The sequence below is a fragment of the Podarcis vaucheri genome, assembly GCF_965113315.1.
Source record: "Podarcis vaucheri genome assembly, chromosome: 9".
Taxonomy (NCBI): Eukaryota; Metazoa; Chordata; class Lepidosauria; order Squamata; family Lacertidae; genus Podarcis; species Podarcis vaucheri.
Window position 1 is genome coordinate 44,634,047 of NC_138767.1, and position 288,358 is coordinate 44,922,404.

A 288,358-nucleotide genomic window follows, 5' to 3' on the forward strand; every position below is an offset into this window, starting at 1 on the left:
CAATGATAAATAAGAGCCCTGGCATGCTATAGCTGTCCTGTGATAGCCTATTGTAGCCTAAACAAATACCTAACGAAACTAATGAAATCTACAAAACTTCAGTGTGGTTTGAGGCTGAAATCAAATGCACACCAGACTGGGAGTAAGCCCCTGTGAAATTAGTGGTTCTTGCATCAGAATAAACCCGGATGGGACTGGGCTTCACATTTGACTAGATTGTAGCCTAAATGTTCTTTGAAATTTGAAATACAGACATGTATGGATTGAACCAGCGGTTTCCCCCTGACTGTGGCTATCAGAATTAATGACTTTGTTTGCAGAATGAAGAGCCAATATTTGTGAGTTGATCAAAATGTCACAAAGAAGAAATCAGCAATGTACATTGGTCTACATTTTATGTACAGTATTGAGAACACAATGAAATGATAACTGGACTGATGTTAGTACAAGGGCATACTGTATGATTTTTGCACTGTGTGAATGCATTGTTCAAAATATTGCACAAGGCACAATTTAGTTTGAGATTTTTCAAGACACTGGAGAAAAGTTAAGTATTTTAATCTCATAGGCATTTATTCTTGGCAAATTTATAATAATATATAAAGTTCATCATCATTATTGGTACAAGTCTGTCCATTACTTATACTAAATTCCTTGGTCACTGCATGGATAATAACAAGAACAAGAACGAATGCCTGACCTGGACCCTTGGTGATTATTGAATTGACAGGCACAATCAATATATAGAAATTTTAACAGCTGTAAGAAAACAGTGTCTTTCCATTTGCTTCAATAAATTTATGTCAACACAGATCCCACAACCCAACTCTGTAACTATATATACTGAACACCAGAAAGCCTTCTAATATAATATAGTTATCTACAAGACTGTACAATACATTGTTACCCTGCAATCCAAAGCTCTGCAAGAGCCCAACCGATCTCTGAGTTTTGTGTGAGGTGGTGATGGCCCAATCACTTCAGTGTTGCCGGGGGTGTGTGTGTGTGATGCTACAGGTGCACACGCCAGCCAAGCTGCTGCGTAAGACATTTTGCGCTGAGGAGGCCTAAAAAGATGTCAGTTATGGGGAAATCAATGCAGAACAGTTGGAATCTAACTAAAGTAGCCTAATATGTTTATAGTTATGTAGCAGCATTACCTTTTATTATGAGGGCGTGACTTCAAAAAAGGGTTATATAAGGATATAACTTGGAGGGGGCAACCCTCCTTGTCAGTTAGCCCAGTAAAGGGCTCTCATTGACAAACGAGGAAAATATCAGTTTATTTCTTAAGGAAAGGTCTATTTAGCTTGCCTTGCAGTCTTATTGGTGGTGGTAAGGTTTTATGGCGACTGCTCTGCCATATCCACAGCCCCACCAGCTTATTTCATGGTGGTTGCTCTGCCATGTCAAAAACCCTGCCAGGGTCAGCTTTCCACCACCATTTGGTTTGGTTTGGTTTGGTTGTTCATTCCCTTCAACTGATATCAGTGAGGGAGGGAGGAATCACTATGCCATCTTCAGGGCTGGTATAGTTCTTTGCCCTTTTCAGGGGCATGTCAGCAAAATGAGGGGACCTTGGATCTTGTGTCTCTAAGCCAGGCATCCCCAAACTTGGCCCTCCAGCTGTTTTGGGCCTAGCTAACAGGACCAGTGGTCAGGGATGGTGGGAATTGTTTTGTAGTTCCAAACAGCTGTAGGGCTGCCGAGTCTGAGGGTGCCTGCTCTAAGCCCTCCCCCCAAAAAAATTATCCACATTCTACCTGCCCTCTTTCACGCTTAACACCAGTGGGTATCTGTGCCCACAGATTTTAGCATCTTCTCGGGTAAAGTACATCACCACAGAAAAGCACTTGCACCACTTCAAATGGTCCCTTAGCAGGCCTTTGGCCAGCTTTAGGATTGCTTTGTTCATCTTTTAAAAGCAGAGGATCAACAGCAGTTGTATAGGGAGGGTGGGAAAGCCATCGAAAGCCAAAAGAAAGAGTAGATATGATTTCCAATGTGTGACAAGGAAACCCCTTCATCAAGGTGTTGTTGGTTAAAAAAAAAGAAATGCTTCTGAAGGACAGGTTGATGGGGGAGGGTTTTCCAGAGCAGCACACCTAAGCATTCCATTTCCTCTTTTTATTTTTATGGGGTGCTGTCTACCCTGTGGCTACAGCCCTGAACATTTCCCCAGTTTTATGTGAATGAGACAGCCCTGGCTTGTATAGATTGCTATGGTGCACCATAGCTGCCAGACAACAAAGAGCCTCAAATAATCAAGTTAGTTTTCAGTCAGAAATCACAATGGATGCAGTCGCTGCCACTACCTTTCAAGACGGTTAAACCATGAAAATCTGGTCACAGACCATGAGCATAATTATGCTACCGAATTAGGCTAATGACTCTGAATGGTATCAAGTCACTGGGACATATTTTATGTAATAACCTGAGATGCTTAGAAACAATAACAGTGGCTAATACTGCCTATTAGGTCGTGAGTCAGCCTGCATACTGAGTTAATCAAATGTGGCGCCTCAGAATTAGGACTTAAGTCCTAATTTACCATCTCAGTGTGCTTTGGTCCTGTGTACATTTGTGTAAATTGAGCTGCCCTTGGGATACAACTAGATGTGGCATTAGGAGATCTGGGACCAGAACTCCTGCTCTGTTTTTTTTGTTTTAAAGAAAAGGACTTTAATGGCAGCTGTGGGGTCAGGAGACTCTAATCAGGGCTGTGGGACTGGGCTCTGGAGTGATAAACCTTTCTCCCTGCCTCATTTTCCCAGTTAAACACCCACACAGACATTTAAGCTGCTAGTTACCCAGTGGGACAAAATATACGGGTACAGGTAGTTTCTATACAAAACTCAGTCAAATATATTTGTGGATACTGCTGTCAAAGTTACTGTGTGTATGAGCTGCACAATTTTAAGACCCAGTGACTTACAAGAGAAGGTGTTAAGCATGTGACCAAATATCACCAGTATAGATATTAAAATAATAGTTAGGATTACACATCACACGCCATGGATGCTAATGGGTGTGATGTGTAATCCTAACAATCCTTACCTAGACGTGCCGCTTAGCCAGGGTGATTTACTCCCATGCATGTGTGCTTAACACTGGGGCCTTAAAGTGCTAATCCTAGGTTGGACAGGGTCCACAACCGACTATTTAGTTCCGTCAATCCTGTTCATTTTTCATTTTGAATTACACACACCTTTAAATAACTCAAATGCAGTTAGTGATTCGTGTAACTGTATAATCTGCAGGTTTTGGAGTAATACTTCAATGGCAGTCTGTTGCTTCTGACACAGGAAGGTATTTTCTAAGACTAAGGCTGAAATCCTTGCTCCTGAGTTAACACATGGTTAGGATTCTGCTCCAAAACAGCTGCTCAAAGCAGAATGGCCTGATTCTGTTTAGAAGTGGGTTTATGCTAAAGGCTTGAGTCTTATGTGGGGGAGGGGGTCCATGGTAATCTGCCCCATTTACTACCATTCCTCTGAAAACATTTATTTTCCCCATTCCTACAGTAATGATATTCGGGGGGGGGTGTCCCATTTTTTCTAATTGCTTAGTGTGGGGAACAGATACATAGGAATATAGATAGCTATCAAGTTGAGACAGCTGGCCCATCTGTCTAAGTATTTTCAATACTAACTGGCAGAGGATTTCCAAGATTTCAGGAAGTAGTCCTACTTGGAAATGGCACAGATCGATACCTGGGACCTTCTACAATGCAAAATATATTTGCTACAGTCTTTCCAGGTATACCTGCAAGTATTCTTTGGGCAGGGAGGATAAAACCTAGGAAAAGAAGGGGTAACACCTCCCCCCCCGCCCCCGGGGAAATAATATGCATTCCCAATTAAAATATACTCTTTTAAATAAATACAGTTAACAAATCTAAAGACAGAAATGTATCAATGCACAAAGAAAAAGACTCAAAAACATTCTTTTGATGAGAGCTTCAAGCAGAAATAGACCCAACTTTCATTATATATTAGGGATTAGATAGATTTGCTCTGGTTTTTACAAGCAGCAAAAAGGGGGTAGGAACCAGCAGCAGTTGAACCACAGATATGAAAGTGACAGTTTAAAGTTCCTCAGTGAGGGAGAGGGGAAGATATTGACTTCTTTAAAGCATTGTGCTTGATCCCTGAAACTATATCATCTGTAGCGGGAGCTTTGGGAGCTATAGTCTTTCATCGTCACTGTCACTAATTTTCTTAAATGCTATGGGGCTCGCTTGCTTCAAAGAGGTCTTTGAAATGTCTGTATGCATGGTGGACATGGCTATTGTCTCATAGTCATCATCCCTAGGGTGGAAATCACAGAAGCGAAAGAAAACCTGCAAATCCCTCTGGAAGTTCTTGTTGAGGAACCCATAAAAGATGGGGTTCACGCAGGTAGAGATCATAGCCGTGAGGTGACAGATCAGGAACAGCAAATTGTGGCTGCAAGAAGCAACAGGTAGAATTTCATGGTTCCAGTCAAAGACTGTGTTAAAAACGGTCAGAGGGAGCCAGCACACCGCGAAGGCCACCACAATCGAGATGAGCATGATGTTGATCCTTTTCGTTTCAGTGGATCGGTATTTATTGTCTCTCATCTTATCCATCATGTTGCTCCTCCTTTTTAAGCGCATGTATATCTGCGGGAAAACAAAAATTCAAGAACAACTCTGTAACCTAAAACTGTGGATCCTACAGGCATTTCTTTGGAGGAAACAAGGAACGGGTAAGACACATCACGAAAGCAAAATTCTCTCTTACCTTTAAGTAGCAAATAAATATAAAGCAAAGGGGTCCCAAGTACTGTATCACCAAGAGAGCTGTGGTATACGAGAGCCTGATTGTCTCCAGTGGAAAGGAATCCAAGCACACATACTTCCCTTTGTATTCCTCTATCGTTAGATTGGTAAAAGGTTCGTCGGTCAGTATGTGATACACCAGAAAAGGCAAAGATGAAGCCACCGCTAGAGTCCAGATCGCAGCAATCCCTATGTAGGCATGTCTGTTGTTTGGCCTCCAGCCACGAGGGTTGATAATCAGCTGGTGGCGCTCAATAGCAATGAGGACCAAAGAGAAAACCGAGACTGTGATGGAGACACACTGCACAAAAGGGTTCAGCTTGCACATGGCCTCGCCAAAGACCCAGTGGTCCATTAAGGTGTAGACAAAGGTGAAGGGAAGACACATGATGGTGATGAGGAGGTCCGAAAAGGAAAGGTTGACAATGAGGATGTTTGTCACGTTGCGCATCTCCTTTTGTTTTAAGATGATGATGATCAAGGCCAGGTTCCCAGAGATGCCCAGAAGGATGACGGCCCCATAAGCCAGAGCCAAGGTGAACACCATCACCAAAGGCAAGTGACAGTCTTCATCCTCAAAGTGCACAAGTCCAGAAGCCTCCTTTGAGACATTCTGAATGGAATAGTTTCCTGCCGAGGAAAGAAGTGATGAATTCATGTTGGGTTTCCCCACACGCACACAACAATCTGGGCCCACGCTGAGCAGTGGTCTGAAACGGCAATCGGTTTCTCAGAAGCACATTCAAGGCGTTAATGTTGTTCTCCTTACACAAAGAACAGGCTCCCAGCAGAAGCTGCCACAGAAATGTTCATGCCATCAATAATGTACAACCTGCAAAGGCAAAAATAATGTACACGGATTTATTTTTCTTGGGTTTTCAGAAATGGAGGGAGTTTTTTTGTACTTTATTGGAAAACCAGGGACCTTCTTAATCACAGTTGGAATATTTATTCCCCCTCACTGCCAGGAATAGGCTATTGTTTTCTATTATGGAGTGGCTATTTAAACCTGAATTTTCACTGCTGAGCTAATATTCAGAAGGGACTGTAGGGCTATCAGTTGTGTGTCAAGGCCCCAAGCCAGCCCCCCATAAGAAATAAATTCACACTAACACAGAATTTTGGTTTAAGTTTAATGGGCAAAATTTAGGCCACAACTTTATTGAGTGGTATTGGCTTAGGCATTGGCAGTAGACTATATCTGACTCCTGCCTACCTTGCAGGGAGTCATGAAAGGGTAAACCACCAAAAGAGGTGCCATATCAGGGGAACCCACCTGCAGCTCTCCTACATGTTCGCAGAGTCCTGGCATGGCCCCAGCCCCTCAAGTGGACTTTAGACAAGATCCAGGCCCCAGATTCCTTTGACGGAATAGCCTTGGACATGGAGGGGCAGGTGATGGCTGACCTGCCGTCCCCCACACATCAATAAGCCAATGCCTAACCGCCTAACCTTACAAAGTTGTGACGATTGCTAAGAGGGAGGCGAAAACCAAGTGGCCAATGCCAGTCTGCCAAATGGAAAAATTGCTACCTGGCCCCCGTCCCAAGACAGGCAACCAACCAAAGTCCAAAGCAAGGCCAGAGCGCACCTAAAATAAAAGGGCAGGTGGATGGGTGTTTGGGAGCTCAAAGCAGGTGCGCAGCACACGATGCACTGCCGCTCATATACCACCACCCCCACACAATCACCTCTCTCAAAGTGATTGGCCAAGGAGGCCTGGGATGATTGTGGTGCCACCCTGGCGTGGAAGGCCTCACTCCACCTACACTGGGGGGTGGGGTGGAGCTGTATTGAGGGCCTGCCCACAACCAGGATCGTTTTTAAGATGATCCAACTTCTCATTCCCTACAGCAGGCCTGGCTAACCTATGGTGCCTCCAGATTGCATTGGAGTACAACTCTTATCATCCCTAACCATTGGCCATGCTGATGGGCACTAGAATCCTACAACAACTGAACACCCACATGCAAAGCTCCCCTGCCCTGCACAGAGACAATATTAATTAGACCTACATCTTTGTACCCAGAGAAAGGATTCCTCTTTGCACAAAGCTTAATTGCAATGCACTGCACCCAAAGACAACAAGCAATATCAGGTTAACTCACAGGCATCTGGCTGAAAGTCATTCCTGGGGTGCGTTTCCCAAGGACTTTGAGACAATAACCACGGGAGATCTACACATGCTGCTAGTTTTAGTGCCCAATGTTAAGCATGTTTACCCAGAAGCAGTGCTGGATTAACACACAAGCTACGTAAGCTGCAGTTTAACACCCCCTAGAAACTAAATTTCAACTCTTACATAAATTATTTCAAAATCAAAGGGAGCAGGATGAAGAAAATCTGAAACCAGACATTACTGTTCTGTTGTGTGTATACTTAATAACTATGCAATTATTGGTCATATCACATACAGAAATAACCACAATTAATATCAAAATTTCATTCGGCCAGGTGTCCATAAACCGTCAAAGAGCACTGGTGGCAGACCATACCAGGCTTGACTGGAGGAATTATTTGACCTAATCATAAATTAGTCTCATGTCAATTTCAAAGGTTCTTTTAAAAAAATCATACAAGTGATTTAATTTTGATGCCATGTGTAAAACACACCTAGTGCATATTGTGTTGTTTCTTCCAGTGAATAAGTGTTATAAGTGCTCTTGCGTTGCTGGAACACTAAGTCTTCAAATATGCTAACTAAGAAATCATAAGGCAGCTTCACTTAAAGTTATTCCACATGCAAATAGGCTTATTGCAAAAATATTTGTTTTAGTTAGATTGTTTCATTTTTGGCTGCCTCCTTGCCTATGTGGTGGAATGTCTGCAAATATAAAAGCCTGTTGTTTCTATTTTCATTGTCCTTTCTGTTGAAATAATAAACATTTTTGAGTAATGCCCTGGGGCCTCTTAAACTTGACACAACCCTGCTCAGAAGTAAGTACTACTGAGTTGAAATGCAATTTTCTGCCAAGTAAGTGTGTCTAAGGTTACAACAGCGCAGCCTAATATAAGAGAGCCTCAACAGGAAATCTATCATTGTGCCAGCATAAACCCGCAGATGAGTTACGATTAAGAATGATGCATTATTTTCTGACACTCACTTCAAGGGTTTAGCTGCCATAATTTGGAATTCAGGCTACACGGTCACATATAGGAATTTTTCTATAGACCCAGAGCATGCGAGATTCCAGCAGCAAGAACAGTTTAATGATCAAACCGAGTACTTCTTGAGTACTAACAAAACAACACATAACACATTCTTGGCCAGTTCAAAGCACTTATTCATTCGGAAAGGTCACGGAGCAGAGAAACACCAAGCAATCATCAATCTCATTCACATTAGGAATAATATTGCAGGTCACTGTGAGAAGCCCAATCCTCAAAGAAATCAAATGGAGGGGGTCAGCCCACTGAAAAATTTCCAGCCACCAGTCAGGCTGAGAGCTCATGGAAGTTCTCTCAAAGGTGAAGACTCCTTGCCCTTCAATATCATCCTAATGCAGGATTAGCCAATGTGGTGCACTGCAGAGGTTGTCACAGACTACAACTCCCATCACCTCTGACCATTTACCACCCCGGCTGGGGCTGATGGAAGTTGTAGTCCAATATCGGGTCACCACATTGCCTACCCTTGTCTTAATGTCACCAGAATTCAAAGACCATGATCAAGATGTATTCCTTGGTTCTTCAGTCACATTGCAAAAACATGAAGTTTGACATGCACTGCAGAGTTAAAACGACAAGCGCCTAGAATTCTGCATACAGATATAGGTTCAGATGATTGAAGTTAATTGCTAAGTATTTCATTCCAATAGATGTTGCTACAGGTTTGTTTTGTTTTTAAATTTGTTCCTGTTCTTTATATTGTAATGTACAGCAAATGTCAGTGGAGCAGCACGGTTCAGAATAAATTCAATACACATACAAAACTGAAAACATTTTACATTGACTCTAAGGAGAGGGGTTAAAATGACTTGTGACTGACCCAGCTGAACACAGGGCAGCAGATATATATGATGGTCCACTGGAGGTGTGGTAAACCTTTTGGGTTTGCCTCCTTTCTGCCTGCCTGCCTGCCTGCCTGAGATCTCAAAGACAGAAGGGCACAATGCAATAGATTGAGGACTGCATTTAGATTGGTGGGTCACTAGTTGTAAATGCCTGAGATTATAGATAGATAGATAGATAGATAGATAGATAGATAGATAGATGATAGATAGATAGATAGATGATAGATGATAGATAGATAGATAGATGATAGATAGATGATAGATAGACAGACAGACAGACAGATAGGTAGATATAATGGAACTATACTTTCAGTTCAAGGATCTAATTAGCTATGATAAGCACCTGAGTGGCTGTCACACACACACACACACACACACACACACACCCGGCCCCCAGATCTCCTTGGAGCTTGCTGCCACCTTGTCAGTCCCCTATTTCTTCTCCATCCACCTCACAAACCACCACAGCACGAATCCTGTGCTTTGTGCTTTGGATTCTCTCCCCCCCCCCCCACACACAAACCAGCCTCCCTAAGCCACCCACAATCTGAACTGGGATCATAGCCTGAGGGGGAGGGGAGAGTTAACCCTTTCTTTCTGAGCCATTTCCATACCAAGCCCCCACCCCACCCCCATTACCTTTAAAAAAAACAACCCCATACTGTATTGTGTTTCTGACCTGGATCATGCCCCACACACTTTTAAAGTGGAGAATTCCAAGCAGGGCTTCAGAGAGAGAGAGATTTAACTTGCCATTGGGTTTGGCACTGATCTAGTCAGTGGTGACTGGTACCCACTGGGAGAGAAGGCAAGGAGACCAATAGGCAGAGCCTGATGATGATGATGAAAGCGCTACAAGGGGCAGGATTCTGACAGTCAGTGCTACCCCCTGGAGTGCTTCTAAGTAAGTAATAAGTAAGTAAGTAATCACCCTAATGGGTCAACCTCCACTATATATATCTTTTGTCTTGTGACCTACTCTGAACCTCTTCTTTTTCTTTACTCCCCTTTACTCCCACTTAAAAAAAAAAAATGCTTTTGGCCATGCTCTTTTCAGCTACCAAGAGACAGGCGCCCAGTGCATTGGAGCAGAGTTACTCCAACGGTTCTTGCAAGCAGTCTCCTTCCCTAGTTAATATTCCAGCTGGCCCCCGGAAGAACAGTAGGGGGCCGAGCACAAATGAGCTATCCTGGTTGCTTTCATCTCTGGCAGAACTGCTGTCTAGCAGGGATAGGGCAGCCACTGAGGAGACAGGAACAAAACGAAAAGGATTCAAAATTAAAGAGGATTTGAGGAGGGAAAGAGCAAATCAATATTTATCCATAGAACTCAAATATACACACAACAGAGCAATCTCTTGCCATTTATGAAGAGACAGGATAGAAAGACGGAATCAATGGAAACTTAAACCAGCAATTAATTGACCCACATTTGATGCAATCAATAGACCGCAAAGCCTTGTGGGGTATTTTCCCCCCTCTTCTGAAACCTCTTCATGCAACTTAAGTTTCCCCTTAAATGGAAAGGCTTGAGCTGAAGGCTGAGTTTACCAAGGCAGCCCACAGCCTTGATCCATAAGAGCACCTAATTTTCATTGGCTTATATCACAGATGGGGAACCTTTAGCTCGTGGGCCAGAGGTGGCCCGTGGGTCCCTCCAACCTGGCCCACAGCCTCTCCTCCACAGCCCCTTGCCTGTGCTTAAAAGGGGAGCTGGTGCTAAAGAAACATGACTGCTGCCCAGTGGGGTGAGAAGAGAATACAGTGGTACCTCGGGTTAAGTACTTAATTCATTCCGGAGGTCCATTCTTAACCTGAAACTGTTCTTAACCTGAGGTACCACTTTAGCTAATGGGGCCTCCCGCTGCCACCACGCCGCCGCCAGAGCACGATTTCTGTTCTCATCCTGAAGCAAAGTTCTTAACCCGAGGTACTATTTCTGGGTTAGCTGGGTCTGTAACCTGAAGCGTATGTAACCTGAGGCACCACTGTACAGCTGGAGAGGAAGAAGGGAATAAAATAGTACATTCCAGCCATACTAGAAGAGTCACAGTTTCACACACACACACACACACACACACACACACACACACACTTCCATTCAGGCACTATCAACTTTCAAGGAAGGCACATTTCAGCCAGGCAAAAGTACTTGTGAGAGAAAGAGCAAAACTGGTGAGGGTCTGAGGCTTAGGAAGGGGAGGGAAGAGTCCTGAGGATTAGATAGGGAGGCCTACATTCAGCCCCTAAGCCTGAGCTTCCCCACCAGCTTAAGCCCAAACCAGCTTCAACGGTCTTTGGAGCTTGCTGGCTGCCCTGTTACTTGCCTCCGAGCTCTGATAAACAAACTAGCTTCATTTCTTGTGGTCAGCAAATGCAACATTGATGACGAACATGAAAGCTACAATAGTGGAAGTGTGGTAGAAGAAGACATGGCATTTCAACCAGGGAGGTTATCATTCACCAGCATCCACTACATGCCCTCCAACATTTCTCTGTTGAAAACAGAGACGTCTCATTCCATAATGATAATTTTACTATTTATACCCCACACATCTAACTGGGTTGCCCCAGCCACTCTGAGCAGCTTCCAACATATATAAAAATCTAATAAAACATTAAACATTAAAAAAACCACCCTTCCCTATACAGGATTGCCTTCAGACAGCTTGGGGGTCAAATAACTCCATACCGTCCAATAAAAATAGGGACATCCTAAGGAAAAGTGGTACATTCTGGGATCAAATCAGGAACCAGGATGGCTTCTGTAAATCTGGGACTGTCTCCTGAAAACAGGGACACTTGGGGGGTCTGCCACTGTGGTGTGTCTGGGTTTTTAACAGGAAGCCTAACACAGGAGGTAAGATGAACCAAGCGCCCAAGCAAGATTTCAGTAACAGGACTTAGATTTGGACTAGAAAGCAGAGCCTCTCTGCATGGAGAAAAGGTGAGCTTCTCCATTTAAAAGAAGACCTAAGCTGGGGGGGAAACTGTAAAGACCTAATGAAGAGAGCACAGCAGAGGTTACATTTTCTGAGAATCCTCCAGAAAAATAATCTCTCAAAGGACCTGTTGATGGCATTCTACCATTGTACTGTTGAGAGTGTATTAACTTATGGTCTGTGTGTGTGGTTTGGGAGCTGCACAGTCAGGGGGGGGAAACAATGCTGTCCAGGGTTGTAAGGACTGCAGAGAGAATAATTGGGTGCACTCTTCCCACCTTGGATCAAATCTATGCTCCAGGTGTCATAAGAAGATAGCTGTCAACGTTTCCCTTTTTTTAAAGGGAAATTCCCCTATTCCGAATAGGATTCCTTGCAAGAAAAGGGAAAAGCTGACAGCTATGCATAAGAAAGCGGCAGAGATAGTGCAGGACAGTACGCACCCCGGAAATGATCTCTTTCAGGTTCTGCCTTCTGGAAGAAGGTACAGGGTTATAAAGACTAGGGCTAGCTGCCTGAGAAACAGTTTTTATCCAAATGCGATTTTGGTTTTAAACACAGTGTAAGGTAGTCTCTGTGGGAGTATATTGTATTTAATTATGGGGTATCAGAGTTTTTAGGGGGCTAACCAAGCTGGGATAGCTGGGATAGCAGGCTTTGGTTTTTGAATGTCTGATGTAGATTTTTTCAATTTCGTTGTTCTGTATGGGACAATGACAATAAAGATTATCGTATCTGTCAGAGCTGCTACCAGGTCCCAGCTCACATAGGACCACGCCACACAGCGTCCACTTTAAAAGAGTCTTTATTGAGTTACAGGTTTCATTTCCGAACTGCAGCGTGCAGCTCTACACCTTCTGCTCTAGGTCGGCGAAGACCCGTCTGAGTCCCCGCCTCTTGCACACCAGCTTAATACCCTAGCCTTGCTCCACCTCCTTCGCCTCTCCCTACGTCTCTGGGTCCTTCTGCCCCCCTGGGCCTCCTCCCTTCTACTCTCCTCTGACGCTGACCCCCCTGATCCTTCTGCCTCCTTGCGGCGGGCTTTAGGACCTGGCTCACTCTCCGGGCTGCTTACTGCTCCAGCTTCCGCTGCATTTGAACTTGGCGCGCGCGCCCAACTCTCTACTTTCCTCTTAACCGTTGCCTCGCTCTCTGAGGAGGGCGTGACCACCCCTGACTCGTGCCCTCCCTCCTGCTGACAGCCTCCGGAACCCGATGCCTGGCTACCTTCCTCCCTGCTGCTCTCAGTCTGGAGCGTGGGTCCCGACTTCCAGCTGCTGCCGCCCTCAGTTATGAGCGTGGGTCCCGACTTCCAGCTGCTGCTCTCTGAATCTCCTCTGTTCCCTTCCTCCTGGGGTGTCCCCCCGGATCCCCCCCTTGCTCTGCTCACTGGGGCTCCCTTTTGGGAGTCCTCTGACTCACTGCTTAGGCTTGGAGATCTCGGGTCGTCATCATCACTCATTCTCCCTTCGGCTTCCTCCCCCTCGCTCTCTGTTTCCACCCTTCTCTGCGTCTCTGCTTCTGAACCCCTGACATCCATCCCCCCCTCGAAGCCCCCCCTTCCCCCCTCCCCGCTGTCAGGTGTGGGTGCTGGGCGCTCCATCATCATGGGAGGGAATGCTGGATACAGGTCGCTCCCCGTGGGTGGCCGCCAACTGAAGACCTCCGAGTCTTCCCCCTCGCGGTCGTCGACGTTGACTTGTTGCTCTCCCATCTCTGTACCGCCGTGCTCGAACCCGAGGTCCTCCCCGAACACGTCCATGTCAGTCTCTGCGTCGGTCGCTCGACCTGGCATCTCCAGCCACTTCCTGCGCCATTGCTCCTCTGGTCGATCGTCCCACCAATACGAGTTGCCTGATGCCGAACCTGCCGGTGAACCTTCTGGGGAACGGGTGCTCCGTGCGGGTTCCCCTTCTGAGTCGAATCCATGGAACGTGCTGGAAGAAAGTGTGGGTGTGAACAACCAGTCGTCGAAGAAGCTCGCTGGCATGGGTTTGTGTGGGAAGAGGGCATGAAACTCGTCCTTGAGCAGGGGTTCCTCCAAAGCGTAGTCTGGTACCCAGCTATTGGCGCTGGCCCGGGTGCCCTCTCTGGCTAATAGGTATTCGACTCCCTCTTCCCCCCATCTGGAGTCCAAAATCTCCGTGACCTCGTTGATGTGGTCCTGGTGCTTCACCTCCCGCGTCTCCGTCCGTTCCCGGAGCGGACTTGGCGCCGTCCCTGGCTCCTGGAACCTGTGAGGTGCCTTGTAGGGAGTGAGCACCGACCTGTGGAACACCGGATGCATTCTGGAACCCTCCGGCAGCGCCAGTCGGAAGGCTACCGGGTTGATCTGCGCTTCGACTTGGTACGGACCGATCTGCTTGTGCCCCAACTTCTTCTTGGCAAGCGACCTGGTCGGCACTGCGTGGGCTGCCAACCAGACCCAGTCTCCCACTTGGATCACTTCGCCAACCCGCCTGTGCTTGTCAGCTTGCACCTTGTAGGCGTGCTTAGCTAGCTCCAGCTGCCGTCTGAGTTGATCGTGGACCGCCTGCAGCTCTGACGCGAACGCGTCCGCCGTCTGTGGTTCTCCTTCCCCCGCTCTCTCCAGTCCCGGGAAGGTTCTGGGATTCCTCCCATTGTTGGCAAAGAACGGCGTCACTCCTGTGGACACGTGCTTCGTGTTGTTGTAAGCGAACTCGGCTAGCGGCAGGTAATCCACCCACGTCGCAGGCTGTTGATTGGCATAGCATCTCAGGTACTGCTGCATGATGGCATTGACCCTCTCTGCTTGCCCGTTGGTCTGCGGGTGTCTTGCTGATGCCAGATTGACCTTGACATTTAGAAAACCCATCAGCTTCTGCCAGAAAGACGAGATGAACTGGCGTCCGCGGTCGGACAGGATAGACCGTGGCAGGCCATGCACTTTGAACACGTGATCTATGAACAGTTTGGCGGTTTGTTCCGCCGTGGCCACCTTCGCACACGGAATGAAATGTGCCATCTTGGTGAACAAGTCCACCACCACTAGCACAGCTGTCTTGCCTCTCGAGCTGGGTAAATCCGTCACAAAGTCCAGGGCCACCCTCTCCCACGGTTCAAACGGTGTTTGCAGCGGTTCTAACAGTCCCGCCGGTGGTCTGTGTACCGGCTTGGCCCTCTGGCAGGTGTCGCACCTCGCGACGTAGTCCGCGACCTCTCCTCTCAGCCTGGGCCACCAGAAGTCTCTCGCGACTAATTCCATCGTTTTCTCTGTGCCAAAGTGACCGGCCGTGGGTGCGTCGTGCAACTGTTGCAGTACCTTGGCGCGAAGGTCGTCTCCTGGTACATAGACAGCCCCTTTGCGTAGGAGCAAGCCGTCCCGCACCTGGAACTCGTCCGTGGTGGCCGTGCCTCTGATCAGTTCCGCCATCTTGTCTTGCGCGAATGAGTCGTCCCGCAATGCACGTCGCACCGCATCCAGGTCTACTGTAGCTGAGGCACACGCCCACGCCGTCGGTGCGAAGATGTGCATGGCCGCCGCTGGCGTCACCTCTTCTAGGTATTGCGGTTTTCGGGACAGTGCATCCGCCATGATGTTGGTGTCGCCTGGGACGTACTCTATTCGGAAATTGAAGTCAGCAAAGAACTCCGCCCAACGTATCTGCCTCTGGTTCAGGAACTGAGCCGTGCGCCAGTGCTCCAGATTCTTGTGGTCCGTGCAGACCTGCACCGTGTGCTTGGCGCCGATTAGGAAGTGCCTCCACGCCTTGAAAGCTGCATGAATGGCCAGCAACTCCCTGTCCCAGATGGTGTAGTTCTGCTCCGACTTGCTGAGCTTTCTGGAGTAGAACGCTCCCGGCCGCCACACCCCCTGCGGGTCTCGCTGCAGCAGGACAGCTCCCACAGCTCTGTCTGACGCGTCTGTCTCTACCCTCAACGGTTTACTGGGGTCGATATGCAGCAGTTGCTTCTCCGATGCGAAGAGATGCTTGAGCGCTTGAAAGGACTGTTCCGCCTGCTCCGTCCAGATGAATTTCTTTTTTTTGGAGCTGAGCGTGTCCGTAATTGCTGCCGTCTGCATCGCGAACCCCTTGATAAACTTGCGATAGAAGTTGGCGAAGCCGACAAACCGCTGGACCTCCTTCCGGTTGCGCGGGCTTTTCCAATCCAATACCGCACGAACCTTGGTGCTGTCCATGGCAAGCCCCTTGTCCGACAACTTGTATCCCAGGAAATCCACCTCCGTCGTGTCGAACTGGCACTTCTCCAGCTTGGCGTACAGTCTATGTTGTTGCAACCTGCTGAGCACCTCCCTCACGTCTCGGTCGTGAGCTTGCTGCGAGTCAGAGAAAATCAGGATGTCATCCAGGAAGCAGACGCATGTCTTGTAGAGGAGTCCCTCCAACACGTGATGCATAAAAGCTTGAAAACAGTGAGAGCCATTTTGTAATCCAAAGGGCATAACTCTGTATTCGTAGGTGCCCAGCGGTGTGAACATGGCCGTCTTCCACTCATCGCCCTCCCGCATGCGGATGAGATTGTACGCCCCTCGCAGGTCCAACTTGGTGAACACGCGTCCCTTGCGCACCGTCGCGAGGAGGTCGTCAATCCTGGGCATGGGGTAATCAGACGGTTTGGTCATCTGGTTCAAAAGGCGGTAGTCCACAACTAGTCTTTTTTGGGGCGTGTCTTTCTTTTTCACGAAGAAAACGGGACTGCCCCCCACTGCCTTGGACTCTCTGATGAAGCCACGCTCCAGATTATGCTCGATGAACTGTTTGAGTTCCTGCATTTCATCTTCAGACATGGAGTATAGCCGCCCCTTCGGCAGCGTCGCCCCCGGTAGGAGGTCAATCTTGCAGTCATATGGCCGGTGAGGGGGTAGCTTGTCCGCCTCCTTCTCGCAGAAGACCTCCAAAAAGCTCGCGTATTTGTGGGGGACCGCTTGCAACGTTCCCAACTGCAGTTGTGATTCCTCCTCCTCTCCCTCCCGTCGGGGCAGGATGCAGTGTTCTGCGCAATAAGAGGAGCCGAAGATCAGTTGTCTCTGGTACCAAGCCAGTGTCGGACTGTGCCTGTCCAGCCAACTCATGCCCAACACAATGGGCGTGTCCGACAGTTGGGTGACATTAAAACTGATGACTTCCCTGTGGTTGCCAAGGCGCATCACCATCGGTGGCGTCTGCTTCACCACCTGCCCCCCTAGCAACTCTCTGCCATCCACTGTGACGACTTGCAGGGGCAGAGTGGCAGGCAATAGCTGTATAGCGTGCTGCTCCACAAAGCTCTGCGCTATAAAGTCTGCGTTGCTTCCAGAATCCACAGAAAGCGGCACTTCGATAGTGACGCCGTCGGGTAGCTGGAGAGATGCTGTGAGCTGCACTACTGGTTTGGGTGGGAGGGGATCCGTGGGTTGCAAGATTGCTGGGGACTGCTTCACAGATGCGTCTGGCTGGGCCCCAGTGCCTCCGTCTCCAGCCAGACATCGTCGTTTCCCTGCTGTGGTTCTCCTTGCTGCGTTGCTGCAGTCACCATTGCTGAGGCTGCAGTGTGCTTGTGGAGCCTCCGGGGACACTCCTTCGCCAAATGGCCTGGATCCTCGCAGATGTAACACTTCCTGTTCCCTCTAGGAGGCTTCGCTTTCACTGCTGCCGGTGCTAGGGCTCTGGCTGCTGACTGAGCCCTTGCACCTCCAACCTCCATCGGTTCCCCTCCCCCTCCTGGCGGAGGTGTGGATTGCGCACGCGCTGCTTCCCTCGGAACGAAAGAGAAACTTCTCGCTGCTTCGCGCCCTCCACGTCCTTCATCTCTGCACCATGGACGTTCTTCCAGCCTCACCCCCACAGTCAGCGCCCTTTGGACCACCTCCTGCGTGCTTCGGGGCCTCTCCCCCCTTGCAATTTCATCCTTAACCGCAGAACTTAGACCCTCCCAGAAGAGGTCTCTGACAGGAGGCGAATCCCGATCCCATTCTAAAGCACTGACCAGCGCAAAAAATCGGGCGTGATACTGCCGGACGCTCGCCCTCCCTTGTTTTAGTCCATGAATCTCCCGTCTGGCAAGATCCACATCAATAGTAGACAAAAAACACGCATCCATCGCTTTGATAAAGGCATCTGCATTCTGAAGCGCCGGATCTTTATCCCTCCACAAATTGCGCAGCCAGGCTTTGGCATCCCCATGCAAATGGGACAATATGAACCCCACCTTCTCTTCCTCATCTCTAAAGTCTTTTGCCAGCAGTTGCAGTGCGCACATTACGTCTGCTCTAAAATTAGGGTACTGTTGCAAAGTCCCATCGAAGTGAGCCACAAGCCCTCCTGCTCTCCGTGCCAATCCCACGCCCTCCGGTCTGGGTCCCGGTTGCCCTTGCTTAACAAGCATTTCAAACCTGGCGTGTAGGTCTCTGTAGGCGGCTGTAGTCTCCTCCTCCCGTTTCTTGGAAGCCAATACCTCTGAGGACAACTGGGTCACTGCCTCTTGCAGCGCGGAGATCCTCTGTTCTTCCGTCATCTTGCTAACCTTTGTGAGCTCGCTTACAGACACCCCTCTTCCTCCCCTAGCGGCTTCTGCTCCCGCTGCGAGGTTTCAGGTTTCTGAAGCTTTTAGAGAGACGGGTCTTACTGTCAGAGCTGCTACCAGGTCCCAGCTCACATAGGACCACGCCACACAGCGTCCACTTTAAAAGAGTCTTTATTGAGTTACAGGTTTCATTTCCGAACTGCAGCGTGCAGCTCTACACCTTCTGCTCTAGGTCGGCGAAGACCCGTCTGAGTCCCCGCCTCTTGCACACCAGCTTAATACCCTAGCCTTGCTCCACCTCCTTCGCCTCTCCCTACGTCTCTGGGTCCTTCTGCCCCCCTGGGCCTCCTCCCTTCTACTCTCCTCTGACGCTGACCCCCCTGATCCTTCTGCCTCCTTGCGGCGGGCTTTAGGACCTGGCTCACTCTCCGGGCTGCTTACTGCTCCAGCTTCCGCTGCATTTGAACTTGGCGCGCGCGCCCAACTCTCTACTTTCCTCTTAACCGTTGCCTCGCTCTCTGAGGAGGGCGTGACCACCCCTGACTCGTGCCCTCCCTCCTGCTGACAGCCTCCGGAACCCGATGCCTGGCTACCTTCCTCCCTGCTGCTCTCAGTCTGGAGCGTGGGTCCCGACTTCCAGCTGCTGCCGCCCTCAGTTATGAGCGTGGGTCCCGACTTCCAGCTGCTGCTCTCTGAATCTCCTCTGTTCCCTTCCTCCTGGGGTGTCCCCCCGGATCCCCCCCTTGCTCTGCTCACTGGGGCTCCCTTTTGGGAGTCCTCTGACTCACTGCTTAGGCTTGGAGATCTCGGGTCGTCATCATCACTCATTCTCCCTTCGGCTTCCTCCCCCTCGCTCTCTGTTTCCACCCTTCTCTGCGTCTCTGCTTCTGAACCCCTGACAGTATCGTATAAAAGGCACCTCATCTATGCATCTAGAGCTAAGAGGAAGAGCTTCCAGGCTAGATGATGGAGTTGCATTCATGCGCCAACATCCCTCATTTTAGAAACATGTGGTGTGATCCTAAACATGTTTACTCAGAAACAGGGCTACGAGTTTAGCGAATTTTATCAGCATGATGAATCCGTTCAAATATATTGGTCAGCTAAAAAGGTTCCCCTAACTTACTGACCAGCAGGTTTAAATAATAATAATAATAATTTTGATGTTGTTGTTGTTAATTTATTTAATTTGTTATTCACCTAATAGCCTCTCTGCAATTTACAGCCAGGTTTTAAAACATGCATTTGTAAAAACAAAAGCCACCAAAAGTTAAACAGTTGATCAGAACATAAAATGAACACCAGATTCCAAATGGGATGGGGGCTTTATCAGCAACCTAGACTGGTAGCAATAGAAATCTTGGCTTAGCTGGGTCATATTCTTGAAGCTACCAGCATGAGTTTGACCAAACTGCGGGAGGCAGTGGAAGACAGGAGTGCCTGGCGTGCTCTGGTCCATGGGGTCACGAAGAGTCGGACATGACTAAACGACTAAACAACAACAACTGCCTAGGTGGGGAGAAAAGTCTTAATCTGGTGCCAAAAATATGTCAATGTCAGTTCTAGGACAGCGTGTCACAGTCTGGAGATCTGGGGATATCAGGGAGGAACAAAGGACCAGTCCCTCTCTACTGCTGCCACCCTCCAAAGCTTTCTCAGACAGGGCAAACAGAGAAGGGGCTCAGAGGACACTCATATAGTTCAGGTAGAGTTTTCTTAACAACAACAATTTGCACAACAAAATTGATAAAATGGATGACAGAATTTACTAATAAAACAGCAGATGACAAGCACCATCTTAGACAGGGAAGGGGAATCTGTGTTCCTGCAGATTTTCCTGGATTCTGGCTCCAACACCCATCCCTGGGCTGAGACAGATTAGAGTTGTCGTCTAGCAATATCTGAAGAGCCAGTGGCCCAATGCTCAGGGATGGGTGTTGGAGCCGGAATCCACGAAAATCTGCAGGAACACAGATTCCCCTTCGCTGTCTAAGATGGTGCTTGTCATCTGCTGTTTTTATTAGCAAATTAGTATATTAGTAAATTAGTAAATATGAAGCATCTATATATTAGAAGAGGTATTCCCTTCTGTGTGACAGAGAAGAGGAAATGCGTCTTCTCAATAATGCTTGCTGCAACAATACATGTATCATCATCTAAAAATGAATAGTGCATATTAGTCCCTTATTTTTTTCTCCTATGCAAATTTATGCATATTGAATAATCAATCAATTAAAACTCATTTTGGGCTTTTTCCACATTTGCACATTATTTAGCTGCTAATACACTTCCCATCTATTTAAATAAGATGGGGCTGCCCACACCTGCACATATCGGAATTTGTATATGAGGTGCAGCTTCAGTTCTTCCTGTTCATGCCTGTAGCTGTTTTGTGCTTGTCCCTGCCTTCCAATTTGTTGATACTGTTATGCCAGTTAAGTACTGACAGGGCCTGTGTGCAGGTAGCTGCATGAGCCTTGTTTTCAATAAACATTTCCCCACCCCACCCAAGAAGTGTGCAAAAGAAAATTGGTTCGTTCCGTTTTCTGATTTTGTGCAAAAGAAAGAAAGGAAAACAGCCTTTGCGGAGCACACTGGAAATAGTTACAAGAACAGCCAGAAAAGAAATGAAAGCAATGAAGAAGTACTGGGCATGGAAAGGGGAGTAGCACAAAGTGGCAATCGCTCTAATCAACCGAAATCACAAAAACAAATAATAATACGTGATCCTGAGTGGAGTGGTTTGGAAAGGAATTTGCATTATTCCAGTATCAGGTGAGCCTGAATTTACAGGCGGAAGCATTAAGATGGGCATTGTTCAAGGGTAAACCATCATGTGGACAACACAAATTACAGTGGTGCCTCGCAAGACGAAAAGAATCCGTTCCGCGAGTCTCTTCGTCTTGCGGTTTTTTCGTCTTGCGAAGCAAGCCCATTAGCGGCTTAGCGGCTTAGCGCTATTAGCGGCTTAGCGGTTTTAGCGGATCAGCTGTTAAGCGGCTTAGCGGATCAGCTGTTAAGTGGCTTAGCGGCTTAGGATCAGCTGTTAAGCGGCTTAGCGGCTTAGGATCAGCTGATAAGCGGCTTAGCGGCTTGGGATCAGCTGATTAGCGGCTTAGCGGCTTGGGAAAAAGGGGGGGAGGAAAAAACCCCCGCAGGAACTTGCAAGACATTTTCGTCTTGCGAAGCAAGCCCATAGGAAATTCGTTTTGCGAAGCATCTCCAAAATGGAAAACCCTTTCGTCTAGCGGGTTTTCCGTCTTGCGAGGCATTTGTCTTGCGGGGCACCACTGTAAATGTGAATGCAAACAGCTGCAAACACACAGAAAACTGGTGTGGAAAAGCCCATGGTTAATCAGTTAAGATTTCTTTAATTGGAAAACTATCCTCCTTCTAGGCCCCATGGAGTAAGTTACTTCCTAGCTAAGTGTGATTAGTTTTGCAGCCTTACACACGACCCCAATCTCCACAGAAGTCCAAGATTCCAGGGGACCAAGCGCTTACACAGGACCTGTGTTTCCTTTGGAAATGAGGCAGAGTGGAGAGGGTAGTTCATTTACACATATATACAACCTGAGTCCAAGCTGGAGGGAGGCAGCATTGGATTTAAACAGACACCTGCCATTTCTTTGCCTCTCTCTCCAGCCCACTGCTTACTAATTCTGTTGAATAACTCTACAACACTCCACCGCACGAAGCTTCTGCCCACATTACTCCTAACTCTCTATTCTATCCCTGGCTTTTTGCAACACAGGCAGAGGAGACGTCCCACTCGCTTTGATCCTGTGTTGTGCTATATTACCCCCAGGCTGCCATCTCAAAGGGGATGCGTCTGACTTAATTAACACTTAATTTATGTTGATTCCCTTGGATTAGCATTGTCTAGCACACAGCCTAATCACAGGGGTTAGGCCTAATGCACACACAGAATCTGGCTATTTCTTGCTAACACCCCCAAGCCTTTGTTACATTTTAATGCTGCTGGTACCAGGAATTCAGGAAAAACTTAAACTTTGGTATCAGGCTGCATAGGTGCCACCCTAAACACACTAATAGTGCAGCAACAACAACGGTGCAATCCTATGCATGCCAGTCTCTTTTACTTCAGTGGGGCTTGCTGTCAGATAAGAGGGAATGGAACTGCCTCTTTGGAATGCATTCCTGTACCAGTTAACTGAGAGTTAGCCCCATTGAACCCCATTGTTCCCAGTAGAACAGGATTGCACTGTTAAGTAAGGAAAGGTATGGTTAAGATCATGCTGGTGTTTCATATTCACACCCTGCCTTCTTTCCCATCTATCAAAACTTTCCAAAGTTGATTGCCCTGAACAGAGGCTGGACTGCCGGGCAAGAGCCTATTCCTGAAAGGGAATCTTGATAACCCTTTCTGACCCAGACACAGGCAAATCCTCACATCATAACGCAGGGGTGCCAACTTGGGGGCAATATTGGGGGGCATAATCGATCACGAGATGCACACATGCACACCATTTGAATGGCAATGTCCATTGATGGGGGTGGAGGGGCTCAAATATTTTATGAGGGGGAGAAGGGACCTTGGCCCCTAGGAGCTGGCTCCTATGTCAAAACATAGCTCAAGGGGATCACAGTCACTGACCAAACTTCAACCCTTTCTGCTTCATTAAACAGGCAAAAAAAGCAGGAGGTGTAGACAGAAAACTTACATGGACCCCAATATAGCCTGATCCAGAAACCAGTTAAGCCAAAGGACGTAGGATGGGGAGCTGAAGAACTGGCTTCTATGCATGGCAAACTTTTGGACTCAGTGAGACTTGGTTCCAAATAAACACACACACCCCACTCCCTACTCTTAAACACTTAGAAAAAATATCTGTTGAAATCTTCTGAATACATTTATACTATTGTTGATGGGAGAGGCCTATTATTATTAAGTTTTCTGCCTTCACATATTGAGGATGAGATGTCAGGTTGCAAACAATGTATCCTTCCATTGGAATATGCTCATTAAACTCAATGGGAGAAAATATACATAGGATGAGACTAAACATAGTCAAGTGCATCGGCCAGAACGCTCTGTATGTGTGTGTCTATGTGTGAGTTTTGAGGGAAGGCAGAGAATGCAAGACTTCCAATTTTCCTCTTCAGCCCTGAAGCTCCCACATTAAGTCAACATCTCCCCCAACCCCCTCTCTCACGCCTTGCATGGCTCCTGAATCCTGGGAAGCTAAAACAGCACCCTTAAGAGGGAGGAGGGGGATGGGATCCGCCTGCTGTGTGTGGACGCAACCAAGGGAGGTTAGGGAAGTAGGATCTAAACCGGCTTCAATCCGATTCATCCTCACGACCAGTCTGTGGAGTGCAGCAGACGTCAGGCCGTCTTCCTCCAGTTGTCTTCCATTGTTTGAGCCTCTCTGCTTTCATGCAACAAAAGCCCCCACTTAACATGGGGAGAACCCTCCACCAACGACGGACCCCCTCGTGGGAATTGAGGAGACGTGGCTAGTTCATTCCATCTGCTCTAATTCCATCTGCGCTTGCGCTTTTCCTGCGGAGGAGACCTGAGCCTCCTCTATGTCTTGGTTCTGAGAAAACGGGGGTCATTTATTTGCCACGATCGCCTTCCCTTCTGATACAACATTACCCACAATGCTGTCCTCCCCGCCCCCCGGGTCTCCTGGAGACCTCGTGCGCTCCTGAGCCGACCGGCTGTAACTTGACACCCAGCCCGTCCCATCCCACCGCGTCTCTCCAATCGGACCCTCCAGTCCGGATCTGCCCTAAACAGTAACTACAGGCGACTCCCTGCAGCCAAAGCTGCTGCGCCTGCCGAAGGTTCCTAAGGGTCAAGGTTCAGCGGGGTATTTACTGCCCCTTCCGTATGCTCTCTGGCTTGGAGAAGGCTGGGGAACCTCCAAATGTCTCCAACGCCCATCACCCCTGACCACTGGGGATGCTGGCCGGCGAGGAGGGCAGGCGGAGCCCCATCGCATCTGAAGGGCTACACAGGCTTCCCACTGCTGTCCTTTTCGACGGAAAGAGCGGCCACACACCAGAGTCCCACTTCCCTTCCGCGGGTTACCCGAACCCGAAAAGACTCCCACTTCCAGCGGAGGCTGGATGGCCATCTGTCATGGATGCTTTAGTTGAGATTCCTGCTTTGCAATGGGCTGGGGGACCCCAATCCCCTACAATTCCCCTCCTTTCCTCCCTGTATACCAGCTTCTTCCCCGTGTTTACATTCCTCCTGGCTAGGAGAGCCAGGCGTGCGGATGAAAGGGGCCAGGGATCGCGCGCCTAGGTCCTTCTGCGAAGCGCTCCGCGCCTCTGCCTGCCCTTTCGCCCTTCGCCGTTGCTGGCAGATTCTCCCCAGTTTTTCGGCATCGGCTGGCTTGAAGACCTACAGAACAGCTCTCGGTTCTACTCACAGCTTCTTTCCTCTCTCTTCCAGCAAAAAGAAAAAGCCCCCTTCTCCCCCTCTCCCTCCCCCTCTCCCCGATCTTTTCGGAAGTTTTGGTGGCTTGAGATGCGCCCCTTACAAGATGCCCAACAGGCGCGTCCGACGGCGCTGCCTCGGATCGGCTCGACAAACTACGCTCGAAGCGGTTCTCTTCCCATTACTGCCAAGCCCGGGTCTAGCACGTGTCAGATTGGGGAGATCGCTCGTTTCGCGGGCACGGTCATTCCGTCCAATGTGCAAATGGAAACAGGTAAACGCCTTTAGGGGGTGGGGAGAGATCCGCTCGCTTTTTTAAAAAAAGGATAATAACAGCCACAAAAGAGTCTCTCACCTGCATTCTTCCTTTCTTCCAAGCACCATCCTAAGTGTTGAAGCGAGAGGATAAGAGACGGCTGACTTGGGAAGCGAAGGCAAAAGAAGGACAGACCCGCTGGCATTTGCCCACCGCGGATCCCGAAGATTGGGTGAGCGGAGCAGGAGGCGTCCCCCTTAAAGCTGAACTCCACCTTATTCTCCCACTATCACATGACGGTGTGCGGTGCGGGATGTGAAGATCCCAGCACACGCGCCTCACCTTTCAGCTGCACATCTGGAGGTGGGTTGCCTAGTAATTCCGAAATAAATGTAATTAAGTATGGAAACTGCAGGGAAGGAGGGGGAGGAAAGGGGCTGGGAAGAGCTCTCGGGTGTGGGAGACAGTTTCTGAAATGCTTCTGCAATCCGGATTTTTGTCGGCGTGGTGGTTTGCGAGGCTGCGCCACCTCGTGGCCAAAGCCCGTCGGTGCCGAACCCTTCTCTGTGGATGGGGTTATGTAAAACGATCATTAGCGGGAGTGGACGCTGGGATGTGATTTCATGTGCAACCCCCCCCCCCCAAAAAAAAAACAACAACCCTCGGCTTTTTCGAATGAGAAAATTCGACTAATGGAGAGGCCCAAAGGTGTGTGTGTGTATAAAAAATCTATTAGTTAAATGGAAAACACAAAGAAGATGAGCTATCACTTCTGAAATCAACTAACAGAGCAATACATTAGTCCAGAACTGGAGATAGGTCATTGTTATGCTGGCAGAACAGGGTACCACATCCAATGTGTGCCCTGCCCAGGATGGCAGGGAGAAATTAGCATAAAATACAAAAGTGATGTGTCTGGGGAAATGACAGACACAGCCTCCTGGCATCTCTGGAAACTCTGGAAACTGCAGCCCACCAATCCAAAGCTGTGCTGGGTCCAGTGATGCCACTCCCCCACAGAGGCAGCCAATGAACTCAGCACAATTGGGACACACCCATTGCACCCCATCACCACCACAAAATGACGACATGGAACCCCCTACTCTGTTAAGCCATGGTGATGTAGCTAGCAACCACTCCATTGCCATCAGTCCCCAGGCATGCTCTCAGGCAGGGCTTTGAGTCCACATGTGTTCCTTACTGTGGCATTCGCCCGTTCTTTTTAAAATGTCTGTACGGGGGAGAGAAAGAATTAATAGGTAGACCAATAGAAAAGCCAGAGGCAGAGCCTACTTGTTTATAAAAGGGCTTAGCCCAAGGTTTGGGTTGGTTGGTTGGTTGGTTGGGAAAGGCAGTTGGGAAAGCAGTTGGCAGACAGTTGGAATTAGAGAGACAGTTAGTGCAGTTGGTTCTTGTGTGAGGGGAGGTAGAAGAGTTAGAGACAGGATAAACTAAGACTAAGAAGGTAAAGAGAAACGATGTTTTGAATGCAGTTAAAGTTTATTTGTGTTTGCAATAAACTACACTCTTCTTCGTTAACTTAAGAACCTGACTGAGACTAAGTGATTTACCGGGGAGGAACTGGTTGGTGGCAGTGGATTAGTGGTCAATAGTCCGTGAGACGACTGGGGGCTCCGTACGAACGCCACACTTACAACTACTGTTTTTCAGCAAACACACACAAAGGAAGAAAGAGAGTCCACATGACATAGTATCTGTATAGCTCCCTGGGCAGACCCACATGCCAGCAGACACATTGGACAAGAGTGCAAGACCCACCCAGGGTGGGGCTAGGAGACACAGCAAGTGCAGCCACAGAACATATGAAAAGCCTGCTCGATCAGGCCAGTGGCCCATCGAGGCCAGCATCCTGTTCTCACAGCAGCCAACCAGATTCCTGTGAGAAAACAAAAGCAGAAGTGCACTCTCCCTGTGCTTTCCTGGAATTCAAAAGCGTACTACCTCCAGCCATGGAACAGAAGCAACATCCAGCGGCTCATTGCATAGGGCAGAAGAGGGGAGCCTAATGAGGTCCTTGTGTTTTGATGGCCTTCCTAGTTAGCCTCTGAGGCTAAATGGTGGCTCAGTATCACTTTCCAAGGAATACAGAGAAATATATCACAGAGTAAATAACTGTATGTGGTTTACAAAAATTCATTGACAGTAATGTACCAAAAAGGAACCATCCATGGGAAACTATATGGAGCCCACCCGGGAACTCAAACAGGAGTGTGCCATGACAGAACAGTTGAGAGAAGAGGATGTTGCTGAATCTTGGGCGCCAGAAGGGGAGGAGCTTTTGGCCCTGCAGGAAAATGAGCCTTTGGATTTGACAAATGAACTTGGAAAAAACCAGATTTGGAAAGATAAAGTTTGGATTGATTTGGAAATGGGGGGTTGGACTGACCCCCCTATGCAGAGATGTTTGGACTTTCTGAGTCTGGCAGTGGGCCGTCAGATGTTTGGAGCTATGGGGGCTCCCAATTTTGGAGGGAATTTGAAACATGTCTTAAAATACCACATGGAGTCTAGTCTGGACTGTGGGAAAGGGGCTGATTTGTTGAAAGGGGTCAAAAACACTACCAAGCTGGAGTTCCCACGAGTGAAAGGAAAATATGAAGAAGAGCTGCAGAAGGGGCATGGAAGAGACTTGAAGGCCTTGGATATAAGATCACCAGGTTAATGTGCCAGACTAATGGGATAAAAAGGACTGTCAAACCCGGGACCAGGAGGAAGGGACGCTGGAAGAAGATTGGATTGTTCTTATTTCTTTTTTTATCATTAGGAATGTTTTATAAAATTGATGAATGTTAGAAAAATGTTGAAATGAAATTACTTGGCTCTTGTAAAAATGCTTAAAGAATTAGGTAAAAAGGTAATGTTATGAGAAGTTGGTAAAAATAAGATTTAAGTTTTAAGGTTTTTTATAAGATAAGATGAAAATAGAGTAAGGTAATGTAATGACATAATACTATGAATTATGGAAAGGATTTGCTGTGACAACTATTAATCAAGATACAAGAAAAGGGAGGAGGAGGAGGTCATAGAAAGAAGGTAATGAAAGTGGAGAATTTGAATGAAAGATTGAATTGTTTTTAACTATTTTTATTTTGTATTTTTATTTTGTTTGTAATACTTTGAAAATTTTAATAAATATCTTTTAAAAAACAAACAAAAAGGAACCATCCAGTGGTTGAGCAGTGAATTGCCAGTGTGGTGCAGTGGTTAAGAGCTGTAGACTCATAATCTGGTGAACTGGGTTCGTGTCTCCGCTCCTCCACATGCAGCTGCTGGGTGACCTTGGGCTAGTCACACTTCTTTGAAGTCTCTCAGCCCCACTCACCTCACAGAGTGTTTGTTGTGGGGGAGGAAGGGAAAGGAGAATGTTAGCCGCTTTGAGACTCCTTCGGGTAGTGATAAAGCAGGATATCAAATCCAAACACCACTTCTTCTTTTTGGCCCAACCAGAAGAAGATTCATGAAACAGAGATTGAAATCTCATTGTCAGAGTTCTGTTACAATTGCACCAGCAACAAGTATACACATCGAGAATTATTCTCTTGGACTCATTGCAGGAATATTTGGAATGCTTTTTTTTTCCTTTTTTTTTAGCCTTGATTGCAGGCTTTGCCGGCTTCTTGCCACACCCAGACATCCTGGATACTTCTTATTACAGCAGACAACTACAAAGACAAGAGTTTTCTATTTGGAATGTTTGACTTTGATATATTGAATTGTGTGTGTCACTATGATTTTGGCATTGTAGATATCATTTAAAACTCTTAAGTATTAGGTGGTGTTGATTACTGTCAATGAATTTTTGTAAACCACATACAGAACTATTTAGTTTGTGATACGCTCTGGTGGCAGCAGCAGCCATCCTGCTTGTGCTCCCTGAGAGGTCTGCTCCCTCGTGGTACAGGGCATCTCAGTGAGCAGGGAAAGGAGGGACTGCATCCCCTGCCCACCTCCTTCTGAGACCCATCCTGAGGCAGGCAGCTGATGCTGGATCATATTCGGGTCTGCCCATTGTGGTTGCAGCCCATGTGATAGGGCAGAGCCATGCAGCCACCCTCTGGACACCAGTAGCTCTGCACCTTGGTCACAGCATACAGCTGTATGTATATTGAGCCCATTTCATTGAACTTGTGTGCAGAACTCCCCAGGCCAGGCTTAGCAAAGCGAAAAGAGCAGAAGTTTGATGCCCGTGGATGTGACTGTTGTGATTGGTGCAGAAAGGTGGTTTTTGGCTGCCAAAGTTAAAATGTAAGAGAAATATTGATTTTTGACACCCACGAAAAACAGAATAGATCCTGCATATTGGTGGCTCACGCTTCAGAAGCTGCGAGTCCAAGGCCCCCCATTCATTTTTTTTAAAGAAAGAAAACAAAAAGAAATCCGCCTGAGAGCACCTTGTATTTTAGCTGTTGTGGCAGGCTCCAAGCCAAGGGCCAGCTTGTCATTTCAAATTGCCGGATGAATGCCGTGAATAATTATCAGTCATACTCCCAACAGACTCAGGATACTAAACAGATACACATCTCAGTGCTCCTGGAAGAAGACTATTGATTAAACAATAACTGGCAAAGGAAAGAAAATGTCAGATTGACTGCTGCGTTTAACCCAGATGCAGTACGTGGAGAGCATATCCATAAGGCCTAGGGTGGTCAGGTGAGGGTGTTTCACTAGCCCAGCTTTTTCATACTGGCATATTAAGCCAAACTCATTTTATTTTCTAAAGTCCCCCCTTTGCTTCTGGTTGCCCTGTTTAGACTGCATGCAGTTGCTTCTGAGGCGGGTTTGGGATAACTGAAGCAGGAGTAGTCAATGTGGTGCCTTCCCAATGTTTCTGGACTACACCTCCCATCATCGCTGCCCTTTGGCCATACCAGCTGGGGCTGATGGGAGTTCTAGCCCAATAACCCCTTGAGGGTAACCACACAGACTACCACTGAACTAAAGCCTAATATCTTGATTTAACTTTAGTATCTCACTGATATCGAGCAAGGGGTGATCATTGTGCACCTAAAAACTCATTGGTGCTCCTAGACATGGTTTGGCTCCTGGATGTTCAGTTCCAACTGCAACTCTGAGCATTTCTCCATAGCCTTGTTTGTGCACCAGCTGCATCCTTCTCTGGAGAAGGAAGATCTTGCTATTGCCAGCCATGCTTTAGTCCTGTCCAGGTTCAGCTTCTGTCACAAATTCTAAACCTTAAAAACAGGTGGTGCAGAGTGTCTTGGCCAAATTTCTTTTGGGTTCCCTTTATAGCTGAGGTGGGAAACTCAGGCTCATGGGCCAAAAGCCCCAACTCCAGGCCAGCCCCCTCACTGGCCTTGGTTCACACCCTCACCCTCCTTGAGTGAGAAGGTGTCCTTGATCTCTGATAATGACTGTTGTTTGTTCGGATGGAGGACAGAGAGTGTGTATATGCAGAAGCTATGAATGCAGAAGTACAAAGGTGTCCTGGCTCCCAGTTTCAGACTCAGCATTTGGACTCTTGGCTCGAGTATGATGCTTGTTCCAAAATTCACTACAGTGCCCCAACATAGTTCATGTTACAAAGTCAGAAGGCACAGCAGAGCATTAAGGTACATGGCCAGGTGTAAGCTAAGATGCTGTCCAAACAACTGCCATGTCCCATAAGCTCTCCTTTTGCAGAGTGGGGAGGACATGGTCATTTGTGTGGTTGTCCCCAACCTCAAGACTGGGCAAGCAAGTGGGTGCTCCTTCAAGCAGGCTGAGTGTGCAAACTGTGTTCATGCCACTGAGGCTGCCTTCATTGCCTTGGAGATAGAGGTGGGGCTAGCTTGCCGCCCGATTTATCCATAGGCACCTCTCCTGAGAAGAATGGTTCTTTGCTAACAAGGGGTGGCTGTGGAGTCAAGTTAGCTGGTTGGGATGCAGTATGCAAAGTATCCATTGACACCTGGACCAGTTGCTGTCCTAACCATCCACTGGACTCCTTACCTGGGTCCTGATCATTGCCTCCCAACCTGCTGGGTCTCCTCCCAAGTCTCCCATTTCCTCCCACTCCTCCTCCCCATCTGACCACTCACAGCAAGCAGTGCCAACTCACCCATGAGGTGGACTGAAGCAGCCGCCTGGGGCAGCAGAATCTCATGGGACGGCACCCCCATGAGCGCTCTGCTCCTCCCCCCCCCAACTCACCAAATGATAATTAAGTTGCTGTGCAGACAAATCCCCTGCATGTTTTCTCCAAAGTAGGTTTCAGTTAGTTCCATGGGACTTACTCCCAAGTTAGTGTGCACAACATTGCAGCTTTAATTAAACTGGGCTTTGAAATCCTGCCCAAAAGTGCCAAGTTCGTAATAAAATCAGCATCCAACAATCTATAATTAGGAAGGCAAAACGGATCAAGAATGTATTGCTCTTTTCTAGGCATTAAGGAACATTGAATTAGCCTTGTAATTAATGTCTACCATGCATTTTAAAACTTCATACTTTTATAACTCCCAGCCCTTCTCAAACAGATTCCTGCCTATTGATGTGTCCGCTTCAGTGGAAAATTGTAATCTGAAGGTTTATTGAGTGAAGCACACTAATGGTTTTGCGCTTTCCCTGTGGGGCGGGGGGAATATATTGAAAAATTAAACAGTTGAAAACTTAATCCAGTTGCATCCATATTTTTATTTAAAACCAAAAACCTCTCAGTAGCTGCTGTTGTGAAATATAAACTCCCAATATTTGCATATAGGATAGGGGGTAGATTTGCATTGCATAATGACAAACACTGCAATCCTCTACTCACCCGAGAATAGGATTCACTTCAGATTAGACCTGGTTAAGTCTAAGAGTGCAATCCTATACACATCTACTCAGCAGCAAATCCCACAGAGTTCAATAGGGCTTACTCCCAAGTTAAGTGGGCATAGTATTGCATGTCTCATGGACTTCAGAGAGATGCACAGAACTTCCAGGAGTGACATTTGAAGACTGCAAAATAGTGTGATGGAACCCTTTGCGATGGCTATCACAAAGAATTTATAAAATGTTTCACCTGAAGAGCCCAGCTCTGTGTGTGCCTCTGTGCTAACTATACACCAAGCCGAGGGGACGCAAAATTGAGAAGATCCACAATTGAGAAAGTCCATGTGGAGGCACCAAATTTTGGGCTCACTCTGGGCGCCATATTACCAAAGTCCACCCCGGGGAGTGAGCTGTGGAGAAAGAGGAGGTCAGAGCAGAGTGAATCTGAGCAGCACTGGAAGCTGGTTGGTGAGCACAGCAGAGGAGCAGAACCCCCCTAATATAGCAGATGACAGAGATTTGTTCAGCGCAAGCACACAACACCACTATTCCATCATCCAAGCTGCTTCCCTATTAATTTCTGGGCACAAAATGTTTGTTTTCATCCATAGAAGTCCCTTCAAGTCTACACACAGTTCTTCTATCATGACTTTAAAGCTTTAATGGCTGTACCCTTTGAACACTGTATTCAAGCAGCAAGAAGGTGAGAGCTGTTCTTGGTGGAAGCTGCGAAGCTTCTTCCCCACAGAAATGAGACTCAGATTACTTTTGGGAATGCTGCAACACTTTCTTATTTGGGCTGCCGGGGTAGGATTCAACACCCAGTTGTGATTTAATGGACTAGGAAAACGGGTCTTGAAATCCCTGTTCAGCCATCTCGCTCACTGCATGACTTAAGCTGACACAGGCGTTCTCTGTCAGCCTAACAGACTGCCCTTTGGCTGCTGTGGTGATAAACAAACTTGTGTATATCACCCTGACCTCCTTTGGTAATAATAATTTTAAAAAGTAAGTGTGACCTGAAACAAACATTGCAGTGTGGAGTGCTTCTGTTCAGGGTTCCAGCCAGCCAGCTATACCTTCATCCAAGACACTCTAATCCATCCCGGATAGCTCAATTGGTTAGAGTGCGATGCTGATAATGCCAAGATTGTGGGTTCGATCCCAAATGGGACAGCTGCATTATTCCTGCATTGCAGGCGATTGAACTAGATCCTCAGGGTCCCTTCTAACTCTACAATTCTATGATTTCTTTCATTTCTGTGATCTCTTGCCTGGTTTTTTGTTTCCCACCCACCCCAACAGTCAGCCAGCATTCACAGCGACTCAACACACTCAGCCTTCATTGGGTTATCCTCTCTACCTGTTACTTTTAACTATTTCCCCCTAAGTGCCTTTTTTGTACTTTGCCATTCACCCAAGTCTCCTGACAATTCACTTTTCCACTTTGCCACCATTTTGGCTACATAACGCCTGCATCTGCACTCTCGTTTGAACAATAGAAATAAAGAGACAGATAAATTAAATGTCTTGGGTTTAGCAAACATGAACTAATATTCATTGGCTTTATGATAATGCATTCTGCAGTTTAATTCAGAGTTTTATCTTACTGATTTGAGTAGAAGTTTCAGCAGTATTAAGTGTCCTCTTGTCCTTCAGGTAGACCAGGAAAAAATCTAGCAATAAAAAGAAATAGATTGACTTTTTTTTATTAAAAAAAAAAAGTTACGACGTTAGGGTGCAACACTGTACACTTACATGCAGGTAAGCTCTATTGAGCAGTTCCCAAGCTGTCGTCCACAAGCATCATCTGGGTGGGCTGTGGATTTCAGGTTGAAGACACAAGTTGACACATTCATCATATTAAATATTCCTATTGATTTTAATTCATAGAATCATAGTTGAAATGGACCCAAGGGTTATCTAGTCCAGCCCCCTGCAATACAGGAATTAATAATTGCATTTTATTGCTTCTTTTTATTTCTGACATTGTATTCCATTGTATTGCAATAAAAGCAATATAGAATCATAGAATCATAGAGTTGGAAGAGACCACAAGGGCCATCGAGTCCAACCCCCTGCCAAGCAGGAAACACCATCAGAGCACTCCTGACATATGGATGTCAAGCCTCTGCTTAAAGACCTCCAAAGTAGGAGACTCCACCACACTCCTTGGCAGCAAATTCCACTGTCGAACAGCTCTTACTGTCAGGAAGTTCTTCCTAATGTTTAGGTGGAATCTTCTTTCTTGTAGTTTGGATCCATTACTCCATGTCCGCTTCTCTGGAGCAGCAGAAAACAACCTTTCTCCCTCCTCTATGTGACATCCTTTTATATATTTGAACATGGCTATCATATCACCCCTTAACCTCCTCTTCTCCAGGCTAAACATGCCCAGCTCCCTTATAATAAAATACAATGTATAATAAATAATTGAAGCAATAAAATGCAATTAAAAAACCATACAGTATTTAGCACAGCACATTATAATTGCTACAATACGCAGAGAGATCCTAAGGTAGTCCACTTTATACCCTTAGCAATTTGCAAGTGGTCTGGGGAAAGAATGGGAACCATGTTCTCTTGAGCACAGATGGACTTACTCCAGAGTAAACTTACATAGATTGTGTTGTAAAAGTTGGGAGACCCATACAGTATGTTCAGAAGGTATCTTATGTACCCAGCACTTTCCTAAACAGACAAAGAGACGGTGCTTTTAAACAGAAGTCACACCACACATCTAAAGCACACTTATACCGCATTACATGGCAGGCTAGAGTCTGAAACAAAGATGTGCTCTCCCAAGCTCACATTCCCAACATGTTTGGACTCCTGTCTCAGTGACTTCTCTGCTGGCTTGGTCATGTCCACAGAATGGGAGATGGCAGGATCCCCAAGGATGTGCTCTACAGGGAGATGGCTTCAGTCCCCAGGCCTGTTGGCAGACAAACTCTGTGTTAATAAGATGCCTGCAAACATGGCATGAAGGCTGGCAACATCAACCCCACCATGTGGGAATCCCTTGCTGGCGACTGCAGTGCAATCCATAGCAGTGACCGGAGGAGGAATGACTGCTGCTAGGAGCACAGAGAGAAGAAACACCATGCTGCATTTGCAGCAGCACAACTAGATCACTTCATCTGCCCCAGCTGCAACAAAACATGTCCCTCCTGTATCAGTGTCTACAGCAGGTGCTGCAACCTTCTAACAAATTACATTCTTCCATTGTCTTCCAAAACAGATGGATGCCAACCAACCAACCAACCAATGAACACCACTTTAAAAGTCATGGCTTCCCCCAATTAATCCAGAGAACTATAGTTTGTTACAAGTACTGGGAATCTTAAGGAGCCCTCTATTCCCCTCACAGATCTACAACCCCCAAAGGTTCTTGGGAAGAATAAGTCATAAACCACCATGAGAACAATAGATATGTTCTCAGGATTCTTTGGAGAGAAGCCACGGCTGTTGATGTGCTATCATAGTGCTTTAAATGTAAGGTATGGATGTGGCCACATCCCACACTTCAGAACAAGCACTGCTTCTGTTCCTTTGGCTGTGGTATAAAAGTCGCAAATGTTCCACTGAGCAACTTCTAACTTCACAGAAAGAAACGGCAGAGCTGTCACAGAACGTATAATCTAAAGTTCAGGCTAAGTTCAGCATGAAATATTCAGAAGTCCCTAAAACAGCCCCTTGACAGGGGTGTAACCGAGCATTTTTGCACTTCTCTAAAAGAACCCCTTTCAATAAAGCTTTTTCCACACTCCTGCCTTGACGTCTCCTGTAATAATGATGTGACCTTTTGTTTCAGCAGAACTTCAGGAAAGTGTGATTCTTTAATGGCTTGCATTGATGGGATGGGGGAATAAAGACTATAGTCATCGCCATGGCTTTACTTCAGCCAGAAGAAATGCAAGAACATAACATGAGCCCTGCTGGATCAAGCTGTTATAAAATTAGTTAACCCATTTAGCATTTGATAGAATGTATAGAATTTAGCATTGAATAAAAATGGATGTCAGGGACGCGGGTGGCGCTGTGGGTTAAACCACAGAGCCTAGGACTTGCCGATCAGAAGGTCGGCAGTTCGAATCCCTGTGGCGGGGTGAGCTCCCGTTGTTCAGTCCCAGCTCCTGCCAACCTAGCAGTTCAAAAGCATATCAAAGTGCAAGTAGATAAATAGGTATCAATCCGGCGGGAAGGTAAACGGCGTTTCCGTGTGCTGCACTGGTTCGCCAGAAGTGGCTTAGTCATGCTGGCCACATGACCTGGAAGCTGTACGTTGGCTCCCTTGGCCAATAAAGTGAGATGAGCGCCGCAACCCCTGAGTCGGTCAAGACTGGACCTAATGGTCAGGGGTCCCTTTACCTTTACCTTTAAAAATGTATGTACTTTTGTAATCCCTGCATCTACACTCTATACTGGAACCTATGCATCAATGTTCTAATTTCTATGCCGTGTAGACTTCTCAGCCCCGAACCTCCTATCTTTCTAAGTGCTGTTTGCATAGTTTAGGAATGGAATGTTAATGTGAAATTACCTTGAATCCTTCCAGGCATAGGAAACTATAGAAATTGTAGGTTGTGGACTTTTTGAGGGTCTGGATGTCAAGAAAAAGGACAATAAGTGAGTAAAATGTTAAATCCTAAGATGCCAAGGGGCACCCAAGATGGAATGAGCTAACGAAGCCAAGCAAGACAGTTTTAGCTCCCTGACCTGTGACCTGCCCTTTCATGCATACATTCTATGAGCGAAAAACCCTATAAAAGCTGTGTTAAAATGTGTCTCAAACACAGTTCTCCTAACTGGTGGTTCTCTGAACTACTGGTTTGAGTAACTGTTCCTATTGCAATAGCTTATCTCTCAATAAACTGGGTCCCTAGTGGATGCTGAGCTCATCTCTCTCTCTTGGCTGTGTTTTTCTTTAAATGTCATTCCCTCACCTGGGCATGAACTATTGAGAGCTGGTTTAGAAGTAAATTCTTACCGCAAGGCCAAAGACCATATAGTCCAGAATCCTATTCCCAAAGTGTTCAACCAGATATGCCCATGAGAAGCCCAGAAGCAGAGCCTGAGGGTAACAGCACTCTCACCACCTGTGATTCCCAACTCATATGCAGAGGCATACTGCCTCTGACAGTGGTAGTAAAACACAAACAAGTGGGACTTGGATTTTAGTTTCTTCCCTTTTGAGCAAGCCCCCTGATCTTCTGACCCTTTGAAACCTTATTTTATTTTTTCAGCTTTCTTTACAGAGCATCTGTCACATTGCAAAGTGCAGTGTTGCTGAGATTCTGGCCATCTGAATCTATGAAAAATGTTTCAGTACAGAATGCTCCTGTTGCAGATACTTCATTTCATTCCCTTTCTCGCATTCCTTCACCCTGCATTCTGCAGCCACTGAGCATGCTCATTCCTCATTGGACTGTTTTTGGGGTTGATGCCCAGAATTCTCTTCTAACCCTCCCACCCTCCTTTTGTATTTCAACAAACTTTGGGAGTTTCGCCAAGCCTCTGGATCCCTCCTTCTTGTGTGGGGATGATTACCACTTTGGCTACCAAAGGACCACCACTCTGAGATAAGAATGAGAATACCTTGGTTCTCAAATTTAATTCATTCCAGGAGTCCGTTTGACTCCCAGAACCATTTGAAAACCAAGGTGTGGCTTCCTATTGGCTGCAGGAGCTTCCTGCACTCAAAGCTGCAGAAACCACATTGGACATTAGGCTTCCAAAAAATGTTTGCAAACCAGAACACTTCCTTCCGGGTTTGCGGCGTTCAGGAGCCGATTTGTTTGGGAGCCAAGCCATTCGACAACCAAAGTACAATTGTACATACATTCTAAATGTTTTAAATGTTTAAAATAAACACCATAATAAATAAAAAGAGCATTTCTTTTGAATGCTTTCTTATGCAAGAGCTCTTGAAGCCCACTCCTTATGTGAACCCTGACAAAGTATGCATTTCCCTTTGTTATTGCACCACTGCTTTCATCCATCCATAAATCAGAAGTTGAAAGGCCAGAGTCAATTAGTGGGTTTGGTCTCTCTTCTACCCTATATGAACATTTCAAAATAATTGGACAATTAACTTGAAGGAAAGAATTGCCCACAATTATAGAAGCCCCCACCTTCTTGATCAAGGATAGAGGTGAAAAGAAATTATATTGCAAGGGGTGCTTTAAAGAAGACACAAATACCAACATGGAATACTCTACTGCAGGCATAGGCAAAGTTGGCCCTCCAGATGTTTTGGGACTACAACTCCCATCATCTCTAGCTAACAGGACCAGTGGTCAGGGATGATGGGAATTGTAGTCTCAAAACATCTGGAGGGCCAACTGTGCCTATGCCTGCTCTACTGCAAAGGAACTAGCATGAAATAATTGCATTTCTCAGCCTTCCCCAGTCTGATGCTCTCCGTATGTCTTTGAGTACAATTCCCATCAGTTCCAGTATGGCTGTGTTGGCTGGGGCAGGTGTATCCAAAACATCTGGAGGGTACCACATTGGCAAAGATTGATATAGATGAAGAATGGGAACCTGTGGCTCTTCAGATGTTGCTAGACTGCAACTCCCATCATCCTTGACCATTGGCCATGTTGGCTGGAGCTGATGGAAGGTGAAGTCCAGCAACATCTGGAGAGCAAGGCATTCCCCACCCTAGGTATAGATTATTAGTGTCATGATTCATATTCATGCATGCTGATATATATATATATATATATATATATATATATATATATATATATGCTTTCGTAGATTTTCACGGGTACAGGAATGCAGGTTTTGGTGTCTTCGGGTGTCTTCCCGTGTAAGAGTCGGGGTGTCTGTGCGACGTTTCGACGAGGTCTCACTCGTCATCTTCAGGCTGGTGCTTTCGGCTTCTTGTTACTGGAACAGAGCAGAATCTGGTGTTTGAGTTCCTATAAATACTGTTGAGGGGTGTGGTGTATAGCCTCCAACGTTCTGGGCAGAGAGGAAGTTCCTAGATTAGTGTGCCTCTTCTTCTTTTGTTCCTTAATTACTTGAGGGATATCTTGAGTGATTTCATGAGTGATATTCTGAATACCACTGGGTGGGTCATTAAGTGTAGATTAGTTGCTAAAGCTTTTGTGTCTTGACCTCTTGAGCTTGTGAAGAGTTTTTCTGAGAAGATGGCTGTGCTGCATTTAGTTGTGCTCTGGCTTGGCTTCGTGTATATATAAACATTTTGGCTGAAAAGCCAAAGTCCTTTTTCATGAAATAAAATCGGGAAATGCAGAGATTAAATTGACACAGAGCTCAGCTGTGGAACGTCATTTTAACACCAGGACTCCGCTCTGGACAGTAGAAATAATGACAGAGAGAAGGGGGATTGTTCAGGATATGCAGAGTGTATCTCCCTCTTTACTAAAGCAACCACAGCTCACCTCACACAGGTTAACTGCATGGCAGTCCAAACGGGAAGGGAATATCCTTCCTTCCACCGCTGAACGGTATTTTCCTAGTAACACAAAGTGTGAAACAAATCTTAAAGAAGAGGAGGAAGAGGAAGAGGAAGACTTATTTCAAACGTGATAAATCTCCTGTGTGAATAACTTGCCAGGCAGGTCATTCCGCGCACGACCAACTTATCCAATATGCCACCATAGCAGAAGTTACAGCCCGAGGATTCTGCCGGTCTCCACCTCCGGCAGCTTTTGCAGCAGCGGACCCTAAAAAACGCAGCCAGGCAAGGGGCGGCTGGTGTCTCCCACCCCCCTTCGGCATCTTAATTGGGAAATCGACGCGGAGAGAGGAAGGGAGATCGATCCGGCGGAAAGTTAGCCGAGGGAGACGCTGCGGTCGGGGGGCCAGGCAAGGCAGCGCGCTGTGCGCAGCAGCAGCAGCGCACATCTCCTTGGAACCGAGCGGGCGCGGAACGGGCAGCCTGGCTCTTCCCCATCCGGCGCGGAGCACCTCGAGACCCCGGGTAAGCGCTGCTCTCCCCGCTAAGCGTTTCGAAAGGCAGATGCCCAAGTGCAAGGCAGCTTTAGCGGGCCGGCGAGAGCTTCTTCCTGGCTGCCTGGGGGCGCTTTTGATAGACCCAAACCAGGCACAACGCGGAGCCCCAAAGGCGAGCCGGTGCTCGGGGGGCGCTGCTGCCGGAAGGTTTCTGGCAGCCGAGCTTAGCCTCCGGAGCGAGCGCGAGGTCAGGAAAGGGCCGCGCTGGGAGCGGGGTCCGGGGGAGACGCCGAGACAGGGCCCCGCTGCCGTGCCCCAGGAAGGCGCGCAGGGCGAGTAAAGAAAGACGCGCAGCCCCGATCCTCCGTAGCTTTGGCTCAAGGCCCCCCGCGTCGCTGCCTACGGCGGTTTCATCGCCGCGCCTTTTAGATTCATAACCGCTTTGTCAACAACCCGCCTTTTCCCATTTTTCCTCTTAAACCCAAAACACTTATCAGCGCGCCCATCGGTTGGAGAGCTTGAGTGCGCCCAGAAGCTCCAGAAAGAGCGTTTTCTTCGCACCAGGAACCCAGGAAACTCGACTCCGTGCCAGATCGAATCTCTGCCTTCTCTTCTCCCTCCGCGGTCTGCAGTGCCGCGCGGTTAGGTGGTGGATGAAGGGGAGAAGGCGGCCCTGGGGAGGAAGCAGGGGCGAGGATCTCCGGGCCCTGCTTCTTCCACCTGCCCCTGGCAACGCCCTCCAACGCGCGACCCAGACGGGGGAACCCTTCTCTGAAAACGCCCTTACTTTGGATATTAGGGGGTTAAGGAACTTCTTCTCTTCCGGCGTCCTTCAGATAATGAGCGTTTCCAACTTTATTCAGCCTTGCTTGAAATAGAAGTGGGAAATCTTCTTTTTTTATATAAAGAAGAAGAAGGTGGAAACTTTCCGCCGCGGGCGAAGGCGTAATGCGCCAAACCGTCACTAATTGCCTTGTGCTTGACTTGGCTGCCAATCGGTTTCTAATTATCCCACGTTTCGTGTTTTATCTAAAGCTAAATCAAACTATTGCTCTTTTGGGGAATATCAGCCAGGCTTCCTCTTAAACGGAGCGTTCAGGAACTCTGCCTTCTGGAGTCGCGGTGGTGCAACAGGTTAGTTGTAATCCATTTGGCAGATTCACAATTAAAGATTATTTGTAAAGCCCACTGAACCCACTAGGAGCTACTCCTGAGCAGATATGCTTAGCACCGCGTTGTTAGAATAAATTGTTAAGTATTTATGTGCTGGCTTTTTGGATGTATAGCTAATGTATAGAAACCGAGAACAATACAGTGGTACCTCGGGTCAGTGGCGTAGCGTGGGTTGTCAGCACCCGGGGCGAGGCAAGTAATTTGCGCCCCCTAACCCGTGGATTTGCGCCCCCTAACCCCCAGATGTTGCGCCCGGTGCGGCCGGCCCCCCCTGCACCCCCCATGCTACGCCACTGCCTCGGGTTAAGTACTTAATTCATTCCGGAGGTCTGTTCTTAACCTGAAACTGTTCTTAACCTGAACTTTAGCTAATGGGGCCTCCTGCTGTCGCCGCTCCGCCACTGCATGATTTCTGTTCTCATCCTAAAGCAAAGTTCTTAACCTGAAGCACTATTTATGGGTTAGTGGAGTCTGTAACCTGAAGCGTATGTAACCTGAAGTGTATGTAACCTGAAGTACCACTGTACCTTATACCAAATCAGACCACTGGGCAATCTAACTCAGTGTCATCCACTGCTTAGCAACAGATATCCAGGGTTCAGAAAAAACAGTCTTCCAGTCCTAGCTCCAGAAGGGAAGAAGGTAAAAGGCGGATCTAGACAGATCCTCGTGAATTCATATGATTTTTTCATTTTCATTCAAATTATGATTCTATGATTCTATGATTCTATGAAACCACCATGATACTGTAGACCATGTCTTGCTCTGTAGACAGCATCAAAAAAAATCATGCATCCACTATTTCGTGGGGCCGCAGGGGCGCAAAAACATGGTTAAAAAACACGGATCCTCATGGATCCTCATGATTTTTGCACTAGATCAGCCCAAAGTCACCATCAGATAAAACATCATGGCCAGGGGTACAGCCTGCACCACAAAAATCACGGATCCATGGCTTCCTGGCCATACCGTGGCCCAAAAACATGGTTTTGAAGCACAGATCCTCATGGATCCTCACGGATCCTCACGCTTTTTGCATCGGGCCAACCCAAACTCACCGTCAAATCACATATCATAGCCAGGAGCACAACCTACACCACCAAAAACTCAGATCCATGCCTGCCTGGTCAAAAACGTGGTTCCGAAGCATGGATCCTCATGGATCCTCATGATTTTTGCACAAGATCAGCCCAAAGTCATCATCAGATCAAACATCATGGCCAGGGGAACAGCATGCAACACAAAAATCATGGATCCACAGCTTCCTGGTCATACCATGGCCCAAAAATGTGGTTTTGAAACACAGATCCTCATGGATCCTCACACTTTTTGCATTGGGCCACCCCTAAATCACCGTCAAATCACACAGCATAGCCAGGGGCACAGCCTGCACCACATAAAACTCGGATCCAGGTCTTCCTGGTCATACCATGGCCCATGGATCCTCACGCTTTTTGCATTGGGGAACCCCAAATTCACCCTTTATTCAAATATCTTGTACATAACCACAGATCTGACCACAAACATTATGGATCTACTGCTTCATGGCCCTGGCCAGATGCTACCCTGGATATACAGGCCACTTTTTAGGTGGGTGTGCTGGGATGGAGGAAACGGAGTCGGCTGAATCTCTATCCATGAAATCATCCAATGGCTGGGCCAGAATGATTTTGGTTCAGTTTGCCTGCTCCCAGCTCTTCATGGGGCGATATAGTCACCTGTAGCCGCCATCAGGAGTCCCGGTGTGATCCTGGCTGCTTCTGTCTCTATGGAGGCATTGGTCACAAATGTAGCCAAACTGGCATTTTTTAATCTATATCAGGTTAGGCGATTGGTACCGTACCTGTCCCTTTCCAACCTATCCATGGTGATCCATGCAGTAGTCACCTGCAGACTAGACTACTTTAACTTGCTGTACACCTGAGCCGGGGAGGGCAGGGTATAAATGTGATAGAGTGAGAGAGAGAGAGAGAGAGAGAGAGAGAGAGAGAAATGCAGGGCTACCCTTGAGACTGCTCCAGAAACTCCAAATGGTCTAAAATGCATGAGTTCTTACTTGGACTTTGTGGAGAGCCCACATTCAGTTGGTTGTTCATCAGCTGGATTGGCTCCAGGTGGAGTATTGAATCAGGTTCAAGGTTTTGGTGCTAATCTTTAAAGCCCTAAATAGTCAGTGACCTTTCTTATCTGTGGGAATTATCTTCCAATGCACCCCCATGAGTGTGACGCTCATCTAAGAGCAACCTACTGGTGGTCCCTGGCCCAAAACATATCCAGCTGTTCTCAACCAGAGCCAGAGCCTTTTTGGTGGAACGCTTTGTCTAATGAGACCAGGGCTCAGTGCAATCTATCTCATTTCTCTCACTTGTCATGGTGAGTGGGCTTGCACATTCCTATGACCCTTGTGAGTGAAGCCGTTGGGAATCTCATACTCCCAGCAGGGTCACCCAAGGCGGTAAGGTCAAAGAAAATTAAATATGCTCAGAGTCCTGTAGTGATTTCATGCTCTTTATTGCAGCTTGTAAAACAGTGACTGAATTTTCCCCCCAAACCTCAGGCCTTTATATACATTATTTATATACGATGAATCCCGTCTGATTGGCTGATTCTGCTTCCCTCCTGGAGCCTGTTTAGTCTTTTCCTGCAAGCCAATCAGTTCTTGCATTCTAGGATCCTACTTGCCTATTGTTCTAGGATCCAAGCTTAGTACATAACAGGGAAGGAGCTAGACAAAGAATGATCCAAGAAGTCCTCAATGGCAGAACAGGCGGATGATAACAAGCAGTGTGTTACAACGGCTGTGAAGGCGGATGAAGGCTGCGGCAGATAGGATCCACCAGTTCGTCGTGACTACTCATGCCATCAGAACAGAGCCCTACTGCAAAGACTGTGCATTGGTCAGCGTGCCCTGATCTCTACACCAGTGTTTTTCAACCTTTTTTGGGCAAAGGCACACTTGTTTCATGAAAAAAATCATGAGGCACACCACCACTGTGTGCGGAGAGGGAGATGTCAGAGCCCTGCTGCTCTCTATGGGGAATTGGATGAGAGTGGACCGCCTGTCCCCTCTCATCCGATCCCATCTGATCTGATCCCCACCCAGGACGGATGGAAAATAGGGTGGACACAGTCCGGTGCCTGCCTAGTGGGCGAAAATTTGACTTCTTTTTTTTTTTTTAAAATCTTTCGGATTTTCCAATTTTTCCCATGGCACACCAGGCAACATCTCGCGGCACACTAGTGTGCCGCGGAACAGTGGTTGAAAAACACTGCTCTACACATAAAACAAATTCACACACAGGCATCTTCCAAAAACCCAACCCAACCCCCGCAAGCCCTCCCCCCCCCCATGACGATCACTAAATGGCTACAGAGGCAGAAATGTGAAATCTGGAAGCCCCTAGTCATGAACCGACACATGGGTGGTCAGTCATTCTGACTCAAGGAATGAGGCAGTTGAGCGGCTCAGCAGCTGTATCCATGACTGAGCAGCCCTTTTTAGGATCCACTCTGCTCACCCTGAAAAGGGGAAGGGGCTGGAAACTGTGCCCTAAACATAGTCTGCCTCCCTTTCCCCCTGACTGGATTACCGCGCCCAGTGGGGTCACCACCCAGGGGTCGTAAAAGACAATTGAACTTTGGAACATGGAATATATGGACTTTGTCAGATAACACAGACAGCGAACGTCCTAAACGCATCGCTTCAAGACTCTCAAAGAGCAGGCGAGGGACAACTGAAGGAAGAAAAAGGAGGCTACACATTCTTCTGGAAAGGTCTATCTGAACAAGAACATTAAATACATAGGTAGGCTTCACTATGAAAAACGACCTTGTGAAGCTCCTGTCAGAAGTCCCTACTGGCATTAATGAGCGACTTTCAACCCTTCGAATAAAGCTCACAAAAAACCAACAGACTACTATTATAAGCACTTATCCACCAACACTGGATGCTGATGAAGACAGTAAAGAAAATTTTTACTCTCAGCTGGATACCATCCTGTCAGAGACGCCTAAGGAAGATAAAATTATCCTTCTGGGTGATTTTAATGCAAGAGTTGGGTAAGATTTTGATCTTTGGCCTGGGACTATTGGGAAAGAAGGAGTTGGCAACAGCAACCAGAATGGAATCTTACTTTTGACGATATGTGCAGCGCACAACCTTGTTATTACCAAAACACTCTTTTGACAGAAAAATAAATTTAAAACTTCATGGAGGCATCCTCGGTCAAACCACCGGCACCTCTTCGGCTATGTTATTGTCCGTGCTAAAGATCAACGTGATGTGCTCCTTACCAGAGCTATGACGATCACCGACGACTGCTGGACAGATCACCAACTAATGCGCGCCACGATGGCTATCAAGATTATACCTCAATGCAGGCTTCAGGGAAGAAAACCAAGGCACAAAATGAACACTCAAGCCCTTCACGTTCCCATTAAGCGGGATTGCTTCTAAATGACTCTTAAGGACCATCTGCTTTGAGAATTCCCTAATAACATCAAGGAACACTGTACCAAGCTAAAAACATCCATTATTGCAGTCTGTGAACAAACTATTGGATACCAAACCAAGAAACACCAGGACTGGTTTGATGAGGACTGGTTTGATGAGAATGACAGTGAGATTGAATGCCATGATTGACAAGAAAAGGAAGGCATTTCAGATCTGGCAAAGAGAAAGAAACTGTGCCACTAAGGAAAAAAACCATATGCCAATGCTAAGAACCAGAGAACTAAAAAACACCTGGTGGATAAAAAAAAAAGCTCAAGAGATCTAGCACTTAGCCGACACTCATGATGCACAGAGTTTCTTTAAAGCCACAAAGACCATCTATGGACCAATAAATCATGGCACATGCCCCCCCTACGCTCAGCAGATGGTAAAGGTAAAGGTAAAGGTACCCCTGCCCGAACGGGCCAGTCTTGACAGACTCTGGGGTTTGTGCGCCCATCTCACTCAAGAGGCCGGGGGCCAGCGCTGTCCGGAGACACTTCCGGGTCATGTGGCCAGCGTGACAAAGCTGCATCTGGCGAGCCAGCGCAGCACACGGAACGCCGTTTACCTTCCCGCTGGTAAGCGGTACCTATTTATCTACTTGCACCCGGAGGTGCTTTCGAACTGCTAGGTTGGCAGGCGCTGGGACCGAGCAGCGGGAGCGCACCCCGCCGCGGGGATTCGAACCGCCGACCTTTAGATCGGCAAGCCCTAGGTGCTGAGGCTTTTACCCACAGCGCCACCCGCGTCCCTAAGGAGATGGTACCACACTTCTAAAAGATAAAGAAGCTATTGCACTGTGCTGGAAAGGACACTACCAACATCTCCTTAACCACAACTCCCCCATAGCTGCTGAGGTCCTCTCACAAATCCCGCAAAAACAAATTAGAGATGAGCTTGCAGTATCTCCAAATCTGGGAGAGTTGTGTACAGCTATTAACCAAGTGAAAAACAACAAAGCCAGTGGACCTGATGGGATACCTGCTGAAATCTTCAAAGTGGGTGAAATTGAACTTACACAACAACTTCACAGGCTCATCAAAAAAATCTGGGAGAGAGAAGCGATCCCAGCAGACTTCAGGGATGCCAAAATCTCTTTTTAAAAAGGTGACAGAACTGGGTACAGCAATTGTCTGCTGCAGTGGGGATTGCCTAGTGATAAATATGCTGTTTGCTTGAACCTGGAGGAAAAGAAAGACCCCCCAAAAAAAGCTGTAAGAGAAGAAATAGGTCCTCTCCTGCCAGTCGGCATTTTACATCATGAGTAAAAACAATGGTTTCGTCTCCCGTAGTAGCTAACTGTACCATATAAACTACCCAGAAGCAACATGGAGGAAAGTAAGACACAGAATGGGCCAAACTTGAATGAATCCATGTATTTGTTACATTAAATTTATCTTTCCGCTTTCTCATCTGTGCCAGTAAGTGCATATGACCCCAGTGATAACTCCAGTTGAAAGGTGTTTTTTTAAGAGATCTGGAAGATCAGGAAAGTGAAACCTCAGGTGCCAGGGTAGAATGTCTCCACATTGAGCATATTGCAAAAGAAGTTATCAGAGCATGGAGTTCAAGACATTTCTGTCCAAAAGAGGTTGTAGCTGGTGAACCTGCTGGAGCTGAAAAAGGCACTCCTAGCCACTGAAGTCATCTGAGACTCCAATGACAGTGTTAAATCCAAGAATATCTCCAAGCTCCTTCCAGGGGAGTGCAACCGCATCCAGGGCAGGCCGTCTCCCCACCTCTTAGACATGAGAAATGAGGACGCACAACACCTCTGTCTTTTCAAGATTCTGCTTCTGTTTATTGGCCCACATCCAGCCCATCACTGCCTTTAAGCACTGGTCTAACATCTCAACCACATCTCCAGTTTCAGATAGAACAGAGAGCCAGAGCTAGGTATGATCTGTATAGTGGTACCTTGGGTTAAGTACTTAAGTCGTTCCGGAGGTCCATTCTTAACCTGAAACTGTTCTTAACCTGAAGCACCACTTTAGCTAATGGGGCCTCCTGCTGCTGCCGCGCCACTGGAGCACGATTTCTGTTCTCATCCTGAAGCAAAGTTCTTAACCCGAGGTACTATTTCTGGGTTAGCGGTGTATGTAACCTGAAGCGTCTGTAACCTGAAGCGTATGTAACCCAAGGTACCACTGTATATTGATGGCACTTCGCTCCAAATTTGTGACACCCAGAATCAGATGCCTGAGGTGACCACTATGTCCAATGGTAGGACTGGCTGCTGAGGTGAGGCAACAGTAAGTAAAAGGGCTGCCTATTTAGTTGGTATCATTCATGAATAATACTACAATATGTTGCAATTCTGAAGAGAAGCCCATGTGGTTTGCTAATCCCTCATCTCCATAACAAACAACCCCTGATTCATTCATGTTAAGCTGTTGGCAGAAATCAAAAGTATAACAGGAATACATTTTCACCCTCATGAAAGACCTAGCAGTGGAAAAGCATGTCTTGGCCCTTCTTATATGTGGTTTGTAATCTATGTTCAATACATCTGATTCTTGGGAGCCAGGGTTGCTGTTACTCAAAACGATGGCACGTGCCTCTGCTAGTATTAAGGCATATTATAAACTAGGGGAGGCAGAGCGATCTAAAAGTTACAGTGGACAAACAGTAGAAAGCAGCTGTTGCCTTCATGCTTCTGACTTCCCAGAGATCTTTGGCTGGAAATAGAATGGATGAGATCACTTCCTCCTTGTGATACACAAATTCCTAACCCAGGGATGGGGAAACCTGTGGCTTTCCTGATGTTGTCGGACTTTAAATTACATCCATCCCAGCCAAGATGACCAGTGGTCAAGGATGGTTGGAATTGCAGTATAATGGCAAATACCTTATGGAAAATAGGTTACCTACCCATATCTTAATCTATTCTCATTAAGATCATCATGGTAGATGTGAGAAGAGCCTGTGAGTTTTGATTCTTTGACCATGGCAAGTTGATCGTATGCAAACACTGCCATGCATAGAATATAATTTTGCTGGGAAGCGTGAGAAAAAGGACTTCTTAATGCATACAGAAAATTAAATAAAGTATAGAGGCATGGTTGGTGCACCATAGACTGGAAACCAAAGAGCAAGCAACCTCTATAGGCTAAAGTGCCATGGTCAGGAGAATAGGCTCGTAGTCTTTATTCAGAGTTATTTTAGAACATAGTGTCTCTCAATCAGTTGGAAAGAACAAAATAGTTGTGTTCTCTTTTTTTATTAAATGCAAAATACTTGGTACAGCAATGGCCCCACTGTCTGGCCTTTGGCAGATTTCAGGTTTTGAATGAGTAGAACATGAGAAAGTGTGTGCCTCTTTGTATAAGTGTAACCCATTAGAAAATATAATACATGAATCAGAAAGGTGGAGTCTGGGTTTGCTCAGATCTCTTACATCCTTCAGGCTAGCCCTGTTCGCCTAAGCAGGTTTAAGAATTCAATATATGCTTACTACCCATTTTTCATAATGGTGTTAGAAAAATTATCCCAGGCTGTTTGAAGTATATAAGAGGTCTGGTTATTTCACAGTGGGCAGGGAACTAGTGAAGCCTGTGACCGAGATACAGGCAATCAATAGCAATTTTCATGCTGACAAAATATAGGCACCTGCTAGAGAACTTAGGCTGCTTGAATTATATCATCTATCTCTATTTGTTTTTCAAGAGTGCTGTAGAAGTTAATGATCAAATATAAGGCAGTAACCTTCAGGGAATGTGTGGTGTTCTTTTGCAAAAGAAAATGGTATTTTATTACCAATCCATTTCAGGCAAAAGGGGATAGGAGAAAAAGTAACTCACAACCCCAGCATGTTAATTGCACACAAAATCCCTTATCTAATCAGAAGAGGTCCTCACTTCACCCTAGTAACCAAAATCAAGAGCCATCTCTTGACACCACTGAAGAGCTTTTTCACATTAATGCTTACTGCCTAGTGGGAAGAATCAGCTATTGGAATAATTCCAGGGAATTCTGTATTATTGTGAGGTTTTTATTTTATTTTGATTTTTTAAAAAAGAGACTGGTATTTCATCCCAGAAAAATTACATATAAGCAGACAAAATACTGATCCTCAAAATACAAATAATACAGCTACTGGTAACACATATGCGGTACCCAAAATCTTGCTTGCACACAATCTGTAATTTTCCTTCCATAACAAATAATACTGATGTTTGTGGAAGTGAAAGGCAGAAAGCACATTTTGCATAATACAAATTATCTGTATTGTAGAAAGTATGACTGCTATTAACTGCTATGTGTGGGTGGAGAAAAGGAGTCTCAGTTCAATAAAAGGGGGATTGGTAAAATAATTTTGTAGTCTCATTGGTTCATGCTTTAGTTGAGGGGCTCCCAAACTGTGATCTGTGAATCACCAGTGTTTTGCGAGCTTCATTCTGGTTGTCCATGGCATTTCTGTGGATTTGTGGTTGAAGGCAGAACATGGCGCTTTACCGTATTGCATTTTATCGTATTTGAAATCAAAATCATCAAGTCATCTGCCAAGAGCCTCAGCAGTCTTCAAGTGGTCAACAGGAGGGAAAGGTTTGGGAACCACTGTTCTAGTTACCACCAGATGCACCAGGTGCAGGGCTGGGGCGGGGGAAGCCCGAGCTTCCCCCGCCCCCCGCCCCCAGAACAGGCTGCTATTCGCAAGGCGTGGGAGAACTGCGGGACTTCGCGCAGCTCTCCCACGGCTATTGGAGAGCTTGCCTGCACCCAGAAGCTTGGGGCGCGCTGAGCTCAGCACGCCCCAGGCTTCCGGCTTCGCGCAGCTCTCCGCTAGCCGTGGGAGAGCTGCGCGAAGTCCCACAGCTCTCCCACGGCTTGTGAATAGCAGCTTGTTCTGTGGGCTGGGGGCAGGGGAAGCCCGAGCTTCCCCAGCCCCGCACCTGGGGGGGGGAATATTTTTTTTTCTTTATTTCCCCCAAAAAAACCTAGGTGCGCCTTATGGGCCGTTGCGCCCTATGGGGCGAAAAATATGGTAGATTACTATGATGTGCTGTACAAAAGACTGTCGTTGAAGTTCTGATGTTTCTTAGAACCTGCCTGCGTTCTCTCTCTCCTCTCATACAAATGAACCGTTTTCAGTACTATGGTTGGGCACTGCACAGTGTTTGGTTGTTGCATCCAAGATCTGAAGTAGCCTCCTGCTTTTAGACAGTCAGCAAACAGTTTTCACTTTGGTGAGCTTTTGCAAATTATTTCCATTAAGTTGATTTTACACTAATGCTTCCTTTTTAGCTGATTGTGATATGTATTGTTATTTGTATTATTTATGTATTATCTTAGTTCTCTTGTTCTACAATTTGCCTTGAGAAAGGTGGGAAATACATTTTGAGCATCATTTTTAAAAAGCTGCTTCTGAAAGATGATTGAGAGAAAAATCTGTTTTTTGAAATTTTTAAGAGGGAAATTTGGCTTTGGATAGAATACATTCTTTGGAATACATTTGCCACTTAACATAAGTAAAATTACAGCGCCACACTTATTTATTAGGTATTGAAATGTGGTTTGCATGGGTGCCCTTGTTTCTGCAGCTGATAATCATTCTATTTCTGGTTCCAAACAGGACTTCATTATGGACAGAGACCTCAAAGATTACAGTAACAGGACACTTGCCGCAGAGAACAACTCAGCCCCTTCCAAGGGCTCCCATTTTCCTACCTGGGAAGACTATAAAAACAGCGTAGATGACATTCAGTACTTCCTGATTGGGCTTTACACTTTCATCAGCCTCGCTGGCTTCATAGGAAACCTGCTGATCCTCATGGCTCTAATGAAGTGCAAGCAAAAAACCATAATAAACTTCCTCATTGGCAACTTGGCCTTTTCCGACATACTAGTGGTGGTCTTTTGCTCTCCCTTCACCTTGACCTCAGTTCTACTTGATCAGTGGATGTTTGGCGAAGTCATGTGCCATGTAATGCCTTTCCTCCAATGTGTGTCTGTCCTGCTGTCCACCTGGATGCTGATTTCCATTGCTGTGGTCAGGTACCGTTTGATCCGCCACCCTCTTTCTAGTAACCTGACACTGAGACATGGCTGCTACCTCATTTTCACCATCTGGACTCTTGGCTTAGCCATTTGCTCCCCTCTGCTTGTTTTCCACAAGCTCGAAGATCTCCACCTGGAAGCACTGAAAAGCAAGCGCTTGTGTGTGGAGTCTTGGCCATCTACATGCTACAGGGTTGCATTCACTATTTCCTTGTTGCTCATGCAGTACATTTTGCCTTTGGTTTGCCTCACCGTCAGTCACACCAGAGTCTACAGGTCCGTAAGTTCCAGATTGTCAGGCAAAGAAAACAAACTGGAAGAGAACGAGATGATAAACTTAACCCTCCATGCGCCCAGGAGCCAGGGGCCTCAGGGACAGCTCTCCAGCTCCGAGAGGTGGAGTTATACTTTGGTTAGGAAACATCGGAGGAGGTACAGCAAAAAGACAGCTAGCGTGGTGCCAGCAATATTAAGGCACCATCGGGGCAATACTTCTGGGGATCTCCCTGAAACATCAGGGACAGAAAGAAGTCAGCTTTCGTCCAGCAAATTCATCCCAGGGATTCCCATCTGCTTTGAGGTGAAACCAGAGAGTTCTGGAACACAGGATGGGATTACAATAGCCCGATCCACCACTCGGATTCGGAAAAGGTCTCGGAAGGTTTTCTGCCGACTGACGGTGCTGATTATAGTTTTTGCAGTCAGTTGGATGCCTCTTCACGTTTTCCACGTTGTAACAGATTTTAATGGCAATCTCATCTCAAACAAGCATTTTAAACTGGTGTACTGTATTTGTCATTTGCTGGGCATGATGTCCTGCTGTTTAAATCCCATTCTATATGGATTTCTTAATAACGGCATAAAAGCTGATTTGATGGCCCTTATTCCATGCTTACAATTATCATAAAACTGCTGTAAATGGAACAATAAAACACAAATTATTATCCTCGCAGGTTCAAACTGTGAAACATATCATCTGACTGCTTGCGGGAATGCGTTACGGAAAGTTCCTCTTGTCCATTTAATGTGGCAAAGGTTAACTCGGTGGTTGGATGATTTGATAACACTTCTCAGTTTGTAAACATGCCAGGTGTCAAGGTTTGACTGGTCAATCTACAATCCTCTCATCATTCCCTCTATGACAACCACTCATGTCAGATTTTCTGTCAGGAGGCATCTAATTGATGTACAAAAGAAACAGATCGTTTTCAATATGTACACTATGGGTGGCATCCAGCAAAGTATTTCTGGTAGTGCAAGGATTCCGACTTGTGCAAGGGAACTTCCCCTCCCTCTACCCATAAACCCCATGCTCCCCAAATCTGCTCCAGAGGGTTGGGGGAATCCCCTGGACAGATTTAGAGGATGCTCAAAGAGAAGAAACAGAGGGGCTCCTTTGTAGTCAAAAATCCTTGTGTTAGGAGCAGCACTGTGTTGGATGCTACCAGGGCTTTTTTTCACCAGAACTCGGTTCCTGCACTTCTCAGGTGGGCACCATTGCCATGATAAGAGAACGAGAGAGGCGTTCATGGTGAGTCTCAGAACCTCTTTTTCTAGAAAAATATCACTGGATGCTACCCTATAAGCAGAAATGCAATATCAAAATGCAGTTCCACAAAGTTCCTTCTAAAGCTGCTTTAACATCATGTCAAAGATACCTAGATTGCATTGTTTTAAGTATCTGCTAGCAAGGTAACAATCAAATATTAAGAACAATGTATCGTCGTCATGAGTGAACCCATTGCTCTTTAGGCAATATTTCTTTTTAAATAAATTGTTGGCTTCTGTGTGAATGGAATAAATAAGGCAATCTCTTTATTGCTTGTTATAAATAATTTCTATTTTAAGAAACTGGTTGAATCTGGTTGAAAAGAAGCTTGTGCATACATGATGACTTTCTCTCGTTTAGTACTACTGAATCAGAGTTTTTGGCTCTAGAAGCTTGCAATATAAATAAGACAATAGAGGGAAGGAAGAGACAATGATAAGAAATAACCCACATTACATTTTAGCACATACCCATGTTGTGTATATTGAGGGCTGTCTCAACCACATCATACTCAGAGTAGATCCACTGAAGTCCATGGACCTAAGTTACTCATGTCCTTTAATTTCAATGGGTCTTCTCTGAGTAGGATTAATGTGGGGTGCAAGCTACGCTTTAGACAAGTACAATAGAAGCACATGCATCAGGGAACTCTTGCTTGAGATTATTTATTTATTTAGAAAAAAATTGTATAACACTTCATTTTTTAAAAAAAAAATCAAAGCAGTTTACAACAAACACACATAGATATACAGTAAAAAAGGCAAAAATTTTAAATCAGCATTCAGCTAATTAGTTTTGCTGGAGTGCAGCTTTGAGAGAGGAGACAGAAAAAAGTAAATACTCTGTATCTTTCCTGTTCTGGAGCAGCCTACTGTATTATATCACATCAGAGACTTCAGTGGGATTGCACGCACGTAAATCCTTGCACTTTGGTATGTCTGTACTGTGGATCAAGCAGCTATACTTTAATACCAAAGTTTAGCTCAGCAAAGGGATGTCTTGCTTCTGAAAGAATTGAGCTGTGTTGCTGATCTTTTCTTTAAAGTGTGGTATGACAACTTGGTCATATCTCCCATTATATCTCTCTCAGCATAAGCATATCTTTGTGCCCCAGGAGGTGCTATAATCACATTGACTGTTTTCCAATTTGGCTACAGCTTTCCAGTTCTGCTCTAGCTGCCTCTCTAAGACCCCGTGCAGAGCCTTTCTATGCTAGCTTGGCAAGTGTGAGGTTGTGTAAATAAAAGACAGATGGGACTATAGGTTTAAGGATGTCAAACTGGTACCATGAAAACATCCCATAGCCCCATCATGTCTGCTCTTCGATTGTAGGTGGACCTTTCAATGCTAAGTTTTCTGATTACTGGTACTCCAGCATAAGGAATGGAACTCATTCCCAGAGACTGTGAAACTGCAGTATCCCCTTGTATTGGGGGTAGAAGATGCTAGGGACTGTTCCTGTCATCTACCACCATTTCACAGTGAAGAAAAGAATCCGTGGCCCCCAACCATGTTCTTACAGCTACAGTCTAGACTCTCTAACTACCCAAGCCAGTTGATACATAAGAACTGATCAATATTGCAGCATGCCTTAAGTGCACAGTGGTGAGTTTATGTGCAGAATCCAATACAAAGTTAAAGCCTGGCAAACAAGAAATATCATCACAGATAACTGGTAGTTGATCCAGGGTCTTAAATGAAAAATTAAATTGACATTTGGGAGCAGAACAGCAAGATCTGATAGCAACAAGTCGAGTATAAATTCATTAAATTAGACATTTTTATAAATCCATAGGCTTACAAAGAAAAACATGGATAAATGAATGCTCAGATGATTGTCTTTTTCTAACTTGTTATTTATATGAACACATCAAGATGGAATGAATATTATTTCATGCTGTTTTGCATTCATTTGTGTGTGTGTGTGTGTGTGTGTGTGTACGAACACAGAATGATGAGAAAATTGAATGAGCATTAAAATGTTGCAGCAGCATTTCTACCAGGCCATCCCTTCTTTTCATCCAGGCAGCATGGGATTAGTACATAGTGAAATCCTGATCCTATGGTCCTACTAGACTGGCAGCTTTTATGCTCTTGATATGTTGGTGATTATGTTAGTGCAAGGGAGCACCCATTTCATGCACTCTCAGTAGCAAAGGAGAGAGCAAAACGGTACCAGTAGAAATGAGATTACGTGACAACATCCAGAGAGAATGTCCATGGTAACACCATCTACCAACCACAGCAATTATGCATTAATGATGACCCCACCCCAAGCAAGGAAAGCACCAATCGATACTCAGTAATCGCACAGTATGCAGCATATATCTCCCATCACCCTTGAATACTGGCCATGCTAGCTGGGGGTGATGGGAGTCAGGCTCCAACAGTCTCTGGAGAGCCACAGGTTCTCTATCTCTACACACACAATGCACAACCAGACAGCCAATGATACCCTATAGAGCAGGCATGTCCAAAGTCTGTTTCGGGGGGCCAATCTGCCCCCCACCCTCAGTTTTATCCAGTCCCTGTCAAAATCCTTAAAAAGCTCAACTTTGGGGTAAAATCTTAAAAAAAGCTCAACTTCAATCCTAAAAATTTTGGCTGGCCCTCACACATGTTCACTTCATCAAATCTGGCCCTCTGAAAAAAGTTTGGGCACCCCTGCTATAGAGCATGCATATGCACCAGAACAAGCCCTTATAGTGCAATGGACAGGTCAGAAACAACCACCTGCGAACTCAAGCTCCAGCCCTTTCCATAGTTTGAATCCCATGTCAGCCTGCTAACAACTGCCCTTTTGCCAGGAAAACTGTCGGAGCAAAGGAAGGCCTCACGGCCTTATCATAACTGGTAACCACCCTCCAGTGCCAGCACAATACATTTTGGCACCTGAGGTAAACTACAAAATAGCTACCCGCCCACCACCAGACAATAAGGGATGAGCGAATATCTACATCAGGAACAAGAGGGCAATAAAGATATAAGGATCTGCTGCCCCTGTGGATCCTGCTGCCTAAGGCAGTCACCTCACCTTGCCTCATGGATGGGCCAGCCATGCCACCCTCATTACCCAGCAGGTAGGAAGCCTGCACGGAGAACCCATGGGCCCCCAAAAGGGAAGGGCCTGAATCTCACCATGGGAATAATGTTCCCACAGAGATTGTTTTCAAAACACTCCACCAAACACGCACACATTGGTGTCTGTGTGAGGGGAACAAGCATTTTGCAAGGGCTACATGTGCAAGGAAAAATAGCAACAAGCTTAAAGCAGGCCGTAACAGGAGCTGCCTGGTAAATCTGTGGGCAGCTTCTGGTAAGAGCAGTAGAATGGAAACCAGGAGATACACAAGGCTTGCCATAGGGAGAGGCTGAAATAACTTGAGCTGTGGTCCCCATTGCCTTACTAGTGCCTCATCATTTATTTTCATAATGCATGAGCTTACCTGCTTATTTCTTTGAATGGTCCCTGTGTTGGATGTGAGTCACTAATGTGCATCTCTGCTTTACAAAGGTACTGTTTTACAATGTTTTACATGGGATCCATAGAAAACCTCAAAACAAGACTTATCCTTTGCTTCTCTATCTAAGGTGTGGATTCTGTCCACAATCATTGTCTCGTTGGCAACACTAGCCATAAATGATTTCACACCTCCTGGTGATTGAATGCTTATTAAAGGATACTGTTATGCTTACGAAAAGACAAACATATTGGACTATTGACTTTCATCAGCTGGTTATAAAGATCAAATCAATTTATGAAGGAAACAGGATGAAGATCAGCACAGCACCTTTGACAAAGCAGTCCCCATGAAGCCTGGAATAACTCATCTATGAAACTCTCACTCTGTGATATGACTCTCTTGCTGAAATGTGTCAGATAGGTGACAAACAAGTGAGCCCAGCAGGAAAATCCTCTTGCATCTTAAAGTTTAGAACAGGGAGGGCAAACCTGTGGCCTGCCAGATTCAAGAGAAACACAATAACAGCTAGCTTTTAGCTGTTGCTCAGTCAGTGGATAAGACTAATGATTAGTAAAACACTCTTGTCTTGGTTCTCTTCTCTGCTGGTCTTTCCTAGGTAGGCTATCTGATTATATCCATGTAACCAAAGGGAATTTTAAGAGCATGGTATAATGGTTGGACAGTGTTCTCAAAACTACAAACATGAGTTTGACCAAGCTGTGGGAGGCAGTGGAAGACAGGAGTGCCTGGCGTGCTCTGGTCCATGGGGTCATGAAGAGTCGGACATGACTAAAAGACTAAACTACAACAACAACATAATATTGATTTTGTTTAGCAACACCCACTATGAATCTATCAGTAATGACAGATATGGGCTATAGGCAACCTGCTTTCTCTCCGTCCCATCCCAGTGGCAGTTTATTGCACCAATATACAGCAGGACACAGTCTCTTCTAAGATATTTCACACTGCGTGCACTGCTGCTCTATCTCACCATGGCTTTATTAAAAGCAGGGCACTTAATGGGAATACTGCATGTAAAATTAACAAGCAGATACATTCAACATGTCTTTACAAATGCAGCAATGAACACAAACAGAAGGCAGCAGCAGAAGCAATGGAACAATTTTTAATTGGATTCTGGAGTAGCCTATTGCCCTTGTCAATACCTAAACCTCTGCCGCAACTCTCATCTTCTCTGCCCGAATATTATTAATTGCATAGGCCACATTAATGAAAGTATTTTAATGAGATTCTAATTGCAGAAATAACTGCTAGCCTGCTTATTTGGCTAGCAGTGCGATTTGCTGCAAATGCCATTGTCGCTTTCATAGATCCTTGGCCAAATTTCTCAACTTGATGGTGTGATGGGAGGGTGGTTTGATCTTTACGTAAGGTCTAGAGAAATCAGGGCAGGTAAAATGCTTTACAATCAGTTTGGTTTTGTAGCATAGAAGGCTGAATGATTTCCTGGAATCAATATTATTAAAATATGGTTGGGAGGGGGCAGGAACATATGTCACCAAGACAGAGCATGTTTACTTAAACTTCCCTAAGAGTAAATATCAAGAGAATTATGATTGAAACAGGATCTGGGGTCTTAGTAGACCACAAGCTTAACATGAGTTAACAATGTGATGCAATGGGGGGGGAGGAGATAATGCTATTCTACCCTGCATCAACAGAGATAAAGTGTCCAGATCAAGAGAAATCATAGCACTGCCCTATTCTGCCTTGGTCAGACCACACCTAGAATACTGTGTCCAGTTTGGGGCACCACAATTTCAGAAGGAGATTGACAAGCTGGATTGTGTGCAGAAGATGGCGACCAATATGATAAAGTGTCTGGAATTCAAGCCCTATGAGGAACGGTTGAGGGACTTGGATATATTTAACCTGTAAAAAAGATTTGATAGCCATCTTCAAGTATCTTAGGTGCTTTCGAAAGATGGAGCAAGCTTCTTTTCTCCTGCTCCAGAGGATGTCCCAAACTAATGGGTTCTAGTTACAAGAAAGGAGATCCCAACTACACGTCAGGAAGAAATTTCTGACAGTAAGAGTTATTCAACAGTGCAATGAACCCCACCCAGAGGTCGTGGACTCTTCTTCCTTGGAGATTTTTAAGTAGAGGTTGGATGGCCAGCTGTCATGGATGCTTTAGTTGAGATTCCTGCACTGAAGGGGCTTTGACTAGATGACCCTTCCAACTCTATTCTAATGAATAAAGAACACTCAACATCACAAATGAATCATATAGCTTAAAAGATAACTTTGTTTTCACTGTGGCATACTGATTGATTTATTATTTTTTTATTATTAAATTTATTAAGAAGAAGAAGAAGAGTTTGGATTTGATATCCCGCCTTTCACTCCCTTTAAGGAGTCTCAAAGCGGCTAACATTCTCCTTTCCCTTCCTACCCCACAACAAACACTCTGTGAGGTGAGTGGGGCTGAGATACTTCACAGAAGTGTGACTAGCCCAAGGTCACCCAGCAGCTGCATGTGGAGGAGCAGGGAATCAAACCCGGTTCCCCAGATTACGAGACTACCACTCTTAACCACTACACCACACTGGCTCTCATTACCCACTGTAAACAGAATACCTACAGTTAGGTTGCTAAAAGTCATGCCTATAGCGAGGATGTTAAAAGAAAAAAAGTATTTCTCATTATTATTCATTGGTTGCTATGTTTACTGACATATTCAGTCCAAAGGAAAAGATGGAAAATCTATTCTGAGAGTCTTTTTTTAGTTACCCAAAGATCCAGTTAGCTAACTTACCATATCAGGCAGCAGAATATAAAACCAACCTGAGACAAGACAGCTATTAATATATATTCATATCGAAATATTGTCCACTTCATACCGAGAAGGTGATTATTTTACCAAAGACATAATGTAGCACAGGAGGCTGGTCTGTTAGGGTGAATGGTGTATTGCCCCACCAGCCTCTGTAGGCCCTCAGTCAGCCCCCATCACCACCTGCCTGCCTTCTTAATTACAGCTGGTTCAGGTGCTAGACTGGTGCTTGGAAGTGGTGATGGGCTGGATGTGGATCAATAAATTGAGGGTTAATTATGGTAAGACAGAGATGTTTGAATTCTGGAGTCTGAGAGATGAGGAGATGGTCTGTTCTGGCTGGTGTTGCAGTCCCCTGGAAAGAGGAGGCCTATAGCTCGAAGGTGCTCCTGGAGTCCACGTTGTCACTAGAGTTTCAAGTGACTCTGGTGGTTAGGAGTACCCATTTCCAGCTCTGGCTGGTTTGCCAGCTATGACCACTTTTGAGCAGAGATGATTTGCTACTGTAATCAACACAGCACAAGACTCTGAATCTCAGTGTCATGGGTTCAAGCCTCACGTTGGGCAAAAGATTCCTGCATTGGACTAGATGACCCTGTGGATCCCTTCCAACTCCACAATTCTATGATTCCAGATTTGATCATTGCAACACTTTCTATGTATGCCTACTTTTGAAGATGGTTCAAAACTTCGACTTGTCCAAAACACAGCAGCCGGATTACTACTTGGGGTTCCATTTAGAACTCAGCCCTTTTTGAAAACAGCTGCACAAGCTGCTAGCTCATTTCTGGGCCCAATTCAAGGTGCTTGTGTTGGTATTTAAAGCTCTAAACAACTCAGGCTCCAAATATTGGATGGGCTACATCCTTCCCTACAGAGCCTCTTGCATGTTAAGGTTAGCAGAGGGGGACATCTTGGTAGTTTCATCACACCCAGAAGTTCAGGGAGTAGCATCCAAGAAGAGGATATTCTTCTAGATGTCCCTTGGAAGAGACATTGCTTGCTAAACCACTCTGGCAATAGAGGACTTCTAGCACCCTTAACAAACTCAATTTCCCAGGATTCTTTGGGGGAAGGTATGACTCTTTAAAGTGGTGTGCTACTGCTTTAAATGCATAGCACAGTAAAATGATAAAGTGTCTGTTTAGCTCCTTGACTGGTGTGTCCTCAAAGACTTCCATGACAACTGCCTGTGGTTAATAAATGACACTTGCTCATAGCATGTAATGGAAAATGTGCTAATCTTATTGTTCCAGCCAAATGAATGAGCGCTATTATTTACTCCTCAGTTATCGTGGTAATTCTAAAATCAATTAAAGATTTGCTGGTGTGTTGTTTAGCACTGACTAATCCTACCTTCCCTGATAAGGACAGCTTCTTAAGTTGTCTAGTGGCACAGCCACGGGGATTAGCTGTTGATCAGCAAGTTTATTTTATTAAATAAACCAAACATATGATAAAGAGCAGGATAATTTAAAATAAGAGATATAATTACTTGTAATTTTCCATTCTGTATCCGGGCTGTAGATGCACATCACATTTATTGTTACTCTTACGACAATCAGTTAATATAGCACTTTCATTCTGAAAAGTGGTTTTTGGTCTTTTGGTTCTTTTAAACCAAGCAAGACCATTAGTAGATTGTGAATTGGACCTACTTCCCCTTATTTTAATCCTATAGTTGGAGTGGAGGGGAAATATAAATATTATGCACTATAGGAGGCAAGCTGTGTAGTTTTTGTAATAAAAACAAGAACACAGTCGAAATCTGTCTATAGGTATTTGAAAATGTGTTGCAGTGTTTTAAATTTGGAAACTACTATTCCAAAATGTTAATAGAAAATGCCCTATCAGACCCTAACCCCCATCTATATCTTATTGAAAAATAATATTTATCCAACCAGACTTTGTCCAGATAGCAGCTTCTTTGAGTGCTAGTCTTTAACACTAAACTAGAAGTACCTTTAAAAAAACATAGGAAAAGAGGTACCAACTTTCATGAGGATTTGTGCAATAATCCTCAGGGAATCTGAAATGTACATTATGTTATCCACTGCTGCACTGATACTTCCCTGATCTGCCATTTCTTTCCACCCTTTTTGCAACGAGCAGAGAGAAGCATTTTAGCCTCACAACAATCAAGCAAGGTTGCGAGAGAGTAACTAAGTAATCTAAAACCACTGAATAAACTGCAGAGCTAAGATCCAATTACGAATTGCGTGTGCTGGTGATCTATGCCTCCCTTGTCATGTGTAGTTGAAGAAACAGGCAGTGCAGCATAATCATATACTGTATGTTTTAACATACCCCATTCTACACGTCCCTTTAATAGGTTTCAAACTGGGTTTCCCACTGTCAAACCCAACACTCTGGCACTGTATAAAACTAGATCTTGTTTCAGAAGATTTTATATATATATATAAATCCCCTCCCAACAACCTCTTGAACTGAATCTGTATCAACTGAAGCATTCCATAAAGTACAGTAAATTTCTGCAGAAGCCTTGTAAATGTATTCATCTGTACCTAAATCAGACTTGGCAGAATATCATGACTGGCATCTGTAGTTACCATAATCAAGGCTCAATAAAGGGCAATCTTCTCTTGAAGCCGTGAAATCGTATTCATCATTTCTCATCTCACTCATGCCATTTAGAAAATTGTTTTCAAATACCTTGACACTGGACGCAGCGTTACAAAAAGCACCTCACATTTTCCTACACAAATCAGCATGGCTATCTAGCTAGAGAACATGAAGCCTAGTAGTCAGATGCCCCGAGAATTAACAGTGTTAGGCAACATATAGATAGCAGGCAACAACATGGATAACCAGAGTTGGCTCAGCTATTAGGCAGGATGAGGCCACTGCCTTAAATGGCAAATGCCCCCCAGGTGGCACACCCATGGGTGCCATGGGCATAGCCAATGAGCGGGGCCTGGGGTAGCTGCCCCCCAGTCAAGTAAATCAATAAAAATAACTAACTGAGGTTCTCCTCCCCCCATGAAGCTTGCCCCTGCTAACATAAATCCTGGCTATGCCCGTGACGGGTGCCCTGCCTGCCCTGCTGCTTCCACCAGAAGTGGAGAAGCGCTACTGTCATTGGTGCTGATTTTGGGCAACAAAGCATCCACTTGGGGTGAAATATTCCAAATTGGCACCATCTCACCTAAAATCAGCGCCGATGCAGCAGGGAGCATGGCAGTGGCTGAGCAGACAGCTGCAGGAGCAGGTAGGTAGTGGCAGAAGAGGCAGCGGCAGCAGGGCAAGCAGCACTTTCAATTTTGCCTCGAGTGGCGGAAAAGGATGCGCCGCCCCTGTGTATAACCATCCAGGCAGTGTGAGCAGTATAAATTGTTGTAAGTTGCTGCCGTCTTTACAGAAGGAGATGGGGACAGCACTTGGTGCCAAGGCTGCAAATCTTATGTGTCTTTAAATAGGAATCAATCCCACTGAATACTGTGGATTGTATCCAGTGGTGACTTTGCATTAATGCAAATAACTTCCGCTTTTGCAACTTGGGGTGCTCTGTTTTTCCTTACCTGACTCCTTCTAACCAGAGCTGGCCTAGCCATTAAGCAGGGTAAGGCCACTGTCTCAGGTGGCAGAAACTCCCCAAGGTGGCATCCCTGCAGATATCCTGCCTGCCCCTGCCAGCAGCAGGAAGTGGAACCACCATAGGCACATCTATTTTGAGAGAATCCTCACCCCAAATGGGCACAATCTTGCCTGAAATGTGTGCCCATGCTGGTGGCACTTCACCAGTCATAGCTGCGGCAGGGTGGCAGCAGAGCAGGTGATGTAGGCAGCTGTGGCGGCAGGTATGGTGGTGGCAGCAGTGGTGGGAGTGGAGGCAGTGGCAACACGTCCCATTTCGCCTATGGTGGTGAAATGGGGGGGGGGTGCCACCCCTGCTTCTAACCACCTATGTGCTCCTCAGAGTTGTAGGACCCTCCAGAAAAACAATTTTGGACTTGTGAAAAATCTTTTTATGTTGACAATAATTTGCTATGGAAAGATGGCATAAACGACAGTTCATTTGGATGCTTGTTTTGCTAGCTGATTCAAGTGCCCTGTCCCAATTTACTTTATCAATGGGTGGGTGTCTAGTAGATTATGGGGACCTACTGCTACTTCTTTTTAATAAGACCAGTAGTACCCTGGAGGAAATGTGGGGCTAAACTGAATAATAAATTACGTTAAAAGAACAGCAACAACCATCCAGCCTCCTGCAACCTCGTGGTAGGTGGCCGCTTCTAAGTAGGATTATTATTATTACAATTTCTTTATGCCCTGCCTTTCCCCCTGACCGGTATTTCTTGAATTCAAAATAGAAGTTCATGTTCTTGGGGGGTGGGGGACCAAATTAGTGGTTGATGGAATACGCACCATACTTTTAAAGTACATTCAAAGTACCACTTGCCAAAAGCACGGGAGCTACAGTTTGCTAAGGGTGCTGGGAATTGCAGTTTTGGGAGCAGGGATAAACTTGTTTCCAGGATTCGTCTGTGCGCTCTCAATGTGCTTTAAAGTTCCGTGCATGCAGGCGCTCACCAGAGAGCTAATTTAAAAACAGACCTAGAACTGAATAGCTCCCTTTCTAAAGGATCCTTTTGATCGCTAAAGGAGCTACTGTAAACGCTCATAAGGGGCAAATCGCACGCACGGAACCCGTGGATTTCCGCTTTTTCGACTCACACGCGCACGCAGCTAAAATAAGACTAAACAAGCGGTCGGGTGCTTTCGCTCTTCTGGCGGTTGAACAACCCCCGGTCCTCCCAATCACAGCTCGGAAGCAGGAGTGACGCAGCCAACGGCGAATCACCGGGAGGCTGCTGTTAATTGGCGGGAGGAAGCGGAACCGAGGGCTCGTGGGTCGCAGGGTCTAGCCGGGTGGTTTACAGCGACGGACTCCTTCCCCCACTCTGAGGCGCACGCCGAGCGTGCCGGGAAGCTCTGCTTGGTTTCTTCCTCCGCGAACATGGTGAGCTCGGGAGGGCGGTTGGGCTTCGGAAAGAGCGGAGGCGAGGGGGAATGTACACGACTCTTTACCGAGCGCGGTTGTCGCAGCAAAGGCCCGTGCGAGAGAGACAGGCCTGCTCCGGCTCGTTTCCAGTGGCTGCAACCCACGAAAGCTCTGGGCAAAAATAGGTTTTCTGTCCTTTAAGGGGCCCCTGAACTGCTGCGGCCACTGCAGCAGGCCGCAAATGCTGTTGGATTGCAACTGCTACTATCTGGGGGGGGGGGGGAATTATTGGTATATATATATGTGTGTGTGTGTGTGTGTGTATATATATGTGTGTGTGTGTGTGTGTGTGTATGTATATATGTATGTGTGTGTAGATATTATTATTTTATATATATATATATATATATATATATATACACACACACACACACACACACACACACACATTTTGTTCTGTGAACCGCTCTAAGACATCTGGGTATAGGGCGGTATACAAATTCAATAAATCATCATCATCAGGACTTGAGTCCTACTGTGAATTCAGTGTGACTCATTTCTAAGCAGACGTGCCTGGAAACTACATTGCAAACGGTTAACAACGTTCCGTTCCCCCCACCCATTCACACCTGCTTGTGCTTAGTAAGTTAGTAACTGGCTGTTTTTTTCCTGTCGATGATGGTTATTTAATGTTTATGGAGAACATTTGTGCCCTGCTCTTCAGTCAAAGAGGCTCCCAGAATGGTTTACGTTGGCCATCAATTGAAACAAGGCAGTTCCTGACCACAGGTTTTACAATCTTAAAACACAGAACACGCAGTGGAAAAGGGGGTAGGGAGGGAAGAGGGGAAAGGATGGAGGCATGGATAAATAAGTACGTAAAAAAGAAAGATGCTACAGCCAACCTGGCTGCCATATATTGTAGGAAAGTACTGCATATAGTAAATGGTTGTCTGTATTATTGCTTGTGTATGAGCACATGTTTAATCACTAGTGGTTATTCACTGCTAGCTAACAGCCAGCCTATATCAGGTGTTTGCAGCATTTGTTCCTAGATAATCTATGGTATTTGGCAAGTTATTGGTAGCATCTGTGCTCAGATGCTACAAGAAAAGGTTATTCTCTGCACTGTATAATTAATATTTTTACTCTCTTGCACAATTATTTTCTGCTAGTTTTAGGGAAGATGAAGAACCTATAGGGGCAGTGAAGTCTCTCTTTGAGTCCTTGAGATATTTTTAGGAAGTCCTGTCTTAGATTTCAACAGGTCTCCCCCTCAAACTTCCAAGTACATCTTTGTGACCATTCTTCTTTTACATGTTATGTGGAAATGTTTTGTTAACTGAATCATTATATTATTTTGGTAATAATAATAATAATAATAATAATAATAATAAATGAACAATAATAAGCAATACTAATTTTGTAGCACTTTAAAGTACCCAAAGCACTTCACTTGTATTGTGTAATTGTAGTTCCTACAATAATGTTGCATGGTAAGTCAATATAATTATCCCCCATTTTGCAGATGGGGTGGGATCGAGTTTGAGAGTGTCTTGCCTCAGGCCACCTAGTGAGTTTATGACAGAGGTGAGATCCAAATTTCCTGACTTCTGATTTGTAGGTCAGTCTCTTAGTTGCTGCAGTATGGAATAGTGTGGTGATGCTACTCATTCTGTAACCACCCATAGCCTTTACTTGGAAATAAGTCTCATTGATGTTATGTTCATGGATCTTTTCTGAGTAAATATGCTCAGTGCTTCAGTCTAAGACTAAAATTCTATCCATTAAACTTAGTGAGATTTCTGCAAAACATATTATTAGGCAGCATAAGTGCATGAACAACTGCTTTTGAATACTTTTCATCATCACAAGAAATTAAGAAGAGGTGAAATGTTTTGGCTTCATATGGAAAAATATAAAATCTGATTTGAAATGATTCAGAGAAAATGAAGGCTGTAGTCCTGTGCCTGTTTACCTGGAAGTAAGCCCCATTGAACTCAGTAGGGCATACTATTGAGAAGAGATGCATAGCATTACATTGTGCAATACTTCTATTTTTTATTGTCACCCTCTTCAAAAATGTCCCCAGTAATACTGTACTGAATACAAAATGAAAAACACACCATCTGCGCAACCTATTATCATAATTTGCTGCAGAGGAAACACATTTTTATTTTAGTTCTGGATGTCCCCCAACTGTGTGAGTTGGCTGGCAGTAAAATAAAAAATGTGATGGAACACTATGTTTGGAAAATGATTACCACCTTCTTAAACTAAGCCTGCCAAGGTGGAAATGTGCTTTTCATTACACAAGACTCTGGGAAAGTTTGTTGTACATAGAATAATAGTGTGATTTAGAACTCTTGGTGATTGACACAGAATATAAAGGAGAAAGCCCGAAGGGCTGTTTACTCAAACCTTTAATTTTGAATTGAGTTTGGAAGATAATAGGGAGATTGTGTCAAAGAATACACTTGAGGTTAAATTATATTGGAGCCGCCCTACATAATCAACAGAACAATCCTTGTGGAAAGACAGCATATAGGTAGAAGGGTCCAAGTGTAGCCTTCTCCAAGATATTCGGGTTTTATATGTGTTAACATTCAGTTATATAACCCCCACCCTACACATCCAGTTTGATAGCTGAATATGAGTGTATTGTAATGTTTCTGACTTTAAAAATCGCTTCAGGATAATGCAGCCTTTATGGTACCCTCCTGCAGTATGAATACATAAAATGTTGCTATTCCAATTCTCATAATGGACCTTAGGAAAATACACCCTTTAACCAAAATTGTGCCTGATTTTACAGAAATACATTTAAATGGAACAATTAAGCAACTGTTACATTTGTTAATGAAGTTGCTAATATAGGGTGGGCAGTTTTGTCTTTGGCTTTCTTCTCTTTTCATACCAAGAATGTTGTTGAACTCCCATCATCTCTGACTCAGCCATGTTAGCTAGGAATGATGGGAGCTGAAGTTCAACAACATCTGGAAGGCTTCTGGTTGCCTCTCCCTGCAGGAGACAAATACAAGATATACTTTACTATAAATCCAGAAATAAACTTTATTTTGATGTTTGTAATTGCTTTGTAGCCCATTCAGTGTATTTTCTCTCTCTTCATAGTGGTAGGTTTTCATTCTATTCTAGCTACTCATCTTTATCTCTCTTTTTAGGGGAAAAAACTTTTTAGCAATTCAATATTTTTCATCTTATTTTAGTTATAGCCCCTTCTATTCTAGAGTAGCTGGCAGGATAACAGTATGCTGAATTTGCTTTGCCCACTGTATTTGTGGATAGACACCAAGACTTCACGTGCTGTTTTTATTGTCACTAGTGTACTGAGGAAAACTGAGGGAGAGGGAAATGGGTCCTGGAAGTTATACAGAATTTTCATGTGTACTAGACATGCAGTTGTCATTGGTTCTCTGCAACAAAAAGTATATTTTATCTATTCTTAATCTTCTGACAATCAATTTCACAGAGTGACCCCCCAAGTTCTAGTCTTAAGGAAGAGGGAGGGGGGGAAATCTCAATTTTCTCTACAACAGGTGACTCTGGCTCACAGGCTAAATTTGGCAGTGTGATAGTTTTCCACAAACCATGCCCACCTGCCCTACTCCTGATTTCATAAGTAATCTTAGCTGTGGGGCAGGTAAAGACATGGCTGGATCACCTGTGCAACAGAGCAGATAGCCCCAGCTAGCTGTCACATATGGTATATGAGTGATAGGGGAAGTTCCCCACCTTGTTCTATTCTACCCATAATTGTGTACACCTTGTCGATATCTCTATTTGGTCATCTTTTTCTTCCCTCTAAAAAGCTCAAACACCATAGCCTTTCTTTTGTGTTGAATGCATCTACTCTTGGATTCTTTTGATTATCCTAGTATGTACCTTTTTCATCTCTCTCTCTCTCCCACCCCCCTCGGTGATTAGAATACCATTCACCTGCTAGAGACTATGCAGATAGTAAGGCCACCAGTGCATCTCATTGCTGTTTCCTGGTTCACAGCTAAGAGTCCTGGGATTCAGAAAGCTGATGTACTATAAGTGTTTGTGGAGTTGGAGGACAACAACACATTTAATGCAGATGTAAAAACTGAACATCCATAGTGGTGGTTTGAGATTAATTACCAAGTGCCTTATATAGATCCTGTTCATAATTCTCCCCTTGGTTGTTTTTAGTGCTCCTTCTAATATTTGTTAGTATGCTCTCATTATTGTAAACCTAGTTTTGGCATCAATCCTACAAACTGAATAACACTGTCACCAACACACATCAAGGGCACTGGATGTATTGATTATTATCACTAACATTTCAAAAGGTAGACTGCAACAGGAGCTGTGTAGCCAGTAGCACCCCCACAATCCCATTGCACATACCAGCCAGGGTGAAATTTGCTGGGGGTGGGAAGGGAAGAAAAATTGGCCCTTCATTGTGCCAGTTCCCAGGCTGGTACAGCAAAGGCTCAGATCAAGTCCACTGCTGCCACGTGATGACAGCAGTGCTCAGGATCCAGTCTGTTAGCAGTGGGGTGTCGGGAATAAGTCTTATCAGATGTGCATTTAGAAATTATTATTGGTATGTAAATTTGCTTTATCTCAGATAATAGCTTTATTGTTTTAGCTGGGTGTGTTTGTATTTCATCAATATGTAGTTAAATACGTTGAGTCTATTAAAATCTCTCATTTTAAACCCTTACTTTGGTAAATAGAATGCTTTAAGTGACATAATCTGTCTTGAATTTAAGGTTTGACTGTTTATTTTTCATCAGGTCCTGCTGCTTCTGAGCTGCCTTTCACCCGCATGCAATAACTCCCAAGAAGCCTTTGAAGGAAAATACTTCTCAAAATTCTTACTGTGTCTTTCTTCTGATTCTTTTTTTCAGCCTAAAGCAGCAAAGGGCAAAAGGGGAGCACAGGAGAAGAAAGTCATCCATCCCTACAGCAGAAAAGCTGCTCAGCTTACAAAAGAAGCACACAAACAAGAAAGAAAGGAAAAGTGAGTCCCTTTGTACTCTTCAGAGGCAGGGAAGAGAAATACTGACCTGCTGGGTTCTTCAGAGATTTTTCTTGCCCTAGAAATGTCAAGAAATAACTGAGTTTGCAAAGCTTCTCTTAAAGTGGGTTAACAATAAGATGAATTTACAGGTAGATATCTCCCTGACAGCCAATTACCACTACGGCCATAAACACTTTCGTCTGTGATCTCACAGGATTGCTGACACATTAGAGGCTGTGATGGAAAACATCAAGCTACCGAAAGGCCTTCCTCTCAACCTGTTGCATCTTGACCATGCAACCACTGCACAAATATTCTTCAGCATAACTGTTTTCTGATGTCTGCATCAACGAAAGCTACTGTCAGAAGATCTTGCCATTTCTCATGATTCAGTTTTATAACGCTTGACATTTCTCATGTGGTTTTCGAAGGAACAGAATTGTAGAGTTGGAAGGGACCTTGATGGTCATCTAGTTCAAGCCCTTGCAATGCAGGGATCTTTTTGCCTCCTTTTGCTGTAGGTCAGGGGATTTTCAGGAGTGGCTTCGGATACAGGGTAGGCAAATGCAGTTGGAGTGGAGAATTGGGAGACATTGGACAGGTGGTGTAGACGTTCACTTGATCCTGCTCCAGAAAAGCAGTGCTTTCTTGGCTTGCACATTATTGACTTAACTGTGTGCATGTATGTGGAAGGGGTGGGGGAAGTGAGAGATTGCATTTTTCATGGAGCGAGTGCTGTGAAGGTGCATCTTCTAAAGGTCTGCAAATGCAGGTTGACTGAGCTTCTACACAGTACCTGCTCTGGGTGAAATGGGCTCACTAGATCCCAGGAAAGGAGGTAGAAGAGGAGAAGCTAGTACATCAGTCAAAGTCAGCAATACCAGAGACAATCACAGTGGCTTCTGGCCTGTTTTATAGCTGTATGGATCAGGGTTACAGCCGATAAAAGCCTTATACAGGTCTGGTGTGTGTGTGTGAGAGAGGGGGGTGGGAAAGGTGATGGTACACAGAGAGAGGAAGGTATAAGGAACCCATTTGCACTACTTTTTCATAATCTTTAACATTTTGTGACCTTAAAAAAGCACGCTTTTCTTTTACATAGTTTTAATATACAGGCGGACTCTTAGAATAGCATCTATATTGCCAGTGAATCATGGATCATGCACATATTTTAAAGTGCCAGGACATTCCTGTATTTCACAAGAAGTAATATGTCAACTGAGATTCTAACTATTTATATCCTAGAAATATACGCCTTCATGTTGACATGCAGAGCTTTTTACATATAGGATGCTCTTTCAAAGGTGTTCACCTTGTCTTCCTGAGTAATGATGTTTTGCTTCCGTTGACTATTATATGGGAAAGTATTTATGGCATTTGTAGGCGTGTAATGCTATTTCTATTGTAAATATATATTGCTCACCTATTGAAATAAAAGATTATAAAAGAGCAAAAATACTTCAAGGGAAAATATTGAACTGACAGAAGAGGACTTTCTGGAGACTCTAGCAAATGATGCATAATTTTTCTTCCTTTCTCACCCCCAATATTTACTTCATTCCTCATCTACTTACAGCTATGCCTCCCCTCAAGAACTCCCACTAGCAGCTTCTCTGAAGATCTGCCACAATCTGAATTTGTGGAATAGCAATGCTAGTAAACTTAGTCATAGTATGGATGACTAACTTTATTTTTATAACTGCATTCAGGCATGGCCTCGCCTGTATCAGCTATTACAAGAGAAAATAGAGCTGGGTATCATCAGTATACTGATCCTAATCTCTTGTTAACTGCCCCCAGTGGTTTCATATAGATTTTGAATAGCATTGGGGACAGATTTGTGCCTTATGGCATCCTGCAGGGGGCTGAGCCACAGTGACCCAATAATGCTCTTTGGTACTGACCCCATAAGCAGGAGTGAAACCACTGTAAAACTCTGCCTCCTTCTCATGAACGTGAGAAATTTAATCTTACCATTCTGTCTTCCACCCCGCTATGTGTGTGTTTACGTATGTGAGAGAGATAAGTTCTTTATATAGGGAATTATTAAATTGGAGCTATCCTTTTGCAGGTTGAAAAATGAAAAGGCCTATCGTCTCAGCGTTGTGGGTGAGTGTGAAAAACTATTTTATGTTTAGGCTCCAAGTTCAGCAGAATTAAGTTTTGTAGCATGCCTTAAGCCTTTAAGCCTTTCTGGAAAAAAGGCAGCCTACATAAGGCAACATGCTTTATACCTTTAGAATGACAATGCTCTCAGCTTGGCTTCATGAAAGCTGGTGAAGTCACTGCTACTGGGGTACTTGGTTCCTTTGATGTCTGTTCTTTGAAGCACTTGCAGACATTTCTATTACTGCTTCCTTGTGGAGCTGCAGTGGGCATTTTGGCATCCTTCAGAATAGAATTGCAAATAGAATTTGGCCACATGTGGCTAGCTAAAGGTATCAGCTTTTTGCTTTGGATTTAAAGTGTGCATCTTGGAAACTGTGTTGTGTGATGTTTTTTTAAAACAAACAAACATCAGTGTTTCTAAAGTTCTGATTTGCCATTATTCACACTTAGTGCATCTAAACTTTTTTGCCTTTTACAAGCAAGTGGACTAACTTAGTTTTCCGCATCACATTGCCAAGATGCTTAACTAGCAAATACCTTGCCTGGCTCCTCTTTCTTCTCCTTCAGTGAGGGAATGGGAAAAGGTTGCAGCTCAGTCGTTGAACATGCGTTTTACATGCAGAAGGTTCCAAGTTCCTTCCTTCCCCACAAAGGATGTTGGGTAGAAGGGTAGGGAAGAACCTCCTTCGACATAGGAAGAGTTATGGCATATCCTGGCAAGCAGTGTTAGGCTGGCTGGATTAAATTGTCTGATAGTGAGGCAGTTTTATCTGTTCACTGTTAGTATTAACAACAGACACGGCTCCTGCATATTGAAGTTTTAGTTAGGAACATCACTGTCACATTTGTGCAGGAAGTCAGTCTTGGCCGTGCTGCTTCTCTGCTCCTATCTAAAAACAGGTAACTACAAAATCTTAAGAAGAGTGGTTCTTGCCACTTTCCCATTTTGTAAAGTATAGCTTGGATAAACATTTGATAAAGGTAATCTATGTCCTGTTCACAGCATATCCAGTTGATTCTCATAAGTGGCCACCTAGTCCTCTGCTGAAAACGTTAAAAGCTCTCCATCTTCCTAGGCATCTTAGTGCACTGTGGAACTGTAGGATGTTCAGATGTCTCATTGTATTTGGGGAGACCTAGCCTTTGGGTGGGTAAAACCCTCATGGCATCCGTAAGACAGGAAAGCTACAGTTCACTTGCCACATGTATCCTGCTGGTTGCTTTCTCCACGCCATCAATCTTGAAGATGCTCGTACTTTTTTCAATCAAGACAAGGAACTCAACTGGAGTCACACAGTCAGGTGGCACAAATATGTTCAATGAGCTGATTTTGTAAAAAAAAAAGTTACAGCTACTACTAAAAATCCCTCTGGGTGTATCCATTTATATTGTCACATGTTATGTTACTTTATGCAGCTGATCTGTTTGAGAATGTTTAAGAGCAGTTGCTTAGAGAAAAGTAAGCAGCAGGACAGATGTGTGAACTGACTCCATGTGTAAAGTGTCTGAACTCATATGCGTCTTTTCCTGTAATATATGTTGCACGTACAGTGGTACCTCAGGTTAAGTACTTAATTCGTTCCAGAGGTCTGTACTTAACATGAAACTGTTCTTAACCTGAAGCACCACTTTAGCTAATGGGTCCTCCTGCTGCTGCCACACCGCCGGAGCACGATTTCTGTTCTCATCCTGAAGCAAAGTGCTTAACCTGAAGCACTATTTCTGGGTTAGCAGAGTCTGTAACCTGAAGTGTATGTAACCCGAGGTACCACTGTACCTTCTTTGCATTTGGGGGTTTCTAGCAGATACCCTTGAGCTGAATTAAAGACTGTCCTTGGCAGATAAAATAAGTGACAAAAGATTGCCCTAACCTATCATGCCTCTTGGGCATTCTTCTGACTTCTAGGAAATGCATGGCTCTTGACCACCTTTTGTCTTCTAACAGCCACTTCATGGGAGTTGGCAGCAGGGGCCTGTCCGGGAGCCGAGACTTCATTCTTGGATCCCATACAACTCTGTGGAACAAGTTCTCATCATTTAGCTAACTGCCCCTTAAAATATTTATGTCTTATTTGTTCCAGAAACAGTGGAAGGCTTTTACTTCACCTGTGTTATATAACAGGTGTAGTAAGCTCTTGAGCACTTTTTTTTTCTTATAGGGGAAAAATTGCTTTGGTTTCAAAGTCACCTTGATCCCGACAAAGTGGAGTACACAAAAAAAGAAGCCTGTGAACTAACAGAAAAGTAAGTTTGCAGCACACAAGGAAACAGAAGGCCTGTTTTGGTGGATGCAAGAGTGATGAGGTGCATTCTCCCAGCTGGTGTTTACATGCATGGGATGCCTTTCCTTTGCCATTATTTTCTCCTTGATATTCACCAACACTTGTCTTATTTCAACATTTTATGTGTGCTCAGTTTTCATGACTTTGTATTACATGGCTAAAAAAGTAACTGTAATAATTAGTAATCCTTAGCTCATTAATGTTCCAGAATCATTTTATTTCAGTTGTGCAGAATTATTTTGCACCTGTATACAAGTAGCTGTGAAATACTTGACCTTGGTTTTTATTTAAGTTGTTTGAAGCCAGGGGGTAGGGAAAGTAAGTGAAAGGAACATAAGCAATCTAGTACTTAATGAATTGATGTTATAATCAATATGGTTGGTGAAAATGTGTTCAAAAGAGGTGACACAGGTCTATTTTCCCCTTCCAAAAACTGATTACTGGGTGTGGTAGAGGAGCTGGGACAATTTCTCAGCTAGCGGGTCTCAGTTGCTTATGAAGAGGAAGAGGTGAGAAGACAGCAACCTTGCTCTTCCTCCACAGGCTTTAGTGTGAGTGTGTATGGTACTATCCTGGAAGCATGAATAGCCCTATACTCTCCAATTTTATTTCTACCTTCTGGGAAGCTAGCATAGTGGCTTCACCCTGCCACTTTGTTCCCTTCATAGCTTTCTCCTGCTCTGTCATGTGAAATCATGGGTGGGGAATGCTTTTCAAATGGAGGTTGTCACTCCCCTGTGGCTGACCTTCCAGGAGCTATATGGCAGCTGTGAGTGGGGCCAAAAGTGGATGGGGCAACCCCAAGTCTCTCACACAGCACACATTCATTCATTCATTCATTCATATTCTCACACACAAACACCCACACCAAGTTGCTCTTGTTTCTCCTCTCCTTTCCTCTGCAGCAATGACGCCTAAAGAAGCCTCCCTTTGGAGCCAGTGCAAGCCATTTAAAAAATCTTAATGGCTTCATCAGGGATTTCCAGAGGGAGGGTGATCACAGAGAATTGGAGAAGACTTCTTCCGTGCCTGGCTGCAACCCAATCTGCCACCCCCCACTCCCAAGCAGTTAAGACTTCAGTGCCAGTGGAAGGCATTTTTCAAGCCTAATTGCTGCATGGAGTTGAAGCTAGGAGCAGAAGGTTCTGTGGGCTGTATCTGTCCTACAGACCAGAGGTTCTTCACTCTTGTGATGCATATAGATCATAGGTATAGACCAGTGTTTCCCAAACTTGGGTCTCCAGCTGTTTTTGGACTACTGGTCCTGCTCGCTAGGAATGATGGGAGTTGTAATTCTAAAAGAGGTGGAGACCCAAGTTTGGGAAACCCTGGTATAGACAGTGCATTGTTGTTAAAAAGGTGCCAGTACTTAAGACCTCTGTCAGAGCTGCTTCTTGGCTTTGTAGAGCAACTGCAAGGGTGTAATGTTTGAAGGGTGAAAACCTTTCCCCACATTGACATTTTTACTGTGTTACAGTTATTTGCAGCGTTTCAGCAGTGAGTTGGAGCAGATTGAACTGCGTAACAGTATTAAAGGACGGCAGGGCAGACAGCACAGTTCCAGAGAAACAGCCATCAAACAGACTATGGAACGTGAAAGACAGATGTATGAAGGATATGGGCTAGGTATGACTGCGTTACTGCCTTTCCATTGCTAAGAACTGAATCTGTTATGAATAATTTCTTGCAGGCAAATCAGAACTTTATACAGGGCAATAGTTCACTGGATTTCTGCTTTTGGACATAACCCCCTTCCATAACCTGCAACAGTTTCCTTAGCATTATTTTCCTTTAATTTACTGTGTGATACCCTCCCCTCTCCAATGCAGTTGTATCTCACATGGCCTTCACAATAGTGGGTTAGAATCTCCATGGGGGGAAGCTGCTGAGTAGATACAGTGGTGCCCCGCAAGACGAATGCCTCGCAAGACGGAAAACTCGCTAGACGAAAGTGTTTTCCATTTTGGAGGTGCTTCGCAAAACGAATCTCCTATGGGCTTGCTTCGCAAGACGAAAATGTCTTGCGAGTTCCTGTGGGGTTTTTTCCTCCCCCTCCTTTTTCTAAGCCGCTAAGCCGCTTATCAGCTGATCCGATAAGCTGATAAGCCGCTAATAGCGCTAATCCTCTAATCCGTCAATGGGCTTGCTTCGCAAGACGAAAAAACTGCTAGATGAAGAGAATCACGGAACGGATTCTTTTCGTCTTGCGAGGCACCACTGTACTTGAGTTGCTTGGGAATCCTAGGAATCAAAAAAAGGCAGTGCAGTTTTGAGAGGATTAGTCTGCCATCTTGATTAAAAATGACATCCATTTGTATCTAAACGTAGATGAAAGCTGCCTTTGATCTCAGGACCCACTGTGCAAAATTTGGTTACAATATCTTAAGGTTTCCAAATGCAGAGTAAACAGACAGACACAAGACAGGCAACTCTGTATTATTCAAGAAGCAGAGTGAAAACTCATTTTAAAGGTTGCATGTTGTATACAAACTAAAAATACACTTCAACAATATTCAGAAAGTAAAATTTCTTGGTGGCCCTTTCCTTGTTAAAGGTAACCTCCAATCATTCATTCCTTGTTAATGCTCCTGCTGTGGATGTTGGCACAATGTCTGTACCAAGCTTCAATTTAAGGAAAATTGTTGCAGCAGATAGTGTAATTAGAGCCTGCAGTCTAAAATCTAGAAGTCATTTAGACCATGTAGCTTTACTTAGTTTTAAAACCTTTGGCATCTCCAGGAAGTCTCCCCCCACCCTGCAGTTTCCTTTCTCTTAATGAGAGAGAATTTATGTAGGCTTGATTTAATTAGTTCTTTTCTTGCCGAAGATAAAGTTTCTCATCCCTTTTGGGAAGAGAAAAATAAGACTATCTGGACTTGTAAAAGTAGCAAAATAGGAAAGCTTGTGTGTCCTTCCAAGATTTGTTGTAGGTGTTAAGCAATGAGCAAACTATCACTTTATGTTGTCATGGTGCATGGTTGTGCACTGACCTCCCAACCACTCCCTGGAGCCAGTTTGGGGCATGGCAGTGAGGGCAGGGAAATCACAAGATTGGTGGCAAGACTTGCAAGTGCCCACACATCTGTTCCTGTCACTACTGCCATCAACCTGGTACTCCTCTGCTATGCACTCTGGCTTCTGTCACGGTGTTCCATTGCGCCAAAAGGGGTTTAGTCATGCTGGCCACATGACCCGGAAAGCTGCCTGCAGACAAATGCCGGCTCCCTCGGCCTGAAGCAAGATGAGCGCTGCACCCCATAGTCACCTTTGACTGGACTTAACCGGCTGGGGGTCCTTTACCTTTACTCCTCTTGCTGTCACACCCCATCCTGGTCCAGGTGAGCAGTAGCACTACTGCAGTTGAGAGAGTGGTGTGCTGGCAGCTCGGCAATTCACACAAGTGTTTGTTCAGCAAGCTACACATGTTTTTTTTAAAAAATAGTACAGTAACAAACTGGGCTGTCCAGGCAAATGAGCAGGTGTTGCCTAAAGATCAGAGGCTTTCTGGCAATTGGAGACAGGGGTTTCCAAAGAGATGCTGTGACCTTCCCTGAGTTTCTATACCTGCCCTAGTATATAAAACCCCCAAACATGTGGTTGATGTTACTTTCCATGCATCATTCTTTTCACTTTCCTTTGCTGCACTGTGTTAATGGCTGAAGACAAAACTGAATTAGTAGGTTTTACTGAAAAGATTATCTTTCCCCTTCCTGTTCCCGTCAGTATGGTGCATGAGCAGTTTGGGCTTTCAAGCACTCTGTTCTTGGCTGTTAATAGCTCCATTTTGTGGAACTGCATGGTGATGTCAGTAATCTGCAAAATAAATCCAAAATCTTACACCCCTGACACACACAATGGCTGTATGAATCAACTACTAGACAATGGACAGTTTAGTGTTAATTCAGTCAGAACATTGCAATATATATTTAGTGTCAAAGCGTCCATCAGAATAATATCATGCAGCAGTCAAATTGGGAACTGCATGCTTTAATGCTCTCAATGTCAAGAGTGTTCGTTCTGCACTGATAATTTTTTTCTGCTCTAACTTTCTCACGATCACCTATGTTGAATGAGCAATTTGCTAGTATGACTACCCTACTCTGCCCCAATCTGCTCCCTGAAATTGCAAGAAGGCTGTGACACCTGCTTCTTATGGGTCTTACTTCAGTGGATTCTCAAATGAGCTAGTTCTATTTGACAAAGAAATATACTTCTCTGATTAGGAGTGGTTTTATTAAAAGCTTTCAATCAACTAAAATGGTGTCCCTGATTGGGCATTGGATTTTTCAAAACATATTTTTAAACACAAGTGTTTCTAGAAACTCCATACAGCAAGCACCACCTTGAAGCATTCTCCCTTGTGTCAAACACAGGAGATATGCTTCTTCTAAGACCGCTTGCTGTAATACTTGTTTCATCCAAAATGAAGGAGGGGGAAGTATTCTTGCTTCAGAAATAATGTTTATTAATTATATACAAATTTAATCAGCCAACTAACACTCCTATGCAAATTTAATCAATCAACTGACACTCATATGATCAATTTAAAGTGTCTTCAATTGAATTGCAGCCCTGCTTTTAATGGTAGCTTTCTTTTAAACAATTTGTTTTTTGCTCTATTTTTTCTCTTTGTTAGGGGCATGACCTTGAGACATCTAAAGCAGCTAGCACTTCATTTCAGTGCAGCCTTCCCCAATCAGGTGTTCTCCAAACTGTGGGGAGGGGGCCAAGAGGAGTTGTAGCTGAAAACATCTGGAGTTGCTATGATTTTGACCTTTCTAAGTAGTATAATCAGTAGAAAAATGGTGAGAATTCAGTAGATGAAGTGTACTATCTTTGTTTCAGAATCTCTGAGCACAGATGTTATATAATCTATGGTGCTGTGCATTTGGAGATACTGTAAGATTTAGTATGTGACCAGTAAAATGACCACAGCTGTAAACTGTTGGACAAAGGAGTCAGAAGTGAGGTATTCTCATTATCACCATTGATACATGCACGAAGATCATTGAGGTTTAGTCAAATTCAAAAAGCTCTCAAAAGAAGCACCCTCACCTGTTGTACAGTAGTTCTTAACAGGTTGGTACTAAAGATGCTTTCCCTAATAATTCTTTCTTTCATAGTGGACAGAACTCCTGGCAAGAGTCCAGTATTTGTTTTCTGTTTTTTGAAGGTCAGGTGTGTGGAAATTCTTACTTTCTTCTAGGTACTAAGTGTCAGAGCAAATTGATTAGTCTCTTTCATACTATCAGAACCAGAAGTAGAAGGTCCTTCAGCTAGCCTTTTAAAGTGTCTCAAATCAATATTTCTGTTTAGAAACGATTGGATGATCTTGGTTTTTATTCTGTTTCCAACAGAGATCCCTGACATTGTGAACTCTAAGCACCTTAAAACATTCAGGTGAGTTATTTTCTTATTTAAACTCACTCATGCTGTAGCAGTTCTGGGTCGGGGGGATTTCAGTCTGGGGCAGTCTGCACGTCAGAACAAGTTTAAGGAACACCTTAAATTCACTCGTAGAAATGTTTGATTAGCAGTGGTTTCCATGGTCTAAACTACGGTCATTTCCCCTCCTTTCCCTACTTCACAGTACCTGGGATGGTGATTTGCAGAAGCTACCAAACATTAAAATGAGGAAGATATCCAGTAAAGATGCTCTGAGCAGTTTAACTAAGAAGGCAACAGTTGAAGCTGAGATGGACTTGGATGCAGCAAAGGATGCAGAGAAACAAGTGCTTGCTGGTATGGGAAATGACAGTTGAAGCAAATTGCCAAGCTGCTATTTTAATGTTCAGTTAGAGCTAGACTAAATCACATTTTGAGTGTAAATGTGACCCAGGACCCAGCTATCTTGACGATGACCAGCACTGTAATTTAGCCTTCAATTCATGATGTAGTAAGATAATGTTGCATCATTGTCTTTTGAAAAACATTAAAATATTTCAAGTTCATAGACGCAGCAACTAGATGTGGGGTACTCTGACCTTGCTGAATTTATTTAAAGCAGCAGGAGAAGGGAAGGGTGAAAAAGCTACTCCTTTTGACAGGTTCTCCCCAGCTGGTTTTTTCCTGGAGAGTTGCTATAATGTCTATTTTGGCCCAAATGGATCCATTTTTATCATGCGCTTTCAGGATGATGTTCAGTAGGTTTAGGGCAGGGATGGCTAATCTGTGACTGTCCAAATGTTGTCCGAGTCCCAACTCCTGGCATCCCAGTCAGCCATGCTGTCTGGGGCTGTTGGGAGTTGGGGTTCTGTGACATCCGGAGGGTCAGTGGTTAAGCACTCATGCTTGGTTTAGGAGGATGATGTTAACATGGTGCATTCTTGAGAACTGGTGTCTCCTTGCCACCCTACCTCCCTTCTTCCTGGATAAGACTGTTATATAAAATTGGCACCGTGCAGTGGCAGCTTTCAGGTTTTACCAGTGCAGAATTTGTGGGTGCCAGTACCTCCTGCAGTGCCCTCAAAAATCCAGAGTGTATGACCACTTGGCCCTCTTGCTCAGTGCCTGTTTGCGCTGGCTTGGCCTGTTGTGCACTGAACATGCCCCCTTAAACAGGTCAAGATTGGATACCCTCCCTCTTTTCCATTTTGAGCAGAGGAGATAGGCAGTGTCTTTTCTCCATAGGTGGTGCGTGGTGGGATGTCTCTTACCATTTTGTGGCCTTGTTATCTTTTTCTGCTCTTTAGATTTAGCAGCTTTGTTGTGTAATGCCACGTACGCCCCTGCCCCAACTTGCCACATCATTTTCTCAAAATTTGAAATGCATCCATTGGCTCGGAATGGGTTGGCAGTCCATATTATCAACATATATGATTGCACTTTAAAAGCAAATGACTTACAAGTAACCCCTAGAGGCATCTGTTTAATACAAATACAAATTTGTTCCACAACAATTAGTAGTTTATATTAAGTTTCTTTCCCATCCCAAATACCTTTTTAATACACAAGTCACCCACAAAAGCATCTAAGCTCTTTTGCAAAAGAGAACTGGGTAAAAACAAGTAACATAGCTTTTGGGTCTCGACAATATACACAGTAAAATATTTGCATCGTAGATTGCATTGCAGTGCAAGTTTCAAAATTTGACTGCTAATTTTGGTGGTGGAGTGGTGTACTGATGTACACATTTTAGAACCAAACTATTGACTGTTTTCCAGCTGTGGCAATAGCACCAGTAGGCTGCTTAGTTATGCTTGTAAAGCTAATAGAACAATCCATTGGGGAACGCCCCTGATAGCCCCATATAGAGTTGATGAAGACAATTAATTTGGCATTTAACACTACCTCATTGTTAACTTTTCATCATCTTTGTTTTCTAAGGGTAACCTTATTCCACCATGTAAACATTTTCTTTGATACAACTTCTGATATCTCTAATGGTCATCTATTAACTGGCACTAGAAAAGACAGATAACACTATAGTCTGTGTGCGACAACTGGCATCTTCATTTCGTGAAAAAAAAGTGGTAACTATTCCTTCATAGCTGCTTCAGCCAGCTGCACTGAATTTCAGAAGCATCATCTTAAAAAGGAAAAGATCTTGCTTCTAAGCAATGCAACCAAGTCACTAGTATGCCTTGAAAACATGGGCTCAATACATGGTCTCCTTCTGGTGATAAAAAAAATTATTTTTGCCCTATGTATTGTGATTTATAGTCATGCCCATCTCCATGAATCCAGTGCTTGATTGCTATGCTGTTGGGAGAAATGATCAGTTGGCCTTCTTTTAATTTGCTAAATGCATGGGGACCTAAAGATGAAACATTGTTGACTTGGTTGCATTTTAGCGGAATTCAGTAAGCAATTTATATTGTGCCCTGTCCAGTATGGTGTGATGTGCTGCAGCTGCCTTATCTTTTAAAGTACAGTGGTGCCTCGCAAGACGGAAAACTCGCTAGACGAAAGAGTTTTCCGTTTTGGAGGTGCTTCGCAAAACGAATCTCCTATGGGCTTGCTTCGCAAGACGACAATGTCTTGCGAGTTCCTGTTGGTTTTTTTTCCTCCCCCCCTTTTTCTAAGCCGCTAAACCGCTTATCAGCTGATCCGATCAGCAGATAAGCCTCTAATAGCGCTATTCCGCTGCTTCGCAAGACAAAAAAAACGCTAGACGAAGAGAATCACAGAACGGATTCTTTTCGTCTTGCGAGGCACCACTGTATTTATATCACAGAAGTCAGCTGTTTATGCAAAGCAATGGTAGATTATTATAAATGGCTAGCTGGGCAGAAAATCACCAGGTTAGCTATCACTTAGTGAAATGGATATGAACCACCCAGTTTGGAATTAATTTTATTGTGATCTTATTTTTGTTTGGTCCCTCCCATGACCTCTGTTCAAATACACAGTGTTCTAAACCCCACAAATAATTTGTGTGGCTCCTTCATCTGACAGTTTAAATGTTAACATGCATTTCTTCATTTTAGCATTAAAGTCTTCATCGATGGGTTATTTATGCAACTTCTACTCAAGATCCCCATTATCAACTCTTTTTGCTAAACTATTGTCTTACATAATCTCATTTTAAAGTTTCCAAACTAGTGCCATGATTCCAATAAGAGAGGCCTTATTTCAACTACTGAAATCACTGGGGAAAGGCCCATTAATTTTAAGGAGGCTATGTGCTTTTTGCAATGTCTCAGCTGATCCATCACATACATCTGCTGAATCTTTTCAGAATCTATGTCTTACTGTGTTTTATAAGTATGAAATATGAAATGTAGTCCTTTTTAAAAATTACTTAATCCACTGCAGTTTGCCACCATAAGTTCCTCTCATTACTAGTAACACTGTTCTTGTATAACTCACATTACTTGGGCACAACTCACAATACATTCAACAAGCATAAGAGTGGTATAAGGACAGGTGCAGTGCCCTTTCTTTTTAGGACACCCAATCATTTAGTCTACTGAGGTACATCATTCTGAAATGGGATGCCAAAGTTATTGGCTTTCCCCCCATGCAAGTCATCGCTGCTGGGTACAACATGATACTGATATATATCTTCTGCATTTTCTATTTAGTCACACTTCAGTCTTACATTACTATGCTAAAACCACAATAGTAACAACTGAAATACTGAACCATTAATGATTCAGCTTTACTCCTGTATAGAAGGTACCACATACTTTGTCAATTTAGTGGACGTCAGAGAGATACTGGCATATGGGTAATGCTGCCTACTTTGACTCTTTCAATATTGTCCTAACAAGTTTCTGAATCTGTTCTATCCTGATCTCTTAAACAAAAGAATAGAATTTAATCTCCCACCCTTTGCATATTTTACACACTAATATGTAAGTACTAAAAACATATTTTCAAGGTTTCCTGCTGCTCTGTCTGCAATATATCTCTGATTATAGAACATATTACCCTTTAGCAGAATTTTGGAATATTCTGTCAATTTTAGCTCTTATGAATAAGCAGCAATCAAATTGCTGCACCAAATGAATACAAAAAATGTGAAAGAAAATGATCATTTGTGCATACAAGGGATATTTTCAGCTACCTAGTTTACAAATACTCACATTTTAAACATACGTTTTCAATGGTAACTTTTGGAAAGGATTTCCTTCATATCGCCTTCAAACCATATATGCTGCAGGTCAGCCACCTCTTTGCAAAATTATCACATTACGAGGTTTGGATACTTTGTGCTATGGTGCAAATCTCTTTGCATGACTTTAAGGGTAAATATGAATCGTTTTAAAAATTGCCTTGAAGAGTGTGTGTCCAAGATTACGATAATTAGCAAAAAAGACCATAGTAACAAATAGATGTAAGGGTTTTCTCCTTGTAAACAGAACACTGGTAGTAAATCTGCATATGCAGCTCTTTTCAGCCATCAACAGTGGTACTTGCCATGTTCGTTTGCCTGTTCGAAAGTCATCTCTGACGCGCTTTCTTCTTTGCATTTTCACTATGCTTAGCCACTTCACAATTACATTCCAGAGGTAACGTGTAACTTCTCTTGATCGATTTTCCCATTTGTTCTTCCTTCAAATTTACTTAGTGGTTTTGCTGTTTTTATGTGGCTGAACAGTAGGAAAGCACATTACTTTGTTCTTCAGTAAAGAAAGAGAAATGCAGCTTCCATCAAACCGGCATCACATCAGAAACAGTTTCTTCTCCTGATGGTTGAGAGTTTGTACCTGTCTGTGATACTGGCACCACTACGGAGTCTTTGATTTCAGTGTTCTGATTGGAGGAATAATTTTTCTCCTCTAGTTTTTTGGCAGTGTCTGGACAGTTTTGAACAAATATCACTCGATTGTAAGCCTTAAGCCTCCGCCACAATTGAATGTAGACTTTACATTGCACGTACATGAAGACAAGGCCTCCCGTGAACCCAATGGCCACCACAACCAATTTTGTCCAAAATGGCCACTCCAGCACACCTTTCAGAGTTAAAAAGGGGGTGAAAGAGGTAGAGTTAATATTACCGTTTCATTTTCCCGCAGAGTTGCTATTTGCTTCTAAATTGCGCTTAGTGAAACCTCCTGACACATGGAGGCTGCAAAGGCTCCCCCTACCAACTCAGTTCCTAAGGCCTCTCGTGTTGAGCAGTGAAGCTCTGAAGTTTTCTTAATATTATGGTTTTATATATATGAGGGTTCCCAGTAATGAATTTGCCTGTACTGAACAGAAAGAATAATTATTTGCTCATGCATGCAAGCTAAACTTTCCTGACATTTATGTGAAAGGGTTCAATTCCATGAGATTAGATGGGGGAGAAGCTCTAGGCTGTCATGTCCTGCCTATGGAGTTCCCATAGGAATCTAGTTGGGTACTGTGAATAGGACACTGGATTAAATGGGTACCTTAGGGCTCTTTAAGTTTTAAACCGGATGTGGAAATCACTTGTTTGGGGGTCACCCCCTGTCGGATACCCACATTTGCAATTGACTTTTAGGTCCTTCAAGTCACTACTTTGGGCAGAGCATTTCTTTTTAACATTTATTTACAGAAAATCCTTTTACCCAGGAGATATTTCTTTTGAGTGAGTTAAGATTTGCTAGAAGAGAAATTGTTTCCTGCAGGATATAACTTTTAAAATGCTCTTATGCCGCTGAGATTAAGAATCTTGCCTATTTGAATGCCAAATGCATAATTTGCTACTGCATAATTTAAGCTTGCCGAGGGCAGTTTTACTGGGTGTATGAAAATGTTAAACACATCAGTAAAATATCATTTTTGTTTCATTTATTTTTTGCCTAGCAGGATCTCTTAAGCTTGAAAAAGAAAAATAAGGCATGCATATATACATTTTTAAATGGAAAAATGCAACGTTGGAAATTGTATTTCAGAGCAATCTTGGGCACAGTGATACTCAATGTGTTTGTTTCATGTAGATATACTCAGTTGCTTGTCTTTGGAATATCATGACACCCAGTGGCTAGCCTAAAGATAAGTCACTTTACGAAGTAGCCAGGGCTGCTTTGTAAAGTCAGAACGTCTTCTGAGAATAGATAAATCATGTTAACCATGCCAGCATATGCTTTATTTTAGAAACCTAGGAAGGGGCCTCAGATCATTTGTCCATCTAGCTCAGCGTTGTCTACACTGACACTTTGGGGGTTCAGACTGGAGACATTCTCAGCCCTATGTAGAGATGCTGGTCATTGAGCCTGGGCCCACCTGCATGCAGTGCAACCCCATTTTGAATAATTGCTCTCTTGCAGGGGTGGGGAGCAATGCAGAGCAATCAAACCCCTCTAGATGCTGGAATTCCCAGGAATTCAACAGGTTTTAAAACCTGTTGCCTAGAGCCTAAAGAGCTAGAAACCCGCTTCTTTTATGTAAAAGCCAAAGTTCTCAGAACACTGGAACTAGGGAAGTTGGGTGAATGCTCCCATTTGAACCTGTTGCTTTTGGTTCTGTGCGCTCACTCGCCTTTACAGTTTTGCTCTGTCTCCATTTCTAAAATCACACTACCTAAGAACATAAAGAAAGAAAATGATAAATACACTCACCATTGTCATTGCCTTGCTTAATTTCCTCAGCGGTCCGATCTATTAGTACATACAGTGACCAAACTACGCAGGTAATAGCAATAATGTGGAATGTGACCGAGCAGACAATCTTCCTCCTCTCACTTGTAGTCATCTGTAGTTTTTCCCACTGCAAATGGCAAACAGAAATGGTTGGGTTTGCAGGAGTTCTTATGTTACTAAACTCTCCCCGCCCCACTAAAATTAGCAATGAGGATGGCTGAATTTTGAAATCTCCTACTTGTTCTCTAAAATACAGGCATTCAGGGCTTCCTTAATTAAAGGGAAATAGCAAAATTAATAAAATAAGCTCAATTTTGGAGAAAACCCATGATGTATTTTATTCAGGCTTATCAAGGAAGGCACCCTTTCATTAGTTTTGTGAAGTGCTGAGCAACTGTTTAAAAGTTTCCCTGTTCCATTAAAGACTATGGTAACAGCTACCAGCAAAATAACATTCTGTATGTGCAGTTTGATTTTGAAGAGAGAATTCTGCCACTACAGGCACTCTTGAAATGGGAAAGTTTGTCTCCTTTTAAATTAGTACAGTTTTTATTGGGACAGAACCAGGCCCATGCTAGGCGAATCTGAAGTCTGTTGCATGTATTTAAAATGTCTTCTGGCAGGTATAGAGGCCTAATATACACAAGGAAACTAAATGGCCTCTAAGGAATTCTTGGGTAAGACACTCAACCCTGAATTCCATTGGAGTTTAGGGTGAATTCAGACATCATGCTAATCACATGGTTGGTTCCTGTCTGCTTTTAACAAGAAGTAAAAAATGGAAATTAAACGATACACTGAAAGAAAGCCTGAAAACTTAAGCAAAAAGCATTTTTCTTCTCTAGATCAAATGTGGATTTTTATCCTCATGCAAATCATGTTTTCCTCTTTCATAAGTAGATTAAAATGCTGAGCTGTTGAGGCTTTTCGACTTTTGAATATTACTTTTGTATCTTGTTAAAATATCTCAAGTGGTGGAGAAATGCAGTGCAATGCTGCCACCTTCCTGCTATACTTGTAGTACTACACGGCTGAAGTGCATGTTCCAAGCAACATTTTAATGTGTGCGCGCTACATTTCTTCCAAATTGACTCCAAATAGTTGAAAGGGCCAGAAGGGAAATAAAAAAGCAAACTTTGAGAAAGATGAAGAAACAAGGTGAGTTTTGCCTGCCAACCAAATTGCTTCCAGCTTCAAACAGAAGTTGCACACATTGTCATAAGCTGCTCATCTTAAAATTGCTTTTTGCAATATACAGTATTGTGATGTTTCCAGTGCAGTATTGCCACACTAAGTCAGAAATATTTCTATTTCTCTTATTTGTAACAAGTTACAAGTCTTTTAATACTACTTAAAATATTGCCAACACTGAACAATGATGTGTGCCCCTGCGCCCATGGCAAAAGAAAGGAAACTATGGCTGCTTAAGACAGAAGTGATTACGAGCTTTGACACCCAAGCAGAAAACAAGAGGCAGTAAGCAGAACCATCTACCCAAGATGGGCCAGTAAGGTGTTAGAGGTACTGTTAGATTAGAACTCTAGTATCAGATTAGCCACTATGTGAACATTTTTCGGCTGAAGAAGAGCAAAGGATGGGGATATACTTTATCGACTCCAACAGGATACCAAGTCAATTATGCACAGAAGCACAATACATTTATTTGGAGAATTTTTGGGGGAGTGGGCACAGCAGACGGCTTTCTTTAAAATATATGCAAGTGAACGATCAAAAATCATAAGAATGACTTACACTTTCATAATGCTCACTGCAACTAGCAAGTTCAAACTTGGAAAGAAAAATCAACTTAATGATGCTTTTGTTTGGCTTGCCTCCCACTTTTTCATATTTCTTGAGTTTTACATTTTAAAAAATAAAATAAAGGGATGAGCAGAAGTGGACATAGTGCTTTTTTTCTAAAAAATATATGTTTAGGGGTAGTCTCATTTTGATTCAAGAAAATCACCATTTTATAGTTCAGAATGGGGGAAAATACAGTAAATGTACGAAGATTCACAAAATGCTCAGGGGTATGCATACCCCTGTGCCCCCCCCCCCGAAAAAAAGCACTGGACATAGTAATGCATGCCCGTCCATCCCCCCATTTAGGGTATTTCTTTTACAATTTCATAGATATTATGCCACCTAATCGTTGGGCAACTTACCATATATCCTGCCTTTCCAAGGTGTCTATTAATAGTGTGTAAAGGAATGCAACCATTGAACAACTCAAAAATTTAACAGACAGATGTGAGACAGCATAGCTCTTGGGGAAGGGAAAATAGCTAAAGAGCCATGGGTGCAATGGAAGGAGCAATAGCATTGATAAAAGTACTAGAAAGAGGCAAATGGGGTAGAAGCTGGAAGCAGAAAATGCATATGCCTTCCCATAGTTATTTGACTGGCCACTTCAAAGACAGCTTGCTGAACTAGGTAGACAATTGGCCTGGTTCAGTTTGCTCTTCTTATGTTCCTAAAGAAAGTGCTAAAAAGCCACACCAACAGGGAACAAGCCAGGAAGAGAAGGAAGAATAGAGTAGGAACGTATTATACCAGGTCAAGACTTTGTCTATCTAGCCCAGGATTGTCTACTACTTGATTATTTTGACAATTTGTAATTTCAGGTGTATCTAAAGGGGTATACTAAAAAAACTCTGTACACTGAAGCTAGAAATTAGTTACAACTATAAAATCACAATTCAATTAAAATGCCTGCTACAATTTTTAAAAAAGGCATTCAGTAGGCACCAGAAGTTCCACAGGGAGAGGGCTGTCTGACCTCACCTTGAAGAGATTTCAGACAGAGCTATACCTGGACATGTCAAGGATTGAACCTGGTACCTTTTGCATGCAAAACAGATGCTCAGCCACTGAACTATGACCTGGTCACTGATGTCAGATTATTGTATTTTCTGTTGCAGAGAGTCAAAATGAAAATAAAAACATGGATTTTGCTGAATTAATTGCACCTAGTAGCACAATGTACAATGTACAATTGCACAATGTAGTAATCCAGACATTCCAAATTTCAATAGTGTTACATGGAAATGTTTAGACTAGAAGTGCAGCCTGTTAGACACTAGAGGGTAGCAAAGCTCTGTACAAAAGATGCTCCATATTCTCAATGATTTAAGCACAACCATGCATGTCTAGATTAATGTTAAAATATATTTCTTAGAATACTATATCTAGGCCTCCCCCCCTTTTTTGCAAACTACATAGGATTACAAAAACAGTGACTGAAAAACAATCTAATCAAAAATAGCATCTAAGAACTTCAATAGTATTTAAAGATAGCCACTAAATAAAACTGCCTAAAAATGGAAATTAAACGATACCACTGAAAGAAAACCTTCAATTTCAAAAACAACGTATATTTATAGACTGGTTGTTCCATCTGCCAATTTTATATTGTTTTCATTTTCAATTATCAGCTCTGTCATTAGACTAAAAGCAAAAAGGGAATTATATTGAACACCATATAGTTTTGACACTGCATTTCATTTTGGCTTGAGCCTTCTATAAAACATGAATCCAAACAGCTGCACCATCATTAAACAGAGTACATTTCCTATTATTTAGGCTTGATTTCCATAGTTGAAATTTAAAATTCCCATACTTTCAAACAGCTGGCGTTCTTGTTCAGTCATACATGTGCCCGTGATCAGATGGGGAAATGTTTGTGCAAAGCGGGTCATGCTCTGATTCTTGTGATCACACCAGCTGGGGAAAGTGAGGTACAGCCGAGAAAATGGCTGATGGATTTCTCAGTCTGCAATTTAATTTATGCCGTTTCCTGCCACAATTGTGGAACAGCACTTTTGAAATGAAGTGGAACCAGATCATGTGAAACAGCCCTAAAGATTCGGCCTCATTAGTTCTCTTCTGTACTATTTGTTGACACATTTCCACAGAATTGGGGCTTTGCTTTTCTCCCACACTGCTTTAAATACAGGATGCCATCCCAGAGACACTGCTTTTGCTTCAAGAGGATCAGCATCTCTAAACTTAACTACCGTATTTTTCGCTCTATAACACGCAGATTTTTTCTCCTAAAAAGGAAGGGGAAATGTCTGTGCGTGTTATGGAGCGAATGTGTGGTCCCTGGAGCCGAAAAATGAGGCAAAAATCAAACCGCGCTTCAGGGAGAAGGGAGCTCCATGAGACAGGAAGTGGCAGCTTTCCTGCATTCTGCCTCAGGGTCTTACTGCCCGCCCTCTCTGTTTCGTTACTGTGTTTGCTCAAACGGAACAAAGAGCAGGGAAAGCCCCTCCCCTCCAGGCAAGTAGAGAGGAAAGCAGAGCGTCCGTCCTTCTATCCTCTCCCTGCTCCGGAGGAACAATGTTTGTGAAGGGAAGAGAGATTACAGGTTCGGCTTAAAATTCTGATTTGACTTCCTGCTTTTTGTTTTTGGAGACACACAGCATTCAAATATGCTTTCTTCCATTTAAAAGGATGAAATCCTTAAACAGTGGCTGGCTTGTGTGGGTGGGTGGGGGGAAACTTTTGCCTTCCTTTCCTCACGTTATAGCCCTCCTGCATTCTTAGCCTTCTGTGTTTTTCCTTCCCTCCCCACTTAAAATGTGGTTACAAAGCATGGATCCACATGGATCCTCAGGATCTTTGCATTGGGTCAGCCAAAATTCCCCATCAGAGCACATAGCATGTCCATGACTACAGCCTGTCCCCCCCAAAAAAAATCACGCACCCACTGTTGCCTGGGGCTGCAATGGTGCAAAAACATGGTTACAAAGCATGGATCCACATGGATCCTCAGGATCTTTGCATTGGGTCAGCCAAAATTCACCATCAGAGCACATAGCATGTCCATGGCTACAGCCTGCCCCCCCCCAAAAAAAATCACGCACCCACTGTTGCCTGGGGCTGCAATGGTGCAAAAACGTGGTTACAAAGCATGGATCCACATGGATCCTCAGGATCTTTGCATTGGGTCAGCCAAAATTCACCATCAGAGCACATAGCATGTCCATGGCTACAGCCTGCCCCCCCCAAAAAAAATCACGCACCCACTGTTGCCTGGGGCTGCAATGGTGCAAAAACGTGGTTACAAAGCATGGATCCACAGGGATTCTCAGGATTTTTGCATTGGGTCACCCCAAATTCACCATCAGATCACATGTCTGTGGCCACAGCATGAAGCACAAAAATGATACGTCCACTGTTTCATTCAGAATATTTTTTCCCTTGTTTTCCTCCTCTAAAAACGATGTGCGTGTTATGGTCAGGTGCGTGTTATAGAGCGAAAAATACGGTAAGAACATCAGGAGAGCAACAGTGCAGTAGATTCCTCTAGCAAGTGATGAAAAACATTTTTAGTTTGCCTTGGGCAGTCAAGCTCACAGTGGTGGTCTGCATAAAATACATTCTTATATTTAGCTGCTGCAAAAGCTACTACAGTGTAGCAGCTAGGAGAGTTTTATTTATTTTCATTTATTGAGTTTATATACCACCCTTCTTCTGAGAATCACAGGGCAGTTTACATCTTTAAAACAGAAAATAAAAATACATGAAGTCTCCAAATCACTTGACTATACACCTGTTGCTGTTCTTTATTTATATAGTGCTCTCTTACCCAAAGGCTCCCAAAGCAGTCAACAAAATATTAAATAAATATAATAACCAAACAAATACAACATAAAACAGCAAAATCACTAAATAACCACCAATGCACCTAGGAGCAAGCCCATGCATAAACAATCACCCAAGGGAAACTGCCCTTAGCCTCATCACATCCCCCCTCCCAGCCAGGAATAATCTGGGTGGCCTTAGACAAGTCACTGTCTCACAGCCTTAGTTGGCAGCATGGTTATAACAGCCTCCTTTACAGGGTTGCTAAGGTTTGTAGAGAACGCTCTTAAAGCCCTTTGGGCACTTGGAAAAGTATAAATGCCAGGCATTGTTATCTTATTTGTGCATATTAAGCTTGCCAGACACTTGGTGGTGAGGCCTCTCGAGTGTTAGTTCTGCAGAAGATGCACTCCTTTAGAACAGGTTCTTTCACCCCAAGTCACTGCAAAGTGACTGTCCAAAGCAGCATTTTGCAGTAAACTAGCCCCACTCAAATATCCAGGGCATGCAGTGATAATCCAGTGAATCAGGAGCACTCACTCAGCCTGCCTTTATTGTCCTGCCTATGCTGGCTCCTCCCCAACACTATCCACATGTTTAAGAGCATGGCTGCATGGGCCAGGCTGCCAAGACATGTAAGCTCTCCCCATGAGTTAGAAACTTGAGCACTCAGGGTTCCAGCTCACAGGGACAGCCTACTCATATCATACAGAGCCAGTAGTATTTATACTGTGTCAGACCACTCACATTGTCTATTTTGACTGGCAAGCTCTCCAAGAGTTTTGCAGTCTTGCCACCTGAGATCCTTTTAAGTGGACATATCAGGGCTTAAACCTGTGGCTTACAGCCTGCGAAGTATTCACTCTATTAGACAGCTGTTTAAAACAATCATGTTTAGATTCATCAAGCAAGCTTCCCCAGAACCACAGAGGCATCCTCTTCCCTTTCAAAATACATTCTGAATTTGTGCAACAGCTCCCAGAAAAGCAGTTCAGCATAGGAATTTCTTCATCAATGTTGTATAGCAAGCCTCCTGCCTCACTCACATGATCTCCATCAAGGCCTCCCATAACCTCCAGCTAAATGAAAAGGTTTGGCTCACAGTAATTTACGTACTCCTATAATTTTGCATCTAATTACAAGCTTCCAAACCATATGCTATTTACATAGACAATTTTGTCATTTAGAGATGCAATCAGTCTGTGTGTGAGAGAGGGAGCGAGAGAATATAATTAAAAGTGCAAATGTAGAGACATTTCATAACTGTAGTACCCTAGAACTGCTTGCAACAGGGGAAAACATGCCTTTGTAGTGAGCTTCAAAAAGAATGAAGAGGATAAAGAAGGCTCCTCAGAGCACAAGAAATTCAGTAATCTGCTAGCAAAGGAGAAATGACAGCTCCAAGTCTAGGTCAGTTAGTGAATGCTAGTGCCATTGAAGCAACTTAGAGAACTGAGTGGTTCAAAGGGGACATTCTAGGAATGTAGTGCATGATCACATAGCAAAAGGGCAAAACATCACAGTGAGGAATGGCACCTGCATTTGTCACATTCCCAGGCTTCTTGTCTGGGAAATTTTAAGTCTGAGAAAATGTGTTAAGGACCCCTGGACGGTTAAGTCCAGTCAAAGGTGACTATGGGGTGTGGCGCTCATCTCAATTGTCAAGCTGAGGGAGCTAGTGTTTGTCCACAGAAAGCTTTCTGCATCATGTGGCCAACATGACTAAATTGCTTCTGGCACAACAGGACACCGTGACAAGTGCCAGAGCACATGGAAACCCCATTTACTTTCCTGCCATAGCAGTACCAACTTATCTACTTGCACTGGTATGCTTTTGAACTGCTAGGTTGGCAAAAGCTGGGACAGAGCAACAGGAGGTCACTCCACTGCGTGAATTTGAACCGCCAACCTTCTGATCAGCAAGCCCCAGAGGCCCAGTGGTTTAGATACAGCACCACCCAAGTCCCCAGACAAATAGCACAGAAGTCTGATATAGACTGTGGCCTGGTTCATGCATCATGCTAAAACAAGCCTCAGGTTAGCATGAACATGTGAGCTTTGGGATGAGTGCACAGCAGCTTTGCTCCTCCCTGCCCCCCCTTTATATAATTTTTTTAAATTGAAACTTCAAAATATAATAAAAATCAAACTAATCTAAATAAAAAGAAAGAAAAGAAGGAACAGAGAGGGGGGGTGAAGGAAGGAAACAACAAAAAATACAGAGCCCTCTGTCAGAGGTAGATCTTAACCCTTGTCCCACACAAATCGGGGTGGACCCTCCCAGCTCTCACCTGGGAACTTCCCTTTCTTCTCCCATCCCCCCCCCCGAATATCTTCCATTCCCTGCCTCTCATGCAGGGTCCTTCATCAGATACCCATCACCTTCCTGTCAGTATCCTCATTAACCCTGAACAAAGGACATTAAAACAAACAAGTTCATGTTGAGCAAAGCAGCTACAAGCTCCTCTCCGGGAGCCTGGTGTTCACACCAAGCTAAAATTTGGCTGTGTGCATGAGGCCTGAGAAATTCACCAATGACTTGTTAGCAGGCTTGTAACAGTGCCGATTCCCCGCTGTAGAGATGTGCTGGATTTGTTCTTCCCAACATGTGATCATTGGCAATTGCTTCTCACAGCCCTATAACTGAAGACACAAAAATCGAAACTGTTCCGACTTACTGGTCACATTTTCTACATATAAGGAAATGGATATAATTAACTTCCAATCTATATACCTGCCAACATTTCACAGATGCACAGTTGTGGTTCTTTGTTAAGTCCAACTTTCTTAATCATTGTGTTATGTATTTTCTCCATGGAAAGAGAAGGCCACTATATTTGTAATTAGATTTCCTCGGGTGCCATTAAATACACTCAAGGTAGCAGGAAAAGCACAGAACCTTTGCAGAAAGCTTTGCAGAGAGTGACATGCAGCCTCTTTCTCCATGAATTCAGAATGCAAGCCAAAAATATATCAGGTAAATTATGAGAAGCAAGGCTTTCATTACATTTTTCTACTGGTGTGACCTACATTCTGTAGGTGCATGCTATTCCCTTCCATGATTTGTAAACCTCTTTCTTGGTGGCAAACAGATCACCTCTACTTGTGTAGGTTCTGAGAGAGGCATGCTATCCCACACACGGTGGGGCCGACTGCAGACAGAGAGCCTTTATGGCAGAGCACAGTGTGAACCAGCCTGCCCCTAAAACAGATCTGTGACCTATTTTTTTGGTTCAAATGTGTGCCATGGAAAGCCTGCACTGTAAAAACTAGTGGGCATGATCATTTATATACAAATTGGCAATAGCTGTCTGTTTATTGCTAAAAAAAATTAAAAGGCTGTATCAGGAGGACTTGTTTCCTCAAGGCATCACAACCAGATTTAAATGCTGTAGAATTAGTTTAACTTTAAAAGCCTTAATATACACACCTTCCCCTGAGACTCTAGCTGTTCTCCATAACAACATGATAGCCAATAAAGAAAAGGGAAATATTGTGCATAGCGGTTAAGTATTTGACCTTATGTATTACCAGGAAAGACAGTGATTTAAGGTGGGCCATGTCTGAGGCACAGTTTACTAGTGGAAAGAAAACACTGAAGCTGGTTGCCTTGACAACGTGCCGCAGCGGTGCTGAAAATTAAAGGAAACATAGGCCTCTCTGTCATGGGAAAGGCTTGCAAAGCATCCACCAAATTAGGTTAAAGGAAAACTAATCCTACAGCAAATCAGTGTTACCTGTCCTAAGCAATATCAGCCATCACTTTTTATCATGATCCTTGTTATAAAACTGATGGGAAATCAGAGTGATTTATATAAGCTAACGGTAATAGGCAGAGCCACAACAACAACAATACGTTATGGTGTTGAGAGCTCAAAAGTTTCTGATTTCTCCCAGGAAATTGTGCAGGTCACTAGAGGTTCTTTGTGGAACCTACAGTGCTGAGGGAAAAGGAGAGAATTCAAAGAGGGACTAGTTTAATTTCTCAGCAGCATCTCCCATAGCTCTCCCTGCAGGGAATACTGCTTTCAAGAGCCAATACTGCACGGCATGGTTTTAAATAATGAGAGTAAATAAGAAAGATCAAAGTGAAGCTATGTTTTAAAACAAGACATCAATATCATTCAACAGCCTAGTTACTTTGTAGCTCACAGTACCCAAAGCCTAATTTTCTCTGTAAGCACTGGATTCTGAAGCAGACTCACCAATATATCCGTGCATTCCTGTTTTATTTGCTACTTAAATATATTACTGACTTCAGGGCATTAATTGAATCCCGTTTCAAACAAAGCATGCTATCAAGCTATTTGAACCAAGGAGCCAGATATTTCAAATATCTTTGACAGAATCCTTTGATTGAAAGTATGTTGTTGTTATTGTTGTTGTATGCCTTTCGGCAGGAAAAAAAATTAAAAGCCCCATTGATTTCAGCAGGACTTACTGCTATGTAATGGACTGCAGCTCCAGAATGAAAAGTAACTCTTGGCATAACACTACATACCTGTATAGGTAATATAATGTTCCTAATTGGTTAACTGTGGTTAAACAAAAAGAATTATGGACTACCTCCTCACCACCATTGCTCTTCCAGAAAACCAGTTCCTCCACCGTACCCATGTGTAGTTAACTGCTTCCAATGCAGTCACATAGGTGGAACTAACTAGAGTTTCTATTTGGCTTCAGATCTGAAATAGCTTTCATTGGTTTTAGATAAGCTAAAGGGGAAACATTTGGCTAGCCTTAACCATGATTAATGTTGTCAATATGATTAAGCATAATTAGGCCCAGTTGGAGGAATTCCCCAAAGCTGAATTGGTTAAGATCTGCCCAGTCAGTAAGCTGGTATCGTCAGGGCTGGCCCTCTCGTCAGCTAAGTTGAGTCTCTTGTCTTGAGAGGATGGCAAATTGATGCCCCCAATGCGTTCACTACTGCCTCCCGCTGCCTGCAGGGCTACCAAGCACCATGGCTTGCTTTCTCATGCTGTCTTCCAGGCTGTCTTGCCCCTGGTCGGTTGTCAAGTGGCTGGTGACAGCTGCCTAGGACTTCAGGAATGCCAACACCAGTTTGCCACTGCAACAAATTGGTGGTGGACCTCCTAATGTGCTCTCTGGGTTACAACATTTGCATTGACCTATTGTGGGCAAAGCTGCCCAGAGAGTGCCTGTTTAAAGTTTACTACTACTACTACTACTACTTACTACTACTGTGAAACTTTAAACAGTATTTGCTGTTGCAGCCTGCCAACAAAGATTCTGAGATCACCTTACCCTCAATGCCATGCTTTGGGAACAGACTCTTTTGTAGAGAGAAATATTGTGGATTGAGATGGCCCTGGATGGAAGCAAAAACAACTCAAAGACCCAAGAGTTCAGAGAGATGAAGCACCTTCTCTAGGAGGAAAGCTAATGTGCTTGGGCCTTTTTACTCTAGAAAAATATGATTGGGGAGGGGGCATTCTCAAGATTTATAAAATTATGAATGGTATGGGGAAATGGATAGGGAGGACTTTTTCCCCACCAACATTCTCAGTAGCCTGCCTGCCTCTAAGGTTTGGAAGGAATGTGGAGTTCTATGCATATGCCAATGTATGTGCCTTGAATTCTACCCCACATGGCAGAAAGGTTGTGCTGGATAATCTCCAGGTGGCACAAGGCGTAACTATGCTGGTAAAGTACCTTCCCAAACAGGTTTTAGGAGCAAACCTGTATGACCCAGTGGGTATAACTGAAAAGTGGTATTTCTAATTAATGTCTGACCCTAAAATATAAGCTAAAACATTGGGTGTAACTGTTAACTGGGAGAAAAATGCTTGCTCATGTAAGTCAGCTTTAAAAGCTATTGCGGATTTGGGGTTGTTTTTTGTCTATGAATCAGCTGCCTGTGAATTCAGGAAGTCTGATACTGTTGCATTGCACTGCCCCCTAGAAATGAACCAGAAAGCCCTTGCAGACATGTACACTGCCATTCCTAAATTTCTAAATCTATGGGTCATCATTCAAAGGAAAGAAATATGCTCGTATTCACCCCTCCCGAAAGACTAAGAAAAATGGGAACAATGTGTTTCAAAAGAAATATAAACCTCGAGACCAAATGTCTATAAATAAACAAAACCAAAGAATTAAATAGGCAAAGTATTTTGAAAAGTAGTCATAGCAAAAAGCTTTGGGGAAATCTCTGTTTGGAGATACATTACTGTGTTTATGTACATTTTAATTCTGTCATCCATTCCATATGGATCACAGTAGTATGTTGATTGCCTTTATATTTTTATCATGTTTCACGCTTCAGATACCAGATTAAATATACATCCGGTTCTCAGTTCTTTTTTAAAAGGGGGAAATAGTTTATCTCAGGAGTGCAGAGATATCCCGTGATGAAAGGAGGTCAACAAAAAACAACACTAAAACAAATGAATTGTATACTTTAGAATCTCTGCACTGCATTGCAAATCTACTTTCTAGTTTTCAAATACAGAATGGGAAAGCAAATTAAACTACTTTAAAGCTATTAATAATGGTAATAAACATGGGAGAGGGGAAGATGATAATATACAGCAAGCATTTTCCTCTATAACCTTGCTCTTCCACTGCTGTCATCAGTGCTTGCTCAAAAGTACCCCTCTGCTTTTTGAAATGTGATTGGTAGGGACATGAAACAAAGGTTTTCCAGCTGTGTGACTCCCTATCTAAGATGGGCCAACTGGCCTTCTCTTTACTGGTGTTTGGTGTATTGTTATGAACTTTTGTTTTGCTGTGTCTTTGGATTGATTTGATTTCATGGAATTGTAGAGTTGGAAGGGACCCTGAGGATTATCTAGTCCAATCCGCCTGCAATGAATTAATACACAGCTGTCCCATATGGGGATCAAACTTGCAACCTTGGCATTATCAACACCATGTTCTAACCAACTGAGCTATGCTGCAAGGGTGACAACCAGCCTTTTGGCCACACACCATATTGAATGAAACATAAATTTCACATTTGATCAAAACTGTACACTAAATGTAAATTTAAAGTTAGCATTTGATGAGTACATCTGATCAACATACAGTGGTGCCTCGCAAGATGAAATTAATCCGTTCCGCGAGTCTCTTCGTCTAGCGGTTTTTTTGTCTTGCGAAGCAACCCTATTAGCAGCTTAGTGGATTAGCGCTATTAGTGGTTTAGCGGCTATTAAAGGTTTAGCGGATTAGCGGCTAAAGGGCTATTAGCGGATTAGCGGCTTAGAAAAAGGGGGGAGCGGAAAAAATCAGGACACTCGCAAGACGTTTTCGTCTTGCAAAGCAAGCCCATAGGGAAAATCGTCTTGCGAAGCAGCTCAAAAACGGAAAACCCTTTCGTCTAGCGGGTTTTCCGTCTTGCGAGGCATTCGTCTTGTGGGGCACCACTGTATATGAATTTGAAAGCCTAATGCTTCATAGAATTGCAGAACTACAAAGTTGGAAGGTACCACAGAGGCCCATCTAGAGCAACCCACTGCAGTGCAGGAATCCTGCCCACAGCTGTCCCTGGGTGGCCTCAAACCAATGACCTTCTGGTTAACAGTCAGGTGTGCTGACCCATTGCAGTTCTTCAAAGGCCTCCTTTCTTATTTCTCTTTCAACCCCACTGAACCCTAAGGTATGCACAAAACATCAAGTTTGAAAACAATGAAACAAATAAATATAAAATCTATTAAATAATAGAACAGAAACGTAGACTCCTAAAATCACAGAGCAGCAGGTTCACAATGCTGGTTCACTACAGCTGCTTTTAAGACTTATCCAGACCCAGCTCCATTTCATAGTTATTAAGGACAGATTTACCTGATGTCTTCAGCTTTGTTGAAATTAAATGAGATAGGCATGTATTGTTGGATTGAAACATAAAAGCTTGGAATTTACGTTTTCCCCCCACCCATCAATCATGCTAAAATAAGTTCCTTTTAATGGCAAGCCTGTATGTGTTGTAACTAGAAAAGCAGACGGTATGATAATAATCTGAGCTTAGATTCAATATAATTAACAGTTATAAGAGAGCAGCACTGGGAGTGTTACAAGGATGTTATAATAAAGCCCATCACAGCAGAAACAAACTTCAGTAATTTGGGCACAAGAAATAGGATGTGCAGCATTTCAGCTTTCATTTTCTGCTGCACACCTAGAATGTTTCTATACAGCCCCAGACACTGAACTTTCATGCAGAACTGATCTTTTTGGAAAGATATAGCTTTCCCCACTTTAAAACAGGAAATATTTTTAGGCCTCAAGGCTGAAAAATAAAATGATCCTACCTGTAACACCAGGGAAATGTGACCCTGACAAAGTGCTTTTGAAATTAATAAAATTAATTTTAAAAGTGTGTTTTTGGAGGATTGTCCCAATGACCCTGTTCCAGAAACAGTTATCCTTGCCAAACACAGAGACCTCGTTGATTTCAGCTGTATTGAGATGTGACCAACTGTGGCCAATGCCTTCTGAAGAATACATTTTCAAGAAGTAAAGAGGCATTTGGGTTTTGCAGTGATCTCTAAGTTTTGGACTTGGAGTACAGAGGTATCAAGCAGTTAATTAAAACCTTTCAACTATGAGTAGCTCCCCCCACCCCAAATTAAAATCCACACAAAAGGTACAATATAATTATGTTATTGTGCGCATGGCAGGGTCTTTTCAGGGTACAATTCAGGTGCCAGGCTCTTCCTTCCAGAGAGAGAGGGAAGAGAAAACGGCAGATGAATTTTGAAGGTTGGCTACTATTCCACTATAGAACGAAATTATGATCCCAATTACAATCTGAATTTGTAATGAATTGTGGCTCTTTCAAAGTTGACTATGTCTGGGTCTGATGGTAAAGAGCAAAAATTGTTTCTCTACTGTAGCACTTAATACTGTTAAGTTGATGCTCAGAATAGTAAATAAAACTTCATAGGCTTCATAGACACTTATTAGAAACTGAGTTCAAATCACGGCAGCTTCACATCTTCTAGCACCAAATATTTATCGTGCAAGGATTTGTTTCGGATTCTACTGTTTGATTCATATTCAGTTTCAGATTTGATTCAGTTTCTACTGTTGAAGAAATATCTCTTCCAGAAGGGAGCTTGAAGTATGACTAGCTGGCCAAAAATGCAGAGCAAAGCGCAGGGAAACAGTGAACAAATGTGCAAAAATTATTGTCACCAAACCAGTCAGTGAAAATTTAATCAACAATTGCAAGGGGTGAAGAGTGAGAGGAGCCTGTAATGACTTAGATAAAACTTAAATTGTCTGTATTAAATCCTACCATTAGTTGCATACATGTCACAAATTCCAAGAATTCACCTTCCTTCCTTTACTAATGTCAAAAGTAAAAAGGGACTTAGCCACAGTCAGTTATGACCATTACTTTCTGGCACTCTTATATTAAATAATAACAATAACATACTAATTTTCATCACCAGCATAAAGCTTTTGGGACTGAGGGGTGGTGGTGGTGGTGGTGGTGGTGGTGGTGGTGGTGGTGTGTGTGTGTGTGTGTGTGTGTGTGTGTGTGTGTGTGTGTTAGTAATCTGTAGCACCACAGCAAACTCTTTCTTTTCAGACAATGTTTGGATTGGGCCAAGAATGTGATTCTGCAAGTCACTTATCAACTTCAGGTCCCCTTTTGAAACAAATGGATAGAGATCTTTTAGGGAACCAAAATAAAAGGAAGCAAGAAGAGGAACAGGGAAGTGTGCTCCCTGGTGCAGAAAAATGTGGTTATAGGATTATGCTACATGTAACAAGTCAGTGAATAACAGGGTCAGCCCAATACATTTTGCTGCCTGAGGCAAAGAACAAAGTAGTATCCCCCCACCTCTACTCTATGCACAGAAGCTGAATAGACAGGCAGTTGAGTCAAGTGATGGGATAGTGCCCTGCAATTGTGTGAAAGGTGCCTCACAGGCCACAAATCTCTCTCTCTCTCTCTCTCTCTCTCTCTCTCTCTCTCTCTCACACACACACACACACACACACTATCCCAGAGCTGTTCCATGGCTTTAAAAATGCTGCAACTGCACACAAGCATAGACAAAGCACAGAATGTGGCTTCCTAATATATTTCTTTCACTTTGCTCTTTCTTCTTGCTTTGTAAAGTGCAGTTCTAGCACTTCTGGTTTAGAAGATATGTTCAAAGGTATATTGGCAACAACGCCCAGTGAAATCTCAAAAACTGGCAGGGTTGTTGAGTACGTTTTCCAGGGTCAGAATGCAAAGATTTGCAAAGTATACACTGGTTGCAACATTGTATTTTTGGTTCACAGAATTTTGGTTACCATAGTGCCAAAATCTGTGCAGTGTTTCAATAGTCCTGAGTCCTTCACACACAGAATATCCAGAATTTCAACAAACCACACTTATGCATACCATGGATAGGGAGCACCATGATTTATCCAGACAAAAAAGCAGCCTGGCATTTGCTCTAGGTGAAGGGAGCACTGAGGAAGAAGGGATGGTAAATCCAGTGGCGTAGCGTGGGGGGTGCAGGGGGGCCCGGCCGCACCGGGCGCAACATCTGGGGGTTAGGGTTAGGGGGCGCAAATCCACGGGTTAGGGGGCGGAAATCCACGGGTTAGGGGGCGCAAATTACTTGCCTTGCCCCGGGTGCTGACAACCCACGCTACGCCACTGGGTAAATCCCATGTGAGCCCCGCACTCCCTCTCTCTGGAAGGCAGCTAAATGTGCAGTGATATCAATAGGTTCTTGTGTCTCGAGCCATTTTCCATATCCGCTCCACTTCCCAGTGGGGAGGAGGTGCAGTGGACCGCGTGGCCACCCACTCCTCACAGGGGACAGGGGACTTTGTCCCCCGTTGCCCGGGGAGTCCAGCTACATCAGAGCTCGAGTTGGTACGCATCAACAGGGCTCCCCCTTTACCCTTACCGGACTTCCTGTGCAGCGGGCAGGAGTCAGATACAGTCGGGTCCAATCAATGCCTAAGCCAATACCACGCACATTCTGTAATTCAATAAAGTTGTGGCCAAATTTGCCCAATAACATAAACCTAATATCTGTGTCCTTGTGTGAGTTATTTCCCAATGAAGGGGTGGTTGCGGGGTCTTGACAGGCAAATCGTGGCTATAGGGTCTCCCTATGGTGGTGCCTCCTTATTGAACCGTATCTATACATTTAAAAGCCCCCCACCGCAAGAATCCAGGGAACTGGAGTTTGCTAAGGGGGATGGTAATTCCAGTTCTAATAAACAACAGTTCCCAGGAATCGGGCTGGGCAGGGATGCTTTGAATGTACCTTAAATATTAGGTGCCTATGCAGTCCTAGTGCACTTGGATGGGGCTATTTTCTACCTTTTCAAGTATATTGTAAGATAAGGGGGGAACAGGGTTCCTTGATCTGGAACAGGTGAAGGATGCTAATCACTAAGATTAATCTACTGCCCCATTTACTACCATTGTTACACCCTGATGTTAGGCTCTTTGTGGCATATTGTGAGCTTTATGGAGTCTCATAGGCTGGACTTCCAGCTGCAAGAATTCTTAAGCTAGGAATGTGAGGGCTGTCCTATAAAATTATGAACATCTGATAGCAAAATAAAGCTAACTATACAAGTCTATGCAACACTTTCACCAGTACAAAGGGTATTTGAATATTGTCTGTAAAATTCACTGAACCCAACAACAAGAAGGTACAGCAAGGACCGAGGAGTTTTTTAATGGCTCTGCGATTCCAGAAGGTGTGACATAGTGCATTTTTGTCTGAAAACGCTTCTCTGTTTTCTAGCATTACTCCATATGTAAAAATAATGCAATGGTAGCCAAGAAAAACCTGCTATGTTCCTGTTAAAATGACCTGTAGAAGTTGGAAGCAAACTCTTACTGATTTCATTGTGAACAGCTTCTCACCTACTCTAATGGTTCTGACAACATTCTTGTGAGTCTGCACTATGAAGGGAAAGAGGAGGAATGTGCATAATGGTTTATATATCTGTTATGGTCAAATGACTGAGTGGGATTAGTGAAGAGTTCGGAAAGATTACTGAGATAAATTGGGGGCATCAGAAATTACCAAAGGTTCAGATTTCAGCTTGTGCAAAACGTCATGGCTGTTAATGTATACATAACTATTAGTGTAGAACATATTAAGGGCTGATCAATATATGGACCCCTTGAGTTCTGCCTCTGCAGGGACAAGCAAAAACACTTGGTTTATAATCAAGCTTCCATTAATTCTGTAACATGCTCAGTAGAGAGAAGAGCAATTTCACACAAGACAGACACTCTAGATTATTGAGCAGAAAGATATAACAAGGCCTGTTTGAACTCTGTGATAAATAGAAAAAATAATAATTCATAATTCTGAGCTGAAGTACCCTACATTCTGCAACATGAAAAGCAGAATTTTGCAAACTATATATTATTTTTAAGATTTTCCCCGATTTCCCCTCTCATTGTGAATGATTTATTCTCCTTCTACCAGTCACACAGATAGGAAGCTTTATTGTTTACTGAAGCTGCACCCTCTGACCACTGGAAACCTCAAGCAAGTCCTTTGGCTTCTGACATTTCACTAGCTATCGCTCACACACTTTCAAGCATATTTTGCAATAGAAGAGCTAGAGACATGCTTTTTTAGAAATTAAAGCCAGGAAACTTGGGGATCTTGATCTATTATTCCTGGTGAATAACACATATGGCTGCTTTTCTGGTCGTCTATGGAATTATGGAATTATGGCATACATAATTTGTGTGTATAAGCAAACCTTTTATTAGCTTTTTGGTGTGTCTTAACTCTGCAAAAATGCATAATTATTTTCCTAAAATAATTTTCATATATTTTATTAATTCAAGTAAGCAAGAACCACCTGCCATTTGCAAACTTTGGAATTTGGTGAGAAACTTTGGAAGTCGAATTCAAAAACTGGAGAAATAGTGCTGATGTGGAAACCCTCAAATAAATATGTGATTTCTGAAAACCAAGGGATCAGTCTGTCCTCTTGAGGATTATCCTCTGGATGAATGATATCTGGTAATGGTAGCATTGTAATTAACAAGAATAATCATGTGTATGACTTTTATATAATAACGTTACAGACTCACTGTACAGTATGCTGCAAACAGGATAGAGTGGGGGACGGGACACAGGTGTGCTTGGCAAGGAGTTAAAAGGTTAGGAGTAAATGAAAAAAGAGTGAGGAACAGGGCCAAGGACAGTGGACTGAAGGCAGGGGGCCCAAAGCAATGGCTGGGGAATGGGTCAGTTATATGAAACCAGCTGCATATAAGGAAACTGGATACATCTAGGGATAAAGGTAAAGGGACCCCTGACCATTAGGTCCAGTCGTGAGTGACTCTGGGGTTGCGGCGCTCATCTCGCTTTACTGACCGAGGGAGCCAGCGTACGGCTTCCGGGTCATGTGGCCAGCATGACTAAGCCACTTTTGGTGAACCAGAGCAGCGCACGGAAACTCCATTTACCTTCCCGCCGGAGCGGTACCTATTTATCTACTTGCACTTTGACGTGCTTTCGAACTGCTAGGTTGGCAGGAGCAGGGACCAAGCAACGGGAGCTCACCCTGTCGTGGGGATTTGAACCAGCGACCTTCTGATCAGCAAGTCCTAGGCTCTGTGGTTTAACCCACAGCGCCACCCGCGTCCCTACATCTAGATACAATGTGGCAAAACTGAGTAGACCATCCAACTTGGGACCATGGGCCAAGGACTCCAAAATAATTGAACTGGTGTGATTTGAAAGTGAGGGAGACTTCCACAACGATTTCAGCAAAGCAGCAACTTACTGTGCAAGATTTGTCATATGTACTTGATTAGCTTAATACAGAGTCTCAGTCAAGGCAACCGGAAATGAGCAACCTCAGAAACTGTAATATAATGCTTTGCGTTAAGCATATGCATAAGAAATGTGCATCGTAATATTCCAGTGGAAGGAAATTAAAAGAAATAGCAGTTATAAGATGACAAAGCTGAAATATGGGAATTGATATAGCACAAGATCGATGGTGTTGTAAAATACACACGTCACAGAGCTGCATGCATCAAACAAAGCAGAAGAAAGGATGCCCTAGACTGGAAATGTTAACTTCAGCTTTGGCAGCTCACATCGGATGGATTTAATTCTTAGCACCGTACCTTTCGAAGAGGCTTGAGCTTGGTCTCCATTATGAAGTCATACTTGCAGAGTTCACAGCAGCGTGTGTCTGAACTCTTAATCCATTGATGCAGACAGGCCTGATGAACAAAACGCAGGGTTCCTGTGCAGCGACACGGTGTGATGAGGGGGCTTTCGTCATCTCCCTCACAGTGACAGATCCTGACAGGAAGGACAGCAACAACGAGTGAGCAAAGGTAGAGTTTATTTGCACTGCCTTTCATACCAAGGGCTGACATTCAAAACACTCTGAAAGTGCTCAACCTTTGAGATTAGATCTGAGAAATGTATTCCTTTTCCTGTTTGTTGCTTAGTTACTATATGTTCCATTTTTAGCCTTACTCAGACATGGAAACATACAAGGTTTCCCCAATGACACATATCAAACTCTCCTTCTCCCACCTTAATATTTATATAATATGGCTAATTGAACCCAGCAGCTCTGGGCTTGTATGCTCCTTCTTGCATGGCAATTCCATGCTTCCTACTTTGGTTCGCAATCAAACCATAGTTTAATTTGCTGGCTCAGAAAAATGGTTAAGTGTTGTTTTTTGTAAACTAGAATAGGAACTACTGTGCATAGTATCACTGTGCATGATTGAGATGGGGTAATAGGAGGGAATACATTGGTCCAAGGCTCCTGACAGCTTGTTCATGGAACCTGATTTTGATGTTCCACTGTGTTCAATAGGATTTACTCCCTAGGACCAAAGGCTAACTCTCCCACTTAGATAAACGGTACCTAGATGTGTCCTTAACTGCACTGAATCCTGCCTACTGTTGAAAATTAAGTTCAATACTCTTTAAACACAGACAGTTTACACTAGAATTCTATGCATGCTTACTTGGAATTAAGCATTAACTGTGTTCAATGGTATTTGCTGTCATGCAACTGCGTACAGGATTGCAGTTTATGGCTCTTGCAAATCCAACACATATCGTAGTCATACAAAGGAAATGCAATCTCATCTAGTTTTGTGCTGAAGTTGCAACAGCTCTGAGTAAGATGGAATTGGAATCACCTTCAAAGATGGGCTATTTTCACTCAAAAATGTAAATGACTGCAACTGTAAATGTGTATCCAGTTTTAATTTAGGGGGAAAGTATGGCCCAACTATTTGGTTGTGGTCCTGTAGAAGTGCACAGGTTCAACTGAGAGTGAGTATTGTGTGGTGGTTAGTGTTAAACCAAGACCTAGGAGATCAGGGTTGAAATCCCAACACAGCCATAAAACCCAACACTACCTCCCAGGATTACTGTCAGGAAAAAACAGGGATGAGGAGAACTATGTGCACCATCTTGACCTCCTTGGAGGAAAGTTGGGATATAAATATAGTAAAATATAAATATATGGGATTTATGAACAAGTAACCATGGACACAATCCAGTTCTCATGAGCTCAGTAAATGGACTAGGTGGTATTTAGCAGGGGGGGGGGGAGGGAGGGAAAAGAGAGACCAACAAGTTCCCACATGGCCCTAGCCAAATCCATTACTACCCACCCCATCGACAGTGCCTCATCCTTTCGAAATAACTTACCAAAAAGTGGGGAAAGAGGGAAGGAAGTTTTCCTTGGCACTAATGCATTTTCCAATTGATCCTGTTCTTAAGGGCAGCATTGAAGGTAACAGTTTCCTGTCTGGAAACTGTTTCCTTCAATGGTAGGAAACAGTATGAAGCCCATGTAAGATCAACACATAAATCCACCATCAATCTACATAGGGGTTTCACTCTGTTTCCTACATAGAAAGTGTTTTCAGCACAGGAAATCTGTAATGTGTGAAGCACCCTGAGTAAAAAAGAATAGTGATATGTAAGGCAGTAACACCCCTAGCAGCTAATTAACTTTTGTGAGTGTCCTCATGATTTCGCCGGTGCTCCAATAGCAATTTCTAAGTCATACCCTTTGCCAGTTTAGATAAAACTTTTATCTCACTGTAAAACATTACACGAAGAGAGCAACATCATTTTCTTTTTAAATTAAAGCCATTCCCCAAAGGGGAAATACAGGGCTTTGTTCATTTTAATCCCAGCTATATATAATTTATTTTACAGACTTCAGTGTTTAAGCCATTTAGAATTTAGACAAATAAATTGGGTACCCAGGAGTCCTTTTCAACCACTGTCAGAATTGTTTTGAATTTTAACAGCTAAAATATCAACCTAAAATTCCACTGGGATAGACAAATAAAATGACACAGCCACTTTGAACACACAATGATTCTTCAACAGAAACACTTAACACAAAACACTGAGTGAATTATAAATTAAAAACGTGTAATGAGAATATTGAGTGCTGTGGCAATAGAAATAATGTCCAGAGGAAATGATTATGGAAACAGCTTTAAACATATTAAGTGCTCTTGTCTTCTGTTTGTTTTTGCTCTGTTTGTAATTTATTTCCCCATAAAAAGATTGGTTGATAATGATGGGTTTTCCTAAGGACGGAGAGAATAAATATGTTTGTGCATGGATGGAGCATGCGAAGGATAGTGGGAGAGTTTGAACTGCTTTGTGTCCTCTTGACAAGTTCCTTCTCCACCATTACTGAAGACTTGATGTAGCCAGAGCTACAGAACCAGGCTGCTTCTGTGCATCAGGTTGTATAAATACCGTATTTTTTGCACCATAACACTCACTTTTTCCCTCCTAGAAAGTAAGGGGAAATGTCTGTGCGTGTTATGGAGCGAATGCCTACGGGTGGCGGGGGGGGGGTCTGCTGCAGTCGTGAGCAGAGGATCCATGGTTCCCCTTCCTTCCCTCCTCCGTGGCTCACTTTGAAACAGCAAAGAGGGAGAAGAGCCGCTGAGTGGGGAGGAGAGAGGGACAGAGAACCTGCTTCTTTAAAGGAGCAAAGCAGGAGAGGAGAGGAGCCTTCTCCTCTTATACCCCTCTTCTGCATTATTAACAGCATCCTTCTCCACACACCCCACGCGTGTCCCTTGTCCCTTGAGTGCTTTTCCTTCCCTCCCCACTTAAAACATGGTTACAAAGCACGGATCCACATGGATCCTCAGGATTTTTGCACTGGGTCACTGCAAATTCACCATCAGATCACATAGCATGTCCATGGCTACGGCTTGCACCAAAAAAATCACGCACCCACTGTTGCCTGGGGCCGCAGTGGTGCAAAAACGTGGTTACAAAGCATGGATCCACATGGATCCTCAGGATTTTTGCATTGGGCTACCCCAAACTCACCGTCAGATCACATGTCTCTGGCCACAGCATGAACCACAAAAATCATACATCCGCTGTTTCGTTTAGAATATTTTTTTTTCTTGTTTTCCTCCTCTAAAAACTATATGCGTGTTATGGTCGGGTGCGTGTTATAGAGCGAAAAATACAGTAAATGCCCTCTCTGTATGCATCAATAAGAAATGTTGGGAAGGTTACAGCTACCATGCCTCCTCCACTGTTTGCAGTTCAATGCTGGACGTATACCAACCCTAATAGCAGTGAAAATAAATACTATACAAGGAGTCATGCCATAGAAAGCACTGTGCCAGCAGCTACTGCTTCTAGAGAGACTTTGCTTGGGTGTCACCCACTGAAAAGGGTAACATTTGGTTACAATATTTTTTTCAATGAATCTGGGGACACTCCCCCCCTTTTTTTGAAGCTGAGTTAGCAACAGGGAGTCAGTAGTAGGGATGGTGAGGCAAAAGACCCTGGGCCCTGGGCAGTGGCACGCTGCCTGCCCGTGACTTCCCCGATCACCTTCCCCCTTTGTTTTGACAGATCAGGGGAGGCTTGGGAGTCGCGGGCGGGCGGCAGTTGCCCAGGAGGGGCCAGCCTGGTAGTGCAGTTGGCTCTGGCTGGCTTCAGGAGCTGTTCGCTGCTTGGGCACAGGAAAAATGGCGGGCACCATGGCAGTGAGCAGCTCCTGAAGCCAGCCAGAGCCAAATGCACTACCAGGCTGGCTCCGGGCTGCTGAGGCTGCCGCTGCCACGTTTTCCAGGGACAGATTTGCAAATCTGGGGACATTCCGGGGATGGAATTTGTCCGGGGACAAATATGCAGAACCGGGGACTGTCCCTGGGAACCAGGGATGTCTGCTAACAGGATTCATTTATTACAACCTCTCCTTTGCTACACTCACCCCAAATAGCCAGTTGTATCTCTAGGGGCTCAAGAGCAGGGCTCCCCCCCCCCAGCTCTGTGTTTGGTTTTTGCATCTCTCTTTTTCTCTCTCTTTTTTTTGCATACTAGAACCTTTTGCACAGTGCTGCGTCCCAACAGCTTTGGCATCCCGAAAAGGTGCACCTCTTTTTATAGGGAAAAAAAAGCACTGCTCAAGAGGATAGCTGGAGGATAAGAAACAAGGACACATAGGTAAAATCCACTGAAAGCACTCTTACGCCATTTCAACAATTGTGGCTTCCCCCAAAGAATCCTGGGAGGTGCAGTTTGTCAAGGGTGCTGAAAGTTGTTAGGAGACCCCTCAAAAAGAGCTACGATTCTCAGCAGCCTTAACAAATTACAGACCCCAGGATTCTTTGGGGGAAGCCATATCTGGTACAGAAGTGCTTTAAAGGTTTCAAGTTGACCAAACTTCCTTGAATGGCAAAAATGCTTTAGGAGGCGCCAAGCAGCACATGACAGCTTTACATGCCCAAGGGATGTACCAGAATTGCAGCTAATGTGAACAGTAATAGTAGCTAAATTATCCACCCAACAGATTATCCTTCACTCAGATAAAGATAATACACCTCCAAGACAGGCTTATATGGCAATGTCACTTCTAAATGTGGAAAGGAACCTCAACCTTGATGCTCAGTGTAAGCTGTGTTTCTCTATCATCAAGCTCCAAAGTCATTTTCACATGGTAGCACTGAACCTAAAAACTTAAGATCCCTAAATACCATCAGCTCTATGGCTTTCTTTGGATTTGCAGGTTGAATGAAGAGACTACTTCTGACAGTGTGAGCCTTGTCCCCACAACTGAATGATGCAGCTTGGATATGGCTTTCAAGTCTGAAAGCAGAATCCCATGGAGACAATGTTGTTTTACAAATTACCAGGTTGAAATTATTAAGGTTAAAACAACCAAATCTGTTGTCCAATAACCTCATCACAAATATGAGAAAAAACCGCTGAAAAACACACCATGTACCCTAAGATGAAAACAATGACAGGTTGTTGTTATTGTTGTTTTGCAAGCTTCATCCTGTCCCCTCCTATAACTGGAATTGCATATCCCCAACATACTATAACTGAAAATACAAACTTACAAGGGACAAGGAAGGAAGTGTTCAATGAAAACTAGTGGGAAGACAAGGAATTAAGATCAATTGCAGCAAGTTCTTGCTGACAAAAAACATCACAATGAAACACTGTATGCTATGACAGGTAAAAATCATATAGTTCCAGAAACACATTGCTAGTTTCTGTGGCAAGTGGAAGTGTATGTGGACTTTACTGTCTGGATGCTTGGTGCTACTGGAACATCTTTCAATATATATTTTTTAATCTTTCATCATTGTTATTTTCCCTCCATGTTTGTGTATTTTGGGGATAAGGTAAAGGTACCCCTGCCCGTACGGGCCAGTCGTGACTGACTCTAGGGTTGCGAGCTCATCTCGCTCAAGAGGCCGGGAGCCAGCGCTGTCCGCAGACACTTCCGGGTCACGTGGCCAGCGTGACGAAGCTGCAACTGGCGAGCCAGTACCAGTGCCGCACACGGAAACGCTGTTTACCTTCCTGCTATAAAGTGGTACCTATTTATCTACTTGTACTTAAGGGTGCTTTCGAACTGCTAGGTGGGCAGTCGTTCAGCCTGGACACTGAGATCCAGCTCTGAGGGCCTTCTGGCAGTTTCCTCACTGCAAGAAGTGAAGTTACAGGGAACAAGGCAGAGAATTTGTGCCTGTCCTGTGGAACGCCCTCCTGTCAGATGTCAAGGAGATAAACAACTATCTGGCTTTTAGAAGACATTTTAAGGCAGCCCTTAAAGGGAAGTTTTTAATGTTTTTAATGTTTGATGTTTTACTGTGGTTTCATAGTTTGTTGGAAGCCACCCAGAGTGGCTGGGGAACCCAGTCAGTTGGGCAGCATGTAAATTAAAATACATATATTGTTGTTGTTGGGCAGCATGTAAATTAAAATACATATATTGTTGTTGTTGTTGTTGTTGTTGTTGTTGTTATCCCCCTCCTGTTTCATGGGCATGCCAGACAACTGTTGTAGGGTAGAGATTTAACCTGTCATCATGATCTTCAAGTCACCAGTCTATGAAGTAATGAAACTGTTTTATCATTTTATATTCTGTTCTTTTTTTATAAAATGGTTGCTTTCTTTTTTTAGAGTGTGTTCTAAGCCAAAAGGTTCAAAGTTAAGAGGAGGGTCAAAAGTTAATTTGGCAGTTAAGAAGAAAATGAAGCCTCAAGATAAAAGCAGGGTGGGCAGCCTAACCAATTAGGGGAATTGGACTCTATCCTCCCCCCAGTTGAAATGTATTTAAGCAGGGAGTTGAAGCAAATTAGACAAAAGAAAAGCTGAACTAAAAAGTTATAAAATACACTTGCAGCACTGTATAAGAAAGAAGCCATGACAGAAGGCCACAAATGGAACCAGAAACAGAATTCTGAGAGAACTGGTTTAGCTGGATGCTTATTTTGCTCTAATGGGGAACTGATTAAACTATTTTTAAAGTTTTAATCTTAAAGATCCTCTTTAAAAAACCACTGACTTGCCAGTCTGCTTTGGTAAAAACGACATTTGTTTGCATTTAAATATGGCTGCTATCTTCTTATTCATGCCATACTTAATTGCCTTCTCACTCCACCCAGTATTGAGAGCTGGCTTGGCCAGTTTGAAAAAGAGGCATGATTAGTAGAGACAGCGGTGGAAAAGGATATCTGCTTGGTGGCAGAGGCAAAGTTAGCAAAGAGGAAGAACTGCGTTTGCTGACTTGCCTTCCTTCCTTCACTTTCAAAGTGCAGGCTAAACCTCATGCTGTCACAAATTCCCATTTCAGGTATTTGAATAAGAAGGGGGAAGGAAATTGGGCAGATTGTTCTGAAGTGTATGTTTGGAAAAAAAGAAAAGGGTAGAAGATCAGATCCTGTATACTACAAAATCTTAAGGGTAAACAGCTGATTCAAGCAGGGCTGTGAGAAAATGTGTTTTAAAAAAGCACACCAAAATTGACTAATTTCCTCCCAATGTGAAGTAGCTCTAAATGAGTTCCTCCTCACTATACATACAGTGGTGCACCGCAAGACGAATGCCTCGCAAGACGAAAAACTCGCTAGACGAAAGGGTTTTGCGGTTTTTGAGCTGCTTCGCAAGACGAATTTCCCTATGGGCTTGCTTCGCAAGATGAAAACGTCTTGCATTTTTTGAAAGTTTGTTTCCTTTTTCTTAACACTGTTAATACAGTTGCGACTTGACTTCGAGGAGCAACTCATAGAACGTGGTGTGGTAGCCTTTTTGAGGTTTTTGGTGATTTTTGAAGCTTTTCCAAAACTTTTCCGACACCGTGCTTCGCAAGACGAAAAATTCGCTAGACGGAAAAACTCGCGGAACGAATTAATTTCGTCTTGCGAGACACCACTGTACATCAGCAACATATTTTATGATGACAGAAGTATAGCCTGACTCAGTAGATGACTGGAACGCATCCCCTGTTGATCCAGTCACTTCGTCCTCAGATACAACAAATTTGCATTCACAAAGTACATAGTTCTGTTTTCAGTAGTCTATGTACTACACTGCTATTGTAACATACGGAAAGGCCTTTATGGAAGACAAATCCCTTTTACCTGACCCCTACAACTAAGTTTGGAAAATATCAGACCAGGTCAACAAATACACTGAGATGGCAAATACACCAGCAGAATTCTCAACTCTGTTCCACAGCAGATCCAGTTGACATAGTATATTTGGACTTTCAAAAAGCTTTTGATAAAGTACATCACTAAAGACTCCTGAGTAAGCTTAGCAGACATGGGATAAGACATGGGTAGGCAAACTAAGGCCCAGGGGCTGGATCCGGCCCAATTGCCTTCTAAATCCAGCCCACGGATGGTCTGGGAATCAGCATGTTTTTACATGAGTAGAATGTGACCTTTTATTTAAAATGCATCTCTGGGTTATTTGTGGGGCATAGGAATTCGTTCACCCCCCCCCCAATATAGCCCAGCCCCCCACAAGGTCTGAGGGACAGTGGACTGGCCCCCTGTTGAAAAGGTTTGCTGACCCCTGGGATAAGAGGAGAGGTCCTCTTATGGATTAGGAACTAAATAAGCAAAAGGAAGTAGATAGTAGGAATATACGGTTAGTTCTCCTGATGGAGGGATGTAGAAAGTGACGCCCCTCCAAGGACAGATACTTTTAATTCATGGATCCAGCACAGATTCAATTCCTGGAATAGGCAGGCTAGTTTCCTGGTGAGGTAATGACCCTTTAAGTATGGGCCATTAAGAGAACAGTCTCCAAGGGCTTTTAAAAAGGATTGGATGATTGTGCCTATTAGCCAGAATGGTTATTTCCACCTCCACTTTCAGAAGCCAGTATGGCTCTGAATACCAGTTGCTGGAAATCACAGGTGTGCAGAGTGCTGTTGCAAAAGCTATATTCTCTGCTACTGAGCTGCCAGTATCTGGCAAGATATTGAGCTGCCAATACGTGGGTCCATTATACCCAGCTGGAACCATCTGAGCAAGCAGTGGTTCTCTAATCCAACTGCGCAGCTTTCAGGTGGCTCTGCTGGATTTCAAGATAGCCACTTGTCCCAAGTATGACGCAGCAGTAGCACTATTGTTCAAAAGGTTAGTGGCCGATTATGTGCAGTTCTGCATTAACCACTTAACAGTATAAATAAAATATGGTTGACGATGAGGGACAATCATTAATTGATGCAGGACTAAGTTATGCATCCAGCACTCTTTTCAATTCTACAGATTAGTTAGTTAATTGATCAGTTATACTGAAAGGTAGCAACAACAGGAAGAAGCAGATGCAATGGGACTGTTGCCAGAGTCTATTTAAAAAAGGTTGTTTCCTGGACTCCTGACACTTTACCTGTCTTTTTAAGAAGTATGCGTACCCTTTTAGTTTTGGTATGCAAGTTAAATTACCCAGTGTTCAAATGAGACAGTGTAGTAGATAATCTCTCTTTTCTCAATGAATATTTTATTGCATTTTTTCCTTCTTTTCGAAAAAAATGATGACTATCAGAAAACGGACTACAAATTGGCTTTTGACTCAATGCAGGAATGTATCTTTCACTAAAGTAAAAACAGGAAAGCCTGTTTTTAGCTGAATCAGTATTATTGGGTCATAAATCTCTCCTACTTGTTCTCTGATAGTTTAACAAGTAAGATAGCTTACTGGTGATAAAAATTAGCATGCAGCAGTTTTTGCAGCATTTACTCTACATGTACTTACTACCTCTCGGTGTGATACATTTAGGAATGATTACAAGATATATATCACTGTCTTGGAGAGCTCAATTTGTGTGCCAGCATGGAAAAATAGTAGTCTAATTTTCATTACAGCTGAAGAGACAGAAAACATAAACGGAGGCCTGCTGGATAAGACCAAAGGCCCATCCAACCCACCACACTGCTCTTGCAATGACCATAGACAAAGGCCTATGGGAAGTCTGCAAACAGGATGTGAATGCAAGATGTGATGTTGTCATGCAACACGAACACATGCTCCAGGAAGGTTGGCCAATCATAGCTTCCAGGTTTGTGATACCCATCACCTCAGGAGTCATCATTGATTCAACTTTTTATACACAATGATTATTTCTATTCCAGTTGATCAATATATGGCCCAGTCAAGTCCTCACTATATATGAGGTCCAGATGTTGTTAGTTGCACACTTCCTGTAGACATTACTATATTTACACTATGGTAGCTTACAGCTGTGACTCAATTATGTACACAGGCTGATGCATGCAACTAAATCTGTCGGCTCATAAAACACATTTCAAAGCAATCACCATGAAATGCAAAATCCCCACAGAACTCTGCATTGTGAATGTGTCCCTTGTAGGTGTATCTCCAAGGCCCCACATAACTGCCCCCTTTTTAAAAAATCACATTGCCGAAAAAGGTGCACATGGTCTGAGTTATAAAAACAAAGTCATGCTTCACTTGGTAGGCTTTGATCATGCCTATGTCTTGGTGGTAGGGAGAAGACAGGCTAAGATCTACAACAGGATCTGCTGCCCCTGTGATCCTGCTGCCTGAGGCAGTCGCTTCATCTTGCCTCATAGGTGAGTCAGCCCTGAGCTAGAGCATAATTGCTTGCAGTCTGGGGGGAAAGGAAAGCTGATTCTAGCACAGGCACTATTGTTAAGATATATCAGGCAACTGTTTTTCCTTTATATAAAGTAGTTCTAACTGATTGATATTTTCACATTTGCCAAATTTCTATATTTTGAAGGCAACTGGTGTAATCTCTACATCCAAAAAGTAACAGCTGATTTTGAGCCTTATCCACTTACATGACTCAAAACATTTCCTCATTTCAATTCCACTTATGCACACTTCTGCCTAGGTCATCACAAAAGAAAGCCAGCGGATCTTTTAGCAACATGTAAGGACCAGTCACACAATAATTACGTGGACCATTTACCTAAGTCTAACAAAATTAATGAACTCTCTCTCTCTCTCTCTCTCTCTATATATATATATATATATATTGCGGCATGATAAGGGAGTAAAACAGGGATCTTGTGATATTTGCTGCTGCTGCTGCTTTTCAGTGGGTTCTAATGTTGCTTATTGTTTGATTAACTGTATTTTTTTTTGAAATTGCATTAAATTACTGAAAGCTGCCTTGAGTAGTACATGGGGACTAGAAAGGTGGGATAGAATTTTATTTTAATTTTTTAGAATAAATAAAACTGGAGTAAAGCTTATTATCACAAATCTCCAAGAGTAAGGAACTGGATCAGGGGCAAAGGACCGCCTAGTCCAGCATCCTGTTCTAACAGTTGCCTATGGAAATTTTGCAAGCAGCAGCTGACTGCAATAGTACTCTTCCCCCTTCTGATTCCCAGGAACTGTTATTCAGAAGCATATTGCCTCTTACAGCGGAGGCAGAACTGTAGCTATCATGCCTATGTTCATATTATTATATAGGCATATTAACTTGCATAGTGCTACTTAAAACTATAGATTGATGACTTAAGCCTAGGAAAGTTGGTATTATCATATATAGGTTATAATTCATATCATTAGGAGAACATATACTTTTCAATGCAACAGTGTTCTTGCCATGCACACAGCATCTCAAAAATCCCACCCCACCATAAAAGAAGGAGCACTCTGAAAGAGGATTCTATATCCTATTGCATTTTAACAACTTTTTTAAAAATGACCCAATATCATGCCTCAAGATGGTTTTTGTGATTCCAAGATTAAAGTCTGTATGAAACCCAGACTACCTGCTGCTGTTTAGTTGCTAAGCATGGTTCTTATGTATCTAGACACCAAAAGCAGTATGAATCAGGGAGGAAAAACAACAACCAACCATCTCCTTTATATAATTCATACCACTTAGAAATTCCTTTTGCATTAGGAGACAAACCTGCACACTTCGAAATCATCTGACAAGTCATCATAAAACGCAGGTTTCTGAACAGCAGCCGATGCAGCAAGCCCTGTCCCAGCAGGTACTCCATTTTCTGGAACTGACAAAATATCACTGTCTGGGCCTTTCTCTGAACCACTTTCCTCCTTGCTTGCTTTGACTCGTCTCATGTTCCTTGAAGGCTCTGGATCCTTGCGGCTGCACTTGTCCTGGTGTTTCCCACCTTGTCTAAAGGAGCTCCTTGCCTCCACAGAAGACGGTGAGCGGCAGGTCTCTTTACACCGTGAAATCCTTCTCCTGCGGTGACTAGGAGTGCAGCCTTCAGGCTCAATCTTCTCTTCTTGCTTCTTTTCCCCACCTGTCCCCATAGTTACAAGTTCAATGGCATTCTTCCTGGAAGAATCATCTGTCCGAGTGTTTGAAGTACTCCGCCTTCTCATTCTCCTGGGCATGTTGGCTCTCTCTCTCTTTCTAACCAGGGCCCAATGGTTCTCATCTGAAGATGATGAATCAGATGATACTTTGCGCAAGGCATTCCATGCACGATTTGCAATGTTGGGGTGCAACTTGCCATCCTTCTCTCTTTTTTGCTTTTCTGCATGCCCATTATTCTCCTCAGGCTCTTTCCTCCGCCTAACCCTTCGCTTCACTTGTTTCCTACCAGTTTCTTTACTAGCTGGACTCAGTACCGTGACAGGGGTCGAGTTTTCAAACTTATCTTCTGATATGTCATGCAAGGTGGGAGGTCTAAACAAAGCAGCAAGCGAAGGAGATGGATGGAAAATGATAAAATGAAAAGAGAGAGAAAGAAACGAAACAAATCAGGATTTTGAAATGAAAACAAAAATAATTGTGACTTAAACAGAAAAAAAGATATGGAAAAGACATAACAAAACACTGAAAATGACAAACTAAAAGTAGATTTGAATGTAAATCCATGGAGGGGGGAGGTTAGGCAAAAGCAAGAGCTACGGATCATTAGATAAAGAAGACTATGCATCAATCAGATTAGGACCACTCTTTTATCACGTACCTACAGATGTCCTGAGTAGAAGGGCAGACAGATAACCGTGACTGGCTTCTGGGTGCTGTCCCTGTGGTAGGACTGCTTGCCTGTTGAAAGAAGTTAGATAATTTGGAATCTTTATCAATGAAATAAAGAGTCGATATTTTACTGCTTTTCCACATGATTAAAACAAAAGTTAACTTGTGCAGCTCTTTACGATGTTTTCACATCCACGCACTTCTAAAATACAGGAAGTGCCTGCAAAAGCAAAACCCTTTTGAGGAACTAAATGTTCTAAGGGCTACAGTTGCAGTCCACATACATATTTTATCTTGTTTGAGGAACAAACTTCTGCAGGCTAAAGGTTTCATTTTGCAGTTGGGTCTACTGAGAGCACAGAGCATGAAGGAAACAACAGCTGCCAAATTTCAACAACGATGAGGCTCCTTACTGGAACAAAGTGAACTGCACTGATATTGTGCTGAGTAAGGGCTGAGGCAGGGCTGCCAGACCGTTGCAGTGTGGGAGGGCAGAAGCAACATGAAGCTTAAATACTATTTTTAAAGACGTATCATCAGAGCAATCAAGTTCACTTTCAGAAACTATTTACGTGTCCAAACATCTGAAGCAAAACACTTCCACAGTATGAGCGAGTCCCATCATAAAGCAGCCACAGCAATCTGCAGACTAAATATCTTTTGGCTAGAAAACAAGATTGTTCCATGGTAGCTAGAAGGTTACTAACAATATAGTTTTGCACATAGCTAAACTCTGTAGTTAGCTTAATTGTTAATGACCCGAAGGCTTATGTTATGCACCAGCTACATTACTCTTAAAGCTCTGAACTGAAGTCCTCCTTGGCAAAAACCTTGTGATTAATCAGTATTCTGGCTGGAGGTATAGCACAGAAGACTGCTTAACACACACTGTTTCACGGGACAATGTGAATGTCTTTAGTATTATGAACAGTTTCTGAAGTGATGATTGGACATAAACATTATTCTGAAGACAGGTATGCCTATGAATATCAGCTGCTGAGGAACAAAACCAAGACAGTGCTATCACATTCAAGTCCTGCTTGTGGGGTTCCCATAGGCACCTTGCTAGCCGCTGTGGGAACAGACTGCTACCCTAAATGGGCCTTTCACATGACCCTGCAGGGCTCTTCCAATATTCTTATGTATAATCGGCACATGTTGCAAAATACTTCATTGAAATGCTTTTTAATGTAGGAAATTTGTCATGTTGAAGTGGACCAAAAGCGAAAACAATCAGGCCTATACAATATCCTAAGATTCACAATCAAAGTATTACAGTTAAAGGCAACACTATTTCCCCTACCCTACAATCATGTATTGCCACAAATCTACCTCACAGCTCTCAGGAATATTTTTCCCCCTCTTAATTTTGAACCAAAAAAATAATCCTAAAAATATTTCTATTATTAATTATTATTCCTCCAAGGAGCTCCCTCTTCTCCCTCTCTCACTTTATCCTCAGAACAACCCTGCAAGGTATGTTTGGCTGAGAGACTATGACTGGCCCAAGGTCATCCAGTGAACTTCATGTCTGAGTGGAGATCTGAACCCTAGTTTTCCAGGTCCTAGCCCAACACTAACCACTGGCTCTTTCCATTACTAAAAGTCTTCTCCATTATTTTCTTTGTTTAAAGGGTGTGTGGCTAATCTACAGGCCACATCTGGACCCTGAAGATACTTTCTGTAGACTCCACAAAATCTGTCGCTTTTAAAATAACAGAGCAAGTGTCAGAATAACAAAGAGCTCCTAACATGAGTTTGACCAAACTGTGGGAGGCAGTGGAAGACAGGCATGCCTGGCGTGCTCTGGTCCATGGCATCACGAAGAGTCGGACATGACTAAACGACAACAACAAATGTCTTTTAATAGAGGAAAATGGCCAGTAGGGCTCAGAAGGCACAGTTGAGCTGGAGGGTTGCCACTGCTGCTCCTCCTTATATACCAGCACCTACTGCCTCAGATGTCCCTCACATGCTGCCCAAAGGTAGGGCTGGCCTAAAGTCAGATTTTCACACACACTGAGTTATAAATTTAGATGCAGATCACTCTGCATGTTCATTTCCATTTACATCATGATGCTAACTCAGCTGATATGTATCTACATCCAGGGCCATTACGTGTGACAATGTGCACTGGGACCTTTAGGCTGAGTAAAACCCACTAAAATTAATAGAATCACACTTTGAGAGCCAGTGTGGTGTAGTGGTTAAGAGCGGTAGTCTCCTAATCTGGGGAACCGGGTTCACGTCTCCGCTCCTCCACATGCAGCTGCTGGGTGACCTTGGGCTAGTCACACTTCTCTCAAGTCTCTCAGCCCCACTTACCTCACAGAGTGTTTGTTGTGGGGGAGGAAGGGAAAGGAGAATGTTAGCCGCTTTGAGACTCCTTAAAGGGAGTGAAAGGTGGGATATCAAATCCAAACTCTTCCTCCTCTTCTTCTTTTAAGTGGGCATGCATAGGTTTACACTGTTCGTTTTTAAGAGACACCCACACTTCGTAAGCTTATGGTCGCCTGGCTAAAGATGACAGTATAATTCAATTATAAATTTAACCAGCTTGAAACATTTTGGGACTCATTATTGCTTTTTAGAAGCACAGAACTTATATGAGTATGCTTAATTGCTATTCTTTATGGCATAATGTTTCTTTGCTGTGGTGATCCTAACACACAACTCACAGACACTGCCAGCCAGATGTGTCACATCAAACTTTGTGCAGTAGAATGTACAAACGAGACCTACGTTGGGAGGGGGCGGGAAAGAATAATTTCATGTTCTTGAGGGTTTTCTTTTTCCCATATGCAAACATTTCAATTAACATTTCTGTAAGAAGAACTACAAAATCGGAACATTAGGGGAAAGATGCCTGCTGCAGATATTGGCCACAGCTGGTGGGTATGTGACACATATTGCATTCCTTCTTTTCTTAACATCTGTGATCAGTTGTGGTAACTCATGCGGGAGTTAGGCATGCGTATCCTGAGATAAACACAGCCTTTTTGTGTGTGTGTTTCATGTATATTTATTCAATTTTTTATGTTGCTTGTTTTCATCCTGGAAACAAAGCTAGCTGAAGTAATTTGGGACACCCACTTTGTCTCCTGAAGCCTTCTGGACTACTAATTGCTTTATTATAAGCGGGCCGGGAAGGAACTGCTTCCTTTTCATCCAAAATAGCCATCATATGTACTGGGCATAGACCTGGGTGCGGAAATCCATGCAATTGCCAGATAAAAATCACTTCAGCTTAACAGAAGTTGCAGTCCCATGCATGCTTTTATTACTTTTCTATGAGGTAGGAATTCTTTATAAAATTCAGACCCCACAATGGAGTAAAAATGGACCAATCCATGCAGCCCACCACTACCTATTTGGAATTTTGCAATCTACAAGCTTTTGCAGTTATCCTAATAAAAGCAACATCGTTCTTGGCTCTTTACACCTATCAAATTTTAATAGATTTATTTGTTTGTTTGTTAAATGTGTATCATCTGAAGATTGCAGAGGGGTTCAAAGGAATAAAAAATATATATAAAAACACAAAATGCATAATGAAAACAAGGGGGAGACAAAACCAATAATCTCCCCCCTCCGCCGTCCTCCCAAACTTATTATTTTCCCACAGCTGGTAGTCAGTATGGTACAGAGGAAGCAAGTATATGACATGGCACACAGCAAGTACACAACATGGCACAAGGATCGTATATTCACTGCCCTCCTGGAGGATGACAAACAGCTGCAGAAACCATGTTCAATTTAGTCAGACAGCACATTGAGTACATGATTCAAAATTAAATGATTTTTTAAAATATAAATTCTAATGCAATTGTCACATCAAAGGAAAAAAATATAGAAAAGATGTGCAGCACATATAGAACTACTAATATGCAAGGTTAACATGTAAAACTTTGCTGTCGCAACCTCACATTTAGCACATCATGATTGTAGGCTGTAACTTGATTGGCTACACAAAAGACTTCTATTTCATTTCATGACAGCATAATTAACTTCAAATGGCAAATTCCTTTAATAGACACTTCATAAAAATACTTTATTTTAAAGTGCTATTTAAATGAAGGGAAAAAGTTACACCAGAGGACAGCTGCAGAAAATTCATCAACGCAGATTGTATCAGTAGCATAATTGAAGGCAGCAATACAAAATTATGTTTTGCAGCAACATATTTATAAACAAGAAAGCCCATTTCTTTATGGGAGCAGAGCTAGGCCTCAGAAACAGCACCAATTCTACCGGATTAGTTCTGGCCTTCTGAAATGTTTCTTTTGTCACTATGTCAGAACATAGCAGTTACATGGTGCTTTAGAGCACTCGCTTTCAACAAATGTGTCGTGAACCATAATTGGGTCGCCACCCCACTTAAGATGGATCACTGCAATGCTGTCCCCATTCAAAAAACAAAAAGAAAATCCTGGCGAATTGTTCTGAGCAAGGGTGAGGTAAGTAGTAATAGGAGCTTAGAGCCCCAGTGGCTATGAGTGGAATTCAACAGCCCTGCTTGCCCACTACATGGGGCAGGTTGCTTCCTAATTCCCAGCTAGTAGTGTGGTGGAGTCACTGTTCCATCTGGAGTTCTGTTACTTGAGCCGGCCAGGGCAGAATATGTGCGTGTGAAGAGGGCTATTTGTGAATTCTGGTGTGCCAGCTCCAGGCTGCCGCAGCAGAGAAAACACTCTGGCTGCTGGAATAGTTTAGGATTCAGAAAATCCAAGCCTGGTCCAATTCTGTCCCTTCTGCAGTGCCATTCTTTGGGGCTTACATCAGCTACGGTGGTGGGAACACCATTAGTGGCTGCCTGTCGACTGCCTATGCCACTGGTGGATGCAGTAGGGTCCTCAACCTTGGCTGCAGACACCCCTCACCTCCCAGACAGGCAGAGATCACCAGTGCCAGGTGGAAGGATATCTCCATCATATCTTACCACCACCACAAACATGAACACATGCGCACACACACACACAGCGAAGAGTAGGGCTCAGGGGTTAGAATTGATCTCTCAAAGAAATGGGTTCCTCCTATGGGATATCTGCCATCTTCCTTAAAAACTCTGGATTCTGGAGTTTTTTCTTATGAACCAATATTATTGCCTTTAAAAAACAAACAAAACAAAACCACTATATTCTCCCCTAACTAGGCAGTAGGGAAGCTTCAGCCACCTTGAGTGTATGGAAGCATGGGATATAATTTATGGTAACGAAATATATAGACAACTCCAAAGAATTGTGACACTAGTAAAACATTCTGCAAATAAATTGGCACATCATTTTCAGCCTCGCCAAAACATGATCCAAAAGCAAGGCCATCAGTTACACCAAGTTCAGTTTCAGAGTTAGTGTCTTTTATTCTGGCATGTAAGAAGGAGATGTCAGGTGTACTCATTCATTCCATGGCTGACACGTTAGATCACAGCTTTTCATTTCTACATAACTTAAGTTTTGGGTTTTCACTCTTCATTTTGGCCAGTCCTCACCATCAAGTTTGAAATGTAGCTCATTTCTCTCCCCCCCCCCCCGCCAACTTGTAATGCTTTCACTTGCAACATTAGTAACAGCAAAGGGGTGGGTTCCCTCCAACACAATGAATGTGATGTGTCCTAGAATAGCATTAGCTGCCATAGTAACAAGCTCTTCTCCAGTCAGCATCATTCACAGACAAGATTGTTGAAATTATTGTCCATATAAATGTTATCATATTTGTGTAATACTAGAAGTCAAAATCAGAGGGCTGTGGTGGTGTTTTCCAAACCTTTATTGAGAGTTTGGCACATACGCTGATGAGGATGGCTAACTGCATCATATCTAATCTAATCAGGATCAGAAACGCCTCACTCTATAATAATTAAGGGGAATGTCTGCGAAGCAATTCACATACTTAGCTGAAAGGTACTAAAATACTGGAAGTAAAAAGTACTGATTTGAAGATATGAATACAGAAATCAAGGCAAATTATTCTTATGAGGTCAATATGACTGTACAGAGGAATAAGGGTGTGTTTACGAAGACATTCTTGGCTTTCATTTTCCTTTTAACAGATGTACTCAGTAATATTGTTATAGCTTTTAGCAAGTGCATTTTGGTATGTGCAAGTCAGTTGCTCAATTTAATAAACATCTGTTTATTACCCTGTTTGAAAACAAGCATAGTATGGTTAATTGTTACACAGGAATGCCTTTAGTTGTTTATACAGATCATATCCAAGTGTGTGTGATGATAATGTGTCTAAGCCAAGATGAATTACAACAGGCTTCTCTTGCACAAACCATTATATTTATAATTTTTTTAAAATAAATATCTACCATGCCTTCTAATTAAATAAGTCACTGATTCTGCATAGCAATTTTAAAAAATGCATCTTCACTTCCATCAGTTTAAAGAGATCAAGTGTATCCAGAAACAAACTGAAAATGTTCCAATACAGTTTAAATCATTGAAGCTGCAAACCATTTTAAACACTCTGAAATCTTACTAGGGTATAACCAGACTTAGACCTGCAGCCATGGGCGTAGCCAGGATTTTTTTTGGGGGGGGGGAGAGCTGGGACAGGCCTTTTGTTGGGGGGGGGGATAACCTCAATTGGCTATTTGGTTGTGATTGAGTTTTATCTACTTTTTACTGTTAACATTTAACTAAAAATTTCCATCAGGCTTTTATTGGCACATCATATTTTCGCTTTATTACTTATTAGAGAAGACCCGATTATTAAATGCCAAGCTCATATTTGTGGCCAACTGACAATGGATCAGTTTAGAACAAAGCGACTTGTTCTTTTTACTACGTGCTAAATTTTAAATATGTGCGATGAAGAGAATCAGTCTTCTAAGAAATCCTTTCACTCCCACACATCCGAATGTGGTTGTAACAAGAACTATTCAGTACAAATCTATGCAAACCATTCATTAAAAAAGAAGCATTTTTTTAAATAAATCCCTCTTTGAATTGCTTATACTTCTCACTGAGAAAAGAAGGAACCTTCAAATAAAATATGTGAACATTTTCATACAAGCAGATAGTCTCACATACACCAACATATTACAAAGAGTGGACTGTATCACACCGAAAAGAAACAAATCTAGATTCTTCTGAAATTGTTATTGTCATATTAACTCACACATTTCAAAAGCAATTAAATATTTAGAAAGAAAACACAGAGAAGGTAAAAAAAAGCAAAAAGCAGCATGCTTTACACTGTAGAAATAGCTAGAAACTTCTGCTGGGAGAATCAACACTAAAATGTAAAATAATTAGCATAATGTGAAAATCTAGATAGAATTCCTAGATTCTCCTGCAAAAAAAGGTAACTTCCTCCCAAATGGGTGACACCTGGCTTGAGAGCAGTACATGTGAAAAGGATCTAGGAGTCTTGGTTGACCACAAACTTGACATGAGCCAACAGTGTGACGCGGCAGCTAAAAAAGCCAATGCAATTCTGGGCTGCATCAATAGGAGTATAGCATCTAGATCAAGGGAAGTAATAGTGCCACTGTATTCTGCTCTGGTCAGACCACACCTGGAGTACTGTGTCCAGTTCTGGGCACCACAATTCAAGAAGGACACTGACAAACTGGAACGTGTCCAGAGGAGGGCAACCAAAATGGTCAAAGGCCTGGAAACGATGCCTTATGAGGAACGGCTAAGGGAGCTGGGCATGTTTAGCCTGGAGAAGAGGAGGTTGAGGGGTGATATGATAGCCATGTTCAAATATATAAAAGGATGTCACATGGAGGAGGGAGAAAGGTTGTTTTCTGCTGCTCCGGAGAAGCGGACACGGAGCAATGGATCCAAACTACAAGAAAGAAGATTCCACCTAAACATTAGGAAGAACTTCCTGACAGTGAGAGCTGTTCGACAGTGGAATTTGCTGCCAAGGAGTGTGGTGGAGTCTCCTACTTTGGAGGTCTTTAAGCAGAGGCTTGACAACCATATGTCAGGAGTGCTCTGATGGTGTTTCCTGCTTGGCAGGGGGTTGGACTCGATGGCCCTTGTGGTCTCTTCCAACTCTATGATTCTATGATTCTATGAAATGGTACACCTGCTCTCAATGTTTAAGATAAAGGACAGTCAGGGAATGATCCAGCCCCTCCCCTACATGTATGCATGGAACTGCACATGAGGTGGGAGGCTGGAACTCATCACTATGGCGATCACTCTCTGCATGCATGCAAACCTACAAAAATATTTGAGAAATAAAATGTATTTCCTTTCCGCCCTCGAGACAGAGAGATGCATGTCCCACCCCTGAAAGAAAGGGGGGAAACATGGATTTTCTGTAACAAATGCCATCCATATAAACAAAACACCAGCCGATTACCAGGAGAAGTGGACACTTTCCCATCCTTCCGTCACTTGTGCAGATTCACATACTGCCAGCAGAAACCTTTGTGTGTGTTTGTATGTGAAGTTGCCGCTGGCAGGTAATTCAAAAGAAAGCACTACATTGTTTGAGCCCTTCTTTGATGTGTCTTTCCGCTGTATAAATGAATATCAAGAGGAACAGTAAATTTGGCAGGTGGGGGAAAAGAGATTTACAATTGCTTGCCTAGGCTGGCAGGTTTACTCTAGAATGCTGCTGCTTTCACAAACACCTAGCAACTACCGTGCCTTCAGGTGTAATAAGTTACTGTTCATATTACCCTCTGATGTAGTGCTCACCTTTTCGTATCTTGCTCAGCAGCTTGGTCAACTATGTTTAGTGGCCACAAAATGCAGCTATTTCTTCCTTACTCATTCAGACTCAGGAAATCAATTTCTTTCTCCATTTATTCAGAGTTTTCACCTAATCTGATTTTCATGCTCCAAATGACTATTATAAAACTTATTAATCTCCTTCCATAATCTCCTGTGCTCTTGGCACCACAAACATTATGGTGCAGACTGAATATCTATATCTTCAACCTGCTTTTGAAATGTGAAAATATATGGAAGGCAATTTGTCAAGAGTCTGCAAAATAAATTTAGAGACACACACACACACACACACACACACACACACACACAGGGAATGGAAGGTTTGAGAGAACACAATTCAGATCTAGTGAAGCCAATGGACTTTATACTGTTGACTTCAGTGAGATGTGGCTTGTTTCCAGAGTGACACATCTGGACTTGGGCTTGGGTGGGGAGAGGAGTATAAGGTAAAGCCTTGGTTTAGTACAGGGGTCTGCAACCCGCGGCTCCGGGGTGGATACTAGCGAGGAGAGGAGGCGCATTGTGCGCCCCAACACTCCCCACTGTGGCGGGTGCTGTACTGGCTGTGACGTCGCATGGGGGCGGTGTGTGCATTAGTCACGCACCGTCCCGATGTCACCTTCCCGCCCGCTGTCAGATCGCGGCTCCGGAGATATATTTGTTTTAAATGTTGCAATGGTTTTGCGGCTCCCAGTTTTTTTTCCCTTCGGAAACGGGTCAAAGTGGCTCTTTTTGTCTTAAAGGTTGCAGACCCCTGGTTTAGTACTATGAGAACAAGCCATAGTGATTCTTAGGCATGCATACTCCCTTCTCCAGTGCAGCCACAAAAAGGTATTGGGAAGCTTTCACTTCTGTTTTAAATTAACCACAGCTTTTTATGAAATCTGAACCAAGACAAAATATGGTTAATCTTAACTATGGTTTGCTGAAATGATTCAATTTCAAACCATAGTTTATAGCTCACTTGAACAAACCATAGTTGAGGTTAACCACAGTTTACTATTTAGACAACACAGCAAAATAGAAGCTCCCAGACTTTCTCCTTGTTGAGAGGAATAGAGGGCATGGGAGGGGTGTCTGCGATCAAGGCTTGCTTCAGCTCATTCTTGTAATGCTAAACCGCAGTTTAGTGTTAAATGAAAACATACTCAGAGTATTACAAAGCCCATTTAAACATGCAGCCCAATCCTACTCATGTTTACGTTCTACTGTATTCAATGGGTCTCACTCCCTAGTAAGTGTGCCTCAGATTACAGCAAAAACAGTATATGTCACAGTGGGTCTGCCTGAGAGTAGTTTGTAACTTACCTTTGAAATGTTACTTGAGCGGCTTGTTGAGCGGCCTGGAGATTTCTCATTCTGTAAAAAGAATAGTAAAGGTTTCTTAGCTTCTGTCTAAACCAGAAAATTAAAATTTGCACAAGATTATATTTTGCTTTAACTCTCAGCTTCTGAAAACGTACAAAGTTCATGTCATTGAAGGATTACCAGCTGGTATCCAAAGATCTACTTTAAGCAAGCTCAAGACCTCAGGAATTTTAGTTACCGTATTTCTTCTTTCCACAGCAGATCTTTATGCTTTAATCATAATTTTTACAATCCCCACAATCTGTTGTCCAAGAAAAGAAGTTAGAAGCCCCTTAGGGCATGTGGAACTAATTATGTGTTTTTTTGGTTTCTAGCCATTGTTTAAAATTACTTAATAAATGTCAAAACTGGGAAAGAGAGAAAGCTGATGGTCTCTGTAGCTTCTGAATGTTGCTTTGCACAGCTGCAGGCACTATATGTGGGACACCACCAAGAGCAATATTTAAAGTGTATTTACAAATCAAAGAAAACCATGTACATCTAGGCATAAAACTATCTTGACTCATATGAATGGAGCCTGACCCTAAAACTCAGCTAGATATTGTTATGTATGATATACATATACATACACACACAAGGAGTCAAAGGAAAGTATTGCTTAAGCCAGGGGTCCCCAAACTAATGTCCGCAGGCCAGATAAGGCCCAAGGGACTCGTTTATCCGGCCCACGGTGACCCCCGCCACCCGCTGCTGCCACCCGCTCTTACCAGCGCTGTGCTGCGTGGGTCGGAGGGGCAGCAGAAATAGCTTGTGCACATGTGCAAGCATTATTTTTGCATGCGCAAGCGTTATTTCCGGTGCATATCCGGGTCAGAGGAGGCCTGTGCACATGTGCACAAGCTATTTCCTGTGCTCCTCCGCCCCGGAAGTGTGCTGGAAATAATGTGTGCGCATGCACATGGGCACGCGCTCCTCTGCGCGATCAGCGCTGGAGACACCAGCCCAAGGCGCAGTAAGTTTGCTGACCCCTGGCTTAAGCAGTAGTTATGCCCAGGTCAGCAGAAAGATGCCTCCTAGTTGAATGGTACTTAACTGCCAACACAAGCGGGCATATATTACAGAAACTTGCTAATGATTAAGTCCTTGAGGGATACCAACCATCAAGCAAAGCTTGAATTTGTTATGTTTCCAGTAAGGATTCTAGACAACAACACCCTGCAATATCTCAACTATGAAGCCCCTATTTCTTTTCATCCTAAGAAGCAGCAAAAAAAGAGAAGGTGGTGATGTTCTGAGAGGGAAACCATCTTAGTAGGACAGATCATAGTTGGATGACCTACAATTTTGTCCTTGTGTATATGGAGAAACAAGTGCACCCAACTACAGACAAGTTTTTTCTTTGGAAAATTGGACAGAGGTGCAAAAGCCGGGGAGGTGGGGGGAAGGTAGAGGAGAATATCTAAAAATGGTTGTGGGCACAATGGGTGGGAGAGGTGCTTACTGGACTTTTCTGTGTACTTTTAAAAACATAACTGCACCACTGGTACAAGCAGCGATAGAGCTGCAATAAGTGGCTCACCATGTCTCCACACAATACCTCAGTTAGAATTGCTAAGCTAAAAACCTATGCACAAAAAAGAGCAAAATTATGTTCATTTCACAATGCATATGTAAAGATACTGCCATAAATATTAATGCATTTACAGATGTTACTTGCTAATTGCTAAGGCATATGTCAAGCGCATTTACCGTAGGTTATGAACATCTATGGCAACAGAATAAAATACAGTACTATTTCTATATTTTCCCCGTCAGACGTATCTCTTATTCAGCTCTGGAATTTTTCTTTAGTTTCCTACAACATTAATCAATGCATCCAAGTAACAACCTAGTTTTTGACTTGTCTGAGCATGTCACAGTCAACTTCTGTTGCTTCTTTGCTCATGCCTAAATCACCTGGAAATCATTAATAGCATGTGAGAGTGCACCAACATTTAATACTAGGTTAAGCCTAAGGAAGCTTGAGTATTCATTTGCAGTTTTACAAAAGGTATGAACAGCAAAGTATATTTTTGTTGTTTCTTTCACCCCCAGCGTGCAAACATGTTCTAGTTGCTGTGCAACATGTACACGGTACACTAGCCTGTCAGCTAAAGCATGCTTTTATAATTAAAATCATTTACACATTTCCAAGCACAATTTACAGGCTACACATGAGAGTCAGGCAAGCCAACTCTAGGGGGCAGAGATGTTGTCAGCCCCTTCAATATTCCTTAGCAAAGCGCTCAGCCCCCCCAAATATCCAAGGAGCAAGGGAGGCCAAATCGAACATAGTGCAGCATCAATGGAGACTGGCACAGCCAGGCGCAAGGCCTGGCTGAAAGCTGCACTGGCTCACATGGTGTCAGGAGATGTTGCACAGGCTGGTGCAACCTCGCACCACCCCAAGCCATTCCCTGCAGCATCTCCTGACACTGGGAGGACTTGCATGGCCTAGTAAAAGGCTGAACCGGCCTGTGCTGAATCTCCCATCACTGCACAGGCCAGTGCAGCCTTCTGCTACACCACGTCATTCTGGCCTGCATGGCGTTGGAAGATGTGTATGACATCATGTGATGAATGTCACGCAGATATAAGAAGTCAGGTCCTACAAAGGAGAAAAAACACCTAGCGATGTTTTCCATAAAGGATTTTGCTGGGCTTTCAGTCCGTGACTTCCTGGCTGCACAAATATATCACACAGCTTGCTTGAGATTTACTGTTTTCCACCTTGCCCCCCAACAGAAGCCTATAGTCCTCTTCAACATTTAATGATTCTGTTTTAGAACTCCTATTTCTGCTTTAGAAAGTTAGTGGTAATCTGTTAGTATTAACATGGTTACTTCTTTGGCAAGTATATATCAATTTCTAGAGAAGTGGGCATGTTAATGTCAAATAAGTGAGCAATTGTTATGAAAAGATGGTGTAAAAGCTATGCATGTAACAAAAACAAAATTATGACAAGGGCCAGTGTATATAAAAACAAAGCCTCACTCAATACTAAGTTCTATTGGGGTTTTTTTAAAAAAAAAAGAAAAAAAATCTAGAGTTATGAAAGAAGCAGAAGTAAAGAGATGCTGTCACCACCTTTCCAAACCACAAAGGAGAATAGGTAATTTTTTACACCAGGAAAATCTATAGAATGAGGCTCACAACTACCATCTTTGATCGTCCTTTTTTCCAGTATCTCAATCAAATTTAAGCACTTTGATTAGACTTCCTTCTTCCCATTCTGATTAAAGGACATTTATAACCTTCAAATGCAGTATACAAAACATATAAGAAAGAATGAAAGGCACATGTCTGTTCTTCTTTCCTTATTTAAAGCTTTAAAAAATTCTATTTCTGAAGTAAAGTTTTGGTTTGAAGAAACATGTAAGGGAATTCACACAACTGAATGTAAAGGGTACACAGCATATAAACTGTCTTGGCTTTTATATGCAAGAGATCAACAGGAGATCAGCAGGTGGCCAACACGAAAGCTCATACCAATAACAAACTTAGTTGGTTTCTAAGGTGCTAATGGAAGGAACTTTTTTATTTTGTTTCAACTATGGCAGACTAACATGGCTACCTACCTGTAACTGTTTTAACTGTAGCTCTGGGAGGAAGACTGTCATTATAGTATTGTTGCACACCATCCCAATCTCTGAGAGGTGTGAGATTCCAAGGTTTGTGTTTCCTTTTGCAATGAGGCATAGTGGAAATGACACCATGGGTGGTTGTCTTTATGATATGTGGTTTATTTGGACATTTATAAAACCTGAGCCTACAATAAAGGGGTTTGCAGCATCAACACCCCAAAAAGGTCTTGTTTCTCCCATAGCCACAGTGCTGGATTCAAACAGAAATCAAACATTGCTCTCAAACATTGCTCCAATTCTCTCTCCAGTTTGCTGATTTACCTGCAGGTCACACCCCTGCACTTTTCAACTCTAGACACAGGTTTCTTCTAACTATCTCTTCTAACTATCTCTGAGTTGAGGGAAGGGTCCCTACCCATTGCCATCTCGCACAGAGTCCCCTTTCCTTTCTTCTCTTTATAGAATCATAGAATTGTAGTGTTGGAAGGAACACCAAGGGTCATCTAGTCCAACCCCCTGTAGTGCAGGAGATGACCCATCACCCAGGTGATTCCCTCAATACAGGAAGCTATTTTAACATTTGCTGGATCCATGGTTTAGAAGGATCTTGCAAACTACTCCCCCCCCCAAAAAAAAACACACACACACACATAAAAGTACATACAGGCAACTGAAAATTTGTAGGATTTGATTAGTCTAGTCAATTGACATTTTGTCTCCTCTCATTGAACCTAATGGGGAAAGGGAATTCAACCCAAATTGGAATGAGTGGTGGGAATTAAACAGGCAATCTCAAGCCACAGTCAAGGTCAGTTGGTGGGTCTGTCCCGGTAAGTAAGTGAGCAAAGAAAAGGACAGAAGCAGTAGAGCTGGAACCTGACACCAAGCAGAGACCATAAAAGCTTAGAGGTGTGAGATGCCTGACAGAAGCCAGCAACTGAAATGACTCACAGAAGCTTAGGACTTCTCTGGGTAAAGTAAGTGTCCCAGAGGTAGCCTTCAAGAAAGTTCTAAAACCAATTCAGTAGGATTGCTGAGTAACTAACAAAGCAGAGTTTGCTGGCACTGAAGATTACAGCAGAAGTCCTGATAGAAGAGGCTGTGGACCTGAGTGAAGACTACAAGTAGAGTCCTCAATGCCTATAGGTGAGGAATTGAATCCCTTAGAATAGTCTTCTTAAATGTTATAGTGCGTAAGCCTTCTTAGTTAAAGAAACAGTATCCAAGTAAAGTTCAACATATGAATTAGTATTACCATCTTTTTACATTATTAATTAAAGTAAAATATATTTTGTGATGCGTTCCACTGCTTTGTACCACTCTTATGCATAGCTACTGATTGGTAAACCAAGGCATTTATGTATGACTTTGTATTTATACAAGGTGGCAGGAGTAAATGGGTTGGATAGATAAGTAAAAGTTTTCAGCCTGAAGTAGAGAAAGCAAAACAGCTAAATTGTACTTTAATAATAATAATAATAATAATAATAATAATAATAATAATAAACAATAGTGTCAGAGATGGGGGTCGTTCGTTACGATCTGGTGGCAGTGCGGTGGGAGTTGTGACAGAACTTCACCTAGCTCTGTTCTTAGTGGAGCAGAGATTTATCTACAAAATATAAATGTTTAGATTTGTTAATTTAGAAGACAAATTGAATTATTTGGGAGCCAGAATAGCTCGCAAGGAAATCCATCAGGCCATGCTAATTGGCAGACAACAGTCAATTAACATCCAAGATGAAAGAGTAGCCAAGTACTTGACAAACAGCCAAAAGCATTTCAGAAAGAAAAGTACATTAATTAAATACACAGAACAGAGGTGCCTCAATTAGTACAGAGCTGGAAAACAACCTTGTTTATTTTATTTACAGCACATAAAATGTGGATCTTTTTCATCCTGCCCTAACAGTACATTCCTGCACACTACTCAAAAATGAGTCCCACTGAGTTGGGTAGGACTTGCTCCCAAGCACATGGGTAGTGGATGACAGCAGAGCAGATTTGCTTTACAGAAGCCGTGGGGTCACAATTCATTCCATGAAATCCTTTTTAGAAAAAAGCAAATTTGCGAATAAGAGTCTTGGAAATCAGAGAGCTGAAAAGAAATGGCTGTTACTTCTGCACCTTATATGTTGATGTAGCATAAAGTGTAAAATAACTACAAGAATAGGTTTTGTTGTACCTAACACTTTCCTTCAATAATATTTTTTTGTAGCCCAATAGCTCTTTTAGCACTATTGCTAAATTTTATCAAGTTGCAGAGAGAGCCACATTCCTACTCTATGTCTACCTATTGTATATATTAAAATAGATGCAGTAGTTATTTTCCCACTGCACAAACAGGTTATTGTTGCATGCCAAATTTATATACAATAGAACACTGGATCTTACTTGCCCTGTCAGCTGTATTTATTTGGATATTCTGTATTTTGCTCCAAAAACAAATTTCATTTGCCATGAAACTCACTGGGGGACCTTGGGCCAGTCATCACATTGAAGGATTGTTGTGGGAATAAAATGAGGAGTGAGGTAATGAATGCTACCAAGAGCTCCTTGGTGGAAGCTCCTAAGAAATCGAAATATAATAAATTAAATATTCTATAGCATCCATCCAATGGCTGACCAGTAAAGGTACAGCAACTTTTTTTAAAAAAGGAAATACCTGGATGCCAAAATTATTCATGAAAGGGTACATTTTACAGTGGAACCTTGGTTTTCGAACGTAATCCATTCCAGAAAATTGTTCAACTTCCTAAACCAGGCATTGGCAAGCTCAGCCCTCCAGATGTTTGGTGACTACAACTCCCATCATTCCTGACCACTGGTCCTGTTAGCTAGGGATGGTGGGAGTTGTAGTCCCAAAACATCTGGAGGGCTGAGTTTGCCTATTCCTGTCCTAAACGTTCAAAAACGAAAACTGAAAGCGGAAGCCTCAATGCAATAGGGAAACTCAAAACAGAAGCTGTGTGGCACATTCAGCCAGTGGCGTAGCGTGGGGGGTGCCAGGGGGGCCGGCCGCACTGGGCGCAACATCTTGGGGGGGGGCGCGCCCGCTGCCTCCGGAGTCGGCGAAGAGCCTCCAGCGCAGGCTGTAGCAGAGCCCCATGTCTCGCGGAACCGATGAGCTGTGTGCGCGCCCGGGCTGAAGGCGTCCGGCAGGCAGCGGCTCTCAGCCCCGCGCGTCAGGGCCGCGGAGGACGCGCCAGGCAGCCCCTCCTCACAGCCCCGCCTCCGCCGCTGCTGCTGCAGCTGCTGGGCCATGTTGCATTTTCCTCGCCTCTCTGCCCCCCTCCTCCTCCGGGCAAGCGGCGTGGTTTGGGCGGCAGCGCCAGCGGCAACTCGCCTCAGATCGGCAGGTTAGGGGTTAGGGGGGGCGCAAATTACTTGCCTTGCCCCGGGTTAGGGGGCGCAAATTACTTGCCTTGCCCCGGGTGCTGACAACTCACGCTACGCCGCTGCATTCAGCTTCTGAAAATCATTCAAAAACTGAAGAGGTTCCACTGTATATGGAATTTGAAAAGTGAATGCTTAAAGGGTAAATGCAAATAAAAGTATCCTCTTCTCCCTCTCTATGGCCTATGAAAGCTATTTATTATGATCAAACACTGACCTCACTCTCCATTAAGATGCTGCTTTTACAGAGCTATGGCAGCAAACATCTCACATAAGCAAGCTCCATGACAACAGGTTATATTCTCTACCAATAAAAACTACTGTGTCCAAGGTTATACCTCTTTTTCTTCTTCCTGTGCAACTGGCATAATGCAGAAATATAAAGCTGCAATGATTAGCTATTCATTGTGAGATTACGCTTAATGACAAGATGTCTGCAACCCCCCCAAAAAATCAATGAAATAAAACTTTTAAGACATTATGATAGTATGTTCATAGTAGATGCTTACATTGTGATGGTCTTTATCTTGCCGGTTAAGTGAATATAGCCTTAATTTCTACTAGAATCCTTTCTAGTAGAAATCCTTAGCTGATGGGATTTGCATAGCTCTTTTGTAACTGAACTATGGGATAATCCATTCAGACAGGACAGCGGACCATGGGGATATTGGAAGTGTGCTGATGTGGCAAATGGTGTCTGCCCAGGCCACAGTTTGCCATGCCAAGATGCAAAGGGAAAGTGCGGTTTCTCACTAACAAGAAACTTGAAATCTCTTCTCTTTGTGCTTGCGGGAAGGGGGAAAGGGAGAATGTGTTGAAGGCCTATGTGATTCCTTTCCATATCTCCAGAACATAGTAGGATTCATAATACAAGTGCACTCTAGTATGTAGCCTTTTCTTAGACTTGGGAGATTTTGTGAGCTGGTCTGGGCTAGGTTTTGATCAAGTGATCAAGTGTCAGATGCTAACACAGTAACTCCACAAAGCATTGTCTAACTAAAAAAAAATTTGTTTTGGTAATCTTAGTGGCATCCTTGTTGTATCCACTTAAAACCACATAACACCACCTTGTCATTTAGGGCATAGATCACCTGACAGAGTTGCACAATGCGGTGCTCACTGTTATAGATACATTCAGCCTCAATTTTGTGTGGACCACACAGGACTAAAGGTTAGGGATGGGGCACCTCTGACCCATGGGCCAAATTTGGCCCACAAGGCTGTTTCCCCCATACTCAACTTCCGAACATCTGACATAATATGCATCATCGGGTGTGGGGCAGGTTACATGACCATTACATTGGCTACATGACCAAGGGCTCTGTGAGGAATTCAATCATGCAGCTAATCCCTATATAAAGCAATTTTGTTAGCCCCATGCTTGTGGCTTGGGAAGTTCCAAGTGTAGGGCTGTTGTCAGGGTCCAATAAGGATCAGGCCCACTAGACCAAAAAGATTTCCCATCCCTGCTATGGAGCTTTGCAGCACAACCCATCAATGAGGGTAACACCACATCAAACATCAGTTGCTTTCCTATATTCATTGAGAAATAAGTTGTTGAAATAGATAGACTGGAGGCATAGTGACAACTTTCTACTTTATACACAAATGTACTGAAAAATACTCACCACCCTCAATCAGAAGCAGCAGAGGATAGCCTGGGTAGAGAGAAAATGAGAGGATTTCTCTCCTCTCTGCCTGTGCAACAGCGATACCAGATCAATCAAGAGGAGGAGAAACCTAGCTGTCATTTCTTCAGCTTCAGAGAAAGGAAGAGGCCACTCTGTGGCCTGGTTTGCACATAACACTAAGGACATGAGTTGTTTAAGAAACCACAAGTTAAACACAGGTTGTCTCCAGATGACTTGAGAAACAAGTCATATTTCTCCCCAATGTTTGTTTTGCTTTCCAGCTACTCTTGCCTCTTGTCTTTATAGCTGGATGAATTTATGGAGTAGGGTGTTCAAACAATCCATGGTTAAGACATATTATGGTTTATTGCCAGTAAACACATAGTCCAGGAAATCATGGCTTAGCTGTGCAAACCAACTAGCTTGGCAGGCAAAGTCGCTGATAATAATAATTTATTATTTATACCCCACCCATCTGGCTGAGCTTCCCCAGCCAATCTGGGCGGCTCCCAGTCGAGTGTTAAGATCATGTGATGAAACATGTGGCTGCTCTACAACTCTGCAATGATTTACATTTATTGATTGATTGATTTAATAATCTGGCTTTGGGGGAGTTCTGCTTAAGTACAATATTTTTCCTCTTATCTATTTTAAAAGCTTATTTTTGTACAGAATACAACTGAATACAAAACAGCTTGGGGAAAATTGAATATGGTAACCAGATTGTTCAGTTTAATAAGGAATTGAAAATGCTAAATTGCAAATAGTGTCTTTAACAGAAGGAAGGCATACCTACTATATTACACGTTTTGTGCAAAATGCAATATTAAAAACTATGGTTTTTTTTAATTTTATTTTATTAGAAAAAAGATTCACGTTACACATCAAACATCAGATACATATATACATATCATTAAAAGGTAGAAAAAAATTAAGAAAAAAGAAAAGAAAAAAAGAAAATTACCAAGAAAAAACACTCGGAAGAAAATAAAAAAAAGAAAAAGACAAGAGAAAAAGAACAGTAAAGAAGACAAACTTCCGTTCAACTTGGTCCAGGATTACACAATCATTAAATAATCTTTGCAGTAGGAACTTACAATAGTATTTAACATCGACGGTGTTAATTATCTTCTGCTGTTGTGTTACTAATACCCATATTGTTCTCAACATAAATTAAAAATTTCTTCCATTCATCTTTAAGTTTCGTAGTATTATTTTGCCTTAATTTCTGTGTTAATCTCGCTAATTCTATGTATTGATATAATTTCACTTGCCACTCTCCGGTCGTAGGCATATCAGGGGATTTCCATTTTTGTGCAATTAGGATCCTCGCCGCAGCTGTCGCATATTGGAAAAAGGTTTGATCTAGTTTTTTTATTTCCTCACCAATCATACCTAAAAGAAACAACTCAGGTATCTTGGGGAAATTATATTTTAAGATTTTTTTCAGTTCATCATAGATCTTTCCCCAGAATTCCTTCACTGCCTCGCAGGTCCACCAAATGTGGAAAAAGGTCCCAATCTTCTCTTTGCATCTCCAACAACTATTATCAACAGTTTTATACATCTTTCCTAGCTTTGCTGGGGTCAAATACCAGCGGTACATCATTTTCTCTAGGTTTTCTCGGAGGGTTGCACACGCTGTAAATTTCATGCCCTTCCTCCAGAGTGTCTGCCATTTATTATAATCGATATTATGTCCAAGGTCTCTATCCCACTTCACCATCGTGCCCTTCACCAAATCCTCTCTTGTATCCCATTCTAATAATTGTTTATATAATTTAGAGAGGTGTTTATCATTACTCTCTAAAATTTCTATCTGGAATCTTGATTTTTTATCACTCATCCCCTGTTTCTTGTGCTCACTCCACAGTGCATTGATCTGATGGAAGTGAAACCATTCTTTTATCTTATCTTTCAACTCGTCATAGGACTTCACCTTCCAACCTTCTTCTGTCTTAATTAAAAGATCCTCATAGGTCCATCTTTCTCCCGTCATGTTCGGTTTTTTTATTTTAACAATATCCACTGGGGAGAGCCACCAAGGGGTCCCTTTTTCAATCAGTTTTTTATATCTATTCCACACCTCCAGTAGTGAACCTCTAATTATGTGACTAGAAAACCCTCTGTGAATCTCACCTTTCCCCTGCCACAGGTAGGCGTGCCACCCGAACCTAATATCAAAACCCTCCAGGTCCAATAGATCAGTGTTTCTAAGGGTGGCCCATTCCTTTAACCAGCTTAAACAAGCTGCCTCATAGTATAACCTTATATTCGGTACCGCGAATCCGCCCCTCTCTCTTGCATCTGTCAGGTATTTAAACTTTATCCTGGCTCTTTTCCCCTGCCAAATGAACTTAGTCATAATTCTTTGCCAATTCCTAAAACGGGTGGTGCCTTTAATTATCGGGATATTTTGGAACAGAAATAATAACCTTGGGAGGATGCACATTTTAATCGCCGCCATCCTCCCCGTCCATGAAAGCTTCAGCCTCTGCCAGATGTCCAGATCTTTTTTTATTTCCTGCCAAATCTTATCGTAATTATCTTCTACCAAATTTATATTTTTTGGGGATAGCCAAATTCCCAAATATTTTACCTTATTCACAATTTTTATACCAGTCCTTTGTTCCAATTGGATTTTGTTCTCATTGGCCAGATTCTTTGTTAAAATTTTTGTTTTCTTCCTGTTTAATCTAAATCCTGACAGTCTGCCGAATTCCTCTAATAGTTCTATCACCTTACATACACTGTCCACTGGTTCTTCCAGGGATAGGACTAGGTCGTCAGCATATGCCTTTAGCTTAAATTCTTTCTTTCCAATTCTTATCCCCTTCACACCCACTGCGTCTCTTATTCTATAAAAAGCAGGGGGGATAAAGGATAGCCCTGCCTTGTACCTTTCCCAATCTTAAATGATTTGGTCAGGCTGTTGTTTATAATCAGCATAGCCTGTTGTTCCGAGTATATTGCTTTGATTCCTTTCATGTAGGGGCCTTCTATACCTGCCTTTTCCAAACATAGTGATAAGAATTCCCAGGAGACATTATCGAAAGCCTTTTCGGCATCTATGAAGATTAGTGCGGCTGGGGTGTCTATCCTTGTATCTAAATATTCAATGATGTTTAATATATGGCGCACATTATCTTTCTGATGTCGATTAGGGAGGAATCCCGCTTGGTCTTTATGGATGTATTTCATTAATAACTTCTTGAGTCTACTTGCCATTGTATCGGCAAAGATCTTATAATTGTTGTTAAGCAAAGAGATTGGCCTATAATTTTTTATATCAGTTTTCTCAGTTTCTGATTTTGGAACTAGAGTTATGAATGCCTCCTTCCAGGAACCGGGAATTTTCCCTCCCTGGAGGATGTTATTGATAACATCTCTAAGCACCGGAGCAAGGAGTTCCCCTAATGTTTTATAGTATTTTGAGGGCAAACCATCCGGCCCAGGAGCCTTTCCATTTTTCATCCTATTAATAGCTTCCTTCACTTCATTTACAGTAATTTCCTTATTTAATTGTATTCTGTCCTCTTCCGATATATATTTTCCTCTTTCCTGCTCCAAATATCTTTCAATTTCTAATCTATCTTCGGTTCCTCTTTCATACAACTTTTCGAAAAACTGAACGAACCTTTTTTCTATTTCATCTGGGGCTTCTATGATATTATCTTCCATTATTATTTTACTTATCACGTTTTGCTTTTTCCTCTTTCTCAGCTGCCACGCGAGTAACTTCCCCATTTTATTTGCCGATTCAAAAAACGTCTGCTTCATATATTTGATTCTCCAATCTATTTCTTGGTTTAGTATGGCTGAATATTGGGCCTGTAGCACCTTTGAGGCACGGGTGGCCTCAACATCTGCTGGATTTGTAATCAATTTCCTCTCATAATTTCTCAGTTGTGTGAGGATTTCTTCTTTCTTTTGTTCTCTTAATTTCCTCCTAAAATTATTTTGTTGAATTAAGACCCCCCTCATGACCAACTTACTGGCATCCCATACAATATCTATGGTGGGTTCCCCCTTCAAATTCAAATCAAAATAATCTTTTAAAGTGCCTTTAACCTTTTATTTCACATCATCATTATCCAGTAGATTTTCATCCATCCTCCATCTATATTGTCCCTTAAGCCCACCATTAATTTCCATTGCCAACGCGCAATGATCAGAAAGTGTCCTAGGTAAGATTTCACATCTCTTCACCCTTAAAATAAGGTTTCTCGTCGTCCAAATTTGGTCAATTCGACCCCAACTTTGATGTGGTTCTGAATAATAAGTGAATTGTTTGGAAGTAGGGTTTTTATGTCTCCAGACATCAATTAAATCTAGGTTATCCTCTAAATCCTTAAAAGATTTCGGCAGTTTTCCTCTATTAGAATTCCCTCTCTTTTCGCTCCTGTCCAGCTCCGGTACTGGCACACCATTCATATCCCCGAGCAGGATTAATTTATGCGTTTCTAATTCTAATAGGATTCCTTCAAGTTTCTCAAAAAATTCTGCTCTATTTTTATTCGGGGCGTAGACCGTCACTACATTGATTTTTTCCCCTCTAAAATTTAGTTGGATCCCTAAAATTCTTCCTTCCTCGTCAGATTGTTCAGTTTAATAAGGAATTGAAAATGCTAAATTGCAAATAGTGTCTTTAACATAAGGAAGGCATACCTACTATATTACACGTTTTGTGCAAAATGCAATATTAAAAACTATGTAACATTTTCTAATTGAAATAAAATCTAACAATTGCATAGCTCACCTGTATCAGAAAAAAAGTTGCAAAGTTACATGTCATAGGATGGGTTTCACAAATTGTCTTTGCTGACTTATTGCATTTTAGGGAGCCTGAATCTGAATATGCTAATATAAAGAGACATGAGGCTTAAGATCAAATCATCAATCCACTGTCCTTTAGATGACAGTCTTTCATTTATTCTGAGTTTACAGATAAAAGCTTTGAGGAAACAATTACCTTATGTGTCTTTTCCATTAGCCATGCCGTACATGGAACTGACCAGATGATTTTTATCTTTTGCCACATGTATTTTTTTGTGTTAGCCTGATCTTTCATTCTCTGGACAGACTGGAGCATTCCCTTTATGTGGAGGAGGATCAGGAAGAAGTGTCCTTGCTGCATACTATAGGGGTGAGGTTGGAAGAATGGGTAATATAATTGATGGTGAAGCGGGGAGTGGATAAGATAGTACTGCTCATTTTATCTGGAGCCTAGTGGGGGCAGGGTTAGCTCTTGGTTTGGGTCCTAAAGAAGAATTCATTGAGAGAAAAGTTAGTAAGAAAGAGTAGAGAGGAGCCCTAACAGAGGGAGATGGGGATGAAGGACTTGGAGGACTGGAACTTGCTGTTGAGTGAATACGTTTACAGTTGCCAGAGATGTTTACCAATTTACAGGTGCTCACTGTATATTTTACATTTATTTAAAAGTATATTATCATTTTTTCCAAAATGTTTTGTTGGTGATGCTTTTCCTCAAACATATCAGGAATATATGCAATGGAAAGAGCAAGCGAGTGAAGGAGGCTAACAGCACCGATTGAAACCAGCAATATAAAAAAAAGCAATAAAATACCAAACACTGAATCACAGAATCATAGAATTGTAGAGTGAGAAGGGGCCCAGAGGATCAAATGGGTCAGTGCTCTGCAATGTGGGAATCTCAACCAAAGCATCCACCACAGATGGCCATCCAACCTCTGCTTAAAAACCTCCAAGGAAAGAGAGTCCACCACCTTCCAGTGGACTTGCTTCTACTGTCAAGCAGCTCTTACCACTGGAAAGTGCTTCCTGATGTTTGGTCAGAATCTCTTTTCTTGTAACTTGAAGTCATTGGTTTGGGCCATACCCCTTGGAGCAGAGGAAACAAGCTTGCTCCACCATCCATGTGTCAGCCCTTTAGATATTTGAAGATACGCCTCCTCTTTTCCAGGCTAAACATACCCAGGCTCAATCTACTTAACTTTTTTTATCTACAAAAATATCTTTTCTCCACAGATCAATTCAAATAAAAAAAAAACCAGCTCTACAAAATGACTGAACTAATTGTAAACCTTACACATTTTAGGAGCTAAGAATGTTTGAATGCTGAAGAGGAAGAAATTTTGTGAGGTTTGGAAACATTTTATGGCAACAATCAGAAGAAAACTGACTTCCACCACAAACTGCATCGAAACTCAGTCTCATAGAAAAAACGGACAGGTAACTCACACCTCTTAAGTTATTTGAGATGGAAAGTAAACTGTCTTATAATGCCCATTTATCATATAAGATAAGTGATGATATAATTATATGAAAATACATGGATTGTAAAATAAATTGCCATGAATACTTGATCAGCTAAAGAAGCTATATAAAAAAGTTATAATACGAGAATACAAACTGAATTTGGAATAATCGCTGCCCAGGTTCATATAAACTGTGTTCAATACAAAATTATTGATTGTGAGAGACCAAGGCAAAGAGTGATAGCATGAAGTCTAGAGCTCAGATGTTTTGGTCTCTCCCTAGCAGAGAAGTAATGAACAGTTATTAATTCAGAGTAAGCTTGCTCATAAGGCACTACCTTTTTATGCCTCATAGTTTTACTAAACCTCTGTGAAGTCTTATTTGCCTCTTCCATCAAAAGTTGCAGCAGCATCCATCCAATGACTAACTTTCTAGACACTTTTGCTGAAAGATTAGAGAGCAAGAAACTGCCTTGAGGAAAAAATGGGGAGCAGCTAAGTGCTCTTTAAAGAGAATGGACCAGATGCTGACTGGTAGTATAGGCATATAATTTTTCAGACTGCCATCACTGGAGCAAATTAAAGATGTGATTTATGCAAGATCAGTGCAGACACTGTGCACTATGACTCCCAAGGATAATTATTATCTGTGTTCTGAAGGACAAACTACAGTTCTATAAAGGTCACTAAGCACTATAGAATCTTGTGTGCTTGAATATTAAAGGAACAAAAAGAATACCCAAGGACCTGCAAAATGATGGATGAGAATAAACTACTGCTGTGTTTATAGCACTGTCATATATATGTTTGTAGCCAACCGCTGCCTTCTTACATATACTTCAAGTCACTTATATGTTACTTTTTCTTTTATGGTTTTATCTGTACAATGCCTAATAAAGGTTTGATTTCAATTTCAATATAGCACTGTCAAACATTATATAGGATTCTTACGTATTCCCCTAAATGATAGGCATCTATCTAGGCACTAGTTATAGCTCATTTCTGAGCATCACTATATGCCTAGGTACTACCTAAATCAGATCACGGCTGATAGCCAAGAAAGAATGAACAGCAATAAATGATAGGTGCATCCACACTTTTTAGCATGTAAAACCTGAACTCCATTCTCAGTCCTTGGCAACAGCCAGAGAGCTCTGGGATCCAATATAAACATTGTGTTAAGCATTTTAGTGGTCCTTGAGCAATACTAAATAGCAGCTACATTGGGGAGGGATCTAGATTTTGATTGAAACATTACCACACTTCTGAAATGGAGTGCTCCACAACTGATATCTAATAAACAACTGATACCTACCATAATAAACAATAGTTTAGACCTTTCCTTTCCCTCCTACAATGGATACAGCAAAACAATTTTACAAATATTCATTTTGATCATCATTTTCCAAATCTGAAGTCAATGCAATGAAACTAAATTCAGGACTGATTAAGAAAAATATTTCATCTGCTAATTTATCTCAAAGCACTTAATGTTTTGCTCTTATATTTATCATTTTAACTTCTACATTTCAAAGTACATTTTTTGAAACATTGCGAGTGATTTATTTTCTTAATGCTGTAAGTTCATTAATTGTAGCACTTTATAGGGCCCATTTGGTTGTACTAGCTTTCTCCGCTGCTCAACATTTAACTTGAATCATTTGCATTTAGAATCTTTTCAGCATTTTTCAGACAAACTTAATTTTCAGCACTAAAATAGCTAAACAAAAGATTTTTTTAAAAAAGACAACACAACACTTTCCTATCCATTCAATGCAAACTCATTGTTTCTATAAAAACACATGTTTTGTTTTTAAATGAACTATTGAAATTTTGTTGCATTGTTTTGAGTTCCTAGGCTATATGAAAAATTCTATGGCCCCAGAGTATGCATTCTATAATCAATGAATGCAAATAAAGTTTTACAGTTTGTTTAAACAAAATGTGAACTTCAGCAGCTATATTGAGGTGAACTGGAAAGGTGTAGGCAAGAAAAAGAAAGCTTGGGTTGATTTGTAACACACATTCCATTTTTACATTACCAACCATTGTGTTTCTCTGAAGCTTATAGTTACCAAATAATTCAAATCCCTTGTTACCAAAATCTCATCCCAGATCAACAACCACAATCTGTTTTATCTGTTAAATGGTTTCCTGCCTTTTTTCAACAGTTTTCTCAGTTGCCTTGAAGGGCAGTAGAGATCCAAGAATATAGGAAGTAAATAAAATGTGTGGCCCTAATAAAAAGGTAAAGGGACCCCTGACCATTAGGTCCAGTCATGGCCAACTGTGGGGTTGTGGTGCTCATCTCGCTTTATTGGCCGAGGGAGCTGGCGTACAGCCACTTTGAATAGTCACTTTGAATTCAGCACTAAAATATATAGAGATTTAAGGGAAGGGAAAGGATGCGGGTGGCGCTGTGTGTTAAACCACAGAGCGTAGGACTTGCCGATCAGAAGGTCGGCAGTTCGAATCCCCATGACGGGGTGAGCTCCCGTTGCTCGGTCCCTGCTCCTGCCAACCTAGCAGTTCGAAAGCACATCAAAGTGCAAGTAGATAAATATGTACCGCTCCGGTGGGAAGGTGAACGGCATTTCCGTGCGCTGCTCTGGTTTGCCAGAAACGGCTTAGTCATGCTGGCCACATGACCCGGAAGCTGTATGCCGGCTCCCTTGGACAATAAAGCGAGATGAGCGCCGCAACCCCAAAGTCGGTCACGACTGGACCTAATGGTCAGGGGTCCCTTTATCTTTACCTAAGGTAAGGGAAAGGGGGGATCTTGTCAATTGTAACAGGTTTTCATAAGTGCTCCGTGGTGAAATCCATGTGTTGTTAAGATACATAATAATAAAATATTAGCTAACTGCAGGGGCCTTCTGAATAGATGCCAATTTCACTATTAGTAGGAATGACATAGCAGCCTGTGTTTTGTTGGCCCCATATGGAAAGTGAGCAAGGTCCCTTGCAAAGAGGATTTGCAACTTAAGGTGTTAGAATATGCAGAACTTGCAGTTTTAACCTACAGAATAAGCGAGCACGAAGAACATATATTTTAAGAAGAGTGGGAAATATTGAATGTATGGAAAATAATTGTACACAGTTGAAAACGCTGGCAGCTTTAAAATAAATTCAACAGAGTAAATAATTAAGAATTAGTCCAGTAGCACCTTAGAGATCAACTAAGTTAGTTCTGGGTATAAGATTTCGTGTGCATGCACAATTCTTCTTCGTATCTGAAGAAGTGTGCATGCACATGAAAGCTTATACAGTACCCAGAACTAACTAAGTTGGTCTCTAAGGTGCTACTGGCCTATTTTTTAATTTTTAATTTTGACTGCATCAGAGCAACACGGCTACCACCTGAATCTAGAGTAAATAATATTTGATTTATGTAAAAGTGGAAAATTGATTTGAATAGTTATGAACCATGGAAGGAGAAGGAGGGAAGTCTTTGGATGTTTTAAAGTTTATAAAATAGTGTGTGTGTGTGTGTGTGTGTGTGCGTGCGTGTGTGTGTGTGTGTGTGTGTGTGAGAGAGAGAGAGAGAGAGAGAGAGAGAGAGAGAGAGAAGGGTAGGGGGTGGGGGGGGTGGCTGAGAGAGACGAATGACCGAATTTATCAGAAAATGCCCAGTCACCGTCTGTGATGCTTACATGAACTGAGGAAGACCTAAAAGTAATAATGGAAATAGGACATTTTGCTGCATAATGGTCTCCTGCTGCTGCTTAAAAGCCAAAACGAATAGTGACTCACTCATGATTATTCAGAAGTAGGAGATATTGATCTTGGGGCAAACGGCTGCAGTGACATTTTTATTATGCCAGGATATTGAAAGAAGCATAGTCATTTGCATTGTTATAAGATCAAGGCAGGTATAGTGAAATAGTTGAATGTTCTTCAAAGTACTGCATGGACCACAGCAACAGACCTGAACACTTCAGTCCACTCCATATGTATAAATTGCAGCAGAGACCACAGCTAAGTGTCAGTGTTGACAGCATTCCCTACTCTCCCTCCCTCAGTTAAAAAGAAAACAAAAGCAAGCTTGCTATGGGCTTACTTGTTGAAGAGGACTACGGAGGAATTTTACTCACCACACAATTGGCTAATTCATGATGAGATTTTTGCCTTCTCATAGCAACATGCATAGTTGGTAGATTACAAAGTATACTCAGTACTTTTTTTCTAGGAAAGTAGGTGCCTGTAATCACCACAAAGTTGTTACAGTAAATGCCACACTTTTTAACAACAACAAAAAGAGGTGCCAGGACTGGTTACCCTTGAGTGCTCCCTGAAAAAAGCACCGAATATACTTGTTTTGTTCTCAACAACAACAAAATGTTTTGAAGTTATTCTTTGTCACAACTTGCAATGTTGGTGGGGAAGGGGCAGGATCCATAGTCTAATAAGGCGACCCCCACAAGGGAGCTTGGGTGGGGCTATCCTAAGGCCTCAGCTCTACGTCAGGGGCTGGGGCTGGCTCCCTTGCACCCAGGTTCATGTGGGGGCTTACTGGAATAGCCTGAACCAAGCTGAACCATTCCCTAAATTCTGACAACTCCCTCCCTTCAGTCCCAGCCAGCAGGCTCGATATGCGACATTAGTCAGCAATTGGGCTACCCTAGTCCAGTATCCAGCTACATTATAATCATAATGGGGATTGACCTTGGCATAATCAATAAAAATTGTGTGCAGTGTTTGCTCCTTCTTGCTTGCATTCCTGGGCCTGAGGCACCGTAAGTTGATTATACTCTAAAATCAACATACAAACACACAATTACATCTCAAGAGAGAGACACGTTTTCATCTTTGTACATAAATGTAATGAAAGTAATAAGGGGCTCTCACATGGCACTCTTTATTCAAAACTATCCACAGGCCAAACAGCAAATGTTTATTATATGTTAATATGTAAAATGAACATTAAGGTTTTACACTGTTCTCCTATGCATGTCTAATCAGAAGCAAGAAAATCCCATTGAGTTCAACAGGGCTTATTTTAAGGTGAGTGTTCACAGGATTGCAAAGAAATGTATTGTACGACAAAGTTGTCAACAAACCGCTTATGCATTCTCTTGTGCAGCGATGTTCCACTAGGGCAAAATATTTCACCAGAAGAACAAGCATACAACTAACTGATTTTAATATAGCACGACACTGGATTTGGTCCATTGTTTTTATGTTACTTTATTGTATACTGCACTGCATAAACATTTTTAAATACGAAGTGATTTAGAACTGCATATATATAGATATAAATATATAAAACTTGACAAGTAATGTTTCTCAAGGCTGCACACACCAAAAGTGAACATCATAGTAGGCTGATATGCTACTATGCAAATTAGCGTCAAAACATCCAAGATTTTCCAGGTACCAACACTCATTAATCACAGGAGACTATGGATGAATAAATGTAATTCCTGCATCCTATGCAGTCCATTATATTTCAGTGAAAAGCAGACAAAATAGAAAATTGTATTGAATTTTCTCATGTATAAAAGAACAAATTGCATTCAATCTACTTAATTTTTTTATCTACATGAATCTCATTACTCTACAGAGTTGTTTAAATAAAAAGAATAATTCTACAAAATGACTGAACTTTACACATTTTGGGAGCTGATAAGCAACAAATTTATAAGCAAATACACAGGAGAAACGACAGAGCTAGCTAACACAGGTATCATTTAAGGAACAGTATTATTGAAGAGCAGCTTTACCTCCATATGGCTGCATGCGACAAAAGCAAAATGAGAAATCACTATACCTACCGTATTTTTCGCCCTATAGGATGCACTTTTTCCCTTCCAAAAATGAAGGGGAAATGTCTGTGCGTCCTATGGGGCGAATGCAGGCTTTTGCTGAAGCTTGGAGAGTGAGAGGCGTCAGTGGGCATCGACCCCTCTCGCTCTCCAGGCTTCAGGAAGCTATCCGCAAGCCTTGAGAGCCCGGTGGGAGCCTGCAGCCCGAAGCACAGGGTGCGCTGCAGAGCACGCCCCGTGCTTCAGGCAGATGTCCGCAAGCCTTGCACGCCCAGCGGGAGCTACCCACACAAAAAAGCTACCCACACAATAGCTTCCTCACGAGCCTTCTCATTTGTTCTCAAAAGTTTTCATCCAAGTTTTCCCCAAATCCCCATATAATTATAAAGTTGTGACAATATCCTCAGCATACTCATTTTGCCTGCAGGCTGCTAGCAGGTACTCTTTCGTTCTTAGGTAGCAAATTGTGTTTTGTCTCATCACTGCTAAATGAGTAATAAAAGTCAAGTTTCTAAACAGAATGTCTGGAACCTGAGTGATAAAAATGTAAAATCCAAGGAGTCCAAATGTAAAAAAATCAGTGGGACCAGATGTTGGTAATTACATCTAAGCTATCAGAAAGGCATGGAACCAAAACAAGGATAAAAACAACCTTTCAGTTTATAAGAGAATGAAACCTGAGGACAAATCAGTCAGTTCAAAATCATTCCTGTGTGGTACCAGAGATAGTTCTGTCGGACCATTTCTCTAAATTAAATTGATCTTCATGGAAGAAGGATTACACTTCCATGCTAACAGAAGAAGCATGAACTGATTTGTAGTTTTTAAAAATAAAAATAAAATGACAGGGGTATTTCAATTTCCTTTAGTTTTGTTTGTTTGTTTTTAATTCTACAATAAGATAAGCAAAATATGACTCTTTGTGTTCCATATAAGCTTCCAAGCACTTTCAAGTCGTTCATGGCAGTGGATTCATCTAGCAATTCAGATAAAATACAGCCAAGTAAACAATGTATTTCACTGCCTCTGTGATATCTTAGTGTAAAACCACCTGAATTTCTTTGATACTTTCAGAAGAACTCCAATTACTTTTCTAATTAATTCCAAAATCATTGTGGTTTTTGTCCTATGTTGCTGTATTGCATTTAACTCGTTATTGTACAGCACACCAGAATTCTGTTAGCTGTTGTATAAACAAGCAATATTTGTTTATTCCAGAAAGGAATAACAGCAAATGAATGAATACAAAAACCAAAGGTAAAAGCACAATAAATCATGTTTAAGATAATCAGAATATATTTAAACGCTTGGATGAATTAAAAGAAAATGCCTTGAAAAGACGGAAGAGTTGGTGCCAGGCATACATCTCTGAGGAGGGCAGATTGTTGGGGAGGTGGCACTTCTTCAAATATTATGGTCCCAAGGCATAGCATACTCACACTGTGGAGTCCCTATTGTGTGCGGGGTATGTGTGTGAGAGCTTACAGAGGGAAGTTGTCTAGTCTACTCCTCATAAGTACATTTGATTTGATAACTGGCCTCTGGACATTACGCAATAGGGCACCTTCTAGCTGAAGCCTGCATAGCCAGATAGATGGGAAGTGCATCATAGCACATTTCCATGCCAGGAGTTACAGTATAATCAAAACTGTACTTTGTTGTGGGAAAAGATAACTATGTATTTGCTCAAATTAACTGCATGTACAATGAGACAGAAGCCTCCAGTGAGCTATGATGAGAACAACCCCTTTCACCTTTCCAACAGGGAGGTTAATTGCTTAGCCCTTGCCTGACTTGCTAATTTTCCAGAACAGATTTTCACAAGTAACAGGAAGATTACCCTCTGGTAATGTTACAGAGAAAGCTTATGACTGGCTTTCTCATTAATTATTTCACACACTCTCTCTCTCTCTGTTATTTGTATACAAAACTAATATTCCTCAATCACATGGAAATCCAGGTCTGCATTGATGCAGGTGGACCATTCCTGCTATACTCCAAAGAGAATCTAGTAATCACATCAACACCTCAAACATATTTGGAGATTTGATTATAAAACAAAGGCACCACTGTGATTTGGAAACAGAATGGTTCTTGGGGGACTATTTCTAGCCCCAAAGTGACAGGCTTTATACCATCCATACAGATCTCAGAAACTGGGAGTCAGCCAAAGGAGGTGCTTGCTTTTAGCACTTGATCCTGATGAAGACCAAGAAACTCTGATGTCACCAAACTATAATGCAAGCATCACCTTTTACATGGATTGTGCCTGGATTTTCAACCACAGAGCCAAGAGACTGTTTGGTGCTAATGCTAGGCTTTATATTGCTAATCTCTCTTCCAATGTGTATCCAGTTACACCCTTAAGAAAATGTGTATCCAGTTTTCCCTTAAGAAAAATATAATTGTGTGAGATTTAGAATTTCTCTCAGTGTACTCTTTGCTACATTTATGGCTATCTGTAAGACAGGTAGACAGCACTGTTAATTTAGGACCAACTGCAATTAAAATACTTAGTTTTTAAGGTTTCAATAGCAGCCTTTTTGTACGTATGCAAGTTCAGGCACAATCAGAATTAGGAACACGGAGCTTAGCCTCTTCCCCACACCACGATCCCTGTGAATATCCCCTATGAAGCTGCTCTTAGCCTAGAAGCAAAGGTCAATTGGTGCCAATAGCCTCAGAGTCTAGTCACAGTTGGGAGGGGTAGAACCAGAGGTGTACCTAGGGGTTGGCGAAACAAGCCCCACTGACAGTGCAGGCTTTGAGGAGGCACAAAAATCACCAATCAGAGTACGGAACATATAATGTATAGGTGTGTTGCAGCAAGATCAAATGCAGGAAAAACCTTCCGCCCTTCTTGCAGCACAGCACAAAGCCGTGTGGTGAACTGATTTGGGTGGGGAGATACAGCTCCTTCCAAGGGCACAACAGACCCTAGGTACACCTCTGGATAGAACAGTCTTAATCCAGTTAGTTTCCATTCCATATGTATTCACTAGAAATGGGATAGAATAGACACAGAAAAATCCTTTAAAATAAACTGCTTTTCTTCTCTTTTTACATATGCCAGCTGTCTGGAGCTGCTAGTGTGTGATGCTTCAGCCACATGTGTGGAGAATCTTGCTGCCATTAACCCTAAGGGGGAAAAAGGAGGTGTGATGATGTGCCATCACTTTCAGGGAGGTTGTGCAAGGGGAAAGGGGGGTTGTACAAGGGGAAAAACCCCTGCCCCTAAGGGTTCAGGGAGACAGACATCTTTTCCCATGTACACTCTCCTTGAGAGTGAAGACATGCTGTCATATCCTGTGGAAACTGTAGTAAGATTTACAAAATGTGCCGCATAAGTAACACTTTCTAGCTGTTCCGGGGCACGAGTACGTGTAAAAAGGAAAAGGAAAAAAGCTCAGCTCTCAGACCACATTGTAATGGAATCCAATAGGAGTGCAGATTCCAAAGCAGACCCACATCTGATCCACACAATAGTCTGGGAGGTGCAGATTGGGCTAAGTCCACTTTGGGTTGCGAACTCACCAAATATATTCTCCATCCCTACTAAAGAGTCTCTGTAGGAAAGGGGGCACACTAAGTGCCTATAAGAAATCAGTAAGGTGCAATGGGCAGTGGTGTAGCGTGGGTTGTCAGCACCCGGGGCAAGGCAAGTAATTTGTGCCCCCTAACCCGTGGATTTGCGCCCCCTAACCCTAACCCCCAGATGTTGCGCCCGGTGCGGCCGGCCCCCCCTGCACCCCCACGCTATGCCACTGGCAATGGGTATCACAGGTTTCAAAGACGATTCATCATAAATCACTTAAAGCATACCCAAAATAGGTCAGGTGAAAAGAAAAGAGGGAAATATGTCCAGGGTGGCTAGCAATGAAAGGTGGGTGGTGGCAATATGTACACATCATATTGCTAATAGTTCAGTCTTCGGCTATATGTAAAAAGATAAATCTTTATGTATAAGTGGAAAACAAACATGAACAGCAGATTTTTCCAAGAGGCATTAACACCGATTCACTGGGTATACTAGCAAGGAAATGGAAGGGGAGCCATAGTTTTTCCTCCTCTTAGATTCAAGCATTTTACAATCCTACTGCTAGTACCTATCTTGAACAATGTAGTTCCCAAGGCAGCAAAAATTGTTTTTGCATATGCTCTGGAAGTCCCAATGGTAGAGATGTACACATTGGGGGTTGGGGGTAGGACAAAAATATGTACTTTTTAATAATGAAACTTAAACAGTGTTGTTGAGATTTATTTGTTGTATAGCATCCATTCAGACCTGCAAATCAGGCTGAATTTTATTTTCTTACCTAACACAACCAAGAAAATATTATTCAGAAAGAATGATAACTGCATGGGAAATGGGTGAGCTACAATGTTCATGGTAAGGGAAAAAACCCCCAATGATTTCTTTTCCTTAGAGAATGCTTGAATTGTTAAATTTAGTGGCATAAACACATAGCTAAGACATTACAGTAAACCATATCTGAACTAGATTTCAAAATGCTTTTTCTGCATGAAAGTGTAAATTTGTTCTCTGGCCCACTTAAGATAATTCTCTACATATATTTAAATGAGGGAATAAAATGAATATAAAAATGGCTTCGTGCATTAGCTTGAGTCATAAGAAGTCATTTGCTTTGCCTTTGCTTCTGGTGTCTGTCTCACTAGTATGGGATAATATGGGGAAGGGAGATCTGGGCCAAGGGATGGCATTATCTACTAGTTCCTCTCAACCTCATGTTATCTTTTAGGATATTATGCTGAGGCTGAGAAGCAGCAACTCTTCTATATATGCCACTGCTCTTGACTGCCCAAGAGCTGTGTCAATAGTCTGAACCAAGGCCTCATCTGCACTATACATTCAAAGCAGGATCACACCATGTTAAAGAGTCATGGCTCCCACCCCCAGGAATCCTGGGAACTGTAGTTTATTAAGGTGCCATGAGGTGTTAGGAAACCCTTTGCAGAGCTAAACTTATAAGACTTCTTTAACCATTAATAATTTTTTAATTTAATTAATAATTTTTCTTCTCAGAAAAATCTGGGAATTTATGCTCCATTGAGTTTCTCGTTTTCAATTTGAAGTTCTCCTGATCAGACAGTTGTAGGCATAGCCTAGAATTTGTAAGCTAATTAAATTAACACCCCCCCCCAAAAAAACCCCAAAGGTTTTAACAAACTGTGCTGATATTCACTCAAATTCCAAAATGCCAAGAAATAGCAACTGGGAAATTGCAGTTGTTAAGGGTTGTGTTCTTAACAGTTATGTTATTTATAGATACGGTATTCTCTTTTATCCATGGTTAGTTCAAGCATCACTATTACCTTGGCACTCAACAGGTGTTGCTGGTTGTTGCCATTCTCAGGTAGGAATTACTCACTGGCCAATTCGGGTTGCAGAATTAACACCGATTTGGAGTTCTTGTGCAACAACACTACTTTCACCCCAAACTAGCCTTTTTGCAGTAAGGAAAGTGAAAGTCATCCTTTCCCCTTCTTTCTAACATTGTCTCAAACTCTGCCTTCTCTTTCCATATATCTGAATTTCTTGTCAGCTTCCCAATGAAGAGTCTAATTTGTCGTAAACATATTGAACTTTGCTCCTTTTTCTTTCAGCTTTTCAAAAGTTTTTACATGCTCCCAATCCTGAAAGATTTCCAGCTTATTTTATAGCCACTATTAGCAATTTCCCAGTGTCAGTCTAAATTAAACCTTTTATCTTCTATCACAGAGGCTGACAGGGAGGTTTTAGGTGACAAAAAGTCCAGGTCTCGTTTTCTAGAAAAAAGAAAAGTAAGAAAGTAGAAATTAAGGCGATGAAAAAGGTCTTTTCTTTTATGGCAGCTGGGCAGGTGGGTAAGTTTAGCACACTCTTCTCAGTAGCCACAAGAGGAAGCCAATTTTGGTTGCTATGAAAGAGCAGCAAATTGTTAATTGTATTTTTACTGCCAGGAATGGGAAAGGATATGCCAAAATATATTGATCAGCCTTACACCCTGAACTGGAGTTGGGGGGAAAGGGAGAAGCATTTACTTCTCCATCTTAGGCAACAAAACGTTCTTGGCTGGCCTTGCTGCCCACTAACTGAAGTTCCCATGGAGACTTACAATACATTTAAAACACAATGAAAAGGCCAGAATTCTAAGGGAAAGGTGAATGTGTATGTAAGATCCCACATGTCCCAGCTCATTGCCACTTTGCTCCTGTAAGTTTGCCCAGATTGAAAAAAACGAGCTTCTCTGAAAAATGTGTAAAGCAAAGTCGAGTAAGTGTTGGAAATGCAAAGAGAAAGAAGGTACGTTCTATCATATGTGGTGGTCTCGCAGTAAGGGTAAAGCTTACTGGGAAATGATATTTAATGAATTGAAAAATATATTTAAAATAACATTTGTTAAAAAAACAACAACCAGAAGCTTTCCTTCTGGGAATTATAGGGTCAGAACTACCCAAACAGTATAGAAATTTATTCATGTAGGCGACTACAACGGCAAGAATCCTATTTGCCCAAAAATGGAAAGAAGAAGTCCCGACGAAAGCAGATTGGATACAAATACTCATGGATTATGCAGAAATGAAGAAACTTACAAGAAGAACAAAAAAATCAAGGCGACAAACCTTTTTGAAAGGAATGAAAGTGGTATATTGAGTATTTACAAACAAACTGTAAACAGCTTATGACATTGGCAGGATTATTGTAAAAACCTGCAGTTTCATAAGAGTAAATAATTAAAGTAGATGAATAAAAGAGTAATTTAGAATATGCAGGAAATGGTAAATATAAACCACAGAAAGAGGAAGGATGACATTGAGTTTTGAAATGTTAAAATGACTGTAAAACTATTGAAATGTATATAACTGAAAATAAAAAAAAATATTATTAAGAAAGAAACAAGCTTCTCTGCACTTTCACAAGCAAAGTAGTCACATGAAACTTTCTTCCTTCTATTTTGATAATGGCAGTGCCCCCCTGAGGCTGAAATGCATCTTGCTCTTGCATTTGAGAGTTGTGGTGCCAGTTCACAAGTGAGGGCTTGGATGCCAATGATCTGATATTGTACACTGTCTTACATAAAAGTCTTTATTGAATGAGCAATCATTTTGGGGAAGCATTTTGTCTCACAAATTATATTCTTCATTTGAAAAGGAAACAACCTTTTTTCCCTTTCCTTTCCTTTTTTCAAATTTTCAGGGGGAAAAGGCTTTGGAGAAAAGATCCAGGAAAGAAATTCCCTGCACCTCCCCATTTTTTCTGGTCCCCACCCAGGTTTCATATCTCTAACAATACCAATGTTACTTAAGGGCTTGTCAGCTGGAAAATGTACTGAATTCTATGTGAAGTGCAACAGGCTGAAGTAATGTTATGCATTAAAGATGACACTCCTGTCAGGATCTAGTCTTCCAGCTACAGCTTCCAACCTGCACTATTGTTGCTAGCTTCTGAATTCCAACAAAATTATATTCTTTCCAGTAAAGCATCAAGTTCTAAAGTGCAACAGAATAGAGGCCACGGAAAATTCAGGTATCTGGGGAGTGGGGGCTGCCGTCATATGCACTTAGAAGCTCTAGAAAAATGGCCTACTATCAACACAAGAACACGCTCTCTTACAGCTTCCAGACCATTTTGAAGTCAGCAGCACACATACTTAGACAGTGGCTAGACTTCATATGTCAATTGCTTTCCCTAAGGAAAGTGCACTGGAGGGTGGGGAGAAGGTGAGAAAGTACTAGCAGACTTCTTCCACAAACGACTCGCTATCCCTTTCCAAGTGCCCAGTGGCAAAAATAATGTACTCATCCTGACAAGTCTCCCGGAGCAAATCTAAAGCATTTGCCTCTGCTGTCTTCCACAACTCAGCCCAGCTTGCCACATTATCATTCGCCTTAGTAAAGAAACCCGATTTCAAACAATTATTCACTTCTCTTCTGTTTTGATGTCAGGTCCGTGTTTCAACAACGGAAGGGGCTGTTCCTTTCTTTCCCATTCCCTGTTCCAATGTTTCTTCTTGACAGCTCTTTAGTAATGCTTGACTGGATAGGCCTGCCTCATGTAAAACACCGAAAATGTTAAGCATTCCTGAAGAAAAGCAAAGTGTGAAAACTGACATGCCATTTGTTTTGAGCAAAGCAGCAATTCTCTATCACTTTAATACAAGAGTTTGGGTAAGAATGTCACTCAGAATAAATGGTTCTATTCACAAAATAAATGTCCTAGACAAAATATTGAGATGGCAGCTAAGTAAGTAGGTAAAGGTAAAGGTAAAGGTACCCCTGCCCGAACGGGCCAGTCTTGACAGACTGTGGGGTTTGTGCGCCCATCTCACATTTATTGGCCGGGGGCCAGCGCTGTCCGGGGACACTTCCGGGTCACGTGGCCAGCGTGACATCGCTGCTCTGGCGAGCCAGAGCCGCACACGGAACGCCGTTTACCTTCCCGCTGGTAAGCGGTACCTATTTATCTACTTGCACCCGGGGGTGCTTTCGAACTGCTAGGTGGGCAGGCGCTGGGACCGAACAGCGGGAGCGCACCCCGCCGCGGGGATTCGAACCGCCGACCTTTCGATCGGCAAGCCCTAGGCGTTGAGGCTTTAGCCCACAGCGCCACCCGCGTCCCAAGTAAGTAGGTGCAATATGCTAAAAATAGGGTGTACCTTGGGCACATGCTACATTGTAAATGACTACAAGTTATTCTGCTTCTTGCATGACTTAAAATGTCCATTTATAAAGTATTGTTTTCATGCAGTAAGCAAACAATATTAAAGAAATGGTAGCAACTTTTGGAGGGAGTGTATGTACAACAGTCAGGCAAGTAAATAGAACAGAGAAATATAATAGCATGCTAACAGGTCTAGAATTGTGGTCTGTTGACACAATACAAACCTGCACAGTGCTACTAATGCCCTTATTATTACAATGGATGTGGTAGAGCTTGATTATGCATTGTCCTGGATGCACAGCAACAACTTGTGGCTCAAGACACAGCACTGCAGAATGTCAACACTGTCCCCCAAAGCCTCTGTCTTCATCCACTAAGCTTACTGTGTTCAGGATTAAAAAAAGAAAAGAAAAGATACTGGCAAAGAGAGTGCATAAAAGAATCCAGTAAACAGAGTTGCCACAGCTGGGCAAGTATGCAATGCAACATCTCCTTCCCCTTTATTCTGGCATATCTGCCTTTTGACAATCGGGTAGGTAGTTGGCAAAACATCTTCAGGCCTCAATCATGAGCAATTTGGTTATTCAAACTCTTATTCAGGAAGCTGCATCTCTCCAAAGTCTGGCTGCACTCCTGTGCAAAATATTTAAATACTACTGACTTCAGTGAAATTCAGAGTTGCGCCTAGCACTAGGATGGATGTACACAGTTTCTTTAATAAAAAACGGGGCATCACTTTCACACACAGTAGTTGTACTGGGATATTTATAAAATATTATGAATAAGAGTGATTTGGAGCTTGTAATGAACCTCCTAATGGCAGGTTGCATAGAATTGCATTCAAATCGAAACCTAAAACCACTCCTACTCCCAACACAGTACGAATGGCAGCTAAGAGCTGGGAAAAATTAGCATCCCTCAAGCAAATAACCTTCAGCATGAACAATAGGCAACATATAATTTTCAGACAAAAACAGATTGCACTGATTATGTCTTTGGAACAACTATTCAGAACAGTAAAATATGGGTTGCATTAATGCAGTCTCTTACATTTGTTCAAGATATATAAATATATATTTACTAAGAGTATACATATTGATGTTGATGAACATGCCCACGTTAGGGCCATTAAATTCAAATGGTCTACTCTAAATAAAACTTAAATATCACTCATAGAAAGTACAATGGAATGTAACTTTTCCAATACAGTGGTACTCTCAGGTGTCGAATGGCTTGGCTCCTGAACAAATTGGCTCCCGAACGCCGCAAACCTGGGAGTGAGTGTTCTGGTTTTCGAACGGTTTTTGGAAGCCGAATGTCTGACGTGGCTTTCACTTGAGTGCAGGAAGCTCCTGCAGCCAATCGGAAGCTGTGCCTTGGTTTTCAAACCGTTCTGGGAGTTGAACAGACTCCCGGAAGGGATTGAGTTCGACAACCAAAGTACCACTGTATATATTTTGGCTGTCAAAGCCTACGATCATCCACCCTATGGAACACATGAAAAACAATATTCTAAAATACCGTACATTTTATTTTTCATCCATGTCATAGGCAAGTTTACAAACCAAGCAAAGCAGCACTTTTAAATAGGGGCCCTCTGCTCATGTCATGCATTGACAACTATTAAAAATAGCCGAACATATCTGTTTGTAGGAAGGGTCATTTTTACCTTAACAATACTCTTGAAGCTGCTGAAAAGGAAATTTTCTGTTTATAGATGTCAAAGCGTGCAACTCTGTATTCACCTTGAGAGAAGAGCAATTTTATTTCAACAGCCAACACATGCGAGCCAAAAAATTAAAAGGGGAGAGGTGGTTGGCAACAAAAGTACAATATACTTGGAAAGTTTGAAGATACAACAGTTTGCATTCAAAGCAAAACAAAAAGAAGCAGGCAAAGCTAAAGTGGTTTCAAATAAAGTACAATAAGGCGCAAGCACTACTGGTTTTTTTTTTTAAAGTTAATTTAGCACCTTTCAAAGGTTGTTGGTATGGATTTGCACATGCCACCATCATGAAATAGAACTTTCACTCACCAAGGCAGAGATATGTGAAGCATCACCTGTGACCTCAGGGGTTCTTGTGCTGTTTGGGAGTCTGTGAGGATTACGAGCTATCGCTTGGCACCAGCCCAACATTTTCTCCTTCCACTTATCCCTTTTCAATTTCTGAAATTCTGAAAATAATTCACATTCCCTGAAACAGTGGTATTTTTTAGTTTGTTGCATGTATGTGTCTGGGCATGCAATTATATATAATGCGTGCATGTGTTTGATCTGCCTATAAACGATAAAACTAAAATGACGGGGGCAAGGGGGAGTGGGGAATCTAGACCAGGCTTCCCCAAACTGGGCCCTCCAGATGTTTTTGGCCTACAGCTCCCATGATCCCTAGCTAGCAGAACCAGTGGTCAGGGATGATGGGAACTGTAGTCTCAAAACATCTGGAGGGCTGAGATTGAGGAAACCTGATCTAGACACATCAATCCTAAACACACTTCTATCCAGAAACAAGTCCCAAATAAATGGGACAGTGGCTTCTGGCATACCTGTGAAGTTAAACTATCGGTTCTTTACTGTAAGTAAATGTTATTGGATCCAGATTTAGTAGACCAGAGATTGGGAACCATGTACAATCTGGGGGTCGTATTACCTTGTTGGAAACATTCAAGGGGGTATGTGTCAATAGTGGGAGGAGGCAAAGGAAAAAATAGGCAGAGCAAAAGGTGTAAGCAGGCTACATTTTAGCAATTCAAAAGTAAGAGGTTTCTGCATACATACACCCCCAATGTAGGCAAGCAAGAGGCATCATCACAATTCAAGAGCAGATTTCATCAAGGCAACAGCACTTGAGGAGGGCATGGGACAGGGTCAGCAAGGGGTATGATGCAGAGGGGTTGCTTGGTCGACAGAAGATACTGATAGCCAGAGAGAGAAGCCTCGAGAGACACATTGAGCTCCAGGCCTGAGGTGCCCCACCCCTGGAGTATAGCCACTGGATTAAGTGGGATTACTCTAAATCTGGATCCAACCCAATGTTTTTAGGACTGAGATTTCATAGGAAACATACAGAAAATTACTAAAATGCATATATACTGTGAGAATTGTGCACACAATATTACATTACATGCATTAATGAATGCTTTCTTCAGGTTCAAAATGTCATGTACCACCAGCAGATCAAAGACCACACATGGATAAATATTACATATTATAATAATAACATAATAACAAAACTTCTTCAACTGAAAATATATTCCACATTTTCCAGAATTAACCCCATTACATTCAAGTTTATGTTAATAAATTTTAAAATGTTCAGATAAAAAAAATCCCAGATCAACTGCCTTTAGACTCCAGATTTATGGAACATGTAACCAATAGTGTACTTCACAGGTGTATTCTGGATCATACCCTGTTAGAAATGGTACAACTCCAACAGTAATATCTTATGCTTTTTTAAAAAGAAAGGCATTGCATGTGATCCTAAACATGCATAATTGTAGGTAGGCTCACTTGGAACAACCAAAGTTTCCTTCCCAGTTAGTAGGAGGATATAAAATTGAAAATAGTTCAAAACATCAGTTCATTTAATTACATCAGTTACATATCACATGTACTGATTTTTTTAGCTTATTTCAGATGGTGAGAACAGGTTTATTACCTAATACTTTAAAGTCTGAAAATGAATTTCCTTTCCACTTAAAACTAATGTATACAAAGTCACTGTAGCAAATAGGTGCAGTTGTGGATGTCACATATCCGTCTACTTTGTTATTCTTTTATTGAAAATCCCTATGTTGAATATGATGAATCTGATACTTAAAAGACTTCCTGAATAGTTTGCCTCACCAGCTTTTGTTCCGACCTGCAATAAGCCAGGTGGGACTTGCAGTTACTCTCCTGCTCAGGTACAGTCCACTCCATTGTTATAACCACACACATTTCCACTATTTTGATTTAATGAACATTTCACTCATTCAAAAATCACCATTCATGAAGGTAACCTACCATAAACCTCCTAGTATGGAAAGCTGTGCTCTCTCATTGTCTTATATGCATCTTGCTTAATTAAACTTTCCAAGAGTAATTATTACCAAAACGTACACTCCATATTTTTAGTGGAATTCAAGCATAGTCACAATTTATGTTGAATAATAAAAGCAACGCTGATGACAGTTAACACAAAACTTTTGAATCAAATCAGATCCAATACAGAGGTAGCAGTGCTGTTACTAAAACAGACCTTTCAGACATTCCAGGTCCAGATATGCACTGTGTACTATGCTATCTGTCATCACACCAAGCCTTCTGAAATGTATAAGTCTTCTAAACGACTTCAAGAGACCCTTGAACAAAAGGATTCTATGAACTGGTATATTACATAGAAAATGCACAATGTCTCATAGAAAATCTTTCATTGCAGAAGTACACATTCACATTAAGTGATACTTGCCAAAACAGCCATTAACTCAACAAAATATGTAGCAGGAGAAAAATGATGACCAATATGAATACTATGGTATGATAATGAGGAAGAAAATGGCTGTAATTCAAAACATCCCCTTTTGGAGATAGCGGCAATGTGGCTTTTATCAGACCAGTTCAACCCTCATCACCACTGCACCACCCTCATAAGGCACTACAAGCTCCCCAAAATTTCAGGGTTGGTTTGTTGGGTGGCTAGCAGTTTCTCTTAAAGGAATTCCACTTAGTTGTTCTCTAAGTTCCTGCCTATAATGACAACTCACAAGTTTTTACACAGCCCATTAATCTTGACATTCATTCTAGGTAAAATGTTTTGTCCTCTGCCAAATTTTTGGAAACAATTGGAAATGCTGTTCCAAAGCTGAAGGCTGCCAACTAGACTGATTGGTCCCCCTTAACAAATTCATGCAAAAAATCAGGCACCTCTAGAGGCTTAAGGAGTCATTATGCTTTGGAAAATATGCTGCCTACTCAACCTGTGAATATAAAATTTTTGCATCCCTTGCATACTTCTGTTGTCATACTGCTCAGTCAGGGTCTGATCACAGATGAAAATCAAGACAGCAGTGCTCAGGGATCATTATAACACACAGCAATATGTCATTGGGTTTGAGAGTTGGCCCCTTTTGACAAATTACAATAAAAAACAAGCATAATAACTAGTTGTACTTTCTTGCATACCTAGATAATGTGCATATTCCGATGCAATGGGGGAACACTGCAATTCTGTAATTTTAAACTGTGTTGAACTCCCACAGAAATTAATATGATCTTACTTGAGCTAATATTCACATACACAAGATTATTTGAAATTACTGTGGCCAACTGAGTCTAAGAACACCAGGCCAATAAATCCATACAGTCAATATCATATGTTCATATAGGCTCCCCAATCTTGTATATGGCTGTTCCTGGCTACAGCTGTGCTAGAATGTGGTGAGTGACAAGCATTTTGTCCCTTGATTTGTCCCTGGAAACTACACTTGGGTTCAAACCAATATTTTTAATAACTCAAGGGAGATGTAAAATTTAAAGAAAATTAATACAAATTATAGTCTGATGTATTAAAATTAACATTTGTTTCATCTACAAAAGGCAGCTCTCTTTTATTAATGCTATGTAATTTAAATATCTCAACAAGAAATGATTTGAGACACTTTTAAGTCAAAAGTTGATGCTGTCTGATTCCTTAATAAGACACACAAATGGCATTAAACAAAAGGAAATGAAACACAAAGCATTTTCCCACACATATATTGAACAACTTATTCCCCTTTCTTGGCAAGATTCCTAACAGCAACAGAATGAAGGAATTTTGCGGGTTATGAAACACATTAGCAAAGAGGGACAAGAATGCCCAGGACTAGAATGGTAGTGGGGGAGGGATCTGAGCTCCTATGTGCTAACAATACTCTATTTTATTTATAAGAAAGTTTTTCAAAAAACTAGGTGCAGTTTCCAAACCAGCCTTAAGGAAAGCACAACTCAAGAGTACATTACAGAAAGTTAAAATGCCAGCCATTTGAACCAGTTGCAATGGCTAACTGGGGTGATGTGAACAACGAGCCTGTAGGTCAAAGATAATCTAAATCAATAAATGCAGATATAATTGGATCAGGGTCCTGGGAGATGTGTGTGGTCCCCTCCCCCCCCCCATTGTCTCTCAGGGTAGTTATTCAGTATCATTGAAGGGCAAAGGAAGAATATGTGCCATAAAGAGAAAGAGCCGAGGACTGCTAGACCTCTAAAGCTCTCATACACAGACATGTAGCTTATGCCCAACACCAGTACTTATCAACTTAGTGCAATCTGTTACAGTTGTATTAGCAAAGAGGGCTGAAAAGGAAGACAAGCTATCCAGGGACAATGGTTTCATGAAAAGGGGAAGACAGCTGTATTCCCTAGTTTGTTTTTTAAAATGCAAAAACAATAATAATGGCCTACATTGTATGCTTTTTTCAGTTGCTGGTCTTGCTACTGCTATCAGTGGTCATGTTTTTATCTTGCCAGATTGGATTGAAGGCCTACAAATGGCTACTTTCCTTGAGAATATAAAAGGAACATAGGAAGGTGCCTTATAACAGTCAGACCATTGGTCCATCTAGTTCAGAAATGTCCACAGCCTTCCCGGGTTTCAGAAAGCAGCTTTTCCCAGGCACACCCAGAGATGCCAACGATTGAATCTAGCACCTTCTGTGTGCAAAGAGTGTGGTCTGTCACTGTCACCCTAGGCCCTTTCCAATCTTGAGGAATAGCAATATGGTGAGCTTGGTAAACAAGAGGGAAATTTGACACAGGGAAGGCATATCAAATAAACTGAAAGAGTACAGTGGTACCTTGGGTTAAGAACTTAATTCGTTCTGGAGGTCCGTTCTTAGCCTGAAACTGCTCTTAACCTGAGGTACCACTTTAGCTAATGGGGCCTCTCACTGCTGTCGCGCTACCAGAGCACGATTTCTGTTCTCATCCTGAAGCAAAATTCTTAACCCGAGGTACTGTTTCTGGGTTAGTGGAGTCTGTAACCTGAAGCGTCTGTAACCCGAAGTACCACTGTATTGGACAAAAGGATCTGCACCAAACAGTTGCAGTCTATATCCAGGCTGAGTGTACCCAAACCCGTTTTCTCAGTCTGCCACTAATGCCACTGGCAGTACATGAGGGGAAGGGGAGAAAACCACAGGGTTTGGTGAGGGGAGTAGGAGAAGCAACCAATCTGCCACACACTCAAGAAATCAGTGGGGCTATAACCATCACTCGTTTTAAGTGTGTGCTGACCAGTTTACCTTAACTTTTTAAAGAATGTGTGTGCAGTGTATCTCCCCTCCTAAAAGGAGTTTTTCTATTCAGGGTACCAGCCAGGCATTGCTTCCAAGCAGGACTTTCCACTTTTGTTCATTGTCTCACATTCATTTTTTTTGTTTTACAACTCTTGTTCTATATTACATGCTGCTTAGCATCCTCATTGGGCTGATCTTTGTGGTTTACCAACTCTGCAACCTTTTGGGTTCTCCCAATCTTGCTGATGTCTCCTCATTTTTCACTGGTTCTATTTTGGCTATAATCCAGGTGTGTGTTATTAGTAATGGGGGACATCCCAGTAAGTCATACAGAGTCTGCTCCTGAGTATGACTAACATTGGGTATCACCAAATTATTTCATCTTTGTTATCTCCACCCAATTAACAATATGATGAAATCTCTGTAGCAACAGTATGATAGTACAGAAAGCAAGTTTACAGATTCCTATAAAATTCAATATTATGTCAGGACATAACTAGTCTCCACCTCCACACACAAAAACACACTATTCTATTTTTAGAACTCATCTGTCACTAATTCCCACTATATTTACTTCAAGAGAAAATTACCCCTTTGATCCCTGTTCTCTGTAGCAGTTTAGCTAATGCCATACAGCATGTATTTATTCAACAACTTCTAAGTTCAGAGAATTACTAGGAAATGAATGATCTAGAATCAAATACAAGTGCAGCTTTTATTTCAGACAGCTTGACAGAAGTCCTAATTCTTTGACTTGTAGGAGTCCAAAATAATTGGTTTTCATTAACAAATGTTAAATATTTGTTATTGAAACTTGTCATTAGTTAATTTAAAACAGCAGAAACAAGAATTTTACAGAAACTTCCTCAAAGAAAGGTGAAAAGTATTTGGAGAGAACTAAGCGGATGCCTGTCTTTTGTTTATTGCTTTGCACAATTAGATGGTGTATTAACCTGGAATACACTATTAACAGGCTTTGGGGGAAATATCTAAAAGTAAAATATCTTGGAATTACAATAATTGTGAAATTACGTTTCCCAATGATGCAAGAAAGAAAATGTTTATAAAATGATATATAAATGGTGTGATATATCCTGTAAGATACAAAAAAAAAGTATCAAACTGTATTATGCCACAAATGCAGATGCAGTGCATGTTTGGTGGTACTGGAAAGTTATGCATTAATTCGAGGGAGGGGAAAGGTGGAAATCATTTAGGCAATGATTAATTGGAGAGCTAGAGAAAAGGACAAAAGAAGGATCATAAGTTGTAGCTAGGAAATCTCTTGAAAAGAGCATAGATGCTGATTGCCAAAAAGAAGGAGGAAAACCCCCAAAGGTTTACATTAACAACTGTTGCAGGGGAAAATGGTATATGATGAACAGTCTGAACAGTCTGCAAGTATGAAGCATGGGCAAGTCATGGGAATAAAAGAACCCCCTTTTAAAACCAAACAAGGTTAAACACATAGTGTAGAGAACAGAAACTACTCTGAAGAAAATATCTTAATGGACATCCTGTCAAAGTTAAAGGTTTAAGGACTTAACCTAAGCTTCCTTTATATATTTCAGTATGTCTCATATGTTACTACCAAAGCAAAGGGGAGATTTTTCCAAATACAATACATGCATACATATTTAAATCTCTATAAAGCAGACCCACATGTACAATGAATAGAAGTTCATATATAGTACTGTGAAACCTAGACTATTTTCACCCCTTTTTGTGAAGTTGTTAAATTGACTGCTTTTCACATCACGGTACAAGAGAGTGAGTGTGCAAATGAGTGTGTGCAAATGAGAGCCTGAATGCTCCTAAGAACAATTGTATAAATATTTTACACACAGCTGATAAGAGCCTAGGCCAGAGAGCATTCCCAGAGAAAGAAGAGTAAGATAGCTGTCCCCATGGATCCTGATATTCTCTCACACAGGGCTCTGATATTTGTACACACAGAAAGACAGCATGATGCTCCTGCAAGGTCTGGGGTGAAATTATGCTAAATCCTAGGCAGTAAGGTAAAGGTAAAGGGACCCCTGACCATTAGGTCCAGTCGTGACCGACTCTGGGGTTGCAGCGATCATCTCGCTTTATTGGCCGAGGGAGCCGGCGTACAGCTTCCGGGTCATGTGGCCAGCATGACTAAGCTGCTTCTGGCGAACCAGAGCAGCACACAGAAACGCCGTTTACCTTTCCCCCGGAGCGGTACCTATTTATCTACTTGCACTTTGACGTGCTTTCGAATTGCTAGGTGGGCAGGAGCAGGAACCAAGCAATGGGAGCTCACCCCGTCGCGGGGATTCAAACCGCCAACCTTCTGATCGGCAAGCCCTAGGCTCAGTGGTTTAACCCACAGTGCCACCCGCGTCCCATATCCTAGGCAGTACTGTTCCTCAAATACTTGTATAAGAGCTTGCACAGTAAAACAAACAAACAAACAAACAAACAAACAAACAAACAAAGAAACAGGTATTACAAGATAATAACAAAATGAGAAAGTATAAACTTTGGGTAAAAACTAGCAGCAATAAAAACACAGTAAAACATAAAAAGTCATGGAAAATAAAGGCTTGACACTAAAAAAGATAGAACATAGGTGCTGGGTCCCTGTCAGCCTCCCAAGGAAGGACATTGCATACACAGAATACTACCAACTGAGGCAAGACCTAAAACCCTCTTCTCAGCCATCACCTGCCTCAATTTCTCCACACAGAGGAGGACCTCAGATGATGGTCACAATTCACACTGCATGGACAAGCTGGTGTGGAGGCAGGCAAGTATCCTGGTCTCATACTGTGCAGGGCTTTAATAGCAAGCACTTTAAAGACAGAACTTTGAATTGCGCTTGGTTAAGAAAAGGACCGGTTTATTATTGATGTGACATAATAAATTACAGAGATTCATTGCACTTCTCACCTCATTAAGAATGCCTTCAGTTCTATTTACATCATGTTCTGCTTTTTAAGAAATCTGAACAGCATTCCCTTTATCCAGTTTCAGAGTGTGAGCGTAGTAAAAATGCTATTTTTATTTGAAAGGGGGGAGGGTTCAGCTTTCAACACTTATTTCAGTGGTTGTAAAGACTGCTTCAGGTATTCTTTTCCGACAGCTGCTGTACTTGCCTCTTTCAACCCTCTGACCTGCTCAATTTATCCATTGTTTAGTGAGAAAACAATGGACAAAAATGTTAACAGCACACTAAACTGCAACACTAGAAGGTGCTGAGAGACCTATACATGGTTGGGTCATTCCTAGCCAGTTTTTTTATGGTTTGCTTCAGCGTGCTTTTAAATAGAAACTAAAGTCACAAGATCTTAATTATGTTCAAATTGTCCATACTATTTCCCCCCTCTAATTAAAGATCAATTTAAAATAACAACTTGAAAAACCTCAGCTATTATAATCTCATTAAGCTCTTTTCCCTTCTAATTCATTAAAGGGCCTATTTTCTCCTCTAATAATCCTTTTCTTTGCAGATGCTGTTAAAAAATATTCTCAACTACAATGTGTTGATAACAAGCTAACACAGTTACCCCCCTAGAAACGAACATTACATAGTTATTTATAAGAATAGAGAAAATCCCTTTATAGTTTACTTATGTAATGGATACTAGTTATATAGTCGGTCACAGGTAATTACCGGCCTACCACAATAATCACCTGTAAGAGGTTCAATAACTAAAATCCATTTATCCTGAAAAATTTAGACTCCACCATCTGCCATTTCATTCTGTGAGCAATGATGGTGAACTTCAAACTTCAAGTGGCATATACATAAATGGCAGATCTAAAAGAAGTTTTTAAAAATACCATCTACATTTTAGATGGAATTTAGATATGGAAGGAACAGGCTATACATGGAGTGTGATGGCATAGTCTTATCCCCTTTCAGCCTCAACCAGATCATATGCTAGTTTGAGTGCAAAGACATACCTTTTATTATCTGTAAAACATTATAGCAAATAATGTATTTTAATTATACTGAGTCCTTGCCTTTTGAAGTTTCCACATTATACATGAGCTTTCACACAAAATGGGATGTTTATGTTTCTCCTTATTGGTACAAAATGTCGAGAAGGGCAAACATTTCTGCCCTGCCTTTTCAAACATTTCTTACAGGAAAATATCAAAATGTAACAAAGACTGAAAAACAAATAGAGCAGCATTTTAAAAGCAACATGCTAAAAGAAGAAAACCTAGGAAATGAACACCATGAAATCACCAGCAGGGGGGAAACACTAAATTAACACCCACCCACCCCAGAAAAGTTATTTTCCTGGTGGAAAAGTTACATCAAGGTAGGTAAAAGGTGAGCCTCCCTGGGGAGAGTTTTGCCACAGTCAGAGCACAATCACAGAAAAGGCCTTTTCAATAGGAACGTCTGAATACACATCCAACATCAGTATCACATGAAGGAGAGGGCAGGGCCACACCTTCCAGCTCCACTCTCCCATCTCCAGCAGCCCTGCCCCCCTGCCACCCACACTTAGAGGTTGCAGTGCCCTCCTGGCTTTCCTCCTTCAGATTTTCACCAAAAGCGTATGGAGCCAGGGATGTGGGACTGCAAATTCAGCCCTCCCTCACATGTTGTCAATCATGTGTGGTAAGAACACTCAAATATAGCTATGATTATGGCAACACTGATTGTTTGGGTGGGGTGGCAGCTGAGGATTAAATGGAAAGTTCAGATTCTGCCACCCCAAAAAAACATTTTTTGGAAAAACTTACAAATGTGGAAATGGCTTCATACTCTCAATTATCAGCCTTTGGCCCAGAGAAGTGTTTCATAATTCCACAGTCTGCCAAGTTCTCCATCACACGTGATTCTGCATATTATAGGAAAAGTCCTAAGACTTCAGCTAACAGGTACATCAAACAATGTGGGAGGAATTAAACGTTGTGTTATTATGATCAGTTCCATCAGTGCGAGCATTTCTGCCTGTCTGACAGAACAATCGTCTCTCTCCTTCCCCCATGCACTGTTCTGAGGCCTATCTCAAGCGCCCACCCCAGCCAATTTGGGGAAGCACAAAGCATGTTTTGGGTAAGGAGATGGGGAAAACAATGGTTGCACTATTGGGGCTTCTTGTGGTGGCTATTAGCCTGATCCTCAAGGAAGGTTTTTCATAAGCAACTTCAATTGGGGAATTCCAAGTGGCCTTACTTTAACATCTAGATATGAGGCCCATAATTAATTTAGCTAAGGTCAAAGTATAAACTGGTACAACACATAAATAAAACAACCTTGGTTTTTTGGTAGTGACAGAGTCCAGTCCCAATACCTTTAGTTGAATCTAAAATACATCATTGTGCAAGACAAACCGTACAGAATGCATTGCTTATCTGCAAAACAAGTGTTTAAATATTTAAACCAGGATTTGAAGTGTTTTATGCTGCTTACTGATTGTTGGCCCTCTACTTAACGAGAAAAATTTTGACACACAATTTCTATCATAAAGCAATTTGCATATGTTTATAAGAAGAGTCCTTGAATTGCAAGCACCTGACTTAGGAGAAAGACTAATCCCAGGTGACCAATATTCTGTACTACTCTCATGACCTGAAGAATACTTCACACACACCCATATTCATCCTATCAGCTGATTATCAAGTATCCTTGCTTGTATGAATTAACTACCTGGGTTCCTCAGTCAAATGTGAAGCATTACCAATGTCACTGAAAGACAAACTGCTGGCTAGGACATTTTCCTCACTCTTCAACTCTTAATCTTTCAAACACAGAGAAGGTTAAAATATATATACAGAAAGAATAGTACTATCTTCAAAATAGGCAGCCATCCCAAACAACAACTCTAATTGATTTGAATGCTCCTGTCATGGGGAAAAGTGCCTCTCAACACCTCCCTACTCTGAGTTTTGGGGGCAAGTTACTGGAAGGGTTACCTGCCTTTGCTTGGGCCCATGAAGTGTTTGAGACACTGAAATATACTCAGAGTCGCAAAGTGATTTCCTGCTCTTTATTCAGCTCATAGTGGTGAGGAGGAATGAATCGAAGTCCCCTCAAAGTATCTGCTTTATATACATTATTTACACAATGGGCTGCACATGATTGGTTAATTCTGGAATTCTACTGTAAGCCAATCAGGTTGTGGATTCACTTATATCTGGAGCATGATTGGGTGGTTCCTGCCAACCAATCATACTGCTGCATTGTTCTAGGACCAATCAGACTGCTGCAATTTGAATCCTATTGTTCTAGGACCAATCAGACTGCTGCAGTTTGGATCCTATTCAACTCAGTACATAACAGACACACTGGGAGTAAGCAGAGAGAGGAATTCCTGGCCACCAGTTTGGGTGGACTGGGTCAGCTGATCTTTAAGAAGGTGCCTCCAGACAAAGACTTGTGGCAGGACTTTGATTTGGCATATGGCACAGGGGATGAAGTGGATTGGTCCAGGGGCAGCAAGAGGAAAAACGATGAGAGAATTCCCTGTGCACCACTCAGAAAGTAGATGTGTTCCTAGAGTTGTGTCTTAAAGTCCTGTCTACAGCTACAGAGACCGCTTTGGGACTAGAGTACGAGTCTGAAGTCTCTGATCCACAACCAAAGGGCAGACCAAAGAGAAATTGAAGGGCTCCAAAAAGACTGAACCTATGGTTTGAAAGGGACGCGGGTGGTGCTGTGGGTAAAAGCCTCAGCGCCTAGGGCTTGCCGATCGAAAGGTCGGCGGTTCGAATCCCCGTGGCGGGGTGCGCTCCCGTTACTCGGTCCCAGCGCCTGCCAACCTAGCAGTTCAAAAGCACCCCCGGGTGCAAGTAGACAAATAGGGACCGCTTACTGGCGGGAAGGTAAACGGCATTTCCGTGTGCTGCGCTGGCTCGCCAGATGCAGCTTTGTCACGCTGGCCACGTGACCCGGAAGTGTCTCCGGACAGCGCCGGCCCCCGGCCTCTTAAGTGAGATGGGCGCACAACCCTACAGTCTGTCAAGACTGGCCCGTACGGGCAGGGGTACCTTTACCTTTACCTTTAGCATAAAAATATAAACTAATATTAGGCAGCATCCCAACATTTTTTGTCTTCATCAACATACACTTAGTTATTCTAGAAGGTTTACCTAGAACACTAATTTCATCATTAATCTGTCCACATTCTTTAAGGAGCAAATGACATATGCCTTATATAACCACCACCCAGTTTTGTGGGGTAAAACGTTTAGCCCAGACACACTTTTCACCGGCCAATTTATAGTGCAGCCCTTCTAGGATGTTGTCACAAATTGTTTTGAGTATGTTTCCAAATTTCAGCCACTTACCAGTTACCATTTTCCTTATGAAAATAAGTAAACACCTGTAAAATGTTGTGGAAATGAATTGACTTTTGCCGTTGGGGTGTGTTTATTAAAAGTTAAAGGTAGACGTAAAGGACCCCTTACAGTTAAGTCCAGTCACAAACGACTCTGGGGTTGCGGCGCTCATCTCGCTTTACTGGCCGAGGGAGCCAACGTTTGTCTGCAGACAGTTTTTTTTCCGGGTCATGTGGCCAGCATGACTAAGCCGCTTCTGGCGAAACCAGAGCAATGCACGGAAATGCAGTTTACCTTCCCACTGGAGCAGTACCTATTTATCTACTTGCACTTTGGGGCATGCTTTTGAACTGCTAGGTTGGCAGGTGCTGGGAACGAGCAACGGGAGCTCACCCCGTCACGGGGATTCGAACCACCAACCTTCTGATCGGCAAGCACAACAGCGGCTCAGTGGTTTACCCAAGCCTCTATTAACTGATTGGGATAGTAAAATCCCCAGATTTTTTTAATCTCCATCAGCACAAATAATAAGGATACAGTTGTTTGAGGATAGCACTATCTGCAAACATAGCAGCCAAATAAATATATGAATTATTTTGAAATAGGAACTCCTATTTTATTTTATTTTACCTAGGATTTTATTCTTATATAAATTCATAAGTATCGGCAGTGAAGCTGAGGACCTGACTAATGGCAAGATAAAAAGTAATGTGATTAAGATAGAAAGAAAAATATTTAATATATATAATTTTTTTTTTCATAGCATTGGCCAATGCAAATAAAGAGCACCTTCCCCTGGGTATTTTTAAAAAATGTATTGAACATCCTATCTAGATATTATACTTCTTGCTTAAAGACAGTACAGTGAATGAGAGCATCTTGCTAGCTTCCTTTGAGTTTCAAAAATGTGATAGAATTAAAACCCAAAGTAGCTGTTGACAAACTTGGCCTGTTGTCGCCCCATGCAAGTCCCATTGCTGAGCAAACAGGGACTACAAGTCTCTGAGGAACACTTGCCTGAGAGCAGAATCCACATATGAAGTCCAACAGTCCAGAGGTCAGGAAATCCAAATGATTGCGCGTCAAGGGTCTAGTCCAGATATCAGGGAATCCAGATAGTCACAGAGCCAAGGGTCTAGGCCAGAGTTAAGGACCCAGCAAGAACCAGCAAGGCAGGGGCAAAAACTGCAGGTGTTGTTACCAGCATCTGACTGCTGCTGAGAGCTCTGTTTAATAAGGCCAGAGCCAGCTGGTTCTCATCAGTGAAGGCTGATCAGCTGCAGGTGGAGTCACTCTGCCTTCTTCCCCTTCAGGCTGCTGTTCAGCAGGTGAAGATGACTCCTGGCCTTTGACAAGAGCTTTGTGAAACCATCCAGAGCAATGGAAGAGGAGCTAGTGGAGTGTGCAGACAGGCAAGCAGACTCCTAGCTACTCTAAGCCAGAGTGAGACGACATGATTTTTACATACACGCCCCTGGGCTTTGGTGGGGCCAACCTGCCCCACCCTTTGGTATACTCCTGTTCAGTGCCATAGGAGGTACTGGTGGGTGCACTGCTGCCAGCAGGTGGCATATTGCAATAATCTGATCTAGACTGGAAAGACTTGAGTTCAAATCCCCACTCAGCCACAAAGCTGAGTAATCTTAGTCTAACTTTATTTCTCATCAGAGTGCATCTCCTGAGAACAAAGGGAGAGCGGTATCAAGAAGCTCACTTCTGCAGGAATTCTGCACATGCCCCAAGATGGTGTGTGCATTTTGGCTATGCTGGGGGAAAGGAGAGTACTAATGTGGTAAACAGACAGCAAGCCTCCCCAATATGGTGAAGCCATTGCTGACAGCAGTAGGTGACCAGACACAAACAGGAATTGATTGAATTTGCCTAATTAAATCCTCAGAGTCCAGTGCTACATATAACTCAAAAGATACCTTAAATCCAGCTATTAACCATCCCTCGTGAGTAGGTGGATTCCTTCCAGAAAATGTATCCTGCTTTGATTAAAACAAATCATTCATATTTATTATTGTTGTTGTTGTTGTTGTTGTTGTTGTTGTTGTTGTTGTTGTTACTACTACTACTACTACTACTACTACTATGCTTACCTCGAGAATTCTAAGCATGGACTGAAATCTAAAAATTTCAGCATGGACAGTCATTCGTACCCCCAAGTTGTTCAGCTTTTTGAAACTCCGCCAGAAGACTGCTTCACAGTGCTCTTTTTCATACACTCCAACTTCAGAAATGCTTTGATTAGATCTTTTCATTGGTTCCTATACCCTTGATTCTTGAGCAGGTTTATTACATTTCTATTTCAGATTAGTAAGGCATCCTTTTTCAAGAGGTACTAGCTGGCATCTCCCAAGAGGGAAGCTGTTGTTGTTTTACCCTCTTTCTATTTTTAACAAGGAGGGCTTAAAGGAACTCAAGGGAATACAAGATACAGAAGGCCCATGTTTGGGGTCAGCCGTCCCTTCAGGACTTTGACAGGCAGAATGATTATCTTAAAACAGCCAATCCCTGTCAGACCTCCATATCCCAGTTGTGATTACGAACTGGCACACAAGCAGATCTGTTAACAGGGTAACAAGGTATGCTGCCCTGAGGATAAAGACAAAGGATAAAAATGTAATTAATATCCCGGTTTATTTTTTTGCGAAAACTCATATTTATCCTTACCCTTTTTGTTGCAGAACTAGACCATCTAGACATTTTATTAACACAAGGGGGGGGGGGGAGAATCCCAAAGATTAAAATCAAGATATAAAACCTTTCATGCAAGATTAACTATCCTAAAGCTTTCCTGAGTACATAATTTATTTAGTTCTGCAGCTAATGTTACAACAGATATTTGGATGCCTTACTTGTTGTTCCAAGGTCAAAAAGGTAAGTTACTTCTGAGTATATATGCAGACGATTGTGCACATGGCTCAGATTAAATAATATCCTTTAAGACAGGGCTGCTGAAAAAGTACTGGGTAGCAGCACCTTAAGCCATCTGGAATGAGCAGCTAATAGCAATTTTATCTAAAGGACAGATGTGAAATTTGTTCAACAGGTGATAATAGAAGACTTTAAACATTCTGCATGTTTGGGGGGTACAGTGGTACCTCAGGTTACAGACACCTCGGGTTACAGACTCTGCTAACCTGGAAGTAGCACCTCGGGTTAAGAACCTTACCTCAGGATGAGAACAGAAATCGTGTGGTGGCAGCACAAGGCCCCATTAGCTAAAGTGGTACCTCAGGCTAATAATGGTTTCAAGTTAAGAACGGACCTCCGGAACGAATTAAGTTCATAACCAGAGGTACCACTGTAGTGTCCCCTTAGGTTTTTGAAAGGCGGTGATGGCCCATTTCCCCCCTTCTATGTGGGGAATGGGAGAAAACAGTGATGTGGTTTGAACAAAAAGCAAAACCATAGTTTAGCAATATTTGTGCACCCAGCAGCTTAACTATGGTTTATTAACTATGGTTAAAGAATGCTTGTTAACCAAGGTGTGTAGTTGTTTTTATAAACTTTAGTTAATGTTTACCAGAGCTTTGTGTTATTGTGAACCTGGACCTCCTTAACTATGGTTATGGGAGCTGTCACCACCCAAAAGCTACAGAGCCACAAGTGAAGATCAACAAAAAATTCAAGCTGCTTTCAAGACTTGGCTGCTCTCATTGGTGCTTTTAATTATTTTGTGGTGTTAGAAACAAAGGTTTAAGTTATCATCTTCCAAGTGCCTCAGCTTTAACCATGGTATTATTAACAATGGTTGAGTGTAATGTGCAAACCACCCTTGTTTATTTGTTCTTGCAATGAAAGCCCGCTAGCTGTTCCAGGAAATCACTTCCTTTACCTGGAAATTATATCTGCCATGCATACAAAGGTGGGTCTTTTAGATCTGGCAACCCTTTTCACAAGGGCATGTGAAAGGGGTGTTTTGGGCTGCAGATGTTTGGGACTTGAACTCTCATCAGCTTCACGCAGCAGAGTTGTAATTCAAAACATCTGGAGAAACATCTGCAAGGCACAGGTTTGGTGAAGACTGCTCTACACCATGTATAATTTATAACCTGCTATCATATCCATATGATATGATCCGTATAGTATAGTATAGTATAGTATAGTATAGTATAGTATAGTATAGGTCTGTATAGTAAAAGCTATGGTTTTCCCAGTAGTGATGTATGGAAGTGAGAGCTGGACCATAAAGAAGGCTGATCGCCGAAAAATTGATGCTTTTGAATTATGGTGCTGGAGGAGACCCTTGAGAGTCCCATGGACTGCAAGAGGAACAAACCTATTCATTCTTAAGGAAACCAGCCCTGAGTGCTCACTGGAAGGACAGATCGTGAAGCTGAGGCTCCAATACTTTGGCCGCCTCATGAGAAGAGAAGACTCCCTGGAAAAGACCCTGATGTTGGGAAAGATGAAGGGCACAAGGAGAAGGGAACGACAGAGGACGAGATGGTTGGATAGTGTTTTCGAAGCTACCAGAATGAGTTTGACCAAACTGCGGGAGGTAGTGGAAGATAGAAGTGCCTGGCGTGCTCTGGTCCATAGGGTCACGAAGAGTCGGACACAACTAAACGACTAAACAACATCATCATCTTATCCATCTTGCTCATTTTTCTCTTGTGTAACTACACACTAATACTGTAGAAGATAAGGAACCAAATCTGTCTCTGGTCTATACCATTTCAAAACGTAAGTTGGAGAGGGATGTTACACTGAATGCTATTCCATATTTTAGAAGAAAACAAAAAACAAAAGCAAAACCCTGCATCCTGAATTGGCATAATGCAGAAGAGGTGCCTTATCTAATAGATATAACTAAGCAGGTACTGAAAGTGGCCTGTTTTCAACAGATGCAGCTTGGACACTGAGAAAATTTGGCAGATTTTCAGATTTAAATGGTGCAAGCTGAAAATTTATCAGTGTGGACATGTTGGTTTCACTCTTCAATCAACTATAAGCCATAATTAGTTAGGAAGCCTGCTGCAGTTCTTAGTCCTGTCTTAGCTATTTGCAATATTTATGTAAGCAGATAACAATCTTATTTTGACACTACCTGAGCTATAAGGAAGCCTGCTTTTTTGTTTAAATTAGTATGGCATTATTTGTGCAATTTTACATAGAATAGATGACACTAGGGTTTCTGTATCTAAGTCCGCTCACCTTTCGTGATGGGTAGTGTGGCGGCCAGGCAGCCAGGTCCCTGCAGTGATCTGGCATGGGGGCGGTGAGTTGATGCCCCTCTTGTGCTGACCCCAGCCATGTCACTGGTGCTGGGCAGGTCCACAATCAGTGTCATCAAAGGGTGTGGCCGTGATAAATGTAACCACAGTGAAGCCGTGAGGGCTCTCCACTCTTGCCCTTTAACTGGATCTCCCAACCCACCCACCCTCTTTTTATGCTTTGCTATGACACGACCATGCTATGGACAAATGTCGGCCGCCATATTGTTGGGGCCAGGAAGGAATTTTTCCACTTGGGAAATTGGCACCAGCCATTTGGTATTCGCCTACCTTGTAGCAATCGTCACAACTTTGAGAGGTTAGGCATTGGGTAAGCCTTTGTTTGGATGGAGGGGAGGTTGTAGCCTCCGCCTGCCCCTCCTCATCCTGTTAAAGGGATCTGGGCATGTAGATTCTGTCCGATGCCCGGACATGTGCTGGGGCCATGCCACAACAGCAATGGGGACCCCTTGGGATGCCCTATTTGATATAAGTCATAAGGCTCCTCCTATTGGTGGTTTACCCTTAGGTGGACTCTCTGCAGACGGGCGGGAGTCAATATATAGGTTGGCTTCCCCTAATGCCTAAGCCAAACCACTCACATCTGTAACCAATAAAGTTGTGGCTTATTTGATCACATACACCTAAATACTTGTGTCTGTGTGTTCATAAATTACTAGGGAACTGTGGGTCACGGGGCCTTGGCATGCAAGTGATAATTTCTAAAAACCTGAAAACCTGGAAGACATTAAAAAATGATCTCATATTGCTCAAATATCATATCCTGCCTAATTAGGAAATTCTATCTTACTGAGCCTCAGCATTCACTCACTCAGTGATAAAATCTGCTGTCCAAGGAATTTAAAAGGCATGTATGTCAAAGCTATTTAGGTTTCACACCTAGGAGAATATAGCTGATGACTTTAGAAAAAAAGTTTTATAAAATGCTGTAGCGATCACCATTTCAATCATACCCTACAAATTATCCCCAAACCACCCACATCTTCTTTAAGAATAAAGTGCTTTAACAGAGTTTAGAAAGAATGATCTGAGTTTCAGCAGGAAAAGGATATACCCTCTTCTTCCTTCTGATAATGCTCTGTTTAAGATTCAAGATTCACTGGGTGATATCTGATATATATATGTACCGAACCTGCCCACTGATTTCAATGAATCTACGCAAAGCAAACTGTGGTTATCACCCATTATTGATTGACGCTTGGGCAGAAAACCCCTACCTGAAACTCAGGATAGGATTTATTCAGCAGAACAGTTTAGAACTTTATATTATTTAAGAGCAATAACTACATTTATAAAAGGGAAAAAAATATTACAACTCAGTAGGTGTCATTATAAAACTAAAATATAATATATATTGTATCTGTGTTTATGTATGTTACCTACCTTGAGTCATGAGATACAACAACATGAATTGAGAGAACAGAGCATAAATAAATCTACCAAGGCAATAACTATTCTTCTGCCATTTCCTCCTTGGAACAAAAGCCAACCCTATTTCCAAACAAGCACTCTTGTAGCACTAATCACAGATGACTCACAGTCTCATCTGGTTTTGCACTTAAGCACATAAGAAATTACATTGTCCCAAGCATGTAGCATGTGGGTTAGTGGGAAAACGTAATTTATTTGTTTGCACACATTTTGACCTTTTAAAAAGAGCATTTATGCAAACTGTATTATCTACGTAAAAGTAAGAAGGCTAGCAGAAATGACTCTTGCAGGTGCATCTTCATATGTATGTATGTATGTATGTATGAATGAATGAATGTATATTCATATGTAAGAATGTAACTACTTACATTCATAAATAAAGCACTGTGTGTGGTTGGGGCATGTGTAACTCCATTAAACAGATGGAAAACCTTCTAGGCCTTATAATAGTTGTACTCCCTCCAGAATGGCTTTATGCTACTTTTTTCAATAAAAAGTTAGTATGCAGTTTTAATGTTGCATTTTTTCTGGATTGCATTTTATTGATATTTGTAAGCCACCCTGGGAAAAACATGATTGTAGACTTGGGAATTAATATTATAATGAACGCATAAGCACATGTGTGACTGTGTATATATTTGTCACAATATTTCAAACCCTCCAAAAGCAAAATTCCCTGAATCTTTTACTAATCAGAAAAGGAGGGGTAATATGATATAGTAAAAAGCTAAGGACTAGACTATTTGAAGGACCATCTTCTCTCCAATGAATATATCCATGTATTATGTCTTTCTTTGCATTCAGAAACCTGTTTAGTGAACAGGTTGTGAAATTCCAGCTGGCACTTTTTCCTATTTTGCCAGGCATTTGGCTTATTTTAATTATTTTCCTGTCATTGTGGTTTCTGTTGATACTGTTCCTGTTACTTTTAATTGTGTTATTAACTGTATTTAATTAGGTTGTATCCAATGCTGAATGCATCCAGTTCCACTTGCACAACAGGACATCTCCTTCCTAGCCCTGTGAGCTGTCAATATGTTCTCCAACCCTCTGGAGCAGTTTTTGCAGGAGCTGCAGGAAAGAGGAGAGATAGGAAAAATTCTAGAGTGCAAGTGGCAGCAGAGAGGGTGGAGCCAGGGTGGGCATGATTAGCTTAGTATACATGAAAATATTTTTAAGTCTTGTGGACAAAGGCAGTCTAGAGGGCCAAAATTAAGCCCAGGTAGGAAGAGGTCTACACATAAACTAAAACAGGAGACAACAGAAAGCTTGGTAAGCAAAAACAAAACAACAAACAGGAATAATTTAAAAATACAGGGATAAAGAAACATAGGTATACAAAAATGGGCATGACTATTGTCATAAAGAAGCAAAAGTTTTTAATATTTAGCCAAATTATAGCATTGTGATATTTCAGCCATTAGTTTATGTATCTTTATATTACAGTATCTATAAATCTAAATTTAAATTTGATAGAACCAGAGATTGCTTGAACTCAATAGTATATGCTACAAAGACACTATTAGTTACTGATTTTATGCTTATGCAAATAACATGTTCTCTGAAATGTATTTCTTTTTGCTCTTCAAGCAATGTAGAAGATGAAAAAACCCTTTATAAAGCAGCTGGTCCTTATCACTATATATGTAAAACAGTCCTTTATTCTGTAACTGTAGTGCAGAGATTTCAGAAGACTGTTCCAAAATGTATTAATGTAAGCAGTTTAATCTTGTCCCACTGTGGCACTGTCTCCTTTGAAGTGATTTAATCTGAATCACACAAACACAACTTTACATTTTGTTAGAAGTCTTTAATTCTTCAAGCAACATTCATCTGAGTTGATCTAATGAATTATATAACAGGGGAGAGACCAATGTGACCCTTTTTAGTAAAAAGATTTATATCAGTTGTTTATCAATCAACTGTGATGAAATTTCAAGATGGAGTGTGTGCTAAAATTAGAGGTGGGCTGGTGGAGGGTCTTTCATGGCTTTGGGACAGAAAGAGATTTATTCAGTGCGGGAGGGCTGGTTCAGTGGTTCACTATATTGCAAGACGGGACGTGGGTGGCGCTGTGGGTTAAACCACAGAGCCTAGGGCTTGCCAATCAGAAGGTCCCTGCTCCTGCCAACCTAGCAGTTCAAAAGCACGCAGTGCAAGTAGATAAATAGGTACCACTGCAGAGGGAAGGTAAACAGCATTTCCGTGTGCTGCTCTGGTTCGCCAGGAGCAGCTTAGTCATACTGGCCACAAGACCCGGAAGCTGTACGCCGGCTCCCTCGGCCAGTAAAGCGAGATGAGCGCCACAACCCCAGAGTCATCAGCAACTAGACCTAGCGGGTCAAGGGTCCCTTTACCTTTACCTTTATACTGCAAGACAAGTCCTGCTTTCTTTCCCTTACGTTGTTTTTTTTTTAAGCCTTGCCAGCTGCTGATCCCACCCATCAAAACACTCTTCCCAGTTTTTCTATCTCATTTTCTCCTCTTGTTGGTTCAGACCTCAATGAAATGACATAGCAAGGAAGAAGCAGCTAGGCAAGAAAACTTGGGAGAAACTCATCCAAAATAACAGGACTAAAGAGTGCTCAGGATACCTCTCTAGATTCATCTGCTGTAACAGTGGAGTCAAGGTCTCAGCGGATGCAAGTGGTTTTATCCTCATAATGCTTTAGAATATTTAGATCTTTTTGCTGTAGGCAATTCCGGAGAAATATTTTAAACAGAATTTGCAGTATCATGTAAAAGAGGTGGTCAGGTGATCAGGTTTGTGACACTGAAGCACAGCCCATTACTTCACCTGGGTCTAGAAAACAACCCCACTTCCAGTTTAAAGAACATAAGAGAGGTTCAAGTTTCACTACTCATTTTGCTAATCTCATAAAACACTTAAGAAAATCATAATATGCTATTTCCCAAAATGCACAACAACAGCATAAACCAATAGGTAATTATAATTGCTCGTAACAACAGCAGAGAGAAAGTGACACGAATTCCGCTCCTGCCACCAAAGTAAGCAGCATCTCCTCGGGGCATTTCAGCAGGCAAAAGCAATACCAGGTGTCTCTATGTCTCAAAGGGAACAAAATTAGCCCTACTGTGAGATGATATTAGAATGTGTATTATATTAGTATACTAATGGGGATAAAGAGTTGCTTCACCTCCCGGGATAATTATGTGTAATCTAATTTCCTGGAAACAGGTTACTGCACAAACCAATTATAATAGCATCTCCTTTTAAAGAATAACTTGTTCCCTGCAAAATACATTTATACATTAGTTTGCTTGTTGAGGGGGAGAAGAGGAGCAATGCCCCTCCCCCACATGCTGCTGGTAGTGATGAGCACGCCAGTATTAAAAATAACCTCCTGAAATTAGCACCAGATTTATGTGTTATACTGTTCTCCATTCCTAATTAATTCCACAGAACTGTTCTTCATTTCAAAATTTTGTTTTCTCATAATCAAAGCAGAACTGAATCTAATCAGCATTTTATCTTGGAAACTATTGTTATATTAGCAAGTGCTACACTACTGACTTGGGTAGCTCATAAAAGGATAAAAACAGACTCCAAGTGGAACACCACCATCAATTTATGAAAACATTACTATAAACCCCAAACTTGCCAACTTTTAAATTTCATGATTTATACTGGAAATGTGTCGTTTTTAGAAAAAATACATCAATTGATGCCTATTTAGAAGTAGACATCTACTTAGCAGTAAACTTATTTGAGTTCAGTGAGGCTTTGTGGTGTTACAATACAGTTAATCCCACCTATGTTCCTTTATTATTATTATTATTATTATTATTTAAAAAATTAATATTATGCTTTGACAATATGTAGCAAAATCCATTATACATCAAACATTCTTGGTTCTCATGAAAAAGAAAGAAGTGGACTATAAAAGAGAGAGAAAGGAAATGAAATACAAGGAAATGACATATGAAGAGGGGAGAGAGACAGCATAACAAATACTATATAATACTATGAAAAAGTTAAAAGGAAAGGAAGAATGTTGCAATTTACTTTATCATTCCAGAAATGGAAAAACTGGTATGTTTATTTATCAAATTATTTGCATTACAAAATCAAGTGGTAAAGTTTACGGTTCTAAACTAACCAGAGCTAATGTGCTCAATTACAGTTAGTAATTCTTAAGAGTCTTCCCTAGCCAAATAAGCTCTCAATAGCTTTTCCTTCCAGCTAATTTCCCTGCCCTTCATTCACCCCCCACCACTCACTCACAACCAGAAACAGATGCTGTACAGCAGTTTTCCTCTGCTTCCAGCTCCTCCTGCTGTTTTAACTTCTAGTACAGTTCAGATATTTCAAGGACTACTGCCTTGAATTCACTCTATGGTCACCCTGCTACTTGAAGCCCTCTTGCACTGGACTCTGTTGCCTAACGGATGCTGCATGTGTTGTTGCTCTGCTTTGCTACCAGCTCCAGGTTCTCTTCCAGCAGGGTTCTCTCAGATAACCAGGCTTATTCTTTTCTCTATGCTTCCCCAACCAACAACTGATCTACAACTAAGAGAGCTTTTCTCTCCCCCATCTAGAAACTCTGACCAATCATGTTCTTACCCTTGTTTGGACCCTCATCTAGTAAGCCTTATTTCAGTGGACCATCCGTGGTTCTTTATGGAACGTCTAACTACCTGTCAGGTTTAATTACCCCCTTCACCTATCAAATTTGTATTTTATCATCCACCCAGTTCATCTATAAACAGCATTTGTGACTTTTAAAAAAAAGTTTACAAAAGGCAAGAAGTTTATAAAATTATGTATAGCATGGGAGAAAGTGAATAGAAAAAAGCTGTTTCCTTCTCTCTCACAACACTATAGAACTCATGGACTTAATCAAGCTGAATGTTGGAAGATTCAGGCAGAGAGAAAAAAGTACTTATCAGAAAAGTGTAACATATAACAAAAATTAATCTGCATAAAAACTGTGCCCCTCAAAGGTCAGTACTGCACCCCTGTGAGGTCTGAGCCCTTGGTGGCTGTCTAATTGGCCTAAGGACAGCATAAGCCCTGCCTATCTGCACCACTCCATTGTGAGAGGAGACTCACCATATATTTCTGCAAAGGTATATTGAAGGCACACATCAAAATTTTGTCCATTGTGGTGTTTTAGCTTTGGTAATGTCAGGGACTGGACTTAGGAGGAATGGTGGGGACCTCCCCTCTTCTCCTGAACCTTCACGAGGACAGGAGGGCAGTATAGATTTAGAACAGTGGTTTGAAGAAGGGCATAGTTCAGAGGCTGCATAGTTCAGAAGCTGGGAAATATTGGAAGAGGGACAGCAGGAAGAAGCAGCAGGGCAGGGGTGTAGGAAGGGGGTACGGGGGTGCAGTCCGACCTGGGTGTCACCCTGAGGGGGGTGACAAAATGGTGGGCGGCACTCACTGCGGGGCTCTGCGCTGTCTGCCTGCTGCCCCCCCCCAGCTGTAGGGTGGCCGAGGGCTCACATGTGCCATCAGTATGGGCACTGCGTGTGCGCAGCCGGCAGTTCACCCTGCACTGGGTGCTGGAGAGGCTTCCTCTGCCACTGCACCAGGGGAGCGACAGCTGGCAGACTCAGTGTCCTGGAAAAACATTCCTGGACCCCCCCCCCCATTACCAGGTGGGCATTGAGGGTATTAGTATAGAGAGCTGAGGCAGAAAGCTCAGATTAACCTACGCAGGAGTGACGTCAAATAGGGGAGACGTAGAGGGGTTGGAGCAATGCCATTATTAGGGAAGGCTGCATTCCTTTGTCGTTATCTGTGAATTATTGAATAAATTGCTTGGTAAGAACTTTTATCGTTTCTCTGATTCTGGGCTGCCACCGTGGGAGGGATCTGATCCCCCAAAGCCTGACAGGTAAGGCCAGTATTGTTGATATAAAATACCACGTGCATAGCAGATGGGGTGCAGCACCAGCCTACACTGACGTACAATAAGTCTGTTACTTACACACATTTAGCTTCTGCGCATTCAGCTTTATGCATGTGGCAATAAATAAAAAGGGGATAGAAAGGGGTGGGGTTTGCGGGGAAATGATATTGGCAATCCCACCCACCATTGAACCCAATCTGTTTTAACTACATGTGGTTTTGGCTTTAGGCGCAATCCCTGAAACGTAATCCCCATGTAAGCTTGTGGACCTCTGTATGTACCATGCCAGGAAGGTGGGCAACACAGCACAATCCTATTCATATCTAATCAGAACTAAATTACATTGAGTTCAATGGGATTTACTTCCAGTGAAGTGAAATAGGACTGTAGCTTTTAAGCTAATAAATAATAATAATAATAATAATAATAATAATAATAATAAGCAATACAGTCTTATACTTGTCTGGATCATGAGAGTTCTGTTGCAATGATTACGTTATTTTAGAACTGATCTAATAAGCAGAAAATGAGAGCTCCTCTTATTAACTTGCTGTTACCAAAGCAACATATGTGAGCAGTAGGAGATCCAGAAAGATGCATAATTCTTTCTTACATTGTAATGAGCTAATTAGTTTGTGGCCTTTGCTTTCAATTATTTATTGCTAAAGATTCTGCTCTTACTCTTCCCCAAACATTACACTGTAATTGTATTCCAGTTTTAGGGCTAATTTCATTAAGGAACATGCTTCTGAAAGATCCCACATTTGCCAGTCCTGTCTATTCTCTATTAGTTAAGAAGCATGAGAGATCAGGCTTACGAACACTTCTTCTGACAAATTTATGCGCCTTTAAAAACTATGCAACAAGTTATAACTCAACAGGTGTCATTTTTTTCCTAACATGGTGATGCAATGATGATAGATGCTTCATCTACTGGATTTTTGATTCTCATATACTTACTTGTTAAGACAACATACTTGTCAAGAGTCCTACCAGAAAAAGAGCTGAGCAATCTTATCATACTTATGAGTAGCAGGGACTTCAGGACATAAAAACTGGCAAGGTCCTATTAAATAAATTATCATGAATCTAACGGGCCTGATGTTTAAGGGATATGACCAACATGCTCAGATAGGAACTCTTTTGTGTAAGAAGCAAGAAGGACGGCTTCACCATTGCGGGTGAAATCCTATAAGTAGGGCAGATTAAATTGTAATTTGATACAAAGAAGCAATTCAACTCCCTCTCCTATTCAACGAAAATTCATGCTCTAGCAGCACTTCAGATAATAGCTTTTGTTCCCAGTGTAAGCATCGACAAATATAGGTAAAAGGGAAATGGTTTGTCCAATTCCACTTTGTACTCCAGCTCCGTGGTCCAAACTCTGTGTCTAGGGGGATGGGAAACCCTTTGAAACAATGTGCAAGGTGGTGGAGGGATGAAGGGGAATGGCAGAAAATTACCTCCCCTCCTCTTCTGTTAGCAGATAACTCCACTGGATCAAAAGCTGTTGATCAAAACCTACAAGCAGGATGACAACACTGGATTTCACCTGCAATAGTGAAGACGTACTTCTTGCTTCTTACACAAAAGACAGCAATGGAGGAAAACTACTGCTTAGTAGAGCTGTTACATTAGAAGTTTCTTTATTCAAATGTGTGCAAATCTAGGCTGCAAAGCTAAGCATGCCTTTTCTGTTTTCTGCAAGAGCAAAGAGTTCTTTTTTAGATATTCCATATATCAGCTTGCTCATTCACTCTTTTCTATCCTCTAAGGCCAAAACATTCAAAGTGAATTTTAAATTCAGTGAATCACGCAATCTTTGAAACTGTTTGGATTAAGTAAAAAAACACTTTCAAAGATTGCAGTATGGGTGCTTGAATGCTCATTTGTTTGATCTCTTGTACTTTAGTATTCTGTCATTTCTCCATTATGTACTTTGGTATTCATTTGGTTTGTTGTTCCTTTGTTGTTTCTTCAAACAAAACTTGCAGCATCAATGTTGAAAGCTGGTGAAGTAGCGATCTTCTTAGTTGGATAATTAAATGAAGACCCAAACCAATAAACAGAAACTAATAAAAGCAAGAGATTATATTTCACAAATTTATTAAGGGATACAAATTAAGGACAAGGTATTCATTACTCTGTGTGAATAACTCAAATTAAAGTTGGTTAGTTAATATGCATAGTAGTTCCTTCAATTTACATTTTAACTGTGAGTTCTGAAACTGTAATGGGGTTCAACTCCTCAAGAAGTTAAGACTGCGATCCCTAGAAGTCAGCAGCATGCACACAACATTCTGAAATTCAATGTAGTAGTTCCCACCATTAAAATGGAAAATCCTTTTTAAGCCTTGTCATGTTTCTAAGCCACTTTGATCCAGCATTGGCAGTTACTGGGCAAAACACACAAGACGCCTCATTTTTTATTTTATTTTAAGAAGGCACTGTTTGAACTTGATAGCATTCAGTTCTCAACCCAGTCAGTCCGTGTTGGTTTCCACTATCAGGGAGACTACATCTTTATATGCCTTTTAAGATGTCAGTATAACTAGATTCGTGATTCAAGTTTTGCTGCTTGAAAGCATTTCACTTTTAAATGGGCCACAGAGACTATAGATCCCTAGGAATCAATGGCAAATGTAGCTATGCTCACTGAAACTAAGGCCACACTAGTTTTACACAAGTTTTTGGGCTATGAAAATCTAAGCTGGGGGGGGAAATGTTTTCTCAATACCTATGGCACACATATTTAATATGGGGGTATATTAAATGACCGCTGAAAGACCCTATGACCCTGTTCTGTTGTACAGCTACACCACCAGTTACTACTGCTACAACATAGCCATGTTTAGTAACCAGCAGCATCAACAGCATAACAATAAAAATGAAAATATAGAAATAGTGATAGCCACGCCCAGAGCATCCCATGAAACTTCAGCACTATCCACACATAGTTCTGTGGAGCATCAATGCCCCCACAATAGCCATGAACGAAAAGCACAGCTGTGGCTTACCTGCTCTATGATATCACAGCAGGTTAAGAGGTGTCTTAAGAGAGCATGCAGAGCTGTTGTTCAGAGGAAAGGGACAAAGGACGAGATTTGGGAGAGAGAATGGGAATTTCAATCCCCCATGGAAACATTTGAAACTGGCCACTCTACAAAGCAAAGCATATGTTTTGAACTCCAGGTGGAAAAGCAAGTGACAGCAGGATCACTTGAAAAACAGACAGCCTCAGAACCAGACATACAGACAATAGAGTCTTTATAGCAGGTGTGGGGAATCTTTGGCCTGCCACGTGTTGCTGAACTACAACTCCCATCAGCCTCAGCAAGCATGGCCAGAGTTGGAGAACAAGTTCATGATATGCCCCTACCCCCCTTTTTTTGTAAACATTATGGGTTCATTTTACAATCAAGATTTTGTTAAATAAATAAATATTTATGGCACCTTTGATGTATGAAATAATTTATATTATTCTTATATTATTGAACACCTCTTTGATGTAGGGTTGTGGTTCCCTCCCATTTTACAGACAGACAAGAGAAGCTAGGAACTTGGCATAATGCTGTCCTTTACCCCTTTCTCAATTGCTTCCCGTTATCCCCACAGTTACCATTTGTCCTAGCAGGAAAAACATACATGTGCACATTATGTTACATCATTGGAACTAATCATGGAGCCAAGCCATTTTAGTATTTTTGCTGGGGATTGGGATAGACTGTATAATCTAGAAGGCACTACGAAGGAGCTGTATAGAGCATTACAGAAGGCAATACTGATGCGCTGAAACCCAAAATAGTAACTTAAAATCTAAAGCATTACAACTCATGACATTTTAAAAATGCTTAATGGCAACTTGTACAACAGTTATGGAATTCTTAATTTATAAATACACAGTGTGGCTCTTACACTTTATGAGGAAGCTATAATTTGGAAGCTTTCAGCTTGTATGCTGCGCATAATTTTATACTGCTGTAGCTAATTAACATTTTTAGTGTAATCATCTGTCTTGTTTTTAATTTTAAGTCAAAGAAAGCACAAAATGGAAGTTTTGTGAGTGTATACCTAAATTGTGGATGTACTATCCAAGATATTCTTATAAACCAATATGATGGCAAATGAAATAATTTTCCAGACAGCTCAAAACAGATCTATAGCACTCCCTGCAATAGAAAGGTACAGAAATCTCTATAGATGTAGGCTAAAGGAGACTCCAGAGAACAGGCAAAAATTACAAACATCCCCAGACATAGGAAGATAATGGGGACCAATTATTATGCAAAGCATCTACGTCTGGATCACGTGCAGGAGACAGTACAGAAATACAGATTTATGACTATAATCAAAAAACTATATTGAAATGAAAAAAGGCAAACCAAATACAGGAGAAAGGAAAGGACCACAAGGCAGGAAGAACATAGAAAAGAACAAAATGTTCTTCTGAATAGCAGCTTCCATGAATCAGCCATGGTTTGTCGAGCAAGTCACAATAAGTCCCTCAGGCAAGCAAAGAAACTGCAGTTGTTTCACCCAAAAACCTTGCAGCCATGAACTAGAATTTCTAGGCAACAGCTAGCCAAGCCAACAAACAAACCAACCCTGAAGGGGGAAGTGGAAATAGTATTGGATTTTCCTTCCTTCTAAGAGCTTCCTGTACCATCTTAAGTAGATGTAACAATAAGTGAAACTACCTAAAAGTTAAGCTGTGCCTTCAATATGCAATCTTGCATAGATGTTAGAAAAGTAGTAGAGTGGTTGGTTTACATTTTCTTCCCCTTATAAAGCAGCTGGAATGCAAGGTGAACTGGCTTAAGGGCAGGGGATGATGAGGAAAAGGAGCCTGTTGCAGGTTAAAATGATGAGAAAGAGAGAGCGCAAGAGCACTATTTCTGGCAAAGTGGAACCAACAGTCACTTAGTCTAAGGACTGGTTTCATTTTCTAGCTACTTTGCCTCTGTAGCTTGGAGAGCAGCTGGGGCATGGCACCAAAACAAACCAAGGTTAAGTGACGATCCTAGGTCTGGATAGAACAACAAACCATGGTTAAAATAAGACAAGATTCATAAGCCATGTTTTCAAATTCTGGCTGGTTGTCCAGGGTGGGTTTGGATGTGCAAAGAAGCCACAACTGGAGCACACAAACTACAAATTAGCATTACAAGAGAATGTAGCCCATGGAGTTGCCAGTGTGGTATTTCCTAATTTTTCAACAACAACTTCTGTCACCCCTGAACATTGGCCAAAGTTGCTGGGGCTGCTGCACATCTGGGAAGGCCTGGCAGGGCTCTGATGAATGTGTGGTGGAGCCAGGGGAGATGGAGGCTGATCTGGGAAATAGGGAGCTAGCGATACATGGGGTTTTCTGCCACCTACAAGGTAGAAGCCAAGGCTGGTGGAAGGAATTGAGTCTGAGCAGTCAGAGGCAGGTTGTGTGAGAAGTGGTGGAAGAGGCTGTTCAGGCAAGGGTAGGTCTGGTCAAATCCTCATCACCCACGGCCCCACTGCCTCCTAGAACCAGGAGGAGCTTAAAGAGGCAAATGCAACAGCAACTTCTGTTAAATATGAGACAGGTGTGCCCTTTGTTTGTCTTTTTGCAGCCTACTGAAGACCTTGCTCTTTCTACAAGGATTTAAGTAACACTTTTCCCCAGTCTGTGTCTGCATTGGAATTGTTTTTAAGTGTTTGGTTTCCTTTAGGAGGAAGGGTGGCATGTAAAAAATAATTTAAAAAAGAGATTCCAGAGCAATGGCATGGTATGCATGCAGGGTTGTTATCTGGAATTCAATAATAATTTCCATCATATTTTTCATCTGGAATAAAATTAACTTTTAAATTTTATTTTAGGCAATTTAAATCAAGTGAAGATTAATTGCATAATCACAATTTATAACACAAGATTGCACCATTTATTTTGGATAAGTTATCCAAGGACTACTACTCCCAATTTTGTATTCTATCATTATTATATTGGTGTCATCATTCTATTTGGGAGTATAAACTGAAGGGTGAACCCATCTGCTTCTTTCCCCTCTGTTGTATTTACAAATGGAGTGGTTAAGAGAAGTGGCAAGGCTTCACAAAGAAATAGCCAATCTGCATTAAGTGAACTTGTGTATATCCAAATAATTTCCTCTGCCCCTATCAATTATTCACTATTATTCATTATTATGTAATTTGTAGAGGGATAGTCTCAGCAGCTGCTCCTCAAGTATACCTTCTCAGATGTTTATTATCATCATCTAACAATTTGTTGCAAGAAAACAGAAGACAAATGTAAAATCTAAAACATTAAAAAACAAACGAAAGCAACTGAAAGCAGCAACAACGGAACAATGCAACATGCAGAAAAACTAACAGCAGAATACACTGCACATATGAAGCATTAATTGATCTACTCTGTATCTGTACACTGCCACAATTCTTCCTAGGGACTGGACACACAAGGCCCAAGCCACCTGTCTTTGCCAGGCTCTCCTTTTCTCTCTCCTTCCCCTCTCACCCTTCACCTTGCTTTCTTCTCATGCCCATATGTTAAGGGTTCTTCCCCTGCCACCATCTGTCCCTCTGATATTGGCCTCTTCCTGACTACTTTCTAAGCTGCCTTCATTTTTGCCTCAATTCTGCTCTGAAGCCTGACCTGACTCACTCCTTTTGTGCATCGCTTTGCATTGCCTCACCCTTTCACACAGTGCCAGTCTTTTGGCCACTTCTGATTCCAGCCTCAGATGCAGTACACCAGCAATCCCCAGTGACATTACTTCCAGGCAATGCACTCTGCAGTCAAGCCACTCAAATCTCCTCTGCACCAGGTGAGAGCTGAATCAGGCAGCAGTTACCGTACATCTCACATCTGATACTCTTCTGAAACAATGATGTCCTAAGCACTGAAGTTCTTGGATGCTGCTGCCAGTAGGAGAACAGAGTTCTATGCTAGATAGACCAGTGCTATGATTGATTCAGTATCAGAACCAGAAAAGGCAACTTCACATGGAAACCAGGAAGGCATTCTTAATAAGCATGCTCCATTTCCACAATGGAGAATGTGTAATGGAGACATTAATTTAATGAAAGGTGGCATTAATCGGGTTGGAACTAGTCCTTATTTTGCTCTATATGCTATTAAGTTCTGATTCAGACCTTTGGTAACCATCCTCAAGATCTAAGGATACACATGTATGAAATTGCTTACTTTTCTTATCAGAGACAAAATGCATATTCAAACAGCAACTGAGTTATCTTCATATCTGTCTATTATAAAACATTTCCTCCCTTTTTAAAAAAGAAAGAAGGAAGGGGTAGACTTCTTCCTTTCACAAGCATCCCATTTCTGTGCAGAATCATTCTCACCTTAAACTAACAAAGATATGTCACCTTTTAACAACACTTTGCACTTGAGAACTCCAAAGTGCTTTACAAATACCTCTGACTTTTTCTTTAAATGGGTCCTGGAGAGAGAGAGAGATTTGCAATCCCCACTGAGTTCAGAAAGTTCAGATAGCCTAGTGTTAAAGCAATGTGCTCTAATCTTACCTGCATGAAACTTTAGAAGTCAAGCTGAAATCACTAACTCCATTCTTTCCCTGCCATTTCTATGTCACTGGGTACTTGCCTTTTTCTCTGAACCAAATAAATAAATAAATAAAATGCCTTTCCTCATAGAGGAGATACTTTAGCCCCCTGATTATTTTTGGTTGTCCTTTTCTGATCCTTTTCCAACTCTACAACCAGAACTGTACACAATATTCCACATGCGGTTGCACCATAGAATTATATGCTGGCAGTTTTATTTTCAGCTCTTTCCCTAATGAGCCATAACACGGAATCTGCCTTTTTCACAGCTGTCATGCACTATCCACTACAACCACAAGGTCTAATTCCTGGTCAGCCACTGCCAGCTCACACCTCCTGAGAGGACATGTGAAAATGAGATTACTACTATTTTTTGCATGAACAGGTGTCATTTTTACACTTGCTTTACACTGAAGGGAAAACATTTGACTTGCCACTTCTGGAAATAAAATACTGGACTAGGTGATACAGGCATAGCTCTTCTTACATTCTGCAGGCAAGGCCATTATTATATGCCTAACGTGCATCACATAACAGCTTGGAAAGGCTTTAGGACAATGCCTGCAAGACACCACACCACATGATGCCAGAGTGTCACATCATACAATTGTTAAGTCAGCTGCAGCTGTTTCTGGCTCTCTTGTTTCTGTTTGCAACCCCTTATGCTTTAGATCCCAAGTTCCAATTAGAAGGGCCCAAATATACCCTGCTAATGCTATAGTCAGATGTTCTTTCAGTCACCGGCTTGAATTTAACCACACACACATGCTCTTATTCCCAATTGAAAATCACTATTACATTCAAGTCACTATCATCCCCCTCCCCCCAATTTAACTACCAAGATGTGAAACTATGATAACTTGCTTCTACTTTCACATCAGGGAGAAAAAACATCCATTGTGATGCTATTTATCATTGCATCTCTGTCAGAAAATTTATACATCAAGCTTCTGCCAGGCATATTCTTATAGTATCCCTCCTCATAGTATTTCCCCTCCTTTATTCATTGGGCTTTTTGTAGCTTTTCCCCATCTGACAAGGAAAATACAATTCCCCTAAGAAACACCCAGCCATGCACTTGCCATACAGGGTATTGGGGTGTGTTGTGCAGCATATTAGTACAATTTTTTTTAACTAAAACTAAGGTGAAATATTTTTCCTCACTTGATAACTAGAAGTCAAATATAGCAATACTGCATCCTCAACTGTACCTTTTGTTGCATCTATTTTCAATTCACTGTTTCCTGTCTATTAGAAAAATATACACAGAAATATTTTTATCCACCCATCCCATGTGCAAGTGGAAAAAAGGGAACAAGAAACTAGTGGTTCATCAGTCTGTCTCCTTGCTTTTACGCATTTGGACAACTCTTAAGACATCATCACCCAATGTGGCAACAGTTCCTGAGGTTGAGGAGCCAGTGTGAACACCATTGCAAGTCACTTTGAATCTGAGATGGTGGACCAAAAAGTCCAATCTATGAATTCTATTATAATTTGATGCGGCACTGCCCAATTTGGCATTACAGTTTCAAACTCTACCAATTTTGGCATCTCTGGAGATATCATCACCCAATCTAATGTGATGGTTCCCAAGATCAGTGAGTGGGTTTTGGTTTAAGTTTAGTCACCATCAGATACCATATTGCATCAAGATGAAAGACTGAACTATTCCAAACTGCACTGAATTGTACACCTCTGAACATAACATCACCCAATTCACCACAAATGTGGGAAGAAGGAAATTCCCACAGCCTCTGCAAAGGGCAACCCCAGGCCAGTTTGCAAGAAGGCTTTCAAACAGCCCCACACAGCAGCAGCTAGCCAAGTAGCAGTCAAGAGATGGCATTATTGGGAACAGCTGGGACCTGAACCACACTGAACCAAGACCCACTAAGGGCAATGATGTGCTGAGAGGGCTGCAGAATGGGGAGGCCAAGCAGACAAATACATGCAGTAGCACTGCAAGAATGAACCACCATTATTGCTGTAGGGTCTGCTTTACTAGTCTCCTGCAGGGAACAGATTGGCAAAGCATCACTCTGCAGGACTGAACCATCCTACCTGTTGCAGCTGCAGTGTCTCCTTCTTTTGCCTCCAACTGAACATTACATTACTCTCAAATTTATTTGGGGCTAGATCCCAGTTAGGTCAGGGCCCTTTATGCACAGCCCTAAAGTAAAATACACTATTCAATTATAAATATCATTAAAAAATATATTATTACCTAGAATTCCTGGGCATGACTGGGTACCTTCAGCTAGCATAATAAACGTTTTGGAAAATTGTTCTCTGTGCATTTAGATACATCCTAAGACGTTGTAACCAAATTTTGGATGATGGTTCCTGATATAACGTAACAGGTTTTTGTCTATATTTGGATACAATTGGACACACTTTTAATCAAGATGGTGGAAAGAATTTTTCAAAGTGCAGATTTTTTGGTTTCTTAGAATTCCTAAGCAAGGCTGGGTACAAGGGTACAAGGCTGCCAGTGAACTATGAGTTCAAGCTATAACTTATATCTAACAATGCAATTTCCCACTCTTCCACTATGGTTTCCCTAGCCAGCTTAGGGGAAAATGCATTTTCTGCCTACTGTTTAGAACTCACTGAAATAATAACAGAACTTAAAGTTGAGCCATCTTGTATGGGTACACAGAAAAACCATTTATATTACAAGCACTGTGTACTTCTGAAGTCTGAAACAGGGAAACTCTGGCAACATATAATTAATCTAACTGAATGCAACTTGCAAAAGGGAAGGATTGCAGGGCAAGGGGAAATTATAAAATATTGTTGATTGAGTATTCTTCATGTATAAACACATACATTCTGTTTTCCTCTCAAGTTAATTTTATTAGTATTATGTTTCTGTAGCTGGAGTATAACAACAGACTTTTTCCTCTCTGGATCAACACAAAGCAACTCCAACACAAGTGATTTGTGAAGTCCAGCATAAGGGTCTAAATTATCATCAACATCCAGTGCCACAGTGAAAACATTTCCCAGAATTCTGCATTGTTTATATTGACCAAACTGTATAAAACTTCAGTTCTCTACACAAGACTATTCCCGGTAGGCCAGTTTAAATGTCCCGTCTGCTACATGTAGAGCAAGCACAGAGTTGGCCTGGCTAAATGTGCCCTATGCACACAAAAGCCTACATGCAAAGTGAAAGACAAACAGCTTCCAGGTTTTATGTGCACAGGTCAACCTCACTAGGACTGGTGGCCTGGCTCTTCAAACAGAGTCGGATCACATCATTCAAACATCCAGCAGAACTTACTTCTAAATGTTTAGGTCTAAAAAAGATGCAGTGTAAATATCACAGGTTCTGTTTTCCCTATACCCTACCTAACATCATGGTCTTATTACAACCTGTCCCAGTAAAATTCTTGCAAACTGGTCTGTGGTGCTGCAGAACAATTAGAAAATCACAATGCCCTACTCTCTCTTCCAGTGCATCAACACAGGGTTTGTACATATTTTACTGAATAGCAATAAATATCTGCTGTAGCTAGCCTACTGATTACAATTTTTGTAGGTTGCCACAACTTGGTTAACATAGTTCTGTTGTTGAAAAGAAACCCTTTCAGTTTTCTTTTTCCTGAAAAATTATTTTTTATGCTCCACTCAACTTGAACACTTTGTTTACAATGTACTGAGAGGGCAAGATAGTCTGCTCATCCAGTTCTAAATTAATATGAATTAGGTAAAGGTAAAGGGACCCCTGACTGCTAGGTCCAGTCGCAGGCGACTCTGGGGTTGCGGAGCTCATCTCATTTTATTGGCTGAGGGAACCGACGTACAGCTTCTGGGTCATGTGGCCAGCATGACTAAGCTGCTTCTGGCAAACCAGAGCAGCACAGAGAAATGCCGTTTACCTTCCCGCCAGAGCACTTTGACATGCTTTCAAACTGCTAGGTTGGCAGGAGCTGTGACCGAGCAATGGGAGCTCACCCCATTGTGAACCGCTGACCTTCTGATTGGCAAGCCTTAAGCTCTGTGTTTTAATCCATAGTGCCATCCATGTTATTAATTCAGAGATTCTACTTCACAGTATGTGGGATACAGTGAGAGAGCTTCAAGTTTTAATTTGGAACATGTCAGTAAATATTTAGCTGCATTCATACGGAAAAGGGTTCATGGAAAGTCCCTTTTCACGTCTTAATAGGATCACAGAGGTCTTTACAAAGAAGTCAACAGATTAGTATATGCATCAATACACCACAGAATGGGGAACAGCTACAAACTATAGATTTGCCATTACTATGTCTAAGATCAAATTACTGCAACACCTCAAAACATCTGGCTAATTGAATAACAGCTAGTTAATAGAAGATGTTGTTATCTCTCACATTCTTATGATTTTCTGCAGAAAACAGATTACTGCATTGGGTACAGACATAAGTTTAGGCATGTTATAGAATGGCAATGGGCAGAAGAAATGAAATACTGAAATGAAGAACATTAAAGCCTGAAGTGAAGGACAGATCAGTGGAAAAGCACAACCACAAATACCCCTTTAAAGCCTTTCCAGCTTCCTTAGAGAGGCATGAAGAACACCAACTCTTCTGGCAAGGGTTTTGGATATTGTTGAGCAGCTGAGTGGAGATCTACAAAGAACCCTTTACAATCCACACAATTATGAAATGACATCAAGTACTGTATCTTAACACATGGAATGGGGAAACATGGTACTCAACTGATCATTGGTTCAGCCTTCCACCAATTTCCTGTTGTAAAAATCAAACCCTAATGCTACCATGTGATGAGGCCATTTTCATGAATTACTCTATGCAATTTATTCCAATTATCATTTCTAAGAGGCAAACTCTCCTGTTAATTTTGTACTTTAGAAAAAAGTAAACAATGATTCAGCTTTTAGAAGCTTGAAAGTGCAGAAAATTAATTTTGTAACCAGCTCCGAGTGACTTTATGGATAAATATATTAGTTTTGACTTATATTATTTATAACATAAAGAATATATATATAAGTGCATCAATACAATATCACTACAAACCTTGATAACTGTCCAATGTGCTGAAATTATTCATTTTACAGCTAATGTTTCTGTACCTCAATCTAGAAGCTTCAAAATTAATGTAATCTCAAATAATTTGTTGGGGTGGGTGGGTTGAAGGGTGTTAATATATTTCATTTTCAATAAATAAACATTTTGCTATATATATTTGTGGACTAGACAGACATTTCTAGTTACTTTACTAGAAAAACGTAATTTTAATTATACATTTTAATATCACTCTTCCTCCAAGAAGCTCATGGTGGTATAGGGAGGGGACAGGCTAGCTCAGTGGTGGGTCCCAGAGTAAATCCCCAGCATCTCCAGATGGGGCTGGGAGGGACTACTTGTCCAAAACCCTGGAGACCCACTGCCAGTCTATTTGGCAGAACTGAGCTAGATTGACGAATGCTCTGATTCTGTATAAGGCAGTTTCCTATGTTTCTGTTCCTCTGCCCTTCTCACTTTACCCTGCCAACAACTCTGAGTAAAGTTAAGTGAAGAGACTTGCCCAAGGCCATCTACTGAGCTTCATTAATGACTGCAATGCTTTACAGTATTAAATGGAACTTTTCCTATTCTCACATGCTTGTTAGGTGATTAGCTTAGCAATATTTAAGTTGCACAGAGCTTTTTTTGTTGGATTTAAGTTGTTCTTTTTTAAAGAAGAATTCACTGGAACCAGTCCCACTAAGTTAAATGAGGCATATCCCTAGGCCATATACAAAGGACTGTAGTCTTAGAGGAATTTACCAAGGTATTCATCATATATTATCATTTTTTATGTCTTAAATTTGTTAGTCACTTTATCTTGTCCAGGGCAACCCAAAGCAACTTAATTTAGTGCAGTGCTGGGGAAGCCAGAGGCCAAACACATCCCTGCATATGAAGTACAATGCTAATATTAAAGTGAAACTAAAGTTCTAGTTTTCAACTACAGAACTAGAAGAAAGTTGTTGAACTCTACTTTCTGAAAAGTAGGTCTAAAACAAGGTTTTGTAGCACATTTCTCAAGGCTGCAAAGTACTTGCCTCCAAAAACCCTCAATTCAATTGAAGAAGAATAGTTACATAATGCTTTAGACCAAGTTAGAGCAACAGATTTTAAATGATTACTTTTATTCAACTCATCATCAATACACTATTTGGATTAGTAAACTGTGCTGCTTCTGAGATTAGTGAATTGCATTTCTAGCAGTTGTTCTTAACAAGAAACCTGAATGTGTTCAATCTGTAACCAATTCCAGTTACATAGTCACCTTATTAAATAAAGCATCTAGTAAGAAACTGCTGCAGCCAAGCACTAAACTGAAGAACAGCAATTAATATTTTCTTTTGCCTTATCTCCATAAAAAAGGTTCAATATTTTACAGGGATTATAGGCAGCAATGAAGTGAATACAAGGCACTTGTTTTGGCCTAAGTAATTTAAGATTTGCATTGAAAGATGTTCAGAGCTTTACATTTTAGTTCTCAGTTTAAGAGAAATTCCCTGACATACAGAATCCAGCTATAAATAAGAAAGCATCATCAGTACCAACCACATTGTCTATCCCTCACATATGTGCACCTTGTTGAACAAGCATAAAACTTGGAGACAAACACACAGAAATAAAACATGTAGCACAACATAATAATTACTAACACACATATAGCCTTTTAAAACATGTAATGTGCTTCACATTATATCACTGCAACCCTTATAAAGTAACTAATAGATCAGTGTTCTCATCTGCAATATCAGGAATGAAAGCTGAGAGAGGAAGAGAAAATGGCTTGCCTATGAACACACAGTGAGTTCATGGCAGAGATAAGATTCATAACAGAGATTTCCCAATTTGTAACTAAATATCTTAGCCACTAGACTGCGCAAGCTCTCATAGACCTGAACTTTATAGGAAAACATTAACATTCTGCTGCCTACCTTTACTGCCCTCACTAGCATGCAGCAGGAAAAGCTACATCTACCTATTATTCTGTACAGCAGATGGTAGACACACAATGGAATCAGGCATGGTCACACTGCCAAATTCCCCTGCACAATTGAGACACAGCTGCATGGAGAAAGGCAAGCATGGACTATACTATACACACAAGGAGCCAGTCAGTCCTTGCTGATCTTGGAAAAGGTGCAGCTATAACAACTGCTATGACCATGCATCTATGCATCTCCCCATGCGAATAGTTGGTCTCACCACAGTCTTTTTTCATATCATCATGCACCAAAGTACACAACTGCAGTGGAGACTTTGTCAATGTGAACCAATTTCAGGCTGTGAACCTGAGCACATTCACTTTCAAGCCTTGCATTTAGAATTATAGTCTAAAGTGGCAATTCTATGAACGCTTTCCTGGAAGTAACCACAACTGAACACAGCAAGACTTACTTCCGAATAAATACGTGAAGGATTGTGCTATTCTATTCTATACCTTAGTAGCCTAAATGTTTTTAATCATAGCTGCTTAGTGGAGGAGCTAGTTCAGGGAGGTTTTCAAACAGTGTTCAAGAGTCCCATGATGGCTTATCAGATGTTCCCTAATAAATCAAACAGTAGCAGAAGACAAGCTTCCCTGGAAAGACAGCTTGCTAACCATGCTCCATCTACACGAGATAGACTTCATTCTCGGTTCCCATGGGGCAACAATGAGATTCAGCTGACCTTCCAGTGTCCTGGGGGAACTGCATGTAAGCCCTAGATTGAACATGTCCCAAATCACCTTTAATGTGGTGAGGTTCCATAGCAAATAAGTTTATATGGAAAAAGATTCCCTGAAAGAAATTCATAAACCAAATTTGTAAACTCGTTAAGTTAGTGGGCTGATGTCTCAATTTCATCCACTATTTCAGAAACATGACATTCAGCTCTCATTTCTCAGAACAGAAAACAGCAATTCCTTTCATTATTATCACTTTTAACAATAGAAATGCTGAAATACTGACTACAGGATCATTTCTTCAAGTGGTAAAGTTGGGGATCTTTTGATGTGGTCAAAGTGAAGAGAATGGAGGATATGGAGCAAGAAAAATGTGCTCCCAAGATTAGTCTGGCAAGGGATTTGGAGGGAGAGGTGGGGCAGATCAAAACAGAAATTCCAAGAAAGTGTCCTCCAGTCTTACAGTTCCATAGAAGAAACAGCTATAGGACCAGGAGGCTATTTTACTGATCAGATATGCTAAAATGACCCCAAGTCTGGAAAGCATGTAGAGTTGAAAGAGTTCCAGTTTTGCAACTGAAATTGAGGCACACTTAACTTAAAGCAAGGGCAAAATTAGGCTTTATTTCACCTGGGTCAAAGACCCGGTTAGGGAGCCACCATGCACATTTGCATGCGTGCACACACAGAGGCTGGGAGCCTCAATAGCAACCCTCTGGAGGCTTCACCCGCACAAAAGCCTGGCTTGCACCCCCTCTCCCCCAGTAGCCACGGCACTGCTTAAAGACAGGAACAAAACCATGGAGCAGTAAAAACAAGAGGGTCTTTTCAGACACGTTAAAGTACACTGAATTCTGCTCAAAACTGCATATCCTCCCCTAATTTACCCTCAAACAAGTCATTCAGGTATACTGTGAATCTAGGCTACTCATACATAGAACACAATGTTCAGGATTGGACCATGATTTCCAAGGATCTGAATAAAGCATTCATGGATCTACTAGATGCTCACGACTGTGTACGAACAGTTTTGTGTAGGAAGTTTTGTTTTCTTTGAAAGAGGAGTGATGTGAATGAAAGTGGAAAGATTCTGCACAAGAGAAGACAATCTTACCACACATATCTTTTCTCATTTTTTTCATCAAAACCTTTGTTTTTCCGATGGTTTCTGAACCTTCTTGAATACTGCTTCCGTAGCCCACCATGAGGTTCTGCAACGCAATGCTTTTAACAAGCAGCTCAAGCTCAAATTAAACTAAACTCAAATTACACACAACTAAGCACCTCATTAAAAAAAAAAAACCTCCTCAAAATGAGGAAAGAATCCATTAAAGAAATCTTTCATTTTGTTTGTGTTTGCAGTAATGGAGCATCCACTTTGCATGGCAAAGATACCAGCTCCATCCCTGCATCTTCAGGTAGGGCTGGGAGACATCCCTGTTTGAAACCCTGGTGAGCCACTGTCAGCCAGTGTGGACCAATGGTCTGACTCAGTATAAAGCAGCTTCCTACATTCCCATGACAACAACTCTGTTGCCTCACCCTAAAACACTTACGTAACTGAGAATTATGCTGTTAACTCATCATTCTGCCAACTTTATACTTTCCCCCTTTTCCAAGCTTTTTTTCCCCTCTCTGAAACACTTTCACTTTAAAGTTGATCCCTCAACAATGCAAACTCTTAATCTGATACTTCACAGTTTTCAGCATCCTGTTTGATTATTCATTTCAGTCCATTTTAGGGGAAATAATATTTAATTGCTCTGGAAGAATAACATCAGAGGAGGCTGTAGCTGGGAATAGGGGAGCCATAATCACTGCATTAGTTACAAGTCAACTGCAAAGGCTAAAGGAGGCTCTCAGCCAAGTGTTAATAAATCTACTGCTATTTTACACAACTAGACAAATTGCGAAGGCATAAGCTGTTGATATCTGAAACCGAAAAGGAGGTCATATAAACCATAAAAAAGAGTTACAGTAAAATGCAACATGGAAATGCAGTCAATTTTCCCCAGCCAAACATTCAAATATTCCCATTTGTTCTCTTCCTGCCACAGTTATTCACAACTGAAAATGTGTGTGTTAAAGGTTAATTATGCATGTTTACTAGGCAACGTTTTAAAAAAGGAGCCAAGTGGCTTCAGGAGTCACAGCAGTTAGTTTTCCACACACCATCAAATAATTTAACTTCAAAGTCACCTGCATATATTTACCTTGCGTAAACTGGAATCTGTGCCACAAAATACTTCTGTACGTCTTAATTATTGCTTGTGGACTGTTAACTATATACGTATAAGCATTTAGGAGCCCATAATTTATTATTCAACAACAAGAGTTTCTTCCATGTAAGACAGAGAACAATGGAAATGGGGGGAGGGACAGATGGGTTTCACATGAAAACGGAGAATTTTTAAATATGCATGCACGTCACACATGCACATTCAGTGGACTACTGATATTGCTACTTTATTGCCTTTTTCCATTTAAGAAAGGGTTTGCTTTATGTCATTCCTTTTTGCAACACTCTCCACCACCACCACCCGCCTCCTCTGGAACAAGACGCTTCGTTGCCTTTCAGCACAGCAACCTGAAAAGTACAGAAGGAACAATGCCCATTGTCTGCCTAAGTCACTGGACCGTATCTCTCCCTTGCACACAGAGACACACACACACTCTCTCTCTCTCTCTCTCTCCTTAGGGGAGTCTCACGCGAAACATTTGCATCCTCTTCTCAGCGCCGTCCCTTATACATGCGCCAACCCCTCCCATCACCCAGGGATGCATTTGAGAATCCTGCATTTCAGGCGTCCGCGAAGACTTGCATCTCCGCGCGCCGCAACCATGTGTGCAGCAGCTGCCCTCCAAACCTCACGCCTCCTGCCTCTGTCAACGGGGTGGGTGGGGGGTGGGGCACGTGGATCTCCTACCACCACCACCCTCCTCCCTCCCTTTGGGGCCGTGGCAAGCGCGATTTGCCCCGGCCGAGCGCCCCTGCTCTCTTCTTACCTCGACTTCCTTGTTCTTCTCTTTGTTTCTGCCCATCGAACTTCTCCCATTGCTGGCCGTCTCCCGCGCGGGGACTACGGAGATCCGCTGGAGAGGCATTTGGACAGGGCTGCAGGTTGCCGGAGCCTGATTGGACGCCTCCGAGCTCCGCTCTCTCCGAAGAGCCCACCTGTATAATAATTGTTCATATCCTTGCGTGGCCAGACATGGAGCTGCTTCGAGCGCGCGCAGCTTGGGGAGGGAGGGAGTGGGTGGGGGGCAAACCCACGCGGTCTTCCCGCAAACAATAACAAGGAGGAAAAAATGAAATAGATTTATATAAGCCACATCCACCCTGGTTAACCTAAGCAGAAAGAGAGCGGCCCAAAAAGAGGCGTCATGATAATCCAGGGAGTTTGGGGGAATTCTCCGCGAGGCGAGTTACTGCGGGTCAGGAGAACTCCGCCGCTTCGCCAGTGGCGCAGCCGCCGCCGCCTCCTCTTCCCCCGCCCGCTTCCTTTCTCCAGAGCATTGTGGGAGACAATTCAATTGCTCCGCTGCCCTAATAACTGTCATGGAAACCGAGGGGAAGCTGGGCTCCGGTGGTTAAAAAGCGCTTCCTTTCGCGGCTCCTTCCATATTTGCTGCGACAGCGGGCGAGGCGTCGTTGTCGACGACGGCTTCTTTTCTGCTTTCCTCTTCCTGAGGGAGCGCCCTAGACGGAGCCCGACCCCTTCGCGCCGCCGCTGGAAGTAATAATAACAGGAAAACCGAGCGCGAGGCTGCAAGGCGGCTTAGCGTCCTATTTTGGAGCCAAATCCCCTCCTCGGGAAGCGCGGCGAGCTCGCCGTGTCCTTCATGCGCCTCGCGTAATCTGTTTAGGTTTCAAAGGAGCTGCCTGGGACGGGGGGGGGGAGCAGCTGCGGTTGAAACGTAATGCTATTAAAAAGTGGGGTGGGGGGAGTGGCACCCACAAAGAAGCGACTGGAATTGGGTCTGCCCCCAAGGTGGCCAGGAGAAACGTGAACCCGCTCCTTGCAGCTCCTGCACACTAGGGCGCACACACAGCCTGCCCTTCCTCCCTCAGCCAGAGTTCAACAAGGTTTAGCTTTGGATTGAATGATCACGCTTCAGCTCCGTGGCATTTGCCTCTGAGGATGTCCAGAGTGCCATGGCAAGGGTTGGAGATCAGCCAGACTGGAGCCTCGGGACAACCTGTTTAGACCTAGCCCAGGATTGGAACTTGTGAAATGCTCACCCCGGGGCTTTAGGAGCTAACTCCTAGGACCTCAAAATATTTGAAGGGGCCACCGGCACCCCACAAAGTGAATGGGCACTTCATCTTGTGATTGATTATGCAGGACTTACCTGCTCTCTTCCCAATATTTTATTCAAGTGTTGGCACCCTGCCAAGGGCATGTGTAAAGTGCATTTGCCTTACCACTGAATCATCACAGCCAGTTGAGATTAAATAAGTAGCCTTTTACAGTAGCACTTTTGGGGGGGTTAGAGATTATGCTGCGGCTGAGTAACAATCGCCCACACCTCTCTAAAATAGAGGTAAGGACATCAATGGATGTGAATTTTGAACAGGCAGGTTTCAAGTTATCTGTCTGCCCCATGAAAACAGTATTTTGGCTCCCTTGCAGCACCATGGAGCTCAAGGGTTTTTCCAAATTTCATCCCAGTTCCCCTGTTCCACAGAACTGGAACAAAGGAATTAGGCAAAATAGTCTCCTGGGGGAGATAACTATCCTTGTACCAGAGACTGAGTTAATCCAGGGTCCACAGACAGAAATTGTATACTTCCTAGTAATTTCTGATTATCCCAGAACCACTGGAATTCCAGGCTGGGCCTTTTTCCAGGCAGATTTGAACTTCTGTAGCCCTAGCTTTAGAAATTAAACCCTGATTCCTAGTGCATAGAGATGATGAAGTGTGTTGATTAGGAGTTATGTTTACAAAACCCACCTATTTTGATAAAATAAAAAATACTTTCTTTTTTAAAAAATATTATCCAACTTAAAATTTTTGTTATTCGTTGTAAAGGTTCTCAGCTTGAGACCTCAGGACAGAGAACCCCCCCCCCCGAGCACTCCCACAACAAACTGCTTGGTTATGAAACCCTCTAAATGCCAGTGACATTTCACCTGTGTTGTTTGTTCCAAGCAATGTGTTCACATGTCTGCAAAACTTCTTTATGTTACTGACTAGAATTTTGGATACAATGTTATACTCATAATCAAATTTAAAAGTAAATACATTGCCATCGCACTGGAAAACATACCAATGGTTATAAATAGCCCTGTGTATCAGTCAGAGATCTCAACAGGCTTAAGCACTAATCAATTTAATCCATCTATGTATTTCTCAATGGGGAAGAGGGGGAAGGAGCTTATAAGGTGAGACAAACAGTAAGCCTAACTTGCTTCCTTTCCCAGACTAGGTCAGCAGCCTATTTAGGTTAGTGGAATTCAGTATCCTATGTTATTATCTAATGCAGTGACACTTATTTGGGAATAAGTTCCATTAAATTTAATGGGCTGTGCTTATGGCTAAAGATCCCTAGGATGAGACTGTAAATAAAATGAATATTGGTCTACATGACCTTGGTGGTCCCTTTCAACTCTATAATTCTATGATTGCATAACCTTTGAGTGTGTTTCCAATGACCCCTTCCCACCCTCCAAAAAATTCATAGTTCCTGTGGATTCTCCCAGGGTGTCAAAGTGAAGATTCATTGGGGGTGAGCAAAGGATGTGTGATTAAAATTAAGTTGTAAGAGACTGTAGGCGGTGGGACCTTTTGAGATAGTAAAGCTCTAATTCCAAAGGAACTAATAGTATATTAAAAACTAATACATCTCCAACCAGATGTCAAGGAAATAAACAACTATCTGACTTTTAGAAGACATCTGAAGGTAGCCCTGTTTGGGAAGTTTTTAGTGTTTGATGCTTTATTGTGTTTTTGATGTTCTGTTGGAAGCCATCCAAAGTGGCTGGGCAGGCCTGGCCAGATGGGTGGGGTGTGAGTAATAAATTATTATTATTACAGTGGTATCTCGGGTTACATACACTTTAGGTTACATGCACTTCAGGTTACAGACTCCGCTAACCCAGAAATAGTACCTTGGGTTAAGAACTTTGCTTCAGGATGAGAACGGCGCAGCAGTAGGTCCCATTAGCTAAAGTGGTGCTTCAGGTTAAGAACAATTTCAGGTTAAGAACGGACCTCCGGAACGAATTAAGTACTTAACCCGAGGTACCACTGTATTATAAACATGTCTTGTGAAAACAATGCCTTGCAATCTATTTCTACCAACAAGTTTTAATATACCACCGGTTATATTGATCACTGAAGTATTAAAAGGAAAGGGAAAAGTCTCAGCACCATTTTTCTGCTTGATCTGGGATTTAATGGGGAAGGTGTGCAAATGACAAAACAGAGTTAGAATGGCATACCACATAAGCAGTAGGTGTTTAAATTGTCTGCCTGGCTGGCTGCCTGCCAGATTTAAAAAGCAATATGATCAAAACATTTAGCAAAAAAGTTAACACCACCTTTCACATTCAATTATGAACATTTGCTCTTCCAAATGATGATGGACACATAATTCAGTAAAAGCACAAAATTTGGTCTCTAGACTGAAATCCTTAAGGCTGTAATCCTATGGGGGTAAATAGTCTCATTGAACTCAGTGGGGCTTATGTCTAACAGACACATATAAGATTTCACAGCAACTTCCCCAGTGCAGAATTCACTGTGGTAAATACAATATAAATACTAGGACATATTTACATGTTCGCTATATAATTATCATCAATGAATTATTCTCTTTGTTGGCAATGAGGTTTTGTTTTTGGTTTTTTAAACCCAATAAAGAAAAACTGGGCCCTCATCTATTCTATACATTTAAAACAAAATCATACCACTTTATACAGCCATGGCATCACCCAAAGAATCCTGGGAACTGTGGTTCATTAAGGATGTTGAGAGTTGACCACAGACCTTCATTTCCCTCCCCACAGAATGGCACCCAATTGTAGCCAGGAATCATCATGCAAAATTGGGTTATGAGCTCAATGCAGAGCAAACAAACAACTTTCCAAAATACACAGTAGTTTTAAAACATTTTAACCCACTTTTCCTCCAAAAGAGGTGGCTAAAACAGACAAGACAGTTTGTGGTGAAGCTGGAACTACTTACACAAAAGAAGGCTTTTACAATGTTATAAAAGGACATTAATGAAGTAGCAAGGTGGGTTTCTGTTGTGAGTCATTATTATTACTACAGTCATATCCCAACTTTCCTCCAAGGAGCTGAAGGTGGTGTACATTTTATCTTCACAGTAATCCTTGCAAGATAAGTCACACTAAGAGACAATGACTAGTCCAAGGTCACTCAGTAGGCTGAGTGGAGATTGAACCCTGCTCTCCCTGGTCTTAGTTTCAAACCTCTAATGTCACCACAACACTGGCCTATGACAGGCACAGCTGCTAAAAGGGCCCTCTCCCCTGTATCAAATAAATGTATTTGTTTTTATATATGGGCAAAAACAAACAAGATGGATTTTAACAGGGAGAAATGTAAAGTATTGCACTTGGGCAAAAAAAATGAGAGGCACAAATACAAGATGGGTGACACCTGGCTTGAGAGCAGTACATGTGAAAAGGATCTAGGAGTCTTGGTTGACCACAAACTTGACATGAGCCAACAGTGTGACGCGGCAGCTAAAAAAGCCAATGCAATTCTGGGCTGCATCAATAGGAGTATAGCATCTAGATCAAGGGAAGTAATAGTGCCACTGTATTCTGCTCTGGTCAGACCTCACCCGGAGTACTGTGTCCAGTTCTGGGCACCACAGTTCAAGAAGGACACTGACAAACTGGAACGTGTCCAGAGGAGGGCAACCAAAATGGTCAAAGGCCTGGAAACGATGCCTTATGAGGAACGGCTAAGGGAGCTGGGCATGCTTAGCCTGGAGAAGAGGAGGTTAAGGGGTGATATGATAGCCATGTTCAAATATATAAAAGGATGTCACATAGAGGAGGGAGAAAGGTTGTTTTCTGCTGCTCCAGAGAAGCAGACACGGAGCAATGGATCCAAACTACAAGAAAGAAGATTCCACCTAAACATGAGGAAGAACTTCCTGACAGTAAGAGCTGTTTGACAGTGGAATTTGCTGCCAAGGAGTGTGGTGGAGTCTCCTACTTTGGAGGTCTTTAAGCAGAGGCTTGACAACCATATGTCAGGAGTGCTCTGATGGTGTTTCCTGCTTGGCAGGGGGTTGGACTCGATGGCCCTTGTGGTCTCTTCCAACTCTATGATTCTATGATTCTATGTAAATGTTGATATTTCCACTGCAGAATCACATGGATATTTTTTAAAATGAGAATTGATTCATACACAGAATCAAATAAATAAACAACTATGTATTTCAGAGATCACTGAGACACACAAGAGAGCAATCTTAATAACCAGTCAGGAGCACACAAAAGAAAGTGAAAGGATTAGGTCCTATTGAACTCAGTGGGAGTTTACTTCTGAGTAACCATGCCAAGGCTGGTGCTCCGTGAAATGTTTTCTGGCTCTCAGTGGTGACATTAGAACAATCAGAAAACTTAGGGTTTCCAAATGCCAGGCAATTTGCTCTTCTTTAGTTCAGCTCTGCTTCTGTGACCAATAAAAGCAACAAAGAAAGGGAGGGGAAGTAAAAGCAAGGCCAACGTGAAGGAAACGGCTTAAATAGCCAAGTATTAAGGGTTGGCAGAAAAATTAGGCAACCAAAGTGTTAGAATTCCTATTGCTAAAGTGATGCATGTGGCTGTAAAACCCTGAAAGGTTCACTGACTCACCTATTGTGGGCAGTATTCATTATACTTTGATTATTCATCAGAGAACTATTTCTGTCCACAGATGAAAAAAGACAAAAATACTTGAAGGACAGATTATGCATTCAGACACAGAAGACATATTTCATCATGAGCTGAGCAGAAAAAAAATAAATGGCATTCTGTTGACTTTAGTAGATAGCAATAAAGCTAGCAATATCACATTTAAAAAACAGCTCCTTTCAAATAGCATATGAACGTGCAGCTCAATTGTATCTCTGAATAATATTTCCAATACTGAAAACACTATGTAGATTTAATGCTGAGATATAATTTCAAATATTATTAGAAACAAAACAAAACAAAAAACCTCAGCAGATTACTATTTAAGTCAACTCACTTCTGACAACTCTCCTTGCTACATGGGATGACACAATGTAAATACAGTGGTACCTCGGGTTACAGACGCTTCAGGTTACAGACTCCGCTAACCCAGAAATAGTGCTTCAGGTTAAGAACTTTGCTTCAGGTTGAGAACAGAAGTCGTGCTCCGGGGGCGCAGCAGCAGCAGGATGCCCCATTAGCTAAAGTGGTGCTTCAGGTTAAGAACAGTTTCTGGTTAAGAATGGACCTCCGGAGCAAATTAAGTTCTTAACCCGAGGTACCACTGTACTGAGTTTGCATGATTCCCCCGCCCCTCACAGGCTATTTTTGACATATGTAAAATTAGCTTTTATCGTGGAGCACCAAATTCAAACCTCAAGGGAACACATGCAGTTCCAGCAATGATGTGACAACATCTGTCAGATTTTACAGTGGCCAGAGAACTGTATTTTAATTGCACATTCACAGTGTAAAGCTACCACTGCATTTTAATTGCCACATTCTTTCTCAGTGCAGAGCTATATAGGACACTGCTTTACACAGAACCAGGCTGTTGGGCTACCTAGCTCAATATTGCCCACACTAATTGGCAGCAGCTGAGACAGAGTTACCGTATTTTCTGGTCCTGCTTAGAGATGCCAGAGATTGAACATGGCATCTTTTACATGTCATACACATGCCCTGCTGCTGATTTCTTCCCGCAGAAATCATGTTTAATCAAAAGCCAATAAGGATATCAGTGGCAATGAAAATAAAACCATTCAAGCATTTATTTATTATTTCCATAGCCCTTCACATGAATAAACTAAATCAAATCCCTACTAACCATTGGACTCAGTCAACTGCATAAATATTTAAGAATAGCAAAGGTAAGAAGACTTTTGCATCTTTAAGGCCCTCTGGCGGCTCATTTACCCCAAACCAATACAAATATATTGCTTTGTTACACATATACACAGCCACAAAATACATTTTAAAAGGTTGATTCTTTGCTCAGAACAAAGAAGATATAAAACGCTTTGTGGCACTTGCTGCAGTGCATAAGGCTTTCTTTCTTTAAGCAAAAGAAAGTTTGAAAAATATCCTAGCCAAGAGAAGCAAAGTTTTTAGTTGAAGTTCCACAGGACTTTCAGCTATATTGTGCTCCCCATTTACATTATCATGAGTCCTCCAAGGCCCCATTTGCAACAGGGGCTAAATTATGTTATTTTTATTCACCCATTATTATTATCTATATGTGTGGGCCAAACCACATAGTGCAAAGGGTTCAGGGTTTTGTGTTTTTGAGATTGCATGGTTTTTATTGTTGTTGTTGTTGCAATATGTAGCATTATTTCCAGACTATTCGCTGTGTAAATTAATAAGAGGAAAAGAGGAGAGGAGATATAATAGTCATCTTCAAATATCTAAAGGGCTGTCACATGGAAGATGGAGCATGCTCGTTTTCTCCTGTTCCAGAATGTAGGACTCAAACCAATGGCTGCAGGGTATAAGAAATGAGATTTTGACCAAACATCAGCAAAAGCTTTCTGACAGTAAGAGCTGTTCGACAATGGAATAGACACCCATGACAGGTGGTAAAATCTCCTTCCTTGGAAGTTTGTAAGCAGAGGTTTGATGGCCATCTGTCATGAATTCTTTAGCTGATATTCCTGCATTTCATGGGGTTGGACTAGATGACCCTTGCGAACCCTTCCAACTCTATGGTTCTGTGATTCTATTATTGCATTGTACAGCAAGTTAAGGTTTTAGAACAGAATTTCAGGGGTTGTACAGACCTCATTCTGACCTTGAATGCAGGGCTGAACTTAGTGTTGTTTTATATATGATGTAGAAAATTATTTATTTATACACTCATGCTTTTACACATCATTGATCCCAGGCTCTGTCTTTTGCATGAAACTTTCACCTGAGCTTTGGGAATAATAAAACCTCTGAGGAAGTGTACATTCTTCCCCTGAAGCCGTTGCCTTAGCATAATGATCTCTGTACTGGTAAATATGCAGCTACTACATATGTCAAGTAATACATTGACAAGATGTCAATGAAAAATGTAGTTGTTGTTTATTAACTTTGTGGAAGTAATGTTTAATCTACTCCATTTCTACCTTCATTGAGTCTTTTAAATAAATAAGGAAAGGCTGATGAAGTGGGATGAATTAAATAAAGTTTGTTCTACATATGACATGTAAAGGTAAATAGGTAAAGGATCTCTGGATGGTTAAGTCCTTTCATAAGCAACTATGGGGTTGCGGCGCTCATCTTGCTTCAGGCCGAGGGAGCCGGCATTTGACAACAGACAGCTTTCTGGGTTCTGGGTGACGAAACCACTTCTGGCACAATGAAACACCATGACGGAAGCCAGAGCGCATGGAAACGCCACTTACTTTCCTGCCACAGGGGTACCTATTTTTCTACTTGCACTGGTATGCTTTCGAACTGCTTGGTTGGCAGAAGCTGGGACAGAGCAACAGGAGCTCACCCTGACCTTCCGATCAGCAAGCCCAAGAGCTTGTGGTTTAGACCACAGCACCACGCACGCCCCCTATATGACATAGCAAACACTTGAGTTAAAACTTTTTTCTTTAAATTTGATACTGCTTAACCCATGTTATATGTCTATATATTTTACTTTGCAAATTGTCTTTTAAAATGCAAGTCATTTTAAGATGGAAAATAGTCTTCCAGATAATACCTTTTATGCAATGAAGGATAATGGGGGCAACATAAACTACAATATAAAATTAATTAAAGGGTGGGTGGGAATAAATTATGGAGCTAAAATATAAACTATGTAACATAAAGGTAGCCAGTATGGACTACAACTCCCACCAACCCAGACCATTGGCCAAACTGGCTGGGGGTGTTGGGAGTCATAGTACAGAACACCCGGAGGGCAACACTTTGGCTATTCCTGATCTACCAAGACTGCACTGGCAAAGACCATGTGGTTGATGCTTTTTAACTACAGCTTAGTCTTTTTGAATGCATTCATAAATGAGGGTGTTCAATGAATTAATAAAACTTATTCAGTTGCCTAAAAATGGATGAATGCTAGATAACGCACACAGCTGAGCACAAGCACCTCATAGGATCCAGTGCAATCATCCAAACATCTGTCTACGAACACTAGTTGCCTTGTGGTGCTAGGAGTCAACTCTCTTGGCAGCACAATAGCTGCCCTGGGTGTTGCTCTCTCTGTGTGTCTCCCACATTCCATAGGGTACAACTAAATTACAAAGGGGCACTGTGTGGAGACATACAGTGTGGAGACACACAGCTTACTCCCTGCCCCTACGTGTCACAGTCTCCCTAGATGTTGGCCATACCAATAGCAAAAGAGAAGCTTTCTCTGGGAAGTGGGCCAGGGATATGGAACAATGATGTTTTTCCAGTGATGGGATTCTACAGCAGTGGGACTGATTACTATGTGTGCCATCAATTTGTTCTTTTTGTAGCTCCAAATATGTGGCTTAACTGAGCTGAGCTGCTCGGAGTTCAAGCTCTTTAAATAATTCTTCTAAGTTAGACCTGAACTCTACAGCAACAAGTTCAAAGGAAATAGAAACAGGAAGTGAAGTCCTCCAACAAAGAAAATTTCAGTGAACACATTCAGGTCAGTATTCTTGTCTTAACTTAAAGGGTCAAGCACATACAAAGGGTTGTAATTACACAACCTACAAGCCTTTTCAGCACAATTGCAACTGAAAACTTATTTTCAATGGTCTTCCTTTGCCTGTATCATGACTATTAAACTTTATAAAGCAGACCATCTAATTCACCGAACTCCACAAGTCATTTTCCTATGATAATTCATTTTGGAAATTATAATTTTATTATATGCTTTCCTCAGAAGCCCCAATGTCTTAAGTGTATATCAATAAAGCTAACAGTGCTCTTCCTTTCATTTTGTTGATGTTGTTGCCTTGTCACTGAATCTCTTGCAGTTCTCAGTGTACAGTGTTAAATTTTGCTTTTGGTATTATTTCTCACTCTAGAGCCATTTTCCAAACTGTCATATATATAAAAATATGAATGAAAGAAAAGATATGTACTTTCTCCTATCTCCCGATAATTGTCTAAAATTGAAGTCTTGCAGATAAAAATGTCTCTGGGCTGCTATTTTTTATATAAAACAACACACCTGTGTGAGGAGGATTAGGAACGATATAGAAGAGAATGAGATCAATGGCAACAAGACAACCACCCTTGTTGATGAGGAAGATTTAGAAAACCCATTATCTGTTAGTTTTCTTGATTCATATACAGCTCTAGCCCAATCACAATGTGTTACCAGGTTAAAACTTTTGTGCTAAACTTCAATGCAAACATGAATTTTGTTATCAGTGTCCAAATTTCACATAGGAAAATGCAACTTTGCTTTGTACCATAACTTAACTATGACCACAAAGAAGTAAGTAGCATTTTGGTGGAGTAAGATATTCACCATTTTGCTGTCTTGGAAATCCTTGTCAAAAGGTCATGAAGACAAACACAACAATATTTTAGACTTCAAGCAAAGGAGTTTCATTATGGGGGTGATGTGGAAAAAGGATTTTGATACCTCTTGCTCTGAATCCAATTAGTAGTTAATGTCTGAGTTTCCTCTTCAGCAAACGTGTCTTGCAGCTGCCATGGAGGTCCCTTGTTCCAGTGATGCATTTACTGCTGCCATTTGCTTTAAAGAAGAAATTTTAATTTTACCCTTAACTGGCATTGGGCACCTTCCCTGGGACAGAACTGCAGAGCTAAATTAGTCCTGCTGAGAATTGCTGTCCTTTAGACTAAATTCACTGGCAAATGGCCCAATTCAATCAGCACCATAGCTATGATACGAGTTGGACACAGTATTGTAAAGACTTTTGATCACAACAGCTTGCTGTTTAACTATCAAGTATTTTACATGTGTTTCAGTTTATACCTGTTCCTTGCCCACCCGCCCCCAAAACAGATAAGTAGTATACCATGACAGATTTCTTTAATATATTTTTTCCCATGTGTCACTTGTTCAACACTGCCTTAGAAGTTTACCGTTAACAAGATGTCATGACTGATTTTTGCATATGAAGTTGAATGGAATTAACATATTTTGCACATGCTGTTCAAAGTACACTTGATGGATATACAGGTATTTCACTTGTTCTCCCAATTTTCATTCAGATTTTATGATCCAGTGAGTGAAAGACTTAAGCCAGGTTTGGAATTCTCAGCTAAAGAGCTTCACAGGGTTCTGTTGCACATATTGGACTCAGTGTGAACCTGCCTCATTCACTTCAGCGTCAGGGAACATTGTACATATGCAAAAGCATTGTTTGTGCCATGCATACCCTGGCATTTCAGTGGAAGAGGAAAGTGCACACATCTATGAAACTGTGGCAATGAATGTATATATAAATGCAATAATGTCTTTTTTAAAAAAAAAAAAACAACAGACAGCCTTCCTGATGCATGGAGGCAGAGACAAAACTGACATCTGAACAAGCGTTTGATTTATTGGTGTATATACACTTATCTATTCTGTCATGAAGCTGTGCTGAAGGAGAATTGCAACGCAGCTTGAAAATTTGCTGTGAGCTCCATTTCATTATAACTTTCTTTACCCTTCGTTCCCAGGAAAGAGTTACATGCACATTACATGCTTTCTGTCATTAACAGTGCAATCCTATGGACGTCTACACAGAAAGAAGCCCTTTTGAGTTCAGTGGGATGTATTAATCCAGGTACACATGCATAGAAGGTGTGGGGGAATCCTGGAATCCTCCTGTTGTTTCTGCACTCCAACTCCCATCAGCCCTAAGCAGCTTGGCCAACAGTGACGGACAGAAGTTGAAGTCTAACACCTGGAGGAAATATCGCTTCCCCACTCCTGGAGTAAGGTTGTAGCTGAAACAGTTATGTAGGCAATTCCAACACAAGAGAAGAGTGCTGCATGTATATACCTAAAGGATTCTAAAACTGAAAAATTATTAGAACACACTGGTTTTGATTTGTTACTTTTAATTTTTTAAAAAGATGCATGTGGGATTAAGAATAATGAAAATAAACTGAACCCTGCTGAACTGACCCTTCATAAATGTGCTATAAGAAAGAAGGCAAGGCAAAATAATTATAGCACAAAATGTCAGACACTTCAGCATCAAACAGATTCTCTTGCTCTTTGGGTTTTGAAAAACGGATATACTTCTGCTCTAGTCTAGTCATGCATTAGTCATGGCAATATGACAGCTTATGTCAAAAACATGGAAGTGCATATAATTATTATTATTTTTAGGACAAATCTGTGCTTCCATCATCTAGAGACTGCACATACCTTACACATTCATTCATTCATTCATTCAAACAAGCAAGCCACTTTGGAAAGAACTGAAGAGATGCCCTGGGGAAAAAGAATGGATTGAGTAATTCCATTAAGACTGGTTCTCTCATCTATAAAATATTTTTTCCCTGATTCTGCATCAAGCTCACCTCACAAGATGACCTTTTCATTATTGTTAAATGATCATGCAATGCTGCGAGCTTTCAGAACAGGTATGTCTCTCTCTTTTGTGCTATTTTAAATTATTTTTATCCCACTGTTCAACCTCTCAAAAAAAGTATTGTTAAAAACTAACCCACATGATGGAAGCACACAATAAAATAACAATAAGTAGCCCAAGCAGACTTTATCTAGCATGTTTATAGAATCCAGAGAGATTCTGAAATGCCACACTGGAGTTTCTGAAATTTGTGAGAATGTTCCTGGAAGCTGATGGATCCTGATCGTTTCCTGACAGCTCTCAGAGGTCTTCCTGTTGGTCTGGTGGGTTGCCCCGTCAAAGCCCTTGGTTGAGCAGTGGAATGGGAGACAGACAGGATAACCTGTGGGGAAGACTATTGGGTCCAACCCTACTGTTAAAGGAGCAAGTTAATCACCTTATATAGCAGGAGCTAAGTGTTTAGGGAGTGATATCAAGGTGTCAGTCGGCAGAGCTGAGGGTGCCATGTGGCCTGCCTTGAACCCCCAGACCAGTCTGCTTCCCTTGGGTACAGTGGAAGATACAGCTTCCTCTTCACTATTGAAGTAAGATTCAAATGCAATACCAATTGACTTCTGTATATGGGAATGGAAGGGGAAGCCATCTTGTCCTTTGCCTCAGGCAGCCGAATGTCTTGGGCATGCCTTGCCTTGACACCCTCTCCTTCTACGTAGACTCCAGCCAGATCTTTGGTATACCCAGCAGGAGTGAGCCCTGCCCTCACCAATTAGCTGACACTTTGGGAATCATGCCCTCATGGGCCAACTTGGATTGGCCCACAATCCAAAGATTCACCATCCCTGATGTATAGGATTGCCTCCCCGGCATGCATGCGATACATGCATACATGGGAGTAAATCTCATTGAACACACTGGAACTTAAGCAAGCACACTGAGGGGAACATGTCATTTTCAAAATGTGCATTTACAATTCCAAAGTCAAAACCTCTCATTCCAAATTTGGCCAGATTTGGTATTTAGAAATATTTCTTTCAGCTCATGTGATCCCTCCCCTCCCCTGACTTATTCCATCACTCCATATACTTTTTCAAAGACCTGAGCTGCATTCCTGACATTTTACCCCTTGACTCAGTGGGTATTGAGGCCTACAAAGAAAAAGAATGAAACATAAGAGAGCTGAAAATCATATGAACCATTAAAATATCAAAGGCACAATCCTGTTTTCATGTTTCCAGACATCTCTCTTACTGAACAAACTTGCTGATTTGGAACCATTGTACAGCAGTGGAGTCACTGTAGGGTTCGTGCTTCATTGTGTAGTATGTGCAAGGACTGTGAAAATTATTAAAAATAATTTTTAAAAGTGCACTCGCATCCTGTAGCATTGCGGGTCACACTTTCAAATTAATAGCAGGTAAAATCAGCCAACCTTATCATTTCGATAGACAGCATCTCTTCTTCCTGGTTGTTATTCCTAATTGGCCTTCTCCGACATCCTGAATAATTGCTCTGTGATATTGCTTGAAAGGAAAGAGATAACAGAAGGATGCACTCAATGAGTTATGCTTGACCTCTGGGGAGTATCTGCTTTGCATGCAGACGGTCCCAGACTCAATCCCCAGCATCTCTAGGTAGAAAGAGAAAGACTCCTGCCTGAAACCCCGAAATGCCAGAGAGGTGCTGCCAGTCTGCAGAGATGATACAGACCTAGATGAATGAGATATAAAGCAACTTGCTCTGTTGCTTCCTCATTTTGGTCCCATCTGCACAAGCAGGATCACACCACTTTAAACAGCCAAAGAAACCTGATAAACATAGTTTGTTAAGGGTGCTGAGAACTGTTAAAGGTAAAGGGACCCCTGACCATTAGGTCCAGTCATGACCGACTCTGGGGTTGCGGCGCTCATCTCGCTTTACTGGCCGAGGGAGCCGGTGTACAGCTTTCGGGTCATGTGGCCAGCATGACAAAGCCGCTTCTGGCAAACCAGAGCAGTGCACGGAAATGCCGTTTACCTTCCTGCTGGAGTGGTACTTATTCGTCTACTTGCACTTTGACGTGCTTTTGAACTGCTATGTTTGCAAGAGCTGGGATCGAGCAATGGGAGCTCACCCCGTTGCGGGGATTCGAACTGCCGACCTTCTGATCAGCAAGTCCTAGGCTCTGTGATTTAACCCACAGCGCCACCTGTGTCCCGCTGAAAACTGTTAGGAGAACCCTATTCCCATCACAGAGCTACAATTCTTAGATTGGTTTCACGGTCAACTTCTCTTTCCAGAGAACTTTGTCCCATTTCTGAAATGGAAATCAACCCAGCAAATACCATCTGCCAGGCCCGCCAGCTTGCAGTCGCCACATGCACACGCCAGTGTGTGTGATGATATTGCCTGTGGCAGCAGGCATGCTGACGTCGTGCATGCATGACCCTGTGGCGTGCGCAGCTCCAGCCCCAAATATTGCCCAGCCCCTTCATGGGGAATGTTTTGGGGTTGGAGCATCCAGCCCCCCCCCAACCTGATGCCTATGCCATCTGCATTCACTTTTGTTGCTTTGAGCCTGCAAACAATACATCATTGATTACCCCCCCCGCCCCATCACGATTTGCATTGTGCTCACTTTGTACTACAATGAATGGGGTGGGATCAGTGGCGGAGCTTCATCCTCTGGCACTGGGGGGGGGCAGAGAGCAGGTGTGGGTGGGGCCAGTGCATGTCCTGGGGGCATGGCGTGCCACCTGCCGGGGCGTGGCACCCAGCACGGGCAGGGGGGCAGCCACAATGGCACCCCACCCAGATCGTACTGCCAGGGGTGGTGTGTTCCCCCCGCACTCCTCTTCCTCCCCCAGTGGGTGGGATAACATAAATGACCATGTATTTTATATAATTAATTGTATAAGTGATGTAATTTCACTACAGCAGGCAGCAGGGCTCAGAACATAGTTTTTGGCTGAACACAAACTGCAATGGAATGGAAACAGAGCTGCATGCAACAAATGCAAGGCAGAACCGAAGACTATGTGCTTTTTTTGCATCCTTCTCAAAAGCACTTACCGTACATCACCAGATGCTTATGGTATAAATGCAAATACTTTGAACCCGAAGGAGCTTTTCCCAGGGTGAGGCTCAGCCATTGCATTATGGCTGCATAATTTGTGGTAGGTACAAAAGCCCTTTATTTAATAGGTAGGGCCCCGTGTATATTTTGTTGAGAGCCTTCTTATATTTTTTCAGAGGGTGTACAGAATATGGAAGCTAACTACTTTTGAAAATGTAGTTCCCCTACCTGAATAAGAAAAATCCAGGCCATTGAACCTCATTGAATCTTGCTCAGAGCCCTTTAGCTGAAATCTGAAATGGCTCCCTTATAGACACTGAGAGCCATAACAGATATCAAACTATTAAACGACGTTCAGAATATAGTAAGAGCTATTTGGCAGCTGAGATAGAAGGTAAATATTATATTTTAATAGCCAAACTTATTTCAATGCAAAGACGCTTTCGTCACTCTCATCATTCAAATGTAATTCCTGTTAAGATCAAACCCTTCCAAAGTATGCAAAATTTCTAGCTTTTTTCGTCAGAGCTTGTCCATTTATTTCACCTTCAGGAAGTCATAGTTCCCTCTCATTTTAACAAAGCATGAAATTATGTTAGAGTAAAGTAAATTATCCTTAGGAACACTAGGGACAGACGTTGCATTTCCTAGTGTAATTGGTTTAGATATATCAATCTATATTTTCCATTATATCCTGTATATAAAAAAATCTACATAATACATAATGAAGCAATAGAAGGAAGACCTTTACAATAATTTATTTTTTTCTAGATGTGCTAGACAGCTTTTTACTAGCTTATGATCAGGATGATGCTTACTGAATTCAGAAAAGGGCAAAATTAAAATTTGATTTTCCTCAGATAGAACCCCACACAGAAGTACAGCAAAAACAACAACAACCCTATTGTTTAAATCCACGTTTAATTTAGAATAGTGTGAGCAAAGGGCATATCGGAGATGGAATGTTTTCATGATGCCAATTTTATTTATTTTGGATTGCCACACTCCTTCAGAAAGAAAGCTCTTTCTCTGGTAGGGAACCTTGAACAGTTTTCCTAAGCACTGTAGTCTCAGTCCAGTCAGTGGCGTAGCGTGGGTTGTCAGCACCCGGGGCAAGGCAAGTAATTTGCGCCCCCTAACCCGTGGATTTGCGCCCCCTAACCCTAACCCCCAGATGTTGCGCCCGGTGCTGCCGGCCCCCCCTGCAACCCCCACACTACGCCACTGAGTCCAGTGAAACTTTCTTGGAACTCAAGCTGCAAGCTTCTCTCGGGAGAGCATTCCACAAGTGCGGAGCCACAAGTGCAGAAAAGGCCCGTTCTCGTGTTGCCACCCCCCAGACCTCTCATGGAGGAGGCACACAAAGAAGGGCCTCAGATGACGATTGCAGGGTCCAGATCAGTGGGGGAGATGGTAGGAAGTGGGAGGCTCCAATTCTGTATACAGTGGTAAAGGTAAAGGTAAAGGTACCCCTGCCCGAACGGGCCAGTCTTGACAGACTCTGGGGTTTGTGCGCCCATCTCACTCAAGAGGCCGGGGGCCAGCGCTGTCCGGAGACACTTCCGGGTCACGTGGCCAGCGTGACAAAGCTGCATCTGGCGAGCCAGCGCAGCACACGGAACGCCGTTTACCTTCCCGCTGGTAAGCGGTACCTATTTATCTACTTGCACCCGGGGGTGCTTTCGAACTGCTAGGTTGGCAGGCGCTGGGACCGAGCAGCGGGAGCGCACCCCGCCGCGGGGATTCGAACCGCCGACCTTTCGATCGGCAAGCCCTAGGCGCTGAGGCTTTTACCCACAGCGCCACCCGCGTATACAGTGGTACCTCGGGTTAAGTACTTAATTCGTTCCGGAGGTCCATTCTTAACCTGAAACTGTTCTTAACCTGAAGCACCACTTTAGCTAATGAGGCCTCCCGCTGCTGCCGCACTGCCGGAGCACGATTTCCGTTCTCATCCTGAAGCAAAGTTCTTAACCTGAAGCACTATTTCTGGCTTAGTGGTGTCTGTAACCTGAAGTGTATGTAACCCAAGGTACCACTGTATATCCATATCAACCTCACACTGAAAGGTCCTCTCCTAGCCCAAAAAGGCGGCTTTTGCAAAGGTGTTCAGAACTTGGCTAGAGATGAATTAGGAATGGTTTAAGTAAGAGCTTAAGGACTCCAGTCGGTGTGAAGCTGATTTGACAAACAATGAATGCATCAAACAGCAATATTGGGGGGTGGGGGTGGAGAACAAGCTGCATATGCATTTTTGGATAATGCTGCATGATCATGGATTAAAAACCCAGCCCTGGAAATGCAACAAGTGCACAGTAAACAAGAGTGTGAACCTAATTTTGTTTACTATTAATAGAAAAAAATAAGGTGACAAAAAACGGAGCTGCATTTCTGAACCATGCTAAATTGTGGGAGAAAGAGAGAACTAAACTGTTTTCTTTCAAATTCATTCTTTCATTATGAGCAGTGAAAGCTATATCGGTCTCTCCTGCATGAAAAGGTGATAATAGATGCAAAATTGTACATGATAAACCAATTATCAGCTGGATCTAAAAGTGTGATCTTTTATTAAATTACTTTGGGGGAAAGAGTGATACATCCAACATTTGCCCAACCTCATTGTTTAGCAAAGTTAAAATACTATGGCCAGAGAAAGGTGCATCGTTGCATTAACCTTCCATCAGGCATTTCACTTATTTCTTGTTGGAAAAGGAAAAGCAGTAAACCGCAGAAAATGACATCAGAATAAGACTGTGTTGAAGGAGTTGTCATGCTTAGACTCCAAACACCCTTCAGAGTTGCAGTACATTAAGGCGGATTCATGTACAGTGGTACCTTGGTTCTTGAACGACTTAGTTGTCAATCAAATTGGCTCCCAAACATTGCAAACCCAGAAGCAAGTGTTCTGGTTTGCAAACATTTTTTGGAAGCCGACCATCCAATGCGGCTTCCGCTTGAGTGCAGGAAGCTTCTGCAGCCAATCAGAAGCTGCACCTTGGTATTTGAATGGTTTCAGGAGTCGAACGGACTCCTGGAACTCATTAAGTTTGAGAACCAAGGTACCACTGTATTATCGGGGAAAGATGGGAGTTTATCTTCTGTAGGCATCACTAAGAAGGGACTAATGACACTTTGGAAAAGGAAATATTGGAAATATTTCTACCAGACCTGCATCACTTGCCCCCTTAAAGAAAACCTTATAGAAATACAAAATGCCATTGTGGCCAAGATATGGGGGTGGGGGGCACTTGTAATTATTTCCTAAAGGTAAAGGGGTCTCCTGACCATTAGGTCCAGTCGTAACTGACTCTGGGGTTGCGGCACTCATCTCGCTTTATTGCCAAGGGAGCTGGCATACAGCTTCCGGGTCATGTGGCCGGCATGACTAAGCCGCTTCTGGCAAACCAGAGCAGCGCACGGAAACCTTCTGGCCAGAGCAGTACCTATTTATCTAGTTGCACTTTGACGTGCTTTCAAATTGCTAGGTTGGCAGGAGCTGGGACCGAGCAATGGGAGCTCACCCCGTCGCGGGGATTTGAACTGCCGACCTTCTGATCGGCAAGTCCTAGGCTCTGTGGTTTAACCCACAGTGCCACCCGCGTCCCTTCTGATTCCCTACAAAGAACCTATTGACCTCCCAATGTTTTATAGTGCTTTCAGGAGGTTACAGAAGGTAACAAAGGCCCTTGTTAAAATAGCAAGGGTCATCTGAGTGGCATATTATTTTCTACAGGAGCATTACTATGAACTGCTGATGTACAAAGGAACCAAATAATTATGTATATGTTCATTTTCTATAAATGTGGACAGTTGCATCTCACTTGTGTTTTAAAGCTAGTTTGTGGCCAAGGATGCAGCCCTGAGAAAAATAGACGATAAAAAAAAAAATGTTGAGAGAGAGAGAGACTGTGTGCACTAATAGCTTGCATCAACTTACCATCAGTGTGTGCGTGTAAATTCCCTGCTCTGCCCCCCCAAGTAATATAATTTTTTCATTGGGGGAGGCAGGGAGATTAGCAGTAAATTAATCCTTTGTTGAGCAGAAAGCTATGCATGTGAAAAAAGGATAGTGTTCTGAAAGCAGAATAGTCAAGATAGTTGTCCTCAAAGCTCTTATTCCTTTTGAACAAAATCAACCTCATGTGAAAGCAGTCACAGGTCAAAGCCAAAACCAAAATTCAAAGGAAGCCACACACAGTTCAAAGGCATGCAGCAGATAAAAAGTGTAGACCCTTCAAAGATATGTCCACAAGTTTCAATGTTATTTTCTCCAAACAAAACAAAACAAAATGAACTCTCACATCTTCTCTATTATTATTTTTTTAAAGGAAGACAGTCTGATTGGGGCTTTCTGGCTGATGTATCATACTGTAGTGTGTTTTCAAAAGGGAAATGGCAGCGATAAATTAAGGGGTGAATTGTGATGATACTCAAGTGCTGCATTGGCTTCTGAAGACTTCACATTACACAAAAGTTCTCAATAACTCCGTCTCCTCTATAGTTCATGGCTTAACATTATATCTGAATGCAGACAGTGTGGTTGTTGAAGGGCATGATAGATGGAAGCTTCATTCTTCTAATTTGTGATTATGATCTACTTTGTTTTCAATATGTCAAATAAACAGCAGCCATTCCAAATCAATCAATCAATCAATTGTTTAATAATGAATACACATAAAATATAGTTAGACCTCCAGAACTGTCCATGTTTTGCTGCCATTACTTAGTCTTACATAGTTAGTGAACCTTGCCACTTCCCCTGTTTTCCAACAGCTATCCAGCTTTTTTGCACTATTTCCTACCCATTAATATAGCAGCTGTAGTTCAGAGATTCCAGATTTGTTTAAAATTGGTCTTGTCCAGGATGTTGCTTCAATTGCCTAACAAAACACTGAGACAATTAAGAGTGCCATTGTTAGATACTGATTTCATGTAGCATCATCCTCTAAAACAGTTATTTTCAAGCAGTCCCACGTAAAATCACCTATTCTCACCTCCTGATGGCTTTTATGACTTTTATTTAATTTTGGTAGACTAAAAGGCCGAACCAAGAAAGTATTTTATTTTACTATTGGTGAATAGTGGTTACACTGATACTAGGATAACTGTTGCTTATCCAAATTCCAAAGCTGATCAAGTTGATTTCAGAAAGTTTTCTGAAATGAAGCTGGACCGCCCTTTTGCATGCCAGGAAAGGCAGAAGGGAGCCAACTGGCTCTTACTTGGGTGCATTTCCCCATTGCAACTCAGGATGCCATGGGCAACCAAAGCTGCTTCCTGAGGGTGGGGCAAATTGGGGAAGATTTTCTCCCTCTGAGGACTGGCCTGGTCTGGGGGCTGGGAGGGTGCGCTCAGTGTCGCTGCCTTTGCCTGCCTCCCTTGACTGCAGTCACCCTTGCTTTGGACAGCTGGTTAATGGCTGGAAGGAATTTCACTGATGGCCTTAACTGGACAACCAGTCATGAGGTTTTCTTCTCCAACATAGTAAATACATCCATTTGTTGGCTAGATCAGTCCTGCCCATTCGTGGATGAGGGCATTAGGCAGGATCCATAGCTTATGAGGGGATCCCCATAAGGGGTCTTGGGGTAGTGGCAAAAAGCTTCTGTTCCAGTGAGGGGCCTGAGCTAGTGACCACATTCCCATGTTGCTTTTCGGGTCCACCTGCTTGATCCCTGCCATTGTAGGCCCCTCCTCATTGCCAATTTATTTGGCTGTTCCAGCAGCCGGACTGGGTGGTGATCTCAGCCAGCAACTAAGCTATGCAATGGATGGATCCTTGCCCTATGCCACACCAAACCAGATATAAAGTTGTGGCCATATTAACCCACACTCTTGTTTTAACTTATTATTGCTGCCAAACTCTGTCTTCCACATTGGTGCACCTGGTGCGCAAGTAGAATCTAGCATTGTGTAGATTCTCAGGAAACAACCATTGCTATTAACATAGCTGTTTAATTCTTTTCATAATGAAGGAATATCTTAATTTAACGAATGTGGCAGAGGCACACAATTACACCTTACATTATTGAAAATCTAATTTAAACATATCCTGGAAATATGAGAATGACAACGCACCTCCAGAAGTCAAGCGCTTTTATCTTGGAGGTTTACAAAATTGCTAGTTCACATGCTGAAGGGAGGTTTTAAAGATTTGAACAAAATGATGGTAATTATGATCAGGGAAGCAAATGTCACCCATGTAATTTGCAGGAACCTTTGACTGTATTCTGTGAAATGAATAAAGAATTTGTGGCAGAGATTATCATAATATGAAAATTTCTATACAAAAAAAGAAAAAGTTACCACTGTTGAAAGAGTCTGAAATGCATTTTAGAGATTGCCCGTAATCATTTGGATCGTAACACAGAAATGTTTGTGTCTTAGTATAAATGATGTTGTAGCCATCTGAAAGTGACAGATGGATTTATTCTGCAATTCTGTAACTTCTTCCCTGGAAGGAAGTTATACCAAATTCAGTAGGACTTACTTCTGAGTAGATATGTATATAATTATAGCAATCTTAAAATCATAAACTGGATGCAACTGCAGTTCATTAAAATAAACCAGGCTTCCTCAACCTCGGCCCTCCAGATGTTTTTGGCCTACAACTCCCATGATCCCTAGCTAGCAGGACCAGTGGTCAGGGATGATGGGAATTGTAGTCTCAAAACATGTGGAGGACCAAGGCTGAGGAAGCCTGAAATAAACAAAGGTGGTGGCAGGCAGTGCTGAGAAAATATGTGGCTACCAGCTTCTTCCACGATTCACCATGCTGACTGAGATGCCTCCACCAAGAACTTCTTCCAAAGCATAGCAGTATGGGTAGACTTTTCTCTTTCCCATCAGTGGCCCTACAATGACATCCATTGATTCCATCCTCACTATCTGCTGCTGCTCCTGTAAATGTTCTTTAACGACGAGGGCCTGACTGCATGTGACATTAACAACACAATTAGCAATCCTGCCGTGACGTTTAAAAATTTGAAAACAGGCTCATCATTTTTATAGATTTATTTTTAGATGGTATTTAACACTGAGGCAGCTTAATCATATATACTCAATAGTGAACCGATCTTGTTGGAGATATAGGATGCCTAATGCTGACATTTTACACATCCTTTGGAAATGTCCCAGATTAAGAACATTCTGGTCTGATATCATTAAGGCAATTAAAATTATCATGGGGAATATTCTACCTAGTGAACCACTGATTCTTCTTTTCGGATATATCGAAGTATAGCCAAAGCCAAAGAAGCCATACAGAGAAACAGGTGACACAGAGTCATTTGAACAACTAAACTTAATAGCACATCAAAAACTGGTTGTGAAAGTTCTTCCCAATTTGAAAAGCAGTTTACCTGGCTGCATGGAGAGCTGCCATTGATGCTAACAAAGGCCACCCCCTTCCATCACTTGGGTTCACAGAAGAATGTATCGTAGTTTTTGAGGGGTCAGTCTGGATATTAATGGCTCCCTTCCAGGCCCGTGATTCTGTACCCAGTCAGGTTCAGAATCAAGTAGAAGAAGCTCTTAAACTCTTCAGACCAGCCTGTTTGCAAGATACCGGTAATTGCCTTAGCTGGCAGTTAAGTTCTGTCATTTACATGTCCAAAGAGGTTGCCCTGTTGCTATAGAGACAAATGAGTGGACCTTTTCCCAGCTCACCCAGCTGAATGTCATGTTATCCTAGGATGGAGAACAATGAGTCAAAGGAGGCTCTGTTTGTGTGTGAGAGAGTTTGGTTGGAAGCTGAAGGCATAGAGGCTTTGTCAGGCTCTGTGCTGGTCCCAAAGGTCTGGTATGGGGACCTAACAAACAGACAAGTTCTGTGGCTTGTTAGTGGTGTGAGCTCCTCCATCCTAGCCTCAGGTTTGGATTTGGATTTGATATCCCGCTTTATCACTACCCAAAGGAGTCTCAAAGCAGCTAACATTCTCCTTTCCCTTCCTCCCCCACAACAAACACTCTGTGAGGTGAGTGGGGCTGAGAGACTCCAAAGAAGTGTGACTGGTCCAAGGTCACCCAGCAGCTGCATGTGGAGGAGCAAGGAATCGAACCCGGTTCACCAGATTACGAGTCCACCACTCTTAACCACTGCACCACACTGGCTCTTCATTGACGGTTGTATATATATGTAAATACAGCCATATATGCTAAAGACACCACTGTCTCTGTTGATATTCATTCCAAGGAAACCAAAGTCTGGGAAAGGGCAGGCACCCCTGGAGTTCTCTTACCACTTGGAGAGTTGGGTGTGTGTAACAGTATTTACTGTCATTATCCTCACTTATTGTTTAAAATTCTTCGCATCCTGGCCATGTTTCCCTCCCCTGGGGTGCATTTTTTGCTACCATGCCTTGTTGTTTCTCAGCATCCAGTAGGTATATTTGCAAACACTCTCCATGGTTCTAACTGTGAAATGCATTTTGTGGATCAGAGACCAAAGTTTTCTTTGTGCAGCTCCTACAGGAAAACATTCGAAGATGCCAGGGAAGAAGAGTTTTGCTCATTTTCGGAAAGAAAAGCATTACTTCATGGTATGAGTTCTCTCTAAATTCAGCTCAATGAAGCATAACACCACACAATTTTGACTATCGCTCTCTCAAACATGTCTAAGCATTGGAGAAAAAGAAATCCTGATGGCTGGCATCATTACAACTCTCAAGTATTTCTTGTTTGATGAGATATCACAAAGGAACCATGCAGGGATGAATACATAACGAGTTCCTCACTTACCCCTCAATGTATTATCTATTTCTACAACATTACACATGTTTATGGGATAAAACACTTCTTCATTTGTAGGTTGTGAGAAGTCTGGCTTTATTCTTGCACACAGATATGTCTGATTAAACTCACTTCCTTTATTGGGACTACTTACTACACGTGTAGGACTGCAGTTACTGTTCAGCAAATCCTGATTATATGAATTCACTACTTCACAGTTTGTTTTATCCAGTGACAATGGTCTTGCTTTGGCTATATGGCATAAACCTTAACATGTGAGATGCTGGAGCCCAAGTCTGCAAACTATGAAAGCTGTTCTTTCTCACTAGCCTAGAGATGTCTGTGGGCCCTTAACAAGACCTGTACAGAATACACAGCCTGGACCAGAATAGGCTGACCACAGTGGTACATGCATTGGGAATCTGAAGACTAGATTACTTTAATGCACTTTAATGAGGGGCTGTCAATATATCTGGCCCAGAAAATGGAGATGGATTAGAGAAGTGAGTGATGGATTTAAAGTTGCTTTTATCCAAAGAGTGCCTTAGTTTGAGATCCCAGCTGATTCTAGTGTGATCTCCAGGGAAAGTCTGTGAAGTGTCTGAGCAATTGGTGAAGCCATGTTTAGCTTTGAAGAATCAGAGTTCACATCAGGCTTAGCATCTCAGACCCTCCACATGTCCCTATTTTCCAAGGACAGTCCTGAATTTACAAGAAGCTTGTTCTGGTTTCTGATTTAACCATGGAATGTCCTGCTTTTCCTTAGGATGTCCCTATTTCCATTAAAGAAATCTTGGAGGGTATGGAGTCTCTATACATAATTTATTCTGAATTAGAAAGTTCATAGGAGGCCTTAGAAAGACTTCAAGGAAGTGTAGACATTCTTTTACTCCTAGGTAAGTGTAAATAGAATTTCAGCCTAGGAGTCTAATTACATATATGATGACTGCATTTAAATAGTAATAGCAACACTGACAACAAATCAGAAAATTACTTATAACTCAAGGATGAGCACAGTGCAAAAGCAAAAAAAATCTGAATTTTCATGTTATATCATCCTTTAAAGCAGGATATACATACACATGTAAAAAAAGTTGTGTGTGTGTGTGTGTGTGTGTGTGTGTGTGAGAGAGAGAGAGAGAGAGAGAGAGAGAGAGAGATTATTAAGCTTTTAAGATTCATTTAATTGAATATGATAAAGTCACGCCTATTCTTAAACACCACACTTCTTGAAATTGTGGGATGATAAGTGCTTAAATTTGACTAGATCCCACTCGGTGCGTGTGCATGTGTGTAATAAATAATATTAAAGTGGATAATTATGATACAGAATTGCACAATATTACTTAATCATAAACAAAGTGTCAGCAGGCCCATCTGTGATTATGCTGTGTGTACCCAACAAACTTGATATATTGCCTCTTGGCTTATGCCAAGTACTTCCTGAGGTCTAATTGTATATTGCTTTCAATTAAAATGGCATAAAGAAAGACCAAAATGCAATATGCTAAAGGAAGTGAGTTTCAGTATAAGCACTTTAATGTGAAAATGATATCTCTGGCCTCATAAACATCTGTTTACAGCCATGTAACTAGCTTATTGTTGGAACGATCTACTGGGAAATTCTCCCGTTCCATATGCCCATTGGAACGAATGGGAGCAGCATGAAAGCCATGAATAGTGGATTGTGCCCCACCCTTAGTCCAGAAAAAAGCAATTAGAAATGTTCTGTGAAACAGATTCATTATTAAGAATTGAATGGCAGAAAAAACAGGCATATTAGCCATATTTTTAGTCTAATTGCTGTAATCCAGCGATGGCAATCATGTGGCGATCAGCTGCAGCTTGAGCACAAAAGCTAGCTGTGAGAAAAATAAGCCCCATGTTTAGCAACTGGCTGATAGATGTAGCTCTGGATGAGCTACTGATCAAACAAATGGGTTCCGTTTACCTACCCATGGCTTAATTTGTGGCTTGAATCAAGCCCACAACTATGATCCCTGCTTGAGAGCCACACATAGCATTCAGTGAAAGAGGAAAAGACTCTGTGTTCAATTCTCACGCAGTCTGGGCAGCTGGACTGAATCAGTAATGTTCAGAAGATGGTGGGACTATGGCAAAGGGGAACCTGTGGCTCTCTGGAAGTTGTTGGATTCCAAGTCCCATCAGGCTCAGCCAGCATGAACCAATAGTCAAGAATGATGGGTTTCTGAGTCCATCAACATCTGGAGAACCATAGGATCCCCACTCCTGTTATGACAGATAAAAAACCACTTGGGAGAGGTGAAGCAGACAATGTGAACTGCAGAATTGGGCCTCGAGATTGCAACAAAACGGTGGTCAGGGAAGCGCTGCTGTTGCCCATATTCCTGTTTATGCAGGGATAAAACAAAACAGATTAGAATGCTGTGTATCAGAGTGTTAAGATCACCCTACACTGTATGACAAAGAGGAATGCATCTCTGTCTTTTAAAAAATGGAATTAAAATAGCAACCACAGCAGTGGGGTAGAATGATCCTTGCATTGGAACAGATAAATGACAAACTGGGCTTGAGCTTCTGATGGGTTGGGCTTCAATAGTAAAGGCTCAAGGAACAAGGAACTCTTCATTTCACCTTTCCAAGCCATTACGAGTTTCCTTGCCTCAGTTAACAACTTCATCAGCTGATGAAAGTGTCCCTATTGTGTGTATTAGTGCTACTGGCTAATGCCCAAGACACCACAAGGTCCCACTGAACAACCCTTGACCAGAGTTCAGAACTGCTTTTGTTCTGGCACCTGTCACACTTTGCAGAACACATCACAGCAGTTCCAACCGTGCCTGACTATAGCACAGTCATAACTCCCACAATTTGAAATAAATTACAATTGCTTTGTTCAAAAAAGTGCCACACGCTATGGTGATTTTTGTTTCAGGGTATCACATGCCTTCCTTTTCTAAGTTACATAATCTTTTTTTCTTTTTCTTTTTTACACGGGACCTGTAACTGTTTATTTAATTTTAGGCCATCTGCTCCACAAATGTTATTGCTAAGCTATCTCCCGAGTCCCATGGCAACACTGAAAAGCACCAAGATTCCTGCTTTTCTTTACAGAGATGCTATGAAGATTTTACTTTTCTTGTTGTAAGGTACTTTGTAGCAGTTTTGCAGAGCAAGGGGGAGCATGCATTTTGTAACAAATTTATTTATTTAGAATATTGATATACCGCTCTTCACAACACAGAGGTAAGAACAGCAGGTAAACGCTTACAATCGTATCATACTTAACAAGCCTTAAGAAACTAAAAAGGTGTTTAGCTGTTGCCAAAAGATAATCATGGTGATGTTGTATACAAGCCTCCCTGGGAAGGCCATTTCCTAACTGCTCATAGACAAATAAGCCCCCTTTCTAGCTGATACCTGTGAAGCAGAAGCCCCTCAGAAAAGGCTATAAAGCAGATGATCTTAAAGTGCAAACTGGTTAGTATTGGAGTAGACCAGATGTGGTTGGACTGCAATTCCCATTCTCTCTGACTGTAGGCTATGCCAGCTGAGGTTCATTGGCGTTCTAGCCCAACAACATTTGGAGGTCATAGGTTCCCCACACTTGGAGAATATGGTCCGTAAATAAAAATGTTAATTCACCTGGATCATTTCCAGTGCACCTCTCTTAAAAACGAGGATTTATGCCTGTGTCTTTGGAGAAGGGGACGACAGAGGACAAGATGGTTGGATAGTGTTCTTGAAGCTACCAGCATGAGTTTGACCAAACTGCGGGAGGCAGTGGAAGACAGGAGTGCCTGGTGTGCTCTGGTCCATGGGGTCATGAAGAGTCGGACACGGCTAAACGACAAACAACAACTTTGGAGCCTGCACTCCATTCTTTTCAGTTGTGTGTGTTCTGCACAAGGCCTTTGTGGTGAGCTTTGATGTGTAAGACTTATCGCCATTGTTTATTGTCATCACCCTACTTCTTTAGCAGCATAATCCAAGACATGACTGGATTCTACTGAGTTCATTGGGCGTTATTCCCATGTAAGTGGGCCTAGGACTATATCCTTAACGCAGCATATTCTATTACAATCATTAAAAATGAAAGCGTAGGTGATGTAAAAGGCTGCTTTACAAAAGATGCAACATGCAATGCAATCCTATATACATTTTGCCGAGTTCAATGAGGTTTACTCCTACATAAGTAGGTATAGGATTATAGCCATAGTTAAATAATTTCATTCCAGAAGGGCACTAGAAATGGATTATACATAAATACTGTAAAGCAGGATTAGGCAGCAATCTCCCTGACATGGGAGTAAGTTCCATTGAGTAGACAGATATACAATTGCACTGTTAGCAAGATCGGTCATAAGCCATGGCCATGATGTTGATAGATTTTACTATCATTAAATCCCGCAAAATATTAATTTTAAATGGGGTACAACATAATTAGTGAAAGAAAATGCTACGTAGAGCAAGAACATCACATTTTAAAAATTACAGGGCATGGGGTTATGGACTTGAAATGACTCTTTCATTTAGCACTATTAAACAGATTCAACCAGCCTGCTAATTTTATATTTCATTCTGTTTTGCTGCCCCCTTATTTACAGAGCGCTGCCAGATCTCAGTAGTTAGGAAGCTTGTCAAGAAACTCCTCTTTCATATTAAAAGTATGGGTTTGGTCTTATATTATTTAGGCAGTTAATGTATTTTTTAAAAACAAAACAAAACCCACAAACATATTTATTAACATTTTCTCAATATTACAGATAGATAGAAAGAACAAACAAACAATAACTTCTGAAACCTAAGAATGTAAAAGAACTCAAAGGTGTCAGGTGCACTTACAATAGCCTCTACTTCCACAAAAATACAAATGAACAGAATTCATAGGGCTACACCAAAATCTCAACTCTAACTGTACAAGTCTACACATATAGTTATAAAATATTTGGGTGTGGGTGGATGCAGGTGAATTGCCCCATTGCAAATCTGTGTCCTTACCTGTTTGCTGTGTGCATAAAGCATACCTCCACAAACTTTTACATGACTCTGAAAGCAGTAAACAAACAGGTACTCCTGTTGTAAACAAACAGGTGCTCCTGCGATCCCACCATCTCCAGTGCATGTTTGCTGGATGTGACTAGGTGCATGAGAAGAGGGATTTTCTTTCTGTACTTCTTCAGTTCAACATTTAAAGGGGGGAGGCACTCTGCAAACGGATAGCTAGACAATGTGTATCAAAACAGCAGCAGTAGAACCAATGGTTCCATCAGATCTTCCTATGATATGCACAGAGGTGCTAGGGTGGCCAGAGGATAGACCTCTATTTGAAGGTCTCCCTGGTCCAGCAAATAAACAATAAATAAATATCAGTTACTTGCCGAAAATGTTTTTAATGTTTGATATTTTATTATGTTTCTATATGTATTGGAAGCCGCCCAGCTGGGTAGGATATAAATAATAAAATTATTTATTATTATTGCAAAAAGCAACCTTTTTAAAACCCAGATGGAACCCTGGCAAAGGAGGAGCAAATAACAACAAAACCTCATTCTTAGTGCCATCACAGAAAAGGCCATCTCATAGTTATATGAGCTAGCTTGGCCGCAGGGATTTTGACACTGTAACCTTAAGACTTGATCACTGAAATGTGCTGTATGTGGGGCTTCCCTAGAGTATAACCCAGAAGCCACAACTGGTGCAGAATGCAGCAGGCAGATTGTGGATTGGGATACCCCGCTGACACCATATAAGGGGGTGGCAACTTACCTGGCGCGGGGGCAGGTAAGCCCTGCCCTGCATCATTGATCACAAGACAGCACACACAGTATTTGAATGGCAATACCCAACAACTTGGGGAGGCTCAAATATTTTATGGGGTGGCAAAGGAACCTCAGCCCCTAGAAGATGGTTCCTATACCATATAACATCACTGCTAAAGGAGCTGTACTGGCTGCCAATGTACTACCAGGCACAGTTCAAGGTTCTGCTGTTAGCATTAAAGTGATCAGCAACTTGGGACCAAGATATCCCTGCCTGGAAACGGTGCTAATATGCCTCAGATATGCACTTAGCCTTTACTAGACCCAGGGCTTTTAGTGTTGAAGCTCCAGGTGTCTGGAACCAATAACCAGCTAAAATAAGACAGGAGCCTAGTGCGATGATACGTAGGCACCCAATTTTGTTTCAAAAAGCTCTCCATGAGGTGTAACCTAGTCATTTACAGGAGCTCGGTGTTATATATCTAATGAAACAGGTACATTCTTTTAGAGTTTGTGTGGAGAGTTTTATCGTTTTGGAATTTGTAGAGTTGGTTTTGTTGTTCGTAGAGCTTGTGTCTCATTCTGTTTTTCCCATGGATACTGCTTCAATGACTTTGTGCTGTGAAGCGGTCTATACATTTGTTAAATAAAAATAGTTATTGTTGCCCCTACTTCGGAAGGTGGTAAGAGGGGCGAAAGGGCATCATTAGGCCACCTTAGCAGATGGGCAGTCTTAAGTGACCATTCTGAGCCTACTTGAGAAAGAGTCTTACCTCGCAACCAGTATGCAGCACTACAGCTTTTATTACTACAAACAGATGGTGGGTGGAACTCAACATTTTCAAAAAGCTGATGTAATATTGTTCATAAAAGCATTAAACAAGAAATAACCCATAATATACTCTTGTTTCATCTCCTTTGTGACAGAGATGCTGTTTTGTAACACTCTGTGGAGTTAGTTCATATCCTTAGGCTGGAATCAGAATGCTAATAAAAAACCCAACCTTTATTAATCTTAACAATTTGCAGTTCAGATCGTTTCAAGTTTGTTCCCTGCCCCCCCCACGTACACAGCACTTCTATGTCAAAAACGGTTTTTAAATCAAGACAAGCAAGAGAAAAGGCCTATTTTTAAAATCATATTTGCAAATAAGATTTGCAAGTGAAAGGAAACTGTACGCAGTTTCATATCCTGCTCTGAAACCTCAAGGAAATATAACTATCTATTCTGCAAGGGGGAAAGGGGGGTAAGGGAAGAGGGGTAATTGATTTGTGACAAGGGTGCAGGTTGGTTCTTGCTTTTATTACGCATTTTGTGTTTTTATCTTGTATTTTTATGTTGTGAGCTGTCCTGAGATCTAGGGATGAAGGGTGGTATAAAAAAATTAATAAATAGTAATAGCAATAATAATAAAATACCACATTTAAGTCCGGACCCCATCCTCAAATCTGAACAGTATGTTTGGCATATAATTTTTCCAAAATATCAAGCTGTCTGTTTTTTCTATGAATAGATGCTAAATGTTTGTGGCTTGTGGCCCGAGAATGTGGTTTGTGCAACCAATGTTGTCTTTCTGTCTTTTCTCTTGTGTTCCTCAGTAGCTTCCAACAACCCTGGGGGTGGGGGGTGGGGAGAAGGTTGGGGCCTTCTCCTGGACAGTTGGGCAGGCTGTGCCATATGGGGCTGAAATCGAAGAAATAATTCACCCAAATCAGGAGCAGAAATCTTGGGCTCAAGACTGTTTTTAGTGCTAAAAGGGATGGGGGGGGTTCTCTGGGGGAGGGGGTGTTTGTGGAGGGGGCTGCAGGTGGCGAGGAAGGGAAGAGAAACTTTGTTTGGATGAACTACCTTCTCCTTGCACAACCATTAGACATAGCTCTATGTCCTTTCTTATAGGTGTTGACAACAATGCTGAGTTCTTCCATCTCCAAGGAATGAATGAATATTTCCATCAGCCATTGGCCATAGCAATAAAACAACAATGTGATATACAGTGGTACCTCAGGTTACATACGCTTCAGGTTACACACACTTCAGGTTACAGACTCCATTAACCCAGAAATAGTACCTCGGGTTAAGAACTTTGCTTCAGGATGAGAACAGAAATCGTGCTCCGGCAGCGCGGCGGCACCAGGAGGCCCCATTACCTAAAGTGGTGCTTTAGGTTAAGAACAGTTTCAAGTTAAGAATGGACCTCCAGAATGAATTAAGTACTTAACCCGAGGTACCACTACAAAGAATAAAAATAAAAAGTCAATTATATAAAATACATTTTAGGGTCTTGAATCAATAGTCAAATAGTGGATTTTATTCTGATTGCCCCAACTAAAAACCTTGCAACCTTTGCTGTCACCTGCTCATCTTGATCTGCCAAGAGAAAGGACACTGTGGCAGTGGTTGGGCGACCCAGAATGGACAATAAAAGAGGGGTGATAATCTCATTCCTCAAGTTTTTATAAAGAGTGCAAGCCAGAAGGACATGCGCCACCGATTCAGTACTGCCATCTACACAGGGACATTTTCGTGTGGAATCTGTTGGAATCATCCCTCAAGTAAAGCCAAGGGCAATACATTCAATCTTGCGAGAGTAAAAGCGCGTCTGTATTTTGGAACTGCTAGGTTGTGCAGATAGGGTGCCAGTGAGTCAAAATGGGAAAATAGTCATCCCATGGGCAAAATTTCCTTATTGTGGCCAAGCTGCATCTCCAAGGAATTTATTCCATAGAACTGATATCACAGGGAGGGACTGCATCCAGCTGTTGGGCCATATCCTTATATTCCCCACCCCTACAAACCACACATTCCCACAAATGTTTTTGCCTAGCTAGACTGGGCCCTTGAACTCCGAGAATGTTTCATGCTTCCCTGGAAAAAGGACAGTGCTAGGGTGTAGAAATTTGCCTACCGTACGGAGGTTAACACTTGTTGGTCCGCATATTTTTGCCTCTGACCCTGACCACCACTGACATGTGTCCCTCAGAAAGATTGTCTAGAAGGGAATGTGGATGTCAGAGTGAAAATGTTCCTCACTCCTGCCTTAGGAACAAGGAAAATCACACAGAAGTGGGGGTGGGTGGGGGTGGGAGCGAGAGAAAAAGCCGTAGTCTGCATAAACAGTACCATACAGTTATAGCTTTTCTCTTAGTACATTGTTTTTAAAATGAGCTCTTTCTTTATAGGTTTACTATCTTTTCCAGACAATGCTGTTGAATTAGCAGAGATCTATGTTATTGGCTTTATAGTCGCCATGATTATTCTCGGCAAATTGCTCTAAAATGGGCTTTGTGCTGCAAATCTAAAATTATTAACCAGGAGCTTCCATGAAGGAGATGCAGCAATAGTGGTCATGAAAAGCGATAAAAACCTGCTAATAATGTAATCACTAGCAATCAGTAATCAGTCCAGGGTAGCGTATTTACTTCTCCATTGTGACTTAATTACATTTCCTAGGTGACTTCATATTGTGCCAAAATACAATTACATCAAAATAGGAACTAAACCAAGAGGATGTTGCAGAAACATTTCAAATGCTCCCCCGCCATAAGCAGTGACTTGAAGTGAAACAGAAAATACATTTGTAAAGAACCAACATTTTTTCTTCATTTTGTTGCAAAGGCTATAATTCTCTGGGTTATTAGAAGCCACTCAGAGAATGGCTAAGCAACCGGTACTGTATTCATTTATCCTTTTGTCCTTTTAAGCTCTCAAGCTGCAGTGTCTCCATAGTAACTCAGTCTTTTCACTCTGAAATCCATTAGCTGGATTCAGCACTACCATAAAATCAAAGCCAGGAAATTTTTAAAAAGTGGCTTTAAAATTTATAACAAAGATTACTAGAGGGGGGAAAACATTCCTTTAAAGGCTGAGTTAAAAAAAATAAAAATCTTAAAACTTACTTCTTCTTTTTTTACAGCTTTTCCTGTAAGTGGAAAGCTAATGGGCATTAAAGGACACTATTCAGACTGTCATGTCAAACGCATCGTAGGATGTTCTAGTTTTAAATTACTTTCAAAACAAACATTTTCCTCTAGAATGTCATTTCAATGTGCTTGTTTTTTAATTATATGATGATGAAATAGTACTATCTCCAAACAATTCACTTAAGGCCAGAGGACTATAACATTCAGGTTAAACCATATATTTTCTAATGTCAAAACTTGTCCCTGTGCCAATTAAACGTGTTGTTCGTACTCAAGGTATTTATTACATGAACAGAATTGTCACACATTTGCAACTAAATATATCTTGAGTGTATGTATATTGAAAGACTGTATTGTTTCCTTATGTCCTCCTACATCTCTATACAGTTTATAATGGGCTGGATCCAGATTGAAGCTGCAACTCTAAAGACACATCCTAAGGAGTAAGCTACAGTGAACACAGTGGGGCTTCCTTTCGAGTAAACATCTATAGGATTGTGCCGTGTTAGCTGAACATAGTCATGACTTGCCCCATTGAGGTCCATTGGAACTCAGTCTGGATCCAACCCCTTATACAACTCAGATGATTCAAAAAGACTATGAATACTGTGTTGACCACAGAACCACATGCATGACTAATTATACAGCACACTGCCTTTATATCTGAATATTTGTCTATCCAAGCCATCATGGTCAATACTAGTTGGCAAGTACTAAATTAAAACACCAAACCAGCCACAAAATATTTGGGGTTCAAAACCAAGTGGACCATTTAATATTACATGAATAAATCACCCGATTGTGAAAAGCACTGAGGTGCTGCTAAATATTTCAGCATATTAATTTATTTCAGTATTAAGCAAATGTATTTTTTCAATCACCAGTGCAAAGCATTCAACACTTTAAATGCATAATATTTTATATTTGAGAAAGATGTTACCTTCATGTTCATTCCTGATCTTTTGTAAGTTGTTTCAGGAAATACACACTTGAGCTGTACCACAGGAAGCAATAACCCTGACATTAAAAAAACAATATCCTTGATCAAAGATTAAATATGTTATTTAAGATACGATTTTAACAAAAGTTGCTGGATTCTAGGAACATCAGCGCAGGTTAGTGGGATATTTAATACTGTGTAGAAACTTTCCCTCAGATCCTAAATGCATTACACGGATTTATCAATGATTTCAGTGGATTTTCTTCTCCTGTAATGGGTGAAGGGAGATAACTTTCACCCTTCACTCTATTTTCTACTGCTTGCAATATGAAAGCAATATTGAAAAAAGTATTTTATCAAAACTAAACTTAGAAAAAAAAGGTTTAAAGCAAACTGAGATGAAGCCCATATTCTTCTGCTTCTCAGAAATATGACACATATCCCTGAAATAGAAACATGAATGCTGAAGATTCTCTTCGTTGTTATGAAAGGAGCCACTTACTTATGATTTCTCTGTTCGGAATTACCCTTCTTTTTGTCATTTATTCAGCTTTGACTTTGAGTAAATGCCTTCTTTGTGCCTCTGTACCATGACTGTATAATAAAAAATGCAGAACAATATTTATTACAGTTTGAATACTCTTGATGCTTGAAATCTTCAAATATCAATGCTGCAAACAGCAAGTACAACATATTATTAGTCACATTTTCTATGTGCTACCTACGTAAGCCCTCTAACCATATATACACTGTGCACATCATTTTGTGTATCTGCACAAGAAATGTCCTATCACAATAACAATTACTGGAATCATGGAAAGCCTTTTCACTGTGGCATCACTGCACAAATCACTACACCACCCCCAGTGGACTAACATTGCCCTGGTTTGCACATACAGTGGTACCTCAGGTTACATATGCTTCAGGTTACGTACGCTTCAGGTTACAGACTCCGCTAACCCAGAAATAGTACCTCAGGTTAAGAACTTTGCTTCAGGATGAGAACAGAAATTGTGCTCTAGCGGCAGGAGGCCCCATTAGCTAAAGTGGTGCTTCAGGTTAAGAACGGACCTCCGGAATGAATTACGTACTTAACCCGAGGTACCACTGTACCACTAAATCATGGTTTATCAAACCATGACTTGGTGTTATGTGTGAACCTTGCCTAGGAGCTGAACTACTGGTGTTTGCTGCCAACAAATCACAAACTGAAGTTATGGTTTGTTGTTGGCCTATAAAGTTTGGCCTGCTTTAAGTATTTTGCATGAGGGTTCTGTTCCTGGCCCCCACATGCATTGGCAGAGCATGCATAAGCCCACCCAATCCCATTCCACTCCCATTCTGCCCTCAGGTCCAAAATGACTCATGCTTTGGCAGTCACGTGCCAATTGGACGTTCAGAAAATGGTTGCTGCCTGTATGGCTTGGTGTTATGTGTGAATCCAACACCTTTCCATAAACATGGTTTGCTTGACAACCCCACCCCAGATGCTCACTAAAGCACATAGGTGTGAGGCAAGAGCAGCTGGAAGGCAAAAGCAACTTTGGAGAAAGATGCCATGGTTTTTTTTGATTACCTGTGGGACAACTTGTGGTTGACCCATGGTTCTCTAAACCATGGCTTACAGTTATGCCTCCCTTAGGATTGCTGGGACTTGACTTCATACCGTAGTACTGGAAATATGAGAAAGAAGTTTCAGCACAGTAGTGTACAACTTGTCCATTTCTGTGTTCGTTTCCCTGTTCACAATCTTTTTAAAATGGAGCCAGAAACTGAGTTGTTTCATTTGTGACTGACAGTACAATCCTGTGCACGTTTACTCAGAAGCAAGTGCCACTGTGTTCCAATGGATCTTACTCCTTAGTAAGTTCATTTAGGATTACAGGGTCAATTCTGGGAAGCCTTTGGTACAACATCTTAGTCCTCTGCCCCACCTCAGAGATTTAAGGCTCTGTCAATTTAGGTTCTCTATGTTACTCATTTTCCAGTCTTAAATTCAGTTTTTCACATTTTGCAATCTTCTTTTTTTTTAGAATTCAAATGGAAATCCAGTATTTTATCACAATTAAAACACATTTTAAATGGAGTTTTGACTAATGTACACATTTTTGTAAGCAAGTTCAGCTAATATAATGTATTTTGTGTGCTATTTTCATTATTATATTCATTTTTATGCACATCTCCCTGTAATATATGCATTTTTATAAACATTGGTTGGAGAGGGGCAAATTTCGAAGGACAGTTGTGTTTCATATTGCATATTGTTTTGAAAATTACAAATTTGATAGATTCCACCTCAAAAATGTACAGATTCAAATTTCTCCTTCCCATCTCCCATCGTATCACAACAAACTTACTAAGCCTAAGTAGTGAAACAATCTTTTATCCATTTGGAACCCTCCTATTTCTTCCTCTGTTGGCTCCCAAGTGTCTATAAAGACTATAAAGAGACATCACTGTGGGCAAGCGTCCCTGGACTGATAAAACAGATGAGCTGGGCAATCAAGGATATTGTCAGAAACAATTCCTATGATAAAGATAACAGGGGCAATTTTCCCTGCAGTGTATTGAGGGAAATGGCTCTGGGGCACAAAATAATGGCATGTTATTTTAGGTGTGTGTGTGTGTGCATGTGTGTGCATGCGTATTTTCAAAGTCTTGCGCTGCACCAAGGAAAAAACTTTTCCTAAAGTAGCTACAATTTTAATAGATGAATTTTCATAGTTAATATATGAAATGATACCATCTGCAGGAAGAATTTTCCTTTTTGTGGGTCGGGGTGTGTGCTCAGAAAAAGACAGTGGTCTTCACAGAAGAATTGCTTCACAGAAGAATCCAATAAGCCCTCTACCTGCTTCTTCACAACCTGTTTGGTCATAGAGGCTCCATGTGAAAAAAGTCAGCCATCGTATCCACCAAACAAGTAGCAAAATAGCATGAAATTTATTTGAGCTGCCGTATTCCAAGGTAGCGAGAAAGCAGCCCTACCCCTCGCTGACAACAATACTCTGCTTATAATTTTAAAATTGGGAGATAATGAATCATTCTACTTTTTACAGTGTCTCGGGATATTAATTTTATTTCTACAGTGCTTTTGCACCAGTTTTATCTAACAATGAATTATGTGGTACAGCTCTACCTTTGTGACTACAGCGAAACCCTCATAGAGTCAATAAATAAGATACTTCAGAGGTGTTTGCACACATGCTCAGGCATGCATGAGAAAGACAAAAGCATGAGTAAGTTATTTGCTTTTTCGTTTATATGACAGTCTAACTCATTCATGTAATGGGCTGAAGTTCCTTGGTTTCAATGGATGTATTGTGAGTATGATCAACATTGGATGTCACCTACTATTGGGGGGGCGACTTAAATCTTCATGCTTTTAAAAGTCTGATCAATTATTATACATTTTATTTGGAGCACTATATTATTTGGAAACTGAACAAGACTAAATCTGTTGGTGGAGCAATTTAACAAGGCCTTCAATATACTCTGCTTCTCCATGTAATTTCATTTGGACATTTTTAAGAATGACATTGATCAGAAGCAGGGAAACCATTATTGTCCTTATCTGGTTTGACACAGACCCATTTTAAGCCCATATAAATCATCACCTGACTACTGTCTTCTCCATTTCCTAACACTCATTCATAGATCAGCCTTGTGCTACATCAAGGGTGGAGAATTCCCAGTTTGCAGACTGGATAAGGCACACAGCTGTTTTATCAGGCCCTCTGGGTTCCCTCACACCCATGAGATGTTCAGTGGGGAGCAGCTGGGAGTAAAGGGGCTTTAATGTTGTGAAAAGTGTGCAATTGTAGCTCCTTCCTCCTCAGGAAAATCAAAGGAAAGGGGGTATGTTTCAGCAGAAAGGCAGATACCGTATTTTTCGCTCTATAGGATGCACTTTTTCCCCTCCAAAAATGAAGGGGAAATGTGTGTGCATCCTATGGAGTGAATACAGGCTTTCGCTGAAGCCTGGAGAGGGAGAGGGGTCGATGCGCACCAACCCCTCTCGCTCTCCAGGCTCCAGGAAGCTCTGCACAACCCTAGGGAGCCCGGTGCGAAGCCGCACCGGGCTCCCGAGGGTTGCGCAGAGCTGCCTGCGCTCCTGGGCTCGGCGCAGCTCCGTGCAACCCCCCAGAGCCTGGCGCGAAGCCGCGCCGGGCTCCTAAAGGTTGCGCAAGCTCCCAGAGTGATGCCAAAGCTGCGTGCAGCTTCGGCATTGCTCTGGGACCCGTTCTGGGGGCTGGGGTCGGGGGAAGCTCGGGCTTCCCCTGCCCCAGCCCCGCGCCTGGGGGGGGAATAATTTTTTTTCCTTTATCCCCCCCCCAAAATCTCGGTGCGTCCTATGGGCCGGTGCATCCTATAGGGCGAAAAATATGGTATATAGAAAGGGTAATATAATTTGCAATTGAACGCATGTAACTTTCAGGATGCAATTGCATTTTGAAGCTTTGAGACAGTCCTTGCAGTTAAGTTGCACAATTATGCTATTTGCATTCTCCTGCTCAGGTTACCGAGCTCTTTTTGGCTTTTGCACAGTCAGAACATATAAAGTGGGGTGGAAGAGCTTATTTTTTTTACAATATTTTAAAGGCCATAGAGGATATGGGAGGTGAAACTACAGGGGAGTTACTAAGAATTAAATATTATTATTATTCAATTTATATACCACCCTATACCCAGAGGTCTCTGCTTCCATGGGAAATAGCTTTGAATGTAATTGCATATGTGATTGCGTTTGTTAAGTGTGCATGAATGTGTGTGGGTCTGCCCACATTCACTACAGTGGAACCTCGACTTACGTACGGCTCTACTTATGTACGATTCCAGTTACAACCTTCAGTAGGTGCTTCGACTTATGAACTTTCCTCTAGATATGAAAAGACACCTTGCCAGCAGCCTGAAGCTTACCTGGCCAGCAGCGGGGCAGCACTGGGGCCTCCATCACTGGGGAGAGGCCTCTGGTTTACCAGAGCTCACCCCGCGCTGAGGCCTCTGCTATCGGGGAGAGGGCCCTCATTCCACCCCTGGAACTGTGGAAGAGGTGCTACCTGCAAGAGGCACACAGAGCACGCTGCAGCCCCAAACCACGCTGAGGAACTAACCTGAGGAAGTCCAGAGAAGAACCTGGCCTGGCAAGGAAAAAAAAGTGACCCTGGCCAAAGTGAATCAGCTCTTTACTGACCTTTGCCCCACCCCCAGCTTGTAGCCAGGTAAGCCCACCCACCCTCAGTGCACGTAAGGAAAAAAAATATTATTTTCCCAACTACAATACCGTCTTATTTATCTGATAGTACAGTACATTGATTATTGCCTTTATTTTATGGATCTATGGTCTCGTTAGAAAGTAAAATCCATGTTAAATTGCTGTTTTAGGGGTTGTTTTTCATCGTCTAGAACGGATCAATTCACTTTTCCATTACTTTCTATGGAAAAGTGCGCCTCTACTTATGTATGTTTCTAGTTATGACTGGACCTCCGGAACGGATTATGGTTGTAAGTAGAGGTTCCACTGTACTGGAATGCAGCCCTAACAGCTTTTCAATGGGCTACTGCACTACACTAACCATACTGGTTGGGGCTGATGGAAACCATAGTCCAAAACATTTGGAGGGCACCAGATTAAGGAAGGCTATTCTACACTAAGGCTACACTAAGGGTTGGATCCTCACTAAACTTAATGGGTTTTACTTCTGAAAAGACATGCCTAGTTGTGTTGTAAGAGTAGTTGGTTTCATATCTACTCAAAATTTGTTAGTAACGTTTATACAACTGTTCCATGGGAGAGAAGTAGTTTTACACAGAGGAGAAATAGGGAGACCTTTCCACTGGCTCCAACTAACCACCAGAGCAGAGAAAATTTTGTGTGTGTGTGTGTGTGTGTGTATGTGTGTGTGTAAGTGTTTGGGATTCTGGCAACTTATGCTTCCCTCCAATGCTTTCCAGTTCTTCCAAACTACTTCTCTAATGTATTTTATAGACAAGTCTGGCTTGAACCAAGCAATAAAAGTAGTGTGGGAAAATGCACCTAGATGCAACTATTGTCTGAAACAGAAAAACATATGCTTAATTTTAGGACCCAAAATAAAAATGACATATCAATCAGTAATAAGGCAAAATATGAGCTGATGCGAAGATTATGCTGGTTCAGCACCTTGGACAAGTCCACAGCTTCATTCCGTTCAATTTGTCAGTAATGCTCAGTAATTCTTATGAGGTTGGAACCTGAGAGCTCACTTGAGGACATACAAGTTCTGCTAGGGTATCACCAGGTTTTGTGAGAACTGACCCATGTAACTTTTTTATCCATTTAAACTCATTTTTATCAGGACATCAAATACTCAGACTTGTAAACTGGGTTCTAACCAATTTGAAATATACCTGTGAAGTCTATCTACCCACTGAGAGCTGTAATGAGTACAAGTGAGCTTGGGGACATGGAAAGGAGAGACAGTTTTAAGCTCAGCTAGGGCCCAAGTCATTCATAAAGCATTTAGCTGGGGATTGTAGGTTTGTGTCCCACCTGGGTTGTTCCTTGTTCTTGTTTATCCTAAGGATAGCTCAATTGGTTAGAGTGTGGTGCTGATAATGCCAAGGTTGCAGGTTTGATTCCTGTATGGGACAGCTGCATATTCAGGTTGGACAAGATGATCCTCATCGGGCGTTCCAACTCCACGATTCTATGAATCTATAAGGCCCTATAAGGAGGTCCTGCAACAAAACGTGGCAGTGTGGGATCTTCCTGTTCACTCCATTGGTCATGCCCCTCTCCAAGATATACTATCCTATTCCATCTCCCACTTAGGTTTTCATTTCTCCATTCATTCCATCAGTATTCAGTAGTCATGGGCCATGCTCAGTCTTTATTGAGCTGCTTTGTTGTTGGGGGAACAGCGGCTTGTTTTCGTCCCTTCTTGATTTTTTTGCACTACTGCAGACCTCAAGTCTTCTGCTTCCTTCTTTTTTCTGTGTGTGCATGCATGCGTACAGTGCTCTTTTTGGCTTTTGCAAAACCACTATTTGGTTTAATAATAATAATAATAATAATAATAATAATAATAATAATACAGGAGTTCAATGTAGGATGTATTAGATTAATTACAGCATAATCATAAGCAGATTTCTAGCATATAACTATCACTCAAACCAACCAAATTAGGAGGTATTTATCAGCTTAGAGAGATTTTATCTTAAAAAACATAATAAAGGAGATGATTAATGTTCACCAGTATGTGTTTTTTTTTAAGGGGGGGGGGAAATACTGAAAAACAACAGCCCTTCATCTGTTAGAAGTTTGAGGATAATATTTTCTGTCCGGAAAGATTCTACAGAAAAATCTGTTATTTGTGAGTCTTTGTTTTGACCCCGTTAAAGGGGTCAAAGTCAGATCAGTTTCCCAAGCATTTGCATCGAAAATCAGGCTTTATTGTGCTTATGACTTGCTAGGTCAGGGACTCTGGAAATATATTTGCACCAAAAGGTGCATCTAGATGTTCACTGAAATGTGTGCTTAAGTGCCAATGTCATCTACCTCTACTGAGATTGCATTTGAATATACACCCCAAGCGAAGATCTACCCCTTAATAACCACCATGCCGGGGTGGCTGGTGTCATTTTGCAGGATACATTAAGAGATCCTGTAAGCATGAACACTGCACGCTCCCCAGACATGTCATGTAGTAGACACATTGACCAGTCTGGAATAGAATTCACAAATCCTTCCTGCCCCATCTCAGCCCACCTCTCTGGCAGCACGGCAGCACCCATGGAGTCCCTTCAGCCTAGGGGGGATGGATGACAAGGTCCATGGTTCTCAATTCCACTGGACATCTCTTCACAGGGGCATTCAAACCCATGGGTCTTCTGCACTGGGCCCTGAATCTCCATCTCCTCCCACCTTTTGCTTCAAAGTGGCTGGGTGCTACATAAAGTACAGCACTGGTGAAACTCCAGTTGGCTCTCATCTTAATTTCATCCCATTTAAAATCAAAGGCCATGATAAAAAAGTAAAGTTCTAAAAAAAATAATAAAAATTGGCACAAGTTACCCCTAACGGCATAAGTATAAGGAGAATGCAATCAGCAGAGGTCTGACAAGTATTAGCGAGCGTCAATAATTTTGGAGTGTTAGAAGCTCATCAGTTAGAAGATTCTGTCAAAATGTTGCTGTTCAAGGTTTTCCAGTAGAACTTCTTCAACCAAGGCCCAAAGTGCTTGATTTCATAATTGGATCACAGCATGCTCATTATCCTTATATATGCATAAAGACTGAGAAGAGATGGATCCGAGTTTACCATATTAGTAAGTGCTTCTGCATCAGTCCCTGAATGTAATAGCCGAGTCATTCTGTAGTAGTTTGGATAAAAATCCCCCCAAGCCACATTATTAAATACCTTTCTCTCTCCGCCCCCGCCCCCCCCGCCATGCCTTTTGTCAAGGCTGCAAATCGGATTCATTTTCATCCTCATTTTGACTCATGAATGATATCTGCTATATTTAAAAGAGTTGAGGATTTCAATCCACTTCCTAATTGACAAGTCTCTACATCTTACATGCAGTCTAATTGGCACTCTGCTGGCAAAGCCCATCCACAATATCTTAAATAGGACAGCTAAGGGTTTAATTCTCTTGGAGAATGAACTAAACTTTCATTGCAAGAAGTATCTTCATTTCGCCCACTTGTCAGTGAAACCTTTCCATAAAACAGAAAAGGATATCAAATTTTACAGTGGTGCTTTTGGCAATGAGCTTATACCGGTAACAGAAATGGGTGGTTTCACAACATTCTTCACTATCTTATGCTTCATGGGTGGGTGGGTGATGGGGAAGAGAGAGTAACAGAGGGAGGTGGCTTCCGTGCTAAGGATCCATAGCAAGAGTACAATGCCTCTGCAGTGCTATTTAGCTGGAAGTGCAATTGAAATGGTGTTCTACTCAATACCAACTATAGTGCTAGATTCCTCACAAAAAGGAGCCTGTGCTTATCTGCACTGGCATGACCCCAAGTATGCTAGCTGAGAAGTGAATGCCATTTGGTTTATTGGAACTTACTGCATATAAGGTATTTTTAAACCTGTACCCTTTGATCAGTCAATACCTCCCCATCACCACCATAAAAACAAAACAGTGAGTAATTAAATGCCCCATCTATGCAGGAAAAATGAACTGATTGATTCAATAAATGAGGGAACAGGACATAATTAAAGCAGAAGCTGGAGAAATGTCATGCAGGTTTGGCAGAACTGGAAAAGTTCAAAAGATCTACTGTGCAGGTTGAGCGAACAACGCTCAAGACAACAGGGGATATTCGATCTGGATGGTCAGGGGTATTAGGAAACCAAAGATCATGGCTTTGTTGCATCACTGGGGATATTTTCTTTCATTCAAACACCTACAAAGAATTAGATCAAGTTGAGCTTTGAGCTGATTGGGTTTTGACCGTGTTTCATATAGTTTCAAAGCAGTTGTCCTAGTGAATTTTCATAGATTCAGTATGTGTGTTAAAAAGCACTCCTCTTTTTGAGTTTATTTTATTGAATACTTTCATTTTATTGCATTCATGCCCATATTTAAATTATCTAGTAAGCAAGTCATTATCATTCTTTGGTGGTGGTGTTTTGAAATTAAAAATAGTATTTTTAATTTGTTTTAATATATCTGGTTGATTAGATTAATAAACATACAGTATGCAAACTCAATTCTCTCACGGTATGTCTGATTAAGAAGTCAAATTTCTGTACTATTTGCAAGAAAGAGCCCTCCTGTGCTATAAAATCAGTAACAATTAAAAAATATGAAATCTTATTAAAAAGAATTAGAGATCCCAATAGAACGTGTTTCTGTCCAAGTGTAACACACACACACACACACACACACAGAGAGAGAGAGAGAGAGAGAGAGAGAGAGAGAGATTTGTTTAGTCTGTTGTATTATTGAGTAGTTTGGATGTACTCAGAAACTAGGAAAATTCATATAGCTAAGGACTATGCAGTAGTTGCTTAAAAACTTGTCACATGGGCTTAAAAACCAGATACAGTGGTACCTCAGCTTACAAACACCTTGGGTTACAGACTCCGCTAAGCTGGAAGTAGTACCTCGGGTTAAGAACTTTACCTTAGGATGACAACAGAAATCATGCACCATTAGCTAAAGTGGTACCTCAGGTTAAGAACAGTTTCAGGTTAAGAATGGACCTCCTGAAGGAATTAAGTTTGTAACCAGAGGTACCACTAAACTTCTGCCCTGATTATAATGCATTGAACCACAGCATTACCACCATTCTCTTTGGAAGTCTGAAAATATGAGAAAGTAAAGGGATGGCCATGCTAGACTTTACTTTGTGGTCAAAGACTACGATCAAGTCTCAATTGGCATATGCAATAAGCTTTAAGTGGCTGTTATGTGACTTGCGGTTGTCTGAATCTTCCTTGGTCAACAAGGCTGCCACTGCCTCTACCATTGTTTTCTTATTGGACATGACATATATATATATATATATATATATATATATATATATATATAAAGCGATACCTTGACAATTGAATCAGCTTGGTCCATATCTCTGTATTGTATACACTGACTCACAGCAGCTCTTCAGGCTTTCAGACAGAGAACATTCTCAGACCTACCAAGAAATGCAAAGGACTAAACCTACGACTTTCGGTATGCAAGGCAGATTGTCATAGTCCTGTACTGCCAGCCATGACAGCACAGTGGAGGGAGAAGCCAACCAACCAGCCAAGTCTCAGGGGGGTACTTGCCTGAAGGCAGAGTCCATATGCAAGGTTCAGTCCAGTCCTAAAGTCAGCAGTATCTCAGTTCATGTAGTCAGATGATCTGGGAGTCAAGAAAGCTGAGCGTCCAAGGTCACAAGAAGCAACAAGATCTGGCCAGGAATGACAAATGTTGTTTCCAGCAACTGACTGAGGCTGGAAGCCCTGCTTAAGAAAGCTGGAGCCAGCTGGTTCTCATCAGGAGCAAGAAGGCTGATCAGCAGCAGGTGGAGTCACTTCGCCTTCTGCTCTTTCAGGCTGCTACTCAGCACGTGAAGCCAATTCCTGGCCCATTTCACTGATGCTCTTCCACTAAGCTTGGTCCTTCTAAAATATAAGTGCTGTGGTTCAGCCCTACCTGAAACTATGGGGGCTGGCTGAAACAATGCCTTAAAAAGGACCTCTCTTCTCTAACTCACAATCAGGTGCACAATAAAGCTGTCCAGTAAACTCTACCATATCAGAGTTTGGGGTTGCTTTGCAAAGCTAAACACTGATAAGAGTTGGCTTTACCTGTGCACTGCAGGTGCACCATAAGAAAAACCACAATACCATCCTTAAAGGGGACAAGGGTGGTAAAGGAATTAGGCTTTTGGTGGCCATTTCTCTCATGTGCCTCGTCAAGTTATTAAAATTCAAATGATATGCCTCTTTCCCTCAAATGTTTAAAATGGAATGTTAAACCTCAAATTTATGGAGAGGGAAATTTTAGCTGCAAGGGCAATTTGAAGGTAAGTAATGGGATCTGCAAGAAAGGTCAAGGTAGGATCATTGCTAAAGTGGTTTAAGATGACACACAGCAAGGATTTTTATATGGCTGCATCGCAAGGAGCAGCTCCAATTATTTATGACACCATGAAAAGATGGTGAATAATAATTCTGCATCACTCTTCCAACGTTTTATTACAAAATGAACGCAGGCAACAAAGTAGGGTTCTCCTTTCCTTCCAAGATAGTTCACCTGCATTTCAAATGCTAGAAGTTTCTCTCTTCCCGACCCGACCTTTTGCTTCACCTCTAGACCTTTACTAAAACCATCCAGGATAAGCAGAATGAACACTAGAGAAAATATTGCTTATTTATGAAATAATGAAAATAAAATGCTGCCATCATAAGGATTTGGAATTTTAACATTTGAATCGTGGCTATTATGTTTTAATTTCTGAACACAATGAATGTTACATTCTTACAATTAGACAGGAGAGCTGAACAAATACTTGATGAAAGGCAGCCAATTAACACAATTTCACAGTTAAGTAACACAGGAAAAGTCCCAGCCGTCCTGTGAATCCATTGTAGCTCATTCTCATTTCAAATACAATTTTTAAGGAAGTTGTGTAATCATACAATCTCATTTTAAACCTAGGTCACACTGAGATTTAAGAGATAATATCACTTTCTCAGACAAATAATTACGCATAGGATTGGCTATGAGCACATTCACAGCCTTGCCCCTTCCGCAAGAAAAGCAGAAAAGCAACTTGATCCTTAGTATCTTCATTCAGATACTCAAGAAACTACACATGATTGCAGCCTGAGAAGTGGAACAAAAAGCCAGCATGGTTACTGCAGCGCTTATAACCAAGAACTAAATGCTGCTAGCCAAACTCCACATCTCAATAACCTTATTTTGCTGAACATATCAGGACTTGAGGATTTATTTTAAAAACAACAACAAACAAGCCAGGAGATCTGATGGAATGAGTGCAAATCTTATTTCTCTGCCCTTTGGCCAGCAATATAGATTGGGTCAGACTGGTCAATCTGAGAGGAGAGAAAATTAAACGGCAACAAGAAGAACTGCTGCAAAGGGAAATGGGCGAAAAGGAGAAGCAGACATAGGATGTGTGGAGGAGCAGATGCAGGAGGTGGGGTAATGGAGAGCAGGAGGAACTAGAGATGGCATCAGACAGCCCAACATTTCACAGATGAAAAGAAGAAGCCAGCCCCCTAGATACGGAAGCCTGTGTGAAATGGAGAAGAGGGCCAGGGAAGGGAGGAAGGGGCAAATTTGATACCCACAACAATATTAATTCCTGCTTTATTTCCGAGAGGAAGGCCTCAGGACTCACATATATCCCACACCCCTTCAAAGAGTCCTGTGTGGGTCTGTGGCAGACTAGGTTCTTATCTCAATCCAAGGAAGAAAGACACAGCTGTTGGTGGATATAAACAAACTTGCATACTTCCAGTCAGTAGAGTGCAGGATTGAAATTAGCAGGTACAGTGGTACCTCGGGTTAAGTACTGTGTGGTGTAGCCAGTGTGGTGTAGTGGTTAAGAGCGGTAGTCACGTAATCTGGGGAACCGGGTTCGCGTCTCCGCTCCTCCACATGCAGCTGCTGGGTGACCTTGGGCCAGTCACACTTCTGTGAAGTCTCTCAGCCCCACTCACCTCACAGAGTGTTTGTTGTGGGGGAGGAAGGGAAAGGAGATTGTTAGCCGCTTTGAGACTCCTTAAAGGGAGTGAAAGGCGGGATATCAAATCCAAACTCTTCTTCTTCTTCTTCTACTTCATTCATTCCGGAAGTCCGTTCTTAACCTGAAACTGTTCTTAACCTGAAGCACCACTTTAGCTAATGGGGCCTCCTGCTGCCACCACACTGCCAGAGCACGATTTCTGTTCTCATCCTGAAGCAAAGTTCTTAACCCGAGGTACTATTTCTGGGTTAGCGGAGTCTGTAACCCAAAGTGTATGTAACCTGATGCGTATGTAACCCAAGGTACCACTGTAGTATGGGAAAATACCCTTTGTAGTTTCTGGCTAAACACCTAAACTCCATCCTTTCCTCCTGCGCACGCGCACACACACTTTCATACACAAGGATGCCATGAAGTTAGCTCTGGCCATGTAGTGTAGACCCCCATCCTTGTGAATATGAAGTAACGGTTGGTAAATAACAATTTTTGTCTACCAATGGGACTCCTGTGTTTGTGTGTGTGTGTGTGTGTGTGTGTGTGTGGTTCCTTCCCAGCAATGCTAGCGATGTGTGAATGTGACAGAACAGGTAGTGGGACTAAGTAACTTCAGGCAGCTCCAGCTTCCAAGCTTTTTAACTCTGCTACATATCTACACAACCTATAAGCCAACTAAACTTATTTTTTTAAAAAACTTATCAGTTTTAAGTTTCTTTTAGTTAGTAACATTAAACTATAGAAGCAAGGAGGAAAGATGAAAAAGAAATTAAACTCACACCTCAGGAAGGCCACTTAACATCCTGGGCCCTAGGTATATTAACCATTTAGCGGTTTTTCCTTCTCATCCTTGAACACCATACAAACAGTGCAAGAAGAGAGCTTCCAAAATCTGCAGCTCTCAAATGCTAGAACTGGAGTACAAGCAGGTCCCACTTACTGAACACAATGCACTCCCTGGAAATAATTCATTAGGCAAGTGTTCACATAACGAGTCTGCAGTTTCCACTGATTCCTATGGGAACATTTCTAATATGTGATTTGTCTGATCTCTCTCCTCCCTCCCTTCATGGCTGCAGCCAACCAGCAAATTGTGTTTGCATATAGTTACAGTAATTCAGTACCCTGCTCCACACAAAGAAATCTCATAGCATTCACAATTTGCAGAATTTGGGTTGTAGAATTTGGGTTTGGCTACTGCAGAATTTTGAAGGTGGGTATTTATCCCATTAGAACCCAGGAATTAGAACCCAGAATATACTCAAGCAAAAATCAAAGCAGTGGACCAAAACACAATGCCCATTTAAAAACAAAAACATCACTTCACCTGCAGAATACATGAGCAGGCAACAACTAGCATCCAGTTATTTTTGTTAGAAAACGGAACTATGAATTTCAAATAGTTTCTGAAGGCAGTGTGTAATCTTGCAAAGTCTATTGTAAACTCAGTGAATCAGTGAACTCCTCTTTATATAACCTCTCCAGGAAAAAAAAAATGTCACAAGAAGCTGAATAATAAAGCTTAGCAGCAAAATGTCAGACAGTTATTACTGGCTTTATTTTAATACCTTGAATGGGTGTTACTATGACTGAGAACACTAAGAAATGATTAAATATGGAAGCAAGTGAACCACTTGAAGGAAGATACAATGACTGATGGTGATTTTGACAGCCTGATTACACTCTGCATTTTATTAAGGTACATGTGACCTTCTAGCCTTTTGACTCAAAATGCAAATATGTGATAATTAGTGAAAGAAAACTTCCTTTCAATACCATGACTGTGATAAAAGAACTATCAGTAACATGCTGCACTTGGAATGCATTTAGGGTAATGTGTGACTGTGATATTTTACAAAAAGATAATGCCATTATTATTATTATTATTATTATTATTATTATTATTATTATTATATAAAGTACCTACATTTTTCAATGCACTGTACATATATTAAAAGATAAAACTGACTCACCGTCGAATAGACATGCTATAAAAGGGGAACGAGATTAGGTAATAGTCTACAGTATTTACTTTTCAAAGAAAAAATGAACTTCTAGTGATTACTGGACAAATGCACCAGATTTTAAGATGAGTCATATGTGAAACTGGAGAAAAGTGCTTCTACCTACACGTACACATAAATGCTCCCTTCACCTCTAAACACCATGGATTGATCTAGAAAATCGCAGCACAGTGCTAACCATGTCTAATCAGAGATAAGTCCTGTTGAATTCAGTGGGGCTTACTCCCAGGTAAGTAGGATTAGAATTGCAGCCTTAGTTGCCCTTAGTTTCCATGGAAATTAAGGGGAGAACATAGACGTGACTTGTCCTGTTTATTTCAGTAGGAACAAATGGATCCAAGCCCATGCTGTCATCTGAGAAATGCAAAGCATCATTTTATACTACATAATATATAAGCTCTTGATCATAGAAGAAAGGTGAGTATGATACCTATGGAGGTCCTTGACTTCAAAATGTGTAATTCCCTATCAATAAAAAAAACACAGATTCTTTTACAGGACCTCAACTGAAATATGAGCCGGGTAAAAAAATATATGATGGGGCTATAGATGCCTAAAAAGGGTGTGTATGTGTAAGATTGCTACATCATTTCTTCATTGTGCCATCTCATCATTACATTTTTTTAACCAACTCACAGTAAATAGTCATATTATGGATCAGTTAACTACATCTGCTACAGCCATTCTGCCTTGGGATCTTTAGACTAACTGTATAAAGGAAGAGTCTAAAAAGGAAGCATGAAGTCCTTGGCTAGTTTGCTAAAAAACCTGTCATTCATTGGCTGCTTTTTCAGATTAAAAATGGAATGCCATACCTAAACTAGTAAACAGCAGACTGTATGCTGATCGGTCAATTCAGTTACAGAGCACTAAAAAGGTTATGGCACCACTCTTTAGCTGATACCTTTCACAATACCTAAAAAGGTGCATTAGCTTTCTGATCCTGTTTTCTCATTTTTGAAACTTAAATATAACAAGTTTTCTCATGCACATTCCTAAAAGTGCCCCAAGGTTCAGTATCCATATAAACGTGTTTTACTCTTTCTATGATTGTTGGAAGCTGCCTTGTATTTTTAGGGAAAGCAGTATAGAAATATTTGAAAAAAATAACAATACTGTGAATACATTTGTATCCATCTAACAGGAATATGTCTTCCCATGCAGGAATAAACAATATGTTAGAATTTTGCGAACCAAATTGAAAGGTTGTCATGTGAAGACATCTTAAGAAAGTGCTTAGTTTTTATATTTTTATTCTCTCCTTTGGCCATAGCAAAATCTCGTTTTATTTGATTTCTGTCAAGAAATCCTGTCTATAAAGAAGGTTTTGATACCATATGCATCCAGCACAGATCCAACACATCTGGCTAGTTATTAGAATGGAACAACCCACACATCCAGATTTTCTGGAGATGGGCAGCATGAAATTTATTTGAGAAAGAAGGATAGTATGGCAGGTAAAGACTTCTTTTTCTACAAAGATGGAATAAAAGGCATGTCCAAAATACAAAAGGTCCAGCTAAGCAGGGTTGCCATAGAAACCAGGTTGCTCTAACAGAGTAGGCAATGTTGTTTTTGCTCTTTGTTAATGCCGGAAGATAGAAAGATGGAGCCTGACCTGGGTTCACATCCTTGCTCAGCTTGGGCTCACTAAGGTAGATCTGGGCAAGTTGTTACCTGTCCATCTCCATTTCCTATTGTAAATAAGGATTGTGGTAGTTTCACTGGCTTATAGGACTCTGAAATAGTAAGGTAAAAATATAATGCAAGTCTTTAATCAGTTAATTAGTGTGATTATCAACTAAACCTTTAATCAAAAGTGCAAACTTGCCACATAATTCATTCATAAAACCAGTGCAGGCTGGTCTACTAGGCTACTGGACACAGCTCTCCCAAGAAGGATGTCAAACAATTTTTAAAAGCCCCCTCCCCCCAAAAAATCCCCTCAAATCCATACGTTCTTTCCTGTCCCACACACATTTTATTATTGCTCAGAGAACCTCTGCAGACATTTCTGTCAATCTACTGTTCTCTGGCTGATCAAATCACTCCACCAGTCCTAATCCAAATGTAAAGCTGTGGCAAAAAACATCTCTCCCATGTGCCTCTGGGCAAGGCAGAGATCATGTAGGATTTGAATATTTAGGACTGTCAATTTTTCAGCCTCTGTATGGGAGAAGGTAAGGCCACATGAACATCTATCCTCCCTGCCTTCTGAGCATGCTTAGAGCTGTTTCCTTGAAGGCTATACCACCAAACAGCTCAAATCACATTGTTTGTATGTATCCTTTTATTCATATTTGCTAAGAGAATGATGATGGTCTCAAACGTTTGTTGGGGGAGACCTAGGGTTTTTTTTGTGGGGGAAGTTATTTGTCCTGTCTTCAAGCTTTTTATGATAGAGGACCTCTGTAGCCACCCCCAACGACACAATCTCAAGATGGAAGGGGAGGGAACAGCTGCAGTCGCCTGCGATTCCTGCGCAATGTTTGCCATCTTGCCAAAGGTTGCAGGCAGCTTTACCTGCAGCAATTGCATGTTGATTGCCCTTTTAAAAGACAAAGACCAGCAACTGGAGGAACGTGTAGCTACGCTCCAAAGAATTAGAGAGCTGGAGCTCTTCTTGGAAGCAACAGAGCACACCGTCTCCACCAGGGAGGAGACAGGGGACTCCCCTGAGAAGGAGGATAGTTCACCAACACAGGAGCCAGATATATGGAGAAACGTGACTCAAAGAAGTAGGAGGCCCAGGGTTCACTCTGATTGTTTAGAAATACACAATCGCTTTGAGGTCCTCTCCCCTAGCATGGAAGACGAAGAGCAGACTCCATTTGAGGATCTCTCCCTCATTACAGTCGATCAGGTATATGAAGACGAACAGCAAAGTCAGTCTTCAGGGAATGTGCAGGCGACCTTGGAACGGACAGCTCACGGAAGAACCCCGACCAAACCCAAGAGGAGGCGTGTAGTGGTGATAGGGGATTCCCTACTGAGGGGAACAGAAGCAGTGATCTGTGGGCCTGACAAGATGTCTCGGGAAGTGTGCTGTCTCCCCGGGGCTAAGATCCAAGATGTAACTGAACGACTGCAAGGAATCATAAAACCCACTGACAAATACCCCTTCCTCTTGGTTCATGTGGGAACCAATGACACTGCAAGCAATAGCCTCCAGAAGATCAAAAGAGACTACGAGGCTCTCGGCAGGAAATTGAAGCAACTAAATGCACAAATTGTCATCTCGTCTGTCCTCCCAGTTGAACGACGTGGCCCAGGGAGAGAGGGGGAAATAGTGGAAGTGAACAGCTGGCTTCACAAATGGTGTAAACAGGAACGGTTTGGATTCTTAGATCACGGACTGCAGTTTCTTGAAGATGGACTTCTGGCAAGTGATGGGCTGCACCTCACAACGGTTGGGAGAAATGTTTTTGCCAAAAATCTCAGAAACCTCATCAGGAGGGCTTTAAACTGACTAATGTGGGGGAGGGAGACAGTGCTCCTGAAGGTAGGAGTCTATCAATTGATGAAGATGATCATCCAAATGTCATAGACCAAATGGAGCAAACAGCACGCGGACCTAGTGGTGGGAGGAAAAAATCCTTAAATAAGAGACACGGGGAAATGATTAATGGACTTCAATGTCTGTACACTAATGCGCAAAGCATGGGAAATAAACAAGATGAGCTTGAGCTCTTGGTACAGCAAACTAAATATGACATAATAGGCATCACTGAAACCTGGTGGGATAAGTCCCACAATTGGAATGTAATAATGGGGGGATACAATCTATTTCAGAGAAACAGACCTGACAAGAAAGGAGGAGGAGTGGCGTTATATGTCAGGGATGTGTATACCTGTGAAGAGATCCAAGATTTAGAACCTCAAAGCCAAAGTGAGAGCATTTGGGTCAAAATTAAGGGAGAGAAGAATAACAGAGACCTCATTGTGGGAGTTTATTATAGATCCCCAAGCCAAACGGAGGACATAGATGATGCCTTCCTGGAACAGATGGCCAAGCATGCAAAAGGAAGGGAGATACTAGTAATGGGGGACTTCAATTACCCGGATATTTGTTGGACGTCAAACTCAGCCAAGAGCATAAGGTCAAACAGATTCCTCACTGGCCTTGCAGACAACTTCATTGTCCAGAAAGTGGGAGAAGCAACAAGAGGAACAGCCATTTTAGATCTGGTCCTAACCAATGTTGATGACCTGGTTAGTGGGGTAGATGTGGAAGGATCATTAGGCTCGAGTGATCATGCTCTTCTGAAGTTTACTATACAGCGGAAAGGAGCAGCCAAGCATACTAGGACTCAATTTCTTGACTTTAAGAAAGCCGACTTCATAAAACTTAGGGAAGTGCTGGGTGAGATCCCATGGACAGCAATACTAAAAGGAAAGGGAGTTCATGATGGCTGGGAGTTTGTTAAGAGGGAGATACTAAAAGCACAACGTCAGGCAATACCAATGAGACGGAAACATGGAAGGTACCTAAAGAAGCCAGGGTGGCTATCTAAAGAACTTTTAACTGAATTAAGATTAAAAAAGGATGTGTACAAAAAATGGAAAAGGGGGGAAACCACCAAAGAGGAATTCAAACAAATAGCCAGCACGTGTAGACACAAAGTCAGAAAAGCTAAAGCACAGAATGAACTCAGGCTTGCTAGAGAGGTTAAAAGCAACAAAAAAGGCTTTTATGGGTATGTTCGTAGCAAAAGGAAGAACAAAGAAACAGTGGGGTCACTCAGAGGAGAAGATGGTGAAATGCAAACAGGGGACACAGAAAGGGCTGAACTCCTCAATTCCTTCTTTGCCTCAGTCTTCTCCGATAAAGAAAACAATGCCCGACCTGAAGAATTTGGAGCAAATGATTCAGCAAAGGAAACACAGCCCAGAATAACTAAGGAGATAGTACAAGAATATTTGGCTAGTTTAGATGTATTCAAGTCTCCAGGGCCAGATGAACTGCATCCAAGAGTATTAAAAGAACTGGCAGATGTGATCTCAGAACCACTGGCAGTCATCTTTGAGAATTCCTGGAGAACAGGCGAAGTCCCGGCAGACTGGAGGAGGGCAAATGTTGTCCCTATTTTCAAAAAGGGGAAAAGAGAGGACCCAAATAATTACCGCCCAGTCAGTCTGACATCAATAGCAGGGAAGATTCTGGAGCAGATCATTAAGCAAACAGTCTGTGAGCACCTAGAAAGGAATGCTGTGATCACCAATAGTCAGCATGGATTTCTGAAAAATAAGTCATGTCAGACTAACCTGATCTCGTTTTTTGACAGAATTACAAGCCTGGTAGATGAAGGGAATGCAGTGGATGTAGCCTACCTTGATTTCAGCAAGGCATTTGACAAGGTGCCCCATGATATTCTTGTAAAGAAGCTGGTAAAATGCGGTCTTGACTATGCTACCACTCAGTGGATTTGTAACTGGCTGACTGACCGAACCCAAAGGGTGCTCATCAATGGTTCCTCTTCATCCTGGAGAAGAGTGACTAGTGGGGTGCCACAGGGTTCTGTCTTGGGCCCGGTCTTATTCAACATCTTTATCAACGACTTGGATGATGGACTCAAGGGCATCCTGATCAAATTTGCAGATGACACCAAACTGGGAGGGGTGGCTAACACCCCAGAGGACAGGATCGCACTTCAAAACGACCTTGACAGATTAGAGAACTGGGCAAAAACAAACAAGATGAATTTTAACAGGGAGAAATGTAAAGTATTGCACTTGGGCAAAAAAAATGAGAGGCACAAATACAAGATGGGTGACACCTGGATTGAGAGCAGTACATGTGAAAAGGATCTAGGAATCTTGGTTGACCACAAACTTGACATGAGCCAACAGTGTGACGCGGCAGCTAAAAAAGCCAATGCAATTCTGGGCTGCATCAATAGGAGTATAGCATCTAGATCAAGGGAAGTAATAGTGCCACTGTATTCTGCTCTGGTCAGACCACACCTGGAGTACTGTGTCCAGTTCTGGGCACCACAATTCAAGAAGGACACTGACAAACTGGAACGTGTCCAGAGGAGGGCAACCAAAATGGTCAAAGGCCTGGAAACGATGCCTTATGAGGAACGGCTAAGGGAGCTGGGCATGTTTAGCCTGGAGAAGAGGAGGTTAAGGGGTGATATGATAGCCATGTCCAAATATATAAAAGGATGTCACATAGAGGAGGGAGAAAGGTTGTTTTCTGCTGCTCCAGAGAAGCGGACACGGAGCAATGGATCCAAACTACAAGAAAGAAGATTCCACCTAAACATTAGGAAGAACTTCCTGACAGTAAGAGCTGTTCGACAGTGGAATTTGCTTCCAAGGAGTGTGGTGGAGTCTCCTACTTTGGAGGTCTTTAAGCAGAGGCTTGACAACCATATGTCAGGAGTGCTCTGATGGTGTTTCCTGCTTGGCAGGGGGTTGGACTCGATGGCCCTTGTGGTCTCTTCCAACTCTATGATTCTATGATTCTATGATTCTATGATTCTATGGACCATGTATGAGTCTCTTTCTATAATCAATTTACCTACTTCATCATTTGCACTTGTATTTATGAATGATGGGAGAAATGGTAGGTGGCTTCTGTGTGGGTTGCAACTTTCAGCACTTGTGTTACTGGAACTGTAGGATCCCCCCCCCCCTTTAGATACCATGAATTTAGATACCATGAATACCATGATACACAATACCTGGTTAGAGACCTGCTTTCCAAATGTTGGAGAAGTGAAGATTTCAAAGGGTGACTGAGTTTTTGTGGGCAGAAGCTGGGACCGAACAACGGGAGCTCACCCCGCCGCGGGGATTCAAACCGCTGGCCATACGATCGGCAAGTCCTAGGCACTGAGGTTTTACCCACAGCGCCACCCGCGTCCCCTGCGGATATCCAATGATTTCTGACTAATTCTTAAAGCACAAACAAGCAGTCATCACCTCAGTGCATTAAATTAGATCCTGCCTTCACTGCTGAGCTATCTGTGAACAAGATGCAGAATGATGAGTAATGCAGGTGTTTACACAAATAAAAAACCCAATCTATTCTTTTTTTTTCTCCACGTACATTTAAAAGTAGAAGAACATTGAAAGTGATTAATAGAAGCATTTGAGCAAATACCCATATGGTAATGTTTGGAAGACTTCTAGATGACAGTTGTTGTTTTCAAGTATAAATCTTAAATATGCAGGCAGCACTTGCTTTGGTGAGATCCAAAATACATTTTGTGAAGAAAAAGATGTTAGCAAGGAGCTAGTTTTAAACAATTTAATGAAAAATGCAGCTGTTTCTAAATATCAAATGTCACCTGTTACAATATGATTCCATTTCAAGTTACAATATGACTTAATTAATGGTTATGTAATTGTTGAGCTGGGCAGGACAGTATGGTTTTCCTCTTTTGCTACTGTGCAGTGAGAGATATGCCTGGAAGGGTGAGCGGGTTGCAAGAGAAAGAGTTTGCTAAAATCCCCTCTTCATCCTTTCCACACACAGAAGCTTTGACTAGAACCTTCTACCAGCAGAGGGATTCTATTGCTTACAATCCAATGCAGCAGTAATGTTGAATGCCTGGTATGGAATGAGGAGAGCTCATTCATCCGCCCACAGTGTCGTAATCATAGACCTACATTTAAATGCACCCTTGAGACTAACAAAAAGGGGAGCATTTAGAATACTTGCAAGTGGCCAATTTTATTTACCTTGTCTGGAAAATTCTATTGGGTGGATAAATGCTGATTTGTACAGAGTCAAGCTGTCTGACATAGGATTTAAATAGGGATGGAAGAGATCATTACCAATCCATTTTAATAGTCATAGTAACTGTTGGTACTAAAGGGTTAAGAGGTAACAAGTCGCTCTAATCACTGAGCAGCTGGAAGTCATTAAGCATCCAGGAATGTGAGTTAGTTTGTATAAATAGTCAGTTCACCCGTGTGTTTTTCTCTCCCCCCCCCCGCCCCGACCTGACTCGCAGACTCAGTTTGTGGCCATGGGCATGTTTGCTAATATGAGTTAAGTTTAGAGTAAAGTTTTCTTTATGCCGGAGATAAAAGCATGTGTGCTTTATCGCCAGGGTTTTTCTTTTGTAAATAAAGTTTTTTCCCTGAGTTCCAAAGTGCTTGCTCCAGGATTCTTCATTGAAAGGTACTGACTCTCCTGCCTTCTTCAACCGCTGCACGAAATTCTCTGCTGAGATAAGATTTATGGCGTTGGAAGCGCACTGGACGTTTACTTAACATTAAACTAATTAAAGTTTAATGGACAGTAACTTTTCATTCTAAGACCTCGGTGAATGGTTCAACAATGTTACAGCTCCTCCTGTTAGGAAATCAAGCTGTTTCTCCTCCAGATCTAAAAGATGTGATTATTGCAAATATAGAGGCCACAATATTTGGCCTCAAATGTTTCTCTGCAACTCTGCAAAGAATCCTTTTTATGCGCTCAATACAACCAGTACTTTATGTATGGAAGCCGAGTTCATTCTATTTGCAAAAATAGAAACAACTTAGTCTTCAGTTATAGGCTCCAAAATTACTCCACTCCTTAGCACCTGGTATTGGAATTCCCAATTAAACAATCTATGGCCTTTTAAACTATGTGTGAGGTTATTGTTTTTTGTTGTTACTATGTTATGTGTTGTTGATGTTGGGATATGAGTACTACGCAGCTGGGAACTAGCAGTTCAATGTTTACATCACATGATGGCCCTGACCGTGAGACAGGATGTTTCAGGGATTTCTCAGGGATTTTTTCTCTGTGTAATATGAGACCTTCCTGTTGCTTGTGGGAAGGTAGTCTGATGCAGTCGCTCGGAGAAGTCTGAATAAGCAGTCATGTTTTTGTACAGTTGTACAGACAGAAATAAACTAGAGATGAAATAGACTTTCTGACTGCTTTTTCTTTCTCCTGCTGCTATGCAGAGAGGAAGGGGGTGTGCACCTTTCAAGCACGGAGGTGTCGCCTATATCAAGATCTCCCTGGTCTGCCGGGATGCCAGCCAGGGTAGGTCACCGGAGACAGGCTCCGACATGCCTGGGAAGAGGAGTCAGCCTTTCCCGAGGGGGCAGTTTTCCAACAGTTGTGTCTTTATATTGTAAACCGCCCTGTGATCCTCGGATGAAGGCCGATATAGAAATGTAATTAATAATAAAATAAAATAAACACAACCATTCTGAGGAAACTAGAAGTGGATCACCACTGTCCTGAATCATTATTCTTCTTCCCTGTGAAGTTGAAGAATTTGATGTATGCTTTGAAGGAACTGGAAAAGCAATAGCTGCATTTCACCATTTGAATGGAAGCTCCAATCCCACCTAGTCATAACTGGAGCAAGGCAATCACTGTATTCAAAATCCATGTTTCTCTTTGTTCCTTCTGATCACCATGACTGCTTCAAAAACATACTGGAGCACAGCTGGTAGAAGTACATGATGACTTTGATGTAGCACCCTAAGCAACATTCAGTTGGGGGAAATCCACACCATCTGAAAAAGCTCTCTTGTGTTTCAGTGCATGCGTGCAAGAGAGAGAGTAATGCATATTTAACACAAATAGATATTTGTTTTAGTTTTTAATTACTTGGTGTCTGTCAAAATATATTTCCATTAGTGAGCAGCACATTCCCCCGGCCTGCATATATTAGATAATCTCCTGTCACTCTACACTAAAAAAAATACCACTACTGGAGTTCTACCAAATCCCTAACCTATCACAGAATGCTTGTGTTTTATGGAGTATTTTCAACAGATCAAAAAGCAAGTGGCCTATTAATGAGCTCAAGGAAAGATGAAAGAGCAGAGTATGATTTCAGATGCTTAACGCTTAGCAGCTTTGGACCATACCTCCTTAGGGACTGCCACGCTTCCTTTGTATGATTTTGACAGATTTTACTGACGCACTCCTTCCTGCCTTGTTTATTTCCCCCTTGTGTTTTTCATGTTGCATATCTGTATCTTGCCGTTGTTAGCCATGTTGAGCACCATTCAATGGGCTGGCAAACAGGCAGGCACCAGCAGCAGCAGCCACAACAGCCGCAGCCAGTTGGCCAGCCATGATGTTGATGCTGGGATCAGGCTGCCTTGTGGGCAGAAAATTGTGCAATCCACGACCTCTCATGGCACACTGCTTAAGCCATGTGACTCAATCTAAATTTAAACTAAATTGGGATTTAAACTAAATGGGGTATTTTGTGTTGATCATGTGTGCTTTGTTGCATTTTAACTACTGTTGTCTACCGTGAGCTGCTTTTACAGGGCAGGATAGAAAATGAGCTAACAAAATAAGTAAGAGATGGTTAGTTATTCCTATGAGTCGGTGGAGTCTGATGTACTCCAGTCTCTCTTTTGAGGGAAAATGCCAGAGAACTTTCTCCAAGCTTGTTTTCTCAGAAGCTGTGCCTTTCATGCAGTAGCAAAATCAATGTAAGGTTGTTGACAACCAGCACAGTTTATGGCATAACTGGCCTGCAAATAATCTCATCTCTTCTTTTCCCCTGTTTCTTTTATCATGACAACAGGATGGCATTTGATTTTCTTCCAGTTCTTAGTTCAAAACCAATTAACATTGAACATCTCATGCAAGGTCCTTCAGAAAAGAAGCACACAGCACAGTTGCTCACTGCTGAACAAAGGTGTAAAGTAGAAAGTATGGGGTCTAATAGAAAACAGGGATGGAAAATGATGGGAGCAGTAAATTTCCTTAAATTCTCAGATATTCTTTCTTACTGTATGGTGAGGGAGAGCACCTGTGCAAGAAACTAGAGCAAAGAAGTGTTTATGAAAGGTGAAAAATTGATGTGATGATTTCTGGGATGGAGGAGTTATGTGTCAATTCATACATTTTGCCCTGAAAAAGTATTTGCAAGAAACAGATAGTTTTGCACAGTATGGAAAGCAGACATGTTCCCTCTTCATCTACTCCACTCCATTGTGTGAATAGGTTGAATAAGGATCTTAGCGAGAAATAGCTTCTTCTAGTAGAACAAGAATGCCACACACACTAAACGTTTTATTATTAGCTCTAATACTGATGGATGGAACAATTCACTGTGAAGTTATTATCTCCTCTTGGAGAAAAAAATCAGCAGCAGTATTTAGACTGATTCAAGCCTTCAAAAAAAAAAGCATGAATGACAATTTTGCTGGTACACACATTTCTATTTTATTTCTGTGGGCTGTTTTGTCTGCTATCAAGTCAGTATTGAGCAACGTCGGGCAAGTAGCAAAGGAATCACATGGTACAGCTACAGCGAGACATAAAAGGTTGACTTGTCTATTCTGCAAAAGGAGCTGTCATTAGATAAGCAGTGGAAAATGACACAAGGAATTATAACCTAGCGTACACCAATTTTCTCAGAATACTACTTTAGAAACCCATTAATGGCACTATATCTGCCTTGATTCTGAATTTTTAAAATGTCCATGTCCGGGGGTGGGGGAAGATAGCACAGGGAATCTGCAAAGCCAGAGAGAAATAGTTTTATGAAAATGGCAGAGGATCTCAACATAATCTATATTGATTTATTGTGTATAGCCAAAGGCCTTTACAATGAACACAATCTATATCCATTTTATTATTTGAAATCTTAAAGCAAATGAGAAATAGGGAGTAGGAAATTCAGATCACTTTATTTTTATTTTAAAGCACAGAGTCTTGGGTTAGGTTAATTGCTGATCAAGAAAATGGCTCTAACTTCCAATAGGTTATTTGGTGATTTCTACATAAACATTCATTCTACAATTGCTGTCCATATTAGAAAAATTGAATCTAAGTATCTAGTCAAGGATCTAAGCCTTGATGTCTTTTTGTGTTACAGTAGCTGGATATAAGCAAGTCTTTCTTGGGATAACAATTGAAGTTCCATGGATGGTGATAACATTTTCTAATCAGGAAGTTATTGTTATAAAATTTGATGAGATAAGCTAAAATGAAGGTCCCTTTGCAGGGTAAGAATGATTAAAATCCATATCAAGTCAAACATGAACAGATTGAAAATTGAAGGTGTAACTTTTGCAAGAAAAGACAAAACATCGACCAAAACTAAAGCTTTTAATGTTCAAGATAAAGTTTTTAATTTTATGGGGTAGGAAAACCATCTCAAAATCAATTTAGCAAAGGTCTTTGTTTTTTCACTGACAAATTTCACACAGAATGTCAACATGGGAAAAATGGGGGCTTGACAGTCACTTGTTTCTGCTGCCAATGCTGTTCCAAACTGGTAATGTCACTATAGGACAATTCCCTCAACTGGGTAACCTGCTGCCTGGTCTCTCCAGCTTCACTCAGTCAGACAAGATAACAGCCAAGTAGAGGCCTGGTTTCTTTTGAGTGTGCTCATGCTCAAAGAGAAAGGAATGGAAATGATTTCCTGTCAAAGAAACTTTTCGCAGGCTGGAAGCTCTTGTTCTCACACCTACTAGGGTTGGAACCATTTATTCATTAACCAAGGACCATCTTTATAATGTGTCATGCTGGTCAGTGCCTATAGGATCCCCACCAAAGAATACATGACCTGTGGACTGTGTTTAGGGTTGAATCCCAACAATTCATAGGATCAGGCCCAATATAAACTGGTATAAAATAAGATACAGCTTCACAAACTTTTGTTGATAGAATCTGATCTTCTAGAGCCTCACAATAACATGCACCAGATAAGATAGAATGTGTTTTCAGAATTAGGGCTTGCCTACACTTCCACTTGTCCCAAGCCTAGAAATCATGGGTTTCCCCCTTGCCCCTCTCCTTCCCCATGGAAAACCCACACTTTAGCTCTAAATCATCTGATACCCTTATAAAATGTGTTTTGGGGGGGAGGATTATTGGTTGTTTTTTGTTCTTGTTTCTAATTATGCATTTTGTGGGTTTTATCCTGTGTTTTTATGTTGCAAACCACCCTGAGATCTACAGATGACAGGTGGTATACGAATGAATGAATGAATGAATGAATGAATGAAAAATATCAGTCTAGAGTAAACACGAATTGCCATTTGCAGCAACTGAGTGCTAAAAAGTGGTTTTCTCCAGGGGAAAGCAGTGGAACAAGAGGAAGTGTGGATATGCCCTTAGATTTAACATACCATTAAAGTGTTATGATGATCCTAGTAAAATAGTTTCACAGCAGAATCCCATGTATTTTTAAATGCCACTGTGTACATTGTGGCTTACTCCTAGGTAAATATGCAGAGCACATTTTTATTACCTTGAATCATATTTCTACTGTTTCTGGGTTGTTGTTTTGAAAATCAATGTTTTTACATTTAAGTGCTGCTTCAGTTGTTACTGTAATACCATTGCACAGCTCATTTTGATGCTTTGCTAAAGGTGGTATAAAAATGTTTAAAAATTGCATCCCCACCCCAAGTGAGTCTTGTGGAGCAGCAGGGCCACTGCCACATCCGCAGACCTGTTAGTCGTGGCACCTATGGGAGAAGAGTGGGGGGCAGGAAAACTGAGCCCAACCTGGACCTGTCTGCTGCACCAGCTCCAGGCCAGTGCAGCAGTCAGACCTGATGCCATCAAGTGACGACTGTGAGACCAGCTCAGGATCCAGCAGCTCCTGGGCTGGTTCAGGGCTACTATCTCTGTGCCCTTGAAATGACCACTTTCAGGGCTTTCCATTGACTCCCATCAGGAAGGTACCTACCAGTATGCCTTCCAGATGGCCATATGTTTGGTGGGTGTAAGAGGAAGATTGGTCCTTGCTCCATTGGTAGCAGCCAACAGGATGAAAGCTCAGCTGGGAGAGCTGGGTGGAGGGACACCTCCATTAATCCAGCACAGTGGCCCAGCCAAGCATAAGAAGTGGGTTGGGTTGCTCTGTTGATATGAGTGGCATATGTAGTGCCAACAGTTGGTGTGGCATTGCACTATTTGCTTACAAATCTAGGTAGCAAATTTTGGTTTAATAGAGCAGTGAAAGGATCTGCTCAGTCCATTTCAGGTTCCACAGCTACTGCAACAGGGATCCTTAGCTCTATTTTTACTTCCTTATATGACCTTCCTCGGTTGGGGTGATTATTGTAAAGTGTCTTGCACTATCACACAGTCATTCAGATGTCAGATGCATTTATTTGACGCACTCCATAGTTATCACTTCCTTATGGCTGCAGTCTTGAATTTAAGCTAAGCTCTGTGGAAGCTGTGCAAGGCAGAAGGAAAGAAGAAGAAGAAGGATGCTTTGCAAGCGTATGTTCTCTAGGCGGTAAAGCCAAGGTCAGGTCACTGATAATGTTGCACCTCCATCATTTAAGGACTTCATGAAGAGTTTAGTATTTATATATTTCCTTTTACTCTGTTAACCTTAAACCCTTTGGTACGTACTGCAGCGAATGCTTCCACTTATTCCCAGGTTTACAATGGAGCAGTAAACATTCTTCTAAATGACAGGATATGGAAAACAATTTTACACATTATTTGCAAAGGTCTCAATGTCTAGAGTCTGCCAGTGATCAATCCACATGTTCCTGCTGCCTTCCACCCCTTGTTTCTACAGACTTCAAAATACCTGCATCTCAGCGTATGCTTCACAGCCTTTTTGATTCATGATGGAAGGAGTTGACACAATTATAACAAGCTAATAGCATAGACAGTCTATTAATATTTAAATTTGACATGACAACAGAAGCTCAACATGATCAAATTTAAGGATGTGTTTACCGACATCCTTATTTAAACAGTCCTAATAGGTGAAGCCTCAAAAACAGATGGATAACATACTAATGATCTTCCAGAAATGCCTTTTTTCTAGTTATTTGGTTAACCCCAGTAACACTGTAGCAATTTATTCTGGTGGACAAGCTTTGAGATACACAGGTAATGAGAGGTTTTGATGTACACAGGTTACATGTTAATGAACAATAGTCAAGCTGAAACACAAGACTTACTGCTCCAGATACAGCAGTGTTACTGTGTATTTCAATTTGACATGAATATAATCACAAAGGAAAGCTCCAAAAAAATAAAATAAAGTTATTTTGGAGAAACAAGCTGTGAAGGGCTGCAGAAATTATCACTAGCAGATTCTAGCCTTCCAGACCTCCTCAAATAAAGTATAAACTGTCAGAAAATGCTGCATCCTCTGCATATTTATCTGTGTAAGCTGTTTGAATTCTATGTTAGGGTTGAGCTTTTTTTATACCAACCCCAAAGTTGAGCCAAAAAATGTGATTTACTTGCCTAAGATCCAGGACGAAGCACCACATTTTGGAAATTCCCCCAGATGTCAATTCCGCCTTTGAATGTCAGTAATGTCCAGGAAAATCCAGATGTATGGCAGCCCTATTCTATCTGCTTTGAATTGTATTGGTGTAATGATTTGTAGACCTCTTTGCAAGCCTATAAGAACAGAACCCAGTTGGATACTGCCATGTTTGTTGTAAGTATTCAGACCATACCTGACCAAAGGCAAGCTACAGTTTTACTTTGGACTGAACTCGCATAAGGTCTCAATGTCAGAAAAACCTCACACATGAGAACACATTCAGTTTTACTTTGTTAGCAATTCATTCTGTCTTTCTAGCCACCGGACAGCAAAATATACAAAACTTTATATTTGCCTGGAATAACTATCTGATGTCAAGGGAAGGTATTGTAATATGGTTCTGGGTAAAATTGAGGATGAGAACTTTGAAAACTATTGACTAGAATCCCATTGTACAAACTTTTAAGGGAGGGTGGCCAACTTTTTCAGCTCAGAGATCCACCCTGGTTGCTTCGGTTAAGAGGTAGATACCCTCATTCTTTCCCCTCTCTCCCTGCCATGGTTAGAAATTTTGTGACACCTAGAAGTCTAACCAATTTATTATGGCATAAGCTTCTAATGGCTGCATCCTACCTCCACTATCAGAGGCAGTCTGCCCCTGGGAATCACAAGTGGAGAGAATGCTGATAGGTTGTGAAGCACTCTGAGATCTTCAGATGAAGAGCGGTATACAAATTTAACAAATACTACTAGTATAACTAGGCTTGCCATACATCAGGAAAATCCCTGACACGTCCTGGTTTTTGAGTATAAAAATGGCACCGGAATTTAGCCAAATTGGCAAAATGTCAGGAAAAACCCGAATTTATGGCAACACGATGGGAAATGCAGCAGAAACAGCTCAAGAAGTTTAAAATCACTATTTGGGGGGTTGTTTTCCCCTCGGAAGTTCAACAACTTGGGTTTGTGTCCCCCCCCAAAAAAAGCTTTAAAATTTTGGTGGGTTTCTAACAAAAAGCACAACAATTTTGCGGGTGTCAAAAAAAAATATTTTTGAAATATGGCAACCCAAACTATAACAGGTCTAGTTTGGGTGCTTCCCACAAACATCTGGTCAGCCATTGTGATAACAGAATCCTGGACTAGATTGGCCATTGGCCTGATCCAGTAGGTTTATCTTGTGTTCTTATTAGAGTTCACTTATCAGATACATGATGTCATGGCTGGGGTTGGGCATTCTTTCTAAGATCCTGGGGAGCTTTCTAAGATCCTTCAGATTCCTGGGCCACATGAACCTTGTCTACTTTTCCTTGGCTCTAGTTACACCTCACAAATAGAGGTGCCCTAGCCCAATGACAGAGGGACCCTGGTTAAAAGTATCTCCGGTAGCCTGTGATGGGAAAGACCTCTGTCTGAGACCCTGGAAAGTGGCTGCTAGTCAAAGTAGATAATATTGAGCTAGATGGCCAAATTGTCTACTGAGTATCTTCCAACTGAAATCTTCCAACTTCCAGGGCAGTGGGGCAAGGAGAGGGAGTAACAATATAACCATGTTTTAAGCTTGGCACATCACCTTCCTTAACAAAGAAGAGAAAGAAAGAAATCCTTTAAAACCAGTATTGGCCATTTTATGCAATGGTCAAAATGTGAATCACAAAAACATCCCCCCGCCCAACTGTTCTGAACAGCTTTCAAGACTTCTGCCTACAAATAACAGACATTAGACACATTTTCCTAAACCAAGTTGCACATTTATTTTGAAGGCAACCCAATTATCTCTGTGCTGAATGGCTCAGCTGGCTAAATTGAAGTTTATATCAGATGGCAAGAAAATCAAGAGACATGAATGTCAGAAGAAAAAGAATGCCACCCACAAATAATTTTCATTTTTAAAACATAGTAACAAACAGCCTCTGAATCAAAATCAAGCCACATTAATCACACTTTTTAAGCTATTGTAAAGGAAACAGAGGAGAATGTGCTATTAGACAGGATTGTCAGCTTTCTCCGAGAGCAATGCAAGATAATTACCTGCTAAAGGAAATATTAGAAGTAATTTCTACTCAACAAAATGTCTCTGCTCCTCCTCCACAAGGCTTGCCAAATAGGCATTGCCAGCACAGTCTTAAAGAAGACTCAAAAAACTATCACTGTGGTGTTGTTATATTCAAATATAACAACATATAGGATCTGCAAACAACCAAATAATCATAACTATCTGAATCAAAATATAGTCTGGGCCGGGAAGTTCCCTAAGCTTAGAAGGATTGGGTTCCTCTCTACTCCTGGTCATAGACTCCACTTACAACCCTTCACCAAAGGATAGGGAAGAATTCTTCCTTTTCACTGTGAGAACCTTGCTGTGTGAACCTGACAAGCACACTGTGGCCCCAACCTGCCAAACCTAATGGCTCAGAGATTTCCCCCATCAGATCTCAACTGGTCTTTCCTGCCTGAACGGAGAGTCAATTAAACTTATCAAAAGCACCACTCCAAAAACAGGACTCCTGGAAGTATGGAGTAGGTGGGAAGGAGGAGTCCCAAGTCCAATCCGGGGCTCCTCCCAAAATTCCTACTCAGCCCCCAAACAGGCAGCTAGCAAAGCCCATACTGCAGAGTGAGTGAGGGAAGGAAGGCTCTGCAAAGAGAAGAGGTGGAGGCAGCTCATAAAATTGGGCTTCTTCCCTATCCTGATTGGCTTCACAGCCCACCTGACCCTTCCCAGGTCAAAATTACTTTGAGTTATCTTCCCCGAGGAGCTGGTGTGTGGCAAATTCTTTTTCATTTGAGGGTGGGAGTGGCATTATATTGCCAAACATCATATTGCAGATTTTGAGTGGAGTTTTTCATGTTCCCCACTATACGCAATTGCACATATACGTGCAGTAACATAACCCCCACGTAAGTGGCAAGATGCCTAAATTGGGACTACTGTGTACTAGAGACCTGCAGCAGCATTTTGGCTGGGAAATTCCATGGTACATGATCCTTCTCTCCAGCTACCTAATCAATAGACTGTGGGAGGATCTCTGTTTCTTTTCCTGTCCACATTCCTAATACATGCTCTCTCTTTTTCCTCCCACCCTCTGTCCTTTTGGTCTTTGCCTCCCTTCATCTTCCCCCCAAGATGACATTTGTGATGTTCATCATGCAACAGCACTACTACAAGATTAATACAACAAGAAGGCTTCTTCTTCTTCTTTTTACAGTCTGTTCAGTGCATTCACGACACTTGGCAGAAGCAGGAGATACACCATTCAGTTCAATGCTAGGAAATGGGGCTGCACACATGCACCCTTCCATTGATATGAATGGCGCAGATCCTGCTTGTATGGAGTTACATGTGTGCACTGGAGTACCAAAGGAGTAGGATAAAGCAAATAGATAGATGATAGATAGATAGATAGATAGATAGATAGATAGATAGATAGATGATAGATGATAGATAGATAGATAGATAGATGATAGATAGATAGATAGATAGATAGATAGATAGATAGATAGATGATAGATAGATAGATAGATAGATAGATAGATAGATAGATAGATAGATGATAGATAGATGATAGATAGATAGATATGTACCTGAGTCTGCAATCCAATACCGACTTACCCAGGGAAAGCAGCCCTACTGAACTCAATGAGGCATTCTTTTGAGCCCAAATGTATATTTTTTTAAGCAGGTACTTTAGAGTGCATTTACCCAACAACTTGTAGCAACCTGACAGCAAAACATATGAACAGCATTTCAATCCTGAGCTCCCTAAGCAACATTATTACTGTAGGTGCAGTTAATTTTGTATTTATCTGTATGTTGTGGGAAACGATGTCACACTTGGGAGTCTTCACTGCCACCTCAGGCCTAAATATTAAGCCAGACCTGCTTTATAGGCACCATTCATGTCATTTGTTACAAGTTAGCAAGTAAATATTTTAAAAACTAAATCCAGATTTGTGCCTGTGTGCTCTGAGAGTCTCCCTTCACTAAAGGCAGCTGTGTTGGTCCATAACAGAAAAACAACAACTCAAAAACCCACAGCAGAATACCAGAAACACATTTTTAAATTGAAACATATAATAAAAGTAATGATAGCATATAAAGGCAACTTTAAGTCATATGGTTACGAAGTCATGCCAGCAGTCATGGCAATTGTTTAAATTTGAGCTTTCTCCCTCAGGTGCCAAAACTGGCCTAGACCATTACGCTCACCGCTTTGCTGAGTGATTAATATGGACAGATATTGTAATACTAGATTAGCATGCTCACTTCGATGTCTATATATGGCTGAAAGATAGAATTAAAATAGTTTTAGATAGCCTTGTTCATGCATTATGCTTGACTGGAAAATATTAACATAAGTAGGAAGCATTGGCCCATGCGCATTGTCCCCACACCCAATTATCTCCCCACACTCAACCATCAACCTTTGCAGGTTGAACATGGAAGACCTGAAGGGGGTTTCTACCCATGTCTGCTTGAATGTAAGTAGAAACTTCTAGTGTTCAAATGAACTCAGGAGACCCCTTCATAGGAAGGTTGGGTACTGAGTTGGTGGGGACCATTGGTTGTGGGGGCAGTATGCATGGGCCCATGCCCCCTACTCCTGTTCTTCAGACCTTCTCCACTTAACTTGGGGAGATTAGAAACAGGAAAGGCATGACCAATGTATGTGGACACACTGGGCTTGGGTTTCCATGCTTCTTATGCATGCTAATATTTGTTGTTCAGGCATAATGCCTGATCAATGCAACTTAGTTCCAGAGAACAGTACATATGTGCAGAAGATGGTTAGTTAAATTCATATATGCACCCAGGTTTTGCGGGGCAAGTTGGCAACTCTTTAAGTAGGCCACTGCTGATACCAAAATAGATAGGCTCTTCAGCTGAAACTGCGGGATTTATTTGTGATTCAAGCACTTTGTCCTCTTTCCAATGTACTAGTCTCTTTAACAACTTGTCATGACTCAATATTGACTTTACACCAGTGAAGTCTTCTTGACAACTAACATAAAACATTTGGCATTTTAAGACATACCATCACTATAATTACAGTGGTGGGGAGGGGAATAATCTTTTCAAATTTAAGTGGAATGTCTTGAATGTCAGAACCAGAATAGATAGGCTTATTTTGCACTATTTTAACTGTATTCAAATTATGATAATGCTTTAGCAAAATATATGTCTTAGTCTGTCTTTTCTAACCAATTTTTCCCCCTGTTAGAACATAATCATAATCACCTTTCTCAAACAAAACACAATCTATCCATTCATTGTCAGTGCTACATATTTTATTTCCCAGGAAGAGTGGGGGGAAATGTGTATATGGAAATGTATACACTATACATGGATGTATTAACTTGCTTTTGCTGAGGCAAATGTCATGAAGTTGACTCTCTCAGGATCTTGACAGCCATGGCACTGGGAAATGCAGATCAGTTCCTTACAGTAGAAACATTAGATTCTCAAGTCATTATTTTCTAGAGTATGTTACTTACAATTTGAATGTCAGGTGGAGGTAAAGCACAAAACTTAGAGATACAAGTTGTGATTATAAGGTTTAAAGGATGGGGAGTTACATGGGCTTCAGTGGTATTGACTTAAATTCACCTCCAATAAATCCTTTCCTTTATTAAATATTTCACAGCAATAAAAGGGGGGATTAAAGGTAAATTTGGAATTGTATTCCAGGATATTATTTGCAATCAGATCACTGAGCCTGTAGTATATGGAAATATCATCATCTGTGTTTATTTTTAATAACTTGATATCTTGAGTTACAATAAGCACAGGAGTACTAGATGTCCCTCTCCAAGACAAATTGCAGATAGGTAGCCGTGTTGGTGTGCCATAGTCAAAATAAAAAAATTCCTTCCAGTAGCACCTTAAAGACCAACTAAGTTAGTTCTTGGTATACACTGTGTATCTGAAGGTGTATCTGAAGAAGTGTGTATCTGAAGAAGTGTGCATGCACACGAAAGCTCATACCAAGAACTAACTTAGTTGGTCTTTAAGGTGCTACTGGAAGGAATTTTTTTATTTTGACTATGGCAGACCAACACGGCTACCTATCTCTAACTGGAATCATGGAAGGCACCACATTGAGCCGCATGAAATGGAAGTCCATCAACCTCACCAAGAAACTTGCACAGGTACAGACTGATATTTTCTTTCTTACTAAATGCAAGAACCTGGACATTATACCCAAGGGTCTTAGAATTAAGAACCCTCTACAATCCACGTATCCCACTGAATATGCAAGAAAACTGTGCAACACTTTTTCTAAGAAGCTGCTCAAACATCTGATCAGCGTTCTCTACTCTAAACAGAAGCTAATAAAGGAGGAACTCCTTGTATTAGACAACTCTATCAGGAACCACCAAGCTTGGCAAGAGTTCCAAAGGAAAAACAAAACATTTACCACTCTCAACTGGTGTATCTGAAGAAATGTGCATGCACACGAAAGCTCATAGCAAGAACTAACTTAGTTGGTCTTTAAGGTGCTACTGGAAGGAATTTTTTTATCAAGACAAATTGCAAATAGTTCTCTTGATGCAGAGTCTATCAGACGCCTTACATTCCATGCATTCATATAGGGATGTTTTAGGTACTAAATTGCATATTTCCCCATCTGATCCCTTTTCCCTGTCTGCTTTGTCAATCATGTTAATGTTTAGTTCATTCAGTGATGTTAAGTAGTAGCAGGCTGCATATGCATTTTGTTTTTCAACTGCTAATGTCTTGCAGGATTCACTTGTTGTTTTATATCAGATGAAATCAGGAATTTGGGACCTTTCGAGAAAGACATTCTGCTTTGCAACAAAAGTACATAAATATTTGAAGGAGATCCAGACACATTGCCTGAAAGTTCCAGTCTTTCAACTGCAGTATTATTATTATTATTATTTTCAATGAAAAAAATGTGGTTTTTCTGCTACAGTGCTATCACATCCATTATAATTGAGACAACTGTATGAAATGTATCTGAATTTGTCACATGCACTTACTGTACTGTGTCCATGACATCATTAGTGATGAGCATCAGAACAAATTGCCTGCTCCATTTTGTCAACTTTTTAAAAAATGTCTCTATTTTTACATTACCTTAAAAAAAACTTTTTGTAGCACCTCAGGGCAAGCCTGTTATATCAGTAGTGCTTCACGAACCACAGTTCTAACTCCCCATCCTCAGGGTAAGAAGCCATGGATACAGAGGGCATCTTTGTTTTCTCAGCTTTTCTTTATTAGATTTATATTCTGCCCTTCAACCTGGAGGATTCCAAGGGGTTTCATGACAAAATGTATAAATCAATATGCAAAACCATAAAACTGCAATATAAACCAGGTGTCAGAAAACAATATCAACAATATCAAGAATCAGAAATTCCAAATAGTCTAGCAGCCACTCCAAAAGCTCTCAACCAAGACATGAAATTACTTGAGCTGATCCCTTAAAGGGCCAACCAGATGTCTGTGGGGAAGGAACTCCATATCCAGAGTGACAAAACAGGGGAGGCCCTGCTCCATGTGGCTTTGCCATGAATGTCAGCTGTCAATGGAACTATGAGCAGGACTCCTCTCACAGATCTTAAGGCACAGCCTGCCTAGTAATAAGAGAAGTGGTGCTTCAGAAACTTGGGTCCTTGTCTGCATAGACCAATGCCAACAGTATAAATTGGACATGACAGTGAACAGGCAGCTGATGCAGATCCTTTAGGATAGGCATAACATGGTCCCACTTCATGCTGCTGGTCAATAACTTTCACCAGCTGCAGCTTCTGGACCATTTTTAAGAGCAGCCCCATGCAGAGTGTATTTCAATAGTTGAATCAAGAGGTTACCAGAGCATGCAGTAAGCTAAGATGTTCTGGTCTAGGAAGGACTGCAGCTGAACATAAGAGCCACAGGAGCCAGCTGGGCTTCAAGAGACAGTGATTACTCCAAGAACCCCACCCCAAACAACTGTAAAACTGCTCCTTTAGATGGGTAGACTATTTCCCCCGCTCCTGGACTTGGAAGGAGCATTTGCTCCCAGATCCAATCATCACTGTCCTCAACTCTTCCTGACTTTCAGCACCAGAGATGTCCATGATGTCAGCAACTCTCCTGCTGGAAGGGGTCACACTGTCTTCTGAGGTGCCCAACTCAAAGGCTGTAATAGAACTCCAACCTCCTCTGCAATGTTGGAATCGACAGTTCCTAAAACAGGCTGGGCCCCTTTAAGTGTAAATGCTCCACTTATCACATCTCAAAGGCAGCTGGAGTCATATTTAAGGCTTGTTTTTGGATTTAATTCTTGTTTGAACAACATTCAAGGCTGTCTTCTGCTTTTCAACCTAGAGTCCATTTGGAGTTGTCCAGGGTGCTGTTTTCAGATCATCACTTCTAATTTTCTTGAGCCTGCTTAGATGGAGTGCTCTGCTTTCTCCAGACTTGCTTTGCCTGCTGTATGTACACTGATCCTGATATTATTTACTGAATCCTGATATGTGACATTAGGTCTCTGGAATCTGTACACACATCCTCGAGTTACAATCTTGTCCCCTGTCTGTTCAGTCCCAGGAAGAAAAAAATGTGTATGTGTGTGTGTCTGTGGAGAGAGAGAGCAAAAGAGAGCAAGGGAGAGAGAATTAGAAGCCCTTCATATGACGCATTCACAGACTGCTTACAGGAAAAATGGTTATGTCTGAGGCTTCGTAGGGTCAGAACATGAGAGGCTAATAAAAATTGCTGTTGCCAATTGAAAGGTTCCTATCTGCTTCAGTGAGTTTTTGAATCAAGTTTCCGCTGCTTCATTTTAGCTTCTAGTGTAGTTCTGATGACTGGTTTTCTCTAAGATGTTCGGCCTTCTACACCATTCTGCAGACTCTGGGCTCACCCACAACGGCATCTGCAGAACTAGAGATGCATTGAGGAAACAATTTGCAAATGGCTCAGTTCACAAAAGGCAGAAAGCAACCATGGGGAAAGTGTCTGAGTTACTTTCTGGTGCGAAGACAGCTGGGGAGGGAGTCCGCAGGTGGTGGAGGCTCTGGCCATCTCCATAACATAAGATGATTCTACATATCAGTTTCTCACTGCAAGGACAATTTGGATGCAGATTCCAAGCATGAGAAACCTGCATGCATGTATCATGCAAAATTTCTGTAAATAGAAATGCCTTCTATGTAGGAATCAGCACCAATGTGTTTGTACTGGAGCAAAACTTGTGAAGTTTGCCACAAAGACCGATGAAAATACAAGCTTAGACATACTGTTTGAGTGGTATTTGGTTTTTTTTTTTGTTAGTTTCTTCTTCAATTAGCAAACACCTGTTTCACAATGTGATCACAATGCCCATTTCAGTATTTCATTTAAAAGGGCATGCTAACTTTTTGATGTGTTCATTCCAAAGAGTGGTTATTTTGAGCGGGGCAATCATTTCTTTCCGAATTACACCAAAGCAATTCTCTTGATGTTTAAGGAGCAGAACATGAACAGACAGACTACTTAAAACTTTAATTGCATTAATGACAACATCTGAAAGGCGCTATAGTGTGCACAAGATCAGAGGTGATAAGAGCAGCTCACGTTTCTGCTTCACTGGGTGTGTAATCTCCGTGAGCTGCTATGAATGTATCAACTTCACTGTCTGCTTGTATTTCATGGCATGAGAAATAAGAAAATAAAAGTCAAGTTGTAGAATGTTTCACCTTTGACACATCTTAATTAATAAACGATTAACCAACATATCATCCATCTTATTCATAAACTACTGGGCAACTTTAATTAATTTCCCCTGGAAACCAATTAACTGAAGCCACGTGGCATTTTTAAATTCACAGTTTGCCTAAGAATCGTTTTCTTTCCCCCTAAGACTAGCCAAATGTCCTACACATCATATTATATGTTTGCATTCCATTTTCCTTTAGTTCTTTTGGAAGCATTTTACTATGTGAGGTTGCATTTGTGCAAACAAGTCATACCCACAGGACTTGGGTTCAGCAGGATGCAGTGCTAAAATGGAGCAGAGAAGGCTCCTTCCTTCTGCCATTCATAAGTGTCCCTCCAGGCTGGCAGGTTTTTTGTAGGTATATTCTGCAATATGTCAATGATGCATTAATAGCGGATTTATATTGGATTTATATATTGCTATCTGGAGGGTCACAAAAGCAGGAAAGAGAAAAAACCCTAGAACATTTGTGGTAGAAAATGTTACGGGATTTTAGCTGGAAGCTGCAGGAAATGAAGCAGTACATCTGCCCCAAAACTTTTGTATGTGCAAACAATATTGAAAGCATGATTGTATATAACCACCGTCCGACGGCATCCAAGCTTCTCTGGGTCCTGCGTTGCAATGTGGGGAGGGATTCAACCACAACTTTGTGTACCCTCCACTTGCCCACCCTCCCCATTTAAGAACTCATTGCCACTAGGTGAAAAGTCCTTTATCTTTCTACAAACAAGCTTTCACCAAACAGCCTAAAAACTTCATTGTGTCTCCACAGGTACAACTCAAAGCAGTGTGGAATTTGGCTTGGGCGTGGGTGGCACATGATCAAAGACCACAAAGTTTGAATGAAACAACGATAAATGTTTACTAAAATGATAGAAAAGGCTTTTACGTGAAAAAGTTGCAGAAAACCAGCATAACCCATCAATGGAGCAAAACAAATAGTCAAATAATCATTGAGTTAACCATAATTTACTCCCCCGCAACCCACCTTTAAGTCAAAAGTGCATACATACATCCATTTAGCTGTACAATACACCCTCCAGCAATGTTCCCTTTCTATCCTGAGATCATGCCTTGATCTGCTCATCCTTGGATGAATGCCATTCATCTCCAGTGACTTGTTAATTTGTAATTTATCAATTAGCTCTAAAACACTTCCCCCCATCTTTAGTTAATATGCAGATGAGGTGTTGCTTCAGAATTACTACTACTAAATCGTAGGGTAACAAACTTCAGGAAGTAAAAGTAAGTCAACCAAAGGAACAACATGAACAGAGAGGAAGTTAACCTTGGCTTTCTTGTGTTGTTACATGACATATTTGCAAAACACAGATTCTAGGTGCAAAAAGGATATCTGAATGCAATTTACTAAGGAACTTCGAGAAGCAAAACCAGCATCTCTCTTTGAGCAAAACTTTAATGAAAGCTGTAGGACATGCCTTGTAAATAGACAAGGTACATTTTCAAGGCAAGCAACTGCAGCAAATAATAAGCGAAATCCTGTTGAAATGAGCATCATCCTTCTCTGTGAAAAGACATGGTAGTCAATGAAAAGCTGCTGAACTGTTGGAAGTAGGCCTCTGGCAACTTGTTAGATGAAGTTTTACCTCTGTATGTACTTGTTATTTAGTATTCAATATTTATTTCATTTACGAACTGCTTCCCACGAGGCATACTGGAGCAATTTGCAATATAGCAGATTTGAGCTGAAGGCATTTAGCTCTTGTGCAGACACAGGATTGGTGCCTTATTGTGATTCTCTGAACAAACACTCTGGCTAGCAAAGAAATTCAGCTTCATCTCAAGCTAAAATCAATTTGCCTTGGTAAATCCTCCTCAGAATAACCTACGGCAGATTTTGAGGTCAAATATCCCTCAAATATTTGATATCCAGTATTCAGCTTGTGTTTCACCTCCAACCATATTTTTATATTTAACACCCAATATTTGATAGCAGTCAACATTTTATACTGATGAGCTTCTAATATTTGAAAAACAGTAGCAATGGAGCCTTCCATTTTCAATGTGCCTGGTTAACTCTGTTTTTAAACCAATTCAAATAATGTTTAGTTTAGACGTCATTGAAATTTATCCTAGGGAACATGGCGTAAAAGATCTGTTGGGATACTTAAGTACAGTAGTACCTTGGCTTGCATACTTCTTGGTTTGCATATGTTTTGGATTACAAACACGTCAAACCCAGAAGTATGCAATCTTTTTTTTTGGAATACAACCCTTTTTTTTCTTTTTTAGATTATGGACAAAAAAAAATTGGAGGCCCCATTGGCAAAAGCGTGCCTTGGGTTACAACCTGTTTTGGTTTCGGACCTCCGGGACAGATTATGGGTGTAAACCAAGGTACCACTGTATCTTCATTAGAATCATGACGTAATGCCTTCTCTACAGATGTAGAATGCTTTTCCTAGAGAGGTCAGCCATGTAACATCTTTAAACCTAACTGTATGTTAAATCCATGGTCCCACTTCCATATCTTTCATTATCCCAATACTAGAGGTTTGTATATTGTTGTACAAAGGTAACAGCCATTCTTTTGTGCACTTTTGCCTCTGGTCCCCACACACTAATGACATGCAGCCCTCAAAAGGAGTGTGGCCCTGGGGTTATATGATTGTAGTCATAGCCAAACAAATGTCAATAATTATTTCTACAGGATTCTGTGATACCCTTTTTGAAGGACCCTTAATTTCTGACATAAGTTTCTCCAAGCAATAAGCTATTCTACAATTCTTTCTGTGTGTTCTTTTAATGGATAGGTTCATGATCAAGAATATTTCTCACAGTTTGGCCTATGGCATGCCCATGCTCATCAACTTCTCTCTCTCTCTCTCTCTCTCTCTCTCTCTCTCTCTCTCCTGTAGTCTGAAGTACCTTCTTAGATTTTCTGCTGATTACAGGCATCACAATTCAGGATAAAAAAAGACTACAGACCTCTATGTGTGTGTGACAGGGTGAGTTGCAGATGAAACCATTTATATCTCAGTAAAAGACAAGCCTCTTTTCACTCCTTTGACAGATTTTAGAATTCTGGGTTTTTGCTTATTTTTAACTATGACCAGGGCACATGATGTTCCTAGACACTCATCCAGCACATTTTACTTTTGCTCCTGTCTCATGCCAATCCTGCCCCAAAAGATTCAAAATATTTCTATAAGCATCTTTCAGTAAAGAACGGAAGCATTTCCACCTGTAGTTTTTTGAATGCATGATTATATATTAGTGTTTTCAAAGGTGGCCTAGTAATTTACCAATATCAAGAATCAAGCAAGCAACTTTTTTTTTGAAACACACACAGACATAAACACAAGCACAAAATCCTCCTCAGTACTTTGGTAGTTATATATGCTTTGAAAACTAAGAAGGAGGGGGGGAATGTAGAGCTTTAAGAGTGTTACTCATCATGAAGAAAACCCTAAAGAATCCATTCATTCAGGCTCCAGGAGAGAAACTGACCTCTGAAGCTGGAGCTTTTATGATGGAGCAATTATATGTTGATATTTTTTGAACTGGCTGTGTTTTAGAGAAATGCCAAGCAATGGTCTCATGTGGCAAAGGCGCAGAGGTGGTACATTGCTCTTTTTAATAATTCCAGTGATATTTTTTTTTGTGAAGACACTTTGGTTGCATGCTTGCTTTCTATCATCGCATTGCACAGTATTTCCAAATAAAATGTAACCAGGTGTTATTTAATATTTCTTTGTTATTACACTTATAATCAAAACTTTCCTCAAAGGATATTAAAGTGGTTTCTACCTTGTCCTCATGACAACCCTATGAAGTAGGCTAGACTGAGGGACAGGGGCTGGCCCAAGGTCACCCAGTAAGCTTCAGCACCAAGTAGGAATTGGTATTCTGTTGTCCAGCTTCTGTTCCACAGTAAGGACTGCATGCGTTGGTGCAGAACAAAAATATGGTGTGATTTTCATGTACATGTCTGCCCTAGTGAAAACTGCCCCCGAGGTATGGAAGGAGAGAGAGAGATAAATGGGGAGGAGGCTGTTTGTAAGGTGGCTTTCTCCCAAACCCTAATCAGAGTGAGGGCAATGCTTCCTGCTTTCAAACTAAGTGGCTCTCTGACATTGGCCACATGGAGCCCAAATGGAGCCAAGTCAGAGTGAGGGCAGGAAGCATTTCAGAGTGAGGGCAAGAAACATTGCTCTTATTTTGTGTGAGAACATCCATCCTCTGTGGGTCTTCTCTTTCCAGGAAAACACCTGGTAAGCTGTTCACTCGGAGAGGTTTAGAGTCCTTCTCATCCTTCTAAGCTTCTTCATTCATTCATCCTTCTGCTATCAGGTGTGTAAGCAGCTTCTCCCTTCCTTCAATTAAGCCTTTCCCTTCTTGACTCACCACTGGTGGCTAGCCCCAGAAGTGTTGCCTATTCCTTCCTCCCATGTTATGTACCAAGTTGTTGTGGATACCCTAGCTCTTTACATTTTTTCCCAAGCAATTCACTCTCTATCCTTGCTCCCTCCTCCTTAGAACATGCTCTAAATGTGGCATCCACCATGCCTTTATTCTGTAGTGATGTGTGGATGCTTTTAGGCTTGTGATGGACAGGGTAATTCTTCAGCTATAGTCTCTTAAGACAGAGATGGTCAACATGGTGCCCGTGGGCACAATAGCACCCTTGAGGTATTCCCCTGATATCCACAAAGCCTCCAAACTCCCCTCACCACTCACTGTCCCCTTAGCCAAGAGGTGGTAAGGGTGATTACTTTTTTCTACCTTGGGAAGTACAGAGCTGAAGGTTGGAAAGTTGGAAGTGCAATGCTCTGTCCTCTTTTGGTTCTATATGCTTTGCAAGAATCAGATTAATTCTCCCAGATCCAACTTTTCCCAGATCTCTTGAGAAAGTGTACTGAGTATGCATGAGCCTTCTCTCTTTCTATCTCTTGGGAGGAGACATCTCGTTGGAGAGGGGAAGAGAAGTGGTGTTTATGGCACTCACTTAAAAAATCCAAATCTGCCCATGGACCTAAAAAGGTTGGCAACCCCTGGGTTAAGCTGATACTTCATGGCTTGCCTGCCTGATATTTATCTATCTATCTGTTTATTGCATTTTTATCCTAGCTTTATCTCCATGGAGCTCAAAGATGAACATCATTCTCCTCCTCATTTAAGCCCCACAGAAACCCTGTGAAGTAGGTTAGGTTGAGAGGCATCGATTCACCCAAGGTCACCCACTGAACTTCATGGCTGAGTGGGAATTTGAACCCTAGCCTCCCAGGTCCTACTCCAACACTCTGAACACTACACCAAACTTTCTGGGGTGGTGATGTTAGCACAAGGGATTAGCTGAAATAATGTATCTCAACAGGCCCTTTCGGAATGACTCAGAAGCGTTGCAGTAAATTGACGAATTTGCAGGTGTCTTAAGCTTCATAAATATGTTATCCAGGTACAGAAAAGATGACATGAGAGGGAAAGATGAAATTAGTGAGCCATATGTTCAACTGCCTCGCAGAGGAAAATTGCAGAACTCACAGTAAGAGCTTGGCGATTTCAGCCTCGGGATGTGGGAACTTCCAAGTAAAGTATGAATAATCATTCTTCCACATGTGGAGATTGAGGAGAGAAGGCAGGAGGGAGTTTTTTTTCTTTTTGCAGCAAAGAAGTTGTTGCACAGGCCTCCACAGAAGAAGAAAACATAGCAGTAAAACTGTAAATGTAACATGCTTAGATTGCTAATTTAAAAAGTAACCTTCTCAAAACTAGATCACAGGAGGGATTAATTCTGAGGACTGAAAAGAAATAGATTTTGGTCCGGCAGGATTTGCAAGAGTCATACAAAAGGGAGAGAATAAAGAGCTTACCGGTCTAGGGAATAAGGTTGGGATGGTGGCATTGTAGAGGTTGCAGAAAAGGAAAGAAAGGGGGAAGCTGAGTCTTAGGCTCCTCATATTGCAGAGAAAAGATGGTAAGTACAACAAAAAAAGAAGGAAGGGAGGAAAGTTTTTGTGTGTTTTTTAAACCAGTTTCAATGAAGTGAAGTAAAATTTTGGCTGAAAAAGAAATAAGCACAATTCCGTTCCTTTCCCTGAAAAAATATTCATACTCTGGTGGGAAGGGGGGAACACAGTAGAGGAAAAGCGAGGGGGATGTCATTAAAAATGGAGTATTTGAGAGGTGTCTAGAAAACAAGTTTACTGAAAACAGTTGCATTTTCTGATGACACATAAGGGCATTGTCCCTATAGCCTCCCTTTAAAAATTGATTTCTTTTGAGCTGGATATGCAAGATCAAACACAAAAGAGAACTTGTCCTTTTATGGCATGACTCCCAAGTTTATCTATTTGATAAATTTGCACCCTGTCTTTCAAAATAAAAACCAAGAGTATTTCGGAAAAATATCTATAAGAGATAACAGTAAAAAACCAGGTAGAGAACCAAAGTTAATCTGGACCATTGATGAGGGACTTTGTTGAAGTTTTATGGAAGACCAATATGTAATGTCTACTGGAGGGATGGCTAGCCTGTTGCCCTCTAAATGTTGCTGGACTGCAATTCCCATCATCCCTGACCATTGGACATGCTGGCTAAGGCTTATGGGAGTTGGAATCCACCTGGAGGATCTCTAACTTACAGTACATTTGGAAGGAAGGAAACATCTGGCATATGTTGAAGGCCCAGGTCTGCACTAAACACTTAAAGCAAGTTGTAACAACATATATATAGATAAAGTGATAATGTATGGAGTTACACCATGTATGGGATGTTAGGGGAGGGTGTTACCTTTGGTGGGGGATGCATCATGCTCCTTTTGGGGCAGTTTGTCTACCTTTGGTCCCCACCCTACATTCGGTTCTCACCTGTGGCTCCTAGAAGCAGTCAGCATGTGACAGCGGCCATCCCTCAGAAAATGGTTTCAACTGGCAGGCTAACCAGGTGAGGGTAGCTGATGGGTCTCAAACCCTCGATGAGTTAGGGGCTTCCCTTGCATGTGAAGACAGGTTCTAATGGATGAGCGGATGAGTTATTAGGACACCACTCTTCACTTCAGAGAGGCCAAGGTGGAAGAAGGAGTGGAGGGCAGGCATATCATTGCACCAGCCTGTAGCCAATGCAGTGGTTGGGTCTGGGTTCTGGAAGTGAACTTAGTGGCTTGAAAAGTTATGCACTTCCATCTCAATCCTCTGTCCTATTCAGCTTGAAATACCATTGGAGTGACCTCCACATAAGTGTGTATAGGAGTTCAGCTTTTATTTACTTTGGTTAAGGCTTTAATCATATCCAAGTCCCCTGTCACAATTCTCTGAATAGAGCATCAGAACTGTGTGTTGTTGACTCAGAAAAGGCGCATCTGATCATTTTTCATGACCTTATTGGCTTGAAGGTTTGTGAATACTTGAAAGTAAGGAAGTTCTATCCCTGGTGATAGTAGTGGCTGATTTATATTAGGCAAGTGATGAAAAGGTATATGTGCAACGCCCAAAGCAATGAATACCCTTAGGTCAGTAAAATTGTGATAATTCCATAGTAGAAACCATAAGTGTGACAGCAAGGCATAGAACCTTCATATAGAAGCTTGTACATCAGTCAAAAAATATAGTGATATGGTGATCTAAACCCTTAAAACCTCAGTAAATGCGCCATTCTTAAAATGAAGTGGGAGGGAAAGAATCAAAGGTGTGTAGGAGCCCTGCTGCATCAAGTCAAAAGCCCATTTAGGCCAGCATTTTGTCCTCACGGCAGCCAGCCAGATGCCTATGGGAAGTCCAAGAGCAGAACGTGGGTGCGACAGCACTCTGCCCACTTGTGACTCTCAGCAACTGGGATTCAGAGGTATACAAATTTCCAACAGTGGAAGCATAACATAGCCATTATAGCCATTGATAGCCTTACCCTTCCCTTGTTCTCTATCCTCATGGAGGATATTAGTGAGCATTAGAGAGGCTGTGTTGCATTATAACCAAACACATGGTTGCAGAATAAGTTTAGGAAGGTCATCTGCTGTAAAATGGATAACCAGAGGATTATGTTTCTATTAATATTAAAGGTTTTAAAAGGATTAAACAGTGCAGCAGTGTGGAACTAAAACATGCCACGTTAATTTATTCGGGTCTCTAGGCAGCAGGAAAACCAGAAAACTCCAAAAGCAATGAAAGGAAAACAGCTAGGAAAGCTGAAAAAGCGTGGAAATACAATGATAGCAAGACACATCTCTCTCTCTTCCTGCCCCCCCCTTGCTTAACTTTTCAAATAATTCAGTCTTGTGAGACCAACATAAACAATTCAGGCTCTGACACTATACAAGGATGATTGAAGGAATTTAAATCAAAACGTATTGGAAAGTCACACAGCTCGAATCTCTCAGAGAGAAATTCCTACAGGGGTACAACCATCTATACCGTTGCATAGTTTGTGTGTCTGAGTGTGTGTGTGGATGCGCAAGAAAACTGCAGGAAATAACCCCCCAAGGACAATCAATAAACATGTTATAATCCACAGCAAAGATACTTGAAGTAGGCTGGCTTCAAGTAAAAACATATTATACTCCTGGGAAGAAAAGAGGAGCAATAAACTGAGGTGTGCAACTATTAAGGCACATCTGTCAGTTTTCTCATTATGGCAAAAGCAGTATAGGCTAATAGAATGTAACAGCTAACTTTTTTTTAACTTCCCATCTTCCTTTTAATTGTCTGTCCTTTAATATGGCTTTTTGGAATGGCTCTTCTTCACTATCCCTTTTCAAAGCAGTCCTTTCTAGTGCTATCTAAATGCATGCACAAGCCGAGGCAAGGCAAACAGGATACATCTAAAGCACATTTAGTGCACATTTAAAGTGCTTGGCTTGTCCCTAACTAATTCTGGGAACTGTAGTTTGTTAAGGGTGCTAGTAATTACAGCTCTGTGGCTGGAAAGATACCATTTCCAAGATTCTTTAAAGAAAGTCATGGGATTTAAATGTATGGTGTGGATTTATGGCATACACTGGATTAATGGCCCAACAGTATATACTGTGTGGTACAAACTATGCTGTATGAAGGCTAAAGTAGGTGAGCAACTGAGATCCATGATCAGATCTCCAGCCTCTTTAAATTTTTAAATTCTTGCACCTGCTATAAAAAAGGGAGGGATATAGATCAGTACTATGGCACATAGGGAGGGGGTTAACCCTTTCTCCCTGCACCATTTTCCTGAGGACAATCCTGCCAGCTGCTATTTGCTCAATTGGGGAAGGCTTACATGTACAACCTGTGGACATGCATGGTTGCCCTAATGGGGGCACTAACTTTCATTGGGAGAATGGTAAATGGGAGAAAGGGTTAACATTCCACTTCCCTAGTGCTACAGTCCTGATCTAGATCACTTGAACTGGTTCAGCCTTCTCCTCCCATCCACCCCCACACCTAGTGAGTGCTACTTGCAAAATTTAAAAATATTTTTAAAGGTCTATTTGTTAATATTGTCTGTTTTCCTAGACATGTTGACATTTTTAAAGTAAATGGTGAGCTATCATTTAGATGCTGCTGTAAATTACCGTATTTTTCGCCCTATAGGACGCACTTTTTCCCCTCCAAAAATGAAGGGGAAATCTGGGTGCGTCCTATGGGGCGAATGCAGGCTTTCGCTGAAGCTTGGAGAGCGAGAGGGGTCGGTGCTCCAGGCTTCAGGAAGACACCAGCAGCCTAGGCAGCCCTGTGGGAGTTCCCGCAGGGCTGTCTAGGCTGTGGATAGCAGCCTGCTTCCCGGAGCGCTGGGCGCCCTGAAAGCAGAGCGGCCCTCGCGCCGGGCAGACATCCGCAGCGTGGGGAGCCCTGCAGGAGTTCCCCGCAGGGCTCCCCACGCTGCGGATAGCAGCCTGCCGCCCGGCGCGAGGGTCGCCCTGAAGCAGAGCGCCCCTCGCGCCAGGCAGATATCCGCAGCGTGGGGAGCCCTGCAGGAGTTCCCCGCAGGGCTCCCCACACTGCGGATAGCAGCCTGCCGCCCGGCGGGTGGGGCGCCCTGAAGTAGAGTGCCCCTCGCACCGGGCAGACATGGGCCAGCCCCACAAGCTCGGGGGACAGCAGGGAGGCGCAGCGCCGCCATCCCGCTGTTCCTCGACCTGGTTCGGTTTCCCTGACCTGCTTTTGGGGGGGGGAAATAAAGGGAATTTTTTTCCCTTTATTTCCCCCCAAAAAAACTAGGTGCGTCCTATGGGACGGAGCATCCTATGGGACAAAAAATGCGGTAAATCACTACATAAAATGCACCTGCATCACTTTCCGTATCATCTTTTCTCATATCTGCGAGTTTCCATTCTGGATGCAGTCCTCTCACCTCTCCATTTTAAATACTAATTACAGGGGTGTCCCCAATGCATTTCCGCTCACAGCCCTCAGTGCTAAAAACAGTGTTCTAGCTTTTTGCAACAGTGAAAAGGAAGCCACTTAGCCTTCAAAATTCTTGTTCTCTTGAGGATATGTTAAAAGTGAAGGATTCAGTTGACTTTTGGATCCAGAAAAGGAGCTTGCATGGAAAGGTTATGTATAATGTTTGTTGTTGTTTAGTCGTTTAGTCGTGTCTGACTCTTTGTGACCCCATGGACCAGAGCACGCCAGGCATGTATAATGTTACAAATATGTAAAATGAACAACTGAAGGATGTCAAAACATAAATACAGAGCTACAAAAATTGTGTGTATAACTAGAGCAATCTGTTGTACCATAGCCACTATGCATCCCAAAACTGCTTTTCCTTTGTCTCCTTTCATATTTTTGGTTGCCTTTACTGTTTAT

At 42.1% G+C, this 288,358-nt stretch overlaps 4 protein-coding genes and 1 long non-coding RNA gene across 15 annotated transcripts; 3 read left to right on the forward strand and 2 right to left on the reverse strand.

Moving 5' to 3' along the window:
* Window positions 1–1,301: 1,301 nt before the first annotated feature.
* NPY1R (neuropeptide Y receptor Y1) lies at window positions 1,302–25,121 on the reverse strand (the record flags this gene model as incomplete). 2 transcript variants are annotated; one of them, XM_082237254.1, is made up of 3 exons in its annotated part: window positions 1,302–4,645; window positions 4,767–5,434; window positions 25,016–25,121. In XM_082237254.1, the coding sequence occupies 3 exons, from the start codon at window positions 25,119–25,121 to the stop codon at window positions 4,187–4,189; spliced, it is 1,233 nt and encodes a 410-aa protein (XP_082093380.1). In that variant the 3' UTR covers window positions 1,302–4,186. The 2 variants fall into 2 exon arrangements, with proteins under 2 accessions (XP_082093380.1, XP_082093381.1); XM_082237255.1 differs by having other exon boundaries at window positions 4,767–5,636; window positions 25,016–25,110.
* On the forward strand, window positions 23,980–35,741 carry LOC309540451. Its single transcript, XR_014223300.1, has 3 exons — window positions 23,980–24,934; window positions 25,039–25,279; window positions 35,505–35,741. It is a non-coding gene; the product is annotated as an uncharacterized lncRNA (long non-coding RNA).
* A 3,559-nt stretch (window positions 35,742–39,300) lies between these two features.
* NPY5R (neuropeptide Y receptor Y5) lies at window positions 39,301–52,943 on the forward strand. Of its 4 annotated transcripts, none has more exons than XM_082237802.1 (3): window positions 39,592–39,644; window positions 40,652–40,750; window positions 50,857–52,943. In XM_082237802.1, the coding sequence occupies exon 3, from the start codon at window positions 50,866–50,868 to the stop codon at window positions 52,186–52,188; it is 1,323 nt and encodes a 440-aa protein (XP_082093928.1). In that variant the 5' UTR covers window positions 39,592–39,644; window positions 40,652–40,750; window positions 50,857–50,865; the 3' UTR covers window positions 52,189–52,943. The 4 variants fall into 4 exon arrangements, with proteins under 4 accessions (XP_082093930.1, XP_082093928.1, XP_082093927.1 ...); XM_082237801.1 differs by having other exon boundaries at window positions 39,603–39,644; window positions 40,114–40,750; XM_082237803.1 differs by having other exon boundaries at window positions 39,610–39,644; window positions 40,687–40,750.
* Window positions 52,944–63,865: 10,922 nt separating this feature from the next.
* Window positions 63,866–79,410, forward strand: TMA16 (translation machinery associated 16 homolog). 2 transcript variants are annotated; one of them, XM_082237304.1, is made up of 7 exons: window positions 63,866–64,075; window positions 68,956–69,068; window positions 71,140–71,177; window positions 73,337–73,421; window positions 74,937–75,085; window positions 78,817–78,859; window positions 79,050–79,410. In XM_082237304.1, the coding sequence occupies exons 1-7, from the start codon at window positions 64,073–64,075 to the stop codon at window positions 79,219–79,221; spliced, it is 603 nt and encodes a 200-aa protein (XP_082093430.1). In that variant the 5' UTR covers window positions 63,866–64,072; the 3' UTR covers window positions 79,222–79,410. The 2 variants fall into 2 exon arrangements, with proteins under 2 accessions (XP_082093430.1, XP_082093429.1); XM_082237303.1 differs by lacking the exon at window positions 63,866–64,075 and adding an exon at window positions 65,592–65,647.
* Window positions 79,411–81,713: 2,303 nt separating this feature from the next.
* On the reverse strand, window positions 81,714–203,296 carry MARCHF1 (membrane associated ring-CH-type finger 1). 6 transcript variants are annotated; one of them, XM_082237237.1, is made up of 9 exons: window positions 202,441–202,549; window positions 178,666–179,368; window positions 159,124–159,263; window positions 127,773–127,823; window positions 117,752–117,831; window positions 116,716–117,465; window positions 105,146–105,326; window positions 85,435–85,582; window positions 81,714–83,859 (listed from the first exon to the last, which is right to left on the reverse strand). In XM_082237237.1, the coding sequence occupies exons 3-9, from the start codon at window positions 159,223–159,225 to the stop codon at window positions 83,558–83,560; spliced, it is 1,614 nt and encodes a 537-aa protein (XP_082093363.1). In that variant the 5' UTR covers window positions 159,226–159,263; window positions 178,666–179,368; window positions 202,441–202,549; the 3' UTR covers window positions 81,714–83,557. The 6 variants fall into 6 exon arrangements, with proteins under 6 accessions (XP_082093363.1, XP_082093362.1, XP_082093361.1 ...); XM_082237236.1 differs by lacking the exon at window positions 178,666–179,368 and having other exon boundaries at window positions 202,441–203,294; XM_082237235.1 differs by lacking the exons at window positions 178,666–179,368; window positions 202,441–202,549 and adding an exon at window positions 178,250–178,604.
* Window positions 203,297–288,358: the final 85,062 nt, after the last annotated feature.

What these genes read in the sequence shown, in the direction of transcription:
- NPY5R (XM_082237804.1), top strand. Translation starts at nt 50,866, where the DNA reads ATGGACAGAGACCTCAAAGATTACAGTAACAGGACACTTGCCGCAGAG.
- TMA16 (XM_082237303.1), top strand. An exon ending in GCCTGTGAACTAACAGAAAA is followed by an intron (nt 73,422 to 74,936) that starts GTAAGTTTGCAG and finishes ACTGTGTTACAG; the next exon opens with TTATTTGCAGCGTTTCAGCA. An exon ending in GTATGAAGGATATGGGCTAG is followed by an intron (nt 75,086 to 78,816) that starts GTATGACTGCGT and finishes TGTTTCCAACAG; the next exon opens with AGATCCCTGACATTGTGAAC.
- MARCHF1 (XM_082237235.1), bottom strand. Translation starts at nt 178,274, where the DNA reads ATGTTGTTGTATCTCATGACTCAAG. An exon ending in GATGATTTCGAAGTGTGCAG is followed by an intron (nt 105,327 to 116,715) that starts GTTTGTCTCCTA and finishes CCTTCCTGTCAG; the next exon opens with GATCTGTCACTGTGAGGGAG. An exon ending in TAAGCAAGGCAATGACAATG is followed by an intron (nt 83,860 to 85,434) that starts GTGAGTGTATTT and finishes TAACTCTGAAAG; the next exon opens with GTGTGCTGGAGTGGCCATTT.